The following is a 288358-nucleotide window of genomic DNA, read 5'->3' as shown; positions in this document are numbered from 1 at the left end:
TAGTGCCCACCCAGATTGAGGGTAGGTCTGCCTTTCCCATTCCACTGACTCAAATGTTAAACTCCTTTGGCAACACTCTCACAGACACACCCAGGAACAACACTTTGCATCCTTTAATCCAAGCAAGTTGACACTCAATATTAACCATCACAGTCTAGCTAGTGGTCTATCGATATTATTTATTCTTTCAAAGAGTTAACTTCTGGTTTTGTTGATCTTCTTTATGGTTTTTCATGTCTCAATTTCACTCAGTTCAGCTATATTTTGGTTATTTATTTTCTACTGCTAGCTTTAAGGTAGGTTTGCTCTTTTTTTTTTCTCCTGGGTGTGATATTAGGTTGTTAACTTGACGTCTTTCTAACTTTTTGATGTGGGTGTTTAGTGCTATAAACTTTCCTCTTGTCATTGCTTTAGCTGTGTCCCAGAGATATGTTATATCTAAAGATATGCTATATCTTTGTTTTCATTAGTTTCAAATAATTTCCTGATTTCTGCCTTAAATTCATTGTTAATGCAAAAGTCATCCAGGAGCAGATTGTTTAATTTCCATATAATTATATGGTTTTGAACAATCTCCCTAGTATTGATTTCTATTTTTATCATCCTGTGGTCCAAGAGTGTAGTTGGTATGATTCTCGTTTTTTTGAATTTGCTGAGAATTGTTTTATGACCAATTGTGTGGTCAATTTTAAGGTAGTGCCATATGCAGATGAGAAGAATGTATATTCTGTTGTTTTGGGTGAAGAGTTCTGTAGATGTCTGTTAGGTCCATTTGGTCAAGTGTTGAGCTTAGCTCACAAATATCTTTGTTATTATTCTGCCTTGATGATCTGTCTAACACTATCAGTGGGATTTTGAAGTCTCCCACTATTATTATGTGGTTAAGTCTCTTTGTAGATCTTTAAGAACTTGTTTTGTGAATCTGTTTACTCCACTGTTGGGTGCATATATATTTAGGATGGTTAAGTCTTCTTGTTGGATTGAACCCATTACCATTATCCATTACCATTATGTAGTGCCCTTTGTCTTCCTTGATCATTGTTGGTTTAAAGTTTGTTTTGCCTGAAATTAGAATAGCAATCCCTGCTTTTTTTCTGTTTTCTGTTTGCCTGGTAGTTTTTTTTTCATCTCTTTACTTTGAACCTATCCATATCATCGCACGTGAAGTAGGTCTCTTGAAGGCAGCATACAGTTGGGTCATGCTTCTTTGTCCAACTTGCCATTTGGTGCCTTTTTTTTGTTTGTTTGTTTTGTTTTGTTTTTGAGACAGAGTCTCTCCCTCTCGCCCAGGCTGGAGTGCAGTGGTGTGATCTTGGCTCACTGCAACCTCCACCTCCCGGGCTCAATTGATTCTCCTGCCTTGGCCTCCCAAGTAGCTGGAATTACAGATGTGCACCACCATGCCTGGCTAATTTTTGTATTTTTAGTAGAGATGGGGTTTCTCCATGTTGGCCAGGCTGGTCTCAAACTCCTGACCTCAAATGATCCAACCACCTTGGCCTCCCAAAGTGCCAGGATGGGATTACAGATTACAGGCGTGAGCCACTGTGCCCAGCCTCTGTGCCTTTTAAGTGGGACATTTAGCCCATTTACATTCAAGGTTAATGATATGTGCAGACTTTTTTCCTGTCATCATGATGTTAGCTGGTTATTATGCAGACTTGATTGTGTAGTTGCTTTATAGTGTCAATGGTCTATGTATTTGTGCTTTTGTGGTGGCTGGTAATGATCTCTTTTTCCCATATTTATCACTCCTTTGAGGACCTCTTGAAAAGCAGGTCTGATGGTAAAGAATTCTTTAGCATTTGCTTATCTGAAAAGGATTTCTCCTTCACTTATGAAACTTATATAAAATTCTTGGTTGGAATGTCTTTCCTTTAAGATTGTTGAATATGGGCCCTAATCTCTTCTGGCTTGTAGGGTTCCTGCCGAAAGTTTTGCTGTTAGCCTGATGAGGGTTCTCTTTGTGGGTGACCTTCCTCTTCTCTTTAGTTGCCTTTAATATTTTTTCTTTCATGTTGACCTTGGAGAATCTAATGCCTATGTGTCTTGGAGATAGTTTTCTTGTATAGTATCTTACAGGGGCTCTCTGCATTTCCTGAATTTGAATGTTGGCTTCTCTAGAGAGGTTGGGGAAATTTTCATGAACAATATTCTCAAATATATTTTCCAAGTTGCTTGCCTTCTCTCTCTCTCTTTCAGGGATGCTAATGAGTCACAGATTTGATCTTTTTACATAATCTCACATTTTGCAGAGGTTTTGTTCATTTTTTTATTTTTTTATTTTTTTTAAATCTGTGTCTTATTGAGTTGATTTCAGAACTGATTTTGAGCTCTGAGATTTGTTTCTCAGCTTGGTCTATTCTGATGTTAATACTTGCAATTTTATTATGAAATTCTTGTAGTGTTTTTCAGCTCTATCAACTCAGTTTGGTTCTTTGTTAAAATGGCTGTTTCACTTTTCATCTCTTGTATAGTTTTATTGGATTTTTTTTTTTTTTTTTTTGAGATGGAGTCTCACTTTGTCGCACAGGCTGGAGTGCAGTGGTGTGGTCTCGGCTCACTGCAAGCTCTGACTCCCAGGTTCACCCCATTCTTCTGCCTCAGCCTCTCAAGTAGCTGGGACTGCAGGTGCCTGCCACCACACCTGGCTAATTTTTTTTGTGTTTTTAGTAGGGACAGGGTTTCACTATGTTAGCCAGTATGGCCTCGATCTCCTGACCTCATGATCTGCCCGCCTCGGCCTCCCAAAGTGCTGGGATTACAGGTGGGATCCACCGCGCCCAGTGACTTACTGGATTTTTAATATTCATTGGATTGGATTTCTACTTCCTCCTGAATCTCAATGATCTTCTTTCCTATTTAGATTCTTAATTCTATGTCTGTCATTTCTGCCATTTCAGCCAGTTAAGAACCATTGCTGGGGAACTAGTGCAGTCATTTGGAGGTAAGAAGACACTGTGGCTTTTTTAGTTGCCAGAGTTCTTGCATTGGTTCTTTCTCATCTGTGTGGGCTGATGTTTCGTTAATATTTGAAGCTGCAGTCCTTTGGATGGAGTTTTTTGCTTTTATATTCTTTGACATCCTTGAGGGTTTGATTGTGATATAAGGTGGGTTCAGCTGACTGGCTTTGTTTCTGGAAGATTTTAGGGGCCCAAGGCTCACCTCAGCACTCCTGAGCTGTGTGTTCTAACCCTGTGGGGCTGGTACTAGGGCTCCAGCTTTGTTATTTGGCCCCTTGAGATTAAGAACTTGCTGCGCTAGTAGGGGGTCGAAGTATTCCTGGCTAGGTGGCAACAAAACTCTGATGGAGAGTGCTGGCCAAAGTGCTTTGTTGTGGTGGTAATGACAGGATCTGTGCTCATGCGTATTTCAGCAGCAGCAGTGGCACAGGTGGGGCACTGGTGGTGGTGGGGTGGGGGCAGGGTGGTGGCATCCAGGCACATGTTCACACTGGCAGTGAGGTGGTGGAATGCATGCACACATATCCACGGGAAAAGAGAAGTAGTGTCCACCCATGCAGACACACATGCAAAGCAGTGTGTGTATGTGTTGGGAGGAGGGCAGGCATGGGCAAGTGTACACAGGTAAAGTGGCAGGGGGAGGCTGTGGTTTAGGGAGGCTTCAGGTGGGTGTTTGCATTCAGCATAGGTCAGTCTGCTGGAATTCTCCAATGGTTAAGAGTGCTCTGCCAGTGAAGGAGCTAAAATGAAGGACCTCAGGAAGCACCCTGATTGGGCATCCAAGGCTATGCTGCAAGCAAGCACAGCAAGGCTGGGGCCCCAGAAGAAGCTGGTTGACAGTGGAGCACTCAGATTAGACTAGCCACATCCCACAGGGAAGACTGCCCTGCTCGTCCAGGTCTGGCAGTCACCAAGGGCCAAAGCCACCCACAGGAGCATGGCAAACCCTGAAGCATGGGCCTCCCTGGCCATGCTCTACTGTAGCCGTTCTCATGCCAAACCCTCTGGACTCCACACATGCTAGAGTTCTGCCCCTGCCACCTCTCTGAACAGCTCTCCTTGCCAGCTCAAGTGGGGGTCATGGGGTCTGCTGCACTAGAAGTCTGTAGGTCCGTGGTGAGAGTAAGCTGCTCCCCACCTGTTTAACTCACCCCTTCCCAAGGAACCACTGGGGGCCAGGAACAAATCCTGGTGCTTGGCAGCCCTGTGCACAGTTCTCAGCTTCCTCTGCCTTCAGCCCGGGGTCTACGTCCTCCCTGCATTCACTCTCAATGCCTTATCTCCAAAGATCTGCTCAGAGTGTACCAAGTTTCCCTGATGGTCTGGTCTTTCGGTGGGAGATGCTCTTCCTGGCTGTGTCTAGTTGGCCATCTTCAGAAATAACTGTAATAAAATAAAAAAAATATTGAACTGTTGCCGCTGCCCAGACTTAATCACCTTGGAAGTGGCAGTATCAGAAAATCTGGTCAACTGTGGGCCACAGTGGTAGTGATGGGGTAGAGAGTTGGTAGCTTGGGTAAGGATATTTGCAGTTTTGAATGGGTGGTCTTTTTAGCGTCTCAGAACTCACAATTTATCTGCCTGTGCAGAGTGGCTACTGCTGCTCAGAGCAGCAGGTGGAAGCAAAGAAACAAGTTCCATTTTATGAATGTTTGATGCTCTCTTCTCCATGTAGAGCTTACACTCAGGACATCAAGCAGCTGTAGAGAATTCTGGTTAGATTTTTAATCAAAGGAAGTATTGTGATTGAGTCTTTACGTAGGAGGCTGAGAATGTCATTTCCTCCTGGCTGAGTCTTGCACAAAGTGATATTTTGAGGGCAACTTGACACCCCTGGACAGCAACTCGGCTGGGCAGTGTTGCATACACACTCCTCTCTGCCTCTCCACACCAGATTCCCTTATGACGTTGCTAGTCTCGAGACAGTGGAACAAAGCAGTGTCTCAAAGAGAAGCCAAATGGAAACAAGGCAGTCATGGGGGCACCTGGGGTGTGGTGAGAATAGTGAGAAAGAAAACATTTGGCGATCAAATTGGTCTCTTCCAGGGCTTGCTTCCATGTTTAGAGCTGCCCAGAGTCATTATAAGGCAAAATGATTGACTGATGACCAAAGAGAAATTGATTCTGAAAAGATAGAGTGATAGCACAGTGCTTGACACAGAATAGTTGATTAATACATGGTTAATGAAGAGATATGAAAAGCAATTAGAGTTGGAAATAGTATATAAATTCTGTCATGTCTGGGTTTCAATTTCTTAAGGGTATTTTGAAATCATTTTTGAATGATTAAGTAAGAGGACTACAGTGGATTGAAAGTATGTGTTACCGGGGGTTAAAAGCTGCCTCTGAGGCCCAAAGAGGTTCTTCAAAGCCTTATCTATGTCTGGAGGGTGTTTTGATTTTTTTTTCATAGTTCACAACACATATTTTGAGGGGTTTTTTTAATCTGAGTTTTCTTGAGTTCCTGTCTTCCTTAGTGACAACTAGATTCCAAATTACTGATGCTCTGTATGATTTGTAACTGATTGCTATTAATGAATAATAAATTCCATATTATGGAATAAACTGTGCCATTGTACTTAATTGCTTAAATTTATGTCTCTCTCTCTCTCTCTCTCTCTCTGTTTCTCTTTTTCTCTCCCTACATATTTATCTATCTACCTGCAAGTCCTTGACTTTACTGATTTGGCTTGTTTTCCTGATTTGAGTGTTCTGGCTCTCTAGAGGCCTTTCATAAGCATATTTGTTCTATACATGTATTTTCCTAGGAGCTGAACTGAACTTAAAATTCTCGTTGTACAGACTACAAATCTTGATTAGTATGTATAAGTAGAACATCTTAAATATACTTGTTGAACGTATAAGAAATATGGAAAGGATTGTCACCATGCCAAATTAACATATTTTTCCATAAAACAACTAAACCTACATTAATCAAAACTAGTAATCTCTTATAGACTAGAAAAGAGCTTCAACAGTGGTTTAAAAGAAAACAGAAGAAAATATCACCATCAAGTCATCTGAGAATGCCTTTACAGGTATTGTTTTGTTTATTTTTCACCAAAAACAGGGCTTTCAGATCAAATATACGACGCCCAGTTAAATTTGAATTTCATATAAGCGACAACAACAACAAGAAAATGATTAGTGTAAATGTGTCCCAAATATTTTGTCATTGTTTATCTGAAATTCACATTTCATTTTATTTATTTATTTATTGAGACAAGGTCTTGCTTTTTGGCCCAGGCTGGAGTACAGTGGCATGATCAAGGCTCACTGCAGCTTTGAAATCCCGGGCTCAAGTAATCCTCCCATGTCAGCTTCCTAAGTAGTTGGTACTACAGGTGTTCACTGCCATGACCAGCTAATTTTTTAAAAAACTTTTTGTATAGATGGAGTCTCATTATGTTACTTAGGCTCATCTCGAGCTCCTGGGCTCAACTGATCCTCCAACCTCAGCCTCGCAAAGTGCTGGGATTACAGATGTGAACCACCTCACCCAGCCTTGAAATTAAAATCTAACTGGGGGTCCTGTATTTATATTTGCTAATCTGGCAACCCTACCTTAAAACTACTTAGTTTACAATCTTCAAGCATCCTTTCATATTAATGCTTGTGAAACAGCTAATCTCTTGGCTAGAATGGCTTGATGTCCTCTGAGGCAATCTGATCATCAGGTGGACTCAGTAAGTACTTTACTTAACATGAAAGAGAAAAACAACGGACTTAGAGAAAAAAAAAGGGCAGAAAAATTAGCATAATTTATCCAGCTTGGAAACTAGATAATGGATGAGATGCACTACAATACTACTAATCTACAAAATGGTTGATTATTCTTAGATCAAAAGGTTTTTATAAGGTCATGTCAGTGAAGTGGTGGAGTAAGGACCTTCCCAATATTCTCTCTTCCATAAAAACAGTGAGAATGATTCAAACATTTATGCAATCAACTTTTTCAGAATTCTGGAAAATCAAAAGCTTGCAGCAATCTGGAGAATGTTTATTCAAGAAAAATGACTGAAACTCAGAAAGGGAGAGTTTGTGTCATTTTAACTTTTTCTATTTCCATTCCCACTTTTTGCAGCTCTAAGAAAGACTTAAAAAGCAACAAGGCAGCCACAAGCCACAAAATCAACAAGATGCAACCACATTTTTAATGATCACAATGGAAATCAGCAGCCTGTCAACCACTGGAAAGGTAGAATGTTACTGGGGCCCCTTCAAAGCCCCATTCCCAGGGAATGGTCGTTATTTAACCTGTCTCATAGGTCCCTGGAAGACCCCAATTGCAAGGTTGTCATTGTTTGACTTGAGTTGGAGCTCATGCAGTGAAAAGAGCCTTTTCTCTATGGGGGTTTATTAAAAACAATTAGAGGCAATTGTTTAACATCATGGCTGCCTGATGCAATCACCTTTGTAAAGATTATGACAGCAAAAGAAGTCTAGCATAGCTGACTCCATCTTGTTTCAAGCCTCACAGGCTGGCTGTCCTCACTCATTCCTGGGTGTAGGTCAAGCTAACCATGGGAGACATTTAGTTTATAGTTTAACTTTGCATCAAGGATGATAATAGTACCTCCCTAAAACTGACCTCCTCCTTAAAACTGAAACCACCTTTTTAAGACTAATGAAAGGCCACAAGATTAGGATTATGGTGAGGGGTGGAGGTGATTTCTGCTAAAATGTAGGTACAGTTAAATGATAACCAGCCATTTGTTCCCTAGCTTGCTTTTCTATAATGCATTACTGCTCAAGAGTCATGTGGCCAGATGTCACAAGATTTGTAGCTTCTACTTGGCCAGACCTGCAATTATTAAATTCTTTCTTTGCTTTATAAATCTGCTGTTCTGAGTGCATTCGCTTTTCTGGACAGCAGGCAAGAGGAACCCATTAGGTGATTACACTGAGGTAGTAGATAAACATGGGGGCAAAATAATAGAATACTGAAAAAAATTTAAAAAAGGAAAAGAAGGGGAATGAGATGTCCACAGGGGGCTTTGACATGCTGTGATAGATTCCTGGGAGTCTAGAAAGCAATACAAATGAAGCTGGGCACAGTGGCTCATGCCTGTAATCCCCAGCACTTTGGGAGGCCAAGGTGGGTGGATCATCTGAGGTTGGGAATTTGAGACCAGCCTGACCAACATGGAGAAACCCATCTCTACTAAAAATACAAAATTAGCCGGGCGTGGTGGTATATGCCTGTAATCCCAGCTACTCAGGAAGGCTGAGGCAGGAGAATCACTTGAGTCTGGGAGGCGGAGATTGAGGTGAGCTGAGATTGCACCACTGCACTCCAGCCTGGGCAACAAGAGCGAAACTCAGTCTCAAAAAAAAGAAAAAAAGAAAGCAATACAAATGAGTAGAACTATATGCATGCCCAGGGCTGTGTACAAGTTCAGGAAAGAATTGAGAAGGCCCTGAACTCTCACCTCTGGCTGATCTTGAAACTACACTAGCAGGAAGTGAATGCTAAGTCAGAGTTGAAAACTGCCTGGCTGAATGTTAAAGGCAAGTTCCAACATGCACACAGAGCTCCTTAGCAAAGACTGAGAGACTTACACATTCCAGGCAGTTGAGAAAATTGCAGTCCAACCATTACCTAACCGTCTTTCTCAATTGACAACTTATGTCTACATGTACAAATATGGACATAGATGTTCATAGCAGGTGGGAACAGTGGCTCACAGTGGCTCCCAATCTTAGCACTTTGGGAGGCCAACACAGGAGGAAAGCTTGAGGTCAGGATTTCAAGGCTGCAATGAGCTATGGCCATGCCACTGCACTCCAGCCTGGGCAACAGAGTGAGAGCCTGTCTTAAATAAATAAATAAATAAATAAAATAAGATGGGCTGGGCACGGTGGCTCACACCTGTAATTCCAACACTTTGGGAGGCCGATGTGGGTGGATCACCTGAGGTCAGGAGTTTGAGACCAGCCTGGCCAACACGGCAAAACCCCATCTCTAATAAAAATACAAAAATTAGCTGGGCATGGTGGCGCACGCCTGTACCTGCTACTGGTGGGGGCTGAGGCAGGAGAATCACTTGAATCTGGGAGGTGGAGGTTGCAGTAAGCCAAGATTGCGCCACTGCACTCCAGCCTGGGTGACAGAGCAAGACTCCATCTCTCAAAAAAAAAAAAAAAATAAAAATAAAAAATAGAAAGCAAGAAAAGAAAAGGTCTCTATAAGAAAAAGATTCCATCCACTCTTCTGTTCAGGAAGGATTAAATCCCATATACCTTCTAGGAGTGAGGAGTGGCCCTTAATAACTCACACATTCTTTGAGATATATAAACTTTTTTTTTTTTTTTTTTGAGACGGGATCTCAGCCCAGGCTGGAGTGCAATGGTGCTATCTCACCTCATTGGAGCCTCGACCTCCCAGGCTCAAGCAATCTTCCCGTCTCAGTCCCCCGAGTATCTGGGACTACAGATGCACACCACCATGCATGGCTAGTTTTTGTATTTTTGTAGAGATGGGGTTTTGCCATGTTGCTCAGGCTGATCTTGAACTCCTGAACTCAAGCAATCCTTCTGTGTTGGCCTTCCTAAGTGCTGGGATTACAGGTGTGAACTCACCGCGCCCCACCGTAACAACTTTTTTTTTTTTCATTAAGCATCTAGATGTCTTGAGTATTTTGAAGTCTCAAACATCCTCCCCCTACCCCACTCATATGAAGAGCATATGACCCAAATGAAGCCAGAAATTTGAATCTAGAACATAAAGACGCACAGATAGAAGACTGGGGTTGATGGACACAGCAATGTGGCTCACGCCTGTAATCCCAATACTTTGGAAGTTTGAGTCAGGAGGATTGCGGGGCAATTTAGCGAAATCCTGTCTCCACAAAAAATAAATTTTAAACAATTAGCCGGGCTTGGTGGCATGCACCTATAGTCCTAGTTGCTCAAGAAGCTGAGGCAAGAGATTTTCTTGAGCCCAGGAGTTCAGGGATGCAGTGAGACATGATAGGGCTACTGCACTCCTGTCTGGGCAACAGAGCAAGAGCCTGTCTCAAAAACAAAAACAAAAACAAAAAAAAAAAAAGAAGACTGAATTGTGTCATTGAGTCATTTTCTTGGCAGCATCCAAAATGTACTGATTCAGGAATTTCTGGTACTGAAGCCCCTGGAGATCCCCTAGTCTGGTTCTTTTTGAGCCTGATTTGTTCTTTTTGTTGCTTGAATTCTGTGTTTTCTTGTATTATTCCAATCAGTTCGTTATTGCTCGAATTAGTCAGAATCTATGTCTGTTGTTTGCAAGCAAAGGACCATAACTGAGGCAAGTGATAATGTGAAAGTGGTGCTGTGTTCTGGGCCAGATTCTTTTGAGCTGAGCCTGCTTGCAGACTGTGGGGTGACCCAGTGCTCCCACAATTTTCTTTAGTAGTTCTGCCGTGCAACCTCTGATCTTACTGTGTACAATATGCTGAAAGAAATACCACTTGTCCCTCACTTGGTGCAAAAACATTACATTATGTGTTATGTTCACATTTGTTTTTTTCTTCTGAGTCTGTGTGGATAAAAGTAGTGGTATTGATGCCCATAAGAAACCATTCTGATCATAAAAGTAAATAACATCCTTCAGTTATAAAGTGGCCATTCAAATGATCCAAAATATGCTTCTATTATTTTTGACATTATCGTTGAATGAAAGCACATGGCTTTAAAAAAAACAATTTGTGGCAAAGGATTTTCAGATCCTTAAAGGTAGATTGGAAAAATCTTGCCCTGGGTGTTAGAGACTACTGTGATACATCTATTTTTCTTAGTTCGCAGACTTCATCTTTCTCCCTGATACTTCAGTGATGATCAGGTCCAGGCTTAACAAATGTGTAGCTGAGTGTCATATGTTTAAAAAGTTAACATGCAAGGACGTGAGCAGAAAATTCACAAAAAGGGAAGTCCAAATGGTCAATAAATACAGGAAAATGTGTTTAGTCTCAGTAGTGAGCAAAGATGTTTAATGTATTAGTCAGGATGGTGTAGATAATGCTGTCATAACGCTCAACCCTAAGTCTCAGTGGCTTACAACAAAGAAGTTATATTTTTTGTTCATACTCATCACGCCTTACTTGGAGTCTTTATTCCATGTTGTTCTATCAAACTGGATAGAATATGTTTATGTTAATCAATTATGGGACCCAGGCCATTTTCTGAAACATTGTTGGTAATCAATAGCAGAAGTGAAAGAGAGCTCTGAAGGGTCTTGCTCAACCCGGAAGTGACACATACCATTGCTATTCACAACTCAATGACTAGACCAGGTCACATGGCCCCGCCTAACCTCAAGGGCCATAAAATTAAATCTTTTTTTTGTTTGTTTTTGTTTTTGAGACAGAGTCTCACTCTGTTGCCCAGGCTGGAGTGCAGTGGTGTGATCTCGGCTCACTGCAACCTCTGCTGCCTCCCAGGTTCAAGCGATTCTCATGCCTCAGCCTCCCTAGTAGCTGGGACTACAAGCATGTGCCACCAAGCCCAGCTAATTTTCTTTGTATTTTTAGTAGAAATGGGGTTTTGCCATGTTGCCCATGCTGGTCTCAAACTCCCAAGCTCAGGCAATCTGCCTGCCTCAGCCTCCCAAAGTGCTAGGATTACAAGTATGAGCCACCACGCCCAGCTCATAAAATCATATCTTATCATGTGCTCGGGGGAGGTGGGGGAGCATTAATGACCATAACATACAAACAAAACAATGTTATTTTTCAGCTACCAGATTGGCAACTTTAAAAAACAGCTAAAACCTTTTTTAAACAAAAAAGTTAAAATATAGAGACAGAGGCCAGGCATGGTGGCTGACACCTGTAATCCCAGCACTTTGGGAGGCCAAGGTGGGCGGATCATCTGAGGTCAGGAGTTCAAGACCAGCCTGACCAACATGGAGAAACCCCGTTTCTACTAAAAATACAAAAAAATTAGCCAAGTGTGGTGGCACATGCCTGTAATCCTAGCTACTCGGGAGGCTGAGGCAGGAGAATTGCTTGAACCTGCGAGGCGGAGGTTGCGGTGAGCCGAGATCACGCCATTGCACTCCAGCCTGGGCAACAAGAGCAAAAACTCCATCTCAAAAAAAAAAAAAAAAAATATGGAGAGAGAGAGAGATGGGGTCTCCCTATGTTGCCCAGGCTGATCTCAAACTCCTGGACTCAAGGGATCCTCCCTCCTTAGCCTCCCAAAGTGTTGAGATTATAGATGTGAGCCACTGCACCCAGTCCAGCTAAAATCTTGTCTCATCAAATGTGTATAAACATCTATAAATTGGGAATGAAAGTTTGTACATCATTTCTGGGGGCAATTTGACAGTATACACAAATACATATGCACACACACACACAGAGTGCATACTCTTTACCCTGCAATTCCATTTCTAGGAATTCAACCTAAGGAGATATTTATACAATTGTGAAAAGATAAGTTTACAAAAGCATTTATTGAAGCATTTTATATAACGGTTGAAAATGGATACAACCCAGCCGGGCGCAGTGGCTCATGCCTGTAATCCCAGTACTTTGGAAGGCCGAGGCGGGTGCATCACCTAAGGTCAGGAGTTTGAGACCAGCCTGGCCAACATGGTGAAACCCCGTCTCTACTAAAAACAGAAAAATCAGCCAGGTGTGGGGGTGCATGCCTGTAATCCCAGCTACTTGGGAGGCTGAGGCAGGAGAATTGCTTGAACCCAGGAGGCGGAGGTTGCAGTGAGCCGAGATCACGCCACTGCACTCCAGCCTGGGCAACAGTGAGACTCTGTCTCAAAAAAAAGAAAAAAAAAGAAAAGAAAATGGATACAACCCATAAATGCAACAGGAGAGTAATGACCAAACAGCTTATGCCATATCTGTTAGATTAAATATTATGGAGCCATTAAAATTATGCTAGCAAAGGCTGAGCATGGTGGCTTACACCTGTAATCCCAGCAGTTTGGGAGGCCGAGGTGAGCAGATCACTCACTTGAGGTCAGGAGTTCAAGACCAGCCTGGCCAAGATGGTGAAACCTCATTTCTACTAAAAATACAAAAATTAGTGCATGGTGGCAGCCACCTGTAATCCCAGCTACTCAGAAGGCTGAAGCAGGAGAAACCCTTGAACAGAGGTCAAGTCGGAAGGCTAAAGCAGGAGAAACCCTTGAACAGAGGTCGAGGTGCCTCAAGAAACTCTTGAGGCAGTGAGCTGAGATTGTGCCACTGCACTCCAGCCAGAGCAACAGAGTAAGATGCTGTCACCCCACCAACACACACGAAAAGAATTATGCTAACAAAGTGATATGTTTATTCTATAATTTTAAATGCCAAAGCAGTCTAGCAGTCTATATGCATTCAGTGTAACTTCTTGCTGCAGTCTGCAAGTGCAAGTGAAAAAAAGCACCAAGGAGTTCTCCCTAATTGGTTCTTTCCTGATAATTGGAGGTTATCACAATTCATTCAACAAAGTCTGTACATTCACAATTAAGAACCTCAACCAGGACTGCCCTTCCATGGGTAACACATTGTGCTATTTTATAGCTCAGCTCTTCACCATCCACAGAAGCTACCCTGGGAGCAAGATGGTGGGCGTTGTCTCTTCACAGAGTGCTTCCACTTCCCTAGAAGCTCATTTATCCTCAAGACTAGGAAAGAAATAAAAGTACTGACTCCGTTCTTCACAATCCTTCTTATGGTTGAGTTTTCCTTCCCCAAAGAACCATCTCCTGTTTTGTATGGATTAGCAAAGTGCCCTGATCTTCTCATGCTGATTCATTTCCTCCCTTCCTTCGTGCCTCCCTCCCTCCTTTCCTCCCTCCCTTCCTTCCTTTTTTGTTTCCTTCAAAGAAACATTTATGAGCAGTTTAAGTCTCAGGCACTATGTCCAGTGCTAGGAATACTCCCAATGAACAAGACACTATCTCTGTTCCCATGGAGCATATTATTTCTTGGAGAAAAGAAGGAAAACAGCAATTGCAATATATCCCTGTGGCAAGCACTTCTGAAATGGCCCAAATGATCACTGCTTCCTGGTATTCATGTCCTTGTGTGATCCCCCTCTCCTGAGTGTTGACTCAACTTATGACTTGCTTCTAACAAATAGTATATGGTAGAGTGAGCCGGGTGCGGTGGCTCACACCTGTAATCCCAGCACTTTGGGAGGCCGAGGCAGATGGATCACGAGGTCAGGAGATCGAGACCATCCTGACTAACACAGTGAAACCCGGTCTCTACTAAAAATACAAAAAATTACCCAGGTGTGGTGGTGGGCACCTGTAGTCCCAGCTACTCAGGAGGCTGAGGCAGGAGAATGGCATGAACCCGGGAGGTGGAGCTTGCACTGAGCCGAGATCGCGCCACTGCACTCCAGCCTGGGCAACAGAGCAAGACTCTGTCTCAAAAAAAAAAAAAAAAAAGAAGAATATGATAGAGTGATAGGATGTCATTTTGAAATTAGGTAATAAAAAGACTCACTTCCATCATTGGTCCCCACTCCCCAACCCTCGCTCTGGGAGAAGCAAGCTGCCATGTGCTCCACCAATATGTTACATGACTGGTGTCATTTGTCAGAAAGGGAAGGTAATTGTAAAACTAATCACAACAAAAGCAAAACACTGTTATTAAATCCTAATAAGACAGGATTGTCTACTGAAAGCTCTGAGCCTAAGGCTTCCTTGCACCTTCTCTCTCTGTCATTCTTAAGAAGAGAAGTGGTTTAATTTGTGCAGCACCAATAAAAAACAAAAAACAAACAAACAAAAAAACCCAGAGAAGTGGTTAAAAGAAAAAAAAAAGTAGCAGTACCAAATCAAAATTTTCTTCTTGATGTAATCAGAAGGATTAAAGAGAATTTGGAAATAAATCACTGGATAACTATTTTAGCTATTGCTGTGTCTATATAGTACTAAAACTCATCTCATTTGTAAGGCACTTTGAAAACACTGGCCTACACTAACCAGCCAAGACCCTCAGCCACAAAGATTGGTTTTTTATTTGTCAAGGAAACCTTCCTTCTTAGCCAGAGTAAGCTGCTTTTTCAAACCAGACCTAAGACAATAGTTCTGTACCTGAAAGCATGGCACAGTACTATTCCATGAATTTTTATGGTGTGTTGACAAATTTTAATCAGTATATAAACTTGACTTCCCCCTTCCAGATGAGGATACACATTTTTATGTATGTGTGACAGAAGGCTCTGTAGAGTGAGTTGGGAAAATTGTATCCCACTCTCCATCTGTATTAGTCAGGGTTCTCTAGAGGGACAGGACTAATAGGATAGATGTATATATGAAACGGAGTTTATGAAGGAGTATTGACTCACACGATCACATGGTGAGTCCCACAATAGGCTGTCTGCAAGCTGAGGAGCAAGGAAGCCAGTCTAAGTCCCAAAACCTCAAAAGTAGGGAAGCTGACAGTGAAGTCTTCAGTTTGTACCCGAAAGCCTGAGAGCCCCTGGCAAACCAATGGTGTAAGTCCAAGAGTCCAAAAGCTAAAGAACTTAGAGTCTGATGTTCGAGGGCAGGAAACATCCAGCATGGGAGAAAGATGGAGGCCAGTCTAGTCATTCCATGTTCTTCTGCCTGCCTTTTTTTTTTTTTTTTTTTTTTGAGACTGAGTCTCGCTCTATTACCCAGGCTGGAGTGCAATGGTGTGATCTCGGCTCACTTCAACCTCTGCCCCCTGGATTCAAGTGATTCTCCTGCCTCAGCCTTATGAGTAGCTGGGATTACAAGTGCCCACCACCACGCCTGGCTAATTTTTGTATATTTACTACAGACGGGGTTTCAGCATGTTTGTCAGGCTGCTCTTGAACTGACCTCAGATGATCTGCCCACCTTGGCCTCCCAAAGTGCTGGGATTACAGGCAAGAGACACTATGTCCAGACCTTCTACTTGCTTTATCCTAGCCATGCTGTCAGCTGATTAGATGGTACCCACCCAGATTGATGGTGGGTCTGTCTCTCCCAGTCCACTGACTCAAATATTAATCTCCTTTGGCAACACCCTCACAGAGGCACCCAGGAACAATACTTTGCATCCTTCATTCCAATCAAGTTGACACTCGATATTAACCATCACACCATCCTTAAGAAATATCACCTTTCTAAACTACTTTAAATTTCATATGGAACCAAAAAAGAGCCCGTATAGCCAAGACAATCTTAAGCAAAAACAACAAAGCTGGAGGCATCATGATACCTGACTTCAAACTATACTACAAGGCTACAGTAACCAAAACAGCATAGTACTGGTACCAAAACAGATATATAGACCAATGGAACAGAACAGAGACCTCAGAAAAACACCACACATCTACAACCATCTGATCTTTGACAAACCTGACAAAAACAAGCAATGGGGAAGGATTCCCTATTTAATAAATGGTGCTGGGAAAACAGGCTAGCCCTATGCAGAAAACAGAAACCGGACCCCTTCCTTATACCTTATACAAAAATTAACTTAAATGTAAAACCTAAAACCATAAAAACCCTAGAAGAAAACCTAGGCAATACCATTCAAGACGTAGGCATGGGTTAAAACTTTATGACTAAAACACCAAAAACAATGGCAACAAAAACCAAAATTGACAAATGGGATCTAATTAAACTAAAAAGCTTCTGCACAGCAGAAGAAACTATCATCAGAGTGAACAGGCAACCTACAGAATGGGAGAAAATTTTTGCAATCTTTCCTTCTGACAAAGGTCTAGTATCCAGAATCTACAAGGAACTTAAACAAATTCACAAGAAAAAAACAACCCCATCAAAAAGTGGGCGAAGGATATGAACAGACACTTCTCAAAAGAAGATGTTTATGTGGCCAACAAACATATGATAAAAAGCTCATTGTCACTGGTCATTAGAGAAATGCAAATCAAAACCATAGTGGAATATGGTCTCATGCCAGTTAGAATGGCAATTATTAAAAAGTCAGGAAACCACAGATGTTGGCGAGGCAGTGGAGAAATGGGAATACTTTTACACTGTTGGTGGGAGTGTAAATTAGTTCAACCGTTGTGGAAGACAGTGTAGCAATTCCTCAAGGATCTAGAACCAGAAATACCATTTGACCCAGCAATCTCATTACTGGGTATATACCCAAAGGATTATAAATTATTCTACTATAAAGACACATGCACATGTATATTTATTGCAGCACTGTTTACAATAGTAAAGACTTGGAACCAACCCAAATGCCCATCAATGATAGACTGGATAAGGAAAATGTGGCACATATACACCATGGAATACTATGCAGCCATAAAAAAGAATGAGTTCATGTCCTTTGGAGGGACACAGATGAAGCTGGAAGCCATCATTCTCAGGAAACTAACACAGGAACAGAAAACCAAACACTGCCTGTTCTCACGCATAAGTGGGAGTTGAACAATGAGAACACATGGACACAGGGAGGGGAACATCACACATCGGGGCCTTTTGGGGTGTGGGGGTTAAGGGGAGGGGGAGCATTAGGACAAATACCTAACACATGCAGGGCTTAAACCTAGATGATGGGTTGATAGGAGCAGCAAAACACCATGGCACATGTATACCTATGTAACAAAAGTGCACATTCTACACATGTATCCCAGAAGTTAAAGTAAAAAAAAAAAAAAAACAGAAAGCAAAACAAAAAGCAACTCCCAAACAAGCAAAAATAAATAACATATTATTTAAGAGAAAAAAAAAGAAAAGAAATATCACCTTTCTACGGGAACAGTGAACTGGAACACTAGTCAGGGCAATCTACACTCAAAGGCTGAAACAATAAAGAACGACCAAGTGAGTGGTCAAACAGTTTTCAATTTTCTAAAACTTGCTATCTAAAAACCACCATTCACCTGTAGACAAAAAGAGTCGAACTCTGTAAAATATTTGAAGAGATTTATTCTGAGCCAAATATGAGTGACCATGGCCCGTGACACAGCCCTCAGAACATGTGAGACCATGTGCCCAAGGAGGTCAGGGCACAGCTTGGTTTTATACATTTTAGAGAGGCATCAATCAATCAAATATATTTAAGAAATACGTTGGTTTGGTCCAGAAAGGTGAAACAACTCAAAGTGGGAGCTATAGGTGAATTTAAACACTTTCTGTTTAACAATTGGTTGAGTTTGTCTAAAGACCTGGGATAAACAGAAAGGGGATGTTCAGGTTAAGATAAAAGATTGTGGAGACCAAAGTTCTTTTGAAATCTTATAGTGGCTGCCTTTAGAGACAATAGGTGACAAATGTTTTCTATTCAGATTTTAGTTAATCTCTTTAGGATTGGGAGGGTCTGGAAGAAAAAGATCTAACTATATTAATAGAGATTCTTTACAGATGCAAATTTTCCCCCACAAAGAACAGCTTTGCAGGGCCATTTGAAAATATGACAAGAAACATGTTTTGGGGGTAAAATATTTTGATTTTCTTCTTTGTCTCCTAATGTTATGCCAGAGTCAGGTTGGAAAGTAAATCATGATATATAGGGTTGAATAAAACCCATCTGATGAGAATTTATGATTTGTAGGGCATGACTCCCCAGACCTCTTAGATAGGAATTTGGGCAAGATTTAAAAAATTAGAGGTTAGTCCTCACCAAAAGAACTTGGATAGTGCTTATGAACTAGCCAAACTTCTAGAATTCAAAAATGTGGCTAATCCTCCTATTTTCGGGTTGACGTCAAATCCTAACGTACGAAAAGGGTCATAGTCCAGAGATTAATGGTCAGACTCATTCCACTAGCAACCAAATGAAATTTCAGAATTCTTGCAATCACAGTTGTGCTTTTATGGGAACAAATATTTCTTATTCATTTGTTTTGCCGAGGCAATAAAACATGACTAGTGATTTGCAGTGATAATATTTTCTCTGAAAAACTTCCTGATGTGCAACTTGATCTTTTTTTTTCTTTTCTTTTCTAAAATTTATTATGGAAACATTTTGAGCTTGTAAATGATTTGTTCCAAGTGCCAATAGAGAATAATATTTCCGACCGGGTGTGGTGGCTCTCGCCTGTAATCCCAGCACTTTGGGAGGCTGAGGCCTGTGGATCACGAGGTCAAGAGTTCGAGACCAGCTTGGCCAACATGGTGAAACCCCGTCTAAAAATACAAAAATTAGCTGGGTGTAGTGGCAGACACCTGTAATCCCAGCTACTTGGGAGGTTGAGGCAGGAGAATCGCTTGAAACCGGAAGGCGGAGGTTGCAGTGAGCCCAGATCACGCTACTGCACTCCAGCCTGGGCAACAAGAGCAAAACTCCATCTCAAAAAAAAAAAGGAGAATAACATTTCCTAAAAAAAGAATGGTTTCCTCTCTCAGAATTTTGGAATCTGCCTGATACATTTCTGGACAGATGAAATCAAACATCATAGTCATACCCTGGAAGTGCAGAGGTTGGAAAAGAGGTATAAAGGGCATAGTTGGGAGTGTAATTTTGTGCATAAGAACAGAAGAAGAAGGTACAAGGTTAGAAAATTTTAATTATGCTTTTCTCCTTCACTGCAGAATTGGGCCATGTTTAAGTACCTGGAGTAAGCTTGGCAAAAAATCACTTGCTTCCCCATGCTGCTACATTCTACAGAAATTTCTGTCCACATTACGGTCTTACAGAATGGCCTAGTTTGTAAACCAAATGCCACAGTATTTCCACATATCTAAATTCAAAGAAATATACTTGACCTAAAGTATGAAAATCCATTGAAATATCCGACAATTTTTTTTCTGGTTTAAATTTTAAGGGATACTTGCTTTGCCTTGCCAAAATGATTTTAATTCAGTATCTAACTTGGATTGAAATGTTTGAATCCTGGACAGGAAAACAATAAAAGCTATGAGAGTTACCAGAACAAAACAGAACAAAACAAAAACAAACAAACAAACAAAAAACAGGCATGGTGGCTCACATCTGGAATCCCAGCAATTTGGGAAGCTGAGGCAGGAGAATCACTTGAGGCCAGGGGTTTCAGATCAGCCTGGGCAAACATACTGAGATCCCACCTATATTAAAAATTTTAAAAGTTTAAAAAAAAAAAAGTAAGTCAGCCAGGCATGGTGGCTCATACCTCTAATCCCAGCACTTTGGGAGGCTGAAGTGGGCAGATCACCTGCGGTCAGGAGTTTGAGACCAGCCTGCCCAACATAGTGAGACCCCATCTCTACTAAAAATACAAAAATTAGCCAGGCGTGGTGGCACATGCCTGTAATCCCAGCTACTTGGGAGGCTGAGGTAGGAGAATTGCTTGAACCCAGGAGGTGGGGGTTGCAATGTGCCGAGATCATGCCACTGCACTCCAGCCTGGGTGACAGACAGAACGAGACTCCATCTCAAAAAAAAAAAAAGAAGGAAAGAAAAAGATTTGTGCATTATCATTTTTTGACCTCAAAGAAGGAGATTTCAAAGAAGCAAAACAATTTTTTTATTTGCTTGAAAGTTCAAATCAATAAAAATTATATTTAATTGAGACATTAATAACCGAGGAAAAAGGACAGATGTCATAATCTAGTAGGTCAGCCTCAAGGCATGCAGGGACCTGGTGACTGGCTGGTGGGGAGAAAGTAGCGGTTGGAGCCAGGATGGGGCACATGACATGACTATGACTCAGACCCCCAAGGATGCTAGCAAGTGGTCCAAGTTGGTGTTCAAAGGGAAGGGGCAGACTTGACATAAATGTATCCAATGCTAATATCTAAGACAGTCCAGTTTACAGATGAAGCATGTCAGTAAAGGCCTCCATGAAGAGGTAATGCCTCAAGTTAGCATGGAACTTGCTTATGAATGTTCATCTTTTTATTATTTTATTTTATTTTATTTTGAGGCGAAGTCTCTCTCTGTCATTCAGGCTGGAGTACAGTGGTGAGATCTTGGTCCATTGCAACCTCCACCTCCTGGGTTTAAGTGATTCTCCTCCCGCAGCCTCCTGAGTAGCTGGGATTACAGCTGCACGCCCCCAGGCCATACTAGTTTTAGTATTTTTAGTACAGATGGGGTTTCACCATGTTGGTCAGGCTGGTCTTGAACTCCTAACCCCAAGTGATCCACCCGCCTCAGCCTCCCAAAGTGCTGGGATTACAAGCGTGAGCCACTGCTCCCAGCCTGTTCATCTTTTTAGAGTAGAGCCCTAGACAGCAATTTGGGGATTAATAGAGAGTCTTTAGGCCCCCAGGAAGAGGAATGCTAAGACTTCACAGGGCTCTAGTTGGGTAGAGCTGGGTTTTAGCTCTTGAGGCAGAAGTTCCAATAGTTCAATTACATAGACTAGCCTCCCATAGTGAGATTTAGGAGAGTATTATAACTCAGTGGATCCAATACAGGGATCACAGATACTGTGTCTACAGAAAAACAGCTATTTCCAGAACACACCCACTTATAAAGGTGGACTTCAGTGACCCAACTTAGAAGGTAGGAGCTAACGTTAACATTAGGAAACCAGGCAACATTGTCATGGCAAGTAGCATCAGCCATACTCATTGAGGGTGTGCCCAATTGGCAGCCCTGTATTCGATTTCTTGGAAAGGAAGTGTAAAAAATTTATAGACTCCCAAATGGCCAAGAAAGAAATGAAAGATGCAAACTGGAGAACCTGGAAAGCCAGTGATATAATTCAGTTGAGGCCAAAGGCTTGAGAAGCAGAGAAGCCAATGGTGCAAATCCCAGTCCGAGATTGATGGACTGAGAACTGGGATGGGGTGGTGGGAGCCCTGGTGCAAGTTCTAGAGTCCAAAGGCCTGAGAATGATGAACTCCGATGTCCAAGGACAAGAGAAGATAGATGTCCTGGCTCAAGAAGAGAAAGTGATGTCACCCCTCCTCTGCCTTTTTGTTTCATTTGTGCTCTGAACACTCACACTGGTGAGGGCAGATCTTCTTCACTCCATTACTGATTCAAATGCTAATCTCTTCTGGGATCGCTCTCACAGACACATCCAGAAATGATGTTTTACTGGCTATCCTAGTATCTCTTAGCTCAGTCGAGTTGACTCATATAATTAACCATCACAGTGTACTTATCCAAAATAAAATGAGGGATTAGTAGAAAAGGAAAGGGAATGGTGAGTGACTAAAAATCAACAGCCAGGTGTGGTGGCTCACGCCTGTAATCCCAGCACTTTGGGAGACTGAGGGCTGGTGGATCACCTGAGGTCGGAAGTTGGAGACCAGCCTGACTAACATGGAGAAACCCCATCTCTACTAAAAGTACAAAAAAATTAGCTGGACGTGGTGGTGCATGCGTGTAATCCCAGCTACTCGGGAGGCTGAAGTAGGAGAGGAGGAGGAGGTTGCAGTGAGCCGAGATCGCATAATGCATTCCAGCCTGGGCAACAAGAGCGAAACTCCATCTCAAAAAAAAAATAATCAACAAATTTCTACTACATGTTTTCTTTTCTTTTCTTTCTTTCTTTTTTTTTTTTTTTGAGATGGAGTCTCTCTCTATTGCCCAGGCTAGAGTGCAATGGTGCAATTTTGGCTCACTGCAACCTCTGCCTCCCATATTCAAGTGATTCTCCTGCCTCAGCCTCCTGAGTAGCTGGGATGACAGGCGCCCACCACCACCACACCCAGTTAATTTTTGTACTTTTAGTAGAGACAGGATTTCACCATGTTGGCCAGGCTGGTCTCAAACTGCTGATCTCAGGTGATCCGCCCACCTCAGCCTCCCAATGTGCTGGGATTACAGGCATGAGCCACCACGCCCAGCTTTTTTTTTTTTTTTTTCCTGAGACTGAGTCTGGCCCTGTTGCCCAGGCTGGAGTGCAATGGCACGATCTTGGCTCCCTGCAACCTCCACCTCTCATGTCCAAGTGATTCTCCTGCCTCAGCCTCCCGAGTAGGTGGGATTACAGGCACCCACCACCACAGCCCGACTAATTTTTGTATTTTTGGTAGAGACGGGGTTCCACCATGTTGGCCAGGTTGGTCTTGAATTCCTGACCTCAGGTAATCTGCCTGCCTTGGCCTCCTAAAGTGCTGGGATTACAGGCGTGAGCCACCATGCCCGTCCTCTACTACATATTTTCTAAGAACAAACTATATTACATTAATCTAATTGCCTGTGGTTGGTAAAACTAGGGAATGGCATAGATGAACTGTATAATTGATTCATTGTTCATGTTTAGTTTATTTCTAAATATTCAATACTGGCCAGTGAATACAAGGCAGGGTATGCAAATCACATCAATTGCCAACTTTGAACTTTATTTTTTATTTACTTATTTGTTTTTGAGATGCAGTCTTGCTATGTCACCAAGGCTGGAGTGCAGAGGCACAATCATGGATCATTGCAGCCTCAAACTTCTGGGCTCAGGTGATCCTCCTGCTTTAACCTCCCAAGTAGCTGGGACTATAGCATGTGGCACCAGGCCCGCTAATGTTTTGAAAAACAAATTTTTTATAGCGATGACAGGGGGGTCTCACCATATTGCCCAGACTGATCTTGGACTTCTGGCCTCAATCGATCTTCCTGCCTCAGCCTCCCAAAGTGCTGAGATTACAGGTATGAACCACTGCAACTTACCTGCTTCAAACTTTAAATGGTTTGCACTTGGGATAAAATACAAAATCCCTAATGTGGCCTCTAAGGCCCCACAGCCCCTGGGCCCTGACCCTTCCCCATCACTCACTCCTTGCCCAATGTATTCCAGGTCCAGTTGCCCCCAGCTGCCCATGTGGTGCCCCATATGGCAGGCACATTCCTCTTTTCACTCAAAGCCTGAATAACCTGAATAGCTCCTAGTTGTGGGCCTCAAGTTAAATGTTGGTTCCTCAAAGAAGCTTTGCTAAATCCTCAGTTTAATTCTGCCTCTCCTATTGTTCTAGCCCCTGGAACCCTGGTCTCTTCCTTCATAATACAACTTGCAATCTTCTGTTTTTCCTGTTGATTTAGATAATGACTGTCTTCCTCAGATGCCAGCAACCCTTCCAAAATTTAAGGACTACATCTACTTTGTTCAATTTTAAATGTAATATCTAACACAGACCTTGACCGCTATGGGCGTACAAGAAAGCCTGTTCAATGAGGATTCCAAAATGAATATGAACTCAATTTATATGGAGTGAATATTTTAGGGGCAAGAAATTAAAATGATCAATGTGATCAGTGCAATACGGTCATATAAAATACCAGAGGGGACCAGGCATGGTGGCTCACATCTGTAATCCCAGCACTTTGGCAAGCCAAGGTGGGTGGATCACCAGAGGTCAGGAGTTCGAGACCAGCTTGATCAACATGGTGAAACACCATCTCTACTAAAAATACAAAATTAGCCAAGCGTGGTGGCACACACTTGTAATCCCAGCTACTTGGGAGGCTGAGGCGGAAAATCGCTTGAACCCGGGAGGCAGAGGTTGCAGTGAGCCGATATCATGCATTGCACTCCCGCCTGGGTGACAGAGTAAGACTCTGTCTCAAAAAATAAAATAAAATAGGCCAGGTGCAGTGGCTCATGCCTGTAATCCCAGCACTCTGGGAGGCTGAGGCCGGCAGATCACCTGAGGTCAGGAGTTCAAGACCAGCCTGGCCAGTATGGTGAAACTCTGTCTCTACTAAAAATACGAAATTTAGCCAGGTGTGGTGGCAGGCACCTATAATCCCAGCTACTCTAGAAGCTGAGGCAGGAGAATTGCTTGAACCCAGGAGGTGGAGGTTGCAGTGGGCAGAGATCACACCATTGCACTCCAGCCTGGACGGCAGAGTGAGACTCTGTCTCAAAAAAATAAATGAACAATAAATAAATAAATAAATAAAATACAAAACAAAATGAAATACCATAGGAACACCCTGAAGAGAAGGGTTACTTTGGCCATGAGACAGTTTCTCATCTCTTTCCATGTCCTTGTAGATTATTCCAAGGGACTGAAATGAAGGAAGGGTGACAACACCACATGGCAAATTCACAACAGGTTGAACGATATTCCTGTGCAGTGGGGGGAGAAGGGGGAGGGCAGTTCAAGGGATGCAGCCTCTATGTGAGCCCCACAAGACCATGGCTGTGACCCTCTCTGCAGCATCTGTATCCAAGACTCAGACTTACGCAAAAAATAACTCTGAAATCTGCACGTGACACAGAATTGAGAAGAATGACCGAAGTACTGTCCTGCCCTGAAATTCTATTTCTACAAGTTTGCTTTAAACATGCATTCTACATTGTATTTCTTAATGGAACATTTCCTTTCTATTAACTACCATGTCTTTGTGTTTAAATACATTTGTAACTATATTCAAGTGACTTGGTAAATGGAGTTTCCAAGAGAACAAAGCAATTACTTGATTGTCAGGCCTCTGAGCCCCCATCATATCCCCTGTGACCTGCACTTATAAATCCAGATGGCCTGAAGCAACTGAAAAACCACAAAATAAATGAAAAAAGCCAGTTCCTGCCTTAACTGATGACATTCCACCATTGTGATTTGTTCCTGCCCCACCCTGACTGATCAGTTAACCTTGTGACATTCCTTCTCCTGGATATTAAGTCTCCGGAGCTCCCCACTGAGCACCTTGTGACCCCCGCCCCTGCCCGCAAGAGAACAACCCCCTTTAAGTGTAATTTTCCACTAGCTACCCAAATCCTATAAAACTGCCCCACCCCATCTCCCTTTGCTCACTCTTTTCGGACTCAGCCCACTTGCATCCAAGTGAAATAAACAGCCTTGTTGCTCACACAAAGCCTGTTGGTGGACTCTCTTCACACAGAGGGGCATGACATTGATATTCTGGAATGTTAAATATGTTACAAAGTAAATTCATGATGCCAGAGTTAAAAACAAAAACATGGCCAGGCTCAGTGGCTCACGCCTGTAATCCCAGCACTTTGGGAGGCCGAGGCAGGCAGATTGCCTGAGGTCAGGAGTTCGAGTCCAGCCTGGCTAATATGGTGAAACCCCATCTCTACTAAAAATACAAAAATTAGCTGGGCGTGGTGGTGGGTGCCTGTAATCCCAGCTACTCAGGACGGTGAGGCAGGAGAATCGCTTGAACCCAGAAGGCGGAGGTTGCAGTGAGCCGAGATCAAGCCACTGCACTCCAGTCTGGGTGACAGGGCAAGACTCTGTCTCAAAAAAAAAAAAAAACCCCAAAAACATACAAACTCTTAACATTCCTTTTTTAAACACAAACTGTGCTGTCATCCTTTCGATTAATACCATAACATAATTTTAATTAAACTCTTACTTTTATTTCATTTACATGACTAGGCCTAAAATCAACGTTTTAACCACACCGTGAAAAAATCGTTAGCCAATTTATACTCACTCAGTGGTTGAAATGAAGTAGTAAAAACCATTTTGCTTTTCCTCCCTCTCTCCCTTTCTTTCTCCCTCCTTTCCCTTCCCCCTTTTCCTCTTTTATTCCTCCCTCCTTTTTTCCACAAACATGCATCCTTTTATGAGCCTGAAGCTTTTCTAAGTACACACATTTGGAAGATATAATACTTAGATTCAAGCATACTTAACCAGCCATGTCCAGAATAAGTTTAATGTGATGCAATTGACCTATTGTAATATACATCCACATATCTCACATGTTTTTAAACTCTTATTTTGACCCATTCATCTTTGAATACTGACTCACCACCATGCAGTTCTTGATTAGATTATTGTTCACCTCTACTCTGAGAGCAAAATAAGAGTGTGCTCAGCTGACTGTAGTGAGTCAGTGGACCCTCTTTTCATTTCCTAATTCTAGTTCTACTTCAGGATTGAATAAGCAATTATCTACACAGCAATTGCAATTAAACCCATTAATTTAAAAAATACACATAGACCTTAACACATCAATTAAAATGGTTATAGGTTGTGTCTAATAAAGCATGTGAATCAAACAAGTAAATATTTCTATGTACAAAGGCTAAAATAGAAAACAAGACTGAGTATGTTTAACGTAGCTGATATATCACTGTGGACCTGTTTCCATGTCTTCTGCTGTTTTTAGAAATGATTTTTTTTTCTTTTTCTTTTTTTTTTTTGAGATGGAGTTTCACTCTTCTTGCCCAGGCTGGAGTGCAATGGCACAATCTTGGCTCCCTGCAACCTATGCCTCCCAGGTTCAAGTGATTCTCCTGCCTTAGCCTCTCGAGTAGCTGGGATTACAGGTGCATGCCACCATGCCCAGCTAATTTTGTATTTTTAGTAGAGATGGAGTTTCTCCATGTTGGTCAGGCCGGTCTCAAACTCTTGACCTCAGGTGATCTGCCTGCCTCGGCGTCCCAAAGTGCTGGGATTACAGGCGTGAGCCACCGCGCTCTGCCAGAAATTATTTTCTTTTGTTGCTTTTGTTGTTGTTGATATTTGGTAGGCCACTGAGGTCTTCTAAAGTAAGGACAAAAGATAAGAATTTGTTAGCTCTTGTATATGATGTTTATTAACATCCCAATGACACATGAAAACATGTCCTGAAGGGTATCATTTGTATTTGAGTTTCTCTTGGCTGGGTGCAGTGGCTCACACCTATAATCCCAGCACTTTGGGAGGCTGAGGCAGGAGAATCACTTGAGCTTAGTAGTTCGAGACCAGCCTGGGCAACATGGTGAAATCTCCATCTCTAGTAAAAATGCAAAAATTAGCTGGGCATGGTGGTGTCCATCTGTAGTCCAGCTCCTTGGAAGACTGAGGTGGGAGGATTTCTTGAGCCTGGGAGGTTGAGGCTTCAGTGAGCAGTGATCATGCCACTGCACTACAGCCTGGGTGACAGAACAAGACCCTGTCTCAAAAAAAAAAAAATTATAGTTTCTTTAAGTCATTCATTTTAAAATAAACTAGAAAATTCTGTATGTTTAGCTAAGCTACTTTATAAAATGAAGTCAAAGGGTAAATCTTAACAAACTTGTCCGAATATAGATTAGGACTTTCCTGTTTATTTTTAGGATAATCCTCAGTGGTGCTGACAATGGGTGGGAAGTAGCCCCCATTTTAAAAAGGGTATCTGCACACATGTGCACAGGCCTTACTATGACACGGTCATTCTTTCTGGTCCAGGAATTGTCACTCCCAAAATCCTATAGTGGAGAAGGCTGGTGTTTCATTAAGACAGGTGCATCTTTGGGGGGACTTCACAAAAAGAGAGAGCACACTGGCATTTATTCCCTGTTCCACATGGGATGGAGCCAAGTGAAGGGGGACAGTAAGAGCACCCCTTAGAGAATCGAGGGGCTAGCCAGAAACAGGTGAGGGACTTTTACTCCTTGGCCAGATGCCTGCTGGGCTGGAGGAGTGTGTAGGCCTGCCCAGTGCTACTACAGGAGTGAAAGGTAATTAAGTTTTGGGGAGAACCTGACAAGGGTCTGATAGAGGCAGGAGGCAGGCAAATGCCTAGGCAGATAGGGGTAGGTCCCTGGTGAAACCCAACCTTCAAGACAGAAACTGTCCTGGGTAAATACTCAGATGGGATTGAGAACCCACCTTCCCGTTTGGTGCACTTTCCTTTGATTGATCCCCACTCTTTACCCATTTTACATATACCTACCCTTTCCTAATTGGTTTTCTACACTGTTGTGCCCACCTTTGAGTGGTGTCTTTGCTATGGCCATTTTTGGCATACTCATAAACCAATCAGCACACACTCCCTATTCTGAGCCCATAAAAAGCCCCAGGCTCAGCCATATTGGGGAACTTTCCTGTCTTCCCATAGAACTACCCCCACCTCCTGCCATGTCCCCTTTTATTTGCTGAAAGCTTTCCTTTCACTTAATAAATTCTACTCCACTCACTCTTTGATGTTTGTGTGCCTAATTCTTCCTGTCCATGAAACAAGAACCCAGACTTAGCTGAGCTAAGGAGCAAAAATCCTGCATCAGATCTCCTGGAGTTTGAGGGGTATAGAGGAACTAGAGCGACCTCTAGTGACAGGGCAAGGACAGAGGGTTGCTGTGGCAGCAATTACACCACCATTGTTTGGCTGGGCAAGAATGCATAAGGTTATCCATGAACCATGGGGACACTGTGGAGACTGTTCACCAGATGGAGTAAAAGCACAGATCATGTACCATTTCCCCAGTGCTGGTCCTGCCTGTCAGCTGTCATAGAAGACAGGGGAGGAATAGGGATGCGAAGAGCGGACAGGAGATTTAAATTGGATGAGAAATTAAAGTTTAATATAGACTGAACTAGAATTTTCCATAGCTGAAAATGAGACTCTTCTCACATCTGAGAATGGCCGCAAAGCTAAGAGGTCTCCCTGAAATGTCATCCAGGGGCAAAGAAGGCAGATCTGCTTGCTTGAAGGTAGCAGTAGAGAAGAAAAAGTAGTTTGCTGATTATAATAACCAATTCAGCACATTCAATAAATTAGTTACATTCAATAAATTAGTTTATTTTAAAAGTAAGCTACTGTACCACCTATGGTCTAACCTTGCATATATATATAAAACCCACAAAGAAAAAATAAAAACAAATTTAAAAAAATAAACTTGAACCTGAATTTAGACTAGCCTCTTCAACAAACTACCAGCTTACAGGAAGTATGGGTGATGGAAGAACCCATTAATGACACCAGGAGAAAACTGTCAGCCCGATTCTGAATGTGAGAAATTCAACAAGACAAACAGCCTTACTTCTTCAATGACCACAGCATGTTACAAAGTTAATTCATGATCCCAGAGTTAAAAACATTAGAAAAGGGAGGAAACACAAGGGAAGGGGAACTGTCATACATTAAAAGAGACTTTAAAAAAAAGTTTTTTTTTTGAGACAGAGTCTCGCTCTGTCGCCCAGTCTGGTGTGCAGTGGTGCGATCTCAGCTCACTACATGCTCCGCCTCCCGGGTTCACGCTATTCTCCTGCCTCAGCCTCCCGAGTAGCTGGGACTTCAGGTGCATGCTGCCACACCCAGCTAATTTTTTGTACTTTTTTTTTTTTTAGTAGAGATGGGGTTTCACCGTGTGAACCAGGATGGTCTCAATCTCCTGACCTTGTGATCTGTCCACCTCGGCCTCCCAAAGTGCTGGGATTACAGGCGTAAGCCACCGCACCCAGACTAAAAAAAAAATTTTTTTAATCTTAATTAATTAATTAATTAATTTTGGAATGCTTCACGAATTTGCATGTCATCCTTGAGCAGGGGCCATGCTAATCTTCTCTGTATCGTTCCAATTTTGGTATATGTGTTGCTGACGTGAGCAAAAAACAGACTTAAGAGAATATGTAAAATATGTTATGTCTGCACTGTGTTTGAATTTTTATTTGAACAGCCATAAAAATACTCTTGAGACAATCAAGAAAAGTTAAACTTGGACTGGATATTAAATATTATTCTTTGGAGGCATGACAATGTTATTGTTATGTTTCTTTTTTCAAGTTCTTAGGCATTAGGAAAGCATACTGAAATATTTACAGGTAGAGAAATTTGATGACTGGGATTTGTTTTAAAATACTCCATGATAAAAGAAAAAATGTGAGAATTTAGGGGGTGAGGGAAGATTCATAAAAAAAGAATGGCAGAGTGTAAATAATTATTGAAGCTGGGCAATAGGTACATATGGCTTTGTTACGTTATTCTTTCTATTTTCACATGTGAAATGTTCCATAATAAAAGGTTTAAAGGCCAGGAACCATGGCTCGTGCCTGTAATCCCAGAAATTTGGGAGGCTGAGGTGGACAGATTGCTTGAACTCAAGAGTTCCAAGACCAGCCTGGGCAACATGGTGAAACCCCATCTCTACAAAAAATACAAAAATTAGACAGGTGTGGTGGCACATGCCTGTAGTCCCAACTACTTGGGAGGTTGAGGTGGCAGGATTTCTTGAGCCCAGGAGGGTGAGGCTGCAGAGAGCCATGATCACAGCAGTGTACTCCAGCCTGGGCAAGAGAATAAGACTCTGTCTAGATATCAGATACCTTGATTTTATTTTTTTAAGGTGTGAATGTGATATGGCATAGTGAAGTTAACCTCAGCTTTGAATACTGGCTACATCTTTTTTCAGCTATATGACTTAGGAAAGTCACTTAACCCTTACAAGCTCCATTTTCCCTATTGCCAAATAAGAATTACAATAATTCCTCTTGGCCAGGTGTGGTCGCTGATGCCTGTAATCCCAGCACTTTGGGAGGCCGAGGTGGGCGGATCACTTGAGATCAGGAGTTCGAGACCAGCCTGGCCAACATGGTGAAAGCCCATTTCTACTAAAAATACAAAATTAGCTGGGCATGGTGGCGCATGCCTGTAATCCCAGCTACTCGGGAGGCTGAAGCAGGAGAATGACTTGAACCCGGGAGCAGAGGTTGCAGTGAGCCAGATGGTGCCACTGCACTCCAGCCTGGGTGACAGGGTAAAACTGTGTCTCAAATAATAATAATAATAATTCCTCTTGTTGCAATAAAGATTTAATGAAGCAGGGCATGGTGACTCACATCTGTAATCCCAACACTTTGAGAGGCTGAGGTGGGGAAATCATTTGAGGTCAGGAGTTCGAGATCAGCTTGGCCAACATGGTGAAGCCCCATCTCTACTAAAAATACAAAACTTAGCCAGCGTGGTGACACATGCCTGTAATCCCAGCTACTTGAGAGGCTGAGGCAGAAGAATCTCTTGAACCTAGCAGGCGGAAATTGCAGCAAGCCGAGATTGCACTACTGCATTCCAGCCTAGGCGACAGAGATTCTGTCTCAAAGAAAAAGATTTAATGAAATAATATGTGTAAAAGGTTTTGCAAAGCACCTGGCAGAGTAAACACAAGTATTAGCCTAATCAGATTTGATTTTCATTCCTCACTATGTTCTCATTTAGTTTTTTTGTTTTTTGAGATGGAGTCTCGCTCTATTGCCCAAGCTGGAGTGCATTGGCATGATCTTGGCTCACTGTAAACTTCCCCTCCTGGGTTCAAGTGATTCTCCTGCCTCAGCCTCCCGAGTAGCTGGGATTACAGGTACCAGCCACCACGCCTGGCTAATTTTTATTTTTAATAGAGACAGGATTTCTCCATGTTGGCCAGGCTGGTCTTGAACTCCTGGCCTCAGGTGATCCGCCTGCCTCAGCCTCCCAAAGTGCTGGGATTCCCTTCCCTCCCCTCCCCTCCCCTCCCCTCCTCTCCCCTGCTCTCCCCTCCCGTCCTATTGCTTTCTCCCTCCCTCCCTCCCTTCCTCCCTCCCTCCCTCCCTCCCTTCCTCCCTCCCTCCCTCCCTCCCTTCCTCCCTCCCTCTCTCCCTCTCTTCCTCCCTCCCTTCCTTCCTTCCTCCTTCCTTCCTTCCTTCCTTCCTCCTTCCTTCCTCCCTCCCTCCCTCCCTCCTTCCTTCCTTCCTTCCTTCCCTCCTTCTTCCTTCCTTCCTGACTCTTGTTGCCCAGGCTGGAGTGCAATGACGCAATCTTGGCTCACCACAACCTCCACCTCCCGCGTTCAAGCAATTCTCATGCCTCGGCCTCCGGAGTGGCTGGGATTATAGGTATGGGCCACCATGCCTGGCTAATTTTGTATTTTTAGTAGAGACGGGGTTTCTCCGTGTTGGTCAGGCTGGTCTTGAACGCCTGACCTCAGGTGATTCCCCCCGCCTCGGCCTCCCAAAGTGCTGGGATTACAGGCGTGAGCTGACGCACCCTGCCGAGATGATTGTCTATGTGGGACTACTAGTTGTTTTCCCGTACCCATTCTTCTTTTCTTTCTTGGCAATAGGGTTTTAGTTGGCTACATGCCTGCCTAGCTAAAGACTACATTTCCCAGCTTCCTTAGAAGCTAAATGTGGAAACGCTTTGACCCATGGTATATGCATAGAAGTAATATATGACATGTCCAGATTTTGCCCTTAAGAGAACTAGACTTGTGCTCCTTGAGCCTACTTAAGCTCTTCCCATGGCTGAGTGGAGGCTAGAACTGGAACAGCCACCTTGTGTTGGACCAATGTTACAAGTAGGGCTGCCAGATTTAGCAACCAAAAATACAGAACACCCAGTTACATTGGAATTTCATATAAACAAGGAATACTTTAAGAAAAAAAAATGTATGTCCCATGTCATATTTGAACATAGTGAGGTCCAATATATTGTTAAGTGAGAATAGAACAAGGAGCAGAATTATGTGTATAAACTGGTTAATGATTTATAGGCTAGGTTACGTTTAGGAAAAGAAATCTAGTTTATGTTTAAATATGACCATTCTGGCTGTGATATAAACAATGACTTTTTTATTTTTATTTTTGAGCCAGGGTCTTGCTTTGTTGCCCAGGCTGGAGTGCAATGGTGTGATTATGGCTCACTGCAGCCTTGATCTCCTGGGTCCGAGTGATCCTCCTACTTCTTCAGCCAGCGTCTACCACCACACCTGGCTAATCCCTTCCCTTCCCTTCCCTCCTCTTCCCTTCCCTCCCCTCCCCTTCCCTTCCCTCCCCTCCCCTCCCCTCCCCTACCCTCCCCTACCCTCCTATTGCTTTCTCCCTCCCTCCCTTCCTCCCTCCCTCCTTTCCTTCCTCCTTCCTTCCTTCCTCCCTCCCTCCCTCTCTCCCTCTTTCCTTCCTTCATTCCTCTTTCTTTCTTCCTTTCTTTCTTTTTTCTTTCTTTCTTTCTTTCTTTCTTTCTTTCTTTCTTTCTTTCTTTCTTTCTTTCTTTCTTTCTCTCTCTTCTCTTCTCTTCTCTTCTCTTCTCTTCTCTTCTCTTCTCTTCTCTTCTTTCTCTTCTCTTTTCTTTCCTTTTCTTTTCTTTCTTACAGTGTCTCACTTTGTTGCCAGGCTGGTTTTGAACTCCTGGTCTCAAATGATCCTCACTCCTCGGCCTCCCAAAGTGCTTGGATTACAGGCATGAGCCAGTGCACCCAGCCAAACAATCATTTAGAGAGGAAGATTCTATAGTCATCTAGGCAAAAGGTAATGGTCAAGTCGGCCAGAATGGGAAATTAAAAATGAAGAATAGGCCAGAAAAATGAAGAATGGCTCATGCCTGTAATCTGAGCATTTTGGGAGGCTAAGGCAGGAGGATTGCTTGAGCCCAGGAGTTTGAGACCAGCTTGGGCAACATGGCAAAACTCTGTCTCTACAAAAAATACAGAAATTAGCTGGGTTTGGTAATACATGCCGGTAGTCCCAGCTACTCAGGGGGCTGAGATGGGAGGATCACCTGAGATGGGAAGATGGAGGCTGTGGTGAGCTGTGATCTTGCCACTGCACTCCAGCCTGGGTGACCAGAGTGAGACTCTGTCTCAAATAATAAAAAATAAGAGTAGGGCGTGGTAGCTCAAGCCTGTAATCCCAGCACTTTTGGGGCTGAGGTGGGTGGATCACTTGAGGTCAGGAGTTCAAGACCAGCCGGGCCAACATGGTGAAACCCCGTCTTTACTAAAAATACAAAAAATTAGCTGGGCGTGGTGGCAAGCACCTGTAATCCCAGCTATGCGGGAGGCAGGAGAATCGCTTGAACCTGGAAGACAGAGGTTGCAGTGAGCCGAGATCACACCATTGCACTCCAGCCTGGACAGCAAGAGCGAAACTCTGACTCAAAAAGAAAATAATAATAATAATAACTTTTAAAAGACAAAGGGAAAAGGTAAATAATGATAAACAGAAATTTAAAGAAGAGAATACAATGAACGAATTTAGGAGAAATCACAATTATCATAAAAATTAAATTAGTATTTAAAAATTTTCTCATATATACAAAGAAAACCCACCAGGGCCAGATAATCTTACAGGTAATGATCTACCACCCTAGCTTGCTTGCTTTTGTCCACCGATGTGGACCTTGCCATGTTTCTTGACTTTTTAATAATTGCCATTCTGACTGGTGTGAGATGGTATCTCATTGTGGTTTTGATTTGCATTTATCTAACGATCAGTGATGTTGAGCTCTTTTTCTGTATGTTTGTTGGCTGCATGAATGCCTTCTTTTGAGAAGTGTCTGTTCATGTCCTTTGCCCACTTTTTAATGGGGTTTTTTTTTCTTGTAAATTTAAGTTCTTTGTAGACTCTGGATATTAGGCCTTTGTCAGATGGATAAAATGCAAAAATTTTCTCCTCTTCTGTAGGTTGTCAATACTAAAGTGGATCTGCACAAATCAACCTTACTCCATTAGTTTCTCCTTCTATATATTTACCTTCCCGCCATTTGCCCTTGGAAACCTAAAACACTTTTCTGTTGTCTTGTCCCATCTCCACAATTTATCATTCTTTGTTTAAAGTGGTACTTAAGCTCTTAGGCCTATCTGCTTCACTGAGTCTTCACTTCTTTATTAGAAAAGCCCCTGTGGGCTGGGCGTGGTGGCTCATGACTGTCATCCCAGAACTTTGGGAGGCTGAGGTGGGAGGATTGCTTGAGCCCAGGGTTTCAAGACCAGCCTGGGCAACACAGTGAGACCCCATCTCTTCAAAAAACAAAAGGCACCACTGTTTGCTAAAAATTAACATTAAATAAAATTTGTATGCCTTTTCTTCTGTTAATCTATCTTTTGTCAGGCTAATTTGCAGGGACCCACACAATGAAAAAGAATAGAGGAAAAGAAATTTTTTTTCTCTCCTACATTCTCAAGTTGTATCCTTCCACTTTACCTTTAGAATGAGGGGTTAGTATGGCTAGGTGCGGTGGCTCACACCTGTAATCCTAGCACTTTGGGAGGCTGAGGTGGGTGGATCACTTGAGGTCAGGAGATCGAGACCATCCTGGCCAATATGGTGAAACCTCTCTACTAAAAATACAAAAATTAGCCAGGCGTGGCAGCATGAACCTGTAATCCTAGCTACTTGGGAGGCTGAGGCAGGATTGCTTGAACCCGGGAGGCGGAGGTTGCAGTGAGCTGAGATCACGCCACTGCACTCCAGCCTGGCGACAAAGCTAGACTCCGTCTCAAAAGAAAAAAAGAAAAAAAGAAAAAAAGAATGAGGGGTTAGTAGATTTTCTCCAGTTTCTCCATGTTTTATTACCTCATCACACGTCGTTTCTATTCATCTCTCCACAAATAGGTAGAAACAAGCTTTTCTCTGTTCAATCACCAATATGAGGGCTTGGGTATCCTTCATACAGCGGATTTAATTTACATTTAAATGTACTTTGGGTTTGTTTACATTTTCCCCATTTTTCCTTTTAAAATAACTGTGGGGCCAGGTGCAGTGGCTCACACCTATAATCCCAGCACTTTGGGAGGCCGACGCAGGTGAATCGGTTGAGCCCAGAAAGTCAAGACCAGCCTGGGCAACATGTCAAAACCCTGCCTCTACCAAAAATACAAAAATTAGCAGGGCATGGTGGCATGCGCCTGTAGTTCCAGCTATGCAGGGGGCTGAGGCAGGAGGATCGCTTGAGCCCAGGAGGTCAAGGCAGCAGTGAGCGAGATCATGCCACTGCACTCCAGCCTGGGCAACAGAGTGGGACCCAGTCTCAAAAAAAAAGAGAACAAGGTAAAAAGTTAAAAAAAAAATAGCTTGTGGTTTTAAAGGCAAATTGATCTGCATTTTAAAAATTGTTTTCTTTCTTTTTTTTTGACGGAGTCTCACTCTGTCGCCCAGGCTGGAGTGCAGTGGCACGGTCTCAGCTCACTGCAACCTCCGCCTCCCAGGTTCACACCATTCTCCTGCCTCAGCCTCCCGAGTAGCTGGGACTACAGGCACCCACCACCACGCCTGGCTAATTTTTTGTATTTTTAATAGAGACGGAGTTTCACCGTGTTAGCCAGCATGGAAAAATTTTTTTCGTATTTATTTATTCCACACATACTTTTAAGTACATTCCATGTGCTAGGCAGTGTTCTAGGCACTGGGGATATAGCGGTGTACAGAAGTGGGAAAATGTTCTAATGGAGAAGACAGCAAACAAGGTAAAAATATAAGATATGCAATATAATAGATAGCGATAATTGGTAAAGATGTAAAAGCAGAAAGTAAATTGTAGAAAACCAGATAGTGATGCAAATAATCATTGTGTAATATAAGTGCAAATAACCTTTGTCCCATAGAGACGCAGATGATTTGAGGCTGGTAAAGGGACTACAAACCCAACAGTTAGTTTTATTACCCTATGCAGCACTAACCAGTTTTTATGTAATTTAGTAATCATAGTCTAGCATTTTTGTTTGTTCTAGCATAGTCTAGCATTTGTTTTTTCTTTCAGTGACTATCTGTCCTATGCCCCTTTGAACAGGCTTTCTCCTCTTGTTGACTCTCTTATCTATGAGCTCTTTGATTTTGTTTTTGGATTTTTTTTTTTTTTTTTTTTTTTTTGAGACAGGGTCTTGCTCTGTCAGCCAGGCTGCTGGAATGTATTGGTGCAGTCATGGCTCACTGCAACTTTGACCTCCTGGGCTCAAGCGATCCTTCTTCTTCAGCCTCTTGAGTAGCTGGGACCACAGGCACGTGCCACCACAGGTGGCTAAGTTCTTTTTATTTTTAGTAGAGACAAGGTCTCACTATGTTGCCCAGGCTGGTCTCAAACTCCTGGGCTCAAGCAATCCTCCTGTCTCAGCCTCCCAAAGTGTTGGGATTACAGATGTGAGCCAGCATGCTCAGACAACTCTTTATATATGTACTACGAGAGCCATGGCTTTTAGCTTTTTAAAAATTATACAGTAACATATAGAATGCACTTTATATGCTTCTGATTTGTTATACATTTTTTAATGAGCAAACAAAAACCTAAAATATATATATTAAAAATGAAACAATAGAGATAAAAAAACAAACTTCCTCGTGGATTAATTTTCTACATTCTAATGTTGATAGACTGTTAGGCATTAGAAATTAAAATTATGAAGACCATAGAGTTATATGTGATGAAAGCTTATGAGAATGTTTTTTAAAAAATATATAGATAAGTAAATAAAACATTTAATCTCCTAGAATAGTATTGCCTCTTTACTAGTGTAACCAGCATACTAGGTATTTAAGTATTAGAAATCATTGACACTGCAGGCTCTCGAGTCAGATTGTCTGGTTTTAAATCTTTGCTCAATCACTTCTTAATTTGGGCAAGTATTTAATCTTTTTAAACCTCATTACTAGCCGGGCACAGTGGCTCATGCCTGTAACCCCATCACTTTGGGAGGCCAAGGCAGGCAGATCACCTGAGGTCGGGAGTTCGAGACCAGCCTGACCAACATGGAGAAACCCTGTCTCTAATAAAAATACAAAATTAGCCAGATGTGGTGGCGCATACCTGTAATCCCAGCTACTCAGGAGGCTGAGGCAGGAGAATCGCTTGAACCTGGGAGGCAGAGGTTGCAGTGAGCCAAGATCACGCCATTGCACTCCAGCCTGGGCAACAAGTGCGAAACTCTGTCTCAAACAAACAATCACAACAACAAAACACCTCATTACTTTCTACCTCACAGGATTGTTGTGAGGAATAAATGAAATAAGTAAGAAGCTTAGAACAGTGCTACCAAATGCTCACTCAATGTTAGTTACAAACTTTCTGTTTAGTTATTTTCATCTTTGCAATGAAAAGTTACAATATATAAAGTAATACAGAGCAAGTAAGTAACCAATGCAGCTTCCTATCATTGCATAAATTACTTTTAAAATCATATACAATGTTTGCAAAGTTCAATAGAATGTTACTCAGTGTTGAAACATTCTTACCAAAGCTTCCTTAAAGTCAAAATGTTGATTTTAAAAAGAAACACAAAACTTCTTTAAAGTCAAAATATTGATTAATTTTTATCCACCAAAAGAGTCTTGTATTTTATCTTTATTTTATTGAATTACAGAACATTTTACAACCACAGGTAAACTGTGTTGTCCAGTGAAACTCAGGTCAACCACAGGTAAATTGTGTTGTCCAGTGAAACCCAGGTTTCGACACAAACGATACTTCTTTTGCGTGGAAAAAAAAAAAAAAAAAAAAAAAAAAACCTCAACGAAAAACTTCCTAAGTGAACTGTTCCTTAAGTAGCTTGAGTAAGCAAGTTAAAATATAAAGAAAAGCTCTGGCAAGCATTTCTTTAGAAGACTTACACTTCAACCGAATTTTAGTAGTTATTCTTCAAACCACAGAAACAAGACACGAAAATAAAAATTCAATAGAATGAAACAAAACAAGAGTAGATATGGCTCCCTCTACACTGTAGCCATAGTTATTCAAGCCAAGTTCCCACTAGAGATCAGAAGCTACTATGCAAGCTTGAAAAATGACTTGGGTGGTTCTGAATGCCTTCAGCTTTTAAAAATGGCTTGCTCTTTCCAAGTGTTTCCAACTTTTTAACTCAGAGCAAAAGGTACAATAGATCTGTTTAATCTACTCTACCTCATGGTATTTAAAATTTAGCAAGATTGTCAATATGGAGGGACAAATACATATTGTTTTTGTTTCTTGAGGCAGAGACTCACTCTGTCATCCAGGCTGGAATGCAATTGCTCCATCACGGCTCACTGCAACCTCAGCCTCCTGGGCTCAAGCAATCCTCCCACCTCAGCCTTCCGAGTAGCCAGGACTATAGGCATGGGCCAATACGCTGAGCTAATTTTTTTGGCATTTGTTGTACAGGCAGAGTTTCATCATGTTGTCCAGGCTGGACTCGAACTCCTGGACAAATATATTTATTAACCTAATAATATTGTAACTGCCCAGTGGGTTCTCCTTGTCCACCACCCAAACAGAGATGATTTATTAAGACAGGGGAATTGGAATACAGAAAGAGTTTAATTCACACAGAGCGAGCTGAATAGAAGACTAGAGTTTTATTACTGAAATCAGTCTCCCCCAAAATTCAGAGACTGCATTTTTTTAAGGATAGTTTGGTGGGTAGAGGGCCAGGGGGTAGAGAGTGCTGATTGATCAGGAGGTGCCAACTGATGCACCATAATGCAGGGTCTAAAAAATATCTTGAGCACCAATCTTAGGTTTTACAATAGTAATATTATCCCCTAGGAGCAACTGGGGAGGATTGAAATCTTGTGGCTTCTGGCTGCATGGCTCCTAAGCCATCATTTCTAATCTTGTGGTTAATATGTTAGTCTTACAAGGCAGTCTGGTCCCCCTGGCAAGAAGGGAGTTTGTTTCAGGAAACTGCTGTTATCATCTTTGTTTCAGAGTTAGACTATAAATTAAATTCCTCCCAAAGTTAGTTTGGCCTGCACCCAGGAATGAAGAAGGGCAGCTTGGAGAGTGTAAGCCAGCTGGAGTCAGTCAGGTCAGACCTCTTTCGTAATTTTCTCAGCGTTTATTTTTGCGAAGGTGGTTTCAATACCCTTAACTTTTCTACTTAAAATTACAATATATGCTATTTCAGACTTTTTCTTCAGTATATGAAAGGGTTTAAAGATTTTTTGTCACTTCTCATAAAAAACTAAATTATGTATTAGTTTTACATTTCTTCCCATCATGTTATGCAGTAACAACATATGTAGCGCAGTTTCTTGAGTGAATTGAGGAAAGAAATATAGCTCAGAGCAATCTGAGCTATGTGAGATCTGCCAGAGGTGCCAGGCCCAGAGAGACATGAGTATGTGACTTTAGTCACATCCTACAACCCCCCACCATCTTGCATCCATGCCCAGGGGTAATTGTTTTTTGTTTGGGTTTTTGTTTTTGTTTTGATACAGGGTCCTGCTCTGTTTCCCAGGCAGGAATTCAATGGCATGATCTCAACTCACTGCAGCCTCGACCTCCCTGGCTCAAGTGATTCTCCCCACTCAGCTTCAAGAGTAGCTAGGACTACAGGCGCATGCCACCATGTCCGGCTAATTTTTGTTTGAGTGTGAAGATGTGGTCTCACCATGTTGCCCAGGTTGTGCTCAAGCAATCTTCCTTTCTTGGTCTCCCAAAGTTCTGGGATTATAGGCATGAGCCAACATGCCCTTTATCAGGTTTTTTGTTTTTTCAGACAGGGTCTCATTCTGTTGCCCAGGCTGAAGTTCAGTGGCATGATCATGGCTTTTGTTGCCCCGGCTGGTCTTTAACTCCTGGGCTCAAGGGATCCTCCTGCCTTGGCCTCCCAAGGTGTTGGGATTGCAGGTGTGAGCCACCGTGCCCAGTCAGGGACAATTGTTTAAAGGCATTTTGGCTGGCATGGTGGTTCATCCTGTAATCTCAGCATTTTGGAAAGACAAGAGAATCACTTGAAGCCAGGAGTTTGAGATCAACCTCGGCAATATAGAGAAAACCTGTCTCTATTTAAATACACCTATTTTGAAGAAAAAAAAAGCCAGTTTGTTTCTGACTAGCTGACCTGCCCATTATCTTCATGTTCCTGAAATTTGTGATACAAAGAACATGGTACAGCCAATCAATAAATTATATTATTTAAATGTAAATTATTGGTACATATATTAGTCCATTATCACACTGCTATAAAGAACTACCTGAGGCAGGGCATGGTGGCTCATGCCTATAATCCCAGCACTTTGGGAGGCTGAGGCGGGCGAATCACTTGAGGTCAGGAGTTCCAGACCAGCCTGGCCAACATGGTGAAACCCCGTCTCTACTAAGAATACAAAAATTAGCCCAGGGTGGTGGCGGACGCCTGTAATCCAAGCTGCTGGGGAGGCCGAGGCAGGAGAATCACTCGAACCCTGGAGGTGGAGGTTGCAGTGAGCTGAGACTGTGCCACTGCACTCCAGCCTGGGCAACGAAGCGAGACTCCATCTCAAAAAAAAAAAAAAAAAAAAAAAAAAGGAACTACCTAAGACTGGGTAATTTATTTTAAAAAGAGGTTAGATTGACTCACAGTTCCGCATGGCTGGGGAGGCGTCAGGAAACTTATAATCATGGTGGAAGGCAAAGGGAAAGCAAAGCACGTCTTACCGTAGCAGAGCAGGAAGAGAGAGACAGTGAAGGGGGAAGTGCCACACTTTTAAACCATCAGATCTCATGAGAACTCACTTGCTTTTACGAGAACAGTAAGGAGGAAATCCGCCCCCCATGATCCAGTCATCTCCCGCTAGGCCCCTTCCCTGACATGTAGGGATTACAATTCAACATGAGATTTGGGTGGGGACACAGAGCCAAACCATATCAGTAAACAGTGTAAAATCACCTCTTCTTGTCCCTTAAAAACCTACTTGTGGCTAGGTGTGGTGGTTTACACCTGTAATCCCAGTACTTTGGGAGGTAGAGGTGGAAGATTGCTTGAGCCCAGGAGTTCAAAACCAGCCTGAGCAATACAGTGAGACCCTCTCTCTATTAAAAAAAAAAAAAAAAAAAAAAGTCAAGAGGATCTCTCGAGCCCACGAGGCACAGGCTGAAGTGAGCCATGATCGTGCCACTGCACTCAGCCTGGGTGACAGAGAAAGACCCTTTCTCATAAATAAAATAAAATAAAACAAAACCCCAGCTACTTGTAATTGCTGCTAGTTGGAGTATATACTCAGGGAACTTTGAGTCTTTGTTTTAGGTTGCAGTCTTTAAACTTGGCCCAGATAAACTCTCTACTTACATTACATTTGTCTCAGTTTTTCCCTTTAGGTCAACAGAACAACATTACAATCTGGATTTTAATTGAATTGAGCAAGTTGATATTTTTTCTTGAAGGCCACACAATGCTCTACAACCCGAGGAAAGAGGCATTAGGGAAAAGGAAGAGGAGGGGTATTGTATCTTTCCCAAGTTGTTCTTTAATTTTCTTTTCAGGTTAATTTGTTTGTTGCTTTTTTTCATCATCTAAATGTCTATTTTGTATATTAACCAAAATATGTCAATAGAATATATTTTTGGGTCCCATTTTTAGCCAACTAACTCATAACAAGCATTGTCCTGAAAAAATTTTAAAAAGGCATATTGGGCCGGGCGCGGTGGCTCACGCCTGTGATCCCAGCACTTTGGGAAGCCGAGGTGGGCAGATCAGGAGGTCAGGAGTTCGAGACCATCCTGGCCAACATGGTGAAACCCTGTCTCTACCAAAAATACAAAAAAATTAGCTGGGCATGGTGGTGCACCCCTGTAATCCCAGCTACTCAGGAGGCTGAGGCAGGAGAATTGCTTGAACCCAGGAGGAAGAGGTTGCAGTGAGCCAAGATTGAGCCATTGCACTCCAGCCTGGGCTACAGGGTGAGACTTCATCTAAAAAAAAAAAAAAAAAAAAAATGTGTATTGTGTTGTTTATGTTATCTTACAAATTTTAATATTAAATTTCATTTGCTATCACTTAGAAACAATGACATAAATAAGGAATGATTGCTCTGAGTTATCAAGTAAGTTTTTCTCTTTTAACAACAGCAAAAAAAAACTTTTCTAGGTAGAAATAGATACAAATAAGAGGAGAGAGGGAGTGTGTGTACGTACCTCTTTCAATAGAATATATATATATATATATTTTTTTAGGGGGGGGGTGGGGACAGTGTCTCGCTCTGTCACCCAGGCTGGAGTGCAGTGGCGCGATCTGGTCTCATTGCAAGCTCTGCCTCCTGGGTTCACGCCATTCTCCTGCCTCAGCCTCCCGAGTAGCTGGGACTACAGGCGCCTGCCACCACGTCCGGCTAATTTTTTGTATTTTTAGTAGAGATGAGATTTTGCCGTGTTAGCCAGGATGGTCTCGATCTCCTGACCTCGTGATGCACCCGCCTTGGCCTCCCAAAGTGCTGGGATTACAGTCATGAGCCACCGCGCCCAGCCACTAGAATATATTTTTACAAAATAATAATGTCACTAGTAATAATACTTTAGAGTACTTTACCATCTCTATTCTTTACTTATGCTGCCATCTATATGCTAGCAAGACATTTTCAGATTAGTATTTCACAAAAACCTTTTATTTGAGTCCTTACTGCATTACTTCAAATGTTCAGACCATTCTAAGTTATCTATGAGTTTAATCAATGGTATTGTTAGAATTAGCCTCTGGAATCTTCTACCATTGAGTTTCTATCAAATTCTAAGGGGAGATAGAAGTGCTGTAGGTCTAAACTGCATGCAGCCCATCATCCTAATTATATCATGTAGGGAGGCCAGCTGGCTAGCTGTCAAGAGACCTCAGGAAGCTCATTTACATTGGTAAATTCACTGTGGTCCAGGCTCTGAATCTTTGCTCAGCAGCTTCAAAACTTGAATTTTTGTCAGCATGTTGAAAGTAAATTCTTCTCTTAGCAGACTCATATTATTCAAATGTACAGAGGCTGAAATGGTATTAATTTACAAAGGGCAACAAATTTTTTATGTGAGTTGTGCTGTACCAATGGCACCAGTGCATTTACTCTTTAAAGACAAAACTACATGGGAAGCCAATTATAATTGACAGTTTGGGGGTATGTATTCAGAACAAGAGAAGGTAGTTGGAAGACGTACCTTACATTTTTGTCAAATTTGTCATGTGGCCCAGAGTGTTTTGAGTGTTTGACCTAAGGTCTCTTCTTCCCTGTAGTTACAGGGTTGAGTACAAAAATTTAGGTATACGTGGCCATGTAGTTTCGTTTGGGAGGCAAGGTAAGACTTGCAGATGAGTAGGAATTAGACAAGTAACAGTAGGATGGGTGTAGGGAACATTCCAGGCATATGAAATAGCATATATAATGGTTCAGAAGTAAGGGAGAGACTATGATGAGCCCAGAAATGTGTAATAGTTCAGCATGCCTGAAGTGTACAGTGTAAAGAAAATAATGTCAGGCTGGGCACAGTGGTTCACATCTGTAATCCCAGCACTGTGGGAGGCCAAAGTGGGAGAATCATTTGAGGCCAGGAGGTTGAGGCTGCAATGAGCTGAGATCGCAGCAGTGCACCCCAGCCTGGGCGACAGAGTGAGATCCTATCTACATCCAAAAAAAAAGAAAGAAAGAAAAAGAAAAAAGAAAGGAAAAGAAAGAATTCTTCTTCATCACCCTATTACGTAAAACACATAAAGATAAAAGTAAAGCTATACCAGCTACTGCAAAGGTGAATAACACAGGGCCTCAATTGCTCGATTTTCTCCATCCACTGAGGTGGCTTCTGAGGACTCTAGGGCTTCAAGGAACATGCTTTCAAAAACACTAAACTCCACAAATTTAAAGAAATCTAAGCTTTGACTAATGCTGGGATGACATCTCTATACTGCACTCTAAATAACTTCACCTGACCACTTTTCTGTGGTGAGCAGGTCTATGCAAACCTACCCCAATGTCTGAGGAAGCTGAGAGGCTGAAGAAAGAGGCTGATACAACCAATTCTCAGAAAGAAACATCTAACAGGGATTTACAAAAAGAAGGCACAGTCTCAGATGTCCAAAAGGGAGATGGTGGACCCCCATTCCATTACCCTTCAGACCCACGGCTTATATATCATAGGGAAAAAATGTGTAGGACAATTGAAGTTGACTTCCAAGGGGAAGGCAAGAATGCTGTGTGAGTCTGGCTAAGGTAGGATTTATGGTCAAGGTTGTTTTGACCTAAGGGAAGGATTCACTGTAACAATGGAAAAAGTAGAAATCTTAGAGGGCTTCCGGGAACACGGATTAATGAGATGTCAACATGGTGGATTAGCATCTAAGATGGAGTTGCTTTAGCTTCCACAATCCCACAAACATATTTCAGGAAATAGCTTCAGATATTCGTTCTGTTTCTAAAATGTACTCACACCACTTTTGTAATACTTTATATGTTGCATTGCATTTTGTTGGCTGCTCAGCTTGGGGTCCACAGGCAGGTCTTGCTTAGGAGACACTGGCATTCAAGAGTCACCGTGTTATCATAGATGGGAATTTTTATTGTGCCACCTTTACATTGTCTATTTTGTACTCTACCAACTTGAAGTTAAAATGTGATAAACTTGGCTATTGCTTATCATATATTAAAAGCATAATTTTAAAAATATTTATTTTATTTTATTTTAATCTTGAGACAGAGTCTCACTCTGTCATCCAGGCTAGAGTACAGTGGTGTGATCTCAGCTCACTGCAACCTCCACCTCCCAGGTTCAAGTGATTCTCGTGCCTCAGTCTCCTGAGTAGCTGGGATTAAAAGTGTGCACCACCATGCCCAGCTAACTTTTGTATTTTTAGTAGAGACAGGGTTTCTATGTTGGCCAGGCTGGTCTTGAACTCCTGACCTCAAGTGATCCACCTGCCTCGGCCTCCCAAAGTGTTGGGATTATAGGCATGAGCCACCACACTTGGCCAAGAACATCATTTTTCTTTTCATTTATTTTAAAACATGTATTTATTTATTTAGAGACAATGTCTCACTCTGTCACTCAGGCTAGAATGCACTGGTGCTGTTGTAGCTCACTATAGCCTCAAACTCCTGCATGTAAGCAATCCTCCTGCTTCAACTTCCCGAGTAGCTAGGACTACAGGTGTGTGCCACCACGCCTGGCTGATTTTTTAATTTTTTTAGAGACAGGGTCTTGCTATGTTGCCTAGGCTGGAAGAGCATTATTTATAACATATCTTAAAATGTAATTATTGTCGACAAAAAGAGTCAAACTGTAAAATATTTTAAGAGATTTATTCTGAGCCAAATATGAGTGACCATGGCCCATGACACAGACCTCAGGAAGTCCTGAGAACATGTGCCCAAGGTGGTTGGAGTACAGCGTGGTTTTATATATTTTAGGAAGGCATGAGACATCAATCATATACATTTAAGAAATACATTGGTTTGGTTTAGAAAGGCGGGACAACTTAAAGCAGGCTATAGGTAAATTTAAATTTTCTGATTGACAACTGGTTGAGTTTATCTGAAGACCTGGGATTAATGGAAAGGAATGCTCAGGTTGAGATAAAGGATTGTGGAGACCAAGTTTTATTGTGCAGAAGAATCTCTCAGCAGACTTCAGAGACAGCAGGTTGTGGTCAGGCATGGTGGTTCATACCTGTAATCCTAGCACTTTGGGAGACGAAGGCAGGTGGATCACCTGAGGTCAAGAGTTTGGGACCAGTCTGGCCAACATGGTGAAACCTCGTCTCTACTAAAAATACAAAAATCAGCCAGGTGTAGTGATACGCACCTGTAATCTCAGCTACTTGGGAGGCTGAGGCAGGAGAATCACTTGAGCCCGGGGGGCAGAGGTTGCAGTGAGCTGAGATTGCGCCACCTCACTCCAGCCTGGGTGAAAGATTGAAACTCCATCTCAAAAAAAAAAAAAAAAAAAAAAGAGACAGAGAGAGGGAGTAGGTTGTAAAATGTTTCTTATTGGACCTAAAAGTGTGCCTGGCTCTTAGTTGATTATCTCCTGGATCTGGATCTGGAAAGGAAAGAAGGAAACCAAAGGGGAAAGGGGATTCTCTATAGGATGTGGATTTTTCCCACAAGAGACTTTGCAGGACATTTTCAAGGTATGGCAAGAAAATATATTTTGGGGTTTAATATTTTTTCCTTGTGTCATAATGTTATGCCAGAGTAAGACTGAAAAGTAAGTCACTATAGGCCGGGCGTGGTGGCTCATGCCTGTAATCCCAGCACTTTGGGAAATTGAGGTGGGCGGATCACGAGGTCAGGAGATGGAGACCATCCTGGCTAACCTGGTGAAACCCCGTCTCTACTAAAAATACAAAACAAAATTAGCCGGGCGTGGTGGCGGGCACCTGTAGTCCCAGCTACTTGGGAGGCTGAGGCAGGAGAATGGTGTGAACCCGGGAGGCGGAGCTTGCAGTGAGCCGAGATTGAGCCATTGCACTCCAGCCTGGGCGACAGAGCGAGACGCAGTTTCAACAACAACAACAACAACAACAACAAAGAAAAAGTAAAAAGAAAAGTAAGTCATTATATATAGGATCAAATAAAACCCATCTGATGAGAATTTACGGTTTGTAGGACAGGACTCCCTAGGCCCCTTAGGTAGGAATTTGGGCAAGATAAAAAAACCAGAATTTAGTCCTCACTATTATTTTGAATTTTCCCTAATCCTGCCTTCAAATAAATTCAATGGAGACCAGATACTTTTCTTGAGGTTATGCAAGTCAGCTAGGGCCTGGAGAAAACCAGCAGGAAGTACTAGGGAATTCATGTATCTCCCAACTCCTCTGAGCTCCTTACTTTACTGCCCTCCCTGCCCTGCCCTCAAGGGCTGAAAGAAGCATAGATTGATGCTAGGCTTCAACTAGTTAGTTCAATGATGCTAACATAATTTGTGAACAATTTAGTTAACCTAAAACCAAAAAAAAAGAAAAAAGAAAGAAAAAGCTATTTTAGTTGGGTTAGTGGTCATGTCTGGATTCTAAAGAATCCACAAATTGTTTTGGCCTTACTTGTACAGAGCCATCATCTACACTTTGCTTATTTTTGTTGTGATTTTTTTTTTTTTTTTTTTGAGATGGTTTCTTTCTCTGTTGCCCAGGCTGGAGTGCAATGGTGCGACCTTGGTTTACTGCAACCTCTGCCTTGCGGGTTCAAGCAATGTTGTGATTTTTTCATGGACTTGCTTCTAGTTGAAAATGAATTATTTGGTTATAGCACAGGAAATTGACAAGAAAGGTGCCTTAACAATGTTTTGTTTGTTTGTTTGTTTTGTTTTGTTTTTTGAGACGGACTCTCGCTCTGTCACCCAGGCTGGAGCGCAATGGCCTGATCTTGGCTCACTGCAACCTCCACCTCCTGGATTCAAGGGATTCTCCTGCCTCAGCCTCCTGAGTAGCTGGGATTATAGGCACCTGTCATCATGCACAGCTAATTTTTGTATTTTTGTAAAGACGTTGTTTCACCATGTTGGCCAGGCTGATCTTGAGCTCCTGACCTCAGGTGACCCGCCCACCTCGGCCTCCCAAGTGCTGGGATTACAGGCATGAGCCATCATGCCTGGCCCAATGTTCAATTTATGGAAAGTAAGAAATAGGTTGTTTCCCATAAATATTGGGAAATTTTGAAGAGTCAAGAAACATACATACACATTATGTAAAAAGAAAAAAGATTGTCAGATAAGATCAAAAGATTGTTGGATTGCTTTCAGGATTGTTGCATTTGGATCACTTCTTCATAAATAGGAAGATGGTAGCTTGAGGAACCTTGGAAGTTAATTGTTATAGGAGTAATTATTATTTTTTATTATTTATTATCATTTTTTTTTGAGATGGAGTCTCGCTCTGTCACCCAGGCTGGAGTGCAGTGGTGCGATCTTGGCTCACTGCAAGCTCTGCCTCCTGGGTTCACGCCATTCTCCTGCCTCAGCCTCCCGAGTAGCTGGGACTATAGGCACCCGCCACCACGCCCAGCAATTTTTTTTTGCATTTTTAGTAGAGACGGGGTTTCACTGTGTTAGCCAGGATGGTCTCGATCTCCTGACCTCGTGATCCGCCTGCCTCGGCCTCCCAAAGTTCTGGGATTACAGGCGTGAGCCACCGAGCCCGGCTGTTATAGGAGTAATTATATACCTTTCATTCCTTCAATTCTTCCTTCATTCATTCAACAAATATTTATTTAGTGTTTACTACTAATAGAGCAATGTTTTGGTTTTGAAGTCTCAGCACTGAAGAGGGGACAAGATCCTTGTGCTCAGAAAGTTGACATTCTTGTTGGGAAGACATACGCAGACAAACAAGAGAAGTCAGAAATGGTAGTTTCTCTACCATGTAGAGAATTAGAACGGGTGACTAGAGATTCGAAGCACTTTGGATGAGGTCCTTGAAGACCTCTCTAAGGAGGTAACTTTAAGGGAATAATCTGAATGACACAAAATTAACTACGAGATTTCAGGAGAAAGCATTCCCTAAATAGGAACTGGTTGGTGTACAGGCAGGAATAGGTTTTGGGCAACTGAGAAAAGTCCAGAGCAGCTGGGGCATACTGGGCCAACGGAGGGATGTTTTAAGTGGAAAGCAGAGAAGCAGGCAGGCCCAGATCAGCAGGGCGTGTAAGCCAGGATGAGGTATTTGCATTTCATTGTGATGATAATGGGAAGCTACAATCTAGGAAGGCAGTGACATTTTTGATTTGCATTTTAAAAACTTGTCCCTGGCTTCTGTGTAATGAACGGATTACAGAGAAGCCAAAGTAAAAGGTGGGAGACCAACTAGAAGACTGTTTTAGTAGTCTCAACAGGAGATGAAGGTGCTATAAACTAGGGTGAAAGTGGCGAGAAGTGGCAGATTTGGGATATATTTTGGAGGTGGATCTGTCAGGATATCCTAATGGATTCGTTGGAAGGAGGAGAAGTGGTGAGATAAAGAGATTTTTGGTTTGAACCAACTAAGTATCTGGTAGTGATACATACGGAGACAGGAAAACTGGTGACGAAGTTTTGAGGATAAAAATGAAATAGTTTTGTTTGAGCCATACTAAGTTTGATATGCTCACTAGACATCCAAGAAGAAATATGAAGTAGATTTTTTTTTTTTTTTTTGAGACGGAATCTCGCTCTATTGCCCAGGCTGATGTGCAGTGGTACGATCTCGGCTCACCACAATCTCCGTCTCCTGGGGTCAAGCCATTCTCCTGCCTCAGCCTCCCCAGTAGCTGGGATTACAGGTGCATACCACCATGCCGGGCTAATTTTTGTATTTTGAGTAGAGACAGGGTTTCACCATGTTGGCCAGGCTGGTTTTGAACTCCTGACCTTGTGATCCACCCACCTCGGCCTCCCAAAGTGCTGGGATTACAGGTGTGAGCCACTGTGGCTGGCCTGATAAATTAAATTTAAAGTCAGGGGACTAGTTGAGATTACTTCTAGGCTGAGTATGACAGATAAAAGCAAGGGCCCCAGAACAGAGTAGGGGCACTCCAACATTAAGATATGCAATAGAGAAGCCATCAGACATAGAGGGAATGGGCAACGAGGAGAAAAACCAGAAAGTATACTGTCAAGGAAGCCAAGAGGATAAAGTAACTCAAGGAGAGAGTGGCCAACTGTTTTCTACATAGGAAACAGTCAAAGTCGAAACAATAAAGTAGTCACTGGAATAGGAAACAGGCAGGTCATTAGTGATCATAAGAACAGCCTTATTGGAGTCAGTGGGACACAGGCTACAGAGGATTGATTGGAATGGGTCAAGAAGAAAATATAGAGTAAGAAAGTGCAGCAACTATAGATGCGTAGGCCATCTTGAAGATCTTGAGAAAGTAGACAGAAATAAAGTGTAACAGGAATGCTGCTGGGCAACTGCTACAGGAGTAATTACATACCTTTCATTCCTTCAATCCTTCCTTCATTCGTTCAACAAATATTTATTTAGTGCTTACCATGAATTGAGCAATGTTTTAGTTTTGGGGGTCACAGCACTGAAGGGGGGACAAGATCCTTGTGCTCAGAAAATTGATATTCTTGTTGGGGAGACATATACCTGAGATCTGTGGTTATTAATGCAGAATGAGCCCAACAACCCTAGTTATGTATGTTTATCTCTAGTGATATTTAGACACTTTCCTATTCATATATATATATATATATATATATATATATATATATATATATATGTATTAGACGAAGTCTCACTCTGTTGCCCAGGCTGGAGTGCAATGGCATGATCACAGCTCACTGCAACCTCCACCTTCTGCCTTCAAGTGATTCGTGTGCCTCAGCCTCCCCAGTAGCTGGGACTACAGATGTGTGCCACCGTGCCCGGCTAATTTTTGTATTTTCAGTAGAGACAGGGTTTCAACATGTTCACCAGACTGGTCTTGAACTCCTGACCTCAGGTGATCCACCCCCCTCAACTCCCAAAGTGCTGGGATTACAGGCGTGAGCCACCGTGCCCAGCCTTCTATTCCTATGGATCCTGTGCAGCAGAGAGTAGGTGGTTAATCAAACTTAACCAGGGTTTGGCCTCTGCTAGACAAAAGCAATGGAGGAAGAGAAAGGTGAAGAAGTGGCCGGGTGTGGTGTCTCACATTTGTAATCCTAGCACTTTGGGAGGCAGAGGTGGGTGGATTACCTGAGCTCAGGAGTTCGAGACCAGCCCAGGCAACACGATGAAACCCCATCTCTACTAAAATACAAAAAATTAGCTGGGCATGGTGGTGGGTGCCTGTAGTCCCAGCTCTACTTGGGAGGCTGAGGCAGGAGAATCGCTTGAACCCAGGAGGCACAGATTGCAGTGAGATTGCACACTGCACTCCAGCCTGGGCGACAGACTACATCTCAAAAAAAGAAAAAAGGTGAAGAAGTTAAGCATATTTGCAAAGGGAAGATTGTAAAGTTGGACCATGGGCTTTAGGTTGGGTTTTGATGGAAATCAGTAGGCTAGGGAAATGACTGATATTAAGAAAGTAAGAGAGGCCAATGGATTTGAGGTCTTGCTGGGGATCAAAGTAAAGAGATGGTGGGGGAATATTAATGCACAAGAGCTGAACAGATAGGAATTAGTGGTCAGACAGGGTAAGCAGAACTGCTATGTGTAGGAAGCTGCTAGATTAGTGAAGGGTATTCTTACATGGTTATCTCTTACCCACTGCTTATTTTTTTTTGGAGTAATTAAGTTCTCCAGTGTATTATCCCAGTGATGGAGTTATCATGAACTGTGCAGCGGAGTACACAGATTTTCCAATGATCCATCTAGCTCAGCTGTAGATGAGAGCCTATTATATTATTCAAAGGATTCTACAGAAGAATTCCAGTAAAGAAGGTCTTAGAATGTAACATTAATAAGCAGTTTTAAACTTTTTTTTTTTTTTTAAAGACAGGGTCTCATTTTGTCACCCAGGATGGAGTACAGTGGTGAGATCATAGTTCACTGCAGCCTCAACCTCCCTGGGCTCAGGTGATCCTTTCACCTCAGCCTCCTGAGTAGCTAGGAACACAGGCACACACCACCACACCCAGCTAATATTTTTTTAGACGAGTTGCTGCCATGTTGTCCAGGTTGGTCTGAAACTCCTGAGCTCAAGCAATCTGTCTGCTTCCGTCTCCCGAAGTGCTGGGATTACAGGCATAAAATCAGTGTGCCTGACCCTAAACTAATTTTTGAAAAACAAACAAAAAAGAGAAAAAAAGTCACTTTTATCACCCCATGTCGCTGAGAATGTTTCCCATATTATCTGAAAATAAAGCACCTCATGTTTAGAAAGATGGAAAAATATGTGCTTTGTAAGTGCATTATCACTAGTGATTACTCATATATTAGCTGTAGGCATGACTGTTCTGCTGCACCATCGAGAGACACACACACATAATAAGAAACCAAATATATTTGAGGTAGAAATATCATATTACATTTTATAATGCATTATACTTTACAAAACATTTTCCCATTAACTCATTTGCAAATAATATTTAATTTTGTGCTGCTTTTGAAAAGATCTGGAAGTACTTTCCAAAAAGCACTCCATTCATTGCTTCATAGGCTTCATTCAGTGTTCAGTTGGTTTGTTTTTTTTTTTCCCTCCCAGCAAGGTTAGTTCCATTATTCCCTCTCCTTCCCTATTCAAGCAATATTAAAGCCTTCTCTTTTTCTACCAGGGTGTTAAGTTGAGCCTCTTGGCAGTGAATATTGGCAGAATGGTAGGACGCAGAAGCTGTGATTTCCCGAGTTAAATAATGACGTCGTGCCTGGAGGTCAGTTCCAAGTCCACGTCGTTTTGGTACGATATTCATCTGTGACCTCATTTTCTTCTTAATCTATAAAAGAGAGGCATTAATGACAATTTACTTCACATATCTATTATCAGAATAGGACTTAAAATTCCTTATGAGGTCAAGCACGGGCTTTAGAAAGAGAAAGCGCAACATGTGAACATCAGCCTATTAAAAATTGTTTTGATCTAGAAAAGACAACCTCAAACTTCTCTTGCCAATTCAAATTCCAGCTTCTTCCTACCCTTTTTTTCTTAATCTTTGCTTTCTCTTTGGCTGAAATTAGAAGCAGGAAGGGAGCAGGGAAAGGAAACCAGGGGCTGGAAAAGGACAGGGAAGCCCAACAGACCGGTTAAGCACGTCTGAGATGCTCTAGTCGGCTTCAGGGGCTAAGAGGCAGAGTCAGCGTTTCCAGCAGAAACTAGGATATAGCTCAGGCTCAATACCACGTCCAGAGTCAGGAGCAATCGCCGTAAGGGTCACACCGACACATTTTACAAAACAGCCTAAGGCTTCCCCTCCTCCGGCCTGGGTCAGGGAGGGACACCCCCAGGGGTCCTCGCCCGCCTCCCACTAGCGGGCACGCTGTCGTCGCGCGGGCGCGGCCCTCTGACGGAGCCCAGGCGTGTGCTCCGCAGCCTCGGCGTCCCCCAGCTAGCCGGAAGAAGCTGCGGCGACAGCGTCCTGCCGCCTGTCCGTCACGCAGCCGCCCACTTTACCACCGCTTCCGATTGGTTGCTGGCCCGGACCGGCCCCCTTCAGCCCCGCCTCCCGCGAATGGACAGGCGAGGGGCGGGCCCGCCACCGCCCCGCCCCCCGGCGACCGCGGGTGGGCCCGCCCATCTGTCAGTTACGGGGGCCGCCCGGCGGGCGGGCAGGAGGCGCTCGCAGGCTGCCTAGTCGTTCGCTCGCTCTCTCTCGCGTGCTCCGTCTCGCCGCCTGCGGGGAAGTCGGGGCCGCCCGAGCGGCCGCCGCCACCGCCTCGCCCCGACCTCCTTCCCGGTCCCCTCCCGGCCCAGTGCCTCCTGCCCGCGCACCCCGAGTAGTGAGTGGCCCCGCGCAGGGTCTGGAGAGTCACCGCGGCGGCGCCGGGTGGTGGTTAAACCATGTTAAGGAGGATTTTACAGAGGGTAAGAGAGTGAAACCGTCTTTCCGGCAGCACGTGAGCGGGACAGCCGGAGCTCGGGGCCGCGGCGCGGGCGCCCCTCCTCAGCGCGGGCTCCTTCCTTCCCTAGGCCCCACAGCCCGGCAGGCGCTTAGGCCTCGGTCGCCCGGCCCAGGGGCGGGGAGGGCGGGTGGGGCCGGCGCGGCGGGGCGGCAGGCGGAGCCCTGGTGGCCCCGCGCGTCCAGGCCTGGCGCCCGCTCCGGCGCGGGGCTCCGTGTGTGCGAGCGGGCTGCGAGCTGGAGGGTGTGGTGCCGGCGCGTTCCTCCTGGGATCCCTGAGTGGGAATGAAAATGGAGAGTTGGTGCCCGTGGGACGGGCCAGCCGCCGCCTGCCGGGCTGGAGAACGCCCCATGGGAGATTGCAGGCGGCTTGCTTCGCCCTTCCCCACCCGCCGCACTCCCCGTGCCCCCCAATTTGACACGACGCGCACCTGCCACACACGGCCCCGCTTTCTCCTTTGGACCACAGTGGAGGGTGGTGTGGTGAGCCCCGGCCTAGCCTGGGCCCAGTCGTGGGACTGACACTGGCAAAGTCAGCCTAGAAGGAAGATGTTACTCACTGTTGGAAACTTTTTTTTTTAAATTAAAAATACGTTTTCTGTCCAAGCCCCACTACCTTATTTTAGCTATCCAAGAATAAATCCGCAGTAAGCTTGATCAAGTGGTATACACTTAGTTTCTGCTAGTGCTGTCTCTGAAATCTGGAAAACCTTGAGGATAGAAAGAGCATTAGAAAACTGTAGGTGTATCATTTAAGAATCAGTTACTAGAATAACATAATTCACATCTTTTTTCCTATAAGAGTTATTGTACCTATCAACTTAAATTTGTTTTTTTTTTTTGTATAGCTTTTTTCTTTTCTTTTTGAGGCTGATAGGGTGTAACAAAGTGTAAATGATTGAAAAGTAGGTGCCAAGCCTATTAGTTCTTTACCGAGGGAGTAGGATAACTAGTTCAAAGGACAAAAGAAATTAGTGAATTTGTAGGATTCAGCCGAGGAATGTGAGGAAGAGAGTTGAGTAATCCAGTAGATAGGAAGGGAGTGCTCTTGCTTCTGTCTAGCTTTCTCCTGAAAGAATGAAGTCATGTGAAACTTGGTCAGTTATTAGAGGGAGAAATAGTTAACTTCTTTATCTGACAACCTGTGTTGACATTTAATTGTATTTTGCAGTGTTTTGTGAATTTTGAAATCCTGGTAAGCGATGATTTTGGCAGTAACAAGGGCATGTCCTTTACCCATCACTTCCTTAGTTCAGCAGTAAAGACATCTGTGCATGATTTACTTTCAGGCTTTAGGAGATTTTTCTTTTATCAGACCTGGAGGAACTGATTACCTCATGTTTCAGATTGTGTTTCTGTCATAGTTCTGCAAGTGAAAATTAGTTTGTCTGTGGTTTGCTTTGAAGTTTACAAATAAAAGTGTTTACTGGTTTAAGAGTGGCTTCTGTAGTTATAGATTGGTTTTCAGAAATATGGGATGCTTTCTAGTAATCTTGGTTTAAAGTTAAACATCGAGATTATATGAAGGTCATTTTTAATGTTGGTGCATACCTATCAACTGTTAAAGAAGCTTCAGTTGAAACTACAAAAGTGAAATTGATTGTGGTTATTGCAGAGATGTGATATTGAATCATCACATCTGAATAAGTCAGTTGACAACTGAGTTTCTTAACATCGGCGCTATTGGCATTTGTGACTGGATAATTCTGTGTTGTGGGAGGCTGCCCTGTGCCTTGTAGGATGTTAGCAACATCCCTGGCATCTACGCCCACTAGATGCCAATAGCATTCCCCTATATCCCTTCCCCCTTGTTTTGACAACCAAAAATACCTCCAGATTTTACCAAATGTCCCCTAGGGACAAAATTGCCTCTGGTTGAGAATCACTGTGTTAAATGCATTAACTCTTTAATAGGAAAGTTTGAAGTGTTTCTCACAGTTAAGTACTTAACTTTCTTTTATTCAGTGTATTTATATTGAGTTTCAGTAAATGCCAGGCTTCATGCTAAGGGGTGGGAAACAGTTGATTAAGCTATGGGTCCTCCCTTTAGAACTCACAGGCTGTTTGGGAGATGAACATTTAAAAGTAATGACAGTGCTATGTAATAGAATAATGAAGAGGACAGAGGACCTGGGAGGCACTCTGTGGGAGGTGAGGGCAATTAGGAAAAGCTTCAGGGAGGGGGGCATATTCACAGCTCAGAAGAGGGAAGGGCATGTCAGGCAGAGGGAACAGCAAATGCAAAGAGATGGAGTCATAAAAGGCACAGGTAGTACTGTGAGGAGTGTGAACAGTGAAGCTTAGGAAGTGAGATGGTCTGTAGCAATTAGTAAGAGATGAAGCTACCGTGGTGGCTAGAGACCAAATTGTGAGAGGACTTAAGAGTCCCTTTGAAGGAGTTCAGCTTTTATCTTGTAGTTTGGGTCAGTGTTAATGCTGAGTATTTAATAGGGACATTTTGATAAATGTCTTAAATCTGGTGATTTACTAGTTTAGAAGGTAGAATATATATTTTATTAACTCTACAAGTGGTATTTACCAATAAATATAACTTGAATCTTTAAATTGTGTAACATGGCAACCTATTTTACCCCTCCCTGCTAATCTTATTTCTCAGCACGGATATTAAGATATAAGATTAAAGCTATTGTTAATTTAGAGATTTATTTGAAATGGACTCTGTGCTTTGAAATTATGTGGCATTCCTTGGCCGGGTGCAGTGGCTCATTCCTGTAATCCCAGCACTTTGGGAGGCTGAGACGGGCGGATCACCTGAGGTCGGGAGTTTGAGACCAGCCTGACCAACATGGAGAAACCCCGACTCTACTAAAAATACAGAATTAGCCGGGAGTGGTGGTGCATGCCTATAATCCCAGCGACTCAGGAGGCTGAGGTAGGAGAATCACTTGAACCCGGGAGGTGGAGGTTGTAGTGAGTTGAGATCGTTCCATTGCACTCCAGCCTGAGCAACAAGACCGGAACTCCGTCTAAAAAAAAAAAAAAAAAAAAAGAAATTATGTGGCATTCCTTTAACATTTTGTTTTTAGATGACCTTTTCATTTTAACTATTCTTATTTTCTTCTGAATAGTTTCCTTTAAATAGCATTTTTTTAAAAGAAGAAACAGACGAAGCGCTTACAGTCAATTAGAACTCAAAGTCTTTGAACATCATCAATAAGTCTCAGGATACTTTACGGAAATTTTGTTTCTGGTTCTCCTGCTTCTGTCCCTCCTCCTTTTTTTTTGTGTGTGACATCTTTTGTGGGCCTACTGTGTGCTGTGCAGACAATGATGGGTAAAGCAGTCATGAATTTTCTGTGGAGTTTAGCGTCCAGTGGAAGAGAGAGGAATTGTTTAGAGATTCATACAACTATACTCTTGAATGAGTTCTAGGAAGGACAAACACAGGATGCCCCAAGAACACCCAGCAAGAGCCCTGGTTTTAGATGTTGGGAAGGCTTCCCAGATTAGTTGCATGTCTAAGTTTGATGAAAGTATTGCTAATTTATTGAAGTGAATTTTAAAAAGTGACAGCTAATGGAATAATTTTCTTTTTGAGTATTTTTTTTTTTTTTAGCATGTTAGGGATAAAGAAGAGATTAAGATATTAAAGAACCAGGATTGGAACTAAGAATAAAGAAGATGTTAAGAAATGAAAAGAACCAGGGCTAGTACGCAATTTTCTTCTCTAATTCCGGTCGCCTTTTGCTTGAGCTAAAGAAATAATGTAATTTAGTAGTTAAGAACATGAGCTCTGATGCCAGACTACCTGGGTTTGTATCCTATTTCATTTACTATCTGTGTGGTTTTGGAGAAGTTACTTCTCTGTGTCTCAGTAAAATAGTTGTAATAATACTAGCCTCCTTATAAAGTTGAGAACTAGATAACTAATATGTATAAAAGTCTCAGCCAGGCGCTCTGGTTCACGCCTGTAATCCCAGCACTTTGGGAGGCTGAGGTGGGTGGATCACCTGAGGTCAGGAGTTTGAGACCAGCCTGGCCAACATAGTGAAACCCCGTCTCTACTAGAAATAGAAAATATTAGCTGGGCGTGGTGGTGGGCACCTGTAGTCCCAGCTATTAGGGAGGCTGAGGCAGGGGAACTGCTTGAACCTGGGAGGCGGAGATTGCAGTGGGCTGAGATTGTGCCATTGCACTCTCCAGCCTGGGCAACGAGCAAAACTCCATCCCCAAAAAAAATAAAAGAGTTTTAAATGTTAGCTGCTGCTAATGTTGGTGTTTTGTTGTTGTTTTTGGTGTTTAACTTTCTTTTCTTATTTTTTTCTTTTTTGAAACAGGGTCTTGCTCCGTCAGCCAGGACGGAGTGCAGTGACACCATCACGTTCACTGCAGCCCCTGCCTCCTGGGCTCAAGTGGCCCTCCTGCCTCAGCCTCAGGAATAGCTGGGATTATAGGCGTGAACTACCACACATGGCTGATTTTTTAAAAATAGTGTTTCAGTGTTATTATAATTATAAACTCCAAATTTCTTTAAGGAACACTTTTCTTATCACTTCGTTTGTGTTTCTAATCTCCATTTTTTTTTTTTGTAGACGAGGTAGATGAGGACTTAGAACATAGGTGCATTCATTTTATGTACTACCGAATATTTATTTTGTGCTAACTACTGTGCAAAACACTCTTGAGAATAAAAAAAAAACCTGCTGAGTTTTAATGGAGGAGACAGATAAATAATTACAAAACAATGTGATAAGTGTAATAGATACACAGGGAAAAGTTTGTAAGCACAAAAGAAAAAGTAACTATGTGGTGGAGAGGGGGTGTGGTAGGGGAGGGTAAGGAATAGAGATTGTGGAAGTCTTTGCAGAGGATGGAAGTGACTCAGGCAAGGAGGGACAAAGGACAGAAGGGCATTTTAGAGATAGGAATCAGACAAATCTAAGAGCCTGATATAGTTTAGTATAGAGTAGGGGGATTGTGCGTATTTCTGGATGTGGATGGGATGGTTGCAACAGGTAGCTTGAAGGGTTTTGGACCTTATACTGTAGATGGTGAGGAGCCACAGAGAATTTTTTTTTTTTTTTTGAGATGGAGTCTCGCTCTGTCACCCAGGCTGGAGTGCAGTGGCGCAATCTCGGCTCACTGCAAGCTCCACCTCCTGGGTTCACGCCATTCTTCTGCCTCAGCCTCCCGAGTAGCTGGGACTACAGGCGCCCACCACCGTGCCTGGCTAATTTTTTTGTATTTTTAGTAGAGACAGGGTTTCACCGTGTTAGCCAGGATGGTCTTGATCTCCTGACCTCGTGATCCACCTGCCTCGGCCTCCCAAAGTGCTGGGATTACAGGCGTGAGCCACCGCGCCCGGCCAGAGAATATTAAAGTTATCAAATCTGTAATAAGGAAAAACCCTCCAAAAATATTTCTCCCAGATAATCTTTATTTTATTTTATTTTTGAGGTGGAGTTTTGCTCTTGTTGGCCAGGCTGAAGTGCAATGGTGCAATCTCAGCTCACTGCAACCTCCGCCTCCCAGGTTGAAGCAATTCTCCTGCCTCAGCCTCCCGAGTAGCTGGGATTACAGGCGCCCACCACCACGCCCAGCTAATTTATTTTTGTATTTTTAGTAGAGATGAGGTTTCACTACGTTGGCCAGGTTGGTCTCAAACTCCTGACCTCAGGCGATCCGCCTGCCTCGGCTTCCCAAAGTGCTGGGATTACAGGCGTGAGCCACTGCACCCCGCCAGGGTAGAGATTTTGTTGTCTTTCTTTGTATGTTTAGGTCTAACATGGTGCTTGATGCCTGGTGGTTTTTCAGTAGTATATATTGACTGCTTGGTGGCCCTGTAGAGCGGATGACTTCATTAGGGAGAGATCAGCTAGAAAGTTGTTGTCGTTCTTAAAATCGTTGCGTATTGGAATCATTTGGAATTCTTAAAAACAAACCAGATTTTTGAGTTTCTCAATTGAATCAGAATTTCTGGACCTCTGGCCCTCAGTCTAGGGATAATGAAAGTTTGAATTCAGGCAGCGGTTTTGGGGATGGAGAAAGAATAAATTGATTTTCAATAAGAGAGATAGAATTGCTAGAACTTGTTGACTTGTGAGTAGTTTGGGTAGCTGTGAGGGTGGTGGAATAGACTTAATATTAAGGATAGAGGAGGAGGAAAAGGTTGGGGAAGAAGATAAATGTGAACTAGAGGTCTGGACTTCCCGAGTGGAGATGTTCAGTAGGCAGGAGAAAATACAGGTCCAACACTCAGGAGACAAGTAGAGGCAGGTGTTAGGTATGTGTAAATGTTGAAGAGAAGTTGAGTCAAATAAGGACTGAGAAGTGCCCACTGAATGTGACAACTGGGTCATAACTATTTCAGTTTCAAGAGAGTCACAGGGGGAAATGAATGACTAGGAAGTAAGGGAATAGAAACAGGGAGTACAGACTACATGGAAATTACTGAAATATTAAATGCATTAATGTAATCTGTCATTCTCTGACCATCTTCTAATAACTTTCTTTTCTTTTTTTTTTTTTTTTTTGAGACAGAGTCTTGCTCTGTCGCCAGGCTGGAGTACAGTGGTGTGATCTCGGCTCACTGCAACCTCTGCCTCCTGGATTCAAGCGATTCTCTTGCCTCAGCCTCCTGAGTAGCTGGGACTACAAGCATGCGCCACCATATCTGGCAAAGTTTTGTATTTTTAGTAGAGACAGGGTTTCACCATGTTGGCCAGGATGATCTCCTGACCTCGTGATCCGCCTGCCTCGGCCTCCCAGAGTGCTGGGATTACAGTCGTGAGCCACCACATCCAGCCAATAACTTTATTTTCAAGGATTACAGATCTCCTCAAATTAGTTTTAAGTTGAAAGGGGGATTTGTTATAAGGTTTCATAGTGATCCAAGATCTGGAATTACTGTATACTTAGTTGGGTCTCTGGAGAGCAGGACCTAGAATGTGTCAGGGACAGAGGCAGCTGTTTTCTCTGTCTCACACTCTCTGATGGACCACTGGCTTCTTGTCTCCACTTCTCTGTGCCTATTCTTCTTGCTGCTGCTTACTAAGTATGGCCAGGATTTTGATGGCCATTTGACATGATTCCACATGCCTTTCACGTTAACTTTGCATAACCAACTGGCCCAGTGTCTCGTTTCCAAAATCCCAACAGAAGAATCTAAAACGTTCTTCTCATCTTTTCTTGTCACGTCATGCATAGGTCTCTGGATGGCCAGTAGAGTTGTTTCCTCCGAGTCAAGTGTCCATTGCTGGTCTAGTCAACCAAGGTTGGGGGTGGGGTAATATTGTGTCTTCTAGGAGTTGTGGCACCATGAAACACATCTTTTGTAGGTCATTCTTCTAGAAATAAACTTTACCGTGGCTCTGTAACAGTGATAATGGTTCTGATTAAGTTCATTTGGTTCTAGGAGTAAAGAATCTATTGGGTTAGCTCAAATAGGATAGTAATGGTTATAAGGATACATTCTGCAATAAAAAAAGGTAGAATTTCATAGAAATCCAAGACCAAAAATGTCATATGGGGCTCAGCCTCTGAGACATTTTTACTGGAAGGCTTTGCAGGATTAAGGCAGTGCTTTTTGGGAGCTCTGTGACAGGGCTTTATAGATTTTTCACTGTAGGGTTCATCTATTAAAAGACTCAGTTCACCTGTTTGCATCCTTGCTTCTGCTGTTAAGTAAATTTTTTTTTTTTTTTTTTTTTTTTGAGATGGAGTCTCGCTCTTGTTGCCCAGGCTGGAGTGCAATGGCATGATCTTGGCTCACCACAACCTCTGCCTCCCGGGTTCAAATGATTCTCCTGCCTCAGCCTCCTGAGTAGCTGGGATTACAGGCATGCGCCACCATGCCCGGCTAATTTTGTAGTTTTAGTAGAGATGGGGTTTCTCCATGTTGGTCAGGCTGGTCTTGAACTCCTGACCTCAGATGATTCGCCTGCCTTGGCCTCTCAAAGTGCTGGGATTACAGGCGTGAGCCACCGTGCCTGGCATTTCTTACTCTTTATTCTAGTTTTTTTCTTAATACCATGGCTTGTGCACACTCAGAATCTATGGTCTTTTGAGATTTTTGCTGGGTTGTAACTTTGATTTGCTCAAGTCCTTCAAGTACTCTTACTTTATCTCATAACTACACTGTATGTCTGTTTAGTGTCAGTTTGTACAGCTAATCAATCATTTCTCTTTTTAGTTTGTAATTCACAGGCCTAAACATGGGACCCAGCTGCACTGGGCCATTTCACTGGCGGCTAGCTAGCTTGTGAATGGTTGAGTCCAAGTGATCACATCTGGTTAGTCAGCAGTAGGCTTGGGAATCATATAACTTGGCTGTCTTGGGCTATGGTCTCAACACGAACAGTGGTAGGACAGCTTACTTTAGGATGGATCATGGCCATTGCATGCCCTATGATTGATTGACATATTTAGCATAAGATGCATAGACATCTGTTTTAGTGTTGCATGGGCCATAGCAGTAGATGCAATTTAATAAAAAATCATGTTCTTTCCCTTATCTCAGTTTTTAATATCAGACTGTGGTTAAATTTTACATATGTATGCTAATATAAACATTTTTCCAGTGTGTTGGTGGTATTTTATTTTGACTTAATTAACTAAATAATGTTTGGAAAATGTTTCAAGAGTTCCTTCCTTTATACTGTGCTGTGCCAAAATAATTGCTTTGTGAATGGATTAAGTGGTTGATAGGTCATATTGAGTTAGATCCCCAATAAAGAAGTATGAGTTTATTTTGTTCTGTAAAACTTTTTTTTGTTTGTTTCATAAAACTTGTTTGCAACTGCCTATATATTTTAAGCAATGATTTTATTTTAAAAATATTTAAAAACAATAAAACATATTCTGATTATGAAAATAAATCATATACATCATGAAAATTTGAAAAGTTGAGAAAAGAAAAATTGAGCAGTAGCATAGGGCTGTAGCACAGTGGGTAGTTTAACTTTAAAAGCACCAGACTCAAAGTCAGATGGAATCTCAGCTCTGCCCATTATTACATTTGTGGTCTTAGCTAACGACTAAGTTAGCTTCTTTAAACTTATTTTTTTTCCCCACTTGGGTAAATGAGAGCAATCTGTTGTCTTTACTCAAAAGATTGTTGTGAGGATTAAATGTTATGAAGCAATTAAAGTGCTTAGCATAGTGCCCATCATAGAGTTTACATGTTAGCTATTACTATTGTTGATAAAAATACAGTCTTTCATTTAGCAGACTACCAACTGATATTTCTTCAGCTAGTATAAAACTCAGGTTTCGGCTGGGCGCAGGGGCTCACACCTGTAATCCCAGCACTTTGGGAGGCCGAGGCGGGTGGATCACCTGAGGTTGGGAGTTCGAGACCAGCCTGACCAACAAGGAGAAACCCCATCTCTACTAAAAATACAAAATTAGCCGGGCATGGTGCTGCATGCCTGTAATCCCAGCTACTCGGAAGGCTAAGCCAGGAGAATCACTTGAACCCGGGAGGCAGAGGTTGCCGTGAGTCGAGATTGTGCCACTGCACTCCAGCCTGGGAAACAAGAGCAAAACTCGGTCTCAAAAAAACAAACAAACAAACAAAAAAAACAACTCAGGTTTCTTATGTGCAGGAATTTGAAAATGCACATAATGTAGGGGACATTGATATCCAGAGTTTAATAAGATTTATGCCTCAGGGTTATTTTGGTGTTGTTAAGTTTTTGATTATAAAGGCACCAGAGCGTGTTAAGAAATCAGTGAATCTGGAATCAAAGACCTGAGTTCAGGTTCTACTTCTGCTACCAGTGTGATCTTAGGCAAATCATTGAGCTTTCCTGGGCTTTATTTTCCTTATCTGTTCAGTGAGGGCATGGGCTAGGTGATCTCTCTTTTTCTTTTTTTTGAGATGGAGTCTTGCTGTGTCGCCCAGGCTGGAGTGCAGTGGCGCGATCTGGGCTCACTGTAAGCTCCGCCTGCCGGGTTCATGCCATTCTCCTGCCTCAACCTCCTGAGTAGCTGGGACTACAGGTGCCCGCCACCACACCTGGCTAATTTTTTTGTGTTTTTAGTAGAGACGGGGTTTCACTGTGTTAGTCAGGATGGTCTTGATCTCCTGACCTCGTGATCTGCCTGCCTCGGCCTCCCAAAGTGCTGGGATTACAGGCGTGAGCCACTGCGCCCGGCCGGTGATCTCTCTTTTTTTCTTTTTTAAGACACAGTCTTGCTCTGTTGTCCAGGCTGGAGTGCAGTGGTGGAAACAGCACCTGCCACATAGTAGGCTCCAGAAGATATTAGGTCTCCTTCTTTACCGAGATCTTTGTCCCTCCAGTGTATAGCCCTTTTTGATATTTCAAAGGCAAGTAAGGCACATTATTGTAGTGTGACACCTAGATCCCCATTCAGGGTGGAGACACCTTCCTTTAGTTGCCTAGAGTCATAGCAGCTTGTAGAAGGAAGCACCCAAGATTATGTCTCCTTTCTGGAAGCAGCCTGCATTTAATTAATGATTAATGTGGAAGATATGCTTTGCCTCATTAGGGTCTTATATGAAGGACTGACCCCACTTCAGAACTCTTAGTAGGATTCACTGAGGTTGCTGTTGCGATTGTGTTACTGTTCAGTACTGTTCAACTTCTCCCTCTAGCCAATCATGCTTTCCTCTATGCCCACACAGGTGTTGTTCTTGAGATTACTTCCCGATAAGCCTCTTGTATGCAGATTTCAGTCTCAGAGTCTGTTTCCTTGGGAACCCAAGTTACGACAGTCATCTACTATTTGGATCGTCTCTCTCAATTTTTGCATTATAGAAAATGATTATATTCAGGATGGATTTTAATTTTATGAATTTTGTGGTCTACTTCTTTGAAACTGATTCTATATATCTTTTATAATGGGAATCTGTGGCCAGTAGATTCGAATTTCTGTTAGATTATAAAGTGTTACCTAACAGATTTTTTTTTTTTTTTTTTTGAGACAAAGTCTCACTGTTGCCCAGGATGGAGTGTAATGGTGCGATCTAGGCTCAGTGCAACCTCTGCCTCCCAGGTTCAAGCGATTCTCATGCCTCAGCCTCCCAAATAGCTGGGATTACAGACACATGCCCCCATGCCTGGCTAATTTTTGTATTTTTAGTAGAGATGGGGTTTTGCCATGTTGACCAGACTGTTCTCAAACTTTTGGCCCCATGAGCCACTGCGCCTGGCCACCTAACAGATTTTTTTTTTTTTTTGCAATGGAGTCTCACCCTGTTGCCCGGGCTGGAGTGCAATGGCACAATCTTGGCTCGCTGCAACCTCCGCCTCCCAGGTTCAAGTGATTATTCTGCCTCAGCCTCCCCAGTAGCTGGGATTACAGTCGTGCGGCACCACGCCCAGCTAATTTTTGTATTTTTAGTAGAGACAGGGTTTCACCATTTTGGTCCGGCTGGTCTTGAACTCCTGACCTCATGATCTGCCCACCTCAGCCACCCAAAGTTCTGGGATTACAGGCATGAGTCACCGCGCCTGGCCCAGATTTTTAAGTTCATTTCATAGTCCATGATTTTGAGCATGATCCACATATTGTCAGTACCTTTCCCCGTTCCCTTAAGTGAGTTTAAGACTTAAATAAAATGAAAAGTGGCTTCTTCTTTAAAGTAGACTGTTAACCCTTATTTTGGTATGTTTTTGTAGCTGTCTATTCATATTTGATGAATCAAAACACCCTATACTTTAAACTTGCCTAACATATGTAGGTCAATTTTAATCATATGGTGGGTATTTTTAAAACTTTTATTATTTCACTTAACAATACTTATATTCACTTAATATTTCACTTAATAGTAAGTTAATTGTATGATATATGTAAACTCAATTTAGGTACTAGGAACTTATCCATAATGAGTTCTGATAGTCTCAGTCTCTTACTGACTTGGCTGCTTGTGAGAGACAAATTATTTTCATGTAACTAGTAACTTAAGTTTTAAGAGTTTTAAATATGACCATAAGGAAACTAAGCATATACAGATATTGGAAATATATTTGACATCCTTTTAGGTCAGCCAATTTATGGCTCCAAATCAATCATAGAATGAGAATTTTGGAGTTGGAAGATCCTGTGAATTCATCCTGTCCTTAGAGTTTATCAATGAAGAAATTGAGATTAGAGAAGTTAGGCTTAATTGTTGTCAGAGAGATGAACAAGAAACATTTTGAGATTGTAGGGAAAATATCAGTTGAGATCCCGGAAACCTAAGTGTTAATTGCAACTCTACCATTAGATAGCAGAGCGTTGTCAGGCAAGCCAGCTATTCTTTCTTTTAGTTTCTTCGTGTATGAAGTGACTGCAGTTGGACCAAATGATTTCTGAGTACCTTCCAGCTTTTTTTGTTTTTGTTTTGTTTTGTTTTGAAGACAGGTTCTTGCCCTGTTGTCCAGGCTAGAGTGCAAGTAGCATGATCACGGCTCACTGCAACCTCAGCCTTTCCAGGCTTAAGCAATCCTCCTGGCTCAGCCTCCCTAGTAGCTGAGATTACAGGCCCACACCAGCACACCTGGCTACTTTTTTGTGTTTTTTGTAGAGACGGAGTCTCACTTTGTTATCCAGGCTAGTCTTGAACTCCTTGGCTCAAGCGATGCTCTCACCTCGGCATCCCAAAGTGCTGGGATTACATGCACAAACCACTGTGCCCAGACAGCTTTTAAATTTTGATTCTAGGTCTTTTTTGTGTAGAGAGATGTACTTAATAATAATATGTGTCTATTTATAGTGTATCTACCATAATGGCAGACACTAATTTAAACATTTTATATTTATTATTTAATCTTTGCAACAATTCTGTGAGGCTGACATTATTAGTTTCACTTTACAAATGGGAATTTCAGGCTTAGGAAAGTTAAGTAAATTTACAAAGCTTTGGCCAGGTGCGGTGGCTCACACCTGTAATCCCAGCACTTTGGGAAGCCAAGGCAGGTGGATCACCTGAGGTCAGGAGTTCAAGACCAGCCTGGCCAACGTGGCAAAACCCCATCTGTACTGAAAAGACAAAAATTAGTCGGTCATGGGGCTGCGCGCCTTTACTCCCAGTTACTTGGGAGGCTGAAGTGGGAGAGTTGCTCGAACTCTGGAGGCGGAGGTTGCAGTGAGCTGAGCTCACATCACTGCACTCCAGCCTGGGTTACAGAGCGAGACTCCTTCTCAAAAAAAAAAAAAAAATTGTAGAGACAAGGTCTTGCTATGTTGCCCAGGGGATGGTCTTAAACTCTTGGCCTCAAGTGATTCTGTCACATCAGCCTCCAAAGTGCTGGGATTACAGGTGTGAGCCAGTGTGCCCAGCCTCAATGCAATTTCTGTCAGATTACCAACATCGTTTTTCATAGAATTAGAAAAAACAATTCTAAAATTTGTGTGGAACCAAAAAAGAGCGCGAATAACCAAAGCAATCCTAAGCAGAACAAAGTGGGAGGCATCAGATTACCTGACTTCACATTATGCTACAAGGCTACAGTAAACATGGTACTGGTACAAAAATAGTCACAGGTCAATGGAACAGAAGAGAGAACCCAGAAATAAAGCCACATACTTATACTAACTGATATTCGATGAAGTTGACAAAAATATGCACTGTGGCTTCTGATTATGGGCCTGGGATCTGAGTGCAGGGCTAGAGGCAAGCAAAGGCAGGGGCAGAGGCCATGGGGGCATGGGCTGGTGGGTGAGTTGTAGGGGGAGACCGGAGGGTGTGGTGGGGGTAGGGAAATGCAGCGGGGAAAGGATACTTTATTCCATAAATAGTGCTGGGAAAATTAGATAGCCATATGCAGAAGAATGAAGCTGGACCCATATTGTTCACCATATACAAAAGATAACTCAAATTAACTGAAGGATTAAAGACTTAGATGTAAGACCTCAAACTAGGCCAAGTGTGATGGCTCCCAGCACTTCGGGAGGCCTAGGCGGGCGGATCACCTGAGGTCATGAGTTGAAGACCAGCCTGGCCAACATAGTGAAACCCTGTCTCTACTAAAAAGACAAAAATTAGCCAGATGTGGTGGCACAAGCCTGTAATCCCAGCTACTTGGGAGGCTGAGGCAGGAGAATTGCTTCAGCCTGGGAGGTGGAGGTTGCAGTGAGCTGACATCGCGCCACTGCACTCCAGCCTGGGCGACAGAGCAAGACTCTGCCTCAAAAACAAACAAACAAACAAACAAATAAACAAACAAACAACCTGGAAGTAAAAACCCTGGAAGAAAACCTAGGAAAATCTGTGGACATTAGCCTGGGCGAAGAATTTATGACCGAGACCTCAAAAGCAAGTACAAAAACAAAAACAGAAAAAAATGGGAATTGAAGTAAAAATCTTCTGTACAGCCAAAGAAATAATCAACAAACAGACAACCTACAGAATGGGAGAAAATGTTTGCAAACTATGCATCTGACAAAGGACTAACATCCGGAATCTACATGGAACGCAACAAGAAAAAAACAAGTCCATCAGAAAGTAAGCAAAGGACCTTAGCAGATATTGCTCAGAAGAAGACATACAAGTGACCAACAAACATGAGAAAATGCTCAACATTGCTAATCATCAGAGAAATGCAAATTAAAAATGCATTGAGATACCATCTTACACCAGTCAGAATGGCTGTTAACAAAAAATTAAAAAACAAAACCAACAATATGTTGGTGAGGATGTGGAGAAAAGGGAATGCCCATACATTGTTGGTGGGAATGTAAATTAGTACAGCCTCTATAGAAAACAGTATGGAGATTTCTCAAAGAGCTAAAAACAGAACTACAGTTCAATCCAGCAGTCCCAGTACTGGGTATATATCCAAAGGAAAACAAATCACTGTATAAAAAAGACAGCTGCACATGGCTGTTTATCACGGCACTTTGCACCACAGCAAAGTCATGGAATCAACGTAAGTGTCCATCAACAGATGATTGGATGAAGAAAATATGGTTTCTATATACCATGGAATACTGCTCAGCCATAAAAAAGAATGAGATCATGTCTTTTGTAGCAACAGGGATGGAACTGGAGGCCATTATCCTAAGTGAAATCACTTAGAAACAGAGAGTGAAATACCGCATGTTCTCACTTATAAGTGGGAGCTAAACAATGGATACAAATAGACATAAAGATGGAAATGGGGGAAGGGTGAGGGTGGGAAGAGAGTGAGGGATGAAAAATTACCTATTCTGTACAGTGACATTATTAGGGTGATGGGTACACTAAAAGCCGAGACTTCACCACTATACAATGTGCCCATCTAACAAAACTGCACTTGTACCCGCTAAATCTATAAAAAGAAAATAAGACGGAAAACAGAATGGATGATCTAAGGTACCTTTAGTCATATTGCTGGTTTTATCCATTGGGCCACATGTGTCCAAGGCTAGTCTGGGTTTATATGGTGGCAGAGGAGTTTCCAGCAACAAGAGAACAAATCCCATTGTGCAGACAGGCACCTTTCAAGTCTCTGCTTGTGTCTCATTTGCTACTACCATTAGTCAAGGCAAGTCTCATGGCCAGCCCAGAGTTTATGTAGGGGAGGATTACATAAGAGAATTACAAGGGCATGAAAACATAGGCCTGATTCATTGATGGTAATTACCATAACGAACTACCACTGACACCACTTTGTTCTTCCTTGTATTATGAGTAAGTGCTGCAAGAGGAAATATAAATAAGGGACGTAGTCGAGTTTAAAGGATGGAAAGATTTCTTATTTGAGTAAGAACATTCAGAGAAGATTTTATGATATCATTTGGTTTAGATTTCAGCAGTATTTGCAAAATGATCTTCTAAATCTTTCATTGCTTCTACATATATTAACTGAAATTTTTCTGTAAAGAACTTTTCGACATCAACCAGGGCTATTTGGTTATCCCAAATTTCAGTGCATACTTGGAAGGCAGGATAAAGACTTAATTGTTTTTCATTGATTACTAAGTGTTAGAATAAGAGTTGGTACACTAGCTACTCCAGCAGTGATCACTGAGGTTTGCTTAGTTTTGTTTTGATTTTCTCTTTCTTGAGAAAAGGAAATTCATAGATTTGAAAAACAGAAGTTACTTTTTAGAGCAGTTATAGGTTTACAATAAAATTGAGTGAAGGTTACAGAGATTTCCCATATACTTCCTGCCCCTACACATGCATAGACTCCCCCATTATCAACATTCCCCACTAGAGTGGTACATTTGTTATGATTCGTGAACCTATATTGACATATCATTATCATTTAGAGTCTGCAGTTTACAGTAGGGTTCACTCTTGGTGTTGTACATTCTGTGGATTTTGGGACAAATTTTTAGTATCTACCATTATAATACCATACAGAGTACTTTCACTTCCGTACAAATCCACTGTGTTTTGCCTATTCATCCTTCCCTTCCCCTTAACTCTTGGCAAACATTGATCTTTTCACTTTTTTCATAGTTTTGCCTTTTCCAGAAATCCATATAATTGGAATCTTACAGTATGTAGCATTTTCAGATTGGCTCCTTTCACTTTATATTTCACTTAGTAATATACGTTTACGTTTCTTCGTTGTCTTTTCATGGCTTAATAGCTCATTTCTTTTTAACGCTGGAGAATATTGTCTGGGTGTACTAGTAAGTTATTGATTCACCCACTGGAGGATATCTTGGTCAATTACAAGCTTTAGCTATTATGAATAAAGCTACTTTAAACTTCTGTGTCCACGTTTTGGTGTGGACAGAAGTTTTTAGCTCATTTGGGTAAATACCAAGGAGTGTGATTACTGAATTGTATAGTAAGAGTATGTTTAGTTTTGTAAGGAACTACCAAACTGTCTTCCAAAGTAGCTGTACCATTTTGTATTTCCACCAGCAATGAATTCCTGTTCCTATTTCTCCACATCCTTGTCAGCATTTGATGGTGGTAGTGTTCTGGATTTTGGCCATTCTACTAGGTGTGTTGTGGTATCCCATTGTTTTAATTTGCATTACTCGGATGGTGTATGCTGTGGAGCAACTTTTCATATACATATTTGCCATCTGTATATCTTCTTTTGTAAGATGCCTATTAAGGTCTTTGCCTTATTTTTAAATTAGATTGTTTATTTTTTTACTGTTGAATTTAAAGAGTTGTTTGTATATTTTGGATAATAGTCCATTATCAGGTTTGTCTTTTGTAAATATTTTTCTCCAGTCTATGACTTGTCTTTTTACTCTTGACAATGTCTTTTGAAGAGCTGACATTTTTAATTTCAATGAAGTCCAGCTTATTAATTATTTCTTTCACGGATTGCACCTTTGGTGTTCCACCTAAAAAAATAATGGACAAACCACAGTAATTTCTCCTATGTTATCTTCTAGGGTTTATAGTTTTGTGTTTTACATTTAGGTTTGTGATCCATTTTGAGTTAATTTTTTTTTTTTTTTTTTTGAGACAGAGTGTTGCTCTGTCGCCCAGGCTGTAGTGCAGTGGCATGATCTTGGCTCACTGCAACCTCCGCCTCCCGAGTTCAAGCGATTCTCCTGCCTCAGCCTCCTGAGTAGCTGGGATTACAGGCGCACACCACCATGCCTGGCTAATTTTTGTATTTTTAGTAGAGACGGGTTTCACCATGTTGGTCAGGCTGGTCTTGAACTCCTGACCTCGTGATCTGCCCATCTCGGCCCCCCAAAGTGCTGGGATTACAGGTGTGAGCCACCGCGCCTGACCTTGAGTTAATTTTTTAAAATTAAAATTTAATTAATTAATTCATTTTTGAGATGGAATCTTGCTCTGTTGCCCAGGCTGGAATGCAGTGGCATGATCTTGGCTCACTGCAACCTCCACCTTTTGGGTTCAAGTGATTCTCCTGCCTCAGCCTCTCAAGTAGCTGGGATTACAGGCGCCTGCTACCACACCTGGCTAATTTTTGTATTTTTAGCAGGGACAAGATTTCTCCACATTGGCCAGGCTGGTCTCAAACTCCTGGCCTCAGGTGATCTACCCTTCTCGGCCTCCCAAAGTGCTGGGATTACAGGCGTGAGCCACTGTGCCCAACCTAAATTTATTAAGGCAGGGTCTCACCATGTTGCCCAGGCTGGTCTTGGGCTCCTGGGCTCAAGTGATCCTCCTACCTCGGCCCCCCAAATTGCTGGGATTATAGCCATGAGCCACTGTGTCTAGCCTTGAGTTAGTTTTTATGAAGAGTATAAGGTCTGTGTTTAGATTTTTTTTTTGCATGTGGATATCCAATTGTTCCATTACCATTTGTTGAAAAGACTGTTGTCTTAGCCCATTTTCTTTTTCTTTTTTCTTTTTTTGCTGCTATTACAGAATCCCACATACTAGGTAATTTATAAAGAAGCTTATTTGGCTCACAGTTCTGGATGCTGGGGAGTCCAAGCACATAGCACCTTTCTATGGTGAGGTCCTGTCTGCTATGTCATCTCATAGCAAATAGGAAGGGCAAGAGAGGAGGTGTGATGGAGAGCTTGTTTTTTTTTTTTTGAGACGAAGTTTTTCTCTTGTTGCCCAGGCTGGAGCACAATGGCTCCATCTCAGCTCACCACAAGTCCACCTCTAGGAGTCAAGTGATTCTCCTGCTTCAGCTTCCCGAGTAGCTGGAATTACAGGCATGCGCCACCACACCCAGCTAATTTTGTATTTTTAGGAGAGATGGGGTTTCTCTGTGTTGGTCAAGCTGGTCTTGAACTCTCGACCTCAGGTAATCTGCCTGCCTCGGCCTCCCAAAGTTCTGGGATTACAGGTGTGAGCCACCATGCTCGGCCGCAAGCTTGTCTTTATAACAAAGCCATTCCCATGATAACTGATCCATGTTCACAATAATGGCAATCCATTCATGAGGGTGAAACTCCCATGACCTAGTCACCTTTTAAAGGCCTCACTTGTCAATACCATTACATTTGCAATTAAATTTCAACATGAGTTTTGGTGGAGACATTCAAGCAATAGCAGCTATCTTTTCTCATTTTATTGCCTTTGTTCCATTGTCAAAGATTAGTTGACTAACTCATGGATTTTTATATTATGAACTCACGGATTTACATATGTTTAGCGTGTTTCAGTCAATGACAGTCAATGTTTTTTGCTGATGTGAAAATGATCTCAGCTTTAGCTACTGGGAGTACCTTCAAGGTGACGTTTGTCATTTTGACAGGAACTTATTTGTGTTCAAAAAGCTTCCTTGCTTTTTGGCACAATAATATATTTCAGATTTATCTTGTAAATTCCCTCTCCCATGTCTGGAATCAGCCATTTCTCTAGAAAATTCTGGTTCCTTTGAGTGGGGAGTGATGGTTAGAGACCATAGTATAAGCACTTAGGGTGCACTTTGCTTTTGGGTTGTCTTTGCTTTTAAGCTTTTGAATGATAAGAATTAGTGTTAAGAAACAGGGCTGGGCGTGGTGGCTCATGCTTGTAATCCCAGCACTTTGGGAGGCCGAGGCAGGCTGATCACAAGTCAGGAGTTCGAGACCATCCCGGCTAACATGGTGAAACCCCATCTTTACTAATTAGCTGGGTGTGGTGGTGCATGCCTGTAATCCTAGCTACTCAGGAGGCTGAGGCAGGAGAATTGCTAGAACTTGGGAGGCGGAGGTTGCAGTGAACTGAGATTGTACCACTGCACTCCAGCTTGGGTGAGAGAGCGAGACTCTGTCTCAGAAAAAAAATGAAACAAAAACCAAAATGATAATTCAAATTTAAGATATAAAATGGTTTTTTACTTATTTGATTCTGTATTTATATCATTTTTTCTTATACTGAATATCTTGGTTCTTAACATTAGCAAATGTTTTTGCTAAAATATATATAAATAGCTTTAAAATTAACAATATGAATATTATGGCTAAGATTATTGAATTAATTTTACTGTTTCTTTTTTTTAGCAATTTTTTTTTGGCTTTGTGCTATATCCCAAAAGGATATGTAGTAAAAACTCTACGTTCTTAAATACTTAAAATAATTATTTTGTCTGTGTGGTAATGCCTGCAATATAATACTTATTTAGGTTTTAAAAATTTTTTTAAAATTAAAATTGTGACAAAATATACGTAATTTAAAAGATACAATTTTTACCATTTTTAAGTGTACAGTCTAGTGGCATTAAATGTATTCACATTGTTGTACAATCATTACAACTAAACTCCATACTCATAAAACAATAACTCTTCATTCCTCGCCTCCCCTGAACCCACTGTAACCACAATTCCACTTCCTGTCACTATGAATTTAACTGTTCTAGGTACCTCATATAAGTGGAATTATATGATAGTGATCCTTTTGTGTCTGGTTTATTTCACTTAGCATAATTATTTCTAGCTTCATGTTGCAGCATGTTATCAGAATTTTCTTCCTTTTAAAGGCTGAATAATATTTCATTGTGGATGTGTATACATTTTGTTTGTATATACATTTTGTTTGTATATACATTTTGTTTATCCATTCATCTGTTGATGGACATTGGGTTATTTACATGTTTTAGCTATTGTGAACAATGCTGCTATGAACATTGGTGTGCAAATATCTGTTTTAGTTCATTTAGGTTTTAATTTTTGTTTGTTTGTTTGTTTGGAGACAGTCTCACTCTGTCACCCAGGCTGGAGTGCAGTGGTGTGATCTCAGTGCACTGCAACTTCCGCCTCCTGGGTTCAAGTGATTCTCCTGCCTCAGCCTCCCAAGTAGCTGGGATAACAGGTGCCCACCACCATGCCTGGCTAATAGTTCATTTAGGTTTTAACTGAAGTTCTTGATAAATGAGGATATTATTGACTAAGCTGGAGAACATAGTGAGGAAAGTAAACTTTTTCTTACGATGGTAAAGTGTTGAGATGAATGAAGAGTTTGGTTTGGTTACAATGCTTTGAGAAATCCATTGCTTGATTTCTTAGTAAACAACTAGAAATGTGGATGTAGAGGTATAGAGTGCTATATTAGGTCTCTTTTATAGTCCAGGTGAGAGATGATGGCAACATGAATTAAGGTAGTGGCCAAGGAGATGGAGAAAGGGGGATAGATTCAAAATTTAAGTGGGCTGTTGAATTAACTTGGCGATTGGATGTGAAGGTTAAGGAATAGAGACAAGTAAGAGTGATGCCTTGAATTTAGGCAAAATGAGTATGTGATGGTTCTATAATCTGAGATGGAGAATGTAGATGGGTGAAAGCTTTGAGCAAAGATAAATGAATTTGGTTTTGAATAAGCTGTCTTTGTGGTGCTCTCAAGGCATTCAATTAGATATATTTGGCAGGACAGGAAAATATGAATTGGAAACTCAGCAAAGGTCTGGATTAAAGTTAGTGTTTTATTATTGTCAGCAATGGTGGTAATGAAAATTAAGGGAGTAAATGAATTCACCTAAAGAGTATGTGATAAGCTAAGAGGTCAAGTATGAAAACTCCCTGGGAACCGCTCAATTACTTTACATGAATTTTTTTTCATGAAATAGTATTTGGTATTTGCAAAGATACCTTCTCGCTTTATCTATATGTTACGTTTTTAGCTCTTAATAGTAGAAAAGGGTTAGTGAGAGCCCTTTGTCTATCTATTTAGTATAAGGCTTGCATAATGTATTTTAAAGCATTGTTCTTAAGGTCTGCATATAGTAAATGGCTTTTCAAACTTTTTGTGAAAATCTTTCTAATTCGTTTTTATGGTGGGATGCGGATGAAATAGAGTAACAAAATCAGTGTTGAAAGTTACATTTTATTTAATTAATTAATTAATTATTTTTTTTTTTTTTTTTTTTTTTTGAGACAGAGTCTAGCTCTGTCACCCAGGCTGGAGTGCAGTGGCGCGATCTCGGCTCACTGTAAGCTCCACCTCCCGGGTTCATGCCATTCTCCTGCCTCAGCCTCCCCAGTAGCTGGGACTACAGGCGCCCGCCACCACGCCCAGCTAGCTTTTTTTGTGTTTTTAGTAGAGACGGGGTTTCACCGTGTTAGCCAGGATGGTCTCGATCTCCTGACCTCGTGATCCGCCCCCCTCAGCCTCCCAGAATGCTGGAATTACAGGCGTGAGCCACTGCACCCGGCCCCTAAAGTTACATTTTTAAAGAAATCCTTATAGATAGCTTATAAATCCCCAAGATTTTGAGTTGTATATTATTTAATTTCTAATACTTGTATCCTTTCCAGTTTTAGAAAGAATTTTGCTTAAAGAAAATTAGCCAGGGCCAGGCATGATGACTCATGCCTGTAATCTCAGTCCTTTGGGAGGCTGAGGCAGGTGGATTGCTTGCGCCCAAGAATTGGAGACCAGACTGGGCAACATGGCAAAACCCCATCTCTACAAAAAAAATACAAAAATTAGTCGGGTGTGGTGGCATGTGCCTATATTCCCAGCTACTCAGGACGCTGAGGTGGGAGGATATCTTGAACCCAGGAGGCAGAGGTTGCAATGAGCCGAGATTGCACCACTGCACTCCAGCCTAGGTGACAGAGTAAAACCCTGTCTCAGAAAAAAAAAGAAAAGAAAAGAAAAGAAAATTAGCCAGGTGTGGTGACACTCATCTGTAGTCCTAGATACTCAGTAGGCTGAGGCGGGAGGATGGCTTGAGCCCAGGAAATTTGAGGCTACGATGAGCCATGATTGTGCCACTGCACTTCAGCCTGGGTCACATAGTGAGATTTTGCCTATTAAAAAAAAAAAAAAAATATATATATATATATATATATAAAATGTCTAAATTATACTTAATAAACAACTAGTCTGCAATAGATAAATCATTTATTTCAAAAAAGTTTTAGGTTGTTAAAACTTCTGTGACAGTGATATTTCTTTTTAAGATATCGCATATAGTAAATAATAACATTTTTTCTCCCAGTAAAGTGCTGTTCTTTCTCAAATTTGTGTTTGCTTCTTTGATAGTTTTTTGCAGAGATTAATGCTGTTTTATACTGATCTTGTAGTATGAATTTGTTTTTATACCAACAATCTAGGATATCCTATTTATTGCAGACATCTGTTTTTTTTTTATTTTTTATTTATTTATTTTTTTGAGACAGTCACCTAAGCTGGAGTGCAGTGGCGTGATGTTGGCACACTGCAACCTCCGTCTCCCGGGTTCAAGCGATTCTCCTGCCCTGGGCTCCCCAGTAGCTGGGATTACAGGTGTGTGCCACCACGCTTGGCTTTTTGTGTGTGTGTGTGTGTGTGTGTATTTTTAGTAGAGATGGGGTTTCACCATGTTGGCCAGGCTGGTCTAACTCCTGACCTCAAATGATCTGCACGCCTTGGCCTCCCATTGTTGGGATTACAGGTGTGAGCTACCACACCCAGCCAACATCTGTTCTTATTTGAAGTAAATACTTTGAATACTATGTATTTTTTTCATAATTTCAAATATTGATGTAATATTGTGTTATAATAAGAAATATATATTTGGTCTTTTTTCTTGTTTCTGGCATGGAGCTCCTAAAACTTTTGGAATTCCTTGAGTGATGGAGGTGAAAGGAATGTCATTTGTCATTCATAATAGGTACCTTTTGGCAATACCTGAGTTTATGCTAATAAGGTGATATTGATGGGCCCCTAGATAGCTTCAGGTTGGGGACTCGTTGCCATAGACATTAGCCACAAGATTGAGGATATGGAACTTTCAACCCTACCCTCTGACCTTCAGGAATAGAGAGGGGGCTAGAGATTGAGTTAATCACCAATCGCCAATGACTTAGTCAATCATGCTTACATAATGGAACCTCTGTAAAAACTTTAAACAGTGGTTTTGGAGATCTTCCTGGTTGTTGAATGCATTCATGTGCTGGGAGGGTGACGTATCTAAATTCATGGGGACAGAAGCTCCTGTGCTTGGGACCTCTGCAGACCTTCCCTTACATACTGTTTCATCTGGCTGTTTATTTGTATCCTTTAAGGTATCTTTTAGAGTAAACATAAGTAAAATGTTTCCCTGAGTTCTTTGAGCTGCTATAGCAAATTATCAAACCTGAGGAGGGGAGTTGTGAGAGTTCCCGAAGTAGACAAAAGTGTGGGTAACCTGGGGACCTTTTATTTGCTGTTGGTGTTAGAAGGGGAGGGCAGTCTTAAGGGACTGATCCCTTAGTCTGTGAGGTCTGTGCTAATTCCAGATAGTGTCAGAATTCAATTAAATTGTAGGACATACAGTTGGTGTCTGCAGAGAATTGGTGTGGAAAACTCAAACATTTGTTCAGAAGTATAGTGAATAGAAAGACAGTTTTGTTGTAGCTGGTTTTCCTTTAGTTGGTCTGTTTGGTTGTAGCTACTTAAACATTAATGGTAAGTGTTTGATAATTAGAATTCTCTGGATCTTTTTGTCAAGGCCAAATGGTTTTTTAAAAATCGGAGAACTTTTGGCCGGGCAAGGTGGCTCATGCCTGTAATCCCAGCACTTTGGGAGGCCGAGGCTGGCAGATCACCTGAGGTCAGGAGTTCAAGACCAGCCTGACCAACATGGAGAAACCCCATCTCTACTAAAAATACAAAATTAGCCGGGGCGGTGGTGCATGCCTGTAATCCCAGCTACTCAGGAGGCTGAGGCAGGAGAATCGCTTGAACCCGGGAGGCGGGGGTTGTGGTGAGCTGAGATCACGCCATTGCACTCCAGCCTGGGCAGCAAGAGAGAAACTCCGTCTCAAAAAAAAAAAAAAAAATCAGAAAACTTTAAAAAGTAATATGAGAACACTAACAGAAAATTATGGGTGGAAGTAGGTGGATGGTTAATAAAATCACCTTAACACAGATCTCATCTTTTCAGTCATGTGAGCGGGAAAGTAACAACAAAAAAATACCCTAACATAAAACTCATTGGTCTTATATGATTACCTTTTAATCTCTTTATGTGTATATATTTTTATGTAATTGAAGTCATGATATATACAAATGTTGTATTTACCTCTTTGACAAATTCAGGATTTGTATCATATACATTCTTTTTTTTTGTTTTTTTCTTTTTTTTGATTTCTCGTAGTAGATATATCATATGTCATATGCATTCTCATTTTTCTTTTTTTTTTGAGATGGAGTTTTTCTTTTGTTGCCCAGGCTGGAGTGCAATGGTGCTATCTTGGCTCACCACAACCTTCGCCTCCTGGGTTCAAGTGATTCTCCTGCCTGAGCCTCTCGAGTAGCTGGGACTACAGGCACACGCCACCACGCCTGGCTAATTTTTATATTTTTAGTAGAGATGGGGTTTCTCCTTGTTGGTGAGGCTGGTGTCGAACTCCCGACCTCAGGTGATCTGCCTGCCTCAGCCTCCCAAAGTGCTGGGATTACAGGCGTGAGCTACCGCTTCCGACTGCATTCTCATTTTTCTACGTAAACTTCATACTTTATAACCTACACACTTACCCCATTAATTGTCAAGACTGTTGAACAGGCTGGGCGCGGTGGCTCATGCCTGTAATCCTAGCACTTTGGGAGGCTGAGGTGGGCGGATCACGAGGTCAGGAGATCGAGACCATCCTGGCTAACACGGTGAAACCCTGTCTCTACTAAAAAATACAAAAAAAATTAGCTGGGCGTGGTGGCGGGCGCCTGTAGTCCCAGCTACTTGGGAGGCTGAGGCAGGAGAATGGTGTGAACCCGGGAGGCGGAGCTTGCAGTGAGTCAAGATCACGCCATTGTTGAACAGTTACATCATAGTTTAATTTAACAGTTTCTTCATTTTGAACATGTAGGTTGCTTATGATTTATAAGCTGTTACAAATAATGCTTTGGCTGGAATGCCCTCTCATCTCTACCTGGAAAAGCTCTGCTCAAACTTTGGGCCTAAACAGTGCATGGCAAGATTTACAGCATTTTTTTTTTTTTTTTTTTTATTAAAGACAGAATTTGCCCTGTTGCCCAGGCTGGAGTGCAGTGGCGCAATCTTGGCTCACTGCAACCTCTGCGTCCCAGGTTCAAATGATTCTACTGCCTCAGCGTCCTGAGTAGCTTGGATTACAGGTGCCTGCCACCATGCCCAGCTAATTTTTGTATTTTTAGTAGAGACGGGGTTTCACCTTGTTGGCCAGGCTGGTCTTGAACTCTTGACCTCGTGTTATGCCCACCTTGGCCTCCCAAAGTGCTGGGATTACAGGTGTGAGCCATTGCACCCGGCCGGATTTACAGCTTTTTAAAGAGTTTCTATTCATTGCAAGGGATAGTTGCCTTGCCCCGCTTATTAAGTTCTCACAGTGGGCCTGGCTTTTTGTTACCTTGCGCATCCAGGGCGTTTTTGGTTCTTATTACTGAACTTAGCTGCCTCTACCTGTTTTAGGTTCCAGAATCCTGGATACTCTGTTTCCATTTTATTTTTGGTCCATTGTGATACTTACCTTGTTTTTAAGATTGGTTCCATCTTAATAATATTTGAAATTCTTTTTTCTGTGGAGACAAGGTCTTACTCTGTTGCCCAGGGTGGAGTAAAGTGGCATAATCACAATTCACTGCAGTGTTGACTTCCTGGGCTCAAGTGATCCTCCCACCTCGACCTCCCAAAGTGGTGGGATTACAGATGTGAACCATTGTGCCCAGCCTATCACTTCAAATTTTTAGCATAAATCATTCGAATCCCATTCTTTTTGCAAAATAAAACTTTTATAAGTGAAAAAATTAGAATGCTTTATATGGTTTATTTAGGGTTAGTGTTATTGTTTTTGGGCTTCTCCTTGAAATAAAGGCATTTTAGTGGCTTAAAAATAGAATAAGAATGAAGCCCGGGTGTGGTGGCTCACGCCTGTAATCCCAGCACTTTGGGAGGCTGAGGTGGGCGGATCATTTGAGGTCAGAAGTTTGTGACCAGATTGACCAACATGGAAAAACCCTGTTTCTACTAAAAATACAAAAAATTAGCTGGACATGGTGGCGTGCACCTGTAGTGCCAGCTACTCGGGAGGCTGAGGCAGGAGAATCGCCTGAACCTGGGAGGCGGAGGTTGCAGTGAGCCGAGATCATGCCATTGCACTCCCGCTTGGGCAACAAGAGTGAAACTCCGTCTCAAAAAAAAAAAAAAAAAAGAACAAGAAGTTCTTAGATAATTTAACAACAATCATGAGGAGTATATTTAAAATATGGACATCAAAAACCCCTATCCCGTGAGGGTTTCCTTGTTTTTTTCTCTGTACTCCCCATGCCTCTTGGGCTTTACTTAGGTATATTTACTAGGATTATTTTAGGCAAATTTGAGAAAAGGTATTTTTGGTGGTGATAATAGGTTTATGTAGAAGTACTTTATTTCAGCTGGCCATGGTGGCTCACACCTGTAATCCCAGTACTTTGGGAGGCTGAGGCAGGAGAATCACTGGAGCCCATAGGTTCGAGGTGAGCCTAGGCAACATACGGAGACCTCATCTTTACAAAAATAAAAAAAAGTACAATATTTCTTTGAATTGCTTACTTCGGCTCAGTCAAGGTGAAAAGCCATCTAGCATCTGGAAAAATAAAGGAAACAGAAATGGGGAAAATATAGTTCTTTGGAAGTATAACTTCCTGTTTCCAGTGTCTTTCATTGTTCTTAATACCATCGTAGTGTGAAGTTATTGAAATGTTAATGAATCAAAAATGAATTTCTAGTTTTATAGAACAGTTCTTTATATTAAATATCCAATTTAGGCTGGACATGTTGGCTCACGCCTGTAATCCCAGCACTTTGGGAGGCCGAGGCGGGGGATCAGTTGAGGTCAGGAGTTCAAGACCAGCCTGGCCAACAGGGCGAAACCCCGTCTCTACTAAAAATACAAAAATTAGCTGGGTGTGGTGGCATGCACCTGTAATTCCAGCTACTGGGGAGGCTGAGGCAGGAGAATCACTTGAACCTGGGAGGCAGAGGTTGCAGTGAGCCAAGATCACGCCATTGTACTCCAGCCTGGGTAACAGAGCGAGACTGTGCATCAAAAAAACAAAACAAGACAAAAAAAACAACAAAAAGAAACAATTTAAATGCTCTTTTAAAACGTTTTCGCCATTTGCTTTTTGCCACATCCATGAATGTATCATTAAATCCAGAGCTGGCTTTTATTTATTTATAAATTCATGTCTCAATTATATTATTTTGGGAAAGAATTTTGCTTTGGTGTTTGCAGGACTGTAGCTGATAGTAAAACAAGAAAATTTTGTGGGCATTAAATGTAAAAAAAAAACACACAGTAAAGACATACTCTGGATAAATTTAGACAGTTTTAGAATGTCAGATTTTGGGAAAATTTAAAGGGACTGTAGAGACTGAGGCCTGCTCCTCCATGCTATACCAGGAAATCTGAGATTCCCTAGGCTAAGAACAACTTGAGGACTTTATTTCTGAAGGCCGTTGAATGCCTTTAGATAAGTTGAGGGGAGAAATCTGAAATGAGTAAATCTCCTGTATCTGTGATAGCTAAGGATACATCATTGGAAACAGTCAGGGTGCAAACTACTGTTTTAAAAAAATCATTTGACTTTTGGTCCCTTTTGTTGTGATTCCTTGTTTCTGCAAAGCTGGCTGGGATCAGCATAGTGGGTTTAAAAAAAAAATCCTCAGTGACAGAGTTTAGGAATCTCCAGTCTCCCAAACATGTCACTAAAGACTTGAACGTTCATCACCAAATACTCAAGATGCGGAAGATAAATTCCATTCTCCAAGGGAGAATGGAAGTTCACCCTCTGAAGAGAAGTTTGGAATCATTATCAGAGCCATTGGAGGAGACACCCAAGAGTCATGTGGCTGAGGTTTCACAATATCCTGCTGTGCCTCCAGTCCAGAAAAGAAAGCTAGATCAACTTCCAAAAAAGCATAGGCATTTTAGGAAGATTGTAAGGGCAAAGAAAATGAGAACGAGCAAGAGGAAGGAGGAAGTAGAGGCCCACTGCTCCCTCTCCCCTAATTCTTCCAACACCTTTGATCCCACCACAAAGTGAAGAGACCAGATTAAAAGCTGACCCTGTTCAGTGCCCAGGAAGATGGTTCTAACTTTCCCAATGAGGACAGATTACAGTGTCAGCAGGATGAATGTGCCTGTGTAATGCATCAGGAATGTCAAATCCAGCCCTGTGAGCTCTCAGTGGCTCAGGAACCCAGGCTTTCTGCCATGACATCCTTGGCATCACTGCTTTGATTATTTCACAAGCTTTGTCTGCTTGTCTAGAAAGTGGAAACCTCCCAGAAGAAGGGTCAGCAACTACGCTGAGGCAGGAGGTAGTGCTCAGGTTCCAAGACCCGGCAGTAAAGTGCATCCTCTCTAAAGCCTGTAGCAAATTGAAGTTAGGCTGAAGTGAGATTTGATCTAGATTGGTGGTATCTAAAATTCATGTTTATTTGACTCATGTATTCAGTTGGCTTAACGTTCTCTGACTTCTCTGAGGATGAAAGCCGTACAATTTCATCATTTCAGGTAGTCTCTCCTGGTATCAACAACCAAATGGAGACCCCTCATATCCAGCTCCTCTCTTTTTTTTTTTTTTTTTTGCCTTTGGCCAGAGATTCATTTTGCATTCTTCATCTTTAGTACTTTATTGAAATTCTGCCACTTTCTACCTGTTTTGGATAAGCCTTGGTGTGGTGGTTGCTACTGTTCTTGGACAAGATACGGTTATTGCCTCCTCCATCTCTAAAGAATGTTTGTGGTTTTTTTTTTTTTTTTTTCACTCATTAGTAAGATACCTGTCTCTTTCTGAAGTGTGCCTCTGATGTTCTCTAGCCATCCTTATTGAAACATAGGCTGGGTGCAGTGGCTCATGCCTGTAATCTCAGCACTTTGGGAGGATGAAGTGGGAGAAGGATCACTTGAGCCTAGGAGTTCAAGACCAGCCTGGGCAACATCGTGAGACCCCTGTCTCTTAAAAAAAAAAAAAAAAAAAGGGGGGAGGGTGGAAGAAGACATAGTTACACAAGTAATGTTCCTTCTTCTTTTTTTTTTTTTTGAGATGGAGTCTCGCTCTGTCACCCACGCTGGAGTGCAGTGGCACGATCTCAGCTCACTGCAACTTCTGTCTCCCAGGTCCAAGCAATTCTCCTGCCTCAGCCTCCTGAATAGCTGGGATTACAGGTGTGCACCACCATGCCCAGCTAATTTTTATATTTTTAGTAGAGATGGGGTTTCACCATATTGGCCAGGCTGGTCTCAAACTCCTAACCTGAAGTGATCCACCCACCTCAGCCTCCCAAAGTGCCGAGATTACAGGCGTGAGCCATTTCACCCAGCCATAATGCTCCTTCTTTGTCATTCTTTAGTTGACAGAACCTCACAGAACCCTGAGTTTTTTGAGAATCCTAAAGAACATAAGTACTTTAAAAAAGGTTCAAGATCATTTTATTTCCCCTTTGTCATGGCATGCTAGGTTAATACTCTATCCAGAATATAAAATAAAAGTTTAATCTTATAACCTTCTTTGAGGAAGTATGTTTAAGAAGAGTTTGGGAGTTTCTCTGTAGCTTTAATTACTGGTTGTTATTTTGTACTTGTTCTAGTTTCCTGATTTATATAAAAATTATACAAGTATATAGGCATACTTGTATATAGGCATATCTCAGAGATATTGCGGGCTTGGTTCTAGATCACTGCAATAAAACAAGTATCGCAATAAAACGAATCACATAAATTCTTTGGTTTCACAGTGCATATAAAAATTATATTCATGGCATACTGTAGTCTATTAAGTGTGCAATAGCATTATGTCTAATAGATACTTTAATTAAAAAATATTTTATTGGTGTAAAATGCTAACAATCGTTTGAGCCTTCAGTGATTTGTAATCTTTTTTCTTTGATGAGACAGAGTCTTGCTCTGTCATCCGCTCTATAATGCAGTGGTGTGATCATAGCTCGCTGCATTTTTGAATTCCTGAGCTTAAGCGATCCTCCTGCCTCAGCCTTCCTAGTGTCACTGGTAGAGGGTCGTGACTGCAAGTTGTCCAGGTTCTTGGCGTTTTGAATAAAGAATTGGACAACACGCTCAGCAAAGCAAAGAAAGAATGAAGCAACTAAAGAACGAAAGCAGGGATTTACTGGAAACAAAAGTACACTCCACAGTGTGGGAGTGGGCCTGAGCAGCGGCTCAAGGGCCTGGATACAGAATCTTCTTGGGTCCAAGTACCCCCTAGACATTTCTGATTAGCCACTTCACGCTCACCTCATGTAAATGAAGTGGTAACCCACATTCAGTCTGATTGGTTGCAGAAAGCAGCCAACCAGAGGCTGAAGTAAAGTTACAAAGGTCATACTCCTGTGCAAACATCTGATTGGTTGCAAAAGGCAGCCAATCAGAGCGTAGGGTAAAGCTACACAGTTATACTTCTATGCAAATGAAGACTTGCCCTCAATCGGTCTGATTTGTTGTGGATAGCCAATTTCCCATCTGCGCAGAAAAGGTCAAAGGAAAGGTCAAAGGGAGTAGCCTGTGGTCCTTTTGTTACCTAGGTGTGGAAAGTTAGGGTTTTCCTTTCAATTTAGTTCTAGGAAGTTGCCATGAAACAGCCTTAGGTTCCCTGCCTCCAGACCCTATTCTCCTGCCTCACTAGTAGCTGGGACTACAGGTGAACGCCACCATGCCTTGCTAATTTTTGTATTTTTTTGGTAGAGATGGGGTCTCATTATGTTGCCCAGAGTGGTCTCAAATGCCTAGCCTCAAGTGATCCTCCTCCTTCGGCCTCCCAAAGCACTAGGATTACAGATGTGGGCCACCTTGACCAGCTAGTCATAATCTTTTTGCTTGTGGAAGGTTTTGCCTCTATACTGACTGCTGCTGACTGACCAGGGTGGAGGTTTCTGAAAGTTGGGATAGCTGTGTCAATTTCTTTTTTTTTCTTTTCTTTCAGTGGTGCGATCTTGGCTCACTGCAACCTCCGCCTCCCGGATTCAAGCCATTCTCCTGCCTCCCTCCTGAGTAGCTGGGATTACAGGCGCGCACCACTACGCCTGGCTAATTTTTGTATTTTTAGTAGAGATGGAGTTTCACCATGTTGGTCAGGCTGGAGTTGTGGCATTTCTTAAAATAAAACAACAATGAAGTTTGCTGCTTTGCTTTGATTAACTCTTCTTTTCATAAAAGATTTCCCTGTAGCATGCTGTTTGATAGCATCTTATCCACAGTAGAACTCCCTTCAAAACTTGAGTCAATCCTCCGAAAAACTGCTGATGCTTTATCAACTAAATTTATGGAATATTCTAAATTCTTTGTTGTCATTTCAACAGTGTTCACAGCGTCTTCTCCAGTAGTAGATTTCATCTCAAGGAACCACCTTCTTTGCTCATCCCTAAGAAGCCATTCCTCTCCTCCATTAAAGTTTTATTATGAAAATTATCAGTCATGCCGGGCATGGTGGCTCACACCTGTAATCCCAGCACTTTGGGAGGCCAAAGTGGGCGGATCACGAGGTCAAGAGATCGAGACCATCCTGGCCAACATGGTGAAACCCCGTCTCTACTAAAAATACAAAAATTAGCTGGGCGTGGTGGCACGCACCTGTAGTACCAGCTACTCAGGAGGCTGAGGCAGGAGAATCGCTTGGACCTGGGAGGCGGAGGTTGCAGTGAGCTGAGATCACGCCACTGCACTCCAGCCTGGTGACAGAGCAAGACTCTGTCTCAAGAAAAAAAAAAAGAAAATTATCAGTCGCATCTTCAGGCTTCACTTTTAATTCTAGTTTTCTTGCTGATTCCACCGTATCTATTCTACTGGAGTCTTGAACCCCTCACAGTCATTATGAAGTTGGAATCAACTTCTAAACTCTTGTTAGTGTTGATATTTTGACTTTCTCCCATGAATCACAAATGTTCTTAATCACATCTAGAATGGTGACCTTTTTAGAAGGTTTCCACACACTCTGCCCAGATCTGTCAGAGGAATCACTATCTATGGTAGTTATAGCCTTACAAAATATATTTCTTAAATAATAAGACTTGAAAGTCAAAATTACTCCTTGATCCATGGGCTGCGGAATGGATGTTATATTAATAGGCATGAAAACAACATTAAACTCCTTGTATGCCTCCAGGAGAGCTCTTGGGTGACCAGGTGAATTGTCAATGAACAGTGATATTTTTGAAAGGATTTTTTTTTTTTCCAGCAGCAGCTCTTAATAGTGGGCTTAAAATATTCAGTCATCCGGCCAGGCGCGGTGGCTCACGCCTGTAATCCCTGCACTTTGGGAGGCTGAGGCGGGCGGATCACGAGGTCAGGAAATCGAGACCATCCTGGCTAACACGGTGAAACCCTGTCTCTACTAAAAATACAAAAAAACCAATTAGCCGGACTTGGTGGCAGGTGCCTGTAGTCCCAGCTACTCTGAGGCAGGAGACTGAGGCGGGAGAATGGCGTGTACTCGGGAGGCAGAGCTTGCAGTGAGCCAAGATCAGGCCACTGCACTCCAGCCTGGGCGACAGAATGAAACTCCATCTCAAAAAAAAAAAAAAAAAAAAAAAAAAATTCAGTGATCCATGTGGTAAACAGATGTGCTATTAATTAGGCTTTCTTGTTCTATTTATAGAGCACAGAGTAGCTTTAGCATAATTCTTAAGGGTCCTAAGAATTTCAGAACGGTATAAATGATCATTGGCTTGAACTTAAAAGTCATCAGCTTGCATTAACCCCTAACAAGAATTACCCTGTTCTTTGAAGCTTGGAATTCGAAGCTTGGAAGCCCAGTATTGATTTCTCTTCTCTAGCTATAGTAGTTATAGATGACATCTTCCAATAGAAGGCTGTTTTTTTCTGAATTGAAAATCTATTACTTAATATAGATATCTTCATCAATTATCTTAGCTAGATCTTCTGGATAACTTGCTGCAGCTTCTCCATGATCACTTGCTGCTTCACTTTGCATTTTTATGTTATGGAGACAGATTCTTTCCTTAAATTCCATGAACCAACCTCTGCTACCTTCAAACATTTCTTCTGCAGCTTCCTCATCTCTGTTAGCCTTTGTAGAATTGAAGGGCCTTTCTCTGAATTAGGCTTTGGTTTAAGGGAATGTTAATGGCTGGTTTGAACTTCTATCCATGGCACTGAAACGTTCTCAGCAATTTGTGCTCTTATCATTTGTGTGTTCACTGGAGTAGCACTTTTAATTTCCCCAGGAACTTTTTCTTTGCATTCACATTTGGCTGTTTGGCACAAAGGCCTAGCTTTTGGTCTGTTTCAGCTTTCCACATGCCTTCCTCATTAAGCTTAATCATTTCTAGCTTTTGATTTAAAGTGAGAAATGAGCAGCTCTTCTTTTCACTTGAACACTTAAAGGCCATTATAGGGTTATTAATTGGCCTAATTTTAATATGGTTGTGTCTCAAGGAATAGGGAAGCTCAAGGAGAAGGGAGAGAGACTGGGAAATGGCCAGTGAGTGGAGCAGTCAGAACACACACAACATTTATCAATTAAGTTTGCCATTTTATATGGGTATGGGTTGTAGTGCCCCAAAACAATTGCAGTAGTAACTTCAAAGATCATTGATCACAGGTCACCATAACAGATATGGTAATAATAAAAAAGCTTGAAATATTATGATAATTACCAAAATGTGACACAGAGATACAAAGTGAGCACATGCTTTTGAAGAAATGGCAGGAATAGACTTGCTTGATGGCAGAGTTGACACAAACTTTCAATATCTAAAAAGCCGCCACATCTGCAAAGTGCAATAAAGTGACACACAATAAAATGAGATATGCCTGTAAATAAATGTGCAAAGTATCTGCATGAGGAAAAAAAAAAGAATGCTGGCTATTAAACTGGAGGTTTGCTTATTTTTAACATAAAACATTTTTTTCAAGATAAAAGTAATTCAAGTATGGATCTAAAATTCTGAAAAAAAAAAGGTAGCAAAAACGAAAACTGAAAAAAATAAAAATGAAGATTCCTGTCTTGCTACAGAAATCATTATTTGAATTTTAGAATATTTCTTTTTAATCTTTTTTCTTATATCAGTAGTTTTTATATATAATTTAAATCATACTGTGTATATTTTTCCATTATATATAGTTTTTATAATCACTGATGAATATAGCATTATGAATTCATCCTTATTTGGATTTAGGTTGAACATTTAGTAGTGATGTACAGGATGTTCACATGTTGAGGCAAATATGTAGTGAGGTGTTTTGAATCTTGGGTGATTGAGGGGCATTTCAGTGGAGATGTCTAACAGAGAAGCAGTATTGGTTAGTGATTAAGAGCCACACTGCTCCAATTAAAATCCCTTCTTCCATTTATTACCCATCTGACTTTGGGCAATTTACTTAGTCTCTGTGCCTTGGTTCCCTCATGTGTAAAGTGTGGATAATGCTAGCATGTACCATATATATTTTTGATGAGTATTATTGAGTCAGTTTTTGTGCTCTAAATCTCTTTTTACCCAGTGTTTTACTAGGTTTCAAATTCATCCAAAAAGCAATTTGATATAAAAGTAACACCTAGATTTTAATGAATGATAATGCTAAGTGATAAAGGGTGCGGGGGGGAAAGACCTTTAACAAAATGTGTCTCTGATGGTGTCATATCGAGTATTGGAGATGGATGGTAATGACTGGTTTGAGTGGTAGGTGATGGGGACTTGATAACTTGGGCTGCATTGGTCTTTTTTGCAACACTTGAATCACTGTAGTTTTAGTTTGTGTAGAAAAGAGACCATTGCCAGCTGGGCGCTGTGGCTCATGCCTGTAATCACAGCACTTTGGGAGGCCAAGGTGTGGGGGGATCACTTGAGGTCAGGAGTTTGAGAACAGCCTGGCCAACATGGTGAAACCCCGTTTCCACTAAAAATACAAAAAAAAATTTGCTGCACATGGTGGCATGTGCCTGTAGTCCCAGCTACTCAAAAAAAAAATTAGCTGGACATGGTGGCATGTGCCTGTAGTCCCAGCTACTCAGGAGTCTGAGGCAGGAGAATTGCTTGAATGCAGGAGGTGGAGATTGCAGTGAGCCAAGATCGTGCCACTATGCTCCAGCCTGGATGACAGAGCGAGACAAGCCTGGATGACAGAGCAAGACTCTTGTTTCAAAAAAAAAAAAAAAAAAAAGAGAAAGCATTGTCAAAGGAATCAGAAGATCTGCATCTTAGTTCTGCATCTTCTGTTTTTTTGCTTTAACTTGGATCTTGAGAACTTTCTGATTTTTTTTTTTTTTCTTCCTTGAACTTGCATCTTGAGGACTTTCTGATTTTTGTTAACAGTACAATGGTGGGCTGAGCATTATGGCTCACACCTGTAACCCCAGCACTTTGGGAGGCGGAGGTGGGCAGATCGTTTGAGCTCAGGAGTTTGAGACCATCTTGGGCAACATGGTGAAACCTCATCTCTACCAAAAATACAACAAATTAGCTGAGTGTGGTGGTGTGCACCTGTGATCCCAGCTACTTGGGTAGCTGAGATGGGAGGATTGCTTGAGCCTGGGTGGTGGAGGTTGCAGTGAGCCGAGATTGCACCACTGCACTCCAGCCTGGGTGACAGAGCAAGACCCCAGCCTGGGTGACAGAGCAAGACCCCAACTCAAAAAACAACCAAAACAAAAGGGTACAATGGTGAACAAGTCACTTCCTGCTTTAAATCTTTTTTCTTCTCTACAGAGATAACATCCATCTTACCTGTCTTAAGAGATGTCATTTTGATTAAATAAGATGTTTTGTGAAGGTGACTTGAAGACTTTGTAAAGTGTTGTATACATTTTATTTAAAGTGACTTAAAATGAGAGAAATGCATATATAGAGATTTTGATTCAGCATTAGGTACAGTCTTCCATAAACGATACTGTTAGTACTGTTATTATTGTAAAGACATCTACTTTTCTTATGTGAAAAGGTTTAGATTATTAAATGGCCTATGAATATATTGCTAATGTCTGTTTTTTTTTTTTCTCTCTCCTGTTTGTGTTCCAGACACCTGGGAGAGTTGGCTCTCAAGGTTCTGATTTAGATTCATCAGCAACTCCTATAAACACAGTGGATGTCAATAATGAAAGCTCTTCAGAGGTATGAAAATAATAACTTGGCAATAAAATTCACTATTATTTAAGGGAAAATGAGCAAATATTTGGTGTAACGATTGGTGATTTGTATAGGAAAAGTTCTCGTAAGTTTTTCTTGTAAGTTGGAATGTGACTTTTGAAACATACTTGTGGCTATATACCTGTGCCTAGTTGTGAGACTGAGAAAGTGTACATTAAGACTCTGAAAAATAATATTGCCAATTTGTCTTTAATGCTAATGTCATCTCACTGAAGATTTTAAAACGTCTGTTTATAAAGAATTACAGGTTAATTAGTATCTATTTATGTGTGTGTACTGTCATGAACTATTGGACTAAGGAAAAATTGGGTTATCTATAAAATTTACATATTATTTACTGTCTTCATGTATGACTTTGGAAGGACTTTTGTCTTTGATATTAAAGACATTATATTAAATATAAATACATTATATTAAAGATGAATGGAGAAATTATTGTAAATAAGTAAAATAACTTTCAAAAATTTGAAAAGTCAGCTTTAGTTGCATTAATATTATTTTTAATAAATAAGTAATATTGGATGATTATAGAAAAAGGAGATAAGGAATGTGAAGAACATAACACTCACCCATAATACTGCCACGAAGAGATCAAGATGCTCACATTTTGCTCTGATAGTTTTTGTCAGTTGCCCCTTTGAAGGCCTAGCTGTAGTCCTTACCCAGTCTTTTTTTCTCTGCTCTCCTCTTCTCCACCTCTTGGTTGATGAGTCTGTGTATTGTGCATACGTTTCTGGATATGTCCTCTTTCTGTCCATTCATCATTCTGTTTTGTCTCTCTCTGACCATGTGTTTATTTTTTGTCTCCATGTGTATGTATTTTAACCATAGTTAGATTTTACAGATTTGCGAGAGGGGAGGAAAACTGTCAGCTGGACTTTATTAAGAACAAGTTTCAGGAAATATCTTTAAGAAAAGTGTTCCAAACTGTGTTCATAATATGATGAACTTAGTAATAATTTAGTTGACCTCAGTCAGAACAACAATTCCAATGGGTATTGGTATTGAGCAGTGCCTGGCAATACTGTTAATATCGTATTAGTAGGATGAACTTCCTACTTTCTGAGATAGTTATTTTGTACCTTCTTTGTTTTGAAATGTCTCTTTTTTTTTTTTTTTTTTTGAGACAGAGTCTTGCTCTGTCGCCCAGGCTGGAGTGCAGTGGCGCGATCTTGGCTCACTGCAAGCTCCGCCTCCCGGGTTCATGCCATTCTCCTGCCTCAGCCTCCCGAGTAGCTGGGACTACAGGTGCCCGCCAGCGCACCCGGCTAATTTTTTTTTTGTATTTTTAGTAGAGACAGGGTTTCACTGTGTTAGCTAGGATGGTCTTGATCTCCTGACCTTGTGATCCACCCGCCTCGGCCTCCCAAAGTGCTGGGATTACAGGCGTGAGCCACCGCATCTGGCCATCTGTCTCTTTTTAACCTTCTCTCAGTCACCTTATATATAACTGAGAAAATAGGAACCATTAGATAAATGTTCTTGTTTTATCATACCTGTACCATACCTGTTTTCTCTTACTTTATTACACTGAAAAAAAGTCCTTTTTATAAAATTTCAGTCCTTTCTCTTGTTCTCTGGATTCCATTCTTTTTCATTTTTAATTTATCCTCTCTCCTGCTACTTCACTTTTTACCTCTACTTCATATAATTCCCAATAACATACAAATTTGTTCAGTATGATTCATATGAAAACAAATAAGAAAAGAACACCAAAAAATCAAAAATGAATAAAACCAAAACCAAAAAACTCTTTCTTTGACTTGAAATCCCATCTTCAGGTACCATCTGTTATTTGCTTTCCTTCAGAGCCAAACTTCCCTAATATGCTGTTTACAGTCACTGGCCTCATATTTTATCTACTTAGATCTGTTATATCTTTTTGATGAATTGGTGTTTAATAGTAGTGGAATAACCCCAGCTTTGTTTTGATTAGTATTTTGTGTATCTTCTTCTTTCTTTCTTTTTTTTTGAGACAGAGTCTCACTCTGTTGCCCAGACTGGAGTGCAGTGGCGCAATCTTGGCTCATTGTAACCTCTGCCTCCCAGGTTCTAGTGATTCTCCTGCCTCGGCCTCCTGAGTAACTGGGATTACAGGTGCGTGCTACCACACCTGGCTAATTTTTTTTTTTTTTTTGTATTTCTAGTAGAGACAGGGTTTTGCCATGTTGGCCAGCCTGGTCTCAAACACCTGACCTCAGGTGATCTGCCTGCCTCAGCTTCCCAAAGTGTTGGGATTAGAGGCATGAGTCACTGCTCCCGGACTTCATCTTTCTTTTCATTTTCATATTTTCTTGTTCCTTTTGTTTTAGGTGGGGTTTTTTTTTTTTTGGTTTGTTCTTTTTTTTTTATTTTTATTTTTTTTGCAAAGAGTGTAACACTTGTCTTTTAACTGGGAAAACCCCTTTGAATTATTTTGGTTATATTTTGATTTATTTTTATTGCTCTTTATGTACTTTCTCTTTGTCCTGCTCTTCTGTTTCTTTTTCTCTTTTTGCCTTAGTTTGGATTTAACTTTTTTACTACACACCCTTTTCTGTGCTTCTGTAATACCACACTCTTCTGGTTTTTTTCTTACCTCTCTAGCTGTTCATTCTTCTAATTTGCTGGCCCTTTGGTAAACAACCTTCACATGGTGGTGGAGTACATTGCTGGGTTTAGTCCTGGGTACTGCTGCTAGTTTGGATATTATGCACTATATTCTGTTCATTTGGTGTTTTTTTTTTTTTTTTTAATGTTTTTGAGACAGAGTCTCGCTTTGTTGCCTTGGAGTGCAGTGACGTGATCTCGGGTCACTGCAATCTCCACCTCCCAGGATCAAATGATTCTCCCACCTCAGCCTCCTAAGTAGTTGGGATTACAGGCACGTGCCACCACACCCTGCTATTTTTTTTGTATTTTTAGTAGAGACAGGGTTTCACCACGTTGATAAGGCTAGTCTTGAACTTCTGACCTCAAGTGATCCATCCGCCTTGGCCTCCCAAAGTGCTGGGATTATAGGTGTGAGTCACCGTGCCTGGCCCATTTTTGTTTCTTTTGTAACATACATAATGTCTAAAATACTTTTCTTTCCTTCCGTTTCGAGGACCTTTGAATGCTTTGATATGGATCACTACTTCCCAACTTATATTGTGGTTCAGTAGTTTAGATTTATCTTATTTTCTTTTATCTTCACAAATTAGAGGTTATTATTATTTTTAGATGTATCCGTGTATTTACCAATATAGTTGTTTACCATTCCTTATTGCATCTTCAGCCTTCCACTTACAATTGTTTTCTTGTTTTTTTTTTTTTTTTTGAGACGGAGTCTGGCTCTGTTGCCCAGGCTGAAGTGCAGTGGCGTGATCTTGGTTCACTGCAAGCTCTGCCTCCTGGGTTCACACCATTCTCCTGCCTCAGCCTCCCGAGTAGCTGGGACTACAGGCACCCGCCACCACGCCCGGCTAATTTTTTGTATTTTTAGTAGAGACGGGGTTTCACCATGTTAGCCAGGATGGTCTTGGTCTCCTGACCTTGTGGTCCACCCACCTCGGCCTCCCAAAGTGCTAGCATTACAGGCATGAGCCACTGCACCCGGCCTATTTTATTCGTTTTATAGAACATCATTTAGGATTTTTTTTTAAATGAGGACTGATTTGCTGGACTCTCAGTTTCAGTCTAAAATGTTATTTCATGCTTGTTCTTGAAACACGATTTTGCTGAGCATAAAATTCTACATACAGACCTTTTTTTTTGGTCAACACATTGAAAACTTCCATCTCTGTCTTTTTTCTGGGTCACATTGTTACTGTTGAGAAGACTGCTTTTAGTGTGTTTGGTTCTATTGAAGGGATCCTTTTCTCTACTCCTGTGGTTGTTTTTTATAATTAATCAGCCAATCAATTAATCTGTTCTAGTCTCTTTCTTTCATTTCCTGTTGTGTGTGTGTGTGTGTGTGTGTGTGTTTAATCCTGCTTGAGACTCGTTGGGCTTTCTGTACACACCAATGTGTATTTGAAGTGTTTTGGAAAATTCTTGGTGATTATCTTTGACTGTTGCCTCAATTTTTTTCTGATATTGCCATCTGAAACCTGGATTAGATATACAGATGCTCCTTGATTTATGATGGGGTTACATCTTGATAAATCAGTCATAAAGTCAAAAATTTTAAGTCAAACTATTCTGAGTTGGGGGCTTCCTGTATGTTAAAATTTCTCCCTTTATCATTTAGTCTATCATAGGTATTTTTTTAATTTTTATTTTTTGAGACAAGGTCTTGCTCTATTGCCTGGGCTGGACCGTGGTCATAGTTCACTGCACCTACTCCTGGGCTCAAGCAATTCTCCCAATCTGACGTCTCCAGAAGTGGGACTGTAGGTGCACATTACCATGCCTGGCTTTTTGTTGTTGTTGTTGTTTGTTTTTTTTTTTTTTGGTAGAGATGGGATCTCATTATGTTGCTTAGGCTGATCTTGAACTCCTGGCTTTAAGCAGTCTTCCTGCCTCAGCTTCCCAAAGTGCTGGAATTATAGATGTGAGCCACTGTACCCCTCCCTGTTTTATTTTTTAATTTTTAAGTTTTAGTTTTTGAGATGGGGTCTCCATCTGTGACTCTGGTTGGAGGCTGGTCTTGACTTCCTGACCTCAAGTGATCCTCCTGCCTTGGCCTCCCAAAATGTTGGGATTACAGCCATGAGCCACTGTGCCTGGCCTGTTTTATATTTTATATCCTTTTTTTTTGTTTTTCATTTTGGATTAAAAAATGAATTATCCAATTAATTAAATCTTTCCTCAGCTGTGGAGAATACCTGCTGTTTAATATGCCATTAATTTTCATTTTAAATGTCTTTTTTTCATTCCTAGAAGTTCTTTCTCTTTTTTCTTTGTTTTTTGTTTTTGTTTGTTTGGTTTTGAGACGGAGTCCCGCTCTGTTGCCCAGGCTGGAGTGCAGTGATGTGGATCTCAGCTCACTGCAAACTCCTCCTCCCAGGCTCACGCCATTCTCCTGTCTCAGCCTCCCGAGTAGCTGGGACTACAGGCGCCTGCCACCACGCCCGGCTAATTTTTTGTATTTTTAGTAGAGACGGGGTTTCACCGTGTTAGCCAGGATGGTCTCGATCTCCTGACCTCGTGATCCACCTGCGTCGGCCTCCAAAGTGTTGGGATTACAGGCGTGAGCCACTGTGACTAGCTTTTCTTTTTCTTTTTTCCTTCCTTCCTTCTTTCCTTCCTTCCTTCCTCCCTTCCCCCTTCTCCCCTTCCCCCTCCCCTCCTCTCTCTTTCCCTTTCCTCCCCTCCCTTCCCTTCTCTCCCCTCCCTTCCCCTCCCTTCTCTCACCTCCCTTCCCCTTCCCTCCCCTCCTCTCCCCTCCTCTCCTGTCCCTTCCTTTCTCTTCCCTTCCCCTCCCCTCCCCTCCCCTCCCCTCCCCTCTCCTCCCCTTGCCTCTTCTTTTTTTCCACAGGATCTTACTCTGTCACCCAGACTGGAGTGCAGTGGTGCAATCATATCTTTCACTGCAGCCTTGAACTTCTGGGCTCAAGCATTCCTCTCACCTCAGCCTCTTGAGTAGCTGAGATTATAGGCATGTGCCACCATGTCCAGCTAGTTCTGATTTTTTTTTTCAAATTCGATCTTTCTTTTTCTTAGTTCCTTGTTCTTTGCTTCAATTTTCAAGCTTCTCTTTTATTTACTAAAACATTCAAATATGATTATTCTGTATTTTCTGTCTGGTAATGTTTATAGCATTATAGTATTTGAAACTTTATAGGTTTGACTCTGTTGCCAGTTCTTTCTTTTGGATGTCACTCGTAATGGCTTGTGGCTTTTTCTCTTGTATATTTTGTGAATTTTTTTCGATTGTGAATTTATGTTCCTTGGAACTTTTCTAGTGGAAACTCTTTGTGGTGTATGTCGATGTTCTTCCAGAGAGGATTTGCTCAGTGCTCAGCATTATGTATTACATATATGTTATTACAGCCAACGCTTGAACAACGCAGGTTTGAACTGCGCAGTTCCACTTATATGTGAATTTTCTTCCACCTCTGCCACCTCTGAGACAGCAAGACCCATTCCACTTCTTTCTCTTCCTTTTCAGCCTACTCAGAGACAACAAGGATGAAAAACTTTGTCATGATCCACTTCCACTTAATGGATGGGAACATTAGAGAGGTGCCGTTAACTGGGGAACATTAGAGAGGTGCCGTTAACTGGGGAACATTAGAGAGGTGCCGTTAACTGGGGAACATTAGAGAGGTGCCGTTAACTGAGGACTGCCTTAAATTAAGTTCTGAGCTTGAAATTCTTCAGATTATACAATAGCATACATTCTGACTGCTAATCTAATTGAGGGCTATTAGTGGTTATGGATTCTCAGGGGAAATTGTTTTTTCCATATGCCACCAATACTAAGGTACAGACAGGGTCTTGGTTGGTCTCTGTCTCTGTCTCTCTGAGGTTTGTTTCCTTTTTACCTTTGCATTGAGTTTGACTTCCTACTTTGGACAAGTTCTAGGTTTTAACATTGTGCCTTTAACAGCTTCTAAGTTGAATTGGAAATATCATGGTTTCCAGGACATTAAAGAAATATTCAAGGTGAAAGTTTACTTTGGTTCTATTTATATAATATTTTATATTTTATAGTGTGTAGTTGACCCTTGAACAATTTGAGTGCCAACCTCTCGTGCAGTTGAAATTCATGTATAACTTTTGACTCCCCGAAAACTTAACTACTAATAGCCTATTGTTGACCAGAAGCCTTACCTATAATATAAACAGTTGATTCACACATATTTTGCATGTTATATATATTATATATACTGTATTCTTTTTTTTCGTTGCACATTAAAAAAAGACATTTATTCAGCATCATGATCAGACTATTACATTTAGCAATCAACAGCATGGATGCAAAAAAAAAAAAATCTACATTGAAACCCTTTGTTGGAATGCTTTACACTTTCCACAGAACAGAAACTAAAATGACTTGTTATACAATTAGTCACAAAATACAGTCCTCGAGTTTTTTGCCCATACCCATGAGTATTTGTCTAGAACAGGTCTTCTTTGTAGCAGCTAGGCCCTGCCACCACTGTGCTTGGCTGAGTTCACAAATCTGTTGTAACCTGTAGCTTCCCTGTCACTTCTCTGGCTCTCCTCTCTTGCTAAGCTTTGTTTCCTAATTAAAATCTTCTGCCACTGCCATAGCTACTGCTGCCACTGGAACTGCCATAGCCACCTTGGTTTCATGGTTTGGCAAAGTATTGGCCTCCACCACCATAGGGGCCAGGGCTTCTGCCTCCAAAGTTTCCTCCCTTCATGGGTCCAAAATTTGAAGACTGATTGTTGTAATTGCCAAAATCATTGTAGCTTCCACCACCTCCAAAATTGCTTCCATCATTACCAAATCCATTATAGCCATCCCCACTGCCACCATATCCACCACCACCACTGAAGTTTCCTCCACTACCAGAGTTGTCATTCCTGCCAAAACCACCTCCACGACCACCGCCAAAGTTTCTAGAACCACTTCAGCCTCTTTGGCTGGATAAAGCCCTAGCCATATCTTGCTTTGACAGGGCTTTCCTAACTTCACAGTTGTGGCCATTCACAGTATGGTATTTCTGAATGACAGTCTTATCCACGGAGTCATGGTTGTCAAAGGTTACAAAGGCAAAGCCCCTTTTCTTGCCACTGCCTCAGTCAGTCATGATTTGAGTCACTTCAATTTTTCCATACTGTTCAAAATAATCTCTTAGGTGTTGTTCTTCAGTGTTTTCTTTAATGCCACCAACAAATATCTTTTTCATAGTTAAGTGGGCACCTGGTCTTTGGGAATCTTCTCTTGAGACAGCTCTCTTTGGTTCCACAACTCTTCCATCCACCTTGTGTGGCCTTGCATTCATGGCTGCATCCACCTCCTCCACAGTGGCATATATGATGAACCCAAAGCCCCTGGAGTGCTCTGTGTTTGGATCTCTCGTTACCACACAGTCCATGAGCGTTCCCCATTGCTCAAAATGACTCCTCAGGCTCTCATCGGTTGTTTCAAAGCTCATCCCTCCAATGAAGAGCTTCCTCAGCTGTTCGGGCTCTTTAGGAGACTCTGACTTAGACATGATGGAAGGGAGAAGAGAGACTTTAACGATGCTTCTTCAGTGGCGTCTGCGGGCAGAAAGGAACAAGCTGATGAACGTGTCTCACTGTATTCTTACAATAAAGTAAGATAGAGAAAAGAAAATATTATTAAGAAAATCATGTGGCTTATGCAGAAGAATGAAACTGGATTCCCTACCTTTCACCATATACAAAATTTAACTCAAAATGGATTAAAGATTTAAATGTAAGACCTAAACTATAAGAATTTTAGAAGAAAACCTAGGAAACATCATTCTGGACATTAGTGTCGGGAGAGAATTTATAACTAAGTCCTCAAAAGCAATTGCAACAAAATCAAAATTTGACAAGCCGGACTAATTAAAGAGCCTCTGCACAGTGAAAGAAACTATCAACAGAGTAAAGAGATAGCCTGTAGAATGGGAGAAAATATTTGCAAACTGTGCATCTAAGTTTGCAGATATCAAAGGTCTAATATCCAGAATCTATAAGAAACTTAGTTGAACAAGCGAAAAAAACCCATTAAAAAATGGTCAAAAGACATGAACAGACACGTCTCAGAAGAAGACATACAAGTGACCAAGAAACGTGACAAAATGGTCCATATCTCTAATCATCAGAGAAATGCAAATCAAAACCACAGTGAGATACCATCTCACACCAGTTAGAATGGCTGTTATTAAAATATCAAAAAACAAGTGTTGGTGAGGCTGCAGAGAAAAGAGAATGCTTATACATTGTTGGTGGGAATGTAAATTAGTTCAGCCACTGCGGAAAGCAGTTTCGAGATTTAAAGAACTTAAAACAGGACTACCATTCAACCCAGTAATCCATTACTGAGTATATATCTGAACAAAATAAACCGTTCTACCAAAAAGATGTATGCATTTGTATGTTCATTACAGCACTATTCACAATAGCAAATAAATGGAATCGGCCTATGTGCCCATCAATGGTGGATTGGATAAAAAAAAAAAAGGTACATATATACCACAGAATACCACGCAGGCATAAAAATAACAAAATCATGTTCTTTGTGGCAATATTGATGCAGCTAGAGGCTATTATCCCAAGCAGATTAACACAGGAACAGAAAACCAAATACTGCTTGTTTTCACTTATAAATGGGAGCTAAACATTGGGTACTCATGGACATGAAGATGGCAACAATAGAAACTGGAGACTACTAGAATGAGAAGGGAAGGAGGTGGGCAATGGTTGAAAATCCGACTGTTGGGTACTATGCTTAGTACCTGGGTGACAAGATCATTTGTACCCCAAACCTCAGCATCATGCAATATACCCAGGTAACAAACCTGCACGTATACCCTCTGAATCTAAAATAAAAGTGAAAAAAAAAAAAAAAAAGAGGCCAGGTGCGGTGACTCACGCCTGTGATCCCGCACTTTGGGAGGCCGAGGTGGGCAGATCACCTGAGGTCAGGAGTTTGAGACCAGCCTGGCCAACGTGATGAAACCATGTCTCTACTAAAAATACAAAAATTAGTCAGGCATGGTGGCATGTGACTATAATCCCAGCTACTCGGGAGGCTGAGGCAGGAGAATCACTTGAACTCAGGAGGCAGAGGTTGCAGTGAGCTGAGATCATTGCACTGCACTCCAGCCTGGGCAACAGAGTGAGACTTTGTCTCAAAAAAAAAAAAAATAAGAAAAATCATATGACTAGAAAGATTCCATAGAGCCAAAAAAGAAAAAAGAAAAGGAAAGTCATAACAAAGAGAAAATATATTTACTATTCTTTAAGTGGAAGGTCATAAAGGTCTTCATTTTTGTCTTTATGTTGAGTAGGAGGAGGAGGAGGAGGAGGAAGAAATGGAGTTGGTCTTGCTGTCTCAGAGGAGGCAGAGGCGGAAGAAAATCCATGTATAAGTGGACCCACATAGTTCAAACTTGTGGTGTTCGAGGGTCAGCTGTAATAACATATATAATATATGTAATACATAATGTAATAAGTGATATTTTATATCATTTCATTGTTTTCATCAGGACAGTTCAGACTGTTTAGTACACCATATTGCTAGAAGTAAGTGTCTTTGTTTATTGTTTATCCTATTCCAAGCTGGCTTCCATCCTCAGTTTTTCCACTGAAACTACTCACTAATGGCCTATCTTTTACTAATTCTCATCTTTACTTCTTTGTCCTCATCTTACTTTACTTCTTAGAAGCATTTAGTCCAGTCAACTCTTGCTGTCTAATAATGCAGTCTTTCTTGTGCTTCTCTGATACCTCTCTTGTGGTGTTTTTCCTACCTCTTCAACTGACCTCCAGATGTTGTAATATCTCAGTACTGCATTGCCTTTCTTTCCCTTTCTTCCTTTTCCTTTCCTTTCCTCCATTCCTTCTTTCCCTCCCCTCCTCCTCTCCATCTCACTGTGTTGCCCAGGCTGAGGGCAGTGGTGTGATCACTGCTTGATCTCCCGGGCTCAAGTGATCTTCCTACCACTGCCTCCCGAGTAGAGTAGGTAGCTGAGACCATAGGCACACATCACCATGGCCCTGATAAGTTTGTTTTTTTTTTTTCATAGAGATGGGGTCTTGCCATGTTGTCCAGGCTAGTCTTGAATTCCTGGGCTCAAACAATCCACCTGCCTCGGCTTCCCAAAGTGCTGGGATTACAGGCATGTTCTACTACACTGAGCCCCTTTTCTAAAAAGCCAGTCAGATTTAGCAGTGGGAGGACTACCTCTTCCCTGATCATGTGTCTAGAGAGAGCAGGCTTTTCTTGTTAGCATGGTCTGGTGTTTCCAGATTGCTGGCTTCTCTAGTATTCATTTCAGAATATATGAGGCAAAGAACTCATCAGTCTGTCATTCCTTGTCTCCTGAGATCACTAACTGGTCTGCCTTCCTCTCTGTATCTTTCAGAGTCTTCTTACATTTGTTTCATATATAATGTCCATGAATTTTAGCTGTACTTGGCAGAAAGAATAAGGAAAGGGGCATCTATGCCATTTTTTCTGGAACTGGAAATGTACCTGTTTTAAAAATTAAGCCAGGTGCGGTAGCTCACGCTTGTAATCCCAGCACTTTGGGAGGCTGAGGCAGGCTAATCACGAGGTCAGGAGATCGAGACCATCCTGGCTAACACCGTGAAACCCCGTCTCTACTAAAAATACAAAAACTTAGCTGGGCGTGGTGGCGGGTGCCTGTAGTCCCAGCTACTCGTGAGGCTGAGGCAGGAGAGTGGTGAGAACTCGGGAGGCGGAGCTTACAGTGAGCCGAGACTGCATGACTATACTCCAGCTTGGGCGACAGAGTGAGACTCAGTCCCGCCCCCCCCCAAAAAAAAAAAAATTAGCCAGGCATTGTGACGTGTGCCTGTAATCCCAGCTACTTGAAAGGTTGAGGCAGGAGAATCCCTTGATTCTGTGAGGTGGAGGCTGTGGTGAGCCAAGATTGCGCCTCTGCACTCCAGTTAGAGTGACAGAGTGAGACCACAACTCAAAAAAAAAAAAGCATTGGATTGTCTTTTTATTACTGAATTGTAATTCTCCTTTATACTGGGTGCAAGTCATTTGCATTTGCCGGTGTTTTTCATTGCCTCCTATTTACCGTGTAGTGAAGGAGGGATTTTGCCCCAGGGTTATGGGAATGGCTGAACATATAACATGTGATACTGGACAGTTGAGATCAACAGCAGTTTGTTGTATGTTTACAGCCTAGGGCAGAAGGACACTACATGCCATGCATGGCTACATGTAGATTACATTTGGGAACAAAATAAACAACCAGCGGCTGTGGGAGGCAGGCTTGGTAGTATCAAGAGTCTGGGGTGCCTTCTGGTTCCTAAAGAAGGATGTGATTGGATTGTTTGGATAAGTCTGTGGGCTGGCAGGGGACCAGGACATGGGAAACCCACTACGTAGGGATAAGCAGGCACTGTGCCTGGTCCCTGCGATCAGAAGGGCTGTTTGAGTAGGCAGCCTTATCTGTGGGAGCAGAATGGGGAGGCAAACTTGTGGTTAGGCCATTTGAGGCCCTCCCAGTTTCACCAGATGTCAAGGCAGCACACAATATTGGGCCTTAATTTGGGTCAAATATTAAATAGAATTGGGGAGAGTAAGTATTTTACTTTGTGAACTTAGGGGAATAGCATTTAAGGTTTTTACCACTGAGAATGATGGTAGCCATGGGTTTTTTCCTGATCAGCTTAAGGATGCTTTCTAGTTTTCTGAGAGCTTTTCCTCTTCCCTCCCTCCCTCTCTCCCTTCTTTTCCCCTCCCTCTTCCCTTTGAATGAATTTTGAATATTGCCAAATGCTTTTCCCACATCTATTGAGATGATAATATGATTTTCTCTTTCTGTTATTGTGATGATTTACATTGATTTTTGAATATTGATCTACTCTTGTTTCTAGGATAAGCTCCACTTGGTCTTGCTGTGTTGTTATTACTATTTTAATACAGGTGGAGCATCCCTAATCTGAAAATTCAAAATCCGAAATGCTCCAAAACTCCAAACTTGAGTGCCGAAATGGTGTTCATTTCAGATTTTGAATTTTTTGGATTAGGATGTCCAACTGGTAAGTATCATGTTAATATTCCAAAAAAAAAAAAAAAAAAATCCAGAATCCAGAAGTGTCTCAAGCATTTCAGATAATGGATGCTCAGCCTGTATACTGCTAGATTTCATTTGTTTATATATTTTTGGGGGACCTTTTCATTTGGTCATGAGGGATATCAGTCTGTAATTTTCTTTTTTGAAATGTTTGTATCAGGTTTTGGTATCTGGGTTTTCCTGGCCTCATAAATTAGGGAACACTCATTCGTATATTTTCTGAAAGAAATAGGCACTAATTATACCTTGAATGTTTGCTAGAATTCACTAGTAAAACCACCTGGGCTTGGAGCTTTCTTTTTGGGAAGTGTATTGATTATTACTCAGATTCTGTTTCTTTTTGAGTCAGTTTTGGTGAATTGTGTTTTTAAGGAATCTGTTATTTCATCTAATGTGTTGAATTTATTGGCATAAATGTCTATAGCATCTGTAGTGATATCCCATGATTTTGGTAAGAGAAAATATTTGATCCTTTTCTTTCTTTCCTAATTATTCCTATTAGTTTATCCATTTATTAATTTTTAAGATAGCCAACTTTTGACTTTGTTAATTTTCTCTGTGTTTTGCTTTTCTCTTTTATTGGTTTCTGCTTTCATATTTGATTTCCTCCATCTACTTCCTTTGGATTTAGTTTGCTCATCTTTTTTCTAGATTCTTAAGGTGGAAGCTTGGGACTTTAATATGCATTTTAAATTTAATATTTGTCCTAAATTTAATGTTTAAGTTAAATTCTTGCTTTCCTACCCCAACATTCAACTTGCTATTCTTTTAGCTGTCTCAAAAAACTGAAAATTGTAGAAAATCTCAGATATTGAAGCTAAGGATTTCAGAGAAAACTTGATTCTTCCTTTTCCTCATCCACCATATTCAGTACATGATAAGTCCTATTCATTTTAGCCCTCAGATATATCTTCAGTCTGTTCTCCCACCTTTTTTTCCCCAAAGGAAGCTGTATGGAAATTTAATTTTTAATTTTCTTGTAGCGAGGGGTCTTGCTATGTTGCCCCAGCTGGTCTCAAGTTCCTGGCTTTAAGCAATCCTCCCACCTTGGCCTCCTGAAGTGTTAGGATTACAAGTGTGAGCCACTGCGCCTGGTCTTTTCTTCTTTCTATTTCTGCTGCCACCATCCTCTTTCATCTAGATGATCATAAGGGTGTATTATCCTAATCATTTTAGGTCACTTCTCCAAAGAGCAGCCACAAGGACTGGAATCAGATCAGGCCATTCCCTGAATTAAAATCTTCATTGGCTTTAGGAAATGCCTGCTTCCAGCTTCTGCTGGAGGCTATGCTTCCCAGCAAGAAAAGAAAAAAGAAAATTCATTGGCTTCCTATTATGCAAAATAAATTCCATTATATCTTATCATGGTCTATAAGGCCCTGCATATGTGGCCTCCACCTACCTATCAAATCTCATTTGCTAGGCCGGGCGTGGTGGCTCATGCCTGTAATCCAAAGACTTTGGGAGGCCAAGGCGGGTGGATCACGAGATCAGGAGTTCGAGACCAGCCTGACCAACATGGTGAAACCCCATCTCTACTAAAGGGTGTGGTGGCACGCACCTGTAGTCCCAGCTACTCAGGAGGCTGAAGCAGGAGAATCACTTAAACCCAGAAGGTGGAGGTTGCAGTGAGCCAAGATCGCACCACTGCACTCCCGCCTGGGTGACAGAGCAAATCTTTGTCTCAAAAAAAAAAAAAATTATTTTAATTTTAGTTCAGTTATCACCGTCTCAGAAAACCTCTTCTATTGAAATTGCTTAAGCAATAATTTTAATCCATTGTTACTGCCTTAACACAGACTACCATCAATCATTAACCCTCACATATTATTGTAACTGTCCTCCTTTTATCTGATGTTACCCACCTCCTATCTCCTCTCTCTTCCAATTGAATCTATTCTTTTAAAATATCGCTAGGATTTTATGATGCCATTTTCCTGGTTAAAACCCAGGTTAGGCCGGGAATGGTGGCTCATGCCTGTAATCCCAGCACTTGGATACTCAGGCTGGTGGATCAGTTGAGGCCAGGAGTTTGAGACCAGCCTGGCCAACATGGAAAAACCCTGTCTCTACTAAAAATACAAAAAAAAAAAGAAGAAAAAAAATTTAGCTGGACATGACAGCACATGCCTGTAATCCCAGCTACTTGGGAGGCTGAGGCACGAGAATTTCTTGTACCTGGAGGCAGAGGTTGCAGTGAGCTGAGCTCGTGCCACTGCATTCTAGTCTAGGTGATAAAGCAAGACTCTGTCTCAAAAAAAAAACAAAAACAAAAAACAAAAAAACAACACCCAGGTTAATGGCTTTTAATCAATTGTCCTTAGAATAAAGTCTAAATTCTTTAGCTTGTTCTAGAAGTTTTTTTGTTGTTGTTTATTTATCTTTTCTTTTTTGGTGATCTGCTTTCTTTTTACCTCTATAGCTTCATTTCTTCTCATAGTCTTCTTGATACTCTGATCCAGGCATATTGAATTCCCTCTCTGTTTTTATAGTGTGCCAAGTTTTTTCTTTTCTTGGGCTTTTCCATAAGCTTATCTCTGTACCTCACCTGCTTGTCTTAGTAAGTTCAGACTGCTATTATAAAATACCACAGACTTGGTAGCTTATAAACTGCAGAAATTTATTCTCATAGTTCTAGAGTATGAGAAGTCCAAGATCAAGGTGCTGGCAGATTTGATGTCTGATGAGGGCCCATTTCCTGGTTCATAGATAGGGTCTTATCCCTGTGTCCTCATGTGGTGGGATGGGTTAAAGAGCTCCCTTTTACCCATTAGTTAGGATAAACTAAAAAATATTTATCCTGGTGGAGCTTACATTCAAGTAGGTGGAAATAGGCAAAAATAAAAACATACTAAACATGTATTGGCCAGGCATGGTGGCTCACACCTGTAATCTCAGCACTTTGGGAGGCTGAGGTGGGAGGATGGCCTGAGACCAGCCTGGACAACATAGGGAGATGCCATCTCTACAAAAAATAAAAAAGAAAATTAGCCAGGAGTGGTGGCATGCACCTGTATTCTCAGCCACTCAGGAGGCTAAGGCGGGAGGATCGCTTGAACCCAGGAGTTCGAGGCCGCAAGTTAATCATGATTGTGCCACTGCACTCCAGCTGGGATGATAGAATGAGACCCTGTCTCAAAAATCAATAAAAAATGTATCAAGTTAGACAGTTGGTGTTATTGAAAAAAATAAAGCAGGAAAGGGGGCATATAAAGTGCTCTTGGTGGCTGCAGTTTTAAATAGTTATCAGGGAAGACTTCTCTGAGGAGGGGATAACACGAAAAGAACTGAAGGAGGTGAGGAAATGAGTCACGTGGATTTCTGGGGCAAGTATTTTTCCAGGTCTGTGGAACAGCAGGTCTCTAAGGTGGGAATATGCCTGTTATGTTGAAAAAGCAACCGGAAGGCTAGTGTATCTCTAGCATAGTGAGCAAGGGGGAGATTGGGTCAGCAATTAGGCCTGCCTCTTGTAGGGCCTTATAGACTATTATACAGACTTTAGTTTTTAACTGTTACTGTTGTAGAAAGCTATCGGATAATTTTAAGCAAGGAAATGACAAGATTTGATTTGCATTTTTATGGGATACACTCTAGCTGCTGTGTGTTAGTGGGGTGAGGGTAGGAGCAAAGAGAGTGTTAGGAGGCTTTTGTAATGATCTGTGTACAATGTGATGGTGACTTGGAGCAGAGTGGTAACAGTAGAGGTGCTGAGATTCTGGATGCATTTTGAATGTGGATCTAATAGGATTTTCTGATTAGTGGGGCATAAAATGTAATTTTTTCTTTTTTGAGACAGAGTATCACTCTGTCGCCCAGTCTGGAGTGCAGTGGCGCAATCTCGACTCACTGCAGTCTCCGCCTCCTGGGTTCGAGCGATTCTCCTGCCTTAGCCTCCCGAGTAGCTGAGACCACAGCTGCGTGCCACCATGCCCAGCTAAGTTTTGTATTTTCAATAGACCATTGGCGAGGATAGTCTTGATCTCTTGACCTTGTGATCCGCCTGCCTCGGCCTCTCAAAGTGCTAGGATTACAGGCATGAGCCACTGTGTCTGGCCTAAAATGTCATTTTTTTGGGTAACTTTTTCAGAGAGTCTGTAAGCTTCTTGAGGGTGAAGACCTTGTCTTATTTATCATTATATTCTTAGCACCATACCACAACAGCTAGAACATAGTAATCACATGCGCATGTGATTTTTAAAAAATCATATAGTACTTAAAAAAATTTATTTACTTTTTAAATTGACATATTTTAATTACACCTATTTGTGGGTTACATTTTGATGTTCAATACATATCTATGTTGTATAATAATCCGATCAGTGTAGTTAGTGTATCCATCACTTCATTCATGTATCATTTCTTTGTGGTGAGAGCATTCAAAATGCTCTCTTTTAGCTACTTTGTGATATACAGTATTTCACTGTTAACCACAGTTACCCTACTGCATGGTAGAATACCAGGAAGTAAATACTTTTTGAATGAATGACTGTATATGGAAACTTAACAGCGAAAAACAAGAGTAAAGTGAAAGGCAGCCTAAAGCTATGGTGGCAATAACAAAACAGCTGGGCACTGTGGCTCACGCCTGTAATCCCAGCACTTTGGGAGGCTGAGGCAGGTGGATCACCTGAGGTCAGGAGTTCGAGACCAGCTTGGCCAACATGGTGAAACCCTGTCTCTACTAAAAATCAAAAATTAGCCAGGCGTGGTGGCAAGCGCCTGTAATCCCAGTTACTCGGGAGGCTGAGGCAGGAGAATCACTTGAACCTGGGAGGCAGAGGTTGCAGTGAGCCGAGATTGTGCCACTGCACTCCAGCCTGGGTGACAGAGCGAGACTCTGTCTCAAACAAAACAGAACAAATGAAGCATATTTTTCTTTTTCTTTTTTTTTTCTCTTTCTTTTTTGAGACAGGGTCTCACTATATTGCCTGGGCTGGAGTGCAGTGGTGTGAACATGGCTCACCATAGCCTGGACCTCCTGGGCTCAAGTGATCCTCCCGCCTCAACCTCCTAAGTACCTGGGACTATAGGTGCATGCCACCATGCCTGGCTAAATTTTTTTTTTTTTGTATTTTTTGTAGAGATGGGGATTTGCCATGTTGCCAAGGCAGGTCTCAAATTCCTAGGCTCAAGTGATCTGGCTGCTTTAGCCTCCCAAAGTGCTGGCATTACAGGTGTGAGCCACTGTGCTCGGCTGAAGCATCTTTTAAAGAAGAATTGTTCTGTAGTTCTAGCACTTGAGACTGTGGTCATCTGGAAGACAACTCTTTCATCAGTTAAAAAAAAAGATGAACTCATATTCCTCACTTTCATCCCCTGGATAATCTCCTTTAAGGGTTATTAACAAAAGGAATAATTAAAGTAATGATAGCTAACATTTACTGAATGTTTTCTTTGTACCAGGTACAATGATAAGTGCATTGCATGTATTATCTTATTTAATTGTCATGAGATTCATATGAAGTAGGTGTTATTGTTATTCCACTTAACAGATGAGGAAATTGAAGGTCACATAGCTACTAAGAGTGATGTGAATCCAGGATTCAAGCCCAAGCCTAGCTCTTAATTGCTACCCTGTCTTGCTTCCCATCTGGCATCTGTTTTCAGTCTTCCTCTCTCTCCTTTCTATTCTAAGTGACTTTGGTAACTCAGGAACATTTTAACCTCTCAGTTCCTTAATGTTGTCAATGTCGATGATCTTTTGTATCTCTTTTCTAGCTACTCAATTCCATGGCAGTACCTTGTACTGTATCATCAGGCACAATAGTTTCACCTGAAATATTAAAGTCATATCTCCCCATTCTTTACTATAATTGTCTATCCTCTCACAAATTTTCTTCTTCATATTCTCATTACTTCATTTCCTTGGCCTTGCTGAGTAGTCTAGGTTTTTAATTGCTATCTTTTCATCTAGTCCCTCAGTCTTTCCCTTTCATCTTTAAGCATACATCTAATGACAATTCATATTCGTTGAGCACTTACAATATCTCAAGCACTGTATTTAGTATTTTATATACACAAAAACTCTAGAAGAATAGGTGCTAATATTAGCCCCATTTTATAGATAAGGACACTTAGGCAAAGCGAAGTGATTTCCTTAAGGTCATATAATCAGGCATTGGTTGAGACCCAAGACCCAAGTCCACATCTATTTTTGACACTGACACTCATGATGTTATAACATTTCATGCTTATTGCTGTCTTCATTTTGTTTACTTTCTCCCTGATGCTTTCAATTCTAGTCTCTCATCCTATTATTCTTTTTTTTGTTTGAGATAGAGTCTGACTCTGTCACCCAGGCTGGAGTGCAGTGGTGTGATCTTGGCTCACTGCAACCTCCCCCTCCCGGGTTCAAGCCATTCTCTGGCCTGAGCCTCCCTAGTAGCTGGGATTACAGGTGCACACCACCATGCCTGGCTAATTTTTGTATTTTTGGGAGAGATGGGGTTTCACCATGTTGGCCAGACTGGTCTCGAACTGCTGACCTCAAGTGATCTGCCTGCCTTGGCCTCCCAAAGTGCTGGGGATGCAGGCATGAGCCACCATGCCCAGCCCCTCATCCTATTATTCTTATTTGACAAAACCTCAAGCCATACATAGATCAGTATAACAGCCCATATTTTAAAATATAGATATTGTTAGGTATATGTAATTTAAAATACTGTTTGAAGATGGTTTTATTTGGCTCAGAAAATTACAAGGAAGAATCATCTGCTGGGAATTATGGGTGTGGGGAAGAATGGGATTTCAATCTAGTGGAATATAGTAAAGACTAAAAATTACTTTCATTAAATTACTTTCAAAGAGAACTTCTTTGTTGAACACATTATATGACATAGAAGTATTTGTTATACTTGCCAGTAATTTCTTGATCTCAGCTGGGCGTGGTGGCTCACAACTGTAATCCCAGCACCTTGGGAGGCCGAGGCAGACAGATCTTCTTAGGTCAAGAGTTGGAGACCAGCCTGGCCAACATGGTGAAACCCCATTTCTACTAAAAATACAAAAATTGGCCAGGTGTGGTGGCACGTGCCTGTAGTCTCAGCTACTCAGGAGGCCGAGGCAGGAGAATTGCTTGAACCTGGGAGGAGGAGGTTGCAGTGAGCCAAGATCGTGCCACTGCACTCCAGCCTGGGCGACGGAGTGAGACTCCATCTCAAAAAAAAAAAAAAAAAAAATTAGCTGGGCCTGGTGGTATGTGCCTGTAGTCCCAGCTACTCAGGAGGCTGAGGCATGAGAACCCCTTGAACCCGGGAGGCGGAGATGGCAGTGAACTGAGATCGCACCATTGCACTACAGCCTGGGTAACAGAGTGAAACCGTCTCATAAATAAATAAATAAATAAATAAATAATTAAATAAAAGCTAACTTGCCGATAATAGGTCTTACATAAGTAAGGACAAAGTGTCATAAGCAGAAAGAATTTTTTAAAAAGTGTCATAAACAAAATAATATTCTAACTGAAGCAACTGGATACCATAATGAAAAGAAATTGAACCAATGCAAATTTATAGCATAAGGATGGGAACTAATTTTAGAAGTCCTACTTTGGATAGATTTTCACCTTTTGTACAGTTACCACTTGAAAATTTTCCTTACGTATACCAAAAGAGATACACTAATTATTTCCTTGTTATTTCTATTTGCATTGTCTTGTTTTATAAAAATATTTTTCTGTATATTTTTCTAAAAGTTGTTATTTCACAGGGTTTCATCTGCCCCTTATGTATGAAAAGATGTATAACTGCTATTGATTTATTGGAGCATTACCAGAAAGTGCACAATGAAAATGAAACAAGAGGACAGGAACTTCTTAATGACTCCAGTGTTACTGTGGGTCCTGTATATTTTGTTTTAGCAGCTTGGTTTTGGGTTGCTCAAAATAGCTGGTTTTTCCTTGCCTCGGTGTTGCTTAACTTTTTATGCTACAAGGGAATATGGATTGCTTTAATTATGCATGCTTAAAGGAAGTTTCAATAAAGAAAAGAGGCTCTTGGGAAGTCTGCGTGGTTTCTCTTACTGTTTGCAGCTGTCTTTTTGTGAATTTGTAAATAAATACAGAAATTTAAGTTAATATTTTGTATCAATTTTGCCATGAAATCAAAATATTAAGTGAATATTATTCCAACATTGGTAAGTTATATTTTTATTATTTTGTTAATGTTTCATTAATGGATGTATTAAAATGCTTTAGTATAAAATACTTTGCTCTTACATGGAAAGAGGACTTTGAGGCTGGGCACTGTGGCTCACGCCTGTAATCCTAGCACTTTGGGAGGCTGAGGTGGGCAGATCACTTGAGGTCAGGAGTTTGAGACCAGCCTGACTACTGAGGTAGGGAGTTTGAGACCAGCCTGGCCAACATGGTGAAACCCTGTCTCTACTAAAAATACAAAAACTAGCTGGGTGTGGTGGCACTTGCCTGTAATTCTAGCTACGGGGAAGGCTGAGGCACAAGAATCGCTTGAACCTGGGAGGCAAGGGTTGTAGTGAGCCGAGATCATGCCTGTGCACTCCAGCCTGGGCAACAGAGTGAGACTCTGTCCCGTCCCTGCCCCGCCACCGCCAAAAAAAAAAAGGAAAGAAGACTTTGCATATGAACAGTTATTGTCCCTATTCGGGAAAATATACAGCATTAGAACTTGAATCTCAGATTGTCTCAATTTTTGTTTTAACTCCCCTAGACTTGAGGAAGGTGACAGAATGACATACTCTCGTAAGTAGCAGTGGATGAGTCCAAAAATATTTCTCAGTATTTCCCAGTATCTGAGGCTGCACATAACAAAGGCTGAGGAGGGGAGCAAGTTAGGGGAACCGCTGCCCATTTTCAGGCTGAAAAGAATCTGTCAGATGATGCTGATAATGTGTTTTCTTTGAAAATCACTATGGTATTCCAAAAACAAAGGAAACATAGCTTTTAAAAAATATTTTATAAATCTTATAAAATAATGCAACCTTTTGCACCAGAAAGACCAAAAATTACTTTTTTCTATGAGGTAATTATGTATATAAGAAAGCATTCTTAACAACATTTAGTTATTTGACACATTAGTGGAGTACCTTTTATGTGGCAGATATTTTGGCAGGTGAGGGAGATAATAGGTGAATAAGGTACAATCTCTACCCCAGGAGGTTTCTATGATAGGTATTATTTGCAAAAAGTGCAGTGGCTAATTCCGCATGAGAGGAACTCAGGAAAAACTTTATAGGAGGACAGTTAAACCAGAGATTTTAACTGTGGTGGAGAAAATGGGTGCATGTAGGATGATACCAATTAAACCAGCTGAAGCGGTGCAAGCAAAGATGGAGGCATAAAAGATTCTTGAAAATCTGCTTAGGATTTTTATTACATGTTATCCTTCTGGACCTTGTGGGTCAACTTTTCTTCTTGATGGACTATCCAAAATCAAAAGTAATAATCTCACCTGCTCCACACTTAAAATAAAGGCTTTCCTTTTTTTTTTTTTTTTTTTTTTTTTTTGAGGCAGAATCTCACTGTATCACCCAGGCTGGAGTGCAGTGGTGCAATTTTGGCTTACTGCAACCTCCATCTCCTGGGTTCAAACAGTTCTCCTTCCTCAGCCTCCCGAGTAGCTGGGACTACAAGGGTGCACCAGCATGCCCAGCTAATTTTTTGTATTTTTTTTTTTTAAGTAGAGATGGGGTTTCACCATGTTGGTTAGGGTAGTCTAGAACTCCTGGCCTCAAGTGATCTGCCTCCCTTGGCCTCCCAAAGTGCTGGCATTATGGGTGTGAACAACTGCGCCTGGCCAGGGCTTTTTATTTTAACTAAAAGGATACTTGGTACAACAGAAGTACCTTAAGTTCCAGTTAAGGTAAGTTCTTAGTTGCAGTGGATATGAGAAAGGATTACAGATAACCAAACTCTGGAAGTATTCAATATGTTGTTTTTAATCTTAAGTAAATTGTGTTTTTTGGAAGTTGGTGACAAATTTGAAATGACTAAGGGAAATAAATGTAGCTGGCTAGTTTTAGTGTGTTATTGTTAGCTAACAGTCCTTCTCTGGAATTTATCTATCTAGCAACCTCGATCCCCTTGGAGATCATTTAGAAAAAAATAGAGGAGTCTCTTATATCAAATTGGTTTTCAAAGTCCATGAACTAAAGGTCATGCAATCTGTTCATGGGACATCCCTGAGGCACTCATTCTAAACTCATTATACTTTTATTTTAAATGAATGATGGGTTTTAATAAACTTTTTAAAAAAAATCTACCCGTCCCATTTATTGCAGGTTAGCATTCCCAGAGCTAGTATGCTAAGAATTTTTAGTAATGACTGTTGAAATACAGAGCAGACAAACTGTAAAATGTGGGTATAAGAATTAAAGAGGCTTGCCAGAATTAATAGGGTAGAAGACATCTTTTCAGTGATAAATATTTATGTCTTGGAGGCATTAGGCAAAGGTTTAATATCATCTATTTGAGAAAGTGAGGAATTATATGTATTTTAGAAAGATTTATTTTGATTAGAAATGTCCCCAAATTTAAGTTTTATTTAAACAAGGAAATCTTAATCACATGGAAAATTCACTTATGTGGAATATTTCTATAATGAAATGTATGTTACTGATTTCTAAAATTTCTCATTAGGAATGAATCATTTATTTCAGGGTATTAATCTGGTAATTTTTGGAAGTTGTAAGAAGGTATGGCATACCTCAGTGTGATCATTAGCTTTCTGGCACTCTTAGGTATCTGGAGCCCAAACCTGAAAGTGGAGACAATAGTCAAAAAGCCACAGTTGTGAAGATTAAATTGTGTAATAGGGACGTAGCTTCTCCAAGGAACACTTTTTCATTTGCTTCCTAGTTATTAGCAGAAGTTGAGACACAAAAGAGAAATGACAAGCTAAACATTATATGGGTACATGTACTGTTGCACTAAAGGCATATCTACTAGTGTTGTACAACAGTGGGTAGGAGATCTAAGAATGCCAACAGATGGTTTTGAAGAAAAAGAGAATAACAGCAGCTAGACTAACATCCTGACCGGGAGCATTCGTTCATTCAGAAGACAATGTTGAGTACCATATCTCTGGAGCCTAATGGCATCACTGTATTCTGATGTCCAGAGGCACATCCTCAATACTACTGTTTGTTCATTTCAGGAGTTTCATAGGAGATTATTGCATTTATCACCTGTTGTGCCCCTGCCCTTCATTCTGGCTCTGTGATCAGAACACACCTAGAAGCCTTCTGTTTCCTAAATGTAACATGACTATTCACAGTGTTTCCTGCACCTTTGTTTATGCTCCTCCATTTGCTTAGAATGCTTTTCTCTCTGCCAGGTAAACTCCTATTTATTCTTTAGTACCGAATTCCAGTGACTGTCTCTCTCTCTCTCTCTCACACACACATACACTATGCAGCTGCAATGAGGATGGAGATGAGACACATATATAATATGTATGTGTATATGTATTTTTGTAAAGTATTAACTACTGCCACGGGTGGAGTTGGATACTTCTCCTGTGTTCCCATAATTCTTTATATATAATTATATTATATAGCATTGTATGGTAATATTTGTCTACATATCAGTATCCCCAATAAACAGTGAGCCTTGATTCTGCCACATAATGTGCACAAATAATAAATGAGGATGTACATTTTTTGGCATCAGCACTCAAGGAGCAGATTTTTTATTTATTTATTTTTAGTTTTTACGTGCTCAGAGTACTTATTGCTTAGCTCATTTTCTCCTTTGGAAGATTTTATAATCTGTAAGCTCTATTAAAGATCTTCTGTTTTTTTGGCCAATTTTTGCACTGCCAGGTTCATTCATATTTCAGTGAATAAATATACAATATAGAAAAATATAGTATGTTTAAAGTACCACCTGTGGCCATTATGGAAATATGGATGAAAAAAATCCAATATGCTGTGTATTTCAGTGAGTATAGGAGCTTGACAAGCTAATGAGGGTGCTCTTGGAGGGAAAAAGCAGTATACGCAAAGGCACAGAAATTTGAAGTATGATGGCGTGCTCAGGGAAACGCAGGTATTTTAGTATTGTTGAAGTATGGTGAGAGAGTGTCTGGAGATCAGACTGCATAGGTTGTTAGGGGAATGGTTATGCACAACCTTGTATGCCATATTGATGATAAAGGTTGCTGAAGGATGTTGAAGAATCTGTTTTAGAAAGATTCCTCTGGCAGCTCTGTGGAAGATTAATTAGGAAGAGGGAATACTGGATATAGGAGCACTGTTTCTAATGTTATTGCAGTAGTCTGGACAAGAGATACTGAGTATCTGAACACGAGCAGCTGCAATGAGGATGGAGATGAGAAGATGGAAAGGAGAAATGTTTATGCTTAATGTTTTATTAGAAGTGAGTGAGAGGGAGAGTAGTGAGTAGTTTAGCCAAATTTTTAGGTTTCTAGTTTAGGTGAAAGGTGGGCGTTAGTGAGAAAAGGAGGTTTGGGAAATGAGTCTTGCATTTGTTGTATTTGAGATGCCTGTGGGATGCAGGTAGAGATACATGTTGTTAAAGATCCAGAAGAATTCTGGAGTGAGTTATTGGCTAGATAGATGGATTTGGGAGTCATCAGCATGTCAGTGATAGCTAAAACCATTGCATTGTTATATACCTGGGAGAATGCTGAGTCAGAAGAGGAGGAGGTCAATGAGAGAGCCTTGGGGAACAGTGATCTTTAACGGGAATTGTATTTTGTTTTTTTATAGAATCAAGAGAAGATGACCATTCTTATATGTAAAAGCTGTACATTGTAATAAAACTTACTTTCGATAGAACCCTCAAAGTTATAATGTATTTACTTGTTGCTTAAAGTGCCGAAGCACCACTGCCACACACATTCCATTTTATTTTTGTGTCTGTAATAGAGGGGAATTTTAGAATTGTGGTGTACTTGACGGAAGCAAAACAAGTTTATTTCATGCTGCCTTTAATTAGCAGAATTGTATGTGTAATAACCTTATCATGATTTTGCTAATTACTATTTTTTAAAAATCTTTGATTTAATGAATGACTACAAATATTCTTTTTTTTTTTTTTTTTTTTTTGAGAAGGAGTCTTGCTCTGTCACCCAGGCTGGAGTACAGTGGCATGATCTTGGCTCACTGCAACTTCCACCTCCCAGGTTCAAGCAGTTCTCCTGCCTCAGCCTCCTGAGTAGCTGGGACTACAGGTTTGTGCCACCATGCCCAGCTGGGCATGGTGGCTCATGTCTGTAATCCCAACACTTTGGGAGGCTGAGGCGGGTGGATCACCTGAGGTCAGGAGTTCGAGACCAGCCTGGCCAACATGATGAAACCCCATCTCTACTAGAAACACACGAATATTAGCCGGGCGCGGTGGCGGGTGCCTGTAATCCCAGCTCCTCAGGAGGCGGAGGCAGGGAAAATCGCTTGAACCCAGGAGGTGGAGGTTTGCAGTGAGCCAAGATTGCGCCATTGCACTCCAGCCTGGGTGACAGAGCGAGACTCATTCTCAAAATAAAATAAAATAAAAAAATAAAAGTTGCAACCCAGTAAGTTGATTTCGTAATTCATTAATGAATTGCAACCTAAAATTTGTAAAACATGGATCTTTATCAGCATCTTTAACATAGTACTCTAGTTGGTAGTTTTAACCATATAATAATTTTGGGATTAGTTATATAGTTATATTTGTTTTTTATATTTTATGGGGCTACACGTTAATTTTAGGGCTTTACTGTGTTAGCTCTAGGTTAGCAAGGACATTTACTGACCAGAATACTTGTTATCATTGTAGATATCCGAACTCTGTGGTGATTATGAATTACTTTTTTTCCCCCTCAGTGATTCGTCTTTTTTTTTTTTTTGATAGCATTCCTGTGAAGTAGATTGGAACAGATATGATTTTACTAATGAGGATAGCTAGAGAAAGGAAGGATATGATGGCAAATCTTCTCAACTAGTCTATATTAGAACTAACTTTTCAGATTAGACTTGGGTACTCCAGCTATTAATTTATCTGACCTAACAGATGGTTGCAAGGGCTTTCTTTGTATTTTGTAAACTTCAACTAGAGTAGACAATGAAGTATCTTTGCATGATACTAGAATTTGGGGTTAATACCATAAGATATAATTTACCTAATGGCACCATTGGTATGATTCAGACATTTGATGATGTTTATTAATATGCAAATTGTTATTTCACAATATTAAATACTATTTTGAAACTTTTTTCTGCCCCTTTCTATAGGGTTTCATATGTCCCCAGTGTATGAAATCTCTTGGATCTGCTGATGAACTTTTCAAACATTATGAAGCTGTTCATGATGCTGGTAATGACTCAGGTCACGGAGGAGAGTCTAATCTTGCTTTGAAGCGGTACAGTATGATAATTTTGAAGTATAATGTTATGGAATATGCATGTGGTATCTATCGTCGTTTAATCATGATTAATTAGCTTATGAAAATAGTAACCTTTTTGTATTATTTAATTTAAATCTGTCGTCATTTAGCATATCCTTCCTCCACTATTGTTAAAAACTGTTCAATCCTTGACCAGTAACTATCTATGCCAGCAACTACAATACGGTACATAGATTATGTTTTTAATGAAGATTGTGAGTTAGCAAAAGAAGATTAAATTATATTTAGCATATTATGTGTAATATAAGATGATACGATTTACTTAGATGACTTTATAGTAAGTTGTTAAAATAATAAATTTAGCCAACAATTAAAATTTAATTTTTAATTTAAAATTTAAAAATTTCCATTTATAATTACCAGTATAGCAATAAGCACACGTACACATTGTTTTTCCTGGTAATTTGTCTTGGCCATTTTAAGAAGTAAAAGTAAACTAAAATATAACTACTTAGAATAGCATTCAACAATATAACTTTGCATTTCTTCTGCTATTGTTGAGAACTCTTGTCTTTTATCCCCACTGAGGGCATAAAAGCTTCACTTCATTGTACTTGTAAAAAAGTATTTTTATGCTTTCCTAAAAAAAAAAAAACTTACTGGTTGATTAATCTGCTGTAACACAAAGAATACTACATAAAGGAAAATATGATAATCATATAAACTTTGTGGTTGATAGATAATGTAGAACTATAAAACATGGCCATTTTACTGTGTTAAAATATGTGGGAAAACCAGTGCTTTTGGGAAGAACGGATCTTCCTTTTTAATATGACTGTTAATGCTCTCGGGTATTTTTATGTGTGAATTAATAATTTTGGCTATTATTCTTTTGTCATTTGTTAGGAAATACATTAAATATATGTGGTTAAATTATATTATAAATGTTTTTATATTTAATATCAATTTAATAGAGTTGTGCTTCAACTATGAATTAGACCGTGTCCAGTATATGAACTTTTAACACAAAAGCATCCATGGTCTACCCTTGTTCTTCTTAACTTTTCATTTAGTGTTTTAGTTAATTGAAGCCTGACTTCTGCCTTACCATTCTCTGGCAATGGCTCTGAAGGCCAACAGTAACCTGGATTATTTTCAGTTCTTATTTTGCTTGACCTCTGTTTTGATTATCTATTACTGTCTGACAATCTACCCAAAGAACATAGTGGTTTAAAACTATAACAGTTTATTAATTCTCATGATTCTTTGAATTGACTGCTTGGTTCTTCTGCTTTAAGTGAGGGAGACTGGGGTTGTAGGAGGACCAGAAGGTTCAAAATGGCCTCACATTCATGGCTGGAAGTCTGTGTTGGATGCCAGCTGGGAGCTCATCTGGGGCTTTATGCCAAAGGCTTCAGTTCTCTTTCATGTGGGCCTCTTCATGTGGCTGCTTGGACTTCCTCACAAGCTGGTAGTTCGTTCTAAGGTAGTATGTTCCAAGAGGAAAGAAGCAGAAGCTGCCAGTCTTCTTTAGGCTTGATTCAAAAGTGTCAGAGCATCACTTCTGCCATTCTATTGGATAAAGTAGTCATAGTGCCAAGTCAGATTCATGAGGCCTGAAGATAAACTTTGTCTTTTAGTGGATTGGTATGGGAAAGGAAGAACTTGATTGTAGTCATCTCTGTAGACTATCTACAACAACCACTGCAAAATTTGGCTGTGCCAGTTCTCCTTCCTTCTACTCTTCTGAGATGACATACCATTGTGATAATTTTTTCTTGATCTGTTTTGTATGCTGCTCTTTCTCTATATGATCTACCTAGGGTAATATCTACATCCATAACTTCCTCCTAAACCATATCTCCAACCTAGAATTATCTCCCAACTTGCCTGTTAGGTATCTTCCCTCAGATGTTCCTGAGGCACCTCATCATTGACATTTTGAAAACAGAGTTTTTTCTGTTTTCTTCTAAACCTATTGATTGTCTACTATTACTTCTTCTGGAGAATGGTGTCATTATCTGTCCACCCAGTTAGTAAAGCCAGGAAAGTAAGTGTGCTCATTTTTGCACATCTGCTTCTCCTACCGCATCTGATCTATCATTAAGTTAATTCTGTTTCCTTAACAGCATATATTCTTTTACATTTTTACTGTTGTAGTTTATTTTAGGCCTTAAATCTCACTCAAAAATGTTTTTTCATATTTATAGTTGGCTCTCTATCTTTAGTCTTGTACTCCTCCAATTCTCCATATTGCTGCCAGAATAATATTCTTTTTTCTTTTTTTTTAGAGATAAGATCTTGCTCTGTTTTCCAGGCTGGTACAGTCATAGCTTACTGTAGCCTCCAACTCCTGGTCTCAAGAGATCCTCCTGCCTCAGCCTCCCAAGTAACTGGGACTACAGGCGTGGACCAACATGCCTGGCTAATTTTTACTTTTTTTTTTTTTTTTGGGACAGTGTCTCGCTATGTTGCTCAAGAACCTCAAGAAGTCCTCAAGGAATTCTCCCACCTCAGCTTGCCAAAGTGTTAGGATTACAGGCCTGAGTCACTGCGCCTGGCCAGAATAATATTCTTTAAATGCAAATTTGATTGGCATTGCTCTAAGTAGTAATTTTTACAGGCTTCTCATTGCTTACGGAATAGTTACTGCATGCGTTTCCGTTTTTATCTTATTGTATCTCTTCTTCCCGTTTTCCTACACCTCAGTTTCTGACAATTACATTCTACTCCACTATAACACTTTGGATGACATGTGACTATGAGCAGGATATGTCTTTTAGATCAAAAGTTCACGTGACTCAGGTGGGTCATGAAACCTTTTTGCTTTAAAGCCTTCTGTTCATCAGTTTATATGCGAATTTTATCAACATCAATCAAATATTTGAAGCTTGATGCATTAGTGAGCTTTTTTAAGCTAGATCTTTAAATGTACATATGTAGATGTACATAGTACAAAATTCAGATGGCTCAAAAAAGTTTATGGTGAAAATTGAGCGCTTGCCACCCCTTTTCCCTAGCCTCTTTTTTTCATCAATTTCTTACGTATTCTTCCAGAGATATTCTATGCTTATATATTCATATGCTTATATCTATGTACATATAAATAAATATATAAATATATGTAATTATATAAAAGATAGCAATTCTACATTGTTCTGTATCTTTTGTTTCTCTCTGTATCTTATGGATTCTTTCATATCAAGGTAGATAGAGCTATCTTATCTTTTTAATGATAGCATGGAATTTTCTCATTCTTTGGTTGATGACTATTCAGGTTATTTCTCATGTTTTGCATACTTATGACATCACGAAGTTCCTTTGGAGATATGATTTGTACTTGTTTGAGTATATCTGTAGGATGAATTTGAATCCAGCAGGGGAAGATATGTTCCTGACATCCAGAATAATAATAATTTTTTTTTGAGACTGAGTTTTGTACTTGTTGCCCAGGCTGGAGTGCAATGGCACAATCTCGGCTCACCACAACCTACACCTCCTGGGTTCAAGCGATTCTCCTGCTTCAGCCTGCTGAGTAGCTGGGATTACAGGCATGTGCCACCATGCCCGGCTAATTTTGTATTTTTAGTAGAGATGGGGTTTCTCCATGTTGGTCAGGCTGGTCTCGAACTCCTGACCTCAGGTGATCTGCCCGCCTCAGCCTTCCAAAGTGCTGGGATTACAGGTGTGAGCCACCGTGCCCGGCCAGAATAATAATTCTTCATAATGGTGTTTTCTCATGAAATCTCTCTCCCGCAGAAGTGCTTAGAATGGTCAGTTCACCATTCTTTGTCAGTTTGACCCTTAGGTGAGGGGAACAGAATGTGAGAAGCTTCTGAGACAGGAAAGAGCATGTCATACCCAAAGGAACAGAAATAAGCAGTGTTTTGTGTGTGTTGTGTGTATTTCCCCGCTTTTTACAGAGCTGCTGCTGCTCCTCTTCTTCTTCCTCCTCTTCCTCTTCCTCCTCGTCTTCATCTTCTTCATCTTCTTTTATTTTTTTTAAGGTAGAACCTGGCATTTTATTTAGATCTTCATTAAATTGTTGGAATTGAGAATCAGACATATGTAGTGAACCTCCAAAAATAGATCCTGAAAGGCACTTACTGCTTAGGGCAAGCAGTCATGGAATAAGCATGTAAACAAGCTGGCTTCTCTGTATCACACCAGCTAAGTCAGCTTTCTCCATGGCCAGCCACACCAGCTCTGCCCTCCCTTCTGTTAACACCAGCCAGACCCCCTGTAGGTCAAACCCAAGATTTTTCTGTAGGACACCTTGGCCTACCTAGGAATGCTGGAAACATGTTAAAGGAATCATGGTAATCATGGTATTGAGAGAAAAAAAATTTTTTTAAAGCTGCCATCTGAGGTGATAGCTTCACTGTACTTACGCCATACCCCAGAATACAATAAATAAGCAATTAGAAAATGTTCAGGATGAAGGGATTTCCTCCTCCTCGCCAAAAACACTGCTTTCTGAAGGAAGCTGACTTCTCTGTAGCTACACCAGCTGTTCAGAAAGCTCATTGGACCTGGTTTTGAAAATAAAACAAAACTAAAACCCTGGGAGGCGTTATTGTGCAGTGTGGAGTACTCAGGCTTTCTGATAAAGAAAAAAAAAAACGTTATCTGGTACTAAAGTGTGCAGCCTTCAGACCCTCAGGTACTGGCCTGTGACTTCCCTGTATGGCATCACAAAGATGCCAGGTGCCTTTTTTTCTAGAGCTAGGAGTTGGTGAGGTGTGGCTAGTGCTGAAACCATGCATAGGATTGGTTTACTAAATTAAAACCTTACGTGTATGTCCTCCAAAATGCAGTTGAAAGTGGAGAGATTTTGATTTAGTGCTGTTAAAGAGGTGGCAATTAAGAGCGTAAGCACCAGGGAGATAGTTTAATGGTAACTGCCTTTTTTTGATGTCGGGCTAGAGCTCCAACTGGGAACTTGCGTTACATACAACACTGATCGGATAGGGAACGCACCCTGACAAAGAGCTCATAATTAGAAATGGATCAAGTTACAGGGAGGATAAGGGGAAGGCTTCACATTCATAATAGAGCTCAAGACATTACAAATTCATGCTGACAGGGCTGTGGCATTGCCAGACAGAGGCTATAAGTGGAACTACAAGTACTTTATGTGCACATTGCAAGGACATTTTCAGCATCTGGTGTGGGAAAGTCAATGCAATTAGGACTTTGGAGCATTGGGTAGGGCACAAATGTTCAATTTCAAAGCATTATTTACTACAGTGTTGTTTCTAGGCAGTTACATGGATCACCTGTGCTCACTAAATTCATTACAATGGTAAACAAAACACCTAGGGACAGAATAGCAAGCCCAACAAAACACCTAAGATTATTTACTACAGTGTTGTTTCTAGGCAGTTACATGGATCACCTATGCTCACTAAATTCATTATTGATAAACAAAACACCTACGGACAGAATAGCAAGCCCAACTTACCCACAAAAGCTAAAATTCATGTCATTGACTAGAGTGACTACAACTGATCAGGCGCTGAAACAGGACAGGAAAATTTAGGACGGAAGGCCCTTTCCCTCAGAGCTTGAAGGCTTCTCTGTTGCCTATGCCAACAAGTATGGGGAAAAAAGACTAACACTTTTAATATTTAAGCTTTCTGGGCACTTCCCATGGGAAGCTCTCCCTACCAAAGTGGCCATAGGCTGCAGTCCTCTGATAAATTGGCTTCTTCAGATCCAGATCCCTGACAATGACCCTAGGGTGGAGATCAAAATTCTTCTTTATAATCTCTAGTAGCTCTCTCTCACTCTTCTGAGAGGTACCATAATGGAAAACAGAGATAGATAATGGATGAGAAACTCCAATAGAATAAGAGACCTGAACAAGAACTGTTCTGCACAGACCTCCTTTAACAAGGGATTTTGCCACTGAATGAGCAGCATAAGCAGCTGAACAGTTGACCTTAGTATAATCCTTTCCTCAAAAGGCACCTCCTCCGTGAACACCCCAACCTCTGTAAGTGTCCATAATGGTTTTCCATCCAGTCATACAAACCAACATCACCCCAAGGCCCACCAATAACAAGTCTGCCACTTGGCTGTAGGTGGTAGATTGTATCCTCATCAAGGTATTTTGCAGGCACCATGGCTTTGATGACTTTTTCCTTTAGGGCATCCCTCATCTCATCAAGACGAACCTCTTCATCATGCCAAACAGATATAACAATTGTGTGGACTCTGATGGGAAACATAGCACCTCAATCCTGCAAATACTGCACAGTAACTTAAGTTTTAGAATCAGGGCGTAACCAAGGCAAAGTGCCATTATGGCGTAGTTCTGCCAGTTTGGCTTTAAGCTTGTATGCCAAGACAATGGTTAAAGGCCTACATACACTCCTCAGTTTCATCAGTGGCATAGCCAAACATCAAGCCCTGGTCTCCAGCACCAATGTCTTCTTCATTTCTGTCAAGATGAACACCTTGAGAAATATCTGGTGACTGTTGCTCCAAGGCTACCAGCACATTACAAGTCTTGTAGTCAAACACTTTGGAAGAATCATCATATCAAATGTGTTTAATAGCTTCACGAATCATTTTCTGGTAGTCAACAGCAGCTCTGGATGTAATTTCACCTGCAAGAAGGATCATTCCAGTTTTAGCAACAGTTTCACAAGCTACTTTGGCATCAGGATTTTGTTGAAGGTGGGCATCAAGGACAGCCTCACTGATCTGGTCACAGATCTTATCTGGGTGGCCTTCCCCCACCAACTCTGAGGTGAAGAGGAACGTGCCCTCCTCAATGAACACCTAGTGGAAGCTGTTGAGCTCCCGTTCATGTTGGTGTTGGTGGCAGTGAGTGGAAGTGGTGTTGAGAAGGAGCAGCGGCAAGATGGTGGCTGCGAAATGCGCAAGTTGCAGATGGCATTCTACTCAGAGCGCAGTATCAGGGCGTAACCAAGGGTGGTGCGGAGTGAGCCAGGGCTTTTTCTCAGTGTGAAAGACGGAAGCCAATATTGATAGAGCTAAATGAATGAAGGGGAGAGTGATAAGGCAATGATTAGATTATGCGTATTTTATAGTCCATGTTAATGAGTTTAGATTTTATGCTAACTACAATAGGAAGCGATTGATGCTTATTGTTAGTAAATTAATGGGAGACATTTTGCCTCTTGGCTTGGGTACTTAACAGTCAGTTATATGATTATTTCCATGAGAAAATGTTTTTTCCATTTATAAACAGTGAGCTTTACGAATAAAATTGTTTTTCTGAGCGATTTATATATATGCCATTATATATAAAATCTTCCATAGTTTTTTTTTTGAACTGAAAACACTATAACATTAATATACAATTACTAGCCATGATTTCTTAAGACCAGTTTGTTAATTAAAGGACATTAACTATTAATTCCTTCCCCCCATTTTTATTTAGAGATGATGTAGCACTGCTCAGACAAGAGGTCCAAGACCTACAGGCTTCACTTAAGGTAAGAATAAAAATTGTTATACCTTTTTATTTTCAGTGTTTCAGATAATACCTCTTTTTAAATTTACTAATTAAAAATCTTTTTTATTAGGAAGAAAAATGGTACTCGGAAGAATTAAAGAAGGAATTAGAAAAATATCAAGGGCTGCAGCAGCAAGTAATTGCTTTTAACTACTTAAAGCATGTTTATTAGTTGTTTATTTTTATTGTCGAAAACTAAACTTAATACCTTTTTGCAAGCAGGTGGCGGCCTGATATAAATAACTTCCTAATTTGTTTCTCTGTGTTGAATTCTGATGAATGCAAACAAATGTATGAGGAGTGAAGATGTAATTTTTTTAAAGGTGTTCCATTGAAAATGAGTTACTGGATGGGCCCACGCCTGTAATCCCAGCACTTTGGGAGGCTGAAGCGAGAGGGTTGCTTGAGCCAGGAGTTCGAGACCAGCCTGGGCAACACAGCGAGACCCCTGTCTCTACAAAAAATTTAAAAATTAGCTGAGTGTGGTGCCATGTGCCTGTGGTCCCAGCTACTTGAGAGGCTGAGATGCAAGAATCACTTGACCTTTGGATTTCAGGGCTGTGGTGAGCTATGATCTCACCACTGCACTCCAGCCTGGGCAGCAGAGAAAGACTCTGCCTCAAAAAGAAAAAAAAAAAAGAATCAGGTACCTATATGTTGTTTTTTTTTATACCAGGCTATATTATTCTAATGTTTTGTAATATACCTAAATGGTTAAGAAAATAGGTTCAAACAGTAGTGAGTCTTCAAAGCATTTAAGTTTCTGACAAATTGATAATGACTGAAGTGTATATTGGTAGGGAAAGAAATATTACTAGCTATAAATAGCTAGTAATATTATTTATTATGTTAGTGAAGATTGAAAACTGGGAAACCTGTTCTATTAACAGTGTTAAGTTTTTAAAAAACTAAAAAATGTATTTGTACATACATGCACACACACTCATATTCTGTATGACTTTACATAAAAATAATACATAGAGAAAAACAGAAGAAAATCACTGCAGTATCAAAAGTGGTTCTCTTTGAATAGAATTTTTTTGATGTCTTAGATTCTATATAGTTTAGTGTATTTTCTAAGTAAATGCCTTAATTATGATTTTTATGCTGAAATTATATTGATTTTATTTTGAAATTATAGCAAGAATCAAAGATTAAGAAAATTTTACCAAATAATTTTACCATAGTCATCATTTGTAAGAATAAAAGTAGTTATCCTTCAGCAATAGTTCTAATATTTTTGTAATTAATAATCCCTTTGCATGTTATCTTGGCATATTGTGACTTTCAGTGAGCCTTTTTTGCTTTTTAAAGCCTTTGCACCAAGAATTGGCAGTTGGACTGAAAAAGACAAAAACAAATAAACGACAGGATAATCAGTCTTATTACTACTCAGCTTTTCTAATTGGTAATTCTGTTAGCATTAAAGAAGTTTTTAGTAATCCAAAATACTTATAACTCATTTACTCATGTTTTATATAGATGCCATTAATAATTAATTGAGTATGGGCTGTATTCTTTTCTGTATCTGAAAACAGAGTGGAAATGGTTTACTACATTTGAGATGACTATTTCACATTTAATACACTTAAATAACTTTTCCACAGTGCAAGGTGTAAGGTACCTTGGCAGGAAATTTACCTTTCGGGGAAAATATATTTTAAATACTTATGATTCTTAGCAATCAGTATGTCTTAGTTCAATGTATAGAGAAACAAAAAGTCAGATATACTAGGAAATGCCTTATTAAACTCTTTCAGATGGGTATAATTCTTTAAAATATAAAAATAATGCCAAGGTAGTATATTATTTTGTTCCTCATACATGTGACAAATTAAGCCTTATGGAATCTGTTATTTCTGCTTCTTTTAAAGTTGACTTGTCCTGAATTAAAAATTTATGCTTATAAAGCCAATTTTTTTAGTAGTGATAGTTTGATAGCATGTTTTAACTAATGCAAGTTTTAGTAGTGATAGCTTGATAGCATGTTTTAACTAATGCAAATGTTCAACTATTATAGGTGTTATGTTTGATTGTAATAAGAAGCATGATTTGAAGTATGATTTCATGAATTGCATGGCTTATTGCCAAAGAGAAATTTTCTTCGGTTCACAGTGCTTAAAAGGGGGAGAAATAACATGAACAAATCTTATGGGGAATATCAATAGATGAGGTGTATTAACCATCTAGCGGGTGAGTTCCAAAATTATTAAAGTCTAGTCACTCTATCAGGATGGAAGCAGGCTTTTGTGAAAAGTAAAGTCTAAAAGGGTTGAGGTGTACCTTTTTTTATAAGCAGTCTCTCTGGAGAGATGGCATCCAAAACAGTGGAGATCCTGGACAATGGAGATCTCCTGCTGCTAGAGGAGATGTAGGTGTTGGCTGCCGAGACTCAAAGCTCTAAGGCTAACAGGATATGGCCCTATTGCAGCATGAGCTGCCAGTCTCAAAGAAAGCAGCTGACAAAGTGCAGCTTGCCATGGCCTAAGCTTTCAAAGTATCTTTCAAACTCTTTGGTTAATATGTATTTTGAAGTCCAGTAGTTGAGGTCAGTAGCTCAGATCTGGGGTATGATAAGGTCTGATGTAATACTACTGAAGAGAGGAGAAGTTCATTCTAAGTTCTCACATATGGGGTCTAACAGGTATTACATGCTTGAGCAGAGATGGATAACACTCCAAGTTCTTATTACAGCAAAATATATAGCATCCATGTAGCAAACTATGTTAGTGTTAGAAATTATTTCAAAGCTACATACTAATATGATTGAATGTTGCCAGTTGACTTAAGTATTTGTTTTAGAATCTATATTTATAATTACAATAATTGTGCTATTTATTTATTACTGAATTCATGGAATTTAAGATGACCGTAATAACTTCATATATATTAACATACAAAAAAATCTGTGTTAGAACTAATAAACTGAAGTTAGATCATTATGCTAGTCTGCCTGCTGGTCTCTTACAGATCTGGAAGAATGGAAACCACCAAATTTAAATTTTCACCAGAATCTTACTACTTACCTGAAAGAATGTGACTTTCAGAGATTTTTTAACATTGACCATTTTAACAGTATTATCTTTTCCTTTTAATTCATTTGTTTATGTCTTTTGTTTTAATTGAGGAGGCCAAACCTGATGGGTTGGTGACTGATTCATCAGCAGGTAACTTTACTTAAAGCAGATATTTTTTCAGTTTTCTTTTTCTTCTTATTTGTTTTCCTTTCTTTTTCTTTGAGCCTGCCAAATGAATTTTGTTTCATGGTTATGCTTTATGGCTCTAAAACAGTGAAGATAATGATCATATTCTAGGTGTAGAGAGTTACATGTGAACTTCATAATTTAATCAGTTAACTAAAATTTTAGTTTTCTTAGTTCATTATATTTTGAAGTAAGAAACTTCTGGAATATTACATTAATATGGTTGTTTAATGAAATTTTAAGTCTATATTAAGATAGTTTCTTTTCTTTATGATGAAGTATTAGGAGTTGACTGCATAATTTAATGAATTAAAAGGCCTTGAGATCTTAACCATTTCCAACATCCTGCTTTATAACTAATTTTATCAGAGGAGCGGAATGTTTTCCTTTTTGAGCCAGGCTTGGTGGCTCATGCCTATAATCCCAACACTTTGGGAAACTGATAGGGGAGGATGGCTTGAACCCAGGAGTTTGAGATCAGCCTCCGTAACATAGCGAGACCCCATCTCTTAAAAAAAAAAAAAGAACGTATTCCTTTTTGGTCAGTTGATGGATATGGGAAAATAACTGTGAAATGTGAAATCAAAATAACTTTTAATAAAATATTTATAGATTATTTGGCAGTGATTCTAAATATTCATTTCATTTGTATTGTATGTTTGTAAATTATGATTTGTACCTTAAATGAAGCAGATATACTTAATTTCTTGAAGTGTCAAAACACTCTACTTGTAATTGGATAATAAACTTAAGTTGATCATCTTTACAACTGTAATGAATATAAGTAATAACAATTTAGCGTATGTAATTAACATGGTATTTGAATAACTGTGACACTTTTTTGTAGAACTACAGTCTTTGGAACAGCAATTAGAAGAAGCCCAAACAGAAAATTTTAATATTAAGCAAATGAAAGACTTATTTGAACAGAAAGCAGCCCAACTTGCTACTGAAATTGCAGGTAAATTGAGTTAGAATTTTTTAGCCAATAAATCAATCTAATTACCTTTTTGCCATTATATACCCTAGCAATAAATATAGTATTTTAGTGTGTTAAAGCATTTGTGATAGACTTACAATGGTGATTAATGGAGTTTAATGATTTCAGAGTTGCTATGTAAATTATTTTGTTTGTCCTCTAGCTGCCTTCCTTCAAAGGACTGGTGTTTCTTTGTAGATTCTTCTTGAAATTTAGAGAAGATACATTTTCTTCTGTGGCATGCTTAAAGATTAAAAAGGAACATTTTAAAGAAGTGAAGTAAATAATGTAGTATAACTGTAACACTTGGTTATACTATCACATATATATGTTTTTAACATGTGCTTTTAGGTAAAATATGTGATTAAGTATACATTAAAATGCTAATTATTAACTTAATGTTGAGTGGAATTTATGTAGACAAACAGTTAATTTTAAGTTCATTTCATGTAATTAGAAGTATAAATTTACTGTATATATTTATGGTTATCTAAGGAATGTGAATTTGGATTAGAGTGATATACAGATATGCAGAGTAATATATGGAAACTTACAAAACTGTCCTGCCCTTAAACTAATATTTATATAACTATCTTTAATTAGATATAAAGTCAAAGTATGATGAAGAAAGGAGTCTTCGAGAAGCTGCTGAACAAAAAGTGACACATCTGACAGAAGAATTAAACAAAGAGGCAACTGTAATTCAAGATCTGAAGACGGAACTGGTAATTTAGGAATTATTTATTGAGATGTACTCTTATACCTTTCTAAATTAAAAATAAAATACATACCCTGAAGGAAAATGTTTAAAAATATAATTTGAGTGAAATCAGGAAATAAGCAATTCCCTATATTCTACCACCTGCATATATATTCTGTATATGATTTTTAAAATAAAAATGGAATGTTATGATACATAACTTACTACCTTAACATTTTTGTTGTTTCTATCTAAATATCATCTGTCATTTTAGTAGTTTTCATATCTGCATCTCTGATCCTGGTCTTCTCTTGCATGTTTGTTTTATAAATCCATCTGCTTTTAGGGTACTTTGTGTTGAATTTCTAGCTTTAATTTCAAATTCAACAAGTATAAAATCAAAGTAATCATGTTTCCTCATTACTGTATTTCTGTTATTGGAACCATACATCTCTAATACTCTCCCAAGACTTAATAATCTTGGATCTGTCCTTGACTTTCTTTCCTTTATTTAGCTCTCAATAAATATATAAATTAACTACATCCAACCTGGAGCAAACTCTATGCTTTCATTTGCTCCTTCATTTTTATTACCAGTTTCCTAGGATAGAAGAAGAAGGAATGTAGCATTTTCAAGTCACTGTTATGACCAATAGATGTAGTTTGTGAAGGAAAGGAAAACAAATAAAGTAGTAAAGATAATTGTGAATTTACTATATAGCACCTTGAGTATTAATACTATTAAATATGAGGTAGGATGGGAAGAGGAAGTGGCTTATTGTGGGAGAAGATATCAGTGTTCAGTGTTTGAAGTCTAAAAATTGATATTGATGATTGTTTCCCTTTTGATTCCTTTGTAGTGAAATGATTCTAAAAATGTGTATTATTTTAGTTTTTCACTTTAATTTTTAATTGAAATGTATTGTTTCACAGCTTCAGAGACCTGGTATAGAAGATGTTGCTGTGCTAAAGAAAGAACTGGTCCAAGTTCAAACACTAATGGATAACATGACCTTGGAACGTGAACGAGAATCTGAAAAACTCAAAGATGAATGCAAAAAATTGCAGTCACAATATGCTAGCTCAGAGGTAATGAAGTTCATTGTACTTAAATGTGATTCATATTAGTTTGTATAGTGTATACTATTGAGTGAAGCCAGGATTTGAGATTTTTCTGAATGGCCTATCAAAATATTTGTCTTTCTTTCGTTTTTGATCTGAATAATATTTGTTTATAGTCAATGGGGTCTCACAGTCAGTATGCTTTGCTTTATAAAGCTAGACACTCAGGAATATTTGCATGAAGATTTTTATTCTGTTTAATGATATATATTGCTGACATGATATTTAAGGTTAAATTTACTCAAGGTTGGTTGATAAATGGTAATTGAGTTTAAAGGAAGAATGATAGCATTTTCTACAATTATATTACCAATTTTGCTTAGAAAATATATTTAAGAAAGGCTTATTTTGTAATAAGCTTATTTCTTTTTTTTTTTTTTTTTTTTTTTGAGACAAAGTCTTGCTCTGTCATGCAGGCTGGAGTGCAGTGGCGTGATCTCAGCTCGCTGCAACCTCCACCTCCTGGGTTCAAGCGATTCTTCTGCCTCAGCCTCCCAAGTAGCTGGGATTACAGGTGCCTGCCACCACGCCTGGCTAATTTTTTGTATTTTTAGTAGAGATGGGGCTTCACCATGTTGACCAGGCTGGTCTCGAACTCCTGACCTCAGATGGTCTGCCTGTCTCGGCTTCCCAAAGTGTTGGGATTACAGGCGTGAGCCACCGCACCTGGCCATAAGCTTATTTCTAATTGATGGACTTTGAATTATGAATTTGAAAGAAGTCTGAAAAGGAGCTAGTCTAACATTCAGTCCAGGACTTCCCTTTATGGCAACCCTGATAAGTGATCCACAATCCTTGCTAGGTGGTGTAGGGTGTGCATATTTCTTCCTAAGTCTATTTTATTGAGCTGACATTTGTTTCCCTGTAATTTACATGTGCTGGTTCTGGTTCTGTCCTTAGGAATTACACAGAATAAATTGTTCCTCTTTCCACATGAGGTATTTGAAGACTGCTCATATTTATTCGGAGTATTTTCTCTTCCAAGATAAACATTTTCAGTTCTACTGTTTCTTACATGACATGACTTTGGCCTGTAAATCCCTTATATAATTATGTCAGCATTTAATAAACTCTAAGATATATAATACATAAACTTGCTTAAAAATCCTAGCCTTTGTCCTTTTTACTTTATTACAGGAGACATTTTGTTATGACTACTGTTATTTGTAGTCTTTAAGCTCCCTTATGTAAAGTAGACCTCTGATTTTCATATTTTCAGTTTAAAAAATTGTTACTGTAACATTTTAATTTGAATCTCTTTCTTAGAGTTTTGTAACTGGTGATCTAAAAGCCACTCTATTCACAAATAGTAACATGTCGTCAAGCTTTGAGGTATAAGTATTATAGATAACCCATGTCTAATTCATTTTTAAAAATCTTTCTTCTTTATCTTATGGGAAGGGATGGTGAAAGTTTGTGGATATAACACACATAGGCATGTAAGGCCTTATGATGCCTAACACTACACTCTCTAACCTCTGATAATTGGATGCAGTTTTTCCAAAATTGACACTTTGTAACCCAATAACATTTAATTCCAAAAATTGTCAAACAATTTCAGGTGGTTCATGAACTTACTGAAGCCAGTTAAAAGCTCTTGTCCTACTGGTATTATTAATCAGCAGAAGACAATGATTAATCTATAAGTACAAATGTGGAATCAAGGAGAGGCTGAATCAAAGAAGTCTCATGAGGAAAAGTGCTATTCAGATGTTAATGTCAAAATACCTAAACCAGGGTGAACCCAGTCATTTATTTCTTTGTATCAGTAAGAACTATTTTTGTTTAGATATGTCTGCCTATTGGTATTTCTCAAATTAAAAAAAAAATACACTCTCTTTTGATTAAAAAATATCTTAAATGCTATTTGAAATTTTAAAATAAATGTATTATGGTGACTAAAATAGAACCAAATTAATGGCAGTTTTAGGAATATGTATTTTAAAGCTGAGTCCTCTCTGACTTATTCCAGCTGCAAGTTTTGGAGTTATGCATATACTTTTTAAACAAATAGAACATTAACAAGGAAAATAAATTTACATGTTTACTTGCATTTAAAAAAATATAGGCTGAGTATGGTGGCTCACCTCTATAATCCCAGGACTTTGGCAGCTGAGGAAAGCAGATTGCTTCAGTCCAGGAGTTTAACCAGCCTGGGCAACATGGTGAAACCCTGTCTCTATAAAAAGTTAGCCAGATGTGGTGGCACGTACCTGTACTCCCAGCTAGGTGGGAAGCTGAGGTGAGAGGGTTGCTTGAGCCCAGAAGGTTGAGGCTGCAGTGAGCCATGCTCACACCACTGCACTCTAGCCTGGGCGATAGAGGCAGACCCTGTTTCAAAAAAAAAAAAAGTGAGAATATAATATAACTTGCTAATGGGAAGACATGTCTAAGTAATATTTTATTTAAGAGTTACTCTAATTTAAGAATTACTCATTTCTAAGTAATATTTAAGAGTTACTCTAATAAATTTGTATTTAAGAATTTGTAGTGTTTTATGAATTTATATTTCTATTGTAGATTAAAATACCTTTATATCTAAGGAGAATAAGTCATTTAAGATGAAAAAGCTATGATTAGAGTTTTTTTGTTTTTCTTTATTTAACAGATTATTTTTGGTAGAGATGGGGTCTTGCTATGTTGCTTAGGCTGGTCTTGACCTCCTGGCCTCAAGCAGATCCTCCTGCCTTAGTTTCCCAAAGTGTTGGTATTAAAGGTGTGAGTCACCACACCCGTTCTATGACTAGAGTTATGAAAGATAGGGAGGTGAAAGAATTTAGTGTCTCCCTCCATCGTCTCCTCCTGCAAACAGGGCTTTGTAAGAAACGGTGATTTTTTTTTTTTTTTCTAGAAAAGGTATTTCTAGGAAAGAAGGAAAATGGCTTATAAATCAGTTCTTTGTGTCTTCATTTAAATTTTCATAAAAATTTATCTTTTCAAGTATTTGGAAATAAATTTAGAAAGGAACTTATTTGTGCTGAGTAACTGAATAGGTGATTTAATATTTCATTATATTTTTAATAAAATAATAATACTTATTACCTATTGGATTAATAGATATGTAGTGATGAATGAGACCTTGGCTATGTTGAAATATTTTGAATAACTTTAGGAAATGGTAACTTAAGAGTCAGAATAATATTATTATTAGAAACAAACTCTTACTCTTTTGAGCACCAGTAGGTTTTGGATACTATGTTAGGCACTTAAAACGTGGTCTCATTTGTTTCTTACAACCCTGTAAGTTAACTATTAAGTATGTTTTACATGTGAGGAATCTGAGAGGCAATGAGGTTAAGTAAATTGTTCAAGGTCACACCTAATATAAAAGCTAGGGTTGGAACTCAGGTTTTGTCCAAAGCCTGTGTTATTCCCTTTTTGTTATGTTGTCTCCTAATTTAGGTGGTCTGATGATTGCCTTTTAAGTAAATTTGTGCTATTAATCTTGTCCTAATACTTACTGTTAATTACTTTTCTTATTTTGCCATATTGTATGTTGTAATGTTTGTATTGGGTAATAGCTTAAAATACTTTTGAGTTGTGTCATACCATTTCCATATGAAAAAAATTGCTAACTACTTCATCTCATTTATTTGTTTATAACTGCGTTTGTTTTTTAGCTTTTCCTTAATCTGAATATGTGACGTTTTATTAATTTATTAAAATTCAATTCTAGTTATTTTCAATTAAGTATGTTAGTGAATTATAGGACTTAATACAACAATTTTTATTATAGATGTTGCTGTTTTTACCAAACCTAAATATTGGCATCAGAAACAAAACACGTACAAAGGAATTAAAGAAGCTAAAAATTTATTTTTAAGGGCTGGGTGCAGTGGCTCACATCTGTAATCCCAGCATGTTGGGAGGCCCAGGCGGTGGATCACCTGAGGTCAGGAGTACAAGACTAGCATGACCAACACGGTGAAACCGTGTCTCTACTAAAAATACAAAAAATTAGCCGGGTGTGTGGTGGCGCATGCCTGTAATCCCAGCTACTTAGGAGGCTGAGGCAGGAGAATCCCTTGAACCCGGGAGGTGGAGGTTGCAGTGAGCCAAGATCATGTCACTGTAGTTCGAGCCTGGGCAACAGAGTGAGACTCTGTCTCAAAAAAAGAAAAAAAATTACTTTAAAATGTCAAGTAAACATTTATTTCAAACCAAATTAATGGCAATTTTAGGAATATGTATTTTAACATTTAGCTCAAATAAATGTTTATTTGACTAGTATACCTAGTTGGGGCTGAAGATACATAATCTGGTGTACATTATTAACTATGTATATCCTTGTGTTTATTATTTTCATTGAAGGCATACCTTATGAATTCATTGACTTCTTTTTGCCTGGGTATTTTTGAAGGCATATAGAAAATATCTCATTCTAAAGCGTTTGAAAATTCTTTATAAATAATTGGCTGTGTTATGGGTTGGAAATTGAGGATTTAAAGGTTAAAAAGTATATTTATACAAATCTACATTATTGAAAGTATCTAAGCTGTAATCAACTTATATTTGGTGTAGTATTTAATGGAAATGATTTTTAAAGAATTTTACTTTTTTCCAAATAAACTCATTTGAATCCCAGTTGTAAGTGCTAAAATGTTCATGTAGATATGGAATAAGTATGATTATACCCATGCATAGCTATGAAAGTATTTAAATATCTTTTAAAGTATGCTTATTTAAGAGACTAGACGTGTAGGCATGTTTGGTCATTTTAATTATGTGCTCAGTGTGTACTTTTGTCAGTCTTGTCTGCCACCTTTCATCCACCATTTTGTTATTATTTTTTCTGCTTTCTAATGGAGATGCTTAAACTTGAGGTAATGTGACTTTGGGAGGCTTTTTAATATTAATAATACCCTTAATGTGTCACCTTCAATTGTTATATGGCAATTTTATGTTTTAAGGCAATCTTAGAGCTTCGAAGACATGCTCATTTTTGTTTTGCTAATCGTGCATAGCTTCAACCATTTTAAAATGATTATTTACTTATAGTTGTAGCATATTAAAACAATAATTTTAATTCTAATGCACCAGCAGGATGTTTGCTTGAAATATCTTTCCTCATTTTGTAATGTAAAGTTTTTTAGTAAAAATTCAGTATAGAATTCAGTAACATTTCAGAAAATCAAGGAAGTGCAAACTTTTTATAGGATCTAATATACTGTTTCCTTGGAAATAAATATCTATTATCTCTTTGGAGGTATAATTACTCATTCCTTTAGTGAGTCTTTTTGGGTCTACCAGGTGTCAGGGACTACTTTAGGTGTGGGGATTAAAATACTGAATAAGACAGAATGCTTGCTCCCATAAGGCTTAATCCTTTGTGGAAATCAAACAACAGACTGTACAAGTACACTGAATCATGATAGAAAGCTAGGTAATAATAAGGGCTGCGAGGAAGAAAAATAAAGCACATATGGGCGGTAGTGGACGTGGGAATACTTTAGAACAGTTTTAGAGTGGTCGGGGAAGATCTCTTGGAGGATATGTGTGAGAAGAATGAAATAAGCAAGAGTCAGAGTTAAGCAGTGGGAGCTAGGATTCCCAGGAGGAGGTTAAAGTCCAAGGCACATATAAGCTTGGCCTGTTAGAGAAGAAAGTCAGTATGAATAGAGATCTTTGAACTTCACCCATAGTGATATCTGAAGAGGGAATGTATTTACTTTTTTTCTTTTGTAATTATTGTCTGTTTTTAATCTTTATTTTTTCCCCAAATATAAACATAATATGTAATTATTGTAAAAGATTAATGATTCATAATGTGCAGTAGAAAAGGGGAAGCCTTTCCAGAATTCACTCTCCTCACTCCTCTTCTTCATAACTAAAGTCGGCCTCTGGATGTATAAGTCTTCCCAAATCTTTCCTTATTGTCCCCTTGAGTAAATTTTAAAGTTTCAAGTGCTGGAATTTATCTATATAAAAATTTTAGTTTTCACAATATCCAAATTTGTTGTACAAAGTGTAAATGATACACTTAATATCCAGTTTTTTAGTTAACCTTGTACAGTAAGAACATATCTAAAAGCTATAAAATCTGGTACAAAAAAGCTATAAAATAGGATATTTTTGGAGTATGTTTGCTTTACATTTTCCTTATTTAATAAGGAAAATTGTATTCTTATTCTTACTAGAAATTCTTATTTCTACATGTTGGAATTTATCAGCAAGATAGACCTTACACTTGGCTTACTAAATTTTATGAACTTCAATATGAAATCATGATATTTAATGAGATATACACATAATTTGCATTTTAATATATACTGTTATTATTTCTGTGCGTTATGTGCCAGGAACCTGTGCAAATTTTTTTGATAAGATATTTACAAGTAGGGATTTAAATGTGATATTTTATTTTGTAATAAATTGGCATTTTTGCTATATGATTAAAACATAGTAAGTTAAAATAGTCAAATTGTTACCCTACTAACAAAAAAATTTTGAGATTCAAAATTATTAGAAATAGTAATTTGAAATAAACTCACAATAGCTAAATCCATTTCAAGGTTACATGTTCAGTTTAAGACAGATGGTTTTAGGGTAGGCCTTTAACTTGAGTGTAGTTGAAAATACATGAATATTTCAACATTTTCTTCTTTGAATTGTATAAGATTATATATATATTAACATATCACCTGTTACATATGATACTGAAGCACTGTGTATAAGGTGTAACAGTATGGTAATGTTACAGATTGCCTTTCATTGCATCAGAATTTGTACTTTTAAGTGAATGTTTTCCCAAAAAGGTCAGGCCATGCACATATCTCAGACATACTCCATTCCTAAAAGCATTTTTGAAACTTATTTTAATTGACTTTTAGCCCATTTGGAACACACTAAAAAAACTAATTTTGTTAATTTATGGTTATTAAAATAAGCCCAAGAATTTGATCATTCAGCCCAATCACTTACCTTCTGATTTTTAAAATAAGCCCAAGTTATTAAAATAAAATGGTTATTAAATAAAATAATTATTAAAATAAAATAAGCCCAAGTGTTTGATCTTTCAGTTCAGTCACTTACCTTGCTTTTATAAACTTGGTGGTTTCCAAAACTTAAAATCAAAGCCGCCATAAAATGGATGAGGATACAGCACCACTGAGAATCCCTTAAAAAAATAAGTTCCACACATTCTGGAAGGGTTTCCAAAAGAAGATCAGCCAATGATCTCTTAAATAATAGCATTGTTGCCATGATAAGTTAGTAGCCTTCTGAGATTTCTCCCTTGAAGATGAAAGCACTCATTTGTAATATATGATACGAATAAGTATTTATAAGTATTAAGAAAAAATTTAAAACTTGTATCTTATATTATAAAGTTTATTCAGTAATAAAGAAATAGACACTGGAAATGATTCTAACTTTATAAATAAAGTGGAAAGTAAAGCCGATAAGCAATATTAGAAATATTAATATAATAGAAAGTTATTTTGTCAATGTCATTTGCAGCAGACCATACTTAAAAAAAAAATACTTTTTCTCTCTAATGGTTCAGCTTTTATGTATTAGAAATTTATTATTTCCAGGATCTTTGCTTACCTCTCTTTCTCTTATATTATTTTTAAATGATAAAACTGTTGCTTTAGTAATAAAAAGTGATTTTCACATTTTTTAAAATATTAAAATGTGCTGGGCTCAGTGGCTCATGGCTGTAATCCCAGGAGGCCATAGTGGGAGAGTCGCTTGAGCCCAGGAGTTGGGGACCAGCCTAGGCAACGTAGTGACACCTTGTGTCAACTAATAATTATTAGCTGTGTCAACTGCTAATAAAAAAATTAGCTGGGCATGATGGCACACACCTGTAGCCCTAGCTGCTTGAGAGGCTGATGTGGGAGGATTGCTTGAAGCAGGCAGGCTCAGAGCTACAGTGAGCTGTGATCGTACCATTTCACTCAAGCCTGGGTGACAGAGCAAGACCCTGTATAAAAAAAAAAAAAAAAATTAAAATGCACTAAAGCAAGTTCATGCCTGATGGTTATACCTGACCATATAGTGATCTAGCTTAAGGAAGCTGTGTATAACTTCAGCTTGGTAACTTCTCTGGACAAAGACATTGTCATTACAATTTAGAAAGATGATTCACTAATATCAAGCTCTGTGTTGCATGTTTGCATATACATGTCTTAAAGTAAAAGGATAATTTTATGCTATAGAAGTTGGGAGGAAATGTAGATATAACTGGCATATTATCTTTAAATTCTGGAAGATTGAAGTATAGAGTTTAAGAACCAGTAAATTTAGGTTTGCAATTTGATACTTCAGAAACTTAAAGTAGGATGCCAAATTTTCATTTTATATATTACTAAATAAATGAAGTTGTGCATCTTGGATAAATTGTAAAAATTTGTGGTAAGCTGAAAAAAGCATAATGTGGCAGTATAGGTGGCAGGATAAAGAACAAAATTGAAAATTCCAACAACAAAAAATTTGTTTTCTTAAAACCTTTATATACTTTCATTTTTTTATCTTTTAAAAAATTTAGTTTGCTTTAATTTTTGTTTTGTTTTGTTAGGCCACGATAAGCCAGCTAAGGAGTGAACTTGCCAAAGGCCCCCAGGAAGTTGCTGTATATGTACAGGAACTACAAAAACTGAAAAGTTCAGTTAATGAATTAACAGAAAAAAATCAGGTGAGATTTTAAAGCTATATATAATAGCAAATTGATTTTATGTATTTTAAATATTAATCTTACATAATTTAAAAAATATATTGGCATAGTACAATGTGACTTTTTTTTTTTAGTGTTTAATATGTTCACATTATTGTGCAAACCAATCTCCAGAACTTTTTTCATTTTGCAAAGCTGAAATTCTGTAACTGTTAACTCTGCATTACTCCTTCTCTCTAGCTCCTGGAAGCTTGCATTCTACTTTCTACCTCTAAAATTTGACTACCCTAGGTGCCTCATATAAATAGAACCATACAGTATTTGTCTTTTAAAAATGTTGTTTTTTAATTTTTTCAACCTTGGGTTACTACATCCAACAGTATTTGTCTTTTTGTGACTGACTTATAGTGTCCTCAAGGTTCATTCATGTTATAGCTTCTGTCAGAATTTGTTTTTAAGGCTGAATGACATTTTATTGTATGTATATATGTTATTCATTCATCTGTTGATAGACACTTGGATTGCTTCAGTCTTTTGGCTGTAATGCTACTTTCAACATGGCTGTACAAATATCTCTTTGTCATGTTGCTTTCAGTTCTTTACCTGTAAATGGAATTGGTAGATCATATGATAATTCTATTTTTAATTATTTGAGGAACTGCCATACTAATTTCCATAGTGGCTGTAACCCTTTTATATTCCCACCAACTGTACCAGGGTTCCAGTTTCTCTACATCCTCACCAACACTTATTTTCTTTTTCTTTTTTCAGAGTAGCCATCTTAATGGGTATAGGGTGGTGGTATCTCATTGTGGCTTTGATTTGCATGCCCCTAATGACTACGTTGTTGAACATCTTTTAATGTGCTTGCTGGCCATATGCAACAAAACTGGGTTTCATTGTTGTTATTGAGTTGTAGGAGTTCTTTATATATTCTGGATATTAACCCCTTATCAGATATGTGATTTGCAAATATTTTATCCCATTCTGTAGAAATGTTAAATTTTGATGTAGTCTAATTTATCTGCTTTCATTTTTGCTAAGGTCTATTTGGTGTCATATCCAAAAAATCATTGCTAAACCTAGTGTCATGAAACTTTTCTTTTGTTTTCTTCTAAGAGTTTTCTAATTTTTAGGTCTTATGTTTAGGTTTTTGATCCATTTTGATTTAATTTTTGTATATAGTATAAGGTAAGGGTCTAATTTTATTCTTTTCTACACGGATATCCATTTTTCCCAGCAACGTTTGTTGAAAAGACTGTCCTTTCCCCATTGAATAATCTTGGCACCCTTGTCAGACATTATTTGACCATTGTCTTAGTCTGTTTGGGCTCCTATAATAAGATACTATAAACTGGGTAGCTTATAAACAATAGAAATTTATTTTTTACTATTTTGGAGGCTGAGAAATTCAAAATCAAGGCACTAGCAGATTTGGTGTCTGGTGAAACATTGCTTTCTGGTTCATAGATGGTGCCTTCTCACTGTGTCCCACGTGGTGAAAAGAACAAGAGACCTCACTGGGGCCTCTTTTGTAATTCCATTCATGAGAACTCAACCCTGAGGACCTAATTACCTCTGAAATGCCCCATCTCCTAATACCATCTCCTTGAGGGTTAGAGTTTCAGTATATGAATTTTGGGGGGACACAGACATTCAGACCATAGCAACAATATATGCAAAGGTTTATTTCTGGCTCTCTATTCTATTCCATTGGACTCTATGTCCATCTTTATGCTAGTACCACACTGTTTTGATTACTGTAGCTTTGTAATAAGTTTTAAAATCAGGAAGATAAGCCTTCAACTTTGTTTTGTATTTTTAAATGTTAGTATTTTCTGCATTGTTTCTTTATAAATGAGCAACATTGGCCAGGCACGGTGGCTCATGCCTGTAATCCCAGCACTTTGGGAGGCCAAGGCGGGCAAATCACCTGAGGTCAGGAGTTTGAGACCAGCCTGGCCAACATGGTGAAACCCCATTTCTATTAAAAATACAAAAATTAGCTGGGTGTGGTGACACATGCCTGTAATCCCAGCTACTTAGGAGGCTGAGGCAGGAGAATCACTTGAACACGGGAGGCAGAAATTGCAGTGAGCCGAGATCATGCCACTGCACTCCAGCCTGGGCCACAGAGTGAGATTCCATCTCAAAAAAAAAAAAAAGAGCAATATATAGTATTTCGTTTGGGGGTAGGGGAGGTACTAATATTAATACTTTTTCCCTTTGTCTTTACTTTTTTGGTGGTGGGGCAGTAGAGAGTTTTTAAACCCTTTTATTCAAAGATGTGAATGTGTTGGTTCAGTTTTAATAACTTAACATTTTGGTGAAATATAATAAGGAAAAAGTCAAGAAATAAAAAAATAGGGTATAAGGGAATAAAGAGAAATATAATTAGCTATAAATATTAAACCTCCTGGCAACAGCCGTGTGTATGAGCTTGAAAGTAGATGCTCCAATCCTAGTCAAGTTTTCAGAAACTGTAGCTCTGGCCAGCAGCTTACTGTAACCTCATGAGAGACCCTGAGGTGAAATCACCCAGTTAAGCCACTTCTAGATTCCTGACCCTCAAAAACTATATGATATAATAGATATTGTTTTAGGCTGCTGCCATGAAGTTTCAGGGTAATTTGCTGCCCTTGGCAAGCACTTCTTTTTACATTCTCAAAATGATTAAGGACTCCAAAGAGCCATTTTTGTGTGAGGTTATATCTATGGACACTTGCCATATCGAAATTTAAAAGGAATTTAAAAATATTAATTTATTTAAAAAACATTAACTCATTAAATATTAACATAAATAACATTTCTTATGAAAAATGACCATTTTCTAAAACAAAAGAATTCAGCAAGAATAGTTGTGATGTTTCACATTTTTGGAAACCTCTTTAATGTCTAGCTTAATATAGGACAGATAGATTCTCATATCTGCCTTTACATTAAATCTGTTGTAGTACATGGTTGAAGTATATGAAGAAAATTTAGTCTCATACAGATATGTAGTTGGAAAAGAAAGGAATATTTTAATACCTTTTTCAGATAATTGTGGCTTTCTTTATTTGATACTGTGCTCAAATTTGATAATAGTGTCTTAAAAGTTAGTTACAATGTAGAATCTGAAACCGAGTCAGTGGACTTTTTGTACACTGTAACGTTAAAATTTGGTCTATCTTGCCTTTTGAGTGGATCTTTTCCTGTGCGTGATTTTATAACATCATGCATTAGTCATGTGGAAAATATTGGTTCACTGAGTTACTCAGATCTTCCAAATTTTGATACATTTTATTGTACAATTTAAAAACAGTCACATTTGTCAATATCACCATCAATCTCAGATTAGCCTTTAAATATGAGGAAGCTGTCAAGCTCATGGTGGTGGATACATGTTTTCCAAAATTCTAAGCTGTATTTGAAAGCTTGAGTTTTATCACTCGCAACAAATACTATCAATTCTATTCTTTAAAGTGACAGATTCACTCCTACTCAAGTCCAAATATTAATAGTTTGTTGGTCTTTCTAGTAAAAGTGGTGTTTTCATAAAAAAAAAAAAAAGTCTGGCTAGTTCAGTATAACTCAGTCACGTGAGTACTTTTCTTCATGACAACTCTATTATACTTTGGTGTGGAGGAGAAATGGTCCATGTATACTTTCTGTTTTTTATTTTTCTTGCTACTACAAATATTCAAATATTATAGCTATGAACATTCATATATAAATCTTATGCATTTGTACAAGAATTTCTCTATGTTAGATACTCGAAGTGAAATTCCTGTCCTGTAGGGCAGACACATGCTCAGATTTACTAGATGACCTCCAGCTATTTTCCAAAGTAATTATACCAGTTTACCATTGCCCCTTTCCCCATCAACTCTTGGTGTTGATTGATGTTTAAAATATAATCTTTCATAGCTATGCTTTTCCCTAGTAAACCTCTGGATCCTTGCTCCCCTTTTATATCCTGTCAAACTACACGTAGAAAACTTCTACGTAATTTAGTTTTGCCTTTGTCCCTCTGTTTGATTTTTAATTTCTTTGAACCCAGAGCTTACCTTCTATCTCTTAGAAGCTGACCAGGATATGTAGAGTAGCAATTTGCAAGCAGTGAGTGTTTATGATCAGTGTTATTATGTATTTCTCAAACATTAAGCTACTAATAAAGGACATGATTTGATATTGGTAGCTGAAATGTACAGTCAAATACTCTGGCACACATTTTGTGTGTGTTGTGTGTGTGTATGTATATTCACACATGCACATTATTGAAAGAAGTCCTGTGGCTATTTTATGAATAATACATAGAATAAAGATTATTTTAGTGTGTTAGAATTGGAACATTTCTTATTAGGGCATAATAAGACCTTCTACTAATCTTAATAATGCCTTACATAAATTTAACACTTCGCAGTTCTGTTTTGTTTTTCCCAAAGGGTTTCTCTGTTTGGGATTTGGTCACCAGTCAGTGCAAGCCCAGAGTTGCATCTGCCTTTTCTTATTATCCTCACTATCTACCTCTCTCACCCCTCCTTACCCCATGTCTTTGGTAAACCATAATTATTGGTAGTGGTGATTTTCAAGTGCTTTGAATTTGGAATCTCTCTACTTGGTTGTTTGAAGGCTATTACATGAAATGTCCTGGGCAGCTTTTGTGGGTCACAGGTAGTATCAGTGTGGATAGGTAACATTGTAATATATAACGGATGGAAAAGATAATTGCTTTTGTGTTAATGTCAAGGTTTTCAGGTTTAAACCAGTGTTTTATAATTACTAGCCTTGAAAACTTAAAAACACAATGGAAAAATTGAAGAAACTTTCTTCCTAGTTTTTAATAAAAATAACTTCTGACATTTAAACAGCTCAATTAACTGTTTCCTTATAAATTCTAAACAAAATTATATTGCTTATCTACGGTCACTACAATATAATATAGGTCATTGGTAGAGACAGAGATATTTTTTGGGTCTCACCCTTCATCCCTTTTCTGTCCTCCATTGCTCTCCTTTTTCACCAGTCCTGGTTCTAAGATGCTCACATGCCAAAGTGGGAGCCAGATTTGGCCAGTAGTTATTATATCGCTTGTATTACCACTGCATTGCAAAGTGGTATATTGATAAGAACAGTATAGTACAGTAGTCACAGGCATTCTTAAATCTCAGCTTTGCCACTTACTGGCTGTGACACTAAGCCTCTGAAAGTCTGTTTACTCTCCTGCTAAGAAATATATTATACCCACTTACCTCTTAGGATTAATAGGAACATTACATAAATTAATAGAAGGTAAAGTGCTTATTGACTTTTAGTAAGCACCTTAGTGAATGTGGGTTGTTGTTGGGTTTTTTTTTTTCTTTTTAAATGAGACAGAGTCTCACTCTTTTGCACAGGCTGGAGTGCAGTGGTGCAATCTCAGCTCACTGCAACCTCCACCTCTCGAGTTCAAGTGATTCTCTTGCCTCAGCCTCCTGAGTATACTGGGATTACAGGTATGCACCACCACGCCTGGCTAATTTTTGTATTTTTAGTAGAGACGGGGTTTCACCATGTTGGTCAGGCTGGCCTCAAACTCCTGACCTCGTGATCTGCCTGCCTCGGCCTCCCAAAGTGCTGGGATTACAGGTGTGAGCCACCGCACCCGGCTGGTTGTTGTTTTTAATTGTTAAGTGTTGTGATACAGGATTGGGTCAAGACCAAGGTGAGAGTTTTCCTAATTTACTGCCTAGTGAATCAGAAAAGGCTTTTGTATAAAACATAACTTTTTAGCTGAGTCTTTAAGGTTGCTAAGGAGCATTTCACATGGCAGAGAGGTTAAGACATTTCATTTTGAGAGCTGGGTGTACAAAAGGCATAGAACAATGTAAGAGCATATGTATCTCATAAAATAAGAGACGTTGGCGAGCTACAAAGTAGTTTAATTTGTTCATTCTCACGAAGCTATTCTGAGGAACAAGTGAGATGAGATCTCTGAAATAACTTTGTAAGCTATGAAGCATTAAAAAATGGCACTCTTTTTATATTCATTTCATTATCTGAACAAGTAACAAATGGAAAATGGAGCGTAATATAGGGAAATTGTCACTGTAAGAATATATATTGAGATAACAATTGGTGAGAAAATAAAAAGGGACTGGATATTTGGAAGGGAAGAATTTTGCCTACCCAAATGATAATTAGGTTATAACATAGGATTAACATGCATTTTATAATTTAAATTCGAATAGGATATATTTTAGGGAGTATAAATTGATTTATTGAATGTCTCAATTGTGTTATGAAAAATTTATTGGATTTAGAATCATAATCCATGATTCTGCCATTTGACCAATCATATCAGGCTCTGTCAACTTCACCTTCCTCATCTGTAAATCTCCATCTCATATTTTATTGTAAAGATTAATATGGAGAAGTGAAAATGCTCTTATTATTTTTTAATGAATTTCACTATAGTTTAAAAAGTCACTCTTCAAAAACCTTGTATTCACTATAATATTTTGCTTCAGATTCCATGGGAAAACCATAATAAAAATGAAAAGTTTTAATAATAAAATATAGGTAGCCTTTTGCCTGTAAAAATTACAAAGTGTGAGTGGATTAGGTTCTTTTACAAAGAAAGAAAGTGGTTTCGGTACTTTTAAAGAAAATTTAATTCTCTTTCATGTGTGTAATAATGCTGGTAGATTTTGGTTAATTTTTTTAGGACAAGGCAATTTTAAACAGTCCCTAGTTGTTGCCATATATTTTTGCCTTTTAAAGAGTGAAACTATCAGCTGGGCGCGGTGGCTCATGCCTGTAATCCCAGCACTTGGTAGGCCAAGGCAGGCAGATCACAAGGTCAGGAGATCGAGACCAGCCTAGCTAACATGGTGAAACCCTGTCTCTACTAAAAATACAAAAAATTAGCTGGACGTGGTGGCGGGTGCCTGTAGTCTCAGCTACTTGGGAGGCTGAGGCAGGAGAATGGTGTGAACCCGGGAGGCGGAGCTTGTAGTGAGCCAATATTGTGCCACCGCACTCGCGCCTGGGCGACAGAGCGAGACTCCGTCTCAAAAAAAAAAAAAAAAGCAGTGAAACTATCTCAAGGGTGTATCAAGGGTGTGTAGAAAGGTGGGATTAGTTGGTTACTTTCTAAGTAAGTATGTGGGAAAGAAGACTCTAACTCATTATAAGCCTTAATTTTTGTAGCATATTTTAAAAGGTATGTTCCACCCAAGTTCTCAGTATATGTGAACATGGTTGCGTTTATGAAATTCAGTAACTTAGAATTCTCTTTACAAAAGAGGATTTATAGCCGGCCGGGCGCGGTGGCTCAGGCCTGTAATCCCAGCACTTTGGGAGGCTGAGGTGGGCGGATCATGAGGTCAGGAGATAGAGACCATCCTGGCTAACACGGTGAAACCCTGTCTCTACTAAAAATACAAGAAAATCAGCTGGGTGTGGTGGCGGGAGCCTGTAATCCCAGCTGCTGGGGAGGCTGAGGCAGGAGAATGGCGTGAACCCTGGGAGGCGGAGCTTGCAGTGAGCTGAGATCACGCCACTGCACTCCAGTCTGGGCGACAGAGCGAGACTCTGTCTCAAAAAAGACAAAGAAAAAAAAAAAGATGATTTATAGATTAATCAATAATTTGCTTACAAATTCTAAAACAAATGTTGTTTTTCTAAACAAAACAAATGTAGAATTATGTCAAGAAAAATTTGGAATTACAAAGAAATGTTTATAAAAAGATAATTTTTCTAACAGTTGAATCAGAAGTATTATTTTTGTTCTGTAATTTTCTTGGCTCTATGTCTTTTTTTCTGTTTTTGTTGCTTAGTCAAAGCACACATCTTGTAGCTAATTTTGCTGTAAACTTAATGGTTGCTCTTCTTTTAAGTCTGTCTGTCATCTTCTCTTATAAGTACTCTTTTTTTTTTTTTTTTTTGTGACAGAGTCTTGCTCTTGTTGCCCAGGCTGGAGTGCAGTGGCGTGATCTTAGCTCACTGCAGCCTTGAACTCTTGGGCCCAAGCATGCTTCCTGCTTTAGCCTCTTGGGTAGCTAGGTCTATAGGTGCATACCGCCATGCCTGGCTAATTTGTTTTTCTTTTGGTAGAGATAGGGTCTTGCTATATTGCCCAGGCTGGTCTTTAACTCCTGACCTCAAGTAATCTTTCTGTCTCAGCCTCACAGAGTGCTGGGATTCCAGGTGTGAGCTGCTGCACCTGGCCTCTCTTATACATACTTTTATCATCTTTCTGGACACTGCTTTTCCATAGTATATTACCGTTTGATAAGTAACATTAGCTTACTTTTTCTTAGACAAATATTCAAGAACCTTTATTGCTGCGTTTCCCATGTTAGGGAATGCAGCAATAAAGATCTTTTATCCCCTGTGAAATAATAGGGTTTTGCTGTCACCCCACCTGAAACTTGTTTGCCTTTTCCTTCATGTCTTATACATTTATATAGAGCAGATGGCATGTATCATATGTATGTATTCCATGATTTTTCCCATCGCTTTTAAAACCAGGCTCAAACTTCATTGTATTTAGATGATCTTACTAGTTAGCTCCCCTTGACTTTGCTCATTTTTTAAAAAAATTGTGCCTTAAGAAATTTGACACACTTTTCTATTCATTCTGACTCATGCATTATGTTTTAACTTTCTTAGAAAGGTTTTTGTTGTTGTTGTTGTTGTTTGTTTAGTTGTGTGTATTTCATTTAGAGTATATTCTGTTTAAAGTATGAAGGCTTTGATTGTTCTTTCCTATTTCAGTATCATCCCCTTCCAGCACACTGCATATAAGTTCGTACACTAAAGGTCCACTAACTGACTCACCAGGTACTTACAGTAGCTTCTTATCCTGGCTGGATGTCTTACAGAATTTAGTTAAAATTCTGATCCATATTTTTTGCTTAAATATGTTTATTTAAAATGTTTAGTGTTAATTTTTACAACCCCACTGAGACCAGGCTTTGACATTAGATTAGGTTGGTTGATCCAGGTCTTTGATTAGAAGTGTTATTTTTATGTTTTATACTTGATAGCATTGAGTAAAATGACAAAATTTAAGGCAGGTGAGTGATAGCTTTAGATCATTTTTTAATACACCTAGAAAAAAAATTTGAATTAGTCTTAGCTTGTGACTCCAAAACTTGGTCTTTAACAAGAAGAGCATAAAAAGATGCAATCAATAGGTTAGGTGCATTAGAACAGTGGATGATATTGCCGTGCTAAAGCTCTTACCAACTATGAAATTGCACAGTGAAAAATCAAAGTTTGCATAGTATATTGTTACTCAAAATAATTTGTTGGTAGAAAGGTAGTTTCAGTTTTTAACTCAAATGGAAGAATATAAATATGTCACATAACCTAAAAAATCCAGTAGATTTTATTTTTTTTTTATGTCAACATTTGCTTGGCAATTTTTAAGTTGTATTAGTAGATTTTAGTTAAGTGGACCAATACTGAAATCACAAGTTAGTATGTAATGATTTAATTCTTGACTAGAACATTGTCACTGTTTTATATTTTAATATTGACTAAAATGTATAGTAGGAGACAGTACTGCTCCAAAGATTGTTCGAGTAATTGGAGTAATTAAAAATATTAGAAAAGGAAATAAATTGTTAAATTGATATTTTAGTCCTTGACAGAAAACTTGCTGAAAAAAGAACAAGACTATACTAAGTTAGAGGAGAAACATAATGAAGAATCTGTGAGTAAAAAGAATATTCAGGCAGCCCTTCATCAAAAAGACCTAGATTGTCAACAGCTTCAGTCAAGATTGTCTGCATCTGAAACCTCACTGCATAGAATACATGCAGAACTAAGTGAAAAAGGAGAAGCTACTCAAAAGCTCAAAGAAGAATTATCTGAGGTAGAGACCAAGTACCAGCATCTAAAGGCGGAGTTTAAGCAGCTACAACAACAGAGAGAAGAAAAGGAGCAGCATGGGTTACAACTCCAAAGTGAAATTAATCAAGTAAGAGCTGTTAATTTTATTTATTGTAATTCTCCCTCTGGTTTCTTCTTCGTGTACTTGATGGTTATTTGATCATAATATAGTTCATGTTGAAAAAATATTGTCATTTTAAAAGATTAACTCTTAATTTTTATATCCTATAGTGTTGTCAGATCTCATTTCTTTTAATTTCAGTTTCCTTTAAGAAAAAAATCATAATATCCATCTTACAGCTTTGTGGGGAAATGTTTATGAATTGATACTATAAATTGATTGCTTAGGGTGGTACCTGGAGCATGTAGGTACTCAATAGGTTTTAGCTATTATAATTAATTTGAATTGTTGACCATTCTTTCATTTGAAATTTTTTTTTTACTAAATTTTAAAAGCATCATTATTATAAAACAAATAGCATACAAATTGGATATTTTAAAAAAACGTGTTTTAAGGAAAATTTTTTTGAAAATAAATAAAAATTAGATATATTGTAGAAAGTAAATCAGCCCTAATGCTGCAGCTATTTTGTATAGGTAAATAATATATGAATTATATATATATGAAATATATATGATATATATTTAAATATTTATGAAATATATAATATATTTAAATATTTATGAAATATATAATATATTTATATATTTATGAAATATATTATATATATAATATATACACAATATATCATGATATTCATATGATATTGATATATAATTCATATATTATTCATATCATATATATTATATACAATTCATATATTATTTACCTATATAGCTCATATTTTGAACTATATTATTTACCTATACAAAAGTATTTTGTGTAGGTAAATCTAGCTTAAAGGCAAAAACTATTTTGTACAGGTTAATAATATAGTGGCTATCAGATGAAGTTTAATACAAGTTTTGACTTTGCCGTTAACTTAATTTTTTAATACCTGTGTTCTAATTATTGCTTTAGGTAACATTGAAAATTGTTTGAAAATGGAAATTGGGGGATATTCAAGTCTCAGCTACTTTTTTGATAATGTTCAGCTGTTTTTCTAAAATGGCAGTGATACTTTATTTTACTATAATTAATAATTTTCATGGCTTTCTATCCTTTAGTAATAATAGTAATAATGATTATGTTAGTAATTTAATGAGCTTCAGTTATATTTCAGAAATTAGAGTAAGCACTTCACATATGCTAATACTAATTTTTGAGTTTGGACTGTGAGTTCCATGATACAGTGAATCAGAAGAATTAAGAATATTTCTGTAACATGTCTTCTTCTTCCCTGTTTCTGCTGGCCCTGTCCTCCTTGTCTCACTCTTAAACCACTCTAACAACCGCTAACTGATCTGCCTTCCTTCTTGCCCCTGACAAATTGATCCTCTATATAGGCATCAGAGTAATCTATATTAAAGGGAAATCTTACCATGTTCCAAGCATGCTTTAAGCCCATTAATAACTCTTTATGGCCTAATGGATTAAGTTGAGGCCCCTTGTTATGACATGCACTATCCATAATGATCTTGTTGGCCCACATCCTCAGCAATTTACCCTTCTTTTCCTTATTCTTCACTGCAAGAATATGGAAGTGTCTTTAGTGTTTTCCTACATGCGTGCTGTGTCTTGCTTTTGTTGTATCATTCAGTCTTCTTGACCTGAAATATTCTTTTTATTCCTCTTCACCTTGATAGATACTATTTACTTGTCACTTTTTATAATTTTTTTTTTTTAAGGGAAATCATGTTCTTTATAGCAATGTGGATGGAGCTGGAGGCCATTGTCCTAAGCGAGCTAATATAGGAACAGAAAATCAAATGCCACATGTTCTCACTTAAAAGTGGGAGCTAAATATTAAGTACATGTGGACACAAAGAAGGGAACAACAGACAGCCAGGCCTGCTTGAGGGTGGAAGGTGGGAGGAGGGTGAGGATCGAAAAACTGCCTATTGGGTACTATGTTTATTACCTAGGTAATGAAATAATCTGTACACCAAACCCCTGTGACACGTAATTTACCTATATAACAAACCTGCACATGTATCCCTAAACCTAAAATAAAAGTTAAATATTTGAAAAAATTTAAAAAATATATTTAGGGGGTAAAAGTGCAGATTTCTTGCATGTATGTATTGTGTAATGTTGAAGTCTGGATTGTTACTGTACCCATTGCCCGTACAGTAACCATTGTACCCAACAGGTAATTTCTCAACCCTCACCCGCCCCCCCCCACACTCTCCCTAAAAATCCTTTCTAAACATGCCACTGCTTCCCCACACCCAAGATAGCTTAAGCATGTACATATCTTTAATATTTTACTTACACCATAATATAGTTTATTATCATAATTTATGTCTTTCTTTACTAGACTCTGAACTCTTCTGGTGCAAAGACCGTCTCTTACTCATTTTTTATTTTTACTGCCTGGCATTTTGCTTGATTTTTTTTTTTTTAAAGACAGAGTTTCACTTTGTCACCCAGGCTGGAGTGCAGTGGCATGATCTCGGCTCATTGCAACCTCCATTTTCCGGGTCCAAGCAATTCTCGTGCCTCAGCCTCCTGAGTAGCTGGGACTTCAGGCACATGCTACCACACCTGACTGACTTTCTGTATTTCAGTAGATATGGGGTTTCACCATGTTGCCCAGGCTGGTCTCGAACTCCTGAGCTCAGGCAATCCACCCTCCTCAGCCTCCCAAAGTGCTAGGATTACAGGCATGAGCCACCGTGCCCAGCCAGCATTTTGCTTGTTAATCTGCCTGTGTTTTAGTGAGTGAATGAATGAATAAATGTAAGCATTCATAATGGAAGGAAACTGAGCCATGGGGATATCAATGAATAACTTAAACTAACTTACATATTTGAGTTTTAGTTCAGATAAACAAATTTTGCATTTATGCTTTCTTTTTTTCTTTTTCTTTTCTTTTGAGATGGAGTCTCGCTTTGTCGCCTAGGCTGGAGTGCAGTGGCGAGATTTCAGCTCACTGCAACCTCTGCCACCCAAGTTCAAGCGATTCTCCTGCCACAGCCTCCTGAGTAGCTGGGATTTCAGGCCTGAGCCACTGTGCCTGGCTGCATTTATGCTTTCTAAAAGACACATCCCTCATTTACTAGGGGATACATAAATGAATAAGAAACAGTACCTACCTTTAATAATTGTGTAAATATCATGGAGAGGATAAGGCAAGTACTATCTATCATACTAAAGATTATGAGAATTATAATAAAAGGATTCTATATATTATGGGAAATTGGAAGAGTTTCTTTCTTCTGTTCCCCCCTCTTAGTACTTCAGCTGTTGTAATTTTTAATCCAATTATGTGATCAGGAAATCTTTGTGTTAGAGAGAGGTGGTACTTGGAATTGGGAATATTGGATAGGTTTTGACAGGTGGCAGTTTGAAAGCAGATGTGTCTTCCAGACAGAGGGATTAGTGAGAGCGAACTAGTGGCAAGAAAGTGTTGTAAGAGGCAGGAAGGAACACTGATTTGCTGTTAGGATAGCGTATGTATAACAGGGGTGGACTACTCGTGATGGTTCTTAACTCCCTTAGTTTTAATTGGGTGGCATTTGTAAAGTTAATGAAAGAGGGTCACCATATATATATATGATATATATACGTATATATATCTATATATATGATCTACATATATATATATCTATATATATGATCATTTCCTCTATTTTATTTAGAAATTATGTGCCAGTATGAGGACTTGGGAATGCACTGGGCACTATCCAATACCCAAATGTAAAAAGTTAACTGTAGTAGTTCTTGGCTATGGAAAACCAACAAGAATCACTGTGGAACTTTAAACAATACTGTAAAATAGATCTGAGTGTGTACTAAGTGTCTTAATTTTTAAGTTGTATTTTATTCTTTTAAGTTCCTGAAAATTCCGACACTTATATCCAAACAAGAGCCTGCATTTGTTTTAAGAGAGCAGTAATATAACACAAAAACAAAAATTGTGATGTTTAACCATAATTTTATGTGATTCATTATAATATATGATTAAAATTCAGTTGCAGTTAAAATTACTGTATAAAATCTTAGGTTTCCCCAAAGTATCATGAAAATTAAGATATTTTTTACTTATTTTGGTGAAAAGTAAAACATTGTTTGGAAAGTAGGTGGTGCTGTGTGTGTGTTTATACATATGTACATACATTTTTTTTTCTTTTTTTAAAGTTACATAGCAAACTTCTGGAGACAGAGCGCCAACTAGGGGAAGCTCATGGTAGGCTGAAGGAACAGAGACAGCTTTCAAGTGAAAAGTTGATGGATAAAGAACAGCAAGTGGCTGATTTACAACTCAAACTTTCTCGGTTGGAAGAGCAGGTAAGCTAGCATTTTCAATTTACTGATAGGCTTGAGGCATCTTTAACATGATTATGATTCATCAATCTGTTAATTGTCAGAGCTTTAATTGGACTTTTTAAAGTGCAAATTTATTGCTCTCCAGTAGCAACATCCTGCTTATTAACTTCATTAAGTCGTTTTGTTGTAATTGTATTCCCTGAAGTTCTCAACAGAAATGCACAAGGAAAACTACTCTTTCAGCTTTAGGCAGGAAAAATTCTGGGGGTGAACCCGTCAGGCTGCTAGAGTCTTCCTACTCAGGAAGGACTACTTCCTAATGAAACAGTAAACTATGAATTGCTGGTAAAGATCGTTAATGACATGTAGTTGGTATATATAAACTTTGAGTTTCCATTTAAGGATTTTTGCTTTTAAAAATTAAGCATATATTTGAATGTTATCCCTCATTAGACCTGGCAGTTGCCATAAATGATGCCTGTAATATAAAGTAAAAATTATTAAATTGCATCTTTATTGCAATTAAACACATTATTTTTTATTTTTAAGTTTTTAATTTTTAATTTAATTTTATTTGTTTTTGAGACAGGGTCTCACTCTGTCACCCTGGCTGGAGTGTAGTGGCATGATCTTGGCTCACTGCAACGTCCGCCTCCTGGGTTCAAGCAATTATCCCGCCTCAGTCTCCCCAGTAGGGACTAAAGGATGTGTGCCACTACGCCAGGCTAATATTTGTATTTTTTGGTAGAGATGGGGTTTTACCATATTGGCCAGGCTGGTCTCGAACTCCTGACCTCAAGTGATTTGCCTGCCTCGGCCTCCCAAAGTGCTGGGATTACGGGTATGAGCCACCACACCTGGCCAGAATTAAACACATATTCTATGATAAAATCTGCAGCTTCAGCAATAGATTTTCTTCTAGACCTAAAATCTTAGATGTGGTAGATGATCCTATTCTTTTCCAGTAAGTGATAATTATGACTATGAAGGAAAAAAATAAAAGAAATACTGATATGTGTTTTAAATTATTGTTAAAAATAATTTATATGTAATTAATTCCTTGATCATACTAGTTTACAAAAAAAAAATAATAAACTAAATGCCAGCCTGGAGAAAGATTTTTTTTTAGGATAAGCCTATTTATAGAAAATACTTTCTTTAACATGAGATTAAGATTCTATAAGTAATGAGGTACTGCTTTTTTTTTGTTTTTTTTTTTTGAGACGGAGTCTCTTTCTGTCACCCAGGTTGGAGTGCAGTGGCGCAATCTCAGCTCACTGCGACCTCTGCCTCTCAGGTTCAAGTGATTCTCCTGCCTCAGCCTCCTGAGTAGCTGGGACTACAGGCGTCTGCTACCACGCCCAGCTAATTTTTGTATTTTTTTTTTAGTAGAGACGGGGTTTCACCATATTGGCCAGGCTGGTTTCGAACTCCTGACCTTGTGATCCACCCACCTTGGCCTCCCAAAGTGCTGGAATTACAGGCATGAGCCACTGTGCTCAGCCGAGGTGTGCTTTTAAAGTTTATCTTATATATTCCTGAATTTTTTGTTCTGTTCAGACTTGAGAATTGAAGTAATGCCAGATACTTATGAATGATAGCATTATGCCTTTAAGTTCTCAATTGACAATCTACATTTTTTTAAGTTGAAGGAAAAAGTTACAAATTCTACAGAATTGCAGCATCAATTAGATAAAACAAAGCAACAGCATCAAGAACAACAGGCTCTTCAGCAGAGCACCACAGCAAAACTTCGAGAAGCTCAGGTAAACATTAGTTGCATTATTAGCCTTGTAAACACAAATTAATTACCATTACATAGAATATAAGAGAAAAAATAAAATTAATTAATCCAAATCATCATCCTTCTGTTGTGATAAAACTAGAAAATACGAAATACTTGATTGTGAGGGATTTTGATAATTTTGAAGTCTGGATAATCAGAAAATTCTTTTTCTTTTGATTACTATGTTGAGAAGTTTTTCCAACATAGTGTAAAATATTTATTATAAACAAATTTATTATGTATGTATTATATTTTATATATTAATTTACTTAAATTTATTAGATTTATCTATTAAATATGTTTAGTTAAATAAATTTATTTAAATTACTTATAAACAATTTATTCATTCTTGTTTATTATTGATTAAAATACAGTATTTGGAAAATCAAAAATGTTCAAATAAAATTTTCTGGCATCATTAGCCCAGTGAAGAAGAATATTTTGTATTTCCTTCAGTAGAACTTAGTATTTGTTGGTCATTTCTTTTCCTGCTTTGTAACCATCATCTGAACACTGGAATTGTAGGTGTAGAAAATATAATTGTTTGGGTTAAATTTATACAAAGTCTGCAGCATAGCTTAGAATATTGAAAGAAGTTTTCATTTTGTTATGGTAAGTGGAGGTTGCCCAAATGCTGAAATGAATTTGACTTTGATATTTTTTAATTCATTCTTTTTTTTTGAGACGGAGTCTTGCTCTTTCACCCAGGCTGGAGCTGGAGTGCAGCGGTGCTATCTCGGCTCACTGCAAGCTCTGCCTCCCAGGTTCACGCCATTCTCCTGCATCAGCCTCCCGGGTAGTAGCTGGGACTACAGGCGTCCACCACTGTGCCCGGCTAATTTTTTGTGTTTTTAGTAGAGACGGGGTTTTACCGTATTAGCCAGGATGGTCTCGATCTCCTGACCTCATGATCTGCCTGCCTCATCCTCCCAAAGTGCTGGGATTACAGGCATGAGCCACTGCGCCTGGCTTTAATTCATTCTTTTATTAATCACTGTGCTCAGCACTGTGACTAGACAGGGTGCTTGCCCTCTAGGAGATGGCAATCTAATGATATGTATGTAGAAACAATATTGTAGTTTGAGGGAGGCAATAAATAATATGCCCTTCTCTTCTGAGTTTGGAGAGTGGCATAGGAGTCAGATGGATAGAGATCAAAATACTGGATTCATTTATTTGTTCTTTTATTCAGTTAGTCAAAAAACATTTATTAACTTCTACTCTCAGCCAAGGAACTGATTTTGTGAACATAGCAGTGAACAAAACAGACAAAAATATCTGCTCTCATGGAGCTTAGTGAGAGAGGCAACGATAACCAAGGTAAATAGGCAAAACATATAGCATGTTAAATGGTGATAAGTGCTATAAAGATGAAGGAAGGAGGGATGGGGAGTTGGAAGTGTTTTGGGGAGGCCAAAGTCGGGGCTGCAGTGTTAGGTCTCTTTGAAAAGATGAAAGACCTGAAGGAAGGAGGAGCCTGTGATTCAGAGAGAAGAACATTAGTACGTTAAATGGTCCAAAGGCAGGAGCGTGTCTCAAGAATAACGGGAAGTCAGGGCTGGATGGGAGAGTGTTACAAGAGTTCAAAGGGGCAGGTCATAGAGCTCACAGGAGATCAGAACCTCTAGTTCCTCATAGGTAATTTTAAGGACTTTATTTTACTTTAAGTTGAGAAACCATTGGAGGGTTCTGAGCCTAGCGGTGAAATGATTTGACTTATGATTTCACAGAATTATTCTGGCTGATGTGTTGAGAGTAGACTGTACAGGTATGTAAGTAGAAGCATAGAAATTAGCTAAAAGGCTACTGCAATAATCCAGACAAGAAATGATGTAGCTTGGATTAGAGTGGTAGTGAGAAGTCAGATTCTAGTTATGCTTTGAAGGTAAAGCTGACTGATTTATTATAGAGTATTGAGAGAGAACACAAGGGTGACTCCAAGGATTTTAGTCTGGGTATTTGGAAGGATGGAGACCAGACAAAATGAAGATGGAGAATCCCACTGGATTTGGCAATATGGAGGTCATTGATGACCTTGATTAGGGTGATTTGCATAAAGAAGTGAGACAAAAGCCTGACTGGAGGGGGTTCAAGAGAGAACGGAAAGAAAAAAGTTTGATAGAGTGAATATAGATAATTCTAGGAGCTTTATTGTAAAGGTCAAGGAAGAAATGGCAATAGTAAAGCAAGTGTGAAGAATTTGGTATAAGTCAGCAGCCAAGTGGGCTTTCTTATACTGTACCCAGAATTAACTTTATTAAGTTAGCCGCAAAGCTAGAAATGGCAGCCTTTCACCCTTTTGCAGACAGGTTGTCTCTCAAACTGAGGGGACAGCAGGGACTCAGTTGAACATGGTTATTTGTTCCTTATTCTGCACTTTCCAATAAGTTTAAATTCTTATTCCCTGGGAAGGAATACAGAAAGGATGAAAGAGGGGCCAGGCAAAGTCCCTCATTATGGAAACATGAAAAGTCCTCACAGCTAACAAAGAGATGTAATGAGTCTAGTTCTAGGTGTGTATGTGTATATAAAATTATTATAGTAGCATAGAGAATAGTTACCTAAACCAAACAGAGTCTGGAAAAGAGCAGCCATGGAAAACTTTTTAAAAGTGACAATCTGAGCACAAAGGATGAGTAGATATTTCTGGGGTGCAAAGATGGTGGTAGTGAGAAGTTTACTCCAGATAGAAGTTACAAGGATAAAGCATACTGAAGCTAGTGTGAACTAAACTCTTAGGGGTTTTGGTGGACCTTAAAGTGTTAAGTTAGAGATTACTTAAAGAAGAAGTCAGAGCATTAGATATGGGTAAGTTTATAGCAGATCTCATGTGACATTTATATTTCAAGATGGAAAGATTTTGAAGATGGAAAGTATTGAAGGTCTTAAGAAAGAATTGCCATAGTCAGATTTGCTTTTTAAATAGATTATTCTTGTCGATGTGTGACAGATGGATTTGGGTGGGAATATTCTGGAATGAAATGAGTTAAAAGACTAATATATGCAGCAGTTCAGATGAAAAATAATAATGGTCTTAGTTCAAGCAGTTGTTGAAGTCATACGGACAAATGTGAGAAATACTTAGGAGGTAAAATAAATAAACAGCACTGGTTGACTTAATAGATAAAAGGGATGAGGGAGAAGGGGAATGACTTCCAGGTTGGTAGCGGTGGGTGCATGGTAAATGGAGGTGTCATCAGCTGTGTTAGTGAATGTGAGACAAATGGCCATCTCATAGGGGAATGTGATGTGTTCAGTCTAGGATGTGTCTTGAGGCACCAGTGCGGTATATTTAATATTAATTTAAAGCTTGGGGGAGGGAATCATGCTATATATGTTAACTGAGAGAGACATCAGAATATATGAAGTAAATGGAATTATTAGAGTAGATGTGATCAGCCAGAAGAGAGAGTATAGTGAGAAAAATAGATAATTGGTAACATAAGACTTCTGAGAAACACCAGCCCTTAAGGGATGACTGGGTAGAAGAAGAGCAGCCCAAGGAAGAGTGAGAATGGTCAGAGTAATTAAGAATAACCTGCAGAGTGGAAGCCAAAGGAATAGGAAGGGTTGAAAGTTAGGGGTAATCAGCACCTTCAAATGTGGGTTTGTGTGGTGGCGATGCTCAGTATGATAAATGAAAAATACCAATTAGATTAAGCAATTAAGAAGTAAATTGATAATGTTGCTAAACATAATTTCAGTAAAGTAATAGAGATGAAAATCTGATTGTCGATTAATGAGTAAATGAGAGATAAGGGAATTAGGAATGTAAATATAAATTATTTTTGAAATGTAAATGTAAATTGTTTAAAGACTGGGCAGAAACTGGAGAGAGATGTGTCGTGGGGAATGTTTTTGAGAATAAGAGAGACCTGGACATGTCTATAGTCTAGGACAAAGGGATTCATAGGGAGGGAGTTATTAAGGATATTGGGGGAGAGGCAACTGAGGGAATAAGGTATTGTTAAGAAGCTACGACGTTACTGATACAATGCGGGAGGGTGAAATGGAACTCATCCACTGAAGCTTGAGGAAAGGAGGTAAATATGGAGTGGGGTATATATACATAGCTCCATATATCTATATATATAATTATATGTATATATAGTTATATGTATATCTACATATGTCTTGTGGATCAGAAGAGTAGTAGGAGATGAGTTTAGAGCATTAGAAAAAGAATGTGGTTAATTGAAGGTTTTTTTGTTAAATTCGAGTTTATAGTATATAGATTTATATTATTAAACATGGTTCTAATTAATTATATGTGTACATAATTACATATACATATATAATTTTATATAAAATTATTTTTGGAAAATCAAGATTGATCATTCCTGAAAATCTCATGTTTCTTGATAAAGTTGGAGATAGTAAGAGCTGAATATCAGGCAAGCAGAGATTGAGAATGTAGAGATAATATGGAATCTTTTAAGTAGTTATTGAGGGGAATGTTTGAGGGTGAGGACCTCATTCAAATAAAAAGATCAACAAGATAATTCTGAGTATATACTGTGATGGAGGTTGAAACCGGAACCAGAAATTTGTAGTAGCACCAATCTATGGAGCTTTGTGATTTTACTTTGTGATTTTACAGTGCTTAGAAGTAAAGGAATGGAGAATTGGGCTATTTTGAGAGTGGCTATTGGAAATTTTTGGGTGAAAGGAAATGGACAATGTGGATGAAAGAATAGTTAAGGTTAGTTCATATCTACATAGGAAGTTCAGGAAGAAAAGCTAGGCATATGCTGAATACATTAGAAGGAAATTGACGTCTCTGACATTGAATAACAGAAATTAGGTCATTAAGTTGGAAGGCAGTGAGTTGTGGTCATACAGTAGGATAGTTAGAAATTTCTAGCTGGAAGAATTTCAGATGGTTACAAATCCTATATGAGGGGGTGAAATGTGGAATGAGTAAAGGTCCAGGAATTAAGATGATATAAATGTTGAGGCTATGCTCTTAATTATCTATGTATTTTGTATTTCCCAGGAAATTGGCAGAAATTGGGATTGAGAGAAAGACTAAATCAGGTCTCAAGTCTTCAGTGAATGAGGTAGGGATTTAATAGATGATAGCAACAAAAAGTAGAGAGTAGAATAAGTAAATGGCATACTCCCCAGAGCAGCACAAAGCTTTCACATGAGGGAGAGAGTAATGGCAGTGAAATACCAAGAAAAGGTAACCCTCCTCTACTTGCCCAGTGGAATAGACGTTACCGACCAGGGCAGGGTGAGGGGTGAGGGAGAATTGGCATCTGTAAAGGGAGAATCAAATTTCAGTTAAGGTTTGAAAACAGTGTGACTTTACATATATATATATATATATATATATATATATATATATATGTACTTTAAGCTCTGGGATACTTGTGCAGAATGAGCAGGTTTGTTACATAGTTACACATGTACCATGGTGGTTTTCTGCATCCATCAACCTGTCGTCTAGGTTTTAAGCCCCGCATGCATTAGGTATTTGCTCTAATGCTCTCCCTCTCCTTGCCTCCAACCCCCGACAGGCCCCTGTGTGTGATGTTCCCCTCCCTCAGAGTGACTTTTATGGAAAGAAGCTTAGGCCTGGAATTCTGATTCCAGATTAGTGGAATGTAGAGAGAGGAGTTATCTATTGGTGGCGGGAACAGAGACTGAGAGGCAGAGAGGTTTGGTTGCCTTTTGTCATTTGACTAAAGCTTGGAAGGATGAGAAGTATGCTTGAAAGTGACTGATCTCAAATATTTTAATATTGGCACAAATCATGAGAGTACCACATGGTTGCTGGGTCTGTGTCAGCAGAGTGGTGTGAAAGTAAAAGAAGAGGGATCTCTTGCTATATGGATAGAAGAGTTCTTTTGGGGTATTGAAGTGAGCCTGCGTGTATATGTGATTTAGAGTGGAATCATTTATTTTTCTATTCATTCAGTGACTTTTTTAGAACATGTGTCAAATATCTTGGATATATCAATGACTGAGACACAAAAATCCTTTTCTAGAGTGTACATTTTAATGGGGGGTGGTTGGAGTGAGGCAGATCAGCATGACAAATAAGCAAATTATTTAGTGTGTTGGAAAGTAAGCACTATGGAAAGAAAATGATAACCAAGATAGGGAATATTGGGAAAGGCTGAAATTTTAAATGGAATGGTCAGAGTAGTCCTAATTAAGAAGGTGATGTTTGAACAAACAGTTGAACGGGGAGTAAACTATATAACTCTGTGGGGGAAGAGTTCCAGGCAGAAGGAACAGTTGGTACACTAAGGCTTTGAGGTGGGAGTGTGCCTAGTATGAGATTGAGTCTCATGTGTCTGAAATCAGGGTCAGAAAAAGAGTAGTAGCAGAAGGTCATATTAGAGTGTTAGGAAAAAAACGTGTTTAAGTGAGAGTTTTTTGTTAAATTCTAGCTTATAATGATATAGATTTATATTATTAAATATATAGTTCTAAGTACTTAACTAAATTTACCATATTAAAATGTAATAGTTTTAAAAAATGTAAGACTGAGAATTTGAGTGATAGAATTTATTATTAGTCATTTTATGTTTGAGGAATAACTTTTTAAGTTCTCTATTCTAAAAGTAGTAGTTTTCAATTCTTTACAGAATGATTTGGAACAAGTTCTACGTCAAATTGGCGATAAGGACCAAAAGATCCAGAACCTTGAAGCTTTATTACAGAAGAGTAAAGAAAATATTTCATTACTAGAAAAAGAAAGAGAAGATCTTTATGCAAAAATTCAGGCTGGCGAAGGAGAGACTGCTGTTCTTAACCAGTTACAAGAAAAAAACCATACACTACAGGAACAAGTAAGCTTGTAAAATATATTATATTTCTAAAATTTACTTCTGTCTCTCTAAGTCTTACTAAGTGCTTTATTTAAATGATTCTTCATTCTTGCTCTTTTTAGCACATTTTAAATGTTATATATTTTTGCCAAATAGCATCTCATGTACCTTAAGAGGTAGGTTACTATTGTAGTGAAAGTTAGTTAACACGATTTGACAAAGGAAAATTTCTCAGTTCATGTCCCTGGATGTAAGTTAGTGTGACTATGAATAAATCATTTTACATTGTTAGCTCACTGGAAAAACAGAAATATTAATAGTGCATGCTTGCCTAATGGCATTTTGTGATGTTTAAAAAAAAGAATAATGAAATGTATTCATAAATTGAAGCTATTAATCAAGTGTTAGTTTTTACTGTGTATTGATTAATATACAGACTTAACAGTAACGTATTTTGATAACGTATATGTCTTTGCATCATGTATAGCCAATAATAATTTTGATAAGTTGCCTTAATGTTCCAACATTAAAATGTAGTTTAGGAAAAGTTTATAAAATTTAGATAAATACATTTTCAAACAAAAAAGAATTTACAGTTGCTTTTTTTGGAAGAATTGTGTAATAAGAGAGTTATTATCTAAATGAGAAAATATTTAAAACAAAGTATCAGAAAGCCATATCACTTTTCTAATTTTAGAATTAGAATATAACAGTTTTCCCCACAAATTTCAAAGTTAGTTTTGAAGAATTCTTTAGGTTAGTTTTTAGTTGTATACAACTTGATGTTGCTTATCATATAAATATGGTCAGTAAGCCATGCGTTCATTTTAAAGAATAAATTAAAATAAATCTATTTCTGGCCATATTGGGATAGTTAATACCTATTTAGCCCTTCTACCGTAAACACCAAGAAGAGTGGAAAAAAATGTACAAAACTACTGTTTTCAGACACTGGACAATAGGCAGTGCAGCACTGTGATCCCTGAGAGAAGAGAAGCAAGTGACATGAACTCTTTGACCACGCTAACTTTTGATCCAGAGACATTTTCCAGACTGTGGCACAGCTTGGGGGAATGTAAGGAAAGCCCAGTGGTCTTATTGAACCAAGGATGTGAGATATTAAATTAAATTGAGAGACTGAAGTTCAGGGAGGTTAAGGCAGATCGAATTTGTAGGGTAGGATACCAGAAAGGAAGGAGCAGCACAGAGAAAAAGCTTCAGAAATCTGCTTAGGAATTCACTTGAGGCTTTGTTCAATGCCAAGTTTTGTACTTGTAAAGTGGGATTCTATGAGGCCAATGAATACTGTCAAGGAGCTACAGGCTGGAAAATTACTAGTGCTTATACAGGGCTGGGAGATGTTCAGGTTCCAGCCAATCAGAAGAAAGACGTGGTTGAACACTTGGAGTATTCAGTAGACATATCAGAAATGTCATACCTTAGGAGGGGAGTAAGGCTAAACTAGTCCTAGAGTAAAAGCTGCCATACACCTGACCTTACGAAGTGTAAAAAAGACCTTAAAAGGATCCGGTAGAACCACAAAAATATTAAATACGTGCTGGGACAAAACATTCTTTGAAAGAAGACAACAAAATCGAGAGTGGTCACAATAAATAGTAAAAGATTACTACACATGTGAAGAAACAGAAACAATGTGAGCCATGACCAGGAGAGAAATTATTCAGTGGGAACAGACCCTGAAGTAAGAGATGATGGAGTCCCCAGACAAGTACTTTAAAACAGCTCTTCAAATATGCTTATGGATAGAAACAAAAAACTATAATGATGGAGATAGCAGTGGAAATGGCTGGGTGCAGTAACTTGTGCCTGTAATCCAGCTACTCTAGAGGCTGAAGTGAAAGGATCACTTGAGCCTGGGAGTGAGCTATCACTGTGCTACTGCACTCCAGCCTGGGTGATGGAGTGAGACCCTGTCTCTTAAAAAAAAAACAGAAATGGTAAAAAATAAAATAAAATAAATTGAACTTTTAGAGATAAAACAAAAATACGTGAAATGAAAAATTTTATTGGATGTACTTAATAGATTAAGCAAGTAGAAAACAATATCAGTGAACGTGAAAGACAAGGCAATTGAAACTGTTCACAATGAAGTACAGAGGGAAAAAAGGATGGGGAAAAAAACACAGTACCTTAGTGACCCATGGGATAGTATTATGTAAGCTAGCATAAGTACAATTAATGTCACAGAAGGGTGGGGAGGAGGAAAATAGAAACAATGGCTGAAAAACTTCTAATTTTTAAAATTTCAATGGATGCAAATAAAAAAACTTAATTTTTGGTTAAAAACATGGTCAAAAAGCTTGGTGAACTCAAAGTAAGGTACATCAAAGAAATATCAAATGACTTGGATTTCATCTAAATTAAAAAAAAAAGTATGCTTTTCAAAAGATACCATTATGAAAATAAAAGCTGTAACAGAATGGGAGAAAATATTTGCAATACGTGTATCTGACAATTCAGAAATTCCCAGAATATATAAAGAAATCTTGTTACTTAACCAAATCAGTGATTGGCTGGAGTTAGAGATGGGATGGGAGAAATGACTGCAGAAGGGTATGAGGAAACATTCTGGGCTAATGGAAATGTTCTTTATCTTGATTGTGGTGATGGCTAGTTAAATAAGTGTGTGCATTCATCAAATCTCAAATTGTACAACTTAAATTGAATGAATTTTATATAACTTACAGCTCAATAAAGATTATTTTAAACGTAATATCAGTCTTTGAATTTAATGTTATTTCTTGGTGTTTGAGATACTATGTTGACATATTTTGGAAAAGTGAATAATTTTACTTGAAAAAATTTGAGATAAACTATCATGAAGCAGTTTAATATTCTCATGGTTCTTAAATTTAGGTTTCTGAATTTTTGTTATGTCATTTGTGAACTTCATGATTAGTCTTACTTGTATAACAGGTAACTCAACTAACAGAGAAGCTGAAGAATCAGTCGGAAAGCCATAAACAAGCCCAGGAGAATTTGCATGACCAGGTACAAGAGCAGAAGGCACATCTTAGAGCTGCACAAGACCGTGTCCTTTCCCTAGAAACTAGTGTCAATGAATTAAATAGTCAATTAAATGAAAGTAAGGAGAAGGTCTCCCAGCTTGACATACAGGTAATATTAAATTTAATGTTTGTGTAAAGCACCAGTTTTAGACTGTCAAATGTTTTAAATTCTGTTTCTATCTCCTTTTGCCTTGCATATTAATTGAAAAAAATTTGAAATAGGAATTAGATAAAGGCTATATCTAGACAATTTGTTGAACTTTCCTGTTTGACTTTCTCCCCTTCTCCCCCACTCTGTCTCTCCCTCCCTCCTCCCTTCTGCCTTCCTCTCACTCTTCCTCTCTCCTCTCCCCCTCTCTCTCTGTCTCTGTCTCTCTGTCTCTGACTCTTGCTCTTGGGTGCGCTCTCTCTGTCCTCAAGCTACACCTGGTGAAATCACTAAATCTTTTAGATTTTCCTTGTTTTGATCATGCCATTATTGTTTTTTACATTCAAATTAGTTTGATATTCTGCCATTAGATTTCTATGTTAAATATTTTTTTGACTTTGATTTTTTAAATCTTCCTTTAAAAGTCTGACTTCTGATTAAAAAAAAAATTCCCCTACATAGTGCCGTATTCTTTCAGAATTCTATATAGCAGTCTTCCTCAATGAGTCAATCGTGGGGTGAGCAGTAAGACATAATTTTTTCTCCATTCTTACTATTGATTTTTTATTCTGTGATATAGAATAGAAATTTATAGAAATAGTTCAAGGCTTGATTTTACTGTAAGATAATGATTCCAGTGGAAATAAGGAATATAATAAAATAATATAACTGGCATACTTATTAGAACTTGGAGAGAATATACATTTCTTTCTTTTTTAAAAAATTATTTGCTAGATGAGTTATGTGATAGATAAAACTGTTATGTGGATGTCGAATGTAAGGGGGAGGGGAATGAAGAGGGAATGGGAGTCTAGTGACAATGTGAATGAACTAATACATTAGGACAGTCCGTGATTCTTTCTGCATTGCAAGATCCTTTCCTTTACAAAAGATTGCTCTTCCACTGCTATTCATTTCAGAACTAGTTCCAGCAATGAGATCAGCCCATTTTTTTGTTACTATCATTGCTCCCATTATCACCTTGACGGTAACTTCTTCTTTGCCATTACTCTGAAAAATGTTACCTGTAGATATTTTTTAAGTTTTTGAGGCTTTTTTCAAAACTACTTTAACTTCTTTATGAGCTAGTGTTAGTTCATAAAGTAGGATGTATGGCCTTACTTTTCTTTTGAGAATTAGGATTCTGAGAAAAACCTAGTGCTTTAAGTGATATTATTAATAAAAGAATGTCAACCAAAAGTGCTTAGCCAAAGGGTATTAGCTGTAGCCAGCTGTAGCTTAACTGTTAAGGTAATGTTTTTTTTTTTCTGGAGTGTCCCTTTAACTATACAAATGACACTTTTAAGCTGTTTCTCAGTTTAAAGTTCTATAATACACCTTTTGATCCCTACTTCCATGGTACTTCCTTGTGTGCATGATCAGGACAGCATCAAGGTACATTATTATGCACATGTATGAGGGCACTTCACTGCCTTTACTGTTTTAAGCGCTTTAATGCAAAAGTTGCAACAATTGTAGCTTTGTAGTAATTGGTACTTAGTCATTGCCTATAAAAAGGGCAAACAGAGGGGCTGGCTATATGAATAGCCACATATCCCCCCCCCCCATCAGAAGCCTTTCTAAAATAAGGCAAACTAGTGGAGTGATTACTTAATTTCCCCCAAACTTTCTTTATATGCTACATAATTTTGGAATATACATATATTACATTAGTTGAAGCATGCTGTATAAAAAAGATCATGAGTGATTATCATATGTTAAAATATTCCATGAATTTTTGGTTCCTCAGATGAAATGCCATATGTAAATAAAGCTGACTTCTGCAAAAATATATTCGTACTCTATGCTATATATTCTTCAGTATAGATTTACTATGTATTGTTTAAAGGGAAGATTTCTTTAGTTTTCACCTTTAAATCAATGTAGATGTATATACCTTGATGTAACTATTATTTCTATGAAAATTAAGTATTTCGATATTGAGAAAAAATTATTTGAATTTTTCCTTCAGCTTGTAATTATCCATACAATGTAAATCTTAGATTTCTTATGTTCATTGATCCTCTCTTCAACCAGCTAAAAGAATGCTCCCCCCATTTTTACTGTTTTCTCAAAATATGTTAATTTTAAATACATGTTTTTACATATATATTTTCTTTTTTGCTTTTCTTTCTTTCTTTTTTTTTTTCTGAGACAGAGTCTTGCTCTGTCGCCAGGCTGGAGTGCAGTGGCGTGATCTCAGCTCACTGCAGCCTCCACCTCCCAGGTTCAAACGATTCTCCTGCCTCAGCCTCCTGAGTAGCTGTGACTACAGGTGCATGCCACCATGCCCAGCTAATTTTTGTATTTTTAATAGAGACGGGGTTTCACCACGTTGGCCAGGATGGTCTCGATCGCTTGACCTCATGATCTGCCTGTCTTGGCCTCCCAAAGTGCTGGGATTACAGGTGTGAGCCACCGCACTTGGCCTATTTTTTGCTTTTCGTATTCGAGGTGAGTTGTACTAAAGGTATTGAAACACTTAAAAGTGTTACTTTTGATAACAAGATAGATCTTTTTGCTTGTTTGATTTTATCGGCAGCCTTGAATTTTTAATGTTTAATATTTTGACTGTGAGCATGAAAAATAAAACCCTTTAAGTGAGAAGTTATCAGGGAATACTGAATTTTACAAAGTGCCAGTTGTCTGGCTGTTTTGAGTCATTGAGTTCTGTAATTCTTGATTATCTTCGGAGTAATCATTTTTTAGGGCATGGTTATTTACTTTATCATAATAGTGGTAGACTTTCAGATACTCACTTCTGAAAAATACAGTGGCCTTTTTCTGGAAAAAAGTGTACCTTTTCTTTCTTAGCAAAGGAATACTAAAGTGTTTTGGAATCATATAAGGATATCTTTTTATTATTTATCCAGCATTATTAGGAGTCTTCTCCCCTATCATTCCTATTTTGGGGATTTTCACATACATATTTTTCAATATATAAATCCATATGTTTTTGCCAAGGACTTAATTTTTAAATAGTTTGTTTAGTCACTAAAGGAGTGTGCATTCAAGCAAGAGGAAATCAAGAACTAAATATAAATTAAGTAATTTGTAAATGTTGTTACAGATTAAAGCCAAAACCGAACTATTGCTATCAGCAGAAGCAGCAAAAACTGCTCAAAGAGCTGATCTTCAGAATCATTTGGACACAGCTCAAAATGCATTACAAGATAAACAGCAGGTAGGGAAACAGATGCAATTTCATACTATCACCTAGTGCTTTGGTAGATAAACAAATTGCAAACATGTAAAGATGATACCCAGTTTTGTATAATCTTGTGATAGACTTGCTTATCTCCCTTAATTTCTCCATGAGTTCCAGTTGAGTAGTAAAAGTGGGGGTCACATAGATGGAGATAAAAATAACAGCTTTGTTTTTGATAAATTTCTACTAGTGTGCAGCTGTGATTGGTTTCCTGATATTGTCCTTCTCCCCTAGGTTAGACCTTGGTGTAGAGCAGTAATGTTTACTCCTAACTTTTGAATTGTTACCCCATCCCTTCAAATGTTGGTGATTGGAAGCGGCAGACCTCCACATTTGTTTTTAGTAGGTAGACTGGACCATGACCCAAATGTACTTGCCACTTGGAAACAGGAAAAGAACACTATATATTCTACCTCAGTTATAAGAGTTACTCCTTTCTTGGGAATAGGAGGAAGTGAGGAGCTAGAGGGAATACAGAAGCAATACTCTGGTAGAATAGAAGCATCCTACTTTAGGGTCAAGGTGAATGTTGCTGGTAGATTTTTCTTAGCTTTCACTGGTAGAAATTTTTAAAACTTACTTGATATTCTGGGAGTAATATTAGTTATTGGTCTTTTTTTTTTTTTTTTTAGATGGAGCTTTTTGCTCTTGTTACCCAGGTTGGAGTGCAATGGTGTAATCTTGGCTCACTGCAACCTCCACCTCCCGGGTTCAAGCAATTCTCCTGCCTCAGCCTCCCAAGTAGCTGGGATTACAGGCATGTGCCACCGTGCCTGACTAATTTTGTATTTTTAGTAGAGTCAGAGTTTCACCATGTTGGTCAGGCTGGTCTCAAACTCCAACCTCAGGTGATTCGCCCACCTTGGCCTCCCAAAGTGCTAGGATTATAGGTGTGAGCCACCGCACCCGGCTTTATTGGTCCGTTTTTTAAAAAACAATACAGAAGTATATCAAGTTAAAAAACAGAGCAAAACAGTTTTCTGTATTTACCCTTTACCAAAAACCCATTTGAATGGAATATTTGCTGTTAAATTTGGTATGTGTCCTACTTTTGGTACATAGTAGATTTACTAGTAATTTTTATTTTGTTTTTTTGTGTGTGTGCAACTGGATATTCCAAATGAATTGAAAAGCATCATAAATGTAATCACTGTAATATTTTTTAAAAATAGTTTAAAAAATTGGTGTCTTGAACATTGAAAATATTTAATTATAATATAAAAATGTCATTTTATTATTAGCCTGGCTAATATTCTGTTTTGGCTCCTAAAATAATTCTTCCTAGATAAACATTGAAAAGTTATTAAACTGTTTATACATATAAACTTAGAATCTCAGACTATGCAAGAGTCGTTCATGTCGTTTATATTGGTAGGTAAGTATAGCCTCTGATATATCATTAGATTTATCTGAGCTCTTACTCCAAATTTTTTTTTAATAAAATTAGAGTTTTCAATTTTACTTGAACATTTGGCCACTACAATATAGTAAACCTTACTGAAGTTTTCTTCAATTATACTTTTCTAAAGGAGTTAAATAAGATTACTACTCAGTTGGATCAGGTCACTGCAAAGTTACAAGACAAGCAAGAACATTGCAGTCAGCTGGAAAGTCATCTTAAAGAATATAAAGAGAAATACCTCTCTTTAGAACAGAAAACCGAAGAGCTAGAAGGTCAAATTAAGGTTTGTATAAAAGAAGTTGAATTTAGTCATATTTTCTACTTCAGTAGCAATGGAATCTCATGACCTACATGGAATCAAAGATTTTTAGTTAACGAAGAAAGGTGAAGTTGTGGAATAAAATTTTTAAAAAATTGCTTGTAATTTTTCATGTCTTAAGTTTGAATTCTATCTTTATTTTAAATTTCTTCCTTAATGAGCATCTTTTATAAATGACAGTCAACTTACATACTGATTCCATTGTAATGTGTTACTTTTTCCAAAGACAGCTAACCAGGGATCTACTCTACAATTACAAGGAACTTAGCAATTTTTTGTTGTGAAGTCTCTTCTGTTCCTTCATTCTTCCATCTCTTACCAACTTACTCCAATGTCACATTTCAGATATGGTAGACTTTTCCTTTTTAGAACTTTATACCCTTTGGATTTTGCTTCTAATTTAAAAACGCATTGAGACTATGATAAAGTGCATCTTACTTTAACACAACTCCATATGAATGTGTTGATTTACTGAAGAGATAAGATGATTAGACATCTCAGAAGGATTTGACCTGAGTTTCTGTGTCCTTCGAATTAGAACCGCTTGCTGCTTAACTGCCTTTGGCTAAAAATAAAAAAATAAAAAATAAATTTTAAAAAATCGAGCTCCTATCAGTTAAACAAAAACTTCTCAAGTTACTGTATATATGTAACTTATACTTCCTCAACCTGGTGAAGCATGTGTGTATGAGTTTAGAGTCATGAAATGCATATATGTACATACATACCAATATAGTATGGGGGAATAATTACATTTACAATTCTGTTTATAGGTTCCTTTTTCTTTATGGCAAATGATAATAGCAAAGGCAAAGTACTTTAGGCATGGTTAAAAATAACAGAAGTATTATTTTACTGAAAAGTGTCTAATTAGAATTCTGTTTGGGTACCTATTAAAAATAGTGGTTATTTAGAACTGAGTTTTTATTGTGATTATCAGCTCTAACACTTTGTAATGATCATTTTAGGGAGTATTTTATATTTTTTATATAGACATGTATAATTAATTTATACATCAAATATCTTTTATTTAATGAATATTTTCAGTGTAGGTCAATGGTAAGGGCTACAGGTACCAATCAGTTTATAAAATATTTAGTGTGCAAAATCACTACCACTGCAAGGAAATTCATTGTGTAAAGCTTTTCAAACTTACATTTAACAGTTTGATTTTGTAAGTTTGTAAAAATACACACATATAGATGCAAACTATATTCTGAAGAACAACAATGTCATCTAGTCCAAGATATTAAAGAAGCAAAATCAGGAACTTAATTGGCTTTATATTTAGGGTCAATAGGTGTTAATGAGAAGGAGTACATGAGAACTTCATTTTAGTTTTAAATATCTTATAATTACGTCAGTGTTTTTAACTGTGACTATAAAAGATAATATGTTTTAAGTGAGTACATCAGTGAACCTGTTAACTTATTTTTTCATACTTTAGTTAATAACTTTTACTGAGATAATAACTATTTATGTTTCTATGTTTCTTTTAAGTTGATTGTTTTATTCAGAATTAATTTTTTTTTTTTGAGATGGAGTCTCATTCTGTTGCCCAGGCTGGAGTGTAGTGGTGTGATCTCAGCTCACTGCAACCTCTGCCTCCCAGATTCAAGCCGTTCTCCTGCCTCAGCCTCTTGAGTAGCTGGGACTTCAGGCACGGGCCACTATGCCCGGCTAATTTTTTTTTTTTTTTTTTTTTTTTTAGTAGAGACAGGGTTTCACCATGTTGGCCAGGCTGGTCTCAAACTTCTGACCTCAAGTGATCTGCCTGCCTCTGCCTCCCAAGGTGCTGGGATTACAGGTGTGAGCCACCACGCCCAGCCAAGAATTAATTTTAAACATCAACACTTAGTGGCTGTCTATCATGTATAAAGCTTTCTGCTCGGTCTTCTGAAAGATTTTAAAATAAATAACACCCTTAGTAATGGTTTCCGAATATGTTTTTTATTATAATAAATATTTTATGTATTTTTGTATGTCACACCTGTTTGAATATAAACAAAAGTGTTATAGTATTTAATAATGGATTGATAATTACTAATAGTAAAATGGCTGCCATATCATATTTCTTTCATAGAAACTAGAAGCTGATAGTCTCGAAGTTAAAGCAAGCAAGGAGCAGGCTTTGCAAGATCTACAGCAGCAAAGACAGCTGAACACAGATTTAGAGCTCAGAGCCACAGAATTGAGTAAACAACTTGAAATGGAGAAAGAAATGTAAGCTAAACCACTTTACTTACAAATTAAGGGAAAAGATTGTAAACTAACTATTAAAATTTCCTTCAGATTTAAATTTTGCTATCGTAGTGCTTAAAGACTTATTAAATATTTATTTTGTGTTGATTTTATAAACTGATGTTAATGTGAATGAAAAAATAAAGCCATCATAATAGAGTTAAACTTCTCTAGAATGGACTGAAAACTTAGTTTTATAAAATTTGGGTCATCCAGTCTCTTTTCAACAATGATATGGTGCTCATTTCTCTGGCATAAACCTTGTTTTGAGTTGTTCACAAATTTGAATAAATTACTGTAAAATTAAAAAATTCAGGAGTATTTATGTGTTACCCAAAAGTAGTTAGACTTCTAGCTATACCAAATAGGGAATGGATTCTTTCTTATAAGAAGTGATCTTCTCAGCCTGGGTAGCATAGCAAGATTGCTTGAGCTTGGGAGGTCGAGGCTGTCACACCACTGCCCTCCAGCCTGGGCGACAAAGTGATACTCTATCTCAAAAAAAAAAAAAAAAAAGAAAAATGACCTCAGCTTTGTGATGCATTTTGGCAGATTGTCTATGTTTATGAAGACAAAGGAAGCACAAAAACCAGTGTGCCTTCTTGTTTTTATTATTGATGCGAAATTCACACATAGTTAAATGCACAGATTTTACATATGTACTTTGAGTTTTAATCAGTGTATATTCTGTGTATCTATGGATCTAGCCACAGCCCCATATAGGATATTGTCATCACTCCAGGAGTTTTCTCACTTGCCCTTCTAGTCAATACCTTCCTTATCCTTTTCCTGTAGACAACCACAGTCTATGTGTCTATATGGTATCCTGACACCAGTATCATGGTATTGGTACCTAATATCATAGTATCTAATATCATAATTAAGATATTGAAAGTCATAAATGTAGCTAAGTTGGTGTGGCATAACACACAAAAGAAACCGTAAGATATTTTTAATATACCATAAAATGGTATATTTTTAATGTAGCTTTGTGATATTAGATATTAATCCTTCACCTTTGTTATTTTTCAAGATTGTCTTGACTCTTGTAAGTTCATTGCTTTTCCATATACATTTTTGTATTAACTTGTACATGTCTACAAATAAAACTGTTGTATTTTGATTAGAATTGCCTTGAAACTATAAATCAATCTGGGGAGAAGTGACATCTTAACAACATTGAGTCTTCTAATACACAAACATATGTCTCTTTATCTACTTGGGCCTTTAATTTCTCTGAGCAGTATTTTATGGTTTTTAACATAGACATCCTGTACATCTTTTGTTAAATTTATTCCTGAGTATTTTTTTAATGCTATTATAAATGTAATTGTTTTTTAAATTTAATTTTCCACTTATGACTAGTATAAAAATAGAATTTTTAAATATATATTGACTTTTCTGCCCTTTAACCTTGCTCAATTTACTTTTTAGTTTTAGTTGTTTGTAGTTCTTGACATTTTCTAACTAGACATTCGTGTTATCTGTGAATAGAGACAAATTTACTTCTTCCTTTCCAACCTATAGGCCTTTTATATCTTTTTTCTTGCTGGCTGGGACATCCAGTAACATTTTGAATGTAAATAGTAATGGCAAATATCTTTGCATTATTTCTAATCTTAGGCAGGAAATATTAAATGTTTCATCATTAAGTTTGAGGTTAGCTGTAGGTTTTTCTGAGATTCCCTTTATCAGATTGAAGACATTACCTTCGATACCTAGTTATATATAAAAAAAAAATTATCGGCCTTATGGCTCATGCTTGTAATCCCAGAAATTTGGGAGGCCGAGACAGGCAGATCATCTGAAGTCAGGAGTTCGAGACCAGCCTGGCCAACAGGGCAAAACCTCGTCTCCACTAAAAATACAAAAATCAGCCGGGGATGGTGGCACGCGCCTGTAATCTCAGCTACTCGGGAGGCTGAGGCACGAGAATTGCTTGAACCTGGGAGGCAGAAGTTTCAGTGAGCCGAGATCATGCCACTGCACTCCAACCTGGGCGACAGAGCGAGACTCCATCTCAAAAAAAATTAAAAAAGAAAAATTATTGTGCTTGGATTGAATTTTATCACCTTTTTTTCTGTATCTGTTGATGTGATCTTATGGATTTTCTGTTTTATTCTGTTAATATGGTCAGTTACATTGATTGATTTACTGTTAAACCAACCTTGCTTTCCTGGGATAAATTCACTTGACCATGCTGTATTACCTTTTTATATATTGCTGTTTTTGATTTGATAATACTTTGTTAAAAAATTTTCATATATTTATGAGGGGTATTGATCTGTAGTAGTCTTTTAATATCATTGTCAGGTTTTGATATCAGAGTTATACTGGCCTTAAAAAGGAATTGAGAAGTATTTCCTCTTCTTCTCCTTTCTGAAATTGTTTGTATGAGATGGATATTATTTGTTTCTTAAAAGTTTGATGGAATTCACTAGTGAACTGGCTAGGCTTAGAGTTCTCTTTCTGGGTTGTTTCATTTGGGGTTCAATTCATTTAATAGGCATAGAGCTATTCTAATTTCCTGATGTTGTTTCTTGAGTCAGTTTTGGTACATTGTGTCTTTCAGAAATGTGTTCATTTCCTCTAAACTTCAAATTTATTGGCAGTTGTTCATAATATTACACTTTAAGGTCTGTTAGGATCTGTAGTAGTGTTCCTCCTTTATTCTTAATCATGGTAATTTGTCTTTTTAAAAATCAATTTAATTAGAGATTTATCAGTTTTATCAGACTATTGTAAAAAGCTTTTGATTTAATTGATTTTGTCAGTTTTCTATCTTATTTATTTCTCCTCTTTATTGTTTCCATCTTCAGACCTTATTACTTTGCTTTTTTAAAATAGCTTTTAAATGTGAAAGCGTCTCTGTGTCTGTCTACATTTTATAGTATCTTTCTTTTTTTCAGTTACCCACTTTTCACTTGTCAATGCTAGATGTAAGATTTCTGCAGATGGTAGTACGTAGCCTTATTCTAATAAAATCAGTGTATTATGACAGTTTTGCCACAGATGGAATAAATTATCTTGAAGGAGGGTATCTTTTTTCTAATTTGCACTAAAGTGCTCAATGGATTCATGGCAGCTCTGAGTATAAGGGTGGATTGGTTTAGAAGTTACTGGGACCTATAAGATTTATTGGTATATGAAATTTCAAATGTCTCTGGTGGCAGAAATGGGCATATGCTTCTGAATATATATAGCCATAGAAGTGCTTAGCTGCAGCATCATTCCTTCACTCCCAAGGTAGAATTAGTCTCTTGCCCAGCTTATCCTTGATGTTGATGCTGAATTTGGGTCCTGCCATGATGAGATCTTCAATGAACACATCACTCACCATTATTTTGATGGATAAAAATCAGTTCCACCCAATTCATTTGAATGTCTTCATATGACTTGAGTACATTTTGTCTTTAAACATCAAATCACCTGCTCTGACTGAGTTGATGGACTTGACTTGTATCAAGGGGATGAGGGCTCTTGACTGTTCCAGTAGTAAAGGTAGAGACTAAGAACCTGAGAAAAGTCCTCTTCAGAAAGGTGAAATAAAACCTATCAGAGGTGATGATTAAGTTGTTTCACACCTTCATGGTTTTCATCCTTGTTTGGGGATATGATGGTGAAAATATTCTCATTTTCATATCTAGTAAATTGGGTCCTGATGCTTTGAATCGGAGGTTATAGAATTGCATCTGTGCCTCAGGTGGCATTCCTCCTCACGGTAGTTTCCAGTGCCTAGGTATTTGAGGAGCATATCTGATCCATTACATACCAACCAAATGGTTCATCATTATCTCTAGAATGCAGTCATCAGTCCATGAAGATCATCTCCGAGATGCCTTTTGTTCTCTTCCTCAAAAACCCTGCAGGCCCAATGGTTCTTTCTATTTCCAATGGGCCCAGTGGAAGTGGACCCATTTTCATTCTGTGTTCTAATCTCATGGTTCAGAATTCACTTACAGGGCTCCCACGTGCTATTGGGGTAGGAAAACCTTTAAGACTAAGATCTTTCTTGCCTATGTACTTTGTACATACATTTCTCCTCTGAGGTCTTCTCACATTTCTGGAGTACTACCTAGGCAAGGAGGGCTGGGGTCCCTTCTGCTCTTATATCAGATAAACATATAGAGACTTTGACTAAACCCCACCCATAAGCCCAGGGCTCAGCCCAAATAACGGGATACAGGGCTCCCCTTTTTGAGGTCCCACTTACATGTATATACCCAATGTTTCCCTCCCATCTTACAATGTATTTTCATTCCTCTGCAGTTTAATATATTTTCTGATTTCCTTTGTAATTCCTTCTTTAATGTGTAGGTTTTAAGTATGTTTACTTTCCAAATATTGAGGCTTTCCTAGATATATTATTGTTACTGATTTTTTTTTTTTTTTTTTTTTTTTGAGATGGAGTCTCACTCTGTCACCCAGGCTGGAGTGCAGTGGCACGATCTCAGCTCACTGCAACCTCTGCCGCCCGGGTTCAAGTGATTCTCCTGCTTCAGTCTCCCGAGTAGCTGGGATTACAGGCGCCTGCCATCATGCGTGGCTGATTTTTGTATTTTTAGTAGAGATGGGTTTCACTGTGTTAGCCAGGTTGGGTCTCGATCTCCTGACCTTGTGATCCACCCACCTTGGCCTCCCACAGTGTTGGGATTACAGGCGTGAGCCACCGCGCCTGGCCCTAATTTCTAATTTAATTCTATTGTGGTCAGAGAACATTCTTGGTAAAATTCAAACTTTTGACAATAAGTCTTATTTAAGGCCCAGCATATGGCTTATCATAATTAATTTTCCATGTGCACATATATGTACTCTGTGTTATTGGGTGGAGTGGCTATAAATAACAATTACAGTGCTGTTCTTATTGTCTATATTCTTGCCAATTTGTTCCTCTGGTTGTTCTATCAGTTTCTAAAAAGAGATATTATAGTTTCCAACTATGATTGTGGACTTGTTTATTTCTTCCTTTAGTTACTTAAAAAAAAACAAATAAGTGTCACAGTGAGTATGTAAGCCTCTATTTCTGTTTTGCTTTCTTTGATTCACATAGTCTTATGATTTTGTAATTAATTTTGAAAAAGTTACGCAGCATAGTAAATAAATATATCAAGTCTTAATTTTAGGGTTGCTTAACAGGGATTTTAAATATATTAAAATGTAAAATAATATTAGTATAATGACTTTTCCATTTGGACCTTTAAAAATCAAGGAGGAATAATATCTTGTGAACCTATTAAGCTTTTACATCTTTTCCAGCTATTTTTTAGGAGGTAAAAGTGTGTTTCTAGAACTAAAAAATTAGATTTCGAGGTATAAATACAGTTTTGATATTGTATTAATACACAATTTCAAATACTTTATTAGTACATCTTTTAACAACCTCCCTTTAACATATTGTTGAATTATTTTTATTGGTTACAAATTTATTCTGATTACATTGGAACTAGTGTGCATTCTAGAAATACTGTTACTTAGCATCTGGTTTTGACTTTTAAAATGGCTGTTATTTATAGTGTATTGGGGGTTTTGCTGTATAATTTGCATAGTTTCTTTTATGAAAACAAAAGTCTATAGCTTTCTAAAGCTATAACTTTATTTCTTCATTCTTATTGCTTTTTTCATTCATGTATAAGAGACCTATATTAAGGAACAAATGATAACAAATCCTTTGTATAATCTGCTAGGTTCTAGGGTTAAAGTAAATCATTTGTCTTCCCTCTATATTGTAAATAAAATATGTTTTAAATTTTCTTACTTTGATTTTTTTCTGGGTTAACCATAAATATTTTGAAGCCTAAGAACTATCACACATAATGTGTTTCATGTTTTCAAGGAAAGAGACAAAGTTCTCTCTGTGTTGGAGAACTAACATAATGAATAGATTCTTTATGGAAAAACGTTTCTGACTGTTATAGACTAGAGGGCCTGTGATACATAGTTTTTTTCCTCGGGATTAGTTGTGGCGGACAAAAATGGATTAAGTCAGGAAGCTTAGATAGTTTTGTCTTCACTGCTAACTTATTTGACTTGGGAAAAATAATCTACATCTGTTAAATGATCAAATGAGATGTTCTAAAGTGTTTTTCAGTGGTGTGATTTTATGAAATTAGATTATTTTTACTTGTGAACTATACAAAAAAGTTTCAGAACTCAGTAATTGTTTGTGATTAATTTTGAATGGTAAATTAGAAGTGGTAAATTATGTGTTATTTAAAAAGATTGTTTTTTAAATATTTAGAGTATCCGGTACAAGATTGGATCTACAGAAAAAATCTGAAGCCCTTGAAAATATCAAGCAAAAGCTTACCAAGCAAGAGGAAGAAAAAAAAATCCTGAAACAAGAATTTGAAACTTTAAGTCAAGAAGCAAAGATTCAGCACGAGGAATTGAATAACAGAATTCAAACAACAGTAACAGAACTACAAAAAGTGAAAATGGAGAAAGAAGCTTTAATGACAGAGCTTTCTACAGTAAAGGACAAACTATCACAAGTTTCTGATTCTTTGAAAAACTCCAAAAGTGAATTTGAAAAGGAGAATCAGAAAGGAAAAGCCGCTATATTAGACTTGGTTAGTAGTTTACATTTACTTTCTTAGGTAGAAGTGATTATTTTATTTAAAAGGTACTGATTTTTCTGCTTAATTCACAGTTTGCTTTTCTTTCCACATTTAAATAGTTTTAAGTAGTTCTTATGAGGAAATTAATTGGGATTGCTTAATCTAAGAAGAAGCCCAAGATAATAATGTGGGTGTGTATGCACCTGTGAGCACGCCATTTTCTAAAGGCCAAGAATATTTTCAGTTGAATATCAGTCTTTCTCATGTGTGTTATTATGTTCTTTTCTGTTTGGAGAAAACATTTTCTATCTGTACACTTTTCCTATTGTGATCATTTCTTAATTTATTGTTTTCTAAGTTTTCTTGCTTCCATTTTCTTGAAGCCCATTGCTATAAAAGTAGTGTGGCGAGTTAATTATAATGAATTGTGTGACATAAAATGTGATTTCTAAAGTGTTCTAAGATATAATCTTAATGTTTAAAATATGTCATTGTGACTTGGTTGATGATCAAAACCCTTAGTGTTTTGTTGTCCCTCCTCCATTACTTCTGTAATATTTTCCTAGTTTTATCATTGAAATGGATGATCCTGTCTCATCTTAGCTCATCATAATTTTAGTTTATTTCTTCATGTGTATCTTACTAAGGTTATAAACTAAACTTCTTAAGGTTATTACAAATATTTTTTATGTAATGTAGTTTTCATTTTTTTTAAGGAGAAAACTTGCAAAGAATTAAAGCATCAACTTCAAGTGCAGATGGAAAACACACTTAAGGGACAGAAGGAACTGAAAAAGTCACTTGAAAAAGAGAAGGAGGTAAGATTTTTTTTTTTTATGTAACAAAATCTGTAAAGTATAGTAAGGTCTTTATATGTTCAAATAAATATATAAAGCATGTTTGTTCTTGGGGGCATTTCCACAGATAATTTTTTTTATAGTTTTAAGAAAAATAAGCATTTTCACACTGATATTTAGGTCATAGGTTTATTTCTCTGAAATGTAACAAATCATGTATATAGTTTAAAATTGTTATTTGTATTTTGCCTACTATTAAAAAGACTTAAGCTAGTTTATAATCAAAGGCCCAAATAAATAAATATAATTAATAAAGGTAGAAAATTGAGTCAGCTAACTACAGAGTTAAGGACCATTTTTATGGTTGAAAAAAAAAATCTTAAAAGGCTTTCTATAGAAATGACCTTTATTTCATGGACTCTTTATGGCTCTTTATTTCATGGACATTTATACACATACTAATGTATACTTGATAATGGTTGTAGAACAACCAAAATATTTTTCTGTGGTTAATGCTTCTATTGTTTCCAGCAAAAACAGACAAGCAAATGAGTAAACAAATGGGTATAATATATGCTTGTTGCTCTCTGAAGCCATACCTGCTAGCTGCTAGAGTCCAGGCATGCAACTTTCTAGAAAATCTGATTTGATAAAGGAGCAAGACATAGTACTGACAAGTATTTGATGTGATTGTATTCTAGTTGTTGATTGAAAGCAGACTTGTGTTGTAGATGCCAGCCATGTAAGTAGCAAAATTATAATTGCTTCATGCCCAAGTTCTGAATCAAGATTGTTCAAATTTTTATCCTGGCTATGCCATTTATTAGCTATGCCATTTCGCCATCTTTTAGACCGAATACTTAATCTATGTGCTCTAGTTTCTCTATGATAGAGTCTATATGAATCTATGTGATAGAGTTATTGTGAGAAATAAATGGGTTAATATCTTTAAAGTACTCGGTACACTGACTATAATAAATGCTCATGCTAGTTATTATTTTATCATTGGTTATATCATATATCATCCTTATTGTCATCCTCTGACTACTGTTTTGCATAAAAATATTTTGCTATTCATTGTAGAGATAAGCTGAGACGTCTATATATAACACTAACATTTTTTCAAAAGTAACTTTGGATATGGTCAAATGCTTGAATGTAATGCTAGGTTCTTAGTGAAATATGCATAAAACATGAAAACATGACTTTGGTTGGAGGGTGGGAGATAATAGTGGTTTACCTTGGTGACAGAGGAACCTCAGTGTGACTTCTGTATGATGTCTGAATTTGAACAGAAACATATTCTAGTGGATTGTACAAACAAGGTAGTAGTAAAATATGCCCCAGATCTCTAAATGAGGTAATTATTCTACAGTGTATTATTATTATTATTTTAAACAGAGCCTCGCTCTGTCAGCCAGGCTGGAGTGCAGTGGTGCAATCTCGGCTCACTGCAACCTCCACCTCCTAGGTTCAAGCGATTCTCCAGCCGCAGCCTCCCAAGTAGCTGGGATTACAGGTGCCTACCACCACGCCTGGCTAATTTTTGTATTTTTAGTAGAGACAGGTTTCACCATGTTGCCCAGGCTGGTCTTGAGCTCCTGACCTCAAGTAATCTGCCCGCGTTGGCCTCCCAAAGTGCTGGGATTATAGGCGTGAGCACCTGGCCTGTGCAGTGTAATTTAATGTCATCAGACAAATACTAAACGTATTTTGTCAAAAGTGATTTTGTTTTTATCATAGTTACTATAGAGCTATTCTTTGTGACAACTGTGGCCAACAGGCTTAGTAGCATATGAGAATTTTTTTTTTTTAATTATTATTTTTTGAGATGGAATCTCTTGCTCTGTTGCCCAGGCTGGAGTGCAATGGCGCGATCTCGGCTCACTGCAAGCTCTACCTCCTGGGTTCACACCATTCTCCTGCCTCAGCCTCCCGAGTAGCTGGGACTACAGGCACCTGCCACCGCACCCAGCTAATTTTTTTGTATTTTTAGTAGAGACGGGGTTTCACTGTGTTAGCCAGGATGGTCTCGATCTCCTGACCTCGTGATCCTCCTGCCTCAGCCTCCCAAAGTGCTGGGATTACAGGTGTGAGCCACCGTGCCTGGCCGAGAATGTTCTTGAAAGACAATTGACATCCAACAATTTAGACATTGATGTTGACATACCTATTTTCTTTGATACAAGAGAATACTAATGTAGATCATTTACAAGCTGTAACTATACAATTATAAGTTAAAAAGAAAGGTAGTGTTAAAAAAATAATAAAGATTAATCCAGCATGTCACCCAATAGTAAGTAGTGTTGGTTATGAAAGCAATATGAGGGCAGGTATCTTTACTAATTATCTGTAGCCAACAGCCTCAGTAATTTCTTCCTAGAGTAGTGCCTGGAGTGTAGTAGTTACTCAGTAAATTGTCTTTTGAATGAACAAATGAAGGCTAAATAGATTTTTTTTTCTAGTTACTCAGTACATCGTCTTTTGAATGAACAAATGAAGGCTAAATAGATTTTTTTTTTCTTTCAGGCTTCTCATCAGTTGAAATTGGAACTCAATTCAATGCAGGAACAACTTATACAGGCCCAGAATACTTTAAAACAAAAGGAAAAAGAAGAGCAACAACTTCAGGGGAACATAAATGAGCTAAAGCAATCAAGTGAACAGAAGAAAAAACAAATTGAAGCACTCCAAGGAGAGCTTAAAATTGCTGTTTTACAGAAGGTAGTGATATATTTGTTTACTTTTTATCGGAAGAAAAACTTGGCAATTAAGAAAATAGTATGATAATTAATACAGATGGATGAGTTGCAACATTGAAAAGTTTACATAAGCTAAATTTTTTCTAAGTTTAATATATGAAAGCATTTGATTATATTATCAAATACCTGAGTCTGGATTTCCATTCACTATAACTCTGTTGTCAGATAATTGTTATTTAAATATCGTATTAATCATTTGATAGACATGAAACTACCTTATTAAAAATAATATGTAACTGGCCGGGCACAGTGGCTCACGCTTGTAATCTCAGCACTCCGAGGCAGGCAGATCACCTGAGGTCAGGAGTTCAAGACCAGCCTGGCCAACATGGTAAACCCCGTTTCTACTAAAAATACAAAGATTAGCTGGGCATGGTGGTGCATTCCTGTAATCCCAGCTACTCAGGAAGCTGAGGCAGGAGGTAGAGGTTGCAGTGAGCTGAGATCATGCCACTGCACTTCAGCCTGGGCAACAGAGGTACTCTGTCTCAAAAAAAAAAAAAAAAAAAAATAATGTAACACTTAGGGAAATAATTTATGCAACATTCATAGTGTATTAGAAAAATTTAAAGGAATTTAAAATAAATCATTCTTATTAAGGGCTAAGAACAAAAATTACAAAGTGGGATATCTTAAAAACATTCACTAGTGTAAAGCTTCATATAGTTTTAATTATTAATATTTTAAGTTACACCGTAATGGTTTCCATTTCCAAACCTATTCTAATTTATTATTGAGCATATTTTTTATTCTTAAGTGTTTTAATACTTGTCCAGACCAAGAGTTGGTAAAAATGGATTATACTTAATATGAAATATTTGAACACAATGAGTTCCTTCTCTACTGTTAGTATGTCCATGTTAATTGGTCTATGGAGAAGAGAGTAGAATCCCTCCTATGTAGAATAAACTAAATATATCATGCCATTAAGAGTTGGCTGTCATACTGCTAAAGTACAAAGTATATAAATTAAAACAATCAAAGATACACGTTTTATGTTGACCACTGTTTTTGTAACTATTATTATGCTGCTTTACAAAATAGTAGTTCTTTAATAACACAACCAAGAATAGACAAATGTGTCTATTCTTTTGTTTTTCTTACCATATATAATCAAAAGTCAATATGTAATTATCACAGTGCATACTTTGTTGTATGCTTTCATATCCTGAGGTCATTTTCTTCAAAATATGCTAGCCTTGTATCCAAATATTTACAAAATCTTCATTTTTATAGCATTGTAACTTAGTGAAATAAAAAACAAGTATTTTTAGCATGTTTTCTTATTTAAAAATTATGAGTTATAATAATATTTCTTTTGGATTTGTGATTAATATATATTGCCTGTACAGTTGACCCTCCATATCTGTAGATTCTGTAACTGCAGTTGGAATTGAAAATATTTGGGAGAAGAAAAGCCATAAAAAGTAACAGTACAGTATTAAAAAATAATACAAAATTGGCTGGGTGCAGTGGCTCACACCTGTAATCCCAGCACTTTGGGAGGCTGAGGTAGGCGGATCACTTAAGGTCAGGAATTCGAGACCAGCCTGGCCAACATGGTGAAATCCTGTCTCTACTAAAAATATAAAAATTAGCTGGGCATGGTGGTGTGCACCTGTAGTCCCAGCTACTCCGAAGGCTGAGGCAGGAAACTCGCTTGAACCCCAGAGGCAGAGGTTGCAGTGAGCCAAGATCACGCCACTGCACTCCAGCTTGGGCAACAGAGTGAGACTCCATCTCAAAAAAGCAAAACAAAACAAAACCAAAACACCCAAAATTTAAAATACAGTAAAACAACTATTTACATAGCATTTACGTTGTATTAGGTATTGTAAGTAATCTAGAGATGTTCAAGCCAGGCAGATCTGAATTCAAATTTTGTTTAATTTTGTTAAATTTGGACACACATTAACTTACTGGTCATAGAGAAATGATTCATCTTTCTGAGCTCAATTTAATGGAGTCATAGAGTTGTTGTAAAGATTGAGATAATGTATTTAAAGTTTCTAGTACTGTGACTCATACAATGTGGAAGTAAAATAGTTGTTGGTTATTATATGGAAGTATAGCAAACTGTGACCTGAGAGTGTCAGTGTATATGGTAGACCATGTAGTAACAGGCCACGATGAAGTTATCATTGTCACTGGCCCATGGTGAAGTAGGGAAAACAAGGATAATGTTTAAATGGGTATAGATGTATGTGTGTACACACTTAAATATATATATAAAACATAAAAATATGTATACACACATTATATCTAGATATGTAGTTTTATAGCTATAGAGTTATATATATCTAGATATGTAGTTTTATACATATATCTAGATATGTAGTTTTATAGCTATAGAGTTATATATATAAGTAGATATCTATAAATATATAGTTTTTCACATTGAAGGTCATAATGCACTTACACATTTTCTGCATATATATATAAATAAAAAGTAATACTACAGCATTAAAAATAATACCAAAATTTAAAATACAGTAAAAACAACTATTTACATAGCATTTATATTGTTAATGCTATGTTACCTAATGGTATGATTTAAACATATATATAGCATAAGACTATTTGGGAGTTACTGATCTAGAATCAAGAAAGCATGCTGTTAAGTCAACAATCCCTCACCAACTTTGCTCAAAATCTAATGTGGAAATATAAAATGAATAGGATATGGACCCTTACTTTCAAGCAGCTTATAATTTAATGAGAAAGCAAAATGTAAAGCAAAAGAAAACTGTGTTATATAATGGAGCAGTTATAAACTGTTGCATTTATCTGTTTTTTTTTTCATTTAACTTCTTCAGTAATGGATTTGAGTTCCTCAAAGACAGAGAATTTTGTCTTTTCTAGCAAATAAGCTCTTAATCATTTACAAAAAATGAATGAATGAGTTTGTCAGAGGAAAAATATTGAAAGCCCAAACATGAGCCCAAAGAGCTACTATGGCCATTATTGAGACTTCACAGAGAGCTTAGTTAAGAGTCAGAACAATAATTAAAGGTAAGAAACCTAGATTTGTGAAAAAATGTTAAAGAAAAGAAGTAGTAGTTTAGAAAAGAAAATGTGTAAGTGCATTATGACCTTCAATGTGAAAAAGATATCCAGGAATTCTTCAATGTGAATTGGAAGAAGAACTCTGAAAGGAAGATGGCATGGGATGTTATCAGATACTGTATAGGGAGATCAGTTCTCTGCTCCCCCATAGGCAGTTAACACCAATTCCTATCACTCTGTCTCCTAGCTTTCTTGAATCCATCCTTCTCATTTTCCACTGCTACAGCCTTAGTCCAGACTTTCTTTTTCTCTTATCTAGGCTGTTAATATAGCCTAATAAATGTTCCAGGCCCTCCAGTCTATTTGTCATTCATTCACTTGTTTCAGAAATATTACTAGGCACTTATTTTATGCCATGGCACAATTCTAGGTGCTGAAGACGACATAGCTGTGAACAAACAGACATGGGACCTGTTCTTGTGGAGCTTATACTTTAGTGGGTAGAGAAACTAAACAGAGAGGTATGAAAGATAGTGATGGGACATAATTCTACTGAAGGTTGGGTGATCAAAGAAGCTTTGCTGAAGAGATTTGAGTTGATGTTGGTATTTTCTAAAAACAGATGACCAATATGGTTAAATTTGGTTGTGAGGGAGAAGGTAACATGAGATGAGCTCAGATAATTAGACAGGGGCCAGATCATTTATATGCAAATTAGATGATGAGAAAACAGAATGGTATATTTTATTCTAAGGGCAATTGGACTCTATTGGAGAATTTAGAACAGAGAATGGTGGGGTTTGACTAAAGGGAAAATAAAGGATTTTGTGAATGATTATGATGATTTGTGAATATATTTTGGAAGTTGAGTCATCAGGACTTTCTGATAGATTCGAAAGTGAGAGGTAATAGGAAGAGGATCAAGGATAACTTGGGTTTGTGCATGTGGGTAGTTGGAAATGCCATTTATTGGGGGAAGTAGCAGCTTTTTTTTTTCTTTCATTTAAGTTCTAGGTTACATGTACACAACATGCAGTTTTGATACATAGGCATACATGTGCCATGTTGGTTTGCTGCACCCATCAACTCATCATTTACATTAGGTATTTCTTCTAATGATATCCCTCCCCCAGCCCCCCACCCCCCAACAGGCCCTGGTGTGTGATGTTCTCTGCCCTGTGTCCAAGTGATCTCATTGTTCACTTCCCACCTATGAGTGGGAACATGCGGTGTGTGGTTTTCTGTCCTTATGATAGTTTGCTGAGAATGATGGTTTCCAGCTTCATCCATGTCCCTGAAAAGGACATGAACTCATCCTTTTTTATGGCTGCATAGTATTCCATGGTGTATATGTGCCACATTTTTTTTTATCCAGTCTATCATTGATGGACATTTGGGTTGGTTCCAAGTCTTTGCTATTGTGAATAGTGCCACAATAAACATATGTGTGCATGTGTCTTTATAGTAGCATGATTATAATCCTTTGGATATTTACCCAGTAATGGGATTGCTGGGTCAAATGGTATTTCTAGTTCTAGATCCTTGAGGAATCGCCACACTGTCTTCCACAATGGTTGAACTAATTTACACTCCCACCAACAGTGTCAAAGTGTTCCTATTTCTCCACATCCTCTCCAGCATCTGTTGTTTCCTGTCTTTTTAATGATTGCCATTCTAACTGGTGTGAGATGGTATCTGATTGTGGTTTTGATTTGCATTTCTCTGATGACCAGTGATGATGAGTGTTTATTCCTGTGTCTATTGGCTGCATAGATGTCTTATTTTGAGAAGTGTCTGTTCATATCCTTCGTCCACTTTTTGATGGGTTTGTTTGTTTTTTTCTTGTAAACTTGTTTGAGTTATTTGTAGATTCTGGATATTAGCCTTTTGTCATATGGGGAGATTGCAAAAATTTTCTCCCATTCTGTAGGTTGCCTTTTCACTCTGATGGTAGTTTCTTTTGCCATGCTGAAGCTCTTTAGTTTAATTGGATCCCATTTGTCTATTTTGTCTTTTGTTGTCATTGCTTTTGGTGTTTTAGTCATGAAGTCCTTGCAATGCGAGCTCTTTTTTGGTTCCATATGAACTTTAAAGTAGTTTTTTCCGATTCTATGAAGAAAGTCATTGGTAGCTTGATGGTGATGGCATTGAATCTATAAATTACTTTGGGCAGTAAGGTCATTTTCATGATATTGATTCTTCCTATCCATGAGCATGGAATATTCTTCCATTTGTTTGTGTCCTCTTTTATTTCATTGAGCAGTAGTTTGTAGCTCTCCTTGAAGAGGTCCTTCACATCCCTTGTAAGTTGGATTCCTAGGTACTTTATTCTCTTTGTAGCAATTGTGAATGGGAGTTCACTCATGATTTGGCTCTCAGTTTGTCTGTTAATAGTGTATAGGAATGCTTGTGATTTTTGCACATTGATTTTGTATCCTGAGACTTTGCTGAAGCTGCTTATCAGCTTAAGGAGATTTTGGGCTGAGACGATGGGGTTTTCTAAATATACAGTCATGTCATCTGCAAACAGGGACAAGTTGACTTCCTCTTTTCCTAATTGAATACCCTTTATTTCTTTCTCTTGCCTGATTGCCCTGGCCAGAACTTCCAACACTATGTTGAATAGGAGTGGTGAGAGAGGGCATCCTTGTCTTGTGCCGGTTTCTAAAGGGAATGCTTCCAGTTTTTGCCCATTCAGTATGATATTGGCTGTGGGTTTATTATAAGTAGTTCTTATTATTTTGAGATACGTTTCCTCAATACCTGGTTTGTTGAGAGTTTTTAGCATGAAGGGCTGTTGAATTTTGTTAAAGGCCTTTTCTGCATCTATTGAGATATCATGTGGTTTTTGTCATTGGTTCTGTTTATGTGATGGATTACATTTATTGATTTGCGTATGTTGAACCAGCGTTGCATCCCAGGGATGAAGCTGACTTGATTGTGGTGGAGAAGCTTTTTGATGTGCTGCTGGATTCGTTTTGCCAGTATTTTATTTGAGGATTTTCACATCGATGTTCATTAGGGATATTGACCTCAAATTCTCTTTTTTTATTGTGTCTCTTCTGGGCTTTGGTATCAGGATGATGTTGGCCTCATAAAATTAGTTAGGAAGGATTCCCTCTTTTTCTATTGATTGGAATAGTTTCAAAAGGAATGGTACCAGCTCCTCTTTTTATCTCTGGTAGAATTCGGCTGTGAATCTGTCTGGTCCTGGACTTTTTTTGGTTGGTAGGCTATTAATTATTGCCTCAATTTGAGAGCCTGTTATTGATCTATTCAGAGATTCAACTTCTTCCTGATTTAGTCTTGGGAGGGTGTATGTGTCCAGGAATTTATCGATTTCTTCTAGATTTTCTAGTTTATTTGCGTAGAGGTGTTTATAGTATTCTCTGATGGTAGTTTATATTTCTGTGGGATCCGTGGTGATATCCCCTTTATCATTTTTTTATTGCATCTATTTGATTCTTCTCTCTTTTCTTCTTTATCAATCTTGCTAGCGGTCTATCAATTTTGTTGATCTTTTCAAAAAACCAGCTCCTGCATTCATTGAATTTTTTTGAAAGGTTTTTTTGTGTCTCTGTCTCCTTCGTTTCTGCTCTGATCTTAGTTATTTCTTGCCTTGTGCTCGCTTGTGAATTTGTTTGCCCTTGCTTCTTTAGTTCTTTTAATTGTGATGTTAGGGTGTGTCGATTTTAGTTCTTTCTTGCTTTCTCTTGTGGGCATTTAGTGCTATAAATTTCCCTCTACACATTGCTTTAAATGTGTCCCAGAGATTCTGGTATGTTGTGTCTTTGTTCTCATTGGTTTCGAAGAACATCTTTATTTCTGCCTTAATTTTGTTATTTACCCAGTAGTCATTCAGTAGCAAGTTGTTCAGTTTTCATGTAGTTGTGCAGTTTCCAGTGAGTTTCTTAATCCTGAGTTCTAATTTGATTGCACTGTGATCTGAGAGACCGTTTGTTGTGATTTCTGTTCTTTTACATTTGCTGAGGAGTGCTTTACTTCCAATTATGTGGTCAATTTTAGAGTAAGTGTGATGTGGTGCTGAGAAGAATGTATATTCTGTTGATTTGGGGTGGAGAGTTCTGTAGATGTCTATTAGGTCTGCTTGTTGCAGAGCTGAGTTCAGGTCCTGGATATCCTTGTTAACCTTCTGTCTCGTTGATCTATCTAATATTGACAGCGCGGTGTTGAAGTCTCCCATTATTATTGTGTGGGAGTCTAGGTCTCTTTGTAGGTCTCTAAGGACTTGCTTTATGATTCTGGGTGCTCCTGTATTGGGTGCATATATATTTAGGATAGTTAGCTCTTCTTGTTGAACTGATCCCTTTACCATTATGTAACGGCCTCTTTGTCTCTTTTCATCTTTGTTGGTTTAAAGTGTGTTTTATCAGAGACTAGGATTGCAACCCCTGGTGTTTTTGCTTTCCATTTGCTTGGTGGGTCTTCCTCCATCCCTTTATTTTGAGCCTATGTGTGTCTTTGCATGTGAGATGGGTCTCTTGAATACAACACACTGATGGGTCTTGACTCTATCCAATTTGCCAGTCTGTCTTTTAATTGGGGCATTTAGCCCATTTATATTTAAGGTTAATATTGTTATGTGTGAATTTGATCCTGTCATTATGATGTTCCCTGGTTATTTTGCCCGTTAATTGATGCAGTTTCTTCATAGCATCAATGGTCTTTACAACTTGGCCTGTTTTTGCAGTGGCTGGTACCAGTTGTTCCTTTCCATGTTTAGTGCTTCCTTCAGGAGCTCTTGTAAGGCAGGCCTGGTGGTGACAAAAGTCTCTCAGCATTTGCTTGTCTGTAAAGGATTTTATTTCTCTTTCACTTATGAAGCTTAGTTTGACTGTATATAAAATTCTGGGTTGAAAATTCTTTTCTTTAAGAATGTTGAATATTGGCCCCCACTCTCTTCTGGCTTGTAGGGTTTCTGTTGAGAGATCTGCTGTTAGTCTGATGGGCTTCCCTTTGTGGGTAACCCGACCTTTCTCTCTGGATGCCCTTAACATTTTTTCCTTCATTTCAACCTTGGTGAATCTGACAATTATGTGTCTTGGGGTTGCTCTTCTTGAGGAGTATCTTTGTGGTGTTCTCTGTATTTCTTGAATTTGAATGTTGGCCTGCCTTGCTAGGTTTGGGAAGTTCTCCTGGGTAGTATCCTGAAGAGTGTTTTCCAGCTTGGTTTCATTCTCCCCATCACCTTCAGGTACACCAATCAAATGTAGATTTGGTCTTTTCACACAGTCCATATTTCTTGGAGGCTTTGTTCGTTTCTTTTTACTCTAACCTTGTCTTCTTGCTTTATTTCATTCATTTGATCTTCAATCACTGATACCCTTACTTCTGCTGGATCGAATCAGCTGTTGAAGCTTGTGCATGTGTCATGAAGTTCTTGTGCCATGGTTTTCAGCTCCATCTCTACACTGTTTATTCTAGTTAGCCATTCATCTAATCTTTTTTCAACGTTTTTAGCTTCCTTGCGATGGGTTCAAACATCCTCCTTTAGCTTGGAGAAGTTTGTTATTACCAACCTTCTGAAGCATACGTCTGTCAACTCGTCAAAGTTATTCTCCATCCAGCTTTGTTCCGTTGCTGGCGAGGAGCTGCGATCCTTTGGAGGAGAAGAGGTGCTCTGATTTTTAGAATTTTCAGCTTTTCTGCTCTGGTTTGTCCCCATCTTTGTGGTTTTATCTACCTTTGGTCTTTGATGTTGGTGACCTACAGGTGGAGTTTTGGTGTAGATGACCTTTTTGTTGATGTTGATGTTATTCCTTTCTGTTTGTTAGTTTTCCTTCTAACAGTCAGGTCCTTCAGGTGCAGATCTGTTGGAGTTTACTGGAGTTCCACTCCGGACCCTGTCTGCCTCGGTATCACCAGCGGAGGCTTCAGAACAGTGAATATTGCAGAACAGCAAATATTGCTGCCTGATCCTTCCTCTGGAAGCTTCGTCCCAGAGGGGCAGCTGCCTATATGAGGTGTCTGTTGGCCCCTAGTGGGAGGTGTCTCCCAGTTAGGCTACTCGGGGGTCAGGGACCCACTTGAGGATGCAGTCTGTCCGTTCTCAGAGCTCAAACGCCATGCTGGGAGAACCACTGCTCTCTTCAGAGCTGTCAGACAGGGACATTTAAGTCTGCAGAAGTTGTCTGCTGCCTTTTGCTTAGCTATGCCCTGCCCCCAAAGGTGGAGTCTAGAGGCAGTAGGGCTTGTTGAGCTGTGGTGGGCTCCACCCAGTTCGAGCTTCCTGGCCACTTGGTTTACCTACTCAAGCCTCAGCAATGGCGGACCCCCCCTCTCCGAGCCAGGCTCAGAAGTAGCAGCTTTTTGATGCTCGTGGCTACTCTCAGCAATCCAGATTTCTGCTTGATATAGATATGCCAGTCATTCAAGTGGAGACATCAGGAAGATACATGGATATAAGAACCCAGAGTTCAGATGGAGAGGTTGCAGTTAGAGCAGTTAGAGAAATAAGTTTGGGAGTCAGTTGTAAAGAATATCTTTAAAGCCTGGGACTAGTTGAGATCCGGTTTTTTTTTCTTTTCTTTTCTTTTTCTTTCCTTTTTTTTTTTTTTTTTGAGATGGCGTCTCTCTGTTGCCCAGGATGGAGTGCAGTGGTGCGATCTCGGCTCACTGCAACATCCATCTCCTGGGTTCAGGTGATTCTCCTGCCTCAGCCTCCTGAGTAGCTGGGATTACAAGTGTCCACCACCATGCCCGGCTAATTTTTGTATTTTTAGTAGAGGCCGGGTTTCACCACGTTGGTCAGGCTGGTCTCGAACTCCTGACCTCAGGTGATCACCCACCTCGGCCTTCCGAAGTGTTGGGATTACAGGTGTGAGCCACCATGCCCGGCCTAGCTGAGATCTTCTAAGGAGAGAGTGTATAAATTAAAAGAGGGCCAGCAATGGAACTTTGGGGTGTCTCAACATTCACAGAAGTAGCAGAGGAAAAGGAGCTAGTAAAAGATTTTGAGAAGTTATGACCAGTAAGGTAGGAAGAGAACCTAAAATATAAAGTACCTTGGAAACCAGTTGAAGAAAGTGTTTCTAGAAGGAGACATAATCAACTATATCAGGTACAACTGAGAGGTCAAGTAAGATGTTGACAAGGATAAGAATATAGGATTTTGGAACATGGCAGTCACTAATGACTTCAACAGCAATTTTATTGAAGTAGTGTATTTTGAAAGTCAAATACCTATTTTTCATACTATGCATATGTATATGTTTTAACTATGTCATAATTTGTGCATATCTCCTGAATCTTCTTGAAGACTAAAGACAAGTTTATAGAGGAGCTTTAAAACTTTGTGAGATTTCCTTTTTCTGCCTTGATATTAATTAAGATGACCTGTAGAAATTTCCTGAGTTATTCTTGAATTTCCAAGAGTAGAAACTATATATTAACACTTGAACAAAGTAAATGGCTTCTTTCTTTCTTTCGTGTACAAGTTTCCCTTAGTTCCACCTTAAATTACGTCAGCTGAGGCATCTAGCACTGCATGCTCCCTCAGAATGTAGTTGTTACTCTTTCTCCCGAGACCTGATAGTACTTCCCAGTGCCTTTTTAAAAAAAAAAAAAATTAATTACTTTTGTATTTTATGGTCTTTAAATTGAGACTTGTTAGATTTTGTAATTCTTTGACTTTATAAGTAATTTACCCTATTGAGGTAGAAATTTGGGGCATAAGTACAGTTCATCTTATTGTTCGGAATTTTCTTCTAGGTGTCTGGATTTTACTTTATATTTGTAATTGGTTTTTGGAATGCATACTGTTTTAAATAACTATTGTATGTTTCAGACAGAGCTTGAGAATAAACTACAGCAGCAGTTAACACAGGCAGCCCAGGAACTTGCAGCAGAGAAAGAGAAAATATCAGTATTACAAAACAACTATGAAAAAAGTCAGGAAACTTTCAAACAGCTTCAATCTGATTTCTATGGGAGGGAATCTGAACTTCTAGCCACCAGGCAAGATCTTAAGGTATAGTAAACTGTACTGTACCATAAAATCTCAGTAGGTTTTATAGACATTTATTAAATGATCTATTTGAATCCAAATGGGCAAGGAAATGTTAGTGTTTGTGGAATAGTGTGCTGTTTTCTATTAAATTGTTATTTTGTATTAGCATGCTTTAAAAAATTGTTTAAAATGTGGGCATTTTAAAATGACATATTTATAATAGTAAGATAATTTGGATGTATCTTAATTGTGACACTGTTAACTTATGTAAGTATTATGCTGTCTTTATGTGTGAATAACTTTAAAGATAGGCTGCTGTTAAGTTTTAAATGTAAACCACTTGTGAAAAAATGCAAGCAGTTTTACCATTGCTTGTCAGGCAGTTCTGACATTAGTTATAATATTTGTCAAGTTCCCAATATTACTAGATTGCCTAATGATTAAAATTAGGAGATAATAGCTCAAAATAAACTTACCCTTAATTATATAACAACGTATAGAAATTTTGTCTTTGGTAATACTATTTGATTAGATAAAGTATCAAGTTTATTAAATTGAAGGATAATGGGAAAAGGGTAAAAAATTTTTAGGTCACAGGAAGGTACCAGTTTTCTAAGGAAAATGGAATATTTGTTCTCTCACAGAAGATTCAGCCAGTTTTTTTTTTCTCTCTCTCTTTTTGTTGAGGGGAAATGCTTTATCTGTTTCTTTCCTATGTTTGGGATTTTGTTTATTTAAAGTGCATATTGCAAAATTCTGAGAATGAAAGAATATTAAAATGTTTTATTTAGATAGGGAGCATATATTTTATCCATAGGCTGTTATAGGGAATTATGAAGGAGGTGGGACTTGATTAGGTCCTGAATTTGAATACACAGAGACTCTGGAGAAAGGTCATTTTATTCAGGGGCATATTTGAGAAAAGGTGCCATAATGAGAATGAATAAAGCAAGCAGACAGTTAACATAATTGCCTTGCTGGCGTACTAGTTTATGTTTGGAATTAAGGTTTAAAGGGTTGGATCTAAATTGTGAAGTATCTTAGATGCCTAGCAAAGATGATTGGATTTTATATTTGAGGGGGAAAAGTGAAAAGTCTAAATAGAGGAGTAAAATGAAGAAAATAGTACTTTAGAAAACAACCTGGTAGTGGTTTGCAGACAGCTTGGATTGGACCTGGGATAGACTAGTGGTGGAGAGATGAGTTAAGAGGTTACTAACTTTCTTTCTCCATAAATTCTAATAGTCGAGGTATGAGTTGATTAGAACTGGGATGAACATTAAAGAGGATGAAATAGAGGAGATTAATGGGAGAGAGAGAAGAAACAAAAGGACTGAACCCATACCTGGCTGCAAGGATTTGACAAAGAGATAGGAAATTGGGTAAAAGAATTTTCATAGTGCCAGTAGAATATCTGTGTATCTATCTATGTATCTATGTATCTATCTATCTGGAGGTAAAAATTAGTAATAGTTGTTATTAAGAAAAAAATACCACACAAGATTTAGGTAGTGTTAAATTATTATTATTTGTCCTTACAACACTATTGAAAGTATTGAAAGTCAAGGAAGCTTTGTGGAGGAGTTTGGGCTTAGGCTAAGAACAGTGAGGAACCACTAAAGGGAGTTACTTACATTTGTATTTTAGGCAAATGACTCACTGCAGATTGAGGAATGAGAAACAGGGCTGAATGTGAAGACCAGAAAGAAGACTTTGCAGTAGTCTAAGTGCAAGATGATGGTGGTGTGGGCTGGTAATAGCAAGGATAGAGAAAAGTGGATGAATTTGAAGGATATTTAAATGATAGAAGAGATGAAACTTAATGATTGATTGGAAAAGTCTTATAGAAACCACACTCTTTCCATATGGATGTCATTTACCCAAAGCATAAGCTAGTAACAGGAACCAACATTAAATTAATCAATGTTAATTGATTTGATTGATATTCTTTCATTAAGCCAGCGATTTTTATTATTCTTGAAAGCTATGTTGTGTACTAATAATTTCATACATGAAAGAATAACTCAAATGTAAATATGGGCAAAAAGAGAAAGCTGAGGGACAAGGCTGCTATAGAGTTTTACAACTGTTAAGGGACCTTGGATAGATCCTCTATTCCAAAGCTTGCTTTTGCCAAAGAGAGCAGGCCCAGTGCTTCCTTTTGCAGAGAAGACAGGCCTACTGCTGTACAATAACAGAACCATGGTTAAATCTTAGTTCTGATTCAAAGTCTGCCATTCTTTCATCATTTCACTGTAATTTTTTATACAAAATAAAAGATTGGTAAATTTTATCTAAAATGCTTTTAAAATGAGAAGTGTGTGAACTACTTAGGAAGCTAATTAAAAAAAAATAGTCAATTCCTAGGGAAGTTCAGATGATATTTATAGACTAGGGTAAGAGATGGCTATCAGTTATTATTTTTCTTTTGCTTCAGTGATATTGGATGGTCTTGTGTATAAGAGAGAGAAGAGGAGAGATTCAGAGCCTTGTAACATGACACCTGACTACTTCAAGGCTATCTACCATGGGTTGACAGTGTACAGCATGGGCTAACAGTGCATATACCTAGACACCAGTAGAATGGAAGGTAGCCTGGCCTGATCTATGCCTTTAGCCCCATCTGCTGGATTATTTATGAAGTACTTAAGTTTCTTGACTGGATATTTCAGATTGGCTATGCTGTAAACTACTCTTTGTTGTCCAGGAAAGGTAGAGGTAGTATTTAACTGTAAAATTTACACCCTGAGTGAAGTGAAAATTCTAGGATAATAGATTTAGAATTAAATATAAATCTTCTTAGCCTGGTACTCTCTCTATATCATTTCATCAGAAATCAAGAAAGAACAACCAAAAATAGGAAGGTGTTTTTTTTTTTTTTTTTAAGAAAGAATGGGAAAACTTGCTGAATAGACAAAAACAATAGCTACCATGGAACACTGCAGAAATCATTTGTTTACTGGGGTACTATAATGTGATTGGCATAATCATGGTCAAGGTTGGTATTTGATCCATTTAGGGATTTGCCTATTTCAAGGGGAGTAGATGTGTTAAAGATAGTCCCAACAAAACCATGGAATGGGAGAGAGGGGTTCTCCGAGGGAAGAGATGCTGAGCAGATGAAATAATATGCAATATTATTATAATCTGCAATAAGAAAGATGAAAAGAACATTTAAAATGCATGGCAGTATAAATGTTCATCTATGTCATTGAATAATGTAGATGAAAGTTCAGAGGCAGGGGAAAACATGTCTTGGCATCTTCAGAAAAGATTTCATGGAGCAGTCCAAATTTTGAGCTTGACTTTAAAAAATCAGTCACTGGGTTTTGTGAGTTTAAAATTTTATAGGCTGTTATTTAAACCATGGGCTTTTTGGAAATCTTGTGGTTAGAGGTTAGGGTTGCTTTCCAGGCTCTAGCAAGCGTTGGTATTTTTAAACATTAGATCAGGATCTCTATTAACTAATTATAGTTGCTGTAGACTGTTTGAACGGGACTTTGTCAACTTTTCTCCTTTTTTATGTGAAATCACTCTCACCCTTTGTGACACATAGAACAGTTCCCACATGTGGAATAGAGCCTTCTGTAAACCCCACTCCACAGTGTCTCACACTCACTAATTTTCTGTGCATTTGGCACATAGCGTATACTCTCCTGCCCTGTGTAGCTTTTGGGCGATGTACTCAACTGCCTGTTCTGCTTTTTGGGTGATGTACTCAACTCCCTTAAGTCAAAGACCAGCTTGTACCCTCCTGTTCTGTCTTAGCAGTGTTCTTAATTAATGGTTAGCTGCCAGATTAGTGAAGAACTAGCTGATGTTAATTTTTCCCTGAAAAAAGCCTCAAGGGGTTTAGTGTTCTACTGGCAGTCATTGAAAATTAAGATTTAATTTATATCAGAAAGACGTAACTGGGTTACTGGTAAGAAGTAAACTTTATTTTTCAGGAAGCTTAAGAATCCTCATAAATAAGATCTTTATTTATTTATTTCATCTTTCTTTCTTTTTTTTTTTTACTGAGTACTTGCTGTATACAAGCCTACTCAGCAGGGATACTTTCTTAAATTACGTTTTCTGCCTCCTTTTTAAAAGAACTGTATCTCCAGAATAAGAAAGATCAGCTTTTTCCAGATCTGATGGAAGAGATCAGTTGGATCTCTTACCCTGCTGATTCTTCGCAGTAGCAGCTGAGAGTGGCAAGGTTCCTACCATACCCATTATCTACCTGTTACCATATTTATCCCCAAATGAAGTGTCACGAGTGAAAAAGCTTCCCCTTTCCCCAAGTTCTTCTTCTCAAAATACTTGGGCTTTAAAACAGTCAACAACTATGGACTATGTTAAATGACAATCACTACTTCTATGATATAGATGAGAAGAGGACAGTGTGCCTTCTCAGGATAGAGCCTCATTCTATGTTTGGCTGAATTTTCTCTTTTTGTTCACTTGATCAGATTGTCAGTTGTGAAGTAGTTATTTTTATTCCATGACAAAATAATCCTTCCTATTTGTTTCAGGAAAAACTCTCTCAAATTGTGTTTTCCCCCTACTCTCACACCACAACAATCATCAACACAGAAGACTTCTGTGACCAAACGTGGGGATTTTCCCACACACACCAAGAAGCAGATACCAACTGGGTGTCTTCCAATTCAATTCTGACACTATCTCCCTAGAGATAGTGTCAAATCCCACAGATTGGGGGCTCAATCCCCAAGACTGCTCCCTACAACTCCAAACACCAATCATTAATCCAGGCTTCCAGAACTTCTGACCAACTAGCTAGTTTCAAGTTGGGGTTTTCATGACACCCTCTTTGGGTTCAATTAGTTTGCTGAAACAGCTCACAGAACTCAGGGAAAACTTACTTACATTTACTGATTTATTATAAAGGATATTACAGAGAATACAGATGAAGAGATGTGTCGGGTGATATGGGGGAAGGGGCATGGAGCTTCCGTGCCCTCCCCGGGCATGCCACCCTCCAGGAACCTCCGTATGTTCAGCTATCTAGAAGTTCCCCAAACCCAGTCCTCTTGGATTTTTATGGAAGCATTCCTTCACCCAGGGTATGAGGCAGGACCCTTTCAGGGAAGAGTCTTAAGACTCACAATCAGAAAATGGGGTGGGGAAGAAGATTAGAGGCCTGCCTAGGGACCAGTGGAAGGAGGGCAGGAGACGAGATTCTGTTTCCTGAGGCCTAACGTACCCAACATTGTAACAAAAAACTGTAACAAAGGATGTGGGAGTTGTGATTCAGGAACCCTGGACAAAAACCACTATATCATAACACCATACTATTTATTAATATTTTTAGCATGTCAAGGGACATCATAGAACCTACCAAATGTATACGTATGCATAATGAAGCATTTAATTATATCTCTTTTAAAATTGTTTTCTTTCACACTGCCTTATGACTTTAACCATATATATGTTCTCTGAGTGTATCTGATATGGTCCCTACTTATTTGGTATTCTTTCATATCAACTAGCCAATATTGAAGATGTGATCAACATTCAGCAAATACTTTAAATATTTATTAGTAAATATATTATTTTTAGAGGCTTTGGGATTGCTTCCATTTTGCTAAATATTTTATATTATAAATGTTTTCTATAAGCAAGAGAGTTAATATTTTAGAATTCTTTCTCTTTTACCTGGTCTTACTGAAGGGTATAGTATGCTATCTTTTTATAGTTTATTGCTTTCTACAATGTTTATATTAACTATGTTTCTGTTGAATTTACTAAAAACATGGCATATAATAATTTGGGAAAATTGTTTTTGTAAGTCTGTAGAAGAGAAGCTTTCTCTAGCACAGGAGGACTTGATTTCAAACAGAAATCAAATTGGAAATCAAAATAAATTGATTCAAGAACTGAAGACTGCCAAGGCTACATTGGAGCAGGATTCAGCAAAGAAAGAACAGGAATTGCAGGAGCGATATAAAGCGCTACAAGACATTCAGAAAGAAAAGGTATTGCATGTTTCTGACCTAAATCTACAATCTTACAGTTACAATTGTCTTAGAGATCATCTAGTCAAACCTCTTATTCAGTACAGGCATCATCCTTATTTTCAACAGCTCTCTCAGAGGGACCTCTAGTTTCTGACACTTTTGATCATTGGGATTTTAATGCTAGAAAGTACTTCTTAATGGCCTCCTTGCTATTTCTACCCTTTTTTCTTACTGCTCTTTTTTAGTTTTACAAACAAGTCAATTTGTCACACCATAGACCCTTGGTTATTGCAGAAAAGATAATATAGTTCCTCAACTATTTCTCATATAACGTATTATCCTTTAGATGTGTGAATGAGATAATAAAAGATCTAGAAATAATTCTTAAGCATGTTAAGAATTCTTAAAATTAAGAACCAGATTATCTAAGGAGTTTGTTAAGTTTCAAAGTTGAAAGCATTGGTTTATTAATATATGACCAGTACATTTTAAAAATCACTTTAAATTCTATATGAAAGAAAAATTCAGATCCTAGGAAAGAGTTTATTTTTTGTTTTATAGTTGAAATCATATATTCCTATTAGCTGACAGGATATTACTCTGCAGTGTATATTCCCTGAAATTCTTGGTAAATTCTAAGTGGTTCAGTTCCTGAAATTTAATTTAAAAATGTTTTGTGGGTGTGGTGATGGTGAAGCTGGAATGAAATTCATGATTTGTGCTTCAAGTTTAGAGAATTCTGACAGAACTATTGTTCATAAGGCCAGGTTTGATGGCTCATGCCTGTTATCTCAGCACTCCCAAGGAGGAAGGATTGCTTGAGCCCAGGAGTTCAAGATCAGCCTGGGCAACATAGTGAGACCTTGTCTCTATTAAAAAAAAAAATTTAGCTGGGCATGGTGGTGCACACCTGTAGTCCCACCTATTCGGGAGACCGAGGTGGGAGGATAGCTTGAGCCTGGGAGGTCAAGGCTGCAGTGAGTGAGCCATGATCATACCACTGCACTCCAGCCTGGGTGATAGAATGAGACCCTGTTTCAAAAAGAAAAACTGTTGTTTATAGGAGTTTAGTTGTGAGAGCTCTAGATCATACAGACTTGCTTTGGTTTTGGCTCTACCTCTGATAGATAATTTTATGTCTCTTAAACCTCTGTTTCTTCACCTAGAAAATGGAGATTTAAAAATCTACATATACTAGAGATTAACTGAGATAATATCCTAACTAGATACCTTATATAAAGATAGTGATAGTAATAAAATAGGAGTTATAAGAGTAAGAATGGTAGTTTTGCAGTATCATTACTCTGACCAGGTACAATTTATCTCACAATATTAACTATAACTATTTAATCTTTACAATTATCTTCTTCTTATTGTTCACACTGTATAAATAAGTAAACAGCCAAGAACCAAGAGAGGGTAAGTAATTTGCCCAAGTTAGGTAGAAAGGGGCAGAGCCAGTGTCATCAGTAGTAGCAGTCATTTTTATTACACCCATTTTCATTTAAGTATTTGCTTTAAAATTATTTTAAAATATATCATTTTTCTACAGTCACTGAAAGAAAAAGAACTAGTCAATGAAAAGTCTAAATTGGCAGAGATAGAAGAAATTAAATGTAGACAAGAAAAAGAAATCACTAAACTAAACGAAGAACTCAAGTCCCACAAACTAGAAAGCATAAAGGTATGTTAAGATAATCATTTTCCCTGCCCTCTGTGTTGTATTGCTCTTTAGAGAAATATATATACACATACATGTTTATTTATTTATTGAGAACTTGCTATGTGCTAGGCAAATTGTTCTGTTGTTTCTGACAAATACTCTTGCCAGAGTGCTTTTGTATTGCATAATACCCGTACACATATTGAAATTGCTACATTTGTTTTCACATTACCCAATGAAGCAAAGTAACCCTAAGAGTTTGGATCTCATTGAAATTATAATCAAGAGATGTATTGATTTAGAAAATTATGCTCACAGGTAGTAAATTTAAAAATATGAAAGAATTTAGAAGTAAGATTTAAAGGGATTGTTTATTCAATTATTTTTCTTCCTAAAGTCCTTTCATAATCTGTTATTTTTAACATTTTACCTGTTATAAGCATAGATAGGGTACCCATTGAAGAAAACTAATTGTCTATTATTTGCTTTGTAAAATACTAATTTCTTAAAAAAAGGTTAGATTCTTTCTTGAGAGCACTCATAATGTCCTTTATGTCTGTAAGCATAGTTATCATTTTGGTTTATAATTAATTATCTCTTTATGTTCCTCTGTCCTCTAGAATGTGACTTCCTTAAATCAGGGAATGTGTATAATTCATCTTTATGTTATATCCCCAGAACCTAACTCAGTGTGTGATAACTAAATGATGACCAGTAAATGTTAAGTGAGGAAAGGGAAAATAGAGAGTACAGTTTGTTTTTTTCCTCCACATAATCAAAACGTATACATTTTTGTCACCTGGATATAAATGATTGTTGAGCTGGACATATTATAATCTTGTATCTTTTTAACCAATTCTTTAAAATACTGAACTTTAAGAATTTCATAAGTGGGTAAAACCTATATTTGATCTATTGTGATAAATTGCATAAATTTTAGCCACATTTTGAAATATTTACTATGAAGGATGATTTATTTTTGACCCTACTTTTTCAACAGGAGATAACAAATCTTAAGGATGCTAAACAGCTTCTAATTCAGCAGAAATTAGAACTTCAAGGAAAAGCGGACTCCTTGAAAGCAGCTGTTGAACAGGAGAAGAGAAATCAGCAGATACTAAAAGACCAGGTGAAAAAGGAAGAAGAGGAGCTGAAGAAAGAATTTATTGAGAAAGAAGCTAAGTTGGTCAGTGAGTTAATTGGGGGAAATGTGTTTTGCAGTAGAGCTTTAAATCAATCCAGTGAGAGGACTGTTCTACTTATAAGATCTGATTGAAATGCTTTCCTAACATTTTAGTTTTTGATTAAGAAAGGAGATCTGACTTATTTACATGGCTGACATGTGGTTGGAAATATTTTACCCTGTAACTATATTTCTGTTTTTATAAGTGAACATTGAAATGAAATAAAATTTAAAAACTTTTTTTTTTTTTTAAGTGTCAGAAGCTAAACAACCCCACAACTACGTAGCTCTGGTAAATGGTGTGAATTCTAGTCATGTTAAACCCATTTGTTGGGTCAAAGCGAATGTTGATAAGGGGGAGCGGAAACTTGAGTTTGAAATTATGATGAACAAAGTCTGCTTTTCCTTTCCTAAGTTGCACATGCCAAATGGGAAGCATCTGGCTTTCCTCTGTTGAATTAAGTCCAAATATGCCCAGATAACTTGGCCATTGAATGTTTTAGTTGAAGAGTTTCAATTTTAACTTCAAATAGTCATTTGAAGGTTTCATAATGGTTTTTGGCAGACTGATAGAAAAAAGAAAGCATATGGAATTGGGATGAATAAGGAAATTTCAGCTTTGTCTCTATGGCACCTTGCTATCCCTAACCATATGTGTCTTTCCTGCTCTGGTGGAGAAGAAGAAAGATCTCACATTGTGTCACTTTAGCTCACTATCATGATGGTCACTATCCATCATTTCAGCATTTTGACCTTTGAGCCAATTCATATTACATAGATGCTTGTGGAATCAGTTTCATTAATGTGTAATGAAATATGTTCTCCTGCCTCCATTCCCGAAGAAGCAATAGTATTTATATTGCCAATATTTTAAATTTAATAAATCACTTACATTTATTTTGCACTACTTTTGTAATAGATTTCCCCCCAACTTTTCCTTTTTTTCAGCATTCCGAAATAAAAGAAAAGGAAGTAGGAATGAAGAAGCATGAAGAAAATGAGGCTAAACTTACCATGCAGATTACAGCATTAAATGAAAACTTAGGCACTGTGAAGAAGGAGTGGCAATCTAGTCAACGGAGAGTTAGTGAGCTCGAGAAACAAACGGATGACTTACGGGGTGAAATTGCAGTATTAGAAGCAACGGTTCAGAATAATCAAGATGAAAGGAGAGCACTACTGGAAAGGTGATTGATATCTAGTAAAATTAGTTTATTTCCATTGTAAGTGATAAAAAGATTGTCATATTCCATAGTTTTTAAAAATAGAAGAATCTTGAGAAAAGTGCATAAGCGTCTGTAGGTATTTAAGTAGCCATTTAAAAATTAACCTGTAAAACAATCAGATAGTCAAAATTAATGTATTATATATTTTAAATTACTAAAGTAGTCCATTATCTATACCCTAGAAGGGTCTTTGAATGATTTTCTAAAAAATTAATTACCTCTTTGCAATCTATTCCAGATGTCTTAAAGGAGAAGGTGAAATAGAAAAGCTTCAAACCAAAGTATTAGAACTGCAAAGAAAGCTGGATAATACAACTGCAGCAGTGCAGGAGCTGGGCAGAGAAAACCAGTCACTTCAGGTCAGTCACCTATGGATATGAAACAGTTTTTTAGTCTAGAATTGGCTTATTAGTGAAAAGCATATTTTTAACTTTTAAAAAATCTCATGTTTTATAAATACTTTCAAATAGCTACTGTCTGTTTAGCAGTATTGTAGGTTTTATGGATAATTAAATATAAAAGTAAAGAACTTGTTTCAGAGACCTCAGAGATTCATTAGAAAGCCATGTCATTCATTAACTGTTAGTATATGGAAAGAACTACAAAATTCAAGAATACCAAAGAATATATGAGTCAGTATGTGTTAAAGAAGCGATCTGAGTATATTCTCAGAGTCACCAGGAAAGATTCATCATTATGTTTAGAATGGATTGGAAATCAGCAAAGGTTAGCAAGATATTTCAGGAATAAAATTCAATTAATTTTATTTTGTCATTCAGATTTATGAATATAGCTACTTTTGACAATAGAAGCTGACCAGTGTATTTCTGATTTTTTAAATTTTATTTCATGGGTCATATAGTCAAAATTTTATAGAACTCTGGCAGCAAGTTAGAAATAATCTAGCATTCTTTAAATTGTTGAATACTATAATATATCAATACTTTTTTAAAAAACAGATCAAACATACACAAGCGTTGAATAGAAAGTGGGCCGAAGACAATGAAGTACAAAACTGTATGGCCTGTGGGAAAGGCTTTTCAGTAACAGTGAGACGGGTAAATAATTTTGTTCATATAACTATGTTTCTGGATTTCATTTGTCACTGATAATTAATGTTTTAACCATCACAATAGTCCTTCATTTGACAGAATAATTTTCTGTTTATCAGTAAACTTTAACAACAACATAGAATAACTTCACGCAGTCTAGCTTCTGGTTAGCATATGTGTTTGAATTTTACTTTTAAATTCAGTCCTTGTCTTCCAACTTAGTTACTGTCTGGGACAATCATTTTCTGAATCAGTGCACCAATATTAAACTCATGTTTTAGTAATCATTGGGTTCTTTAAAGGAAGAACAAGCAGAGGTATTTTAAAAATATATTCTAAATAGTACCATTGTGTTATGACTGAAGTTTATATTTCTTTTGGAGACATTAGTGCCTGAAACATTTGGCAAATAGGAATAGTTTTTCATCTGATAGAGATACTTTATAAAAACTTTTTAAATGCCTCCTCTGGTTCTTTGGAGAGTTCCATAATAAATTCTACGTAAAATATGTAGCATAGTGTTTGATAAATAGGAAGCATTCAATTTAATTATAACAAAGAGATTAAGTTAACATATTGAAACATATCATTAAATAATATACCAATGACTTGAAAGCTAATGTACCTTCACAATGTATTTGGTGGTATTCATGTAGTCTCATAATACTTTTGGTATAGTTTTTATTCTTGAAATTGTTTAATTTTTGTCATTTACAGCATCACTGCCGACAGTGTGGAAATATCTTCTGTGCTGAATGTTCAGCCAAAAATGCCTTAACTCCTTCCTCCAAGAAGCCTGTTCGTGTCTGTGATGCATGTTTCAATGACTTGCAAGGATAATGGGTTATCACAACTTCAGAGTAATATTACACTAACATTAGATTTTTAATAAATGTACTTAACAGAGGTCTTGGACTACTATTTGGTTTGGACACTGGTTGCAATACTAGACCAAATAGGAATTAGTATATTTTGGAATGTTATGGATATCAAGTAAAACTCTTCTATTTTTGTGAGACTTGGGCTTATCATCTTTCATTACTTTTTTCCCATTTAGCCCCTGGAATAGCTTTCATGCCGAGTTTAGAATTAGCCAATGAAATGTAAATAAACTTTGGACAGAAAATAGCAATGTATTTTTTTAATATAATTTCATTATTCACAAATGAAGAATGCAATTCCATAGCTTACTTCTTTCTCCTAAATTTAATGTACAAAAATGTACATGGATGATACTATCACTTGTTGCTGTTTTTGTTGCACAATAGCACATTAATTATATTAAATATTCTCTTCGTGAAGTTATGCACAGAACTGTAACACTTTCCTCTACCTTTTTCTCTTACATGTAGGTTCATGGTTCAGTTGCATTGTTATGTTATGAATTTACTACTTGGGTGTTCTAAATACAGTTTATCTTAAAATATGTAGTAATATGAATTCAAAAATGGTTTTTGTTTTAACAGTATTAATTAAATTTTCTTGGGTGGATTTTATAAAAACCTCTGTAAAATCAATTTGCTTACTTATGGTTATCTGGGGTTGTATTTCAAAGAATAGGGTTAATTTTTCTTTTTGTCTTTTTCTGTCTCTTTCTTAAACTCCCACATATTGTCCATTTAGAATCTTAGAAAGCTTCTTACCCTCGCTGTCAGTTGGAGGATGAATAATAAACATTGTATAATGTTCTTATTCTCGGTTTCTTGTAAGTGAGAAGTCTTTTGAGATCAGCCTTCATATCATACCCTTATTTTGTCTCTCTAGCATCTTCAGGAACCTGAGTTTGCTTTTTACATAGATCTGATTTTTTCCTTTATTTGGTTTAACGTTTTCAAGCATAGGTCAGCTTCATGTATTTGTTTTATAATTTTGCATCTTAAAGCTAGTAACTAATATTGCTGGGGTCTTATCGGTGAAAACAAAATATAAAATGGTAAGAAGACATTAAATATTTTACTTTCTATTTCTTACCCTATTGGGAAGAATTTGTAAAAGTTGTAAAATTGACTTAAAGTTAAAATGGTTCTGAATTTGGCGTTCCATATCAACTGTTCCCAGTTTTAATTTTAACTTTGCAAAAACAATGTTGTGAAATTCCCTTTAAGTAACTAACACCTGGAAATACAGTATCACCAAAAACAAATATATTTAGGAATCCCAGTTACAATAAAAACTGAAACAGCATGGCTAAGCACCTTAAGGATAATTAAGAATTAGCTTATTTGTATGCTGAACAATGGAATCGAACTTTAATTTAGCATAGTCTTATTAATTTGGAAAATTGTAAAACATCTCAAGAGAGAAGTTGTTAATATTGGTTTATTAATCTTTCTAGAGAAGAAATGTAGTTATACATTCATTCAGTGCAATCATTTTATAACAGTAGTTAATATTTCATTTATAATAAATAGTTTATAATATACATTTGCTTTCAAATATTCTGAAATGAAATTATATTTATGCTATACCTACAGTGTATGTAAACTAAAGAGATCACTACATATTCGTTTAATTATTTAAAAAAAAATTTAAGTAAACCCTGTTGTCATTAGCTATTAAGAACATTGATTAAGTCCCTGGACTTGGATAAACATATATCCTTGAGCATATATAATGAAGAAATACAGTGGCTCTTTATTAAAAATAATAGTTGGATAATATGAACTGAACTATTTATGCATTTTTATATACTTATAAATCCTTCCAAATAGTTTTAATTCTATCCTTTTACATATAAATAATAAGTGTGCTGGAAAAACACAGATGTTCACAGCACCACTGTGTTTTTTTTTTTTTTTTGAGATAATAAAATTCCATGAGAAATCTGGGTTTGAATATTTGTTCACTTTGTCTCCTAATTGGACACCCTCCAGGCCTTCTGTCTGTCTCCCCTTTACAACCCCAACATATTCACAAAAAAATTTTAAGACAAGTAACCATATATAGGTGTTTGAATGATTTTCTCATTTTTATCTCATTTCATAAGTCCCGAGTAATTTACCTACCATAGGCTACTATACTGATAATATAAATGAAACCCAACAGTTTTTGCTACTAACTCTCCCCAATTTAATGTGTTTTGGAAATAAAAATTTAAATTTTTTTTCCTTTTAATTAAAAAGTCATCTTTGAAGTCCTTATTGGCTGTACATTTTACATGTTTGCCGGTACTATTATTTTGTCAGTGAGTTAAAGCTGGCATGTACAGCTCTTGGCTTTAATGAAAAGCACATTGACATAATGTTAGTAAATTCCAAACCCCGGCACAGAATGTGAGTTAAAATTAAGTCTTGCTGGGTTAGTGTACAATAAACTATACCTACAGACTTTTTTTTTAATAGAAAGAAGACAAAGCTGCTGGTATAGGATTTGTTCCTCTGAAGAAAAAATGAGGGAAACAAACACAAAAACCTCAATGCAGTGTATAAATAACATTTTGTTCAACTACCTCTTAATGTGGAATTACCTACTTTAATAGTTTCCTGACAGTAATGTTAAATAGTAACTGCCAAATTTGTTATTTTCCCATCTCTCTTAAAAAGTCTTTATGATTATTTTATATAGTTTTGAGAACTTTAAAGCCACTTTTTTTTAACCTTACATTTGCATAAAAATGTTTAGCTTTTAAGTAGAGAGCAAATTATGATCATATATTTTGATATTCATGACCTGTTTGACTATAGGAGTTTTTTTAAAAAAATGCACTTTGGCTATAAAACTGTGGATGATTTGATCCATAAGATTTAAATGTGCCACCATTATAGTATTCCTAGACATGAGCTTGATGAATGGTATTCTGTAATTATAATGTGCCACACATTATCGTGTCTTAATTGCCCTTAGCCTGAATTTTAATGATCAATTTGTTATTGTTGCAGATGTGAATATTGTGCATAAACTTACTAAATTTATGTAAAATTGTATAAAATAGAAGTCACTAAGTTCTTTCTGTGTAGAACTAATAAATTTATTGTAACACAATGCAGTTGTGTATATGACATTCTGTAATTCCTTGAACTGGATCATATATTCATAACTTCTGTAGATACTTTTGCATGAACATTTTCTCATTTAGTTTTTGGGTTCATTATTTGTATTGTGTTTACTACTTGTGATCATGTAGTTGTGCCTTATTTTGTGAGAAAGGTTAGCTCAGTAAATACTGCAATTTCTAAACTCAGTGATTGGAAGGTTATTAATTATAAATGTAACTGATAAAGTACATGACAGCATTTAAATCTGTATAAAGAACAATGGAAGGATCCTTATTGAATTGTTGCTTTTTTTAAATATGTTTAAATATTATATTAAAAACATTTCTTTCTAAACTAGTTGTATTCTGTGACTATAAATTGTTTTGTCTAACAAAAGAGAGAACACTGTATTAACCGTTTTGCATTTATTTACAGAATATTAGGACTTTGCACTTGGATATAGACAGTGGTGTTTTAATGTTGTTCAATTTAGAATAGTAATTAAATTCCTGATCTCAAGAGAAATTATTAATGCCGTTTTGCTTTAGACATTCCATTTAATATTGTAAAGAATTAACAAAACTAAAAACAAATATAAAAAATATGTAATTAACCCCTTATTTCATTGTGTGTCTGCGTTTAATACCCAGATGACCTTTTAAAGATACTTAAAACATTTATTTATTTATTTATTTTATTTTATTTATTTATTTATTTTTCTCCCTCCCCTCCCCAAAGATACTTTTTGGAAGGCCCAATGTGCCATTGTTTTTTGCTGTTTTTTCTTCCTGGGAGCCACGGTTTTAGAATGGTTTTTGTTCCGACCCCCACGATCCCTTCATTTGAATGTGCTTCATTCTAAACCCTCCAAAGAGTTTAAATGTGCATATCCTCAAGCATCTAATATATTGTATATTAGACATGTTACTTTGTGAGCTTTATAGAATTCCAGTTTATGTGCAGCATATTCTTGAGCTGTTTTACATATTTTGTTAATTTAGTCAGTCTGTCTCTCCCTTTAATGAGATTCAGAGGGAGAAAACTACCTTTATACATGTAAGTCTGTGGTTGCTGGATTCATGGGACTAAAGGAATTTGAGAGGTCACCTCATCCTAGTCCACTGCTCACCTCTGAGGTTGGTTTATATCGAAACATTTGCAAGATGATTGTTAGTTAAAAAAATTTTTTTAACCAGAAATTTCTTCTTTATAAAATCTTCTCTTGCGTAATCTATATTGTATTCTCCTAGACATAACTGCTTTCAGTCCCATCCAGATGCCATCTCTAGGAATTCGCTTGAAGCTTGACGTCTATTCTCCCCTTTGCCTCCCCCCCCACCTCATTTATTCTTAGCTATTAACAATAGTTACTGTCCTCCAGATTTTCCTTTTATTTTTTTTTCTATTAAATTTCTGACATTATTATAAAGAGATTATTAGTCTCCATTCTAATAGTGCTTGCCTTGTACAAAAGCCTTTCTGCTGCACTTGTCTTTACTGCTTTGTTTGCATGGTGAAATTTCACCTTCCTCAAGGAATTACTGTGCACATGACTTGCCCAAACATTATCCTCTCTATCCCATTCTTCAGCTTAACAAAATCAGCTAAGGCTTCAGTTGTCTTGCAGCCAAATTTGATAAATTTACTACTTTCACTTTGCAAATTGCAAAAGGTACGAGCCTGAAATGGAAGTTTGTGGACTTCCATTTGATGCAATAATCTGACCCTAAGAACTAGTTCCTTGAATGTAGTTAATAGTATATATCCTGCCATGGTAATATAATAATTATTCGAACTGCCTTTCATGATAAAAATTCTGAAGAAATTTGAAGTCCTGCCAAATAAAATTAAGTGACTGTACTGTGCTAACACACACACACACACACCAATCAAAACCAGAAAGTATTTTTATGGCAAACACCATCATTCTTCAAAAAATAAAGTTAAGAGACAGATAGATACCTTACTATGTCTATGAAAATCTGTACACTTCACAACAGGCCAAGAAAAGCCATGCAAAAGCGTTAACTGGTGAAAGCCGGATTTTTTTTTTTTCTTCCTATCTTAAAGTAATGGAATTTAGTCTTTGGGATTTTCTACTTCCACGTTAGAGTACTATATACCTGAGATGAGTTTGAGAATAGGAATTTTAAAACTGCTACTTAAATGTAGTCCTTATTTATTGCTTTGTATATTAAAAGAACAATCAAGCTTTGTATCTAAACATTTATCATTATGTTTGAGGTAGGACTATAAAGCGGTTAAGACTGATTGACAAGCCATGAAGGAAAATTGGTTTCATTATTTTATAGATACAGAGTAAGATGCTGGAGTTCATATTGGACATAAGCAGTGGACATTGTTTTCCTTCTGATACTCCATTTATCTGATCATTCACCCTTTACAAATTAGCACCTTTCTTCACTCACCCCTCTTACAAACCTGACGGAAGCATTAGAAGGTAATCTGGATGTCAGTATATATTTGTCAAGAGATTCCTCAGAGTTCAAATTTGTTGCAGTCATTATTCCTCTATACTGAGGATTTTCCTAGCTCAAATTTTCAAATTCTGAAACTTCTTTAAAATGCAAATTTCCTTGTAGCTTATCACTAGCTAAGTGTTACAAAAGTTTGAATGAAATAATACCTTAAACCCTAATCTTCTAAAAAGGCATGCCACTTGTTTTAGGTCCCTAAATTTCAGAGGATTCTGTGGGCAATGTGAATAAAGATATTTTCTTGGTTTCCTGACTCTTGGTAAAGCAAGAAATTGCAGTTGTTATTTGTGCCATCCATGTTTTCTGTTGAAAAAAAGAAAAAAATACATAAATAGAGATTAGAATGTTAAGCTGACAATTTCTCACATATTTGGGCTAATATTTTCTGCTATATTTATTGACCAGCTCTTTAAAACTGAAGACTAATGAAACATTTGCATATGTTTCCCATTTTCTTTCTTACATCTAATATAAATACTTCTAATCTTACAGGAAAATGCAGATGGGCTAAATGAGTATGGTATGCATGTTGGATAACAGTTATGAGTAATCAAGAAACAATAGTTAATGATAACTCATTAGAAAAATGAGCACTGAGAATATATGTAGTTTGAAAGTGGCATTGCTGGAATTTTATTCTCTGTGGAAACAAGTTCTTAACCTGTAGTATAATTGAAAGAGACTGAGGGCAGTGACCCAGGAAATTGAATATTGCATTTGTTGTCTGGCCACACTGTAGCTATGATGAAAGCCTACCAGGAGAAATACAAAAATAGAAACTTCTAAGACAGAGAAACCAGAGTCAGGCAGCTGCTCTTTCAACTCCATAGCTGTAAAAACAATGGCAGTTTTTCAAAGGTTGACAAGCTGACTTGACAGGGATCATTATTGCGCCAGGCCCTCCTTAAGCTAATATCCTATTGTATGCAATTTGGAAACTGATTGGAGCATCTTAAAAGTTCATCATGCAATCCAAATCAATTCTTCCCCCATTTCCTACAGAAACTGTAGAATGTAGGCAGTTCTTGAGCTTCTGCAGGAGGAGAACTCTGCAAGCGTGAGGAAATTGTTCCTCAACCCCGCAAGTGTGAGGAAATTGTCAATACTGAGGCTTTTGAGCATTGTATGGACTAGATGTACCCCTCCCCTCCTCCCAAATCTGCCCTTCCCAAGTGGGTGAGAGAAACACACAAAACTTCCCATTCACTGTTATTTAAGAGGCTTGGGGGGAGCTTATGTAAACTCTGAAGAATCAAATACCTATAAAATTGAAATACATACTTTGATGTTTTCCGTTTGGGCTTGTAATAAGAATGCTGCTATACACTGTCGATATCTGTTTTCGTGTTGTATAAGAAAAGCATTTCTCAGCCCAAAGACTAGAAAAAGATATTACAAAGACAAAAAGCCAAATCATTTCATATGAAATCCAAACAATTTCTTAGTACAAGAATCTAGGGTTTGTTTTCTATTTGGCTTGTTTCTGTTTTAACGAGGGTGGGAGGTTTATGTAGCTTATAATTTTTTTTATTTTATTTTATTTCAATGCCAAGACCCCACTACTATGTCCATCCAAATAAAGCCTATTCTACTATAAAAACCCTTTCTTCTTTAGCTAATGACTTCTGATACTTGATGAAATGCAACTATGGCTTAGGTAATGGGGCCCCTGCTCATAGAACAAGCTAAACATATGAGGTAGATTTTTTTGTGTGTGAAAATATAGATAATAAAAATATACAAAACAATATAACATTTTCTTTTTTGTTCCTCACCACTCCTTTAAAAAAATTTATTTTTGTGTTTAAAGGGAAGTCACATCCAACCAAGGTTTATAAACAAATTAAGATGTGGCAAAAATACAAAACCACCTGAATACTTCAGGGCAAGAAAAGCCAAAAACCACTCAAATAAAATCCAGCATCCACCAAACTGGGTGAAATGTAACAAAACAAAAAGAGACGTTGGCATGGTTTCTTGTGTTTGCAAAAGAAAGCCTGTTCTGTCATTTCCTAGCTGGTCTCAAAGAAAAGATAGTGGGAGAGCAGATTTCTTTTTCTAATATAGCAGGAGCACTTAAAATGAAAGTCTCTTCTTTGAATTATTAATACAACACAGTCCTGAAACTTATACATTCTTTTTTCTTTTTCTTTTTTTTTTTTTTCTTGAGACGAAGTCTTGCACTGTCACCCGGGCTGGAGTGCAGTGGCGGGATCTCGGCTCACCGTACCTCTGCCTCCCAGGTTCACATGGTTCTCCTGCTTCAGCCTCCTGAGTAGCTGGGATTACAGGCGCCCGCCACCACGCCCGGCTAATTTTTTTGTGTTTTTAGTAGAGACGGGGTTTCACTATATTGGCTAGGCTGGTCTCGAACCCCTAACCTCGTGATCTGCCCAACCTCGGCATCCCAAAGTGCTAGGATTATAGGCATGAGCCACTGCGACCACCCTATACATTCTTTCTATAGTCAGTGTTTAGAAACAAAAAAAAACAGGCCAGGGCTGTCTCCTGCCCATATCAGTTACTTCAGGGAAGAGAAAAAGTGAGCAAGTGACATATTCTTGCTGATCATTAAGCTGATGCTTGTCTGCTGTCACTATTTGTATTTGTTGAAGTTAGTTTAACTCAGGCTTATCTGGGGTTGGGGGGGGGGCGGGTTGGGCTTCTTTCAGAATCCAGGTGAATACAATACTTATTTTCTTAACTGCAAGAACTACCCCAGTATCACAGATTATACTCATAACAATCTAAACATCATAATTCCTAACTTCTACTACAAAAAATAAAGTCTGTTAAGGAGAGGCTGTAAAATTCTGTCCAGCTTCTCTGCAGCGAGAGGACTTAAACCTATTAAAATGACTTTCTGGGGAAAAAAAAAAAAAGCTGGCTGTGTTTTACTCTCTAATTCTTTGCCTTATAAATTCCCTGTAGCAAGTGAGGCTTTAAAGATCAGGTCATTGTTCTTGGCTGGTTTTTGGAATTCATTTTCCTCAAAAACTATAATTGTACTTCCAGGTTATTTCAGGCATCCTTGCTCCATTTGGTTTGTAGTATGGGTACAAGGGACTTTATAAATAAAAGGACCTGCTAAGCTAGGCCTGTTAAATACAATTCGGAGAGAGTATAATATATAGGCAAGAATAGCTCTTTTTTAACTGACATTCTAATACAATAATTGACACAATTTTAAAAGCATTTTCTATGTATTGGGCACCATACTATGTTTTTTCTCTATATAGCAACCCTATGAGATAGGTCAGCTAATTCCTGCTTGTAAATGCGGAAACAAATTAATTTTTCCAAGGTCACAGAGCTTGTAAATGATATAGCCAAGATTTGGAATTAGGTCTGTCACTCCAGAGCTCAATCTCTCTCTTGTCCTCATTTACTCTTTCCTACTCTATAGCTGCTCTGCCCATGTACTGTATCTAATTAGTCAAGTTAATAGGCCCGAGGAACGAGAAAAATATTTTTAAAAGGAACAAGAGATGGTAGTTACAAATCAGAAAATAAAAAAGGTGGAAGCATAGTTGTTTTGTTTTTGCTTTTTGAGGCAGAGTCTCACTCCATCACCCAGGCTGGAGTGCAGTCATGCGACCTTGGCTCACTGCAACCTCTGCCTTCTGGGTTTAAGTGATTCTCCTGCCTTTGTCTCCCAAGTAGCTGGAATTACAGGTGTGTGCCACCACGCCTGGCTTTTTTTTTTTTGTATTTTTTCACCATGTTGGCCAGGCTGGTCTTGAACTCCTGACCTCAAGTGATTGGCCCGCCTCAGCCTACCAAAGTACTGGGATTACAGGCGTGAGCCACCGCGCATGGTCCCAGAAGCATAATGTTTTTAAAAAGATCTTTTAATTTAAAAAAAAAGAGGAGAAAAAACATGCATCTTTCAAGGTAATCCGGTGACATTAGATTTCCCATAAAGTTCAGGTCTTAAAGCTGGCAGGGTTGTGACTACACTGAACCCTCAGCCGAGCTGCTTCCTCTTCCTCATGGGTGTTCTGGCACCTTCCTTTACTCAAGTCTATGTGTCAGGCCACAATCTATAACTATAGCGTGTAACTATAACTATATAACTATAACTATAACTATAACAAACTATAACTATATCATAATCTATAACTATAGCCACTGTAGCAGGAGAATAAATTCCTAGCACAGGATGCCCTCTACTATGATATTTTTCCCCATGAAAAAGTAAACTAAACAAATCACAGAAAAGAAGTGATTTCCAGCCACCACCTACTGAGGCTTTATCTACATTCCTCTGCCATCCCTTGGGCAGGTAAGAAGCTCACACCGAGAGTGAGCGCACTCACCAAGCAAAGGTTTTGCAACCTTGACATACCCCTTTTGTGGCTTGCTCCTGAACTGCTGTCTGGCTTGGCAGATTTTGGCCTACATAGACTTTGGTCCCAGTCAAGTTAAATACAAGAGGCTTTAAGGTCTGCCCTGTTACCTTTCAGCAAATCTTACTGAAAATAAAAAGTATGGACACAGGAGGCAGAGGCTATCTTTCTGGATACAGGCTTCCCTTCTGCTCTTGGAGAGAGAGGTTATATTAATTCATGGGTTAATGTATGTAAGGCATTAAAATTTTTACAATTTATTTATTTTTATTTTTAGAGACAGGGTCTCACTCTGTCACCCAGGCTGGAGTGCAGTGGCAATCATAGCTCACTGCAGCCTCGAACTCCTGAGTTCAAGCCATCTTCCAGCTTTAGCCTGCTGAGTAGCTGGGAGTACAAGTGTGTGCTGCTGTACCTCACTATTTTTTTTTTTATTATTGAGATGGAGTTTCACTCTTGTTGCCCAGGCTGAAGTGCAATGGCTCTATCTCGGCTCACCACAACCTCCGCCTCCCGGGTTCAAGCGATTCTCTTGCCTCAGCCTCCAGAGTAGCTGGGATCACAGGTGTGCGCCACTACGCCTGGCTAATTTTGTATTTTTAGTAGACACAGGGTTTCTCCATGTTGGTCAGGCTGGTCTCGAGCTCTCAACTTCAGGTAATCTGCCCAACTCGGCCTCCCAAGGTGCTGGGATTACAGGCGTCAGCCACCACGCCCAGCCTATTTTTTCTTTTTTTAATAAGAGACTGGGTCTCACTATGTTGCTCAGGCTGATCTCAAACTCCTGGCCTCAAGCAATCCTACCACGTTGGCCTTCCAAAGTACTGGGATTATAGGTATGAGCCACTGCACCCGGCCAGCATTTAAATATATAACTTAGTTATGTAGCATAACTATGTAAGTATTTGCTACTGTTGTTTGTATATTCATTCATTCACTGTTTAAGGTTTCTCTATTATGTATGACTCAGTCCTATGCTCTTCACTGAAGCTCTGGGCTTGGCTGCTGGGATGGGAATTGAGAGGGATGCTGAGCGCTTTCTCTTTTCCGGCCCCTCCATGGGGACAGGAAGACCACCTGCCTGGCCTCAGCTGGTCTAGGAGCCTCTAGCCAAGGCAGAGTGGTGTCTGCTTCCTCCTGACCACTGCTGCCCACTCAACCCCTGAGTAGACTGAAATGTCCTTGAGTAACTCAGAGTCCCAGGGCTTTTCTGACAGAGGATTTGCTGATCTTTCATTATTCTAAGAGCTCCCCAAGGTCAACGGCTGTTTCTTATTCATCTTTGTACCTGCAGGGCCTGCTGAGTTCCTGGCTCTCAGGAGATACTCAAGAAATACTTGAATAAAAGATTAAAAATGATATATATTTCTGATGCATGTGTCATGTAGATACATGCATATATATATGTGTGTATATATATGAATATATTTCTGGCATAATTATTTTAATAGAGGGTAATAAAATATCTTACTCTTGCATGTCTGGTCATGGTTTCTCAGTGTTTTAATAATAGCAATAGTATTAATGATACTATAATAATACTAGTAGCAACTATCATTTATTGAATGCATCACATTTGTTATTTAATTTTCACAGAAACTCACTGAAATAGATATTATTATCCCTATTTTGCAAAGGCTTAGAAAACTGAAGTGCCTTGTCTAAGGTCACAGAGATATCACTCAAGCACTGGACACCATAACTAATTCACAGAGTGAAAGATATATAGACACATAGGAACACAGTCTTGTTTTTATGAAGACTTATATTGCATTTATGTCCTGCTACCAAGAAAGGCCAATATAAAACTCTGTGATGGCAAACAGATGAGCTGAATAATGAAAATAGACACATACCTGACACATGGAGTGGTTCAATACTTTTGACTGCCAATCTATCTAGTGGAATAGGCTGATCGAGTACTGTACATGAACCACCCTCTTTTATTACTGCTTGCAACTCAGGAGTAAGAGAAGGACACATTAAACCAGGGTCTGAGCCTCCAAGTTTCTGAAATTAACAAGAAAAATAATGCAATAAACAGGAAATAAATATTGGCACGCTTATCTAAAGTGCATCTGTAAACAAATAGATTCTGAGAAACAATGGCCTAAAATCTATTATTGCCTAAAATCTTACTACTCTTTCTGGATCTTGAAAAGCATTTCCCCAAAGCATAGTGATTTATAGCAAAGTGTTTATTTTATTATTATTATTAAAATTTTTTTTCTTGAGACAGGGTCTCACTCTGTCACCCAGGCTGGAGTACAGTGGTGCGATCTCAGCTCACTGCAGTGTCAACCTCCTATATTCAAGTGATCCTCCCATCTCAGCTTCTCAAGTAGCTGGGACTACAGGCATATACCACCATGCTCTGCTAATTTTTTAATTTTTTTGTAGAGATGGGATCTCACTATGTTGCCCAGGCTGGTCTTGAACCCCTGGGCTCAAGTGATCCTCCCACCTCAGCCTCCTGAAGTGCTGGGATTACAGGAGTGAGCCACCATGTCCAGCAGCAAAGTGTTTCTGATCTCCAAGTTTCATTACCTGAATAAATAATGGTTGATGTCCATAACTGGGAAACATTTAAATCACCCTCACGTCAATGGGAAGTTCTTCATTCCTAGTATCTTAATCTCTCTATAGTATTGAGTTCGATGAATGAGAAAGGGGGCCTCACTTTGGCCAACTGTATGCCTGGGATCTAATACTGAATTCTTAATAGAGTCCATGCTCTAGAATTTATAAATAATTGAAATTGTTTTGAACACATAAGATGATGAATTTTTTAAAAGAGGGTAAAAATTAAAAATTGTGACCTGCATGGTACAAATTGTACATAAAATAGCAAAGAAGCATGTAAACTGATACAATTCCTTACTTTAGGAATCAACTTGTGATGCATAAAACCAGAATATCAGCTTATTATATGATCAACATGGGCTGCCATTAATTAATATACTCTGATTTGTACCATTATTTGACGTGAAGGTCAGCTCTGCAAGCATCAAGGTTTTTTTGAAGGGGGTAGAGATTTTTCAGAAGTTGGCTTGTTCAGACATGCTAGTCTGAGTAACTTATAATGGGAGGTCATGCAAATTCCAAAACTGACTCTTAATATTCTCGTACACCCGTTCCCTCCCGATTAGCTATTCATAGATTGATTAATGGGTATCTATTTTATTGCTTAAAGATTTAGCTCAACCAACCAACATGCCATGTAGAAGCTTAGTTTATTAAAAGATGTGAGATAGCTAGTCTTATGATCTTATCTATGTAAGGCTAGTTACTTGGTAAAGAAATGAATGGAATAAAGCAACATTAGATACCTCTGACTGTTGAAGACATTGCATTCCTTTTCCCACCTCTTACAGCAGGTGTCTGGGAGCCTTAGAGAAACTTCCCTACTTGATATCACTCAAACACACCATTCAGGAAACAGATTGTGAAATAGTAAATTAGACAGAAAGCCTTTTGGGGACCAGCAGCAGACCAGTGGCTTAATGGGTAGTAAAGATAACAACAACAATAATAGTAACAAATAATACTTAAGTAATGTGAAAAAAATCCCTATTCCCTATAGAGATTTTGCAGCTCTAGCTCCTAGTTGACTCATTTAGTCTGTGATGCCAGCTACATACATGTTTGGCTTCTACACTTTTTATATAGGTAGACACTGAGAGATCAGGACTCCCTCTCACCTCCACCCCCAAATCATTATTTCTCAGAAATAATGTGAGCTTTCAAATCAGCATGAGTGTCGAATACCACCTCGACACAAGACAGTAGACAGTTTAGAGGGGCCCTACTCTGGCTGTTTTTGTTGTGGTGGCCAATTCAGAAAAGGAACAGGCCAAAATGGACAAAGATGTTTTGGGTTCCTTTGCTTAGGCAGGTCAGGCAAAGTCCTGCGGCTTCTGGGACTTAGCTTGCAAGTATATAGATTAAGTTGTTCTAAAAATGTATTCCTCTTTTGACATCCTTGAGAAATGCAACTTGTATTTTTTTGGTTTTATTTATTTATTTATTTAATTCAGAGTTTTATGACCAAAAAAGCCAATAGTTTATAATGCCTTCATTTTTTTAGAGGAAAAGATTCAGCTTAAGAATATTTTATATTTTTACCACAATTTATTTAGAAATATTTCTAAACTCATTTAGCAAACTTGTTTAGAAATGTACTTTGAAATAGCAGCATTTTACCTTTTTGTTGCGCTTAGTTTTCGTAACTAAGAGGAAATCATTGAAGAGAAACAGATAAACATCTAGGAATCTTGTGCTTTCTGAGGAAAAAAAGAGAAGCTGAAATGGGGACTTGAACGTGTTAAGTAGAAGAGTTTTTCTTTCCCTTTCTTTCTTTGTTTTCTTCCTTCCTTCCTTCCCTTCCTTCCTTCCTTTCTTCCTTCTTTTTCTTTCTTTCTTTCTTTCTTTCTTTCTTTCTTTTTCTTTCTTTCTTTCCTTCCTTCCTTCCTTCGTTTCTTCCTTCCTTCCTTCCCCTCCTTCCTTCCCCTCCTTCCTTCCTTCTTTCTTTCTCTTTCTTTCTTTCCTTCCTTCCTTCCTTCTTTCTTTCCTTCCTTCCTTCCCTTCCCTTCCTCTTCCTTCCTTCCTTCCTTCTTTCTTTCTTTCTTTCTTTCTCTTTTTTTTCTAATCAATGAATTCCTTAGAAAACAAAACTGGGTGAGTATTACGGCACCACAGGGGCTCCAATCATGTAGGTCAGAAAGCTGCCTGCCTCAATGTTGAATTGATTTCTTCCTAAAGCAGAGACCTGATGAGAGGCCAAGCTTCCAACATTAAAGACATTGAATTTATGATGCGTCTCATTTGAATCTAAGATAACTCAGATGTTATTTGTAGTGGCTTCAACTCAGCCAAGGGTAAATCTGTCAACTGATTGAACTTGCAGCATTTTTGCCTGTAGATTCCTCTGGGCGGTTATTGGCAAAGGCACACATAACCAGAGAAAAGGCATTTTCTCACTGCTATGAATTATGCTATTGTGTCACTCAAATTTCATATGTTGAAGCCCTAAACCCCTAGGGTGGCTGCATTTGGAGTAAGAAAGCAATTGGGGTAAAATGAGGTGATAAGGCTGGTGCACTGATCCAGTAGCATTAGTGTTCTTTGAGACACCGGATACCCCTGCCCTGTCCCCCACTCTTCGTTTTGAAGAGAGCGCTCATCAGGAGCTGAATTTGTCATCACCTTGGCCTGGGACTTTTCAGCCTCCAGACTGTAAGACATAAATTTCTGCTGTTTAAGCCAGCCTGTCTGTGATATTTTATTATGGCAGCCTAGGTTGACAGTCATTAAAACTACGTATTTCTCAAGTTTTAGAAAGTGTCTATAAATGTTTCGATATTCTCCATGTGTTTCATATTTACAAACTTTTCTGATATTAGTTTTAATAGCTCCTTAAGCCAAATAGCTTTTCTTTAGTTTTCCCTAAGAAGGGAATAGTAGTAGAAGAGAAACCAAGTATTAGAATAAGGCATCTCCTTCCTTATTTTACTCTATCCCTTAGAAATTAGAGAAAAGGGTTAAATTTAAGTGATTTCAGAGGAAAACGTTTTTAGAGGGAGATGTGACAAGTGCTTAGAGTAATCATAGGAAAACCCAGTAAATTTTTTCAGCTTGTTCTATTTAGATTATATATATATATATATATAGTTCTAGAAGTTCTTTCTTATATGTTTTTACCCCTGGAAGATTTAAAGTAGTAGATAAAACATTTAGGATTCATTTCTATCTCCTCTCATTCTTTAAGTTTAGAGAAAAGATTTTTTCTATATTTGCATAGGGGAGAAATCAGGTATTTTATTCAAATTAAATAGTCCTTGAATAGTTTTTTAAAAAATCATATTAAAAACTTAACTTTTCATAAATCAAGTTGTGGCAAAGACTTCTGGTTGTCCCTTGAAAACCATTCTCCCCTTCTGTTGTAGCAGTGGAATCCCCAAGTTTTAGTGAGTACCCATCCTCAGAGAATAGAGACTACATTTCCTTGCTGCTGAATATGACCAAGGAGCTAAATTCTGACCAACGGAATGTGAGCCAAAGCACGCAACTTCTGAGTCATATTCATGAAGGGCAGGGCTAAGCTCTCTTGTTCCTGTCTCTCCTTCTCATCGGGTAGAACGCAGACATATTGGTGAGTCATCTTGGGCCACACAGAAGAAGGCAATACCCTAGATTTGGGAATAAGACAGCAGGAATCTGGATTTCTAATGACTTCATGGAGTGGAGTTTTCATATAGGTTGAGACTTAACAAGAGAGAAATAAACTATCTTTTTTAACCTGTCTGTCTCCAGTGGCTGAATCTATATGCCAACTGATATACAGGGCTAGGAATGGTACAGCACTAGACCTGTGAACAGGCAGTTCAGCCTGCCATAGCAAAATACCACAGACAGGGTGGCTTAAGCAATAGGAATTTATTTCTCACAGTTCTGGAGCCTAGGAAGTAGATCAAGGTGCTGGTTGATTCGGTTCCTGATAAGGGCTCTCTTTTTGGCTTGCAGATAGCCACTTTCTGGATGTGTTCTTACATGGCAAACAGAGAGAGAGTGAGCTCTCTGATGTCTGCTCTGATTAGGATACTAATCCTATCAGATCAAGGCTCCAGCCTGAGTCCCTCATTTTACCTGCGTTTCTTCCTTATTCCAAGTATAGTCATACTGGACGTTAGGGCTTCAACATGTGATTTGTGGAGGAACACAATTCAGTCCACAGCAAACTTTAAACCTGTAAAATTTGCTATTCCCATCTTCTGCTACTCATGTATGCGACAGCTCAATGATCATTGTCAAAATGAAATAGTTTTGTTTTCTCCTTCTAATTTCAACTATTTTATTTTGACAAACAGGCAGGGAGCACACCTTCTACGTATTCCAGATGTTATTCTAGATAATGTTCCAGACATTATTCTAGAAAGTGATAATTATTTTATCTACCATTTATTGAGGCCCTAGTTTTCCACCAAGCAAGTTATGAAACAAATTATGAAAATGTGTACCTTCTGGGAATGAGAACATATACTTATTTGATTATAAGAGTACAGTTTTTAAGGCTGGGAGAAATTCGGAAACACAGTATGTGTTAGGTTTCGTCACATCATTTTCATCCTCATTGTCATCATCATTAGCAGCAGCAGCAATAACATTTATAAAAGAGAATAAGAGAATTTAAATTTTCCCAAAGCCTACAATTGGTGCTAGATCCCCTGACTGTCGGTTCAATGCTTTTTTCATTTAAAATGATGTCTTGTTTCCTCACTTGATCTTAGCCAAAAGACCAAGAAGTGAAATGTCCTGTTTCTTCTAACACTATCACCCTGCCACATCAAATCTCCATGCTCAACTCTGAGTCCAGTCTCAGGACTTTGCACTTGACTTGATACCATGTAGACTACATCATGTGGAGTCTCCATCTGTGACGGAATTTGACCAATACAGCATATGCCATTAAACAAGTGCCTGGTGTTAGTGACATTACGTAGTTCGTGTCCATACTACCACATTTGACTGTACAAGAAGCATTTTCTGGAAAAGTTGAGTCTATTTGTAAAGAGTCTTTCTTAGGTGAGCTTCCAACCCATACATCTATGACAGTCACTTTGAACCCACACGATGCATGAATTCACATCTGACTTAGACTTTCACCCACCAGGAGCTGCTCCTCCAGCTTCCATGTGGGTTCTCATTATGCTCAGACCTGAACCCTAAAATTGACTCCTTGACCCACTCCCTCTACCACTCACAGCATTATCAACAAAACTTTCAGATACATAGATTAGAACAGTTTTTGATACTCATTTCCTCTTCATCCACTTTGTTGATCATAAAGTCCTCCTGGTTTTGCCTTTGCAAATGTCTCCCATATCTTTTTCTATCATGCCCATTTCTAATGTGTTAGGAGAAGCTGGTGCATCTTGCAATATTGGGAGGTAGGTAGGAAGAGGGAAGGAGTGAACCAAAGCCTCACATAATTTCAGGTGGGGCTAATTTTGGAAGTAAAGATACATGCTGGAACACAGATAATATTTTGCTTTATTACTTTGATTTGTTCTTGTCATAAAATATAATTACTTTGAAGTTGTAAATAACATTAAAGAAAAGTTAAAATTGTTATCTTTTCAAATGAAAGTGGGGGGTGGGTAGGCCACATGTTAAAAATGGTAAAGCAACAGATAGGCCCAGAGTCTTCTTATCTCGCCCTGTTCACCACTGAACTTCTGGTTTCACCACTGATCTCTCTGCTTTGGTCTCCTCTATGCCATTTTGAACACTGCTTATTAACAACGCTTTCTTCAACACTCTTTTAACCTATCACTTCCCTGTCTGAGAGCTCAATGACTTCTGGTTGCCTGCAGTTTCCTGGCTGGGTCCTTCTGTTTGGTTTCCAAGGCAGTTGCTCTGATTCTGGAAGCCAGCTGGACCAAGGCAGACTGGCTCCAGCTGGTACTCTGTCATTTACCCACCAGGTGAACTTGGGCATGATACAGAACCTTCCTGAGCCCCAAATCTCTCACCTGTAACAAGGGATTAAAAGCAACTTCTCTATTTAACTTACTGGAAAGAGACAATGTATGAAAAAGCCCTTGGATATAAAACGCTGGATATGTCTATCTTCCTTACTTAACAGCTGCCAGGTGGGGATTATGTCCTAACCTGACATCCAGACTACCTCTAAAATAGAGCAGAGTTTCAATATACATGTATTAAGGGGTTATTTCCCAGCCCCTCCCCACCAGATATCACATCACCACTGTTAGGCAACATCCCATCCCACAGGACTTCACACTCAGTAAGTGCCTGGTCAAGATTTTGTGCAGAAATAAATAAATAAATGATTCCAAATGTTATTTCAGCCAGGAAGCCTTTCTGATCATCATGATGTTTATTGGGCATGAACTTTGTGTCAATCATTCTTTTGAGTGCTTACACATCTGTTGGTTCATTTAATCCTCACAATAAAGAAAGGTAAACTGAAGCACAGGAGATCACTGTAAATGGCCCAAGGTTGTACAGGCAGAAGAGGCTGAGCAGGGAGTGAGCCAGGCAGTCAGCCCCAGGGGCTTGGCTTCCTATGTACTCTGCTAGAAACTAAGTTTCTCCAGGGGCTTCTGCCTCCAAGACTTCTCCAGCTGTGCTCTTTATCTGAATGACCTCCCTTCTGTCCTTCCACTGACCTCATCCTTCCTGCCCCTCCAAGCCCACCTCCAGTCCCATGGACTGCCTGAAGCCTCTCCAGGGCACTCCAGCCTCAAGGACTCTCTTCTTTTCTGAACTTATCCTGCAGGTCTGGTAATAAGGCAGAGCTTCCCAACTAGAGGGAAAGAATTATACAGAATGAGTTTTTATATCTTCCGATGGTACCTACCTAGCACAACTTGTACTATATAATACAATAAATTCTCCATAAACAATTGAGAGCTTGATTGTCTGGCTCATTGGAGGAGTACAACGATTATGATGATAACAGCTACCATTGACTGTTTACTAGATTCCAGACCATGAGCAAAGTTGTTCTTGTATGTTGTTTTAACAATCCTATGGAATAGTTACAGTTATCCCATTACAGAGAGAAAACAGAGGGCACCTAGCTAGTTATGTTGCGAAGTCTTCAATCAAGCCTGAGTCTGTGTGACTCCATAGGGTACTCCCTGATTCACACCCTCCATCACCTGGGACATAGGCAAACACAATTCCTCCTGCTCTTCAATTCCTGGCAGTCAAACAAGTTACAAGGCGGCACAGATGTTGGGTTTTTAAAGGAAGCAGTTATTTACCTGCAAGAGTTAATTTTCCTTCATAGAGAAGGTGTCTGTTGGTTGGTGACAAGATGTTTTCTGCCGTGTGTTCTTTAAAAATGTGTTTCAAACACTTGTAAAACAAGGGAGAAAATAAAAGAGACGTTGTTAGTGATTGGAAGAGAACATGGTTAAAAAGCTAGGGCAGTTAACTCCATCTAGAAAGTTCATGACATTTGGAAATGCCAGCAGATGGACATGGGAATGGGAAACAATGAAAAACCCTCTCAGAAGGACCATCATAAGAATGGTACAGTGACCTCAGCCTCCCTGCATACAATGAATGCCCTACAGATGAAGACTTTACTTCTTGTTCATGAAACTAGATTTATTCTTCAAGTGGACAGACGGGGACATCTAAGATGATTGTATTTCTATCTGAATGCCCAACTTCCAGAAATGGACATAAGTCCTAATTGATTTTTTTTTTTTTTTTTTACCTCTGGAATGAAAAACCTTTTATCTCTATCCCAAAGCGGTGGCCACACTATAATCTCCTGTAGATATCTAAATTTTTGGAAATTGTCCAGCCACTTCACTTTTCCTTCAAGGTCCCCTGAAAGACAAGACACAGTCAGTATATTTTTAGGTGCATATGAGATTGCAGTATAAATTTTAACAAAGGTCCACAGGAATCATTTAGAAACACTGGCTGCCCCTGGAGCCAGACCATATATTAAGTTCATTTCACATATTGCTTACTCTTCATGCATCTTCGAAAACTCACTAATTTGGAATCAGTCTCTTGCAGAAAAAAATGAAGCTTAGCTAATTTAATTCAGTAGGTTGAAAGTATATTGTGTATTCTTATTTCAATAATACTAATAAAATCCTTGGTAGTTTTCTCTTATTCCCTAGACCACACAGCGTGTAATTAGAGGAAGAAAAAAAATCAGACTAACAAGGATAAACATATGTTTTTGTCTCAATCATAAAAGTATATATTCACTTCATGATCATGGTATTTCTTTTTTGGTAGGAACTCAATTTCTCTTTGGAAGGTTTATATTCATTTTCCAGTGTTTTCTAATAACATGTTGCTACTGAGGGTTTGAAATGTTTTTTGAAAACATGGAGGGCAAGTAAAAGACCTGAAGAATCACATTGTTAGTAGAACCCTTTAGAATTCACCATCTTTAAGCTAATAGACAAAAAGGGAGGCCACACAGATCTCTTCCCTCAACAATGAGAATCCATCTTTCACTGAGAAATCTCCAGAGGTGCTGATTTATCTTTCCTCACAAACCCATCCAAATGAGTAATAATCCTTAAGATTACTTCTAAAGCTTAAAGAAGTCATCTTTAAGAGATTCTTTGTCTTATTCACTTGATAAACTTAATTCCAGCTCTTCAGGTAATTTTAGAATTTGAATAAAAAATTTAAAAACAGAAGAAAAACCCAATTAAACAGTCATTTTACTTTTTTTTTTTTAAAGCGCCTGTTCCAGGCAGTATCATTTTACTTTTAAACTTGTAAAAGAAAAAAATTATGTACAGCTGAATATCACCAATTTGAACTGTTCCCTTCTGATGCCCACCAGGAAATCCTGGTTTATGGGCATAAACCATGAACTTCTTTATGTGAATTTCAGTTATAAGGAGTTACACAAATAAACTGAAGTCATCATAGGGCCTGCTCAGTTCCCATCCTCAAATCTCAGTTTTAAAGATTGCAGTTGGCAGTCGTTTCACATTGATCCTGGCTTTCGGTGATTTAAGAAATGATGAATGGTAATTTATCCTCTGGACACACTTTCCATGGTGTTTACTCCCATTTGCTTTGTGTGTGGGGTCAGTACGGCTGTTAAAAACAAAGTGCCTTCAGTTATCTGGGAAGTAGAACTTTTCCTGCCTGAACTCACTTCTGAAACACTTGGAGACAGAGCCACATCCTGTGTAAACTTGGTGCTAGAGTTCTCATAGGGTTCGCCAGGATGTGACTGGAGCCCATTGTTCTGGGCACATTTGATTTACAATGTACTCACACTTGAACCCACATTTCCAAGAGCCATGACCTCAAATCAATGGAACTACCTCCTAGGATGGAAGCCCAGAGGGTTTCCAGGAGTCACAAGGCCACAATTCTTTAATTAAGCTCACTTATCTCAGGGACTTACGGATGGACTTTTCCACCTTTTCCTTGATGGAATAGATCATGATTTTCTCAGCAGAGTCCATGCTCCTTTTCCAGATATTCTTCAGCAACAACGGATATCGAGTGAGCCTCTGAAGTGGGGCCACTAGCAGCTCAGGCAGGTGGAGCCGTCTGCATTGTTCATTCTGCTCACACCACTGGGGAAGGCAAAAGCAGCCATATCAGAATGATCACCTCGCCCACTGAGCCACTAAGAAGCCTGGATATGAGAGGTTCTTGGAGATTTTACTCAGTAACTGCAGGACCTACTTGTGAGTTTGCTGGGACAATTTATAAGCCACAAATTAAATCCCCTGAAAAGTGCATGTTCCATTAGCAGTAGTGATAAGATGTAATAATAGATGCGTTCCAGCCTTGTTTACTCTTCTCATTGGAGAGTGAATTTAGTTTTGCCCATTGGCTTTTCCTCCCCGGCCGTTGGGGGAGAGTTCTGGTTTCACCAGCTTTGTTCCCATCCTTGTTGTGATGCAGTTAGGACAATTGAGAATTGAGATTGGAGAGGCAGAAGGAAAAGGAAGGATTCTTGCTTGTTGGGTCAGTTCCTTGACTCCCCTTAGTTGGGGAGGATCAGGGTAATGATCAAAAATGAAGAGAAATGAAAATAGAAGTTGAAGAGGCTCAGTTGATCTAGAACAAAGAGAGGAGAGGAGAGAGGTAGAGACGCAGACAATTTTCAACAGGGAGAGTTTGGAGTTGGGGTTTGGAAGAAGAGGCAGTTCTAGGGTATGCCAGCACTGGGGAAGACAAGAAATTTTAGTAATTCAGTAATTGTAGTAAGTATTGCCATGGGTTATCCATTGGGGTTCCATAAATGATGTTTGAGAAACCTGAGTAAACATGAGAATAACTTTTACATTTGTTTTATCTGCTGTACTGTTTCTTTGAATGTGAGCTTCCTTGAACGTAAGGGGCTCTGGCTTTAATGAAGGTGGCAAATGAGGCATGGACGTGGTCGCTGGCCAGCATGCAGATGGGTACATCAGGAAGGAGTATAGGGGTGTGGTGTGTGTGTTCTCTTCCTCTTCTCTTACCCTTCCCACTCACACCAAATTGACCCTGAGTTCAGCGATAAGGGGATTAATATCAACTGAATGTTTGCTTTCCTTCAAATCCACGTAATATTACTTTTAATGCCAAAAACTGCAATTACTTTTGCACCAACCTAATAAAATTCTAACCTTCAATGGAGCGGTATTAGGAAGTGGAGCTGTTGGGAGGTGATTAGGTGATTCATGAGAGCATGAAGCCCTCATGAATGGGATTAGTGTCCCTGTAAAAGGGGTCCCGGAGAGCTCTCTAGCTCTCTTTTCACCATGTGAGGCTACAACGAGAAGACAGCTGTCTGCAACCCAGAAAAGGGCCATCACCAGCCCCTAACCATGCTGGCACTGGGAGACTTTCAGCCTCCGGAACTGTAAGCAACAAACTCCTGTTGATTATAAGCCACCCATCTATGGTGTATTATTCTAGCAGCCTGAATTGACTACAACAGGGATCCTGCCCTTACACTAAATATTTCTCCTGCTGCAGGCTGTTGCCTCATTTTCACCTTCCATTCTCCTTTCATTCTCCAGGTTAAATCCTTTGCCTTGTGACCCAGACTCTTTAGGGCCATCCTCAGGTGGGCCAGGCACACTGCAGGAGACTCCTGCTGCATCCCCAGAGATGTCTTCAAGCCCACACGTCAGTCCTTCCATTTTGAAGATCTAGGTACAATTCGCTCAACCTCCCACCAATCCAATAGCCTGTGGAGGTCTAAACTCCTCCCCTAGATATTTACCAACTCATGGGACTGAGATTCTAACGGCTTCCACTGGTCTCTGGCTCTTGTTTTCATGTACACTGTTTCTTCCCTGAACAACATGGAACAAACATATCCTCTTGGTTTCCTATGTTAGTTTCTGCTGTAAACCCCCTCATGACATGTTTTGTGAGTATGCATATTTATTTTACTGAAGATTTTGGGTTGTGAAGAGGGGTCAAATACACAGCCCACGAGCCCCTACTATTTTGCTGGCTCCATTCTCTTCTTTGGAAAGAGAGAGTTCTTTCTCTGTTCCCCCTTAAACAAACCCTCCCCTTTTATCTCCTAGCCTGTTGCCTAGCAATTTGCATTTGTCTTCATAGCTTGACCATGTTCTTGGCGGGGTGAGGTGGGGTCTCACTCTCCTCTCACACTATCAGCTGTTTTTTTTTTTTTTTTTAAGGGGGATGGGGAACAGGGTCTTGCCCTGTCACCCAGGCTGAAGTGCAGTGGTATGATCATGGCTCACTGCAGCCTTGACTTCCTGGGCTCAAGCAGTCCTCCCACCTCAGCCTCTCACATAGCTCTGTCACACCACAGGTGCAGGCCACCACACCTGGCTAATTTTTAAATTTTTTGTAGAGACTGGATATCACTATGTTGCCCAGGCTAGTCTCAAACACCTGGGTTCCAGCAATCTGTGCACCTCCCAAAGTGCTGAGATTACAGGTGTTAGCCATAGTACCTGGCTCAGCTGGATGTTTTGGAAAACATCCTGGGCTCTTCATCATGGGGATTCTGCCAAATTCAGTCTTCTTGGGCAGGCGTAGTGGCTCATGCCTGTAATCCCAGCACTTTGGGAGGCCGAGGTGGGAGGATCACTTGAGGTCAGGAGTTCGAGACCAGCCTGGCCAACATGGTGAAACTCCGTTTCTACCAAAAATACAAAAAAAAAAAAAAAAAAAAAAAATTAGCCAGGCATGGTGGTGCATGCCTGTAATTCCAGCTACGCAGGAGGCTGAGGTGGGAGAATCGCCTGAACCCAGTAGGCAGAGGTTGCAGTGAGCCAAGATATCACCACTTCACTCCAGGCTGGGCAACAGAGCAAGATTCTGTCTCTAATTCAATCTTCTCCTCTCCCCTAGGTACAGATGGCTGGCCATGAGAGTGAGCTCACAGTGCATGGTGAATGGAGCTCCAGGAGCCGGGTTCCGAGGACCACCTTCTCTCTCTGGACCTCTGATTTCTCTTCTTAGACAAATTAGGCAACGTGCTGAAAGATATGGTTGTTCTAGGGCAGAGGTAGGATTTGAATTCAGACTTGTCTGAACCCGATGTTCAATCTCCTACAATGCTCTGTTGTAAACAACATTCCTGTAGAACTTAAGCCTGTGTTGTGTTATGGGCCGCCTGAAATTGACCTATAAATGCAGTGGGATAAATTTACCCTTCATACCACATGAGGCTAAGCTTTATGAATGTATGTACTTTATCTTGATGTACATTAATGGGATTAGAATTTTTCCAACTGTTTTATTTTTATTTATTTATTTATTTATTGAGACAGGGTGGGTCTGACTCTGTCACCCAGGCTAAGTGCAGTGGTGCAATCATGGCTGACTACAACCTCAGACTCCAGTCTGGCTAGATGGCTCTTGGCTAGATGATCTCCAAGTTCTCCTCCAAATGACTGTGGTTCTCATTGAGGTTGGCAGGGATGGAGACAGAAGCAAGCATGACAGATGAAGATAAGGCTGGGAGTGGAAGGGAGCAGGGCTGTGCTTTAGTGGCTGATTTCCATGTTGACTCATGGGCAGCAGCGTTCCAATGCTACCTTTGGGTCCTGGACCTCTTGGGTGGCTGGGAGTTCTTGTAACTGATTTCTCAGCAGCAGTTAGGCCCCTGCCCTCCCAAAAAAACTCACTGCCCCAGGCCACTGCCCCAAATTATCCTGCTGTGGGGAACAGCTGTGGCTGCCAGTGTGCACTGGTATTCAGGGTCAAAGTGAAAACACCAAACTACTCCAGGTAAAAATTGGCAAGAAGCCTCTGTGGTAAATAATTTAGAGAAGGATCCAGGCAGGGATGTTGGCAACATTTGTGTTTCAGAAAACTTCAGAAGAGAGAAAAAGAATGGCTTGACATTATAAAAGTAAAGCCGTAAGTTTTCCTTTCATCTCTCTATTGACTTCATTTTTCAGGTCCGTTAGGGAAGGCAAATAATACTTCCATTGAGAAAGATTGGACATAAAAGGCCTTTTTATTGATGAGTCTAGATCAATGGAGGCTACTTTTGCTTTATAATAAATATCCAAAGTGCTTAAGGGAAATGTGAAAGGATTCAAGGGCCCCAGATGAAAATATGTCCTGTTGCTTGAGCGTGGGAGGTTGAGGCTGCAGTGAGCCATGATGGTGCCACTGCATTCCAGCCTGGGTGACAGAGTGAGACCCTGTTCCAAAATAAAATAAAGTAAAATAAAATAAAATAAAATAAAATAAAATAAAATGTCCTAATAAATCTGTCTTAGTGGGATGCAGCATTAGGATGGGACAGCTAGAATTCTCGGAACCTCAGGAAATTTACTTACCCTTTCTAAAAATTATCAGTAAAATGTAGATAACAAAAGTAACTACCTCATTAGGTTGGTGAGAGATTTTAATGAGATAATTCTCACAAAGTGCTTAGAACAGAGCCTGGCACATCTCAAACACTCAGTCCATGGCAGCTAGAGTTCTTAGCCATTGTTAGTTGTGCCACACAAAGAGACTTGGTACGAAGTTCCCAGTTTCTTCCTCTGCATGGTTTTGTTTCTAAAATAGTAAGCAGGAGGATCGCTTGAGCTTAGGAGTTTGAGACAAACTGGGCAACTTAGCGAGACCCCATCTCTATAAAAAATTAGAAAATTAGTCAGGCGTGGTGGCACATGTTTGTAGTCGCAGCTATGTGGGAGGCTGAGGTGTGAGGGTCATCTGAGCCCAGGAGTCTGAGGTTACAGTGAGCTATGATTGTACCACTGCACTTAGCCTGAGTGACAGAGTCAGACCCTGTCTCAATAAATACATAAATAAATAAATTAATTAAAAAACAAACAGTAGGAAGAATGCTAATCCCATTAATGTGCACCAGGATAAAGTACATACATTCATAAAACTTAGCCTTATGTGGTGTAGAGGGTAAATTTATCCCACTGCATTTATAGGTCAATTTCAGGCAGCCCATAACATAGCACAGGTTTATGTTCTCCAAGTACGTTGTTTACAACAGAACATTGTAGGAGATTCAACACTGGGTTCAGACAGGTCTGAATTCAATCCTACCTCTGCCCTGGAACAACCATATCTTTCAGCATGTTGTCTAATTTGTCTAAACTCCTGAAAAATGGGAACAATATCAAATTCTGCAGAGTTAGTGCGTAGACAAGAAGATGACGGATGACCAGCACGTAGCACAGTGTCTAGGCTATAGCAAGGGCTCAAACAGTAGTCACCTTGAGTATCTGCGAGTCTCTCCCTCACCTCTCACCTTTGTTTCATGAGGCTAATAGTTCCATGGTGATGGAACATAGCCCCAAGGAATTGGAAATAGTTCTGATATGAAGAGCACTGGATTTTTTTGCCTGAAAATCTTTCTATGGTTCTTTCTTTGCCACCTATTGGCTATGTGGCCTTGCAAATGTCATCTAACCTCTCTGAGCCTCAGGGACACAAAGGAACTATGTAATCAACTTTACAGGTTTGTGTTCAGAATTAAGAGATGTTTGAGAAAGTGTCTGGTAAAGTATTATGCATTATAAAAGCATCATGTGGGCTGGGTGCGGTGGCTCACGTCTGTAATCCCAGCGCTGTGAGAGGCCGAGGCAGGTGGATCACTTGAGGTTAGGAGTTCAAGACCAGCCTGGCCAACATAGTGAAACCCCGTCTCTACCGAAAATATAAAAAATTTGCCAGGCACGGTGGCAGGCAACTGTAGTTCCAGCTACTCTGGAGGCTGAGGCAGGAGAATCGCTTGAACCTGGGAGACGGAGGTTGCAGCGAGCTGAGATTGTGCCATTGCACTCCAGCCTGGGTGACAAAGCAAAACTCTGTCTCAAAAAAAAAAAAAAAAAAAACCATCATGTGTTATAACAGCACTGTATCCTCTACTACCTTTCCCAAAATATCCCTCGATGCCATACACATTTTTATTCATATACAATTGTACATATTTATGAGGCACACATGATATTTTGATACACGTGTACAATGTGTAATGATCAAATCAGGGTATTTAGGATAGCCATAACCATAATTATTAACCTGATTTCTTTATGCTGAGAACATTTCAAATCTTCTAGTTATTTTGAAACACACAATAAATTATTGTTAACTATAGTCACCCTAGTGGGTTATCATGCACTAGAACTTATTCCTTCTATAACTGTATGTTTGCACCCATTAACCGACCTGTCTTCATCCCCTTCTCCCGTCTTCGCAGCCTCTGGTAACCATCATCCTACTCTCTATCTCCATGAGACTAACTTTTTTAGCTCCCACATACGAGTGAGAACATGCAATATCTGTCTTTCTGTGCTTGGCTTATTTCACTTAATGACCTCCAGTTTTATCTGTAAATGACAAGATTTCATTCTTTTTTCTGGCTGAATAATATTCAATTGCACATATATATTACATTTTCTTTACCTAATCATCTGTTGATGAACACTAGATTGATTCTATATCTTGGCTATTGTGAATGGTGCTGCAATAAGCATGGGGGAGCAGGTATCCCTTTGATACACTGATTTCTTTCTTTTGACGAAACACCTAGTGGTGGGATTGCTGGATCAATGATAGTTTTATTTTTAGTTTTCTGAGAAACCTCCATTTTGTTTACTATAACAACTGCACTAATTTACATACCCGCCAACAGTGTACAAAAGTTCCCCTTTCTCTATATCCTTGCCAGCATCTGTTATTTTATTTTATCTTTTTAAATAGTAGCCATTTTAACTGGGATAAGATGATATCTTAGTAGTCATTTTAACTGGGGTAAGATGATATCTCATTGTGGTTTTGATTTGCATTTCCTTGATGATTAGTGATGTTGAGATTTTTTTTCATATACCTGTTGGCCATTTGTATGTTTCATTTTGGGAAATGTCAATTCAGATTCTTTTCTCACTTTGTAATGGGATTTATTTTTTTGATTTTCGAGTTCCTTGTATATTCTAGGTATTAGTCCCCTGTCAAATGAATAGTTTGCAAATATTTTCCCCCATTCTGCAGATTGCCTCTTTACTCTGTTGTTTCCTCTGCTGTGCAGGAGCCGCTTAGTTTAATACGGTCCCATTTGTCTATTTTTGTTTGCGTTGCCTATGCTTTTGAAGTCTTAGCTCTAAAACATTTGTGTAGACCAATGTCCTCAAGTGCTTCTTTTATGTTTTCTTCCACTACTTTTATAGTTTTAGGCCTTACACTTAAATCTTTAATTCATTTTTATTTGATTTTTACATATGGTGAGAGATAGGGGTCTACTTTCATTCTTCTGCATCGAGATATTCAGTTTTCCTAACACTATTTACTCAAGAGAGTGTTTCTTCAATGGATGTTTTTGGTGCCTTTGTCAAAAATCATTTGGCTTTGAATACATGTATATAGGATTTTCCAAAGTTATTTGAAAACAATAATTGGACCTTGTTAAATTAATCTCTTTCCCAGCTTGGAAGGGAGAGAAAGGAACCTGGATTTTCCCAGTTTGGGGGCCTAGCTAAGAGTGAAATCCATCAGCTTCTAGGGGAAACATTTGCAATATGATTATTCATGCATTTGGAAATCTAATGATCTATCACTTTTCAGTTTGAGTAGCAAAAAAAAAAAAAAAAAAAAAACATTAAAGGGCTGAAGCTACAAAAATATGGCCAAGTCTCTTCTCTAAGATTATTCCCCTTTTCTCATCCTTGGCACACCCAGGCTTCCTGGCACATCAAGGTTGTGGCGGAAGCCCACTGATTCACAGCTGAGTCACTGGGAACCATGGGAGCCTTTCCTCCCAAGCCTCTGAGGTCATGCTCTGGCAGGGGCTTCTCGCAGCTGCAGGGAAGAGCTGGTTTTCTGGAAAGGCTTGGACCATTTTCTCTGGATGATCCAAAAGGGCTCTGGTACAGGACTGAAAAGGTTCAGTTCAGACTAAAGAAATATCAAAGCAGGGACCAACAGAATTAGAGAAGTCAGGGGAGATTGGTTTTAGGCCTGGCTACTAGAAAATGCTGAAGGACCCTGGCAGAAATTTCTTCTTTTAATGCTGTGGGACTCAGAGCTGCCATATTGGCACAACTCCAGAGGCAACATTGACATTGTGCTTTATTCTCTAATCAAGGGGGCAGCATTCATGTAGAATACAGTGTAAATGAGGTCCCAAGTTTCTATGCTGGAACTAACTCCTGCAAGAGCCAAACTTCTGAGTCACAAAGCTCAGGTTCTTACTATAATTTTCTCCTTACAATGTACCAATTTCTACCGCAAATAAAATAATGAACAAAGAAAATATTTTTAAGCCCCAGCCAAAATTTCAGGAGGGATATTAGATAATATAATCTTTCCAAATGTGCACCATTTAATATTCCTAAGTGTGCAGTGGACAATGTATTTATGAGGAAAGCAGATTTGTAGTTAAAACATATTATTGATCATTTTGTTTTCTTCTTTCCCATTTAATTTAGATATAATCATTCCCAGTACATGTGACACCCAAAAAGCATCAGGAAAAATATGAAAGAAAAGAAAATGATACTTTACTTTTAAATAAATTCCAAAGTCATCTCTCTGCCTCAGGCTCTCAAGATAAAAGATAGCAGCTGAATAGTTCAGGCAGTAGGTCTGGTGGCTCTGACAGAGACTTCCTCGGAAATACTGCAAGAAAGGAAGAGCAGAAGGAGGATGAACACAAGTTAAGGAGAGCATTGAGCCCTGACAGACTATTTCTCCTCACTTTTATCATTAACTAGAACAGGGAAAAGTGGAGGAGGCGCCATGATCAAGCAGGCGCTACAACTGCGTGGAAATACACAGGTAATCTCCACATAAACATTCTTTTAACAGAATATAGTACTCTCATAATAAACAGCTGACATCTCAATAAATAGTCTTTTTCTCCCTATACTTAGAGAAAATTCTATTTAGGCTCTCTTGATTTAATTCACCCTTTTACTTCTGTTTAAGCTTTCTTCAGGTGCCACACACTCCAGGACACCCAGTAACAAATACTGCCTTTGATTTGAGTGACCCTGTTGATTGATGTTAAGCTTGTGTTGATAGTAAGTGAATAAAGTAAGGACACTTAACTTTTCATCTGATACGTCTCAAAAATTTCCATGCATTTAATTTTGCTGGTTTCCAAACATGTAGAAATGTTGGACATCTCGGCTGGGCGCAGTGGCTCACACCTGTAATCCCAGCACTTTGAGAGGCGAGGCAGGTGGATTGCCTGAGCTCAGGAGTTCGAGACTAGCCTGCGCAACACATTGAAACCCCATCTCTAATAAAAAATACAAAAAATTAGCTGGGCACGGCAGCGTGTGTCTGTAGTCCTAGCTATCTGGGAGGCTGAGGCAGGAGAATTGCTTGAACCCGGGAGGTGGAAGTTGCAGTGAGCTGAGATCACGCCATTGCATTCCAGCCTGAATGACAGAGGGAGACTCCATCTCCAGCTCCAAAAAAAAAAAAAAAAAAAAGAAATTTGGGACATCTCTACTCAGCGTACTGTATCTAGTAGCATGTACTTTATCTTACTCAATCTAATGCTTGTCTTCCCTTTTCTTCATTATTTTTATTTAATGTCTTAAACTTGCTATAATGACTACACATTTGTAAGCCACCTAAAATTGTTTTTAGAATAAGGCAAATTGTTAATTTATATATACATATATTCATACATACAATGGGTAAACTGAGCACACTGAACTACATGCCACCGTCTCAGTTAAATGTCTTTCCTGGGAATGACGGTTATTCTTTTTCTCTTCAGCAATCCTTCTGGCTCGTTACTGGCAGGGACTCTCTTCAGGATTCCATAGTGTCTACCATGTTGCTAAGCTTATGTGCCCATTGATAGGTTTATTGATTAATGTAATGACTCATGGGGTGCATTAAGGAATTTCCAATAGTATCCCAATGTGGTGAAATTGGAGAAGGAAAACACCCTTGCTGGTGAGTAGAGAAAGCAGACCCAGCCTGAAAAACCACTAATGGAAGTGACAGTAACAAAGCCAGAGATGGTGAAACCTAGAAAAATATTTTGTTATAGGACCTTAGAAGACAAAACACTGTAGGGAGCAATGTCAAGTTTTGGCTTCAGCAAGAAGTAATTTAAAGATGATGTGAGTTTATTTTGGAGGGGAATGTTGATAGCTGGGCCTTGAAAAGGACTTGGAGGTAAAGGGAGGGTCTTCTCATTAGGCACTGAGATGCTTGAGAAATGTTGGATGGCTCACATGTGAATAACAAGATGTTCCTATCTTCCAGCTGGTGAGCTTCTTGTGAGGCACAGGTAGACTGTTTCCTGTTTATCTCTTTGCTCTTCTTGGGGAGGATGATATGTAGCTGCTCCACTGAAGGTAAGCTTGGCTATGTACTGATGAAATGTGAGCAGACATGCCATGTGTTGTTTCAGGCAGAAACTCAAAGAGCCAGTGAGTGCTTTGCCATGGTCTCCAAATGGTAATGTTCCAGGTAGTGGCCATTTCATCAGCAGAGGTCCCAGGGTCAAGACAACTTGGAAGCAGAGCATAGTGAGACATGAACCAAGCCACTGAGATTTGGAGGTCATTTGCTACCGTGGCACAACTGACTCTCACCTGGCTGATTAGAACATTTTACATTTAGGAAAAGTTTTTATAACCCATCATTGCACATCTGTAACATAGCGTGGGGCATTCATATGTGGGTTTATTATAGACCCTTAGTAAAGAGCCTAATAATGTCCCATTCTTTAGTGGCCTCTATGTATACTTACATGTTTTGATGAGAAGCTGACATTTCTCCAGAATATTTACTAAAAACTAAATTTGGGCCAGGTATGGTGGCTCACTCCTCTAATCCCAGCCCTTTGGGAGGGAATTCGAGACCAGCCTGACCAACACGGTGAAACACCATCTCTACTAAAAATACAAAAATTAACTCAGCATGGTAGTGCATGCTTTTAATCCCAGCTACTTGGGAGGCTGAGGCATGAGAATCGCTTGAACCTGGGAGGTGGAGGTTGCAGTGAGCTGAAGTCGCACTACTGCACTCCAACCTGGGCAACAGAGTGAGACTGTCTAAAAAAAAAAGAAAAACTAAACAACAAACAAACAAAAATATCCAAAGATTTTCTTATTTAAGCCCATTTTCAATGTTCACTAAAGGATCTTCCAGCTTATTTTTGCCTTGTTAAAACTCTTCCTTCTTCACGTATCTTTTCAAGCATCATATCCCCAGGAAGCATTTCCTACCTGTGACTGCCCTACTATGCATCCCAACTTACAAGGTTTCCTTTGTTGGACACTCATTATATTTATGTTCCTCCTTTTCCCCAGCATTTATCTTACTTTGATTATATAATCATTAGTGTCATTATTGGATTAATTTCTCCCCCACAAGACTTAAAATTTTTTAAAAGCAAGGTGCTTGTTTAATTTTTCATATTATTCTGTACAGGGTATTGGCTCCATACATAGCACTTAGGAAGTTCTCAATAAATCTGAATCTATCTTTTTTTCTTAAAAAGTGGAGTATAAAAATTCAAATCTTTCTAAATGAAATTAGATTAAAATTAGATTAAAAACCTCAAAGTAAGAAAAGTAGGGGAGGATGTCCAAATGTCTACTCAAGAAATAAATAACATTTATCAAACCCAGGGTACAGGTTTTCCTCTTTTCTCATTTCACCCACAGAAATATGATCAAGGGTGTTGATGGATTTGAAGGTTTATTCTGTTTCTTTCTGAGAAATTGGTACTTTCGTTAAAACAACTAAATTACGTAATTAGCAGACACTAAACTATTGCCATGAATATTGCTTTAAATTGAAGTCACTTAAAAAACAGACTTGGAAATGACTTTTCTATGCACGCAGATTTTTGTATTAATAAAACCCACACAGGAGATGTGGCAATGGGAAAACAGAATCTGCAAGTTATTTTTGAAAATGTTGATTGGCAGAGAAAGGGACAGTTCCTTTGTAGGAGAGTGGAGGTAGAACTTTCCCAGGGAGAAGAAAAATCAAGTAGGGTATAAACAACTGTCCTGGGAGGTGGGTGATTTTACTACATGAAGCTGAGGTCTCCTGGAAGGAGTTTACCTTTGTGAGCACGGAAATAAAATCCAGTGATGAAGAAATCTCGGAAGCGTCTACATAGTCCTTGATGATGCCAAAGAGACTGTTCACAAAACCAAGGCTTGTCTAGGGATAGAGAGGAAGAAAACAAAAGTAGGCACACACCCAGGGTTAAGGAATAAACATTTGTTGAACTTCAAGTATCATTCTTACAGATGTTTCCCATTTCAAATGTATCTCCTAGCAAAATTCAAAGATTTATTTCCTCCACTCTCCAATATATATTTTCTTATAAGTATTTCTTATAAATAAATTCTTGTTATCTCTCTTCCTGTCCTTTTAAGAGGAAAAATATTATTTATTTATAATGTATGCGAGAAGAGGATATTCATTTGAAAATAAACATTTATGAAGATGATGGAGATCTTAGGAATGTGTTTACTTTTCAAAATAGCCATGGAAAAATGACAAGTAAAGGGTAACTAATATCTACAATTTATGGGAAAGGCATCAGTGGATATTTCAGCTTCTTTCTTATTAACCTGAAGTCCTGACTGGGAATGGAATATGGAGATGTATTATGGCATACAAGCCATAAGAACAGACCAAGCATGAATTTTCATGGTCCTCTTGTGAATGTTAAAACATAAATCTTCCTACTTGGCTCACCTGAGTTAACTCCTCCAGGTTTGCAAAAAGTCTCCATAAATCCACATCTAGGAGATATTCATGAGTTTGCAGATATTTTAGTGTATTCATAAAGATCTTTGAAATAAAAAATATATGCACATTAATTTCTGTTTTTTAATTTTGCAACGTGCCTTTTGCAAGAACATTAAACATAAACCTCCTGGGTGTAACTTTGCAAAACAATGGAGAAATCGGCACTCTCAAGGTTTAAATGTTAAACTCAAGACAAATGGTCACATTTAAGCTTCAAAGAACATATTGGAAATGAGCTTTTCAGTATGAAAGTTGTGGTTGCTTATGTGAATTCTAACAACTTTCCTATTGAATATAATCTGTCCAAATGGGCTTCCTCTACTTCTAGTGCCAAAGAAATCCCAAAGATTCTCTTCTTGCCAACACTACTAACTTGAAAGCAAAACAATATTCATGGTGTATTCTCATATGCTCTTTCTTCTGCAAAAGACCCAAATATAGTTTACTTTCAGGGAATTAAAAGTAGAGATTTAATGAGTTAATCTCTGATAACTGGTAAAATGTTTCAGTTTATTTAGAGGCATTAAACATGGATGAAAACATTAAGGGAGTTTTTATGTTATTTTTACATAATTTGATGATTTCACAAATTGGAGAACTATACAGCAAGTCAAAAAAAAGTACAATCCTCACTTACAGATAGCCTGCCCTTCATTCTATAAACTGAAGAGGGATCAATTTATTGAAAAATAAATACTTTGTATACATAAGACGGGAGGCATTCAAAGGGACAAAAGGACAAATTATTTCAAGAAATTTAGGGGTTAAAAGACTGGGCTTTAGATAGATAACCTTCTCCAATTCCCATTCCTGTATTATTTCATTAGTGTAATGAGTGGTTCTTGAACTTGCATCAGAATCACCTGGCAACTTTGTTACACCAGAGCTTGCTGGGCCCAACCTTAACTGTGACGGGGTCTGAGAACGTGCATTTCCAACAAGTCCCCAAGGGATTCTGATGCTGCTGGTCTAGAGGCCACCTGTCGAGAACCACTTAGACCTTTAAAAATCCGTGGAGTATTGGTTGTCTGGAAATTTGTCAATATCCAAGCATTTAAAACATGATTGTAAGAAACATAACTCATTACTACAGATAGATTGGGACAATTTGGAAGAAATACTACTTTTGCTATAAGATTCTTTGCTTTACAGAAATTTTGCTATTTAACAAAAATACTGAGTCCTCCAGTATATTTATCATATGAGTTACAAATGTTTAATTCATAAGCACTTTTGGAAAACATATTGATTGTGTAAAAGGAAGGTACATATATACTTTAAATACACTGAGGTATTTGACAGTGAGCTCAAATTGGCCTTTTCTTAAACAGGAAATGTTAGCTTGAAAAGCTTGGGCAGCTTACAGTGGGATAGAAAGTTCTGTGCAGTTTCTTGGGACAAGGAAGGTGGCATAACTCAGGGACTTCGTTCTCTGCGGTGAACATTTATTGTTACCACCCCCTGCAATACTCCCCTTCCCTAAAAACAGCGTGGTTTTCACCTCAGTGTCTACTCTTTCCCAGGCTGCACATGTGCCATGTGGCAAGCTGATCTCATTCCCAGGGGTGGGCCTTGACTGCCTTAAGCCAATTGGCACATTTCCTTCATTACAGAGCTAGAGAATTTGGCTCACGGGTGGGCACGTGATCTAAGCCAGTCCAATCAGAATAAATCTCAAGACTTTTGCTATGAATGCTGAGAAGATCTCTCTCTCTCTCTCTTTCTCTCTCTCTGGCCATTAGCTCAAGGATAGCAACCATGCTGTGACTACAAGAGAAGCCAGCCGTAGGATGTGGCTAATGCCATGGAAAGCAGGGTGAGAGATGGAAAGAAATGTTTTTTTGTTTTGTTTTGTTTTGAGCCCCTTGATCAAACATGTCTTGAATTCTTTCCCACCTCTGAACTTTGCAGTCACATGGACTAATAAAATACTGTATTATTTTAGCTAGTTTTCTATTACATGCTCTTGTAAGCATCCTAACTGATATTGTCTCTAAATTTCAGTTTTCTCCTAGAGTGTCTTTGTGGTTCACATTTTGCTAAGTTAAGGATTTAGCACTGTGATGGACAAAAAATATTACTTACAGAAAATTACTGACATTTGTATAGCACTTGATAGATTTCAAAGAAAACTAATTTGATCATCATAACGGTCTTATGAGATAGCCAGGGATGGTATTGTCATTTCTCTTTTATAGCTTAGGACAGGGACTGTCAAAGTATGTAGCCTGTGAGCTTAATCTGGTCTGCCACCTGTTTTTGTAAATGATGTTTTCTGGGTGACAGTCACGCACATTCCTTTAGGCTGCTTTTGCACTGCAATGGCAGAGTTAAGTGGTTGCAACAAAAACTATATAGCCTGAAAAGCCCCAAATATTTACTATCTGCACCTCTGCAGAAAAGATTTGTCAACCCCTGGTTTAGGGTATGAAGGACTAGACTTTCCTAAGGTCACAAGGCAAATCAGAGGCAGAGCCAGGGATTGAACTCAGGTCTGCCAGCACAGTGCCTTTTGGCCGTGTAAGACAGTCACCAGGATGCAAAAGTGCGGTGGGCAGAGGCAACCTTGGGAGCTGTGTGGCCCATCCTCCCCTGTGGTCCTGGGAAGAAGCTGCTCTATGGTTCTCTTCCTTGCTCTATTGTTCTTCTAGAAAAAATTCTGTGTTCTGACCCTCACCAGGGCATGGCTGCGACCATAGAGGTGCTAGTTACATAAAAGACATCATGAATATACCATGTAATTCAACAGTACTAAATTGCATGTGGATGGTAGCCCCTATATCTGCAATGGTGGCCCTGCAGTGGATGAAAAGCATTCACCTGGTACTGTTCACGAGGGAGCAAGAGCTCCAAGAGAGGAAGCCAAGCAAAGATGCAATGGACTGCCTGAGAAGGGTATGAGCTCCCTGGCTCAGGAGTGTGCGAACTGGTGAGACAAGGCAGAAGAGATTCATTCAACATCGGATGGGACACTGGACTAGTTCACTTAGAAGATCTCATCCAATGTTAAAGTATAAAGAGACAGTAGAGTGATAGGTAAACAAAAATAAATGACAAATAAAAATTTTCATGATCCCCTGAAAGAGGGAGAAAAAAGCCTCACCTGGCCTCCCGTTCCCTCTCCCTTTCCCTTCCTTCCTTCATACCTTCCTTCCTTCTTTCCTTCCTTCCTTCCTCCCTCCCTTCCTTCCTCCCTCCCTTCCTCCCTTCTTCCTCCCTCCTTCCTTCCCTCCCTCTCTCTCTTTCTCTCTTTTTCTTTTCTCTTTTCTTTTCTTGTCTTCCTTCCTTCCTTTCTCCCTTCCTTCCTTCCTTTCCTTCCTTCCTGTCTTTCTCTTTCTCTCTCTTTCTCTTTCTTTCTTTTCTCTCTCTTTCTTTTCTTTATTTCTTTCAGAAGAGGAAACCAAGGGCCCAACAAACAAATTAATATTTTCCATCTACTACAAAAATTAAGCCTGGCATTACCATCTTAAGAACTAATAAATGATCCAAAAAATAGGTGCATTCACTTGTGAAAAGTTCCCACACGGCCTCTTGCTGCTTTTTCAAGTCTAATTGATCGGTCGGGAGTTTGTGATGTGTTTCCAAGACTTCATCCCAGGTCTTATCCTGTACATGAGGAAAAAAGAGAGAACAAAACATTTCCACCTCAGTGGATTGACCTGTTGGCTATTTGCTTTGGCTTGCAGTTCCAAAGGACCAAGCAACCCCCGAAATCAAGATTTCCTGCTTCGGGCCCTGGGCATCCCTCTTGACAGTGACTCCCCAAGTGACCCAAGCCACAGCTTCTCTCTGTGGGGCTCTGGGATGCCAATTCCTCCTAATATGCAGCATGACATGCACAATGTGCATTATTTCTAGTTTAAGATTCAAATCAATTCAGATTGATGACGCTTTGAATTATGCTTGAGAATATCATGAGTCTTTTTCAGTTTATTGACAAAAAAACTCAAAGAACCCTAAACCCAGGACTGGGAAGTCTGATTCCAGGTTCTGTTGGCAAAACTTGTTGAAATTAACTACTGAAGAAGCATGAGGTGAGAGCTTTAGAGCTCAAAGAGACCTTTAGAAATTGTCTTACCAAAAACAACTTAACATTTCAAATGAGGAAATCCAGGCCCAGAGAGACGAAGAGTAGTAACACCCACTTTTAACATTTGTAGAGGCTTCCTGGCCTGTGAAGTGCTCTCACATTTGTTACCTTATTTAAGATAAAATGACTTTCCCCAGCTTTCAGTGTGTTTGAGGAGAGCAGGCCCTGTTCAGCCCTGGGTTCCTCTCTTGCATTTTGCTCTTACTATAAACAAGGCATTAATCTGGCAGCTTAAAATACTGTCCCTCCCCTCCCCACCCCACCAAAAAACAAAAAGAAAAAGTCATACCCCATAGTAAACAGTTTGAAAGATACCTTAAGACCGTAGAAGTCATAGCCCCTGAAGTTGGTAATTTTCACAGAGGACAGGCAGTTTTCCAGATCGGATATGTGCTTGTGTTTGTCTTTGCCCTGCTTAAAGATGGTTAGAAACAGGATTTTCAAACATTGAGTCTTTAATGACATGACTTCGGTAGCCTCGGCATCTTTCGTTCATTCCCTAACATTCATAAGAGATGGCATATTTTGTCTTTAAGCCACTAACAGTTCCAAAGCCATTTCTGAGCTCTAGTAGGAGCCACAGAACCACAGAAGGTCAGACCTGGGGGACACAGGCCCGTGAGACTACCTTGTCCAAACCTCTCATTTTACAAATTAAAAAAAAAAAAAAATCCTAGGCACAGAATGATCATATAGCAAACAGTCTTATCATGCCTACCCATTGGGGTGACATAGCCTTCACAGTTTTAACTTTTCCAAACTCTGGACTCTAAGATTTAATTAACATCAGAAGGTACCTCAGACATATTGGTTCAACCCTTAATTTAGCAGATGACAAAATAAAGCCCAGTGTTCAAGCGACTTGCCCCAAATAATAATTCTCTGCTACAGAATACCAGAATATGCTGGAAACTCTATTTTCCTTAGAATGGAATCACCCACTTATTTTTGTTATAGTCATTTTTTCTTAATAATATTTGTTTAAAAAATCTGATTGCTAAGATAATGTATGTTTATTGTAGAAAATTTGAGAAAAAACAAACAAACAAAAGCATGAAATGTGTCTTCACCCTTACATACCCATTGGAAATATCGTATTCTGATCATATTCATAATTAATTTTTAAATGGTATAATGTATCATATTTAGACACCCTTTTGCAACTTGCTTTTTAAACTTATATTGTGAGCATTTTCTTTTTGGTTCACTCACTATTCTATCAGGACGTCATGAATTGCCCACTTAAAGAGTTCATTTTATCAACCGAAGCAGGAAGAAGCTATCAAATAACAATATGCAAGGCTTTTAAAAGTCAGCTTGGCTGCATTTCAAATGAATGTTTATCACAAACAATTTTTCAACTTGTTCTATTGCCTCAGAGTGCACGATACTGGCATGGATCTAAACAGTTTGGTGAAAGTTAACCAATGTTTTTTTCATGAGCAAGAGAAGGCACAGGTTATCTGCTGTTGCAGGTAGGGGGCTCCCTGCGTGTCTGAAAGGAGACCCTGTCATAGTTTCAGAATGTGCTAATGGGCTGTGGCTGGTTTCTCTGGTAAGGTTATGGCACTGAAAGAGGAAACCTATTGTAGACTCATTAGCCTCCACAGCAGCAAAGGAATCTTGGAACCAGTTAAAGACCTCCTACTGCAATTGGGACATATGCCTTTTGTTGATGTCTGAAACCATAGTGACTGCATGTTGTGGAAATAAAAAATCAGCAGCCAGTTGGAAAAGAAAGAGGCCGAGACAATGGAAGCAGCATTGGAGTTGTGGGAAAGTGAGTGCCAACCCCGTGTTTTGAAGGGCACTCACCGTGGCTTCCTATGGGTTTGACCACCCTCCTAGCCAAATGGCTGGGTGGGTATTCCAGTGAGGGGAGAGGAGACCATTCTCCCAGTGGTCACATTAACTCTTGAAAACGACACAGCCATTTAGTACCTTCTTGCCTCCATTGTGGTGGCCGTGGTTAGGAGAGGCAATGAGAAGCATTTGAAGGTTACGAGAGAGGATACACAGGGTAAAGAAATCGAGAAGCGAAGGTTAATTCTGGAGTCTCAAACTTAGTAACTAAGAGGTAGGTGGCATGAAGATGTGCAGTAGTCACTGGTGACGTGGAACTAGAGCAAAATTGAAGGTTAAGACTGAATATACAAATTTTTGGAGTGGTTGACAAATCAATGAGAAAAGGCAAGATCTATGGAGAGCTCTAATGAGAGAATGGAGGGAGGAGTTTCAAGGTCTGGTGATGGGGACTCCTACAGTTGAAGGAACAGGGCCACATCAGGGGCAGAACAGACTCAAAGCCAGACTGCCTGGAACTGCTGGATGCTCCATAGCTTATGAGCTGTGTGTCCTCAGGCAAACTAGTCAAACTCTCTGAATCCATTTCCCCATTTTCAAAATGAGAAGTAATAATGTCACCTACCTTGTTGGATTGTTGTAGAATTTATGAGTTCACATGTGTTAACTGACATGCATAAACAAGGATACATGCAAACAGTAACAGTACCTGGTAATGTGCTAAACGTTATAGATGTGTTAGCTTTTATTACTAATATTATATTGATGATTGGGAAGAAAGGAAGGAGGAAGGGAAGAAACGAAGGAGGAAAGGAAGGAAAACAGGAGGAAAAAGAAAAATCTGTAATAGATTGGAAAAGCACATCACAACATAGAAGTATGTTTGTTATATTGATGTGGATTACCATTTATAAAGATATGAATTACATGATAAATAAGGCTAAGAGGATAAAGGAAAGAAGACATTAATTTTAAGAAAACAAGATATTGTGTTCTTGTGAAAGTGAAGCTTCTAGAAATGACTTTCTCTTCATTGCTGAAAACATTTGCTGAAAACGTCCACTAATTATTCTTCCTTTGTGTAACTCCCTCATTGCTTCCCTTCCTCCAACATAGTGCCAACCATTTAGCATGTTTTCCTCCACCACCCACAGTTTACTTCTCAGTCCCATCTTCTCAATTGTGAGCTGATAATGGACATCTTGGCATCTTAGATATCTGTCCCAGTACTTGGCACAGTTGCTCGACACATGTGTGTAGAACAAGTTGCTTCTTTATGGGGAAAAGAATGGATCAATCCCAACAACTTGTAGGAGTGTCCCTTCCTTGGCCAAGTTCTTCCCTTCTGAAAGCATATTCTACCTCTCAGGCAGCCCTCAGAGCTTCCCTGTCCTAGATAAGCCCTCGGGAGGGCTGGGGGGGAGATGCCCCTTCTCCTGAGACCTCAGATGTGATTGGTGACCAGCTCTGCCTCTGTTTATTCGAGGAAAGAGCTCAGGAGGGGCTGCATCATAAGCCTTGTCTCAGACCTGTCAGAAAAACAGACAAAGCATGTCTCTAAATGACTGATGAGCAACAGCCCTGGTGGCAATGGTGTTACCATTTTACTAACAATTTAAGATTTGCAGCTCATAATGTTTAGAGTATGTTCCATATAAACGTTTTATTTTTGGGAAAAAAAGTGAAAGTCAATCATACACTTGGCTATGAGAATAAGTCTTTTTCCAAACCCTAATTAAAGATACTACTACTAGTGATACGGCCAAGATTGACTGAGTGTCTGTGTGTGCTCAGCTCTGGGGTAGGCTCCACTTGCATTATAAGGCATTCGTTACAACCACCCTGTGAGGCTGGCACTGGTCTTCTGCCTTTTGTAGGGAAGATCTGAGCTGAAGGAGAGTAATCCATTTGGCCAAGGTCATAGGGCACTAAGGGAAGCAGCTAGAATTGGAACTTCAGAGGGCTTTTTATTTAGCGATGGGACTTAAAAAATAGCAAGGTGTGTGTGTCCATAGAACCACTGCAGATGTCAGCAACTGATGCCAAACTGATTGGCAAGGCCATGTGGGCAGATTTTTAACAGAATGAGGCATAGTAACAGTCCATAAGGCTCCGCTGCTGCTGCTGGTCGTGGTGTGTAAGTAATGCAACTAGTACTGCTGGGAGAACACAAATCAGTCCCTTTCCTCCCCCTAGAAAACAGGAGTCAGGTTGTCATCATGAACGTTCCCTCCCTCTTCCCACAGCATGCCAGAAGGAACGGCTTGACTGTGGCCACCCTTGTCCTAGGCAGTAAAGTCTCAAGGACCACTGACTGAGATGGATAACTCGTCAATTATTGATGGAACCAAGAATGAATTTAAACCCACTAGGATTAATCCAATTGGCTTTCCCAGAAATAGAAGTGTATTTGCGGAATCTGTTTCTGTAAGATCTCATTCATTTTTCAATGTTCCCAATATACACGACACTAACTGCAAACTGGGGCATACATTTGTGCAAGTTTGCTTCATCGAGTGAGCTGCTTTCTAAGCAGCAAGTTATAAATTTAGTGTTGTAAAGCATCACTATATTAGGATTGCTTTGTGTTTTTTTGCAGAGCTAATTAACCACTGGCAATTAGCACTGTTTCGCTGTACAAATTGGCACCACTTGGCATGTTCCGTAGCCAATACTACGGATGTGATGATATCATTTATATTTCACGTGCCATCTGCCTTTATGCAAAGATAAAGCAGAATGAAGAGGCTCTTCAGCCATTTCTTACTTTCTTAGCTACAGGAAGCTTAATTAAAACAAAAATGGCAATTTGCAACACTTACCACTCCTCTTTTGGAGAAAGGCCATCTTGGCTTTTTGGATTCTGGGTGAAATTAAAGACAATATATTATTACGAGTACTTAGAGTAACTAGTGACAGATCATTGTAGTGGTTTACAAAACCTGCTTTTTGAAAATTAGCCAAATAGAATTCATCCTGCTTTAATTCTCTTTCTCTTGAGAATGCACAAATGAATATTTATATTTTTGCAGACGAGTGAATGAAGCAATGTTGCAACCTAAAAGTTGGTGTTCTGTTGCTGCCTTAAGGTGGTACTGTCCTGTTTCTTTACTGGTGTATTATTTAAACTCTTTTTCCTCATTGCTTGAAGAGAAATCTATAACTGTACTGAAGATGTTGAGTAATTTATTTAAGACAGGGAACCAAAACACTTTGGGGCAAAAAGGACAGGCCCTTCATTTTCACACTGTCTTTCCAGAACCCCCCCATCACATGCAAACTTCAATAGCTTGAGCAAATGGGAGACTTGGAAACTGCATTCACTCATAATCCCCAGATGTGGTTAAATGAAGACTCCCAAAATAGGGAACATTAAAACATCACCCATTTTTATGTTGGGGCTTCTTGCTACTGGCCATCATCTAGGAGTTGCTTTGACTTGAGAAGGAAGCCGTTATTCAATCCCTCATTCTTTGGAAGACCAGGAAGGAAAGAGATTCGATTGGATTCTAGCATTTTGAATTTTATGCTGTTTGCATAAAGTTGTAATGCTACCTAGCAAAAGCTGAAAATTGTCTCTTAGGTGTGGGTGGCATGTTCTGACCATTCAGTATACAAAATGGATGTCTTATACATCCATCTCTCTATCAGATCCCCCAGGAGAGTGTGCATAATAATTCAATCAAAGGGAAGCAATGAACTGAGCAGCATTTACTGCAAAGGATGTGCTTAAGGCACCTTCCCACTGTAACCTTGGGAGGCACTTGCCCAACAGATTATCCTCTCATTCATTTTGACCACCTTATCGATCTTTATTAAAGGGAGATTAATAAAGATTTGTGCCCTTAGGCTCAAATCATCTTCACCACACTTAGATCTCACATGCCTGGTGGTAAATTATTACATCCAATTTGAACTGCAATAATTGGGGTCCCTGATCCTTGGCCAACTTCTCTCCTGTGCTTTTCTAGCTTTGGAGCCTTGGGAAAGCTTTGTAAGTATTCAGAAGATTCATGAGTCTTTATTGAATCCACAATCTTTCATTATCTGCCTTAAATATACAATTTTGCTAAACCAGAATCATTATTTCAACTATATCTGCAGGTGACTCATATGCACAGCAAAGCGTGAGCAGCACTGCTTTAGACTGTGACTTGGGAACATGAGGCCTCTCTTCTAAACTCCTGAGAAGAGGGCAGAGGGGTATAGGGAGGATGCTGCTTATCTTTTGCTGTGTGGTATCTACCATGATGCTAGGCACACACAAAAATAACAGCTAGTGAGATGTAGAAGCAGCGATGACCTTGTTCCTTAGCACGTGGTTCTCAAACTGTAGCTGGCATCAAAATCACCTGCAGAACTTGTTAAAAAAGACTGCTGGTTGGGCGCAGTGGCTTGAGCCTGTAATCCCAGCACCTTGGGAAGCCAAGGCAGGTGGATTACCTAAGGTCAGGAGTTCGAGACCAGCCTGACCAATATGCTGAAACCTCATCTCTACTAAAAGTACAAAAAATTAGCCAGGCATGGTGGTGGCCACAGAGTGAGACTCTGTCTCAAACAACAACAACAACCACCACCACCACAACAAACAAAACGGACTAACAGACTGCTGGACACCACCCCCAGAGTTTCTCATTCAGAAGGTGTGGGGGGTGGGCAGCCTGGAATCTGCATTTCTAACAACTTCTCAGGTGATGGCAAAGCTGCTGGTTCAGGACAGCCTTTGGGAACCACTGTTCTAGTTGTTAACTAATTGACAGCATTCTAAAGCCTCTTAAAACATACTAACCTCTGTTAAGGCCACATTGTGTTTAGAACTAGCTCAGATTTCTAGGGGCATGTCCTCAAGTAGATCACTTAATCCCTCCTGGTTTGTTCACTTGGATTACTGTATCATATAAGACAGTAAGTAGATGTGAAATGGTCTGTAAAAATAAAGAGCTATAAACATGTTAGTTATGATTTATTCACTGGTGGCCCTGGGCTCCACATACAGGAGACTGCAGCTGCCCATACAATAGATGACAGATGATAACAGATGCAGACTGGTAGAGACGGCACTGGACTCACAGTCAGGAGCCTTGATTCCATTTCTCTGCACAAACCAGCTGACCCCATGACTAGGCCACTTCTCCTTTCTGGGTCTCACTCACACATATGTGAATGAGGGATGACCCTGGTGGTTTTTAAACTGTTTTGTTGGGTGTCTGAGGCTCCTGGGGATGCCTTGGAGGTGAGTCTTTGGGGCTCATCTCAGCTGCAAGCATTGCAACTTCACCTGGATTTGTTTTATACATTGGATTTCCGAGCAAGGATTCTTTTGTAAAAAGGACTCTGCTAAGAACTAAACCAGTTTAAAAACCACCAGCATGGATAATCCTTAAGTCTCCTCTTAGCTCTCGAAGGCTTTGATTTACCTATCCCCAGAATCTTGAGGAAAACACCCTGAAGATCCTAATTGTTCTTTTATTTCACAAATGAGATGAAGATGCAGAAGCTTTATCCCTAAAGCTGCCTCTCTATCAGACACTCATCTGCCACCCGCACCTCTGCCTCCCCATGGTACCACCCTGGTTGGAAGATATCAGTGTGAGGCTAAAGCCCAGGAGTGGGGTGGGAGATGAACATGACAGCAATAATGGGGAAGCTACTCACCAGCCTAGAGAGGGCACTCTGATCTAGGATGCTGCACCTGTCTCAGGTCTTGGGCCTGGGATAAGACATTTGGCCAGAAGACATTTTGAGGGAAGAACCATACCTTATTCGTCTCCGTAAATGGAATGCCCAATACCAAGACTGGTACTCAGCTGGTTCCCATAATTCCAGTAACAGCTGGTGCCCGTTGTAATTGGTGAGGCTGATTGTAACTGGTCAGTGCATATATTCTACTAATTATTCAATATTTTGAAAATTCCCCCTGGTTATGGCAATATCTGTTCCACAGTGGGCATGGAATGAAAGTATACTGAATGAACAGAACCTGAATTCAGCAGCAGAAGTGGATGGCATAGGTAATCAGCAGCTCCATCTGACACCAGAAGGTCCCCGGGGAACACCTCAAGACCAGGTAAGTTCAGCACCACAGAACTCCGCCTGTGCTCGTAGAACCTGTGCTCAAGAGATAAAAGGAAAACCACACCGAAATATCATCTTAGACCACTCAGAATGGCTATTTTTAAAAAGTAAAAAAACAACAGATGTTTGCGTGGTTGTGGAGAAAGGGATGTTTATAGTCCATTGGTGGGAATGTGAATTAGTTCAACCTCAATGGAAAACAGTATGGAGATATTTCAAAGAACGAAAAATAGAACTACCATTCAACCCAGCAATCCCACTACTGAATATCTACCCAAAGGAAAAGAAATCATAATATAAAAAAGACACCTGTACACATATGTTTATTGCAGCACTATTCACCATAGCAAAGTCATGAAACTGACCTAAGTGTCTATCAATGGTTGAATAGATAAAGAAAATGTGGTATATACACACACATATAAACACCATGGAATGTGGTATGTGTACACATACACACACCATGGAATGTGGTGTATATATATATTTATATATACACCATGGAATGTGGTGTATGTATATATTTATATATACACCATGGAATGTGGTGTATGTGTATATTTATATATACACCATGGAATGTGGTGTATGTGTATATTTATATATACACCATGGAATGTGGTGTATGTGTATATTTATATATACACCATGGAATGTGGTGTATGTGTATATTTATATATACACCATGGAATGTGGTGTATGTGTATATTTATATATACACCAGGAATGTGGTATATATATATTTATATATACACCATGGAATGTGGTGTGTGTGCGTATAATTATATATGCATATTATATACATATACGCACACACACACACACACACACACACCATAGAATACCATGCAGCCATAAAAAAGCGTGAAATTGGCCAGGCGCAGTGGCTCATGCCTATAATTCCAGCACTTTGGGAGGCCGAGGTGGGCAGATCATCTGAGGTCAGGAGTTCGAGACCAGTCTGACCAACATGGTGAAACCCCGTCTCCACTAAAAAAAATACAAAATTAGCTGGGCATGGTGGTGCATGCCTGTAATCCCATCTACTTGGGAGGCTGAGGCAGGAGAATCGCTTGAACCTGGAGGCGGAGGTTGCAGTGAGCCAAGATCATGCCATTGCACTCCAACCTGGGCAACAAGAGCAAAACTCTGTCTGGAAAAAAAAAAAGCATGAAATTATTTCCTTTGTAGCAACATGGACAGAGCTGGAGGCCATTATCCTAAGTGAACTAATCCAGATGCAGAAAATCAAATATCACATGCTCTCGCTTATAAGTGGGCACTATACAATGGGTACCCATAGACATAAAGATGGAAACAATAGACTCCAAAAGTGGGGAGGGGTGAGGTGAGAGGGAAGTAAGTGTTGCAAAATTAACTATTGGGTACAACATTCAATATTTGGGTTATGGGTACACTAGAAGCCTGATCTCCTCCATGATGCAATATACCCATGGAACAAATATGCATATGTACTCCCTGAATTAAAATAAGTTTTTAAAAAGGTGCAAGGAGAGATCTTAGAGCTGAGTTAGGCAGGTTCGTGGTTCAGACCACCTCTGGTCATGCAGAATGGCTGCGAGCTGCCTGTTGCCACTCTGTTAGGAAGGACTGGGAGGCAGGAGAGGGCTGTGATGACACAAACATCCCATACATCTACTCACCACCTCTTCCAGCCTTACTTGCTGTTTATGGTTTTGACTAATTCAAAGCAGAAGAGCTCATGTAGACATGTCAACGCAAATGCACCCTGCTTGTTCTGACTCAGGATATTAGGAAAAAGACCTCAAACACAGAAGTCTTTGCAAATTATGCACACTGCCTCAGAAGGCAGCAGGATCCATGGAGGTGATCATGGTACCCCTGATAATCCGAAGCTGGTTGTTTAAAGTCAGCTACTTTTATTTTTCCCAGAGAAAAATGAGAAATATTGTTAGAAAAGTTCATCACACAGGACTATCTACCTTCTCCTTTCCCCTGCCCTTTTCCTTTCTCCTACCTTCTCCTTTCCCCTGGCCCATTTCATGAAATGTGTCTGTAGGAAGTTCACAAAATAAATGGGTGATGTCACAGACACAGTAGGGAACAGTGCCAAAGCCACCAGGATCTCAGTGATCTCTAAGGAGCAAAATTGGTCAGGCTGGTAAGGGGTCTGCCATACTGGGGACCTGCCTAATAACATGGAATTGTAGGGACTCACAGTTTTCTCATCAGAATTGTTCAGATCTTCCTTTGGTCTATTCTAAGGGACAGAGATGCAATTTCTTCTGTTTACTGACCAATGTAATCTCTATATTTTCACCGACAAATAGTTAGCATATATACTTTACATAGAAAGAAATTTGTCTTGATTTACCAACAAAAGCATAGCTATGAATTGCCTGGAAACTTGAGAGCCCAGGTTTGTCACACCCTTTTGGATATTGTGATTTTGTCTATTGCCATCTAGCACTCTCCCACCCCCAAAGTGGCTGTGCTTGGATCCCTGTTAGTCTCCCTATCCCAGTCCTTCCTCCGCTCTTTCCATTTTCCCACCTAGCTGCTGCTCAAGTCCTACCAGGCTCTGCAGCCAAGTTCCATGGTTCTGACCTTCTATATGAGTGACAGCCTTTCTGCCTGCACTTTCGTCTCTTGCCTCTTAATTGCACATTCTCGGATCCCATGCCCTCTGTCTTGTCAATATGTGTGATGGTGGAGTGTATCGTGCCCTGTTAGGTTCATCATGCTGCTGATGAAAACTGGTGTATATTAGCATATCCTGTGGAATTAATTATAAATACGCATCCCCAAGTCCCACTGTGGAGATTCTGATTTAGTAGGTCTGAAGTGGGCCTCTGTATCTGTATTTTCACCCAGCTCCCTGGATACTCACCACAACTAGAGAACAATTACTTTTGAGGTTATAAGTAACTTGATATAGGCCTTTCCTACCTTTAGGTTTTGAGTATTACTTCACATTTTCAGCCTTTGCCAAAATTTTTTTCAAATCATTTTACTTATGAATAGTAGAACAAGTTGTTTAGGAATTTATAATTAGTGGTTAACTTATATCCCATAATTTTCTACAAAATATATGAAGCAAGGATACCTCAGACTGTTCAGATACACACTGTAGACACAAAATAAAGTTCATTTTCAGTTATAAAAGGCTGCTTCCTCCAAGAAGTCTTCCGTGATACTCAAAGGAAATAATTCTTCATATTTGTGCACTCCTCCACATCTCCACCAGATCAGGGCCTCAACATCTTCCAACTGTATTAACATGGTTACCTTGTTTCTCCGCCTTCCTTTTTATCTCCTTGATTCCAAACTATAATGGTTACTAAAGGTGAGTTATCTAAAATTTAAGTCTGAACCATCCCTCCCTGGCTTAAGACACCTCAGAGGATTCTCATACCAGATAAACACATTTTTAAAGCACAAACACAGGCCTTCCATGATCTGGCTCCATTTACCTGTCTGATATTCCTTACTTTGCAATTTGATCTCTGGAAATAGGGAATGCATTGTAATTCCCCATACAAAATGGTGCTTCCCAGCTTGGTGCTTTGGCTGGGAATGTTTTATCCCCTTGCTGCCTTCCCCAAGTCTGTCTAACTCCTAGTCATACGATGAGATTCAGGCCCATGGATTATCTCTGTTAAGGAGATAATCACAAAGGGGAAGTACTTAAGTAACACTGGGCTCAGCTTTAGTCAATTGTCTATATTCCCTGGGGTTTTGTAATCTGTTTCACCTGCCTTTCCTCTGCTCTTCTATTTTTTTTTTTTTAAATTAGGAAACTTTAGGAGAATGTAGTCATCACTGTTATTGTAATAATAGATAATATGCCAACTCAATGTGCATGCTCTTTCCTTTTCTTGCTATTAAAACCCTGCTTTGTCTGGGATGGTATGTGCTGAGGTCATAGGCTGACCTGCTCTGACTCTCTTGCAGCTACTGAAGGCCATGTGACCCAAACCTGACTGATGAGATTTAAATGGAGGCTCAAGCATGTGAATCCTGGAAAAAGTTTTTCAAAGGGGACAGACTCAGCTAGCTTCTTCTGTTTACCCCTTGTCCTTTGCCTTCTTGCTGTTCGGAATAGATCTTGAAACCTGAACATATACCACAACTCTTGCAAAGACAACAGCAGAATAGAAAAACAGGTGCCTGGGATCTGGTTATGTTACCCAAAACCCTCTCTTTCCTTGCTTAGGTCATTCTAGTTGGGTTCTGTGACATCCAGGCAAATGCTATCCTTACTGACACAGATCTCTCATCCTGGATTCCTCCTCCAAGGATGAGGCCATCTTTCAGCATTCTACAGTCCTGTTTGACTTTTTCTCTACTTTATGATTTGATTTTATAAGAAGATCATTAGGGCTGTGACTTCTTACAACTTTCCTTTTTTGTTTGCCAACTCAATGTCCATGACAGTTATAAGGATGGAAGGAACTGAATCAGGTGGGAGTTGAGAAAGTTAAAATAATTTGAATGAGAAACATAATTCTACCTTCATCATATTGCATACAGGACACTGGGATTGACATGTAGTGGATTAGCAGTGTAGAAATCCAGCCAGGAAGTTTTATAATGGTCTTCAGAAGGTATTATATAACATAAAATGCTGAGTGCTCCGAAAAAGAAGACCTCTGAACAGAAATTTCAGAAGCTTCCCCATCAACTGTATAGTTCTCTTGATAAAAATCTAAGAAGCACATATGAGAGTTTAGCATTTAAAGTGGGCGGGGATTGAAAAAGTTACAATCATATGAATGATAAATGTAATCTAGGGGAATTTTTGGGAAAAAATGGACTATTTTGAGCTTGAACTCTAGATGTTATACACTCTAGTATCATTAAGTTTAGTAGTTTCCCAAGATTCTATAAACTGGTTTTCTATTCCCCGGAGACCTCAGAGAGCGTGTAACTACTATTGGGGTGGAAAGATTCATCTTCCCTGACCCCTTCTTGGATGGCTTATGTGTTTCTGTTCCATGCTTCTATAGTCCTCTGGAGTGGTGGTTAAGAATGTGGGGTCAAATTTCTTGGATTTTAATCTTAGCAGTGTGACCCTTGGTTGAACAACTTGAGTAACCTCTCCAGTCCTTACTTTGCCATTTGGGAAATGCAGACAATAATAATATTTTGTGAGGATGGGCTAAATTAATCAATATAAAGCACTTAGATCAGTGTCCAGAACTTGGTAAGCAGCCAATAAGTGCTATTAGACTGATTATTGAATATATTATAATATCATATTTTATTTATGTGTTTTTTCCATTAGACTGACACTCTAAGTACAAAAAACATGTCTTATAATCATTTGTGTTGGTAGGTGCTAATTTAGAACTTAATCCATTGTTGCTGATGAACATGAATGAATGAAACCATCTTCTCTCATGAAAAGTATCTTATGTTTTGTAGATTCACGTCTTATTTTCCTTATCACCCTAAGGTCCAGCTCCTGGTCTGAATTCCTCTGTTTAGTAAAGGCTCAGTAAACATTTGTTAAGTAAATGGAACAATAACCCAACCCACATATACTCAGAGTGATTGATCATTGCCATTTCCCTACACAAACTCCTGCAGAATGTGTACTCCAAGAATAGCTAGCTGTGTACTGTTCTTTAAACACACTGTGCACTTCACGCCTCCATGCCTTGGCTCAGGTAGTTCCCATCTGCCTGCCTAGCTGTACTTTGTCTGCCTGAAAAACTTGTATTCATCTTTAAATTCTAGCTTAGACATTCCTCCTCCATAAATCTCTTCTGACCCACTCAGGGAGGGACAATTCTCTGTCTTCCCTTCCCTTCCCTACTCCTACCTTGTCTCTTTATAATAAACACATTGAAGATTCATATTGGATCTTATATCTCACAGAATCTAATCTGTTAGCATGGAATCTGACATAGAACAAGTATTCAGATAAGCTTGTCGAATAAATAGACATGTTGACCTATAGATCGAAATACTGACAGTTCTCAATTGCATTTGTTTTTCCATTCTGGAACATAAATGAATAATTGTATGTATATACAAAAGCAGAATACAGTTTGAGTGCTCACCCTCCCCCGGTTAAAAGTGGTTGGTTACGTTACCTGTATCCGTTTCCTTGTCTGGGATACCTTCTGACATCATGCATCCAGTTGGGAGCACAAAGGTCAAATTTGGAATTGAATTTGCACATAGGGAGCAGGGAGAAGATAACTGGCTTGTGAACGGCTTGATCCATGACCTTGACTTTTTGCCTTGGTGTTCAAAACCCACTAATGCTAATTCTGGAAAGGTGAATATGCCTCCGGAAGGACATAACAAAATTTCTGTGGCATGAAATATATTTTGTTCATCAAAAGACAGCATGAGTTAATAAAAATATCAAGAACCACCATTGCAGCCATGCAGAGACCTAGGAAAGCAATCAGAACATCTGCACCAGTAACATGAAGAGACATGGATTGGTGCGGAAAATGTGCCTCTATGTCGAGTCCATGCCTGGCAGTAGACTGGATTTCTCGGCACTCTAGAAAAGACCCGGGTCTGTGTCAGCTGGTGTTGCTCGGATCGTTGGATGAATGAAATTAACTCAAATAGCTGTAATGAGTTCAGCATGACTGAATTTAGGTCTCACAGTGGGTGGAGTTTGTATCCGAACTGGTATCTTCTTTTGGCTGTTCTAAATATTAGGGTCGTTTTTTAATAAATGTGGCATTCATGCAGGATTGTCTCCAATTCTGCATTGACCATCCACTGGAAGCGATCACTGTAGTGAATTCAGAATTCTTATCTCCCTCCCCTAAGCAAAGTGGTGTCTGTGTGGGGTAGGGGTGCCCGGTGGGAAGAGGACAGGGAAGAATATTTTTAGAGATTGAATTTCCTCACAGGAGGACTAAGCTGGTAAATAAACTAATAATAAATGCAAACTATTTGGGGTGTGGCTGGCAACCCATTGTCACCGTGTAAGTACAGTATAACTCCATGCCACCCTTTATTTGTTTAGAAAAACACAACTAGGGTGCAGCGCACCAGCATGGCACATGTATACATATGTAACTAACCTACACATTGTGCACATGTACCCTAAAACTTAAAGTATAATAATAATAAATAAATAAATAAAAAAAAGAAAAACACAATTAAACAAATATCCTTGATAAATGCTTTTTTTTTTTTGGTTTTATGCTTGGCTATTCTGGTTCTTTGCTTCAGGACAAGCTTTGGAACCCAGAAGGTTGTATAACTGGGTGTCTGACCCAGACTTTGCAGCTCTCTAGGGCAGGACGCCCTTTCACTGGCTTTTCCCACCCCCACCCACCATGTAGAAACCCCAATACAGCCACTCTTTCACTAACCCTGAGTTGCGTTGCCCCAAGCTGGTCAGATCCGAAGGGACTAGTCCCATGACTGCTGGAATAATCTCGTCTCCCTTCTGGTACCAGAACGTCTCCTTATTCTATGCTCTGCTGAAGATCTGAAGGTCCATGGTGTGGGCTGAGAAAGCAACAATTCAGAGCATCCCGGGAATTCCCCCCCCACCCCACTGCTGAGCAGGCCGTGCGCCCATGTGTCAGCACTCAACAATGAGGCAGCTCTCACGTGCTGGTGCCAGAAATGTCTCTGGCTGCTGGAAATGGGTCCCCCAGTGGACCTCAAATGTCTACATTTTGTAAGCAATAGACTGATCTTCGTGAATATTATTCTAATTTAAAATCAGCTGGCATTTACTGAGAACTGATTCTTCTTAGACACTTTGTTAAGTGCTTTACATGCATTATCATATTGATTTTCACAAGCACCCTATGTAGTGGATATTACTGTTCTCATTTTAGACCAGAGGAAACTGAGGCTTAGAGGGATGCATAAGGAACTTACCTAAGGTCGCAATGTTGTAGTGAATGATAGAGCTAGAATTAGAAATTCAAATATGCAGCTCTGACTCCAAGAAGACTTGTAAATGGGAAGAAGAGAAAAAGAGACTACCAACTATTTTAATGCACAACAAAATTTTTAAAATGATGTGATGATGGCTACTACTTTAGGAAAAAGAATGGGGTATAATGCTTTGAATGGTGGCCCCCCTAAAAATGAAATGTCCACATCCTAACCCCTGGAACATTTGCATATGGCCTTATTTGTAAAAATGGTCTTAGCAGATATGACTAAATTAACGATCTAGAGATGAGATTATTCTGAATCGTCTGAGTGGGCCCTAAATCCAACGACAAATGTCCTTATAAAAGACACTTAAGAGTCCAGGCTCAGTAGCTCACGCCTGTAATCCCAGTACTTTGGGAGGCCAAGGTGGGCGGATCACCTGAAGTCAGAAGTTCGAGACCACCCTGGCCAAGATGGTGAGACCCTGTCTCTACTAAAAATACGAAAAATTAGCCGAGAGTGGTGGTGCACGCCTGTAGTCCCAGCTACTCGGGAGACTGGAGCAGGAGAATTGCTTGAATCCGAGAGGCGGAGGTTGCAGTGAACTGAGATTACGCCACCGCACTCCAGCCTGGGCGACAGGGTGAGACTCCATCTCAAAAAAAAGAAAAAAAAAAAAAGACACTAAGAGAAGAGACACAGCAAAGAGAGAAGAGTATGCGAAGACAGACAGAGGCAGAGATTAAAGGGAGGCAGCCACAAGCCAAGGAATGCCTGGATGAAAAAGCAAGCGAAAGTCCTCCCCTAGAGCCTTCCGGGGAAGTGTGGCTCTGCCCAAAGTGTGATTTCAGACTTCTGATTTCCAGAATGGAAAGAGGATAAATTTCTGTTGTTTTAAGTCACCTGATTTATGGTAATTTATCACAGCAGCCACAGGAAACAAATATGGGGCAATCCTATTGAGGGGCAAAGGCACCCAACTTAGGACCCGGATTCCCAACTTTGACCTTGGCCTGTTGCTTCCCCGGGCCGCCGTTTCCTTATGCGGAAAGCAAGTGTGCCGCGTGAGGCTGCCTGCATCCTGCATGCTCTAGTGTGAGATCCAGGAGCATCATTCTCCTTCTCTCCTTCTGTGGCCAGTGGGTGAGGACAGTAATTGCGTGGTGACCTTTATCTTGGCAGAAATGTTTGAAGATGATTAATTCAAAGCTCCCCTTTTAGAAATATGACTAATAGATCACTTACATTTTTAAAAGATTCCTTCTGTGCCGCAGACTTCAACCAAGGACTACTAGCCTTTAATTCCCAGGTGCAAATTTTAAGAAAAAATAATAACAAAGGCTAGAGAATATGGGAAGTATAACTGCCCTTTAGTGATATGTGTGTCTTAAAGGAATAAAAATCTCATTGAAGGCACTGCAACTTGCATAAAGCATAGTCTTATCTTTTCCTTTGCTACGAATGTTGCCCAGTGATTTTTGTTTTTTAATCAGGCAGCCTTATCAGGCCCTATTCATCAGAAACTATAGTCCTTGTCTGGTAGTAAGAGTTCATGGTAAATGTAGTCTTTTTCAGCAGGCAGCTTTTCAGCAATTGTGTGACTAGAAAAAGTTGGCATTCCATTTTAAGAATCATAATGTTTTACCCTATGCAAGAAATATAGTGCAATTTGGAATGCTTGCTTATAACTATGGGTTGATTACACAGGAAGAACAAATTAAGCATCAGTAACAAACTTTTTCTAAAAATCTCTTTTTAAAATAATCAAAAGAGAAATGACAACTCTACTGCCAATTATTGAACGACAGTTTTCTTGGTTAAATCTGGGATATATTTTTCCATTATGAGTCTCAAAAAATTGTTGGGAATGCGCTTTTGTATGTTCAACTATGGTTTCCAATTCAACTTTCTATCAAAGTATTCCATTTGTTGGAAATGCAAATGAGAAGCAGATAGGATGATGAGCTTCTAGTTTACTGCCTGGAATCCGGTACCGTGATGGCGATTTCTTATAAATGCAGAGGGAACAAATGGAAGACTTGTACCCTATCCATCAGTTTGAACACAGAACAGAGATACCTCTTAAGAGTCTCATCAGTGTGCGAGAAATGCCATGTACTGTGGCTGTGGGGTCAAATCAGTAATATTTTTTGAAGACACGTGTTCAGAGCACCATGGTAACTGCTGGTAACTGCCCAGAAATCTCACCTTCTTTCTAGGTTACTGTTTTTTATGGAAAACACTCAACATACTCCCTTGTGGGATTAAGCAATACTTGTACAAATCCCCACAAACCCAAAGTACACTCAGAGACAAGCACAAAACTATAAGGAAGATCGAGGAGGTCGAAAGGAGCTGGAGGGAGTCAAATAAATAGTTGGAGGAGAAAATACACAAAACAAAAGGGGACCATACAATTTTCCCTAAAAGGCATGTCCAAACCCAACTACCAATCAATTTCCTTTTTCTTTTTTCTTTCCTTAAACATTTATTGGACACCTACTAAGTGTGAGGCAGTGTTCTAGGTACCGGGGATAAGGCAATAAACAAAACAGATGAAAATTCCACTTTCCTGGAACCTACATTCTGTTAGGTTGGTGCAAATGTAATTGCAGTTTTTGCCGCAATTAAAAGTAAGGGCAAAACCCGTAATTACTTTTGCACCAGCCTAATGAGCTGCACCTTGCACCTTCCCCTTGCACCATGCCCATATCAGAAGGCTCCCCAAGGCTGCAGTCTTCTCTTTTGAGTAATGAGGAGTACACTGCCTATTAGTCTCTGAATCCTGTCCAACAAGCCTTACAGCCCCAAAGAAGCTGACAGAGTCTTCTCCTCCAGTATGTTCTACAGTTAACAGACAGTGCTAGGGACATAAAGGGTTTTAAATAAAAGCCTGTGGCGTATAATATTGTATTGAACCTAAAGGTCAGATACATTACATTTGATGTGCCTGATGTTAGAATATTTAGCTCTGGGGTTAGAAAATGTTAGAAAGGATAAGTCAATGACTTACATGTGGGAGGTGCTGAATGAATGGTTTCTCTAAGAATAACCATAGCTACTATTTGAGTTATACTATTAACCAGTTCAAAAGAAAGACCTGTGAGAGGAACACTACAGGTGTGCATTGCTTAATGATGGGGATATGTTCTGAGAAATGCATCCTCAGGCAATTTTGTCATTGTGTGAACATCACAGAGGGAACTTACACAAACCTTGATGGTGTGTAGCCTACTATACACCTAGGCTGTAAGGTGTCACCGGTGGTTCCCAGGCTACAAACCTGTACACCATGTTATGGTACTGAATAATGTAGGCAGTAGTAACACAATGGGAAGTATTTGTGTATCTAAACATAAACTAGGTAGAGCAAAACTACGTTATTATAATCTTACGGGACCACTGTTGTATATGAGGCCCATTGTTGACGAAAGCATCATTAATGCAGTGTGTGACTGTATTTGTATCTCCACTTCATGGATAAAAACATCGAAGTTTCAGGTGGTTAAGGAAATTGTGCAAGATCTTATTGCCACAGAGAAGTGGAGCTAGGATTTAAATTCAGGGAGTTTGACTCCAGTAGATTTTAACTCCAGGTCCTGCCGCCCCCTATTGGTAACCCCAGATGACTCTGACTTTGGGGGAAGTTTTACTGGCATTCAATACTTTTGTTTGTTTGTTTGTTTTTTCCTCAAGACAGACTGTCAAATATCTCATCATTTGGCTTTCATGCTAATGTTGCCCCAGTGGCTAATACGGATATATTTAACTTTTCTCCTACTTTCTATTTGAGCATTGGAAGGTTAGTCTATAGTCTTATAGAAATGTAGCATGTACGTTTCTCTTCTCACTTTTGGGGCTGACCTGAAAATTAGGTAAGATGGACAGCTTCCTATGAATACAAAATTGAAGGGATGCTAGGAATGTTTCCCTATCCACGAAAGCATCTCCCTCACTTGCTTCTGATGTTTAAAATTTCCACCAACACAGCTTCACTGCTTGGCTTCAAGCTGTCTTTTGTTAAAATGTAAATGCATTGGGGATAGATAAGTGGCACTGTAATCCAAGAAGCCTGCCAACCTGCCTGTCTTCCTTCTTCCATTCATCTTTTTGGAAGTAGACTCTTTCTGGGTACTGGATGCTAGAGGTTCAAAGATAAATAAGAAGCAGTTTCTGCGCTCAGGAAGGTTTTGATTCTCGGGGGCAGATGAATGTAAAAGAAACCAATATAGTGTTTTAGAAATTATGATGGAGACATTTATAAGATGCGGGGAAACCCAAAAGGGAGAAATGTACTGGCTGTACTTGGAAAGATGAGAGTGTACATCCCTTAAGCCTAAATTCCCTCACACTTGCGTAAGAATGAATTGTGAAGATTTTTTTTTTTCCAGAGGCCATATTCTAGTGATAAGAGAGGAAGGTTTGAAGTGAGTATGAGTTCACTTAAATATTACAGAATGAGAGAGGGAATGGCAGGAAGAACGAGTTCACAAAGAAAAACGTGAGAGCAAGGGTTTACCAGTTAGCCGATTTCAGAGCTATGAGTATATTGGGCACTTGTCACTTACACATTGTCAGGTTACATATTAAAACACTATAATACCTGTAATCCCAGCACTTTGGGAGGCCAAGGAGGGCAGACGACTTGAGGTCAGGAGTTTGAGGCCAGCCTGGCCAACATGACGAAATCCTGTCTCTACTAAAAACACAAAAATTAGCTGGGTGTGGTGGTACACACCTGTAATCCCACCTACTCGGGAGGCTGAGACAAGAGAATCACTTGAGCCCAGGAGGCAGAGATTTCATGAGCTGAGGTTGTACCACTGCACTCCAGCCTGAGTGACAGAGCAAGACTCTGTCTCAAAAAAACAAAACAAAACAAAACAAAGCAAAACAAAACCAAAAAAAAAAAAAAAAAACCCAAACTACTGTAATAGAAGAATCAGTATTTTTGAAAAAGGTTTCATATCTATTCTGCAAGACAAAAAATTTTGCTGTGATTGGAAGCCACAGAGGCAAGCATTTCTTAATTGTATAAGCCAGGGGTCAGCACACCTTTTCTGTAAAGGGACAGATAGTAAACATTTTAGGCTTTGTGGGCCATGCAGTCTCTGTTGCAATTCTGCCATTACAGTGCTAAAACACCCACAGGCAATGCACAAATGAGTGGGCGTTGGTGTGTTCCAATAAAGCTTTATTAACAGAAACAGGTTATGGGCTGAATTTTGGCCATGGGCCATAGTTTGCTAAATCCTAGTTTATACCATTTGATAGGCCTTTTTTTTTTTTTTTTTTTTTTTTTTTTTGAGCCAAGAACCCTCGCTCTTAGATAGACAGCGGGGCCTCATGAAGAGCTCTTCACTCTTCACCTAACATTAGATGACCACGCAGCCTGGCAAGCAGCTGTTCAAGGAAGGGGGCTCTTTGAACAAATGGCTGCTGCAGAAAAGACTGCAGAGACATGTGGAAGAAGAGAAGAGGGAGTGAAGAGAGACGGATCGGGGTTCTGTCTGGGTATGTTTTTTTTTTTTTTTTTCCAGTTCTTGTTTATTAGTAGTAATGTAAGAATCTTGTGATGGTTAATACTGAGTATCAACTTGATTGGATTGAAGGAAGCAAAGTATTGATCCTGGGTGTGTCTGTGAAGGTGTTGCCAAAAGAGATTAACATTTGAGTCAGTGGGCGGGGGAAGGCAGACCCACCCTTAATCTGGGTGGGCACCATCTAATCAGCTGCCAGCAAATATAAAGCAGGCAGAAAAACATGAAGATCTGAGATTGGCCTAGCCTCCCAGCCTTTCTCCCGTGCTGGGTGCTTCCTACCCTCGAACATCAGACTCCAAGTTCTTCAGCTTTGGAACTCTGACTGGCTCTGACTGGCTCTCCTTGCTCCGCAGCCGGCAGACAGCCTATTGTGGGACCTTGTGATCATGTGAGTTAATACTTAATAAACTCTTATCTATCTCTATCTATCTATCTATCTATCTATCTATCTATCTATCTATCTATCTATCCCATTAGTTCTGTTCCTCTAGAGAACTCTGACTAATACAGATTTTGGTACAAGGAGTGGTTCTAGAGAAACAGAGTATTAAGGATGGAGATCTTTCGTTGGTTTTGGGGCTTCTGGAGTTGGCTGCTTCATATGATTAGACCCCAAAATGCTAAGGACTGTACTTCTAATAGTATGGAGAACACTGATAGTCCTTGGTGTGAACCGTTTAGAGAGTCATGCAACATAAATGCATTTGACACTCCTGATTCACTGCTTGTGAGAGGCAAGTTTAGTGACTCTATACATAATACCTTTGACAATATGTGGAGAACCGAGGAACATAATGAAGCTGGTTGGTTGCTCCTAAGTTCAGTGGACAAAGTGTTGAGAAAAAATGATGAACTCAGCGATTCTAACTCCTGGCTTCAGAAGCAGACACTGAGCCTCAAAATTTGCTAAGATTGCCCTGAGTGACAGTCTTATCTCTTGTAGAGAAAGAGCTGAAATTGTGGAAAAATAGACACAAGCTCTTATTATGTGAGTAGCTGACCTGCAATGAAAGGTGCATGCACAGCCCCACCAGGTGCCTACTGTTAAAATGAGGGCATTGATTGGAAAAGAATGGGACCCTGCAACTTGGAATAGGATGTCTGGGAGGACCCTGATGAAGCTGGGGACACTGAGTTTGTAAACTCTGACAACCCTTTCTGCCAGAAAAAAACAGCTTCCCCATCCCCAGTAGTGGCAACATTCCCACCCTGACCCATGCTGCCATCAGCCTTTCCACCTTTGTCTGGGGAGATAAACCCTGCACTGCCTGAGGCAATAGTGATGGCCTCCCTTGAGGCAGCTGGCAGGCAAAATAATGTTGATTCTTCTCAGGAGCCACCCCCAACAACCTTGTTTGCCTCTAGACCTGTAACTGGACTAAAGTCCCGGCAGGCCCCTAGAGGTGAGGTTGAGAGTGTGACCCATGAGGAGGGGTCCTACACTTGAAAATAACTGCTTGAGTTTTCTAATTTATATAAACAGAAATCTGGAGAACCGGCATGGGAATTGATACTAAGGGTGTGGGATAATAATGGTGGAAGGAACATAGAGTTGGATCAGGCTGAATTTATTGATTTGGGCCCACTAAATAGGGACTCTGCATTTAATGTCTCAGCTTGGGGAGTTAAAAAAGGGTCCAAGAGTTTATTTCTTGGTTAGCTAAAATATGGATTAAAAGGTAGCCCACTGTGAGTGAGCTGGAAATGCCTCATCTCCCTTAGTTTAATGTAGAGGAAGGGATCCAAAGGCTTAGGGAGATTGGAATGGTGGAGTGGATTAGTCACTTTAGACCTACTCATCCCAGTAGAGAGGGTCAGAAGATATACCCTTGACCAATGCCTTGTGAAATAGATTTGTGAGGGCAGGACCTGCATTTTTGAAGAGCCCTGTAATTGCTCTTCTCTGTATGTCAGATTAACAGTGGGAACTGCAGTCACTCAACTACAAAATTTAAATACAATGGGAATAATTGGATCCCAAGGTGGCAGAGGCCAGGTGGCAGCACTCAACCATCAAAGGCAAGGTGGGTGTAGCTACCATAATGGACAGAAGATGCAAAGCGGCAATCAGAATAGACAGACTCCTGTAGAGTGCTGGCACTGGCTAATTAATTACAGTGTTCCTAGAATTAAAATTGATAGGAAGCCTACTACATTCCTACCTAATTTTTATAAGCAGAAAACTTCTAGGTTGAATGGACAAGACTAATTTGAATTACAGAAACAGAGACTCACAGCCCCTCAATCAATTTCCAGACTTGAGCCAGTTTACAAACCCAGAACCCCTTGAATAAAGGGAAGGCCAGGTCCCCTTGAGGAAGGACCCCATTATATTACCGACAATTTATGTAGTGAATCTTTTTTTGATATGCAGCCTTGCTCTGCCGTCCAGGCTGGAGTGCAGTGGCACGATCTCAACTCACTATGCTGTGAATCTTTCTCCCATCCTTCCCTAAGGAGACCTCTGGCCTTTTACCAAGGTAACTGTGTACTGGGGAAAGGGAAATGATCAGACATTTTGGGGACTACTGGACACTGGCTCTGAGCTGAGGTTGATTCCAGGGAACCCAAAACATCATTATGGTCCTCAATTAAAGTAGGGACTTATGGAGGTCAGGTAATTAATGGAGTTTTAGCTCAGGTCTGACTTACAGTGAGTCCAGTGGGTCCCCAGACTCATCTTGTGGTCATCTTTCCAGGACCAGAGTGTATAATTGGCATAGACATACTTAGCAGCTGGCAGAACCCCCACAATGGCTTCCTGACTGGTAGGGTAGGGCTATTATGGAGGGAAAGGCAAAATGGAAGCCATTAGAGCTACCTGTACCTAGAAAAATAGTAAATCAAAAAAAAAAATCGCATCCCTGGAGGGATTGTGGAAATTAATGCTACCATCAAGGACTCGAAAGACGCAGGGGTGGTGATTCCCACCACATCCCTGTTCAACTCTCCCATTTGGCCTGTGCAGAAGACAAATGGATCTTGGAGAATGACAGTGAATTACTGTAAGCTTAACCAAGTGGTGACTCCAATTGCAGCTGCTGTACCAGATGTGGTTTCATTGCTTGAGCCAATGAACACATCTCCTGGTACCGGTATGCAGCCAGTGACTTGGTGAATGCCTTTTTCTCCATTCCGGTCCATAAGGCCCACCAGAAGCAATTTGCCTTCAGCTAGCAAGGCCAGCAATATACAATTACTGTCCTGCCTCAGGGGTATATCAATTCTCCAGCTTTGTGTCATAATCTTATTCAGAGAGACCTTGATCGCTTTTTGCTTCTGCAAGATATCACACTGGTCCACCACACTGATGACATTATGCTAATTGGATCCAGTAAGCAAGAAGTAGCAAATACAATGGACTTATTGGTGACACATTTGCATGCCAGAGGATGGGAAATAAATTTGACTAAAATTCATAAAACTTCCACCTCAGTAAAATCTCTAGGGGTCCAGTGGTGTGGGACCTTTCAAGATATTCCTTCTAAAGTGAAAGATAAGTTGCTACATTTGGCCCCTCCTCCAACCAAGAAAGAGGCACAATGCCTAGTAGGCCTATTTGGATTTTGGAGGCAACACATTCCTCACTTGGGTGTGTTACTCTGGCCCATTTATCAAGTGACCTGAAAGGTAGCCAGTTTTGAGTGGGGTCCAGAACAGGAGAAGGCTCTGCAACAGGTCCAGGCTGCTGTGCAAGTTGCTCTGCCACTTGGGCCATATGACCCAGCAGATCCAATGGTGCTTAAGGTGTCTGTGGCAGACAGAGATGCTGTTTGGAGCCTTTGGCAGTCCCCTGTAGGTGAATCACAGCAGAGACCTCTAGGATTTTGGAGCAAGGCCCTGCCATCTTCTGCAGATAACTACTCTCCTTTTGAGAGACAGCTCTTGGCCTGTTACTGGGCTTTGGTGGAAACTGAACATTTGACTATGGGTCATCAAGTCACCATGCGACCTGAACTGCCTGTCATGAACTGGGTGCTTTCTGACCCATCTAGCCATAAAGTGGGTCATGCACAGCAGCATTTCATCATCAAATGGAAGTGATATATACATGATTGCGCTCAAGCAGGTCCTGAAGGCACAAGTAAGTTACATGAGGAAGTGGCTCAAATGCTCATGGTCTCCACTTCTGCCACCCTGTCTTCTCTCCCCCAGTCTGCACCGATGGCCTCATGGGGAGTTCCCTATGACCAACTGACAGAGGAAGAGAAGACTAGGGCCTGATTCACAGATTGTTCTGCATAATACGCAGGCACCACCTGAAAGTGGACAGCTGTAGCACTACAAGCCTTTTCTGGGACATCCATGAAGGACAATGGTGAAGGGAAATCTTCCCAGTGGGCAGAACTTCGAGGAATACACCTTGTTGTGTACTTTGCATGGAAGGAGAAATGGCCAGATGTGCAATTATATACTGATTCAGGGGCTGCAGCCAATGGATTGGCTGGATGGTCAGGGGCTTGGAAGAAGCATGATTGGAAAATTGGTGACAAATAAATTTGGGGAAGGGGTATGTGGATAGACCTCTCTGAGTGGTCAAAAACTGTGAAGATATTTGTACCCCATGTGGGTGCTCACGAATGGGTGACCTCAGCAGAGGAGGATTTTAATAATCAAGTGGATAGGATGACCCGTTCTGTGGACACCACTCAGCCTCTTTCCCCAGTTGCCCCTGTCATTGCCTGATGGGCCCATGAACAAAGTGGCCATGGTGTCAGGGATGGAGGTTACTCATAGGCTCAGCAACGTGGACTTCCACTCACCAAGGCTGACCTGGCTACGGCCACTTCTGAGTGCCCAATTTGCCAGCAGTGTAAATCAACACTGAGCACTCGATATGGCACCATTCCTTGGGGTGATCAGACAGCTACCTGGTGGCAGGTTGATTATATTGGACTTCTTCCATCATGAAAAGGGCAGAGGTTTGTCCTCACTGGAATATATACTTACTCCGGATATGGGTTTGCCTATCCTGTATGCAATGCTTCTGGCAAAACTACCATCTGTGGGCTCATGGAACGCCTTATCCACCATCATGGTATTCCACACAGCATTGCCTCTGACCAAGGCACTCATTTTATGAACAAAGTAGTGTGACAATGGGTTCATGCTCATGGAATTCACTGGTCTTACCATGTTCCCCATTATCCTGAAGCAGCTGGATTGACAGAATGGTGGAATGGCCTTTTGAAGTCACAATTGTAATGCCAACTAGGGGACAATACTTTGCAGGGCTGGGGCAAAGTTCTCTGGACGGCCATGTAATGTTCTGAATCAACACCCAATATACGGTACTGTTTCTCCCATAGCCGGGATTCACAGATTCAGGAATCAAGGGGTGGAAGTTGAAGTGGCACCACTCACCATCATCCCTAGCGATCCACTAGCCAAATTTTTGCCTCCTGTTCCTGCAACATTACGTTCTGCTGGCCTAGAGGTCTTAGTTCCAGAGGGAGGAACACTGTCACCAGGAGACGCAACAATGATTCCATTAAACTGGAAGTTAAAATTGCCACCTGGACACTTTGGGCTCCTCCTACCTTTAAGTCAACAGGCTAAGAAGGGAGTTATAGGTGCCCGCCACCACGTCCAGCTTATTTTTTAAAAAAATATTTTTAGTAGAGATGAGGTTTCACTATGTTGGCCAGGCTGATCTCAAACTCCTGACCTCAAGTGATCCACCTGCCTGGCCCTCCCACAGTGCTGGGATTATAGGCATGAGCCATTGTGCCCAGCCTGACCTAGCTGTTCTTTTAAAATTTACCAAGACTATTTTTGTTATTTCCTCACAGATTCCATATGGTAATGGAAATTATCTTCACATCATTTTTTTGTAAATGGCTTGATGCATCCCATTGATTTGCCTTTATGTCTGCTGGCTCCATCTAATAATCAGAGCTGGACCCAGACTTTACCTGCTCTAGGAAACATTCCTTGATTTAAGACTCACAAATATACATATAGTACATCCACCCCTGATGCCTTCTCTAACCAATTATTTACTCAAAATCTCCACTTAGATGTTTCATAGGTCCTCAAACTCAACATGTCCAAACCTGAACACAAGACCTACACTCTAACCACTCATATTTCATTTCTTTACCCAAGTTTATCTAGGTCAGTGAATGGACACCTTGGTTACCCAGTTGTACAAGTCAGAAGCTTGGAGGTCATTCTTGAAGATTCCTTTTCCTCACCCTGATAGGCTACCATTCACAAAGTCTGGGGGATTGTATCTCCTAAATATCTCTTGCATTGAGATACTTCTTTTTAACCCCACTGCCTTCATCATAATCTAACTTAACAACTTCTCATACCTGAACATTCGAATTATTTGACTCAAGTCTGCTTGCATCCAAATCCCAGGTATATCCATCTGATTGTATCACTGCATTAAATGGTTTCACACTGCTCTTAGGGTAAGGAATAAAATTTCTCAACATCTTACTAAAATAATTTGACTCTAAACATCATTTTTTTCTAAGACTACCCTTTTTCACTTTCTTTGACACAACTGAACTAGATCTCATCTTAGAGCTTTATTCTATTTCACATATGGAAGATTTACACTAACAGCCCCACTCTTCCCCAATCCTTACATCCATACACTTTGCCATGTAACATTTCAATGCTCTCCCACTGTTGGTAACATGTAATTCCCTGACCCTGAGTTCAACTGAGTGACTTGCTTTGGTCAATAAAATTAGACCAGATTCAGAGCTCAGGCTCCAAGAGGCCTTGCATGTTTCTACTTGTCCTCTTGAACCTCTCCCTTCACTGTATAAAGAAGCTGCTTAATTGATCCCATGGACCCATGGGAGCCGTTTGATCCCATGAGCAGGATAAGGAACATTTGGAGTGGAACTGCTCAGCTAAACCTGGCCTAGACCAAGTCATCCCCAGGGAACACAGAGATGTATAAGAAACAATAACTGTCTGTTACTTTAAGTGATTTTTTATCTAGCAATAGCTAACTGATACACAAACATACCAATTTGCATTTCCCTATGGCTTGGTAAGTATCTTCTACCTTTGTTGATACAATTAGGCCAACAGGGATTAAAATCAACAAAGAATGTGTATATGGATGTTATCCTTACTGCTATGAACATCAAACTATTGCTTGAGGATTGAAGTCCAGTAATAAAACAGCAGCTATTTCTCCAAAAAAATCCTCTGTGACTTTTCAAATGAAATGAGGGCTTTCCTGCCAATCCCACAAGTCAGGAAGATAAAATTGGGCATGGATCTTTCCCTTGCTGCTACAGAAACTCTTCATCCCTGTCAGGGATGACAGATCCATTGCTACAACCAGGGAGCCACGCTGAAAGTTCAGAGCTGGTTTCGGAAATGACACAGTCTACTTCATTCTGGATAAGAGCACTGTCTATCATAACAGGTTATTTTAAAGGTCACCCTAGATTTAACCAGGACATCTTGTTCCTTTCTTTTGTCCTCTAAATTTTTCTTTGAAAAGCTGTTGCATATCTCTGGCCTTTCTATTTTCTCTACCAGACAAAACCTACTACTAAGTGGATGTTAATTAAGCCACAGGGCCAAGACACTGACAATTCAAAATGAAAACCATGACTGCATATGGCATTGTATCTTGCCCCCAAATGCTGTGCTCTTAAAGGGAGACTCTTGAAATGAAAACTCTTGCACCTATAAATGTGAAGAGTGACTTGAGTGCTATAAAACAAAGTGCACTGGTTAACACACCGTTAGCTTTGTTAGGTCAGGACGGAAATAAAAATCTAATAGTAAATAGTCAACAGATGTCATAGCACCAGAGAAAATAAATGCATACACACCTGGATGGGTGCAATTCTTCTCCCTGAAATAAATTTAAAGAATATATGTTTTAGTCTTGCTCAAACCCATTCCAAACTCCAAAGCAAACATGTTGAAAGGAGAAACAATAAGCCCTCCTAGTTAAAACATGTTGTACATTTTGGTGGGATTGGAAATTTGAATAACTGGCTCTTTCTCCCCTTTTAAATCAGTGACACCACGTTGTCTTTAAATAGTGTGCATTTGCAAGAGGGCCCCCATTGCTCTTCGGTACCTGACAGACCATCGGTAAGTCTGGCCTTGGTGCATCCTTTCTCAAAGTGCCTCTAAGGACAGAAGAACGTGAGCGAGATCATTTTCTTTCCTCCCCAGATTGCTGCCCTCCTTTCACTTAAGAGCCAATGCTTCCTAAAGAGAATGTGTCCCCTCAGTGTGACTTCCTGTGCTGTCTCCTTTTTAGGATCTACCGGCCCTTGGGGGAACAAAGCAACTCTGAGATCTATTTTGCTTTGTGGTTCAGCAACTGAGAGGCCAGAGGCTTAGAGCTGTGTTACCTGAGGACTAGCGCGTCGTGGGGTGGGGCTGGGCAGGAAGTGGCCTTCTTGCTGCAGAAGAGAGGCCTGGTGAAGGGACCCTTCACTGACAGGCTGAAGCTCAGGAGGGAGATACTTGTCAGTGGGCCGGGTTTGGGGCTCCAGTGGGTCAGCTGCATTCAGGGCCCTTTCAGGTTCAGAGGTCAATCTTGAGTGGAGTCTCAAGGGTGACAGCAAGTATGAAGAATCCTTTGGGCTTCCTGGCAGGCTCTTGGAAAGGTAACATGGGAAGCCCACAGGCTCTCCCCAGCTTCCCCAGGTGGGCACCTGCAAGGCATCCTGCCTTGTCCCACAGCCACGGGTCCTTAATCTCCTCAAAGTGGGCGAGGTGGAGATGCGGCCTGGGGCTTGCCGGTCAAACTGGAGGAGACTCCCCTGGTGCTTTGGCAGGCTCCTCAGCGGGGGCCGAGGAGAGGCTCCGCAGTCTCGGGGTGGCACCTCTGGACAGAATGACTCTGTTTTCTCCATAAAGCTAAGAGGTTCTACCGTTGGTAGAATGTTCCGGAAGACGTATGAGTTGCTGTTCTCTGGATCACATGGAGGGTGCTCAATTTCTGCATCCAAGTGCCACGCTTCCTCTAGTAGTTCTTTTCCTTTTCCAGAGGAGAATGTCAAGCAGGTTATTGCATCTGTAGTGAGGAAGAGCAGACTGTGAAATATGTAGCAAATGAGGGAGACTGCAGTGAGAAAAAAGGTCTAAAATTTCAAAGGAAAACTTCTAATTCTTCATAGGCAATAGAGCTCAGTTCGCATCAGCATCCTTTATGTTCAGAAGATAATTAATATGTGACTCCAGCCTTCTCATCTAAATAGCGTATTGAAATCTGTTTACTGTCTACTTAATATTCCTTCTAGGTTCAAACAAAAAAGCCTTTAAAAACTTTGGTAACTTAAGGTACTTCCTGGAAATCACACAGCTCCTCTCCTTGTGATTATTCCATTTTAAGAGAGTCAAATATACATTAAATCCTCCTTATCATCTACATTTATGTATGTATGTACATACTTTGGTGCATTCTGGGGATGCAAGAACAAGGAAAACAAGGCTCCTTCCCTCAAGGTTTAAATTACAGAATGAGACAGGCTTTGAAGGTAACTGATGTAAAGTATCTGACAATGTCTTTTATCTTAGATTCTATCAGTCTTTACATTTTGGAAAAACGACTTGCAAGTTTGAAAATAAAAACCCAGACATCACCAGGTACCCTACTGTTCATGATTGGAGGTGTTTTTTGCAATCTATGCATGCAGAACATGCTCAAGAAAAGCCGACCCTTCCATTTCACAACTTGATTCATGGGAGTAGCTTATTGCAGTTTCGTTATTCTGTATTTTCCCACATGAAGAAGGTATGTGTGGGAAAACATCAATCCTTAGACATCCCTTATGGCATGAGAGTTGATGCTTGATGATTTGCAGACCAGACGTGGGACTGTGGGACAGGCGAGAGACCCATCTTCCCTGGCCCCAGATGGCGTGGGAGATGGCTTCAGACTGTGCGTGGATTGTTTGTGGATGGAACATTGGTAGTTGACCGTATGTTCTACGATCATCAATAATAGTTTTAGTAAGTTTATCATTCTAAAGCAGAACTCAGCAATCTGAAACCCTTTGGCCACATTTGGATCGCCAAAATTTAAGAATGGCTAATAATTTACTTCTTATAATTTTAATTGCACGGGCAATACTTTTTAGTAGAATTTTTCTAGGGTGTATTATTTGCTTCTTTAACTTGATATAGAGAAGGCTGAAAACCAATAAACCTTTTCCTTATAACCTGACCTCATTCTGTTGACAATCATTCTAGTACTTTGCCAAAATACAGTGATTACTACTATGTTTACTATAGCTCTGTGGAGAATATAATTGTTACAGGTTTCTATAGCATCAGAATATTCACTCCCACACCAAATGGCCCCACACCGATGTACTCCCTAATTTTTATTCCTTACTTCTCACTATGCTTTTTGTACTTGCCTATGGCAACCACTCTCTCCTCTTTGTTTCTTTTAATCTGTGTCAGTCATAGAAGTCCAACAACCTTTTGAATAGATAATTAATAGGTTGTTAGATCTATTCCTATCAGTAGAGGAGGAGCTCAATGTTATGACATTGTCATGACAATGTTGTGACTTGACATTGATTTTGGGGACTTTGTGGTCTCTTATTTTACTCCCTGACTCTTATCTTGTTTAAGGTCAAATAAGTCCAGGCACAGAGGCTCATGCCTGTAATCTGAGCACTTTGGGAGGCGAAGGCGGGAGGATCACTTCAGCCTAGAAGTTCAAGACCAGCCTGGGCAACATAGTGAGACCCCATCTGTATAAAAAGATTTTTAAAGGCCAAATGAAACTAACAGGTACTGGATTTTAGACTGGTGAGTTGTTTGAGGAACTACTTAGATGCAAACTAAAGTCAATTCAACTCTTATTCACAAAAGAAATCTAAAATTCTTAATGTTGGGTTTGTTTTATTTTGAGCTGAGGGCTCAACTGTTATAGAACTTCACATGTAGTTCTATAATGCATGAGGTACCCTTTTTTGCAGAGTGGAGGAAAGAAGGCAATGCCAGTTTAGGAAACTTATGTTCAGTTAAGGTGGATTGTACTAGTTTTGGTTTTAGATTGGTAATTCCTGGATGCTGCTCTGAAGGTTGATACTAACATTGCTGGAGAGGCGTGAAATGGTCCCTCCTGACCATTGATAAAATAAGGTACATTGTTGCTACATGGAGAGGCCAGTTCCTCATTCTCCCAACAAACAAATGCTGAGCTGAGCATCAAATCTATAGGTACTTTCTTTCTTTCTTTCTTTTTTTTCTTTTTAGAGATGGAGTCTGGCTCTGTCGCCCAGGCTGAGTGCAGAGGTGTGATCATAGTGCACTGTAACCTCAAACTCCTAGCCTCACAGAATCCTCACGCTGCAGTGCTCCTGAGTAGGTGGGACTATAGATGCTTACCACCACACCCAGCTAATTTTGAATCAATAGGTACTTTCACACATACATACAATCAGGGCAGTTCTATTATTTTTCTCCTTTAGAAGACTGTCCAAGTTCTAGGCAGCAACAATGTTAAAGGAATTCAGTATATTTGCATAGGCACTTGCATAATAGTTAGATCAGATTTCTTAGTCTTTGGGTTTCCCCTCTGTCCTTTTGGCCTTTTCCTTTCCTCTTTTGAGGGGTTAGGATACAGCTTTGGGTTTCCTTTGTAGTCGTTCAGACACAGGGGTGTAACTGCTAGTAGGAAGTTATTTATGGCCAATAGGATTCACATCGGTAAGAATTATTTATTAGCCACTGTCTTAAATATTGGAAACAAGGCAATAGTAACTGCTGACATGATGCACTGCGGAAATGGAGAAACTTTAAAAACAGCAGGGCTTAGGGAGGTGGTTTGCAGAAAGGCAGGAAGAGCTCAAGCACCAGAGGATATGGGTCTGGTTTCTCTTCCAGTATCACCGCCAACGGCTGTGTGACCTAGGACAAGCCACTTCTCCTCTGCCAACTGCCATGCAGCATTTACCAAGAGGACATCAAAGAACCTCCCTCACAGGCCTGTTGCAGAAATTAAATGAGATAATGGCTAAGGCTCCTGGGAAGCTTTCCCTAAATGACTACACCCAGTGGATCTGATAGAATCAAACGTTAACAAGTCAATCCATTCATGCTAACTCTTCTTTATGTTTAAAAGAGGAAATTAATACATGGTCACCATAAAGAAAATTCACCAGCCTTTGACCTTCCAAGCCTTGAGAATCCAGCAAACACCCATCCACACTGTTGGGGAAGCCATCTCACTGTACTAGAAATGAAACCATTGCAGGTTAATGATTCACTAATTCTAATGAGACCTGGAGAGATCAGCAAAACAAGCGAAACTGATAGCAATAGGACAAAAGGAAAGTGCAAGAGAGAAACCCAGAAAGCAGCTGAATGTTGCCTTTAATACCTGTAAGATGGTCTGTCCCTGAAGGCAACTGCACCAAGGTGGGTCCTGAGGCTCCTCAGAGCCTGCAGATCCAGAGTGAGCTGCCAGGGGGAGGGCTCGGAGCAACGAGTTCCACACCTGTTAACAATGCACCCTCCCGGCTGAGTGAAAGCAACCTTGCCACCAGCTGCAATGAGGAACCGGTCTCTCCCCTCCTTAGAGACATTTCCAGTTATTTGTTTATGAAAAAGCCTAAAGGGAAGCCAGCTCAGAATCTAAGGCAGCCTAAGAACAAGTCAGGTAAACAATGGCTGATCAAATACAGAAATGATGCAAATGTAGCTTTTTACTTCCTCTTGAGGCGTTCAACAAATCATCACTCATAGTTCAGTGAAGCAGTTCTAGGTTTCTATTTCATTTATTTTCTCTAAGGGTGTGAGACGCATTCTTTGGAACTCTACTTTCTTCACATCATAAAACATGTTGTGTTGATCTATTTTATTAATGACATGCTTTGATAAGCATTGAATAGTAGAGGAAATGATTAGAGCACCAGGCAGCGAATTTGTGAACATTAGTTTTCAAATAATTAAAATGCAAATGGAAGAGCATTTATATCTACCAGTATTCTCATTAGATCGGTACCCCAAAGAATATTTATTTGATGCCTAGGTGGAGATAATGCATATGTATACAGCATTAAACGAAAATGTCTATAGACTTTACCAAAACAAAGTCGAAGTAATTCTAATGAAGTCTAATTCACTGAAGTTTTCATTGATTGGACTCTTTACAGATACTTACTGTGAAGGTTCCCTGAGGTCGGTAGTTCTTCAAGTAGGGTCCCTGGATCAGCAGTATCACTATGACTTGGGAACTTGTTAGAAAGGAAAAATCTTCCCCCTCCATTCTCTCCAACCCCTGGAACTCTGGGGATGGGGTCAGAAGTCTGTGGTTTTTTTTTGAGACAGGGTCTTACTCTGTCACTCAGGCTGGAGTGCAGTGGCACGATCTCGGCTCACTGCAACCTCTGCCTCGCGGGTTCAAGCGATTCTCCTACCTCAGCTTCCTGAGTAGCTGAGATTACAGGTGCACACCACCAGGGCCTGGCTAACTTTGTATTTTTAGTAGAGACGGGGTTTCACCATATTGGCCAGGCTGTTCGGACTCCTGACCTCAGGTGATCCACCCACTTCGGCCTCCCAAAGTGCTGGGATTACAGGTGTGAGCCACTGTGCCCAGCCAGAAGTCTGTGTTTAACAAGACTTCCAGGTGATTCTTACATGGGTTAAAATTTGAGAACCACTGCCCTTAGAGGAAAAAAAAAAAGGTCTAACTTATAGATGTTGGCCTTGTGATAACCTTTATATTAGTCTTTAATTCTCTCATATTGATCTTACTAGAACATCATTTACTTAGAACTTTGAAAAATGACTTGATCTCCTGCCCTCACCACCATTGCCAGCATTACCATGACTCAACCCAAAGCAGGATATCAAAAAATATTTTGCCAGCATGGAGCCGCATAAATAGTTCTGAGCTCCTGCCAAGGATGTCTAGAAGTGAATTGCTTCAATTTGGGAAGGAAAAAAAATGAATAAAGTCTTTTAGCTTTTAGTTTGTGGAAGGAAGGTCATACTTTTATCTACCAATCCCCTCACGCACGTGGGATTGTAAAGCTGTCTCTCCTAGGGGATAATGATAATGGAATATTTGATCCCAATGCAAAAACTTCCAACCTCTGGTTGTAACTTCAAGAAGGAAATTAAGAGTCTTATAGAAAGGTTACAAAGGATTATCAGGGAAAAAAATGTGCCACCTCCATCTGATTTGTAAAGGAGATGGCAATAGGGAGGCATTCTGGGTGGGGAAGGGACACCCCAGAGTCGGCTTTTCCTTCAAGACCCTGGGGCAACCTCACTGTGGCCCTTTCTCAGATGACACATGGAGGTGCTCTCTAATATCGCAGAGGGAGCAGCTTGCCTCAGCATTTTTTGCTTGCGTGTAGTTTTACGTTTATGTATGCTTTGCTTCAATAAAAAGTATACCTTAAAAAGTATGTCTATGCTAAAAGATGACATCCTGCTTTGCTTACTTTCTGGCTTTGAATTGGCAAATTCCTAAAAGATATTTTCTCTCTAGTTGTTGAAAAGAGGTATGAGACGTATTTGAGCTTCCTTTTAGGTTTTAGGGTTACAAAAATTCAGTTGTACCATATTTATAATGATTAATATAGCTGGGCACAGTGGCTGATGCCTGTAATCCCAGCACTTTGGAAGGCCAAGGTGGGCAGATTGATTGAGCCCAGGAGTTTGGGACCAGCCTGGGCAACATGCTGAAACCTCGTCTCCTCAAAAAATACAAAAATTAGTTGGGTGTGGTGTTGGGCACCTGTAGTCCCAGCTACTTGGGAGGCTGAAGTGGGAGGAATGCTTGGGCTGAGGTTGCAGTGAGCCGTGATCATGCCACTGTACTGCAGTCTGGGTGACAGAGACAGATCCTGTCTCTCAAAAACAAACCAAAACAAAAAAAGGTGAATATCAGATGAATATCAATGCATCTTTATATCTTTCAATATTTCTGAGGTATTTATTCAGGAAAAGTTTCTAGGTAGTACATATTCTGAGCTGTTTTATACCCCAAAATGACTTTATTTTGCTATCACATGTGCAGGGCATGGAATTCTTGCATCATGGTATTTTCCTTTAAAGGTCTGTAGGCATTTTTGCATGATTTCAGTCATTAATAGTTGAAATAGGAGGTCAATAGAATATTTACTCTTTGCTGGGTACCACACTCTTAAATTTTTTTTTTTTTACTTCTTTGTGAGATTGTGTATGTTCTATTGAAGTGTGAAATATATATAAATTTATATATATTAATATATATTTATATATAAATATATATATATATATATTTATATATAAATATATATATATATATTTATATATATTAATATATATATTTATATATATATAAATACATATATATATAATTTTATTGGGATTAGGTCTTGCTATATCACTCAGGCTGATCTCAAACTCCTGGGCTCAAGTGGTCCTCTTGCCTTAGCCTCCCCAGTAGCTGGGACTACAGGGAATGCTGCTAATTTTTTATTTTGAAATTTTTTTGAGGTAGGGTTGGCCGGGCATGGTGGCTCACGCCTGTAATCCCAGCACTTTGGGAGGCTGAGGCGGGCAGATCACGAGGTCAGGAGATCGCGACCATCCTGGCTAACACGGTGAAACCCCGTCTCTACTAAAAATACAAAAAATTAGCTGGGCGAGGTGGCGGGCGCCTGTAGTCCCGGCTACTCGGGAGGCTGAGGCAGGAGAATGGCCTGAACCCCGGGGGGTGGAGCCTGCAGTGAGCTGAGATCGCGCCACTGCACTCCAGCCTGGGCGACCGAGGCAGACTCCATCTCAAAAAAAAAAAAAAAAAAAAAAAAAGATAGGGTCTTGGTATGTTGTCCAGGCTTAAGTTTTTTCTTTTATATTTGAAGGTAGAGATGTTTACCTAGCATATGTCATGGTGGGTTCTGTTTACCAAATATCTGGTATGTACTCTCTGTTATTTAAAATATTTTTTCTAAATAAGAAATATTTTCTGTGCTATTTGACATTTATCTCTCTTCTACTGATTCTCTTTCTTCAGTCCCATTCTTCATTCTCTTCACTTCACTCTTCACTTTCCTCATTCTCTTTCTTCACTCTTCAGAGTGAAGTTATCGCTTCACTCTGATATTTTATCTTTTCTCTACATTATTGCTATTGGTTTTACCTTAGGGATAATTTCTTGACACCGTTTTCTATTTGGCTATTTTGCTTTTGCTTGTTCCATTTTCTGCATAGTCCAAATTGCCTTTAACTGTTTCCATAATGACTGTAACATCAATTTTACTTTCAAGATAAATAGGAGTATTTCAGCTCAATTTTTTTTAGACGGACTTTTGCTCTTGTTGTCCAGGCTGGAGTGCAGTGGTGCCATCTTGGCTCACTGCAACCTCCACCTCTGGGGTTCAAGTGATTCTCCTGCCTCAGCCTCCCAAATAGCTGGGATTACAGGCATGCGCCACCATACCCGGCTGATTTTGTATTTTTAGTAGAGATGGGATTTCACCATGTTGGTCAGGCTGGTGTTGAATTCCTGACCTCAGGTGATCCACCCATCTCAGCCTCCCAAAGTGCTGGGATTACAGGTGTGAGCCACCGCTCCTGGCTTTGCAATTCTTTTTTATTACAAAATGTTTTCATGGTGGCAGACTATAGGTTCTTGATTCATGTAAAAAATATGGATTATTTAGTGTGTCATGAATTGAGGACTATGATTAACTCAACTGTATGTGATCTAAAAATTAAAGTCAAAGAATCATGAATTATAATTTCTAATTCTTTCTGTTTTTTGAAATAACTCTGTTTCAAAAAAAGTAGTTCTACTGAGCCATCCTAGAATTTTTTTGCTTTATTCTTATGACCTGTAAGCTATTTTACTATGCTCAATAGTTATTCCATTTGCCATTCCTTAGAGAAGGGTGTCTTTGCTTATCCAGTGTTGATTTGGGGTTGACAAAGGATTTCACTAGGTTCTGATTGCTTGCTCAGCAATTTTGCACTTTAAGGGGCAGGGACCTAGAGTGACAGCTGCAGCCACAATCAGAGCATAAGCTGGGTGCCATCACACTCATTCACTAATGAAGGGCTCCCCAGCATGGCCAGTCCTCTGCTTGCTTTCAGACTTATGACCAGGAGCCACATCTGAGGCCTTCCCTCAGATGTGCATTCCTAGAGCTCAAGTGAGAGGACCCAAAGGGCCGGGCTTCCCATGAGTTCCCTATGCTTTCCTGCCTTCTGAGTCTTGGAACAGTGCCAACTCACCTCTTGGAATTGGAGTTTTAGTAGACATTTGTTAGCAGCCTCCCGGCACCCGTGATCCACTCTCCTTTCCAGAGTCGTGATTTCCATTTAGGTTCCATGTGTTTCTCCATGCTTATTTCATTCCCAGCTTGAGGGGTGGAACACTAGACCTTGGCTCAGTCAAATTTGCATTTTAACCCCCAGGCTGCAAGGACTGGTTTAGGAGATCAGCATGCAACCCAAGCCAGTCCAATCAGTGTGACTCTCAGAAATTTTGCTGAGAATCCTGGGACAAAGACTGTTTCCTGATGGGTGTGGAAGAGGAGGCAGCCAGCAATGGGAACTGTTGGCAGACACCTTGAATCTATGGGGTTTAGGAGCCAGTCTTAGGATATATCTGACACCATGACAGGCAGAGTGGAGTTGGAAAGAACAAAACAAAACTGGGCTTTAGTGACATCCTAAGTAGCCAAATCGGTCCTCCTCCAATGCTAGAAAGAGATTCCTCTACATTTGTTTCCCCAAGTCATTAAATTTCTTTTGTTTTTAAGCAATGTGGAGTCATGCTTTCTTTGCTTACATCCAAATGCATCCTCACAGATAGAGAGGCATCTGTGGGAGTTTATTAGTTCCTCTTCCTCCCTTCCAGAAAGATTGCTGTCAGAAAGAGGGCAGCTTTCAGCATCTTCTTTTGATCCAGGACCACCTAGACTGTGTCCGTGATTCATTCTCATGCTGCTAATAAAGACACACCCAAGACTGGGTAATTTATGAAGGAAAGAGGTTTAATTGACTCACAGTTCAGCATGGATGGGGAGGCCTCAGGAAACTTAAAATCACGGCGGCGGGGAAGCAAACATGTCCTTCTTCACATGGCAGCAGCAAGGAGAAGTGTCAAGCAAAAGAGGGAAAAGCCACTTATAAAACCATCAGATTATGAGAACTAACTCACTATCATGAGAACAGCATGAAGATAACAGCTCCCATGATTAAATTATCTTCCATCAAGTCCCTACCACAATACGTGGGGATTATGGGAACTACAATTCAAGATGAGATTTGGGTGGGGACACAGCCAAACCATATCAGACTGTATCTGAAGAATTAACTCTTCTAGATTTCTAGATTACAGGTAGCACCAATTCCTTGATTTCCTATGGTAACGCAGAAATGTTTCCAATGTGAATATTTTGATGGTTACTGTATTAGTTTTCTATTGCTGGATAAGAAATGACCATATATTTAGTGGCTTAACATATAGCACACATTGGTTATCTCACAGTTTTTGTGGGTGAGGAGTCTAGACACAGCTTATCTGAGTTTTTTTTATTGTGGCCTTGTGAGAAGGCTACAATCAAGGCATTGGCTAGGCTGCATTCCTTTCTGGAAATCAGGGTCCTCTTCCAATCTCATGCGGTTGTTGGAAGAATTCAAGTCCTTGTGGTTGTAGGATTGAGGCTCTCAGTTCACAGAGACCCCCAGTTCCCTGACATGTGATCCTCTCTATAGGCAGTTCACACCACAACTTGCTTCTTGAAGGCCAGTGGGACATTTTGTCCCTCCAGTCTGGCAACATGGAGTCTTATAAATATATTGTAATATAATCACAGGAGTAATAGCCCATCGCCTTTGCCATATTCTATTGGTTAGAAGCAAATCCCAGGTTCTACTCACCCACGCTTGAGGGGAGGGAGTTACCCAAGAGTGTGACTTGGAGGTAACATAAGGCTGTGTCTCTCACGGCCATTTCAATATTAATTGAGATTTGTTTTCTAATTAATATGTAGCTAAGCTGAGATACATCCCAACCTCTAGCACCATGCCTTTCTTTTACTCTGTTTTTGACATCAGATTGGCTTGAAGAATGGCTTTAAGTGTTTCTGAGGGATAGAGGCTAGTGTGGAAAAATGAAAGTAAACCAAGCAACTGTGCATCAGAGAAACTCAGGAAGCAGGCACAGCTGAGGTTTCACAATTCCTAAGGCTGCTGCTGGCTCTGCACCAGCCCATCTATCTGCCAAGACCCAGCAGAGGCACTGTAGGGTTTATTTCTTCTGTTTAATTTTAGTGTGGGCTGCTTTGAATTTTGCTTTGACAATCAACAGGGGCTCACAGTAATGCTTAGACTTACATGAATGAATTTGTTTTGATGTTGATTGAACCAGCAGCAAATTGTCTACCTTGGAAAGTAAGGAGATGGGATTTAAGTGTGAAATTCATTTCCAAGTTGTGTCGAAGTCCCAAGTGGCTGCTGATTTACCTGGTACATTTCACTCAGCTCAACTCAACCAACTTTTAGTTCTGACATTTCTAAAGTGGTACCCTTATCAGAATTCTAGATGTGAAGAAGTTAATAACTGCAAAAACAGCCTTGGAAATGAGTTTTAAGAGCCAATGGGGGAAAAATAAGCCTGTGGGTTTTATTTTTAAATGTAGTAAAGATAGAACAGATAATTAGGCTGAAAATTACCCTATTGCTGGTTCTTCTTGGTGATTTAGGACCCATAGTAAGACTTCATTCACTTTCCTGTGATTTCTGTCCCTAAGTCATACTTCTAGCATGATTATGGCAAAATTATCTCCACAGTAGTCAATTGCAGGGCTACACACAGCGAATTAAGACTTCAGGTGGTGAATAAACAGAAACAGCAGGAACCCTAGAAACTGAGAGCCATAAACCTTCTGTTCTTCTGAAAATGCTCCTGAGGACAGCAAAGAGTGGAGAGACAAGAAAGAAAACAGGCTTGTTACATAAAGCAAGAATTATTTCTAAATGAAAGGAAGGTTGATTCAATTTTGTCAAATGACACTCATGAAGTTTTCTCAAGCAAGGCAGCTCTATGAGAAGGATCAAATTACTATCGCATTTTATATAAATAATGTGATGAATGTAAAGTTTTTTCAAATGCAATGCATATTATTTCCTATTTCCTATACAACTTGCAGTCATTGTATCAAGACAGAGTTATCTTGAAACTTTTGTGACTACAGAGCACTTTACCTGATTTTATTTTTTGTTTTCTTTGTGGGCAGAAATATTTCTCAGATTATTGTTTAAAGGATTATAGTAACCAGAAATTGATTTATGCCTCATATCCCATGCATGGTGAGAGCATTTATTGGGGAATGATTTGTGTGCATGGCTGATTATACCACATTAGATAGTTAAACAATCACTTGCAATTTATTGGTGTTACTTCTTTTGGCAAATGTTGCTGTATTTGATTGTTATGCGTTTTGTTTAACCCTGGAAGAGCCCTTGTGCATGGTTTACGATGTCACAGCTCATAAGTTCGGTCAAATTAACTTAGTAAGGATTCTATGGATCCACTTTGCATTGTCTGAAAAACCAACAACTTTATTATTATTTTCTGCTTCTCATAGATAAGGATAACTTTTTTCACATGTAGGGTACTTTAACGTTGTATCTAACAATAACTCTCCTGCTATCTTTCAGGGCAAGATGAGGAAATGCGTTTAGGTAGGTTGAGAGGGACCAAATATATTCCAAAGAGGCTTATGAGGGTAAGTGTGGAGGGCAGGGTATTGAGTATTATTTATAAAAATGGCAAAATAGTTTATATACCATCATGCTTTTTTTTTTCATTTAACAATATATCATGGGCATTCTTCTGTGTCATTGAATATACATAAAATTTAAGAGCTATATACTATCCTGCAGGATGGAATTACAATTATGTAATCATGCCTGTATTGATAGCACTGTCATCTAATCTACAGTAGGACATTGCTCAGCTAGAGTGGTTTTCCTCCCCTCCTTCTCCCAGTGGTTGGATCTTTTTCCCCTTGGTTTGGGTAGAGCTGATTTTCCTTTTCCCTTCCCCCAACACAGAACCAGGCCTGCTCAGTCAGAACAGTTTATCACTCTATCTGCATGTGATTGGTTAGGAGTTGACAGGCCTCACAAGCTGGGCCAATCAAGACTTTTGCTGGCATTCAAAGAAGTGGGTGATCTTTGCTCTTTGATTACATGCTGCAAAGATGATGTCAATTGGGATTTGCTCATAGTCATGTTTATTACTGATATGATTTTGCTGTGTCCCCACCCAAATCTCAACTTGAATTGTAGTTGCCATAATCCCCACGTGTAGTGAGAGGGACCAGGTGGAGGTAGTTGAATCATGGGGGGCAGTTTCCCCTATCATGCTCTTGTGATAGTGAATTAGTTCTCATGAGATCCGATGGTTTTATAAGGGGCTTCCCCCTTGGCCGGCCACTCATTCTCTCTCCTGCCCTCCTGTGAAGAGATGCCTTCCACCATGATTGTAAGTTTCCTGAGGCCTCCCCAGCCATGCAGAAAATTTGCAGCCTGACAATGAGATAGAAAAGAAAACCCCATTTTCTGGGGAGAAATTCAAGCCAGCTGCAGAAATCTGCATAAGTAATGAGGAGCCCAGTGTTGATCAAGACAATGAGGAAAATGTCTCCAGGGCATGTCAGAGAGCTTCAGAGGTAATATAGTTACCATACAGGACCACCTGCCTTAAAGTGAAGTCAGCTGCAGGAAAGGAAAGCATGTGGATGCCCAAAACCAGTTCTAATCTCTTAAATTTCCCAGCTATGTTCTACAGCCTGCCTTTCAAGGCCTGTTTCAGCTAGATTTCTGTCACTAGTAACAAAGAGTCCCAATTAATATGGAAGTAAGATAAAGTTAACAGAAGTTGAGATGTTTAGCTTGTGTAAGAGAAAACT

The 288358-nt window shown here is 39.1% G+C and overlaps 2 protein-coding genes, 1 long non-coding RNA gene, 1 other non-coding gene and 1 pseudogene across 4 annotated transcripts; 1 reads left to right on the top strand and 4 right to left on the bottom strand.

Annotated features, from left to right (window-relative positions):
• Window positions 1-29914: 29914 nt before the first annotated feature.
• On the bottom strand, window positions 29915-30026 carry LOC112135881 (U6 spliceosomal RNA). The gene has a single exon (XR_002917115.1). It is a non-coding gene; the product is annotated as a U6 spliceosomal RNA (small nuclear RNA).
• A 22875-nt stretch (window positions 30027-52901) lies between these two features.
• LOC129049189 (uncharacterized) lies at window positions 52902-53886 on the bottom strand. The gene is made up of 2 exons (XR_008512043.2): window positions 53496-53886; window positions 52902-53191 (listed from the first exon to the last, which is right to left on the bottom strand). It is a non-coding gene; the product is annotated as an uncharacterized LOC129049189 (long non-coding RNA).
• Window positions 53887-53967: 81 nt separating this feature from the next.
• EEA1 (early endosome antigen 1) lies at window positions 53968-209890 on the top strand. The gene is made up of 29 exons (XM_024257216.3): window positions 53968-54276; window positions 91003-91095; window positions 118011-118138; window positions 125538-125592; window positions 125683-125748; window positions 128740-128779; window positions 129663-129776; window positions 130398-130519; window positions 131428-131583; window positions 140138-140254; window positions 149847-150185; window positions 154341-154490; window positions 156116-156235; window positions 162855-163058; window positions 165975-166175; window positions 169285-169398; window positions 170952-171107; window positions 173227-173366; window positions 179623-179953; window positions 180658-180759; window positions 183268-183462; window positions 194314-194496; window positions 200271-200456; window positions 201991-202122; window positions 203102-203287; window positions 204233-204471; window positions 204749-204869; window positions 205470-205568; window positions 206280-209890. The coding sequence occupies exons 1-29, from the start codon at window positions 54253-54255 to the stop codon at window positions 206400-206402; spliced, it is 4236 nt and encodes a 1411-aa protein (XP_024112984.2). The 5' UTR covers window positions 53968-54252; the 3' UTR covers window positions 206403-209890.
• On the bottom strand, window positions 98137-100228 carry LOC100437443 (heterogeneous nuclear ribonucleoprotein A1-like; annotated as a pseudogene).
• Window positions 209625-278960, bottom strand: PLEKHG7 (pleckstrin homology and RhoGEF domain containing G7). Its single transcript, XM_024257215.3, has 17 exons — window positions 278815-278960; window positions 274823-275490; window positions 274289-274311; window positions 252980-253107; window positions 249822-249862; window positions 245512-245607; window positions 244569-244712; window positions 241053-241148; window positions 240408-240509; window positions 236868-236981; window positions 228313-228487; window positions 226636-226751; window positions 226175-226268; window positions 220587-220666; window positions 218240-218393; window positions 213316-213413; window positions 209625-212337 (listed from the first exon to the last, which is right to left on the bottom strand). Exons 2-17 carry the CDS (start codon window positions 275327-275329, stop codon window positions 212230-212232), a joined length of 2076 nt encoding a protein of 691 aa, XP_024112983.2. The 5' UTR covers window positions 275330-275490; window positions 278815-278960; the 3' UTR covers window positions 209625-212229.
• Between the last annotated feature and the right edge of the window lie 9398 nt (window positions 278961-288358).

Source organism: Pongo abelii, chromosome 10 (genome assembly GCF_028885655.2).
Source record: "Pongo abelii isolate AG06213 chromosome 10, NHGRI_mPonAbe1-v2.0_pri, whole genome shotgun sequence".
NCBI lineage: Eukaryota > Metazoa > Chordata > Mammalia > Primates > Hominidae > Pongo > Pongo abelii.
Note: the sequence above shows the minus strand (reverse complement) of the source record. Positions and strands in the feature narration are given on the sequence as shown.

Excerpts from the sequence above, each read along its gene's own strand:
- EEA1 (XM_024257216.3), top strand. The coding sequence starts at position 54,253 with ATGTTAAGGAGGATTTTACAGAGG. Across the intron at positions 118,139-125,537 it reads TCTAATCTTGCTTTGAAGCG|AGATGATGTAGCACTGCTCA; the intron begins GTACAGTATGAT and ends ATTTTTATTTAG. Across the intron at positions 131,584-140,137 it reads CACAATATGCTAGCTCAGAG|GCCACGATAAGCCAGCTAAG; the intron begins GTAATGAAGTTC and ends TTGTTTTGTTAG.
- PLEKHG7 (XM_024257215.3), bottom strand. The coding sequence starts at position 275,329 with ATGGAGAAAACAGAGTCATTCTGTCCAGAGGTGCCACCCCGAGACTGC. Across the intron at positions 245,608-249,821 it reads CTTTCTCCAAAAGAGGAGTG|GGCAAAGACAAACACAAGCA; the intron begins GTAAGTGTTGCA and ends ATCTTTAAGCAG. Across the intron at positions 240,510-241,052 it reads ACCTGGAGGAGTTAACTCAG|ACAAGCCTTGGTTTTGTGAA; the intron begins GTGAGCCAAGTA and ends CTCTATCCCTAG.